This window comes from Cynocephalus volans, chromosome 10 (assembly GCF_027409185.1).
Source record: "Cynocephalus volans isolate mCynVol1 chromosome 10, mCynVol1.pri, whole genome shotgun sequence".
In the NCBI taxonomy this organism is placed as follows: Eukaryota; Metazoa; Chordata; class Mammalia; order Dermoptera; family Cynocephalidae; genus Cynocephalus; species Cynocephalus volans.
In genome coordinates this window covers 51,318,657-51,588,378 of record NC_084469.1, presented here as the reverse complement: position 1 = coordinate 51,588,378, position 269,722 = coordinate 51,318,657, and the positions used below count along the sequence as shown (strand labels likewise).

Below are 269,722 nucleotides of genomic sequence, written 5' to 3'. Positions count from 1 at the left end.
CCGGACTCCACCACTTACTAGTTAGGTGGGCCTGGGGGAATGTCGCAGTTACTCTCTGCCTCAGTTGCTTCCAGGATTCCATGAGTACTCTTGGTGTCTGGCACGGAATGAGCTCTCGGGACCGTTGGCTGCTGGGGTTGCCTCCGCCACTAGAGGGCGCGCCTGTCCCGCTCCTGGTGGCCTGCTGTGGATGCCAGAGTGACAGTGAGCCCAGGTCCTCTGTTTTGTAGCTATAGCATCTCTAGAGCCTTAGGTCTTCTTTCTAAGCTCCTGTGGGCAGCGGGACAACGATGACCATCTCCCCTTCTTCCAGAATGGACCCTCTTGGGAGAGCCCTGTGAGGTGCATGCTGCTCTTAACCCCACCTTGCAGAGGAGGAAACAGCCTCAGAGCTCTGAGGTGCAGCTGTGGTTAAGAATGGGGTTTTGGATCCCAGCTTTGCTCATCATTATTATCTCATTTCAGTTCTCCGTACCTGTTTCCCTGCCTGCCAGGAGGAGTGAACAATAATGATAGCTCATGTTTGCTGAGGGCACCAGACATCATTCTCAATGTTTCCCATGGCTTAACTGATTTATCCCTCACCTTAACCCTCTGAAGTGATGGCTGCTATTATTTCCATTTTGCAGATGAGGAAACTGAGGCCAGAATGGTTAAGTCACTTGCCCAAGGTGAGACAGTTTAGGAAGTGGCAGATTAGGGGCTTGAACCTAGGTTATCAGGCTCCAGAGCCCACACTTGACTTACGAACTTTGCTCCCCTCTAGTAATGGTACCCAAGGGGGCTTTTGGGAGGCGGTGCCACTTAGCAGGTAAAATCGATGGCAGCCAGTCTTCCTTTTTTTTTTTTTTTTTTGGTGGCTGGCCGGTATGCAGCCTTCCATTTTCGATCGTGTACCTAAGAGTAAATAGTATTTGGGCATGTACTCCCAGTGTGTGTATATTTATTTGTAAATTATGTGCAGGTACTCCTATCAGTGTGTATAAAGTAATAAAGTTTAAATTATTCCATTTTAAAATTAAAAATATGAATGGGGTTTTTATGTTTTCTGGCCTCATACTAATGATTTGTTTCACACACCTCTTGGGTGTGTGCACCTTGCTTACGAGACCACAAGTTTAAAAAAAAGGTAGGCTCTGAGGTAGGAGAGGCCTGGGTTCAAACCCCAGCCCTGCCACTTCCAGTATGAACTTGGGACTTTGATGACTCTGTGTCTCTGGGCCTCTGCTTTGCACCTGAGAAATGAGTGCAGTGAGAGCACTTATCCCACAGGTAGCTGTGAGGCATGTTAGTGGTAAAGAGGTCAGAAGTCAGGGCTGAGTTTGAATCCTGACATGGCCACCTACTTTCTTTGTGATCTTAGGCAAGTCACTGACTCTCTGAACCTATAAATTGGAGGGATTGGTAATACTGCAGAATTGTACATTCCTTGGAGGAGGAGACATCACAGACCAGCAAGAGAAGATAAATGTGAGGCTTAGATATCCATAGCCTGACTGTTTATAACCCAACCTCTGCTTTTAACCACTGAACCCACAAATGGTTCACAAAGAGACTATCGGGTCCTCAGGGAGCATTCTGGAATCGTATAGGGATGATTTGGGTTATCATGACTGGGCGGTGCTCTTGGCTCTTGGAAGGCATGGCCTAGGGGTGCAGATGTCTTATAATATGCAGAGCACCTCCACACAATAAAGCATCATCCCTTGTCTCATAGTTTTCAAATGTCCCATTGGACATTCATGAGGGAAGGGTGATATTCAAAATATTTTGCAACTGGTACAGTAATATAAATATAAGTCAATATATGCCACATTTTTAAAATATTTATTTTTAAATCCAAGCAATATACCTATATATACATACATCTTTAGATTAGTTACCAAGAACATAATTTGGAACTCACCTCATTCTCAAATTGTTGCAATAGTTTTGTTTTATTTAGAAATTATTGATGTGATTTCTTGATACAGGTGTCACTATCTATAGTAACAATAACCCTACCTTAGCTATGATTTGATACAGAGAACCACATCAGATGCTTCCAGCAACTTCCCATTAAATTAAGAATCAGTAGGTAACTTGCAGTCTCAATAGATAATTTCTCTTACTATCAACCATAGTGTGTTGAGATTTTCTCTTCATTATTCCTGAACAAACAGCAAGTACATTTAAAACTTTTCTAGCCTTCATAGTACTGTCTGATAGTTTTATACATTCAGTGTCTTTAATATTAGCTAAGTTACTATGTGACAGAAAGCCCAGAAGGCCGGTTAGCTCAGTTGGTTAGAGCATGGTGTTATAACACCAAGATCATGGGTTTGGATCCCCATACTGGCCAGCCACCCACCCCCCAAAAAAATAAATCACAACAATCAGCTTGAACCAATGAGTTTATTTTATGCATGTTACTGAATTTTATTGCTTTCTCAACTATTCTTGTACTGTTAACCAACCACAACAGAAGTATTTCAATGTTTTAATAACTAGTACATCCGTACTAGTGCAGATCACCTAAGTTTAGCCTTAGTTAGACGTGAAAACCCTGGTAACAATTATCTGAAACCAGAGTCTAACTCTCGCTTGTAAACATCAAGTCCTTTTTGTAAGGTTTTAATACCCTCAGAATTTTCCAGGAAGTGCAACTACTATGTAAAATGAGGGAAGCTTACAGCATGTTTTATTCGAAACTTGGCCAAGGATTGTACACCTTCTCAGAAAATGACATTGCACATGGCTCTGAGTAATTAGACAACAATCCCGCGTGTTTCCATCATGTTGGGAGCTGCCTGCATTACAGGTATAAACGTCTGGCTACCTCCTCGGGTTCTGGGGAAATGAACATTATAAATTACCATCCTTTTATCTCTCCTTTTTAGTAGGGCAATAAAAGGTCGTTTTAAAAATCACGTGCAAGTGGTCTATATTATCTGTGAACTTCATTTCAGGAGAGCAGAGAGACCTTTCCCAGAGCTGATATTCAAGCCAGCACATGCACTGGTTAAAACATTCAAGCCAGCACACGTGGTGGATAAGACAAAAAGAGATGTGAGGGCTGGTCCATTAGCTCAGTGGGAGTGCAGCCTTATATCACTAAGGTCATAGGTTCAGATCCCCTCACCAGCCAGCTCATTGGTAAATAGTCACTGCAATGACCTCCCCAGACTATTAGTATCCTCCTGGCTCTCCTTGGGGATGCCCTGGACCTCCCTCGGACCCAGCAGCCAAGGGTTAACACTGGGCACAGTGTGAGGGAAGGGGAGCCCAGGCTCCACATGGGCCATTGCCTCTGCCCAGCAACAAACACTCTTCATGTTGCCCCTGGGTATTAGAAAATATTTGCTAAGAAAAGTGGGTGGCACACAAAGGACTGTATACAAATACACCTTTGTGCATGCACAATAGCCCAAACCTGGAAACCACCCAATGTCCATGATCAAGTGACTGGATAAAAAAACTGTAGTACGTTTACGCAATGGAATACTACTCAGCGATATAAAAAAAAAAAAGGAATGAACTACTGATACATGCCAAAACGTGAATAAATCCCAATAGCATTATGCTAAGTAAAAGAAGCCAGATGCAAAAAGCTACATACAATACAGTTTTCAGCAATGTAAAATTCTAGAAGAGACAAAACTAATTCATAGTGACCAAAAGCAGATCAGTGGTTGCCTGGACCTGGAGGTAGAGGGAGAGGAAGAACCATGAGGAAATTTGGGGGTTCTGGGAATAACATGTGTCTGGATTGTGGAAGTGGATTATAATGGATGCAGTTTATTGTATATGTTTTTTGGGTTTCTTTTAAAGATGACCGGTAAGAGGGTCTTAACCCTTGACTTGGTGTTGTCAACACCACGCTCTCCCAAGTGAGCTAACCAGCCATCCCTATATAGGGATCAGAACCCGTGGCTTGGTGTTATCAATACCACACTCTCCCAAGTGAGCCACGGGCCAGCCCTTATTGTATGTAAATTATGACTCAATTGGGTTGGCTTCAAAAAAAGCAGGGTGGGGGAGAGTCCAACAGGCCTAGAAACACTGACCTGGGTAGGCATATTGCCACTCCCAGCCTAGAACCGAGGTCCAAGTCCACTCCAGGCCAGCCTGGTCCCTCCCTCCCTGGCCAGGCTCCTTCTAAGAAGCAAGGGGGTGGGAGGTGGGGCAATGGAGGAAGGGAGAGGGAGGTGGGAGCTGGGCCCCAGGGAGTGGCCATCCAGGTGCTTTTTCTCTTGTTCTTATGTAACCTTCACTAGCCTTTGAGTGAGGCATAACAAAGCCATTGTCACCAGTCGGTGAGGCTTGGCACTGCTTACCCAAGGTCACATAGACAACAGGTAGCTGAAACAGGACTGATCCAGCCTCTTACAGCCAGGTGACTCTACTTGGATCCTGTAAATATTTATTGAGCACCTGCTATGTGCATGTGCTAGACCCTATACTGTGCTCTGTGCATACAGCAATGAATAAGTCAGAGATGGTCCCTGTGGAGTGCGCATCCTAGTAGGGACAGGCAGTGAGCAGTAAACATAATAAATAAGTGAATTACATTGTATGTTAGGTGGTGATAATTACTATATAAAAAAAGAACAGGGTAGGGGTTGGGTGGCTGAGGGTGGAGGACAGGGAGCGGAGGTTGTAGAATTAGACAAGGTAATCAGAGAAGGCCTCCAGGAGGTGACATTTGAGCAAAGATGTGAAGGAGGTGAGGAAGAAGCCAAGTGGAGATCTGAGGGAAGAGCGTCTAGGAAGAGGAACAGCCAATACAAAGGCCCTGGGGCAGGAGTGGGCCTGGTTTGTTCAAGGAACAGCAAGGAGGCTGGTGTGGCTGTAGTGAGTGAGTGAGGGAGAGTGGGAAGAGGTGAGGTCAGCGAAGCACGGTGGGATAGCAGATCCTGCAGAGAGCTTGTGGGCCACGGTGAGCACTGTGGCTTTTTCTGAGGCAGGAGCCTGGGAGGGTTCTGAGCAGCAGAGAGACCTGAGCTGCGGTAAGGAACAGGCGCCCTCTGATGGCCTCGTGGGGAAAAGACGGCGGCAGGGTGGGAAAGTGAGTGCAATCGCTGGGTGGGAGAGGATGGCAGCTGGACCAGGGTAGTACCTACCCTGAGGGTGGTGGGAGGGGCCTGATTTGGGGTTTCATTTGAGGGCAGAGAAAATGGGGCTGCTGATAGTCTCAATGTGGGGCACGGGGGCAAAAGGAGGGTATAGCAGGGAAGGGAAATAAAGTGGCCTGTCCCTTGCACCAACCCCAGCTCCTGCACCCTTCCACAGCCCTTGGGTCCCCAACACCAGAACAGAGACGATCTCTGAGGAATCAAAAGTCCCCAAGGTGTCTGGAGGCCACAGTCTTCCCACCCTTTTGATCAAAGCCACCGTTTCCACCTTTCACCCGAGACTTGCACAGATTTTCATTCCAAGACAGTCCACTAGTTTTACTTATTTTTTATTTTTTGGCAGCTGGCCAGTACAAGTATCCGAAGTATCCGACCCTGTGACCTTGGTATTACAGGCTTCACTCCAGCCAACTGAGCTAACTGGCCAGCCTCAATGCACTGGTTTTAAAAAATATTTGAAATTATTGTTCAATGGAGTCCTTGGTCCTAGCACTGGAATATTCTAACTCCCAATTAGAGGATGTGATGAAAGACACAGGAGGGCATGGTGGCAGGAAGGAACATGGACCAGGCCTGGGTTTGCATCTCTGTTCTGCTTCAACCTTGGAAACGCTTCTTAACTTTGGAAGTTTCCCTGTCTGTAAAATGGGAACAATCATAGCGCCCACCTATATTAGTCCTTTTTGTGTTGTATAACAGAATACCTGAGAAATGACATTTATTGCTTACAGTTTCTGAGGCTGGGAAATCCAAAGTCCATTTCATGGTGGCGACAGTGACCCAGGGGTCTCACATTGCAAGATGGTGGAAGCAGACAGAACAGAGAGCGAGCGAGAAAGACTCCCTTCTTTTAAAGCCTTCAGAACCACACCCCTGACCACCATTTTTAATCCATTCACTACTGCACGCTCCTACAGTCCAATCACCTTTTTTTTTTTTTTTTTTTTTTGGTCTTTTTGTGTGTGTGTGTGACCGGTAAGGGGATCACAACCCTTGGCCTGGTTTCTCCCGCACCGCGCTCAGCCAGTGAGCGCACCGGCCATCCCTATATAGCATCCGAACCTGCGGCGGGAGCGCCGCTGCCCTCCCAAGCGCTGCACTCTCCCGAGTGCGCCACGGGGCCGGCCCCCAATCATCTCTTTAAGGCTCCACCTTTCAATTACCATAATAGGATTTTCCACCCTCTTAACAGTCACAGTGGGGACCAAGTTTCTAGTAGGTAAAACTTGGGGACACGATTCAAGCTTCAGTGAGTTTTGGGGGGACATAATTCAATCCACTTCACCACCTCACAGGGTTACTGTGATAATTCGGAGTGATCCTGTATGGGAAGCTGCTAACAGACTCAGGTATGAAGGCAGGCATTATTTTTATTTATAATTATTACAGAGGAGCAGGGTAGCATGGTGTTTAAGTGTGGGCACACTTAAGCCAAGATGGAGGAGTCTAAATCCCAGCTCTGCCACTTCCTGGCTGGGTGACTGCAGGCTCAATTTTCTGTGTCTCATTTCCTTCTCTTTAAAATGGGAATCAGTCAAGGTTCAGATCCCCACACTGTCCAGGCACCAAATAAATAAGTAAAGATAAAATAGGGATCAGAATGTGCTGCTGATAACACCAAGATCAAGGGTTCAGATCCACCTTACTAGACAGCTGCAAAAATAAATAAAATGGGGATCAAAATAATTGGAACTACCTCAGAGAGCTGTTTAGAAAAATAAACAAGTAAATGTATGTGCAAAATGCTCATAATAAGGTAATTGCTCAATAAATGTTGACTATAATTATTCAGAGCTTAGGGGGCTGGGTCTGAGGGGCTCTTTAACCTCCTGTCTACACCAAGGAGGTTGGAGATGGCTCCAGTTTTTCTACACAGCCTAAATCAGCATTTTAAGCAAATTAGTGACATATGCCTAGCAAATTTTTTAAATGGAATAGAAAAAAAACAGGTAAGGAAATTTTGGTGAAACTTGTTTCACTTACATATTTGTATGTACACATATTGTATACATAGATTGTAATGCAATATATTATGTAAGTGAGAATGTATGTATCTCTATAAACAGACATCCTTCATAATCCAAATCTAATCCGTTCCAAAAGTGTTAAGTAGCAAATTTTTGGATAAACCACTCTTTAAAGTAGGGAAAACAATGCACTCACAGCTCCATCCAAAACCCCCAACCGATTTCCTCAAGTATCATTAAAATTCTTAAACACCAATATAACAACCCAAGGACCATGGGATAATAGAAAGCATTTAAAACACCAATTACCTAATTATTTAACACTTAAACTCATTAATGGTTATGCTCCGTTTCTGTGCAATACACAATTCTGCACAGAATCAAATATGCTATGTTTGTAGACAATAAACAGTTCTGCAGAATCAGATATAAATTCTATTTTCCTTCCACCCCGCAATGGTCATGGAGTGTAACAAAACCAGAAGATGCTGAAGATACTCAAGATACCATTTATAATTGGACCCAGGTTGGTAGTGCCTCCAGGCACCTGGCAGAGGTCAATACAGGGACTACTGAAGAGGAAGAAAACATCGACAATGTCTAACATGCTTCAACAGTGCACAAGACAGGATCCCGCTAGAAGGTGAGAAGCAACAGCAGCAAAGTCCATATTCTGACTCACACAAGACTTAAAACATTATAACACCAAGGTCAAGCGTTTGGATCCCTGTACCAGCCAGTCGCCAGCAAAAAAAAAAAAAAAAAAGACTTAAAACAGTTGCCCAGGGGTTTTTTGATTCAAATAGCAAACTTTGGGTTTCAAAAGAGCAAGTCATCATTAGGACTATTTGTATGGTGACAATTCAGATATCAAAGGATACCTGCATTCCTATGTAGGTGGTTACAATGAAAAATCTTACCATGCATTGTACAAAATTTTTAACTAGAATAGGGAAAAATGCACAAATCTTAAATGTACAGGTTAATTAATTTGTATGCAAATTAATTTGTATCCAATTAATTTGCATCCAGATGTATACACCTGTGTACCCATTACCTATTTCAAGATTAACAGGATAGTTGCTTTATCATAGAAGGTTCCTTTGTGCCCTCCCAGTCAATGTGCATTCTTAGGTCACAATTCTGATTTCTCTTACCATAGGCCAGTTTAGCATGTTCTAGATCTTCATCTATGTTTATTTTTTTTTCTTGAGGGGGGGTGGTGGCTGGCCGGTACAGGGATCTGAACTGTTGTAGACCTTCATCTATACAGCTGATATACAACTATACAGTTGGTATTTTGTTTCTGGCTTCTTTATCTCAAGAAATTATCTGTGAGATTCACCCATGCTGCAGTATACTGTTTCTATTTATTGCTGAGTAGCCTTCTATCGTATAAAGGTACCAATTGATTTGTTCCCAAATTTTGGCAACAATGAATAGAGCAGCTATAAACATTTGTGTGCAGGTTTTTCTGTGAACAGCCCTTTTCATTCCTCTTGGGTAAATACCCAGGAGTGTGACTCCTAAGATGCATGCTAAGTGAATATTTTAACTTTATAAGAAACTGCCCAGTTATTTTCCAGAATGACTGGGCCATTTTGCATTCCCACAGGCAATGTATAAGAGACTAGTTGCTCCTCATCCTTAGAGCTTGGTGGTGTTTGTTTTGTTTTTAGCCATTCTAACAGGTGTACAATGGTGTCTCGTTGTGGTTTCCAGTGGCATTTCTTGATGAACAGATGTTGTTGTGGCTAGTACTTTTAGTCAAATTCTTAGAAATGCCTGATCAAATATACTTGACATTCAATTTTATGGTTTAAAAAAAATGTTCCTGGGAGTGTTTCTGTTACTGTGGAGGGAACACAGGGTCTAGGGACAGGATGGGATGTACCATAGAGAGTAGGTGGTCATAGAACACACACACACACACACACACACACACACACACAGGATGGGATGTACCATAGAGAGTAGGTGGTCATAGAACACACACACACACACACACACACACACACGATGGGATGTACCATAGAGAGTAGGTGGTCATAGAACACACACACACACACACAGCTACAGCCACCAAAATAATCAGCATCATGTCAAAATAGCCTTGCCCTAAAAGGGTGCAGAATTCCACATGGTGACCTGTGCCCTGAGACAGGGAAGGCCAGGCAGGCCCTGGTGGTGGGTGGGTGGGTGGAGGAGGTTGTGGAGCAGGAAGACATTATTTCTCCATCTTGCTGTTTCCTAGCCTTGGGTCAGGGACATGAGATGAGGACTGGGGAGATGCATTCATACACACACATACACATGAACCCCAGCGGCAAGGCCTCCCAGATCTCCTGTCCAGGAGGGGGCTGGTGCCCCTGGCTGCCCAGAGTGTGTAGGCAGTCCCCTAGAGCCTCCGTTTGTCCATTTATCCACTCCTCATGATCTCAATGTCCAATGTGCCCCGCAACAGGACAGGAAAGGTCCCTCCCAGGGTTTACATGACTGATTCCTTCTCAGAGGTGGCAGCATCCCCAGCAGGCCCCTGGTAGTGTTTGAGGAGGGGGTTCCCTTCCTCAGTAGGGGCCGGCAGTGGCAGGGGCATTTCACTCTTCACCTGGATCAACTTGGGCTCTGAGCTCGGCGACTCTGTACGATCCACATAATTTTGGAGGAGTCCGGCCCCCAAAGCGTCACCTTCCACGTTGAGGATGGTACAGCTCCGGTCCCTAAGGGAGCAGAAGTGATGGGAAAGTGAGTGGGAGGGGAGTGGAGGAAAGGGGCCAAGGCCCAACCCTTCTGTCCCTCTCCCCTGGAATCAGTGTTCCCTCATGCCACCCTCCATCATGAAACCCTGTCCTACTCCTCCCAGAACCCAAAAGCTCATCCCTCCATCCTCCCAGAATCCCAAATATCCTTCCCTCCTAGAACCTCAAAGATCTTTTCATCCTGAACCCCAGAAACCCCATACCTCCCCACACTCCCCTGGAATCCCAAAGGGTCATGTCATACCTTCTCTGCCTTAGAACCCCAAAGATATCTTCCTCCATCCTCCCTGGACCCCAAATGACATTTTTTCTAACACACAAGATCTTTTCCTTCCAGAACCTCAGAAAGTCATCCTTCCCCTCACAGAGGGCCCCAAAAGACCCATTCACCCTTCCTCTTTCCCCATGGAATACTGAAGTTCTCCCTCAGACCTTTCTCCTCCCTAGAATCTTAAGAATCTTTTTTTTCCTTCCTCTTTATACTTTTTACGTGTATGGGCTATTATTGAAATATAATTCACATACCATTAAAATTCACCCTTTAAAAGTACACAGTTCAAGGGGGGAATGGCCATGAAAATTGATTACATTGTATAATGTTAAATTTTTTTAAATGTACAGTTCAGTGGTTCTTAGTATATTCAGTGTTGTGCAACCACCACCACTGTTTAATTCCAGAATATTTTCATCACCCCAAAAAGAAACCCTTATACCCATTAAGCAGTCATCCCAATTCCTCCCTGCTTTAAGCCCGAGGCAACCACTAATCCATTTTCATCTCTGGATTTGCCTCTACTGGACATTTCATATAAAGGGGATCATATAATGTGTGACGCTTTATGACTGACTTCTTTCACTTAGCATGTTTTCAAGGGCCATCCATATTGCAGTATGAATGTACACATCAATGCTTCATTCCCTCTTACTGCTGAATAATATTCTATTGTACGGCCATTTGACGTCTTATTTATCCATTTTCAGTTGATGGGCATTTGGGTTGTTTCCATCTGTTTGCTATTGTAAATAATGCTGCTATGAACTTTCATGTACCAGTTTTTGTGTGAACCTGTTTTCAATTCTCTTGGGTACATACTTAGGAGTGGTATTGCTGAAATTTATGATAACTCATTTAACTTGAGGCCAAACTGTTTTCCAATCTTTTTACTCTTAGTAGCTTAATCATGATAGTGAACAGTTTAGGTAGTTTACTACTTACTGGGGGCTATTCTAAGGGAGCTATGTGTATTAAGTCACCTAATCCTTAAGGACAGGCTATTCCTTTCCCCATTTAAGACGCAGAAACTGAGACACAAGAAGGTTAAGTTCTTGCCCAAAGTCATAACTGCTAATGACTGGTGGAGCTGAGATTTGAACCCCAGCAGACTGGCCTAAGAGTCAGCTCTATTAACCAGTTGGGTTCACTCCCTTTCTGGGGCTCCTCTTAGAAACCCCAAAGATGTCATCCCTACTGGGAACGCTCAAGGTCCCACCCTCTTTCCTCTAGAACTCTCTCCTTCTCCTCTTCTGTCCAGAGGCGCTCGATGACTCTCTCCCTCATCTCCTTTCCTAGGATTACCCTGAGTCCCATGGAGCCCCGAACCCACACTCACACTAGCCAGTCCACAGCTAGGATTAAGGAGATATCGTTGACCGGGAGGTTGATGGCTTCGAGGATGATGGCCAGAGTGAGGACACCTCCAGCAGGTATGCCCGCTGCCCCCACGCTGGATGCTGTGGCCGTGACCCTGGGGAAGGAGAGCGGAGGTCAAGCACATTCCTCGACAGCGGGAGAAGATGGGGGTCAGGTGGGTCTGGGGCCCTAAGTACAGCCACCCACACTCACAGGATGGTGACGATCTTCACAAAGTCCAGGGGTTGCCGGTTGAGCTGTGCAATGAACACTGCGGCCACGCACTGAAAAAGGGCTGCACCGTCCATGTTGACGGTGGCGCCGATGGGCAGGATGAAGCGGCTGATGTGCTTGGACACGCCATTGTTCTCCTCCACGCACTTCATCATCAGCGGCAGCGTGGCAGAGCTGTGCGGGATGCAGAGCTAACTCACCAGGCCAGCCCAGGCTCCGCCGGCCCACAGCCCCAGCCCCGCCCACACCGCTCGCTCAGCCAAGCCCCGCCCACCTCCCCGGCCCTGCCCCCAGCCCCGCCCACCTCCCCGGCCCTGCCCCCAGCCCCACCCACACCGCGCGCTCAGCCAAGCCCCGCCCACAGCCTTCCCCAGCTCTCCTACCCTTCTTTTCCCACAGCCGATAATGTCATTAGGGATCCAGCAGAATGCTAGGATTCCAAAATGTAATCCTGGATCCCCGGAAAGTGTAGACTGCTAACCCTCAAAATAGCCACAAAATTCACACCTAAATTCTAGTCTCTGAGTGTTTGCTGACCCCGACCCCTGCCCCTTCTCCACCAATAATAGACTAGGGATGACTATTCTCTTGGGGATGCCGTGGCTGGGAGGGTCAGGTTCAGAGGGGACAAGGCCAGCAGAGATTAGAACACCCACTAGAAAAGGTAGAAGGAACTCCCAGAGGTTGGATCCTGCGTGAAGCATGAGGGTCCATCCCCCAAGGCCTGATCTTGGTGGAGAGTAGGTATTGGATTTGGACGGGGTTGGGGGGGGTAGTGTGGGAGGGCGGAAGGGAGGATGAAATCTCTAAGGCAGTGAGTGATTTCCTAATTTTTTCACAATCCAGGACCTTATGAGAAACTTATGGAAGTATGGCCCCTGTACCCAGATCCAATGTCCATGAACAAAATTTCAGTGGTCTTCAGACACCTGATGCCCACTCCATGCCCCTTAGCTTAAAAACCTTACTCTGGTCAGCAAGAAGACACACCTGGAGGAAGTCCCGAAGGCAGTGGCCAGGGGCGTCATGATGCCCCACAGGAAGCGGTAGGGGTTTTTGCGGGTGAAGAGGAAGTAGATAAGGGGCAGCACCAGGAGCCCATGGATGGCATGGCCTAGCAAGCAGCACAGTATGTATTTGCCAAGGCTCGCGAAGAGCATCCCCACATCGTCGATCTCCACAATCTTGCCAGCCACCAGGAACAAGATGCCCACAGGGGCGTACCTAATCACCAGAGAGACAGGTTGCTGCTTCTGACCATGTGCCCACAATGGCCAGGCCTTGTGCTCAGCACCCCAACCACATTTCTCAGCCTTCCCCACAGACAGAAGGAGCCTCAGCAAGGTGTGCTGAAATGTGGGCACAACTCCCAGGCCTGGCCTGGGGAAGCCTCCCCTGCAGACTCTACGCTCTTTCCCCTTGAAGATAGTGAGCCAGGAAATAAAAGAAGCCTGGGCACTTCCATCACAGTCTGAAGGAGTGTTTAAACCATATTTAAACTTTACACACGAGTGAGTGGCAATGGAAAAAAAATAAAATAAACTTTACACATGAGCGAGAAACATCCATCCTGTGTAAGTCATTGACGTTTTCTGGGTTTGTTTGTTATAGCAGTTGTTATGACTTGAACCATACACTCTCAGCATATCATGAAAAATAAAAAGCTGTGGCTCGGGTCTTAAAACTCCCAGGTATGAAGCATTTACAATGTGCTAAGCCCTTGAATATGACTGAATCTTCGCAACAACCCCACAAGTGAGCTCCTGTTATGAGTCTCTTGCAACAATCAAAATTAAATATCTAATAGGCCTATAAAACACACAATAATGCTACTGACCTCACACAAATGTTGGGAGGATAAAATGAGATGCCAGTTGAAATGAGCTGAAAGCTTTCTGTACATAATTGATCCAATAACTTCAGGTGGAATTATTATCACCCTGTTCTGCAGTGAAGATCCCAGGGTGGCGGGGCTCATGTCTCCCAGTCAGGAGGCCTCCCTAGATCACCTCCATGACTGCTTGATCGCTATGGCCAATTGTCTCCCTGCCCCTTCTCCTTAGTCACAGAAGAAAGGCACCATTTCCCAGACACACGTGCAGCTAGCTGCGGCCAGATGTCCAAGTTCTGGCCAGTGGGATGTGCCTAGAAGTTACACAAGCAAAGTGCTCCAAAAATATTCCCTACTGTGGACATGCGATAGGCCAGGCACTATTCCAAATACTTTACATGTATTAACTCATTTTACTAACACCCGTTGAGGCTGGTACTATTAACCCCATTTTCCAGGTGGGGAAACTGAGGCACAAAAGGGCTAAGTAATTTAAGGTAGGGCGTACAGTTGGGAAGTAGCAGCACTGGGATGGGAACCCAGGCTGCCCAGCTGCAGCACACTGCTCTCACCCACACCACCACCCAGCCTCTCCTTTTATTAGGCAAGGCTGTGAGCACTCAGTGGGCAATAGGCAAATAGCAGCTTTGAAGATGTCAGCTGCACTGGAAACTGGGGGGGTTGTTTAAAAAGCAGCAACCCTGGCCCCTCTCCTGATTTCTGACTTTCTAAATCTAGGGTAGGTCCAGAGAGTCAGTGTGAGACCATGTGGAGAAAGGACAGTGGGAGGGGTAAGTCAGCAGTATTGGCACATATTTTTTTCTCATCTGGAGTCATTTAACACAACTCATAATGATGATTATTATCATATTTAACATTAAGTTAATGCTCACTAGATGCCAGGCATTTAAAGCACTTTCTAACTGCTTTTCCTGTACCTCAGTCACTCAATTAATCTTCATGATAACTATGAAGTAGGCACTATTTTAGATCATCAGTTCGAAGGTGAACATTGATTACATTTAAATCTCCGAAATTGGGCTGGCCTGTTAGCTCAGTTGGTTAGAGTGCAGCCTTATAACACCAAGGTCATGCGTTTGGACTCCTAAACCAGCCAGCCGCCAAAAAAAAAGGAAAAAAAAATCTCTGAAACTAAGAGTGGCCACTGTCTGGTTGTCTTTTGTCACCTTCTAGTAAGATCAAAAAATTCCAGGGACTGGCCAGTTAGTTGGTTAGAGCCCAGTGTCACAACACCAAGATCAACGATTCGGAACCAGCCAGTCAGCAAAATAAGAAAAAAAAAAGCTGGCACTGGCCTTAGCACTCATGGAATACAGCATTATCCCTATTTTATAGATGAGGAAGCTAAGACACAGAGATGGTAAGTCACTTACCCAAAGTCACAGAGCCAGGCAATCTGGCTCCAGGGTGTGGATGGAGGGTCCCTCCACCCCACATAGACATGCCTGGCCTGCCTCTGGCCAACTCTCCCAATCCACACCCCCACATACCACATGATCCAGGAGACCAGCACCATGGTGGCATCATTGAAGGAGTTGAAGAAGCGAATGAGCAGCTCCCCCTCAGGCCCCAGCTTCCTCAGGGCCACACCAAAGACAATGGCAAACATTACCAGGCCCAGGATGTTCATGCCCTCCACCTCATGTCCTATAGGCACCTTTGGCGAGGAACAGACGGGAGTGGGAGGAGGGACACTCAGTCAACCTGCAGGCACTGAGGCCTGTCCTGGGCACCACTGGAACCCAGCAGAGACAAGACAGCTCCTCTTCCCATGGCCCACAGTCTAGGTCCAGAAGAAATAGACCTGTCACCAAAGATGACACAGAGTAGGCAGATCTAGAATGGGACAGCCTAGGGATATGTGGGAACTGAGAGGGGGAGCCAGCTTGGGGAGTGGTGGGGGAATCAGGGAGGGCTTCCTGAAGGAAGGGGTATCTGAACTGAAACCTGGAATACAGGAGGAGTGAACCAGGTAAAGAGGAGTGGTAGACAGTTCTAGAGAAAGGAAACAGAATGTGTAACAGCCTAGAACAGAGCCCAGCTTGGGCATTCAAAGAACAGAAAGAAATCCACTATGGCTACAGTAGAATGAGCTAGGCAGAGTCACAGGATGAGGCTAGGCAGAAGGACAGGGTCCAACCTCACAGGGACCACTTGCTCATGGGCAGTAGCAAGGAGCCTGGGCTTTCTCCTGCGGGCACTGGGGGATATGGCAGGGCTCTGGGCAGTGGAGAGAGAGGGTCCAATTTGTGCTTTGGAAAGACCCCTCTGGCTGCCAGGTTGAGGACAGGTGGGAGGGAGCAGGCCTGGGACGGGATGTGATGGGGTGGGGAGGGTGGAGGTGGGTGGGGATAAAGGGGGAAAAAAGAAGCCTGGACCAGAAGGAGTGGGGGCCATGGGGAGGGAAAAGAGGGGACAAAGGGAGACATAGTTACAAGGCAGAAAAGACAGAAATTGGAGAAGGGCTAGGCTACAGAGAGCTTAAATCAAATTCCACACGGAAATGTTGGAAGGGCAGACGAACGTGGGCAGGAACGAAACAAGAAAGCCACAAGAAAGGGCCAAGGAGTGGGGCTCCCCCTGCCCTTCCCTGCTCTCACCTTCACCTTGGTTCCATTGTCCCCTTTCTGTTCATAGGAGGTGGCATACTGCAGGTGGGGTTGGGAAGAGTCAGCATTAGTTGTCACCAAGGCTCCCCCACCCGATACTGGGGCTAATGATGCTCAAAGCCTGCCCTCAGCATCCCTTAAACATGACCTCATTTCATTGGCTAGCAACCCCACTGATGCAGGACTATTAATACCCCCATTTTTCAGAGGTGGAAACTGAGGCTTTGAGAGGTAAAAGCCCTTGCTTAGGGTCAAACAACTAGAATTAAAACCCACAGGAGGCTCTGAACTTGTATTCTCTTTTCTCAATGGAGAGAGGGTTTCAGAAGCCACCCAAGAACCCTCCAATATGTCCTGTAACATGTAGGCACATGCATTGTCCCAGGCACCATCCCAAGTTAGTTCCAAACTGCTCCAAATGGCTGTCTCCTTCTCTGCCCACCCCATGCCCCTTGGGACACCCTTGAGAACTCACTGAGCGGAAGGCCGCAGACACCAGGTTGGAAGGGAAGATATTTCTGTAGAGATAAACCAATGGGCGGTTATTAGATACCATAAGGGGAGCAGAGGGGGTGCCTGAGGGGCTGGGTTGGCTTCTTAGGAGGATGATGGGAAACTTCGAGACCCTGCTTGCACCCAAATTTGGCCCCCACCCATGCCTCAGCCAGGGTTCAGACAGGCAGAGTTGGACCTGGGTTTGCACACTTTTTCAGGGTGTGGGGAACCTGGGCTGGCCTTCTCTGGCCCCAGGAGGCTGGCGTTCTAGCCCCGTAGGACTGTGGGATCAGGGTTAGGAATGATGGCCTCCCAAGGCTGACCAGACCGGGGCAGGCGCCCTGGGCTTCAGCTCCACCCCATGCAGCAAACTCAATACCTGGACGTCTTGCATCAGCCACTTTTTCCTGCAGGGCTGAGAAAAAGGCAGGTCGGGGGTGGAGCCACTGGCTGATGGGAGGGCTGGCTGGTGGATCAGAGTGTGCGGGGCAGAAACTGGGTGTGTCAGGAAGAGGACAAGAGATGACTGTGTGTCATGAATATGCAACTGTGTTCACAGGGCCACTGTGACGTGACAGTGTCTGCTGTGAGATGAAAACAGCAGCTAATCCATCTACAGCACCTACTGTGTGCCAGGAACTGCAGCAAGCCTTTTACACAAATTAATTTAATCCTCACAATAGGCTGGCCAGGTAGCTCAGTTGGTTAGAGCACAGGCTTATAACACCAAGGTGGTTATAACACCAAGGTCACTGGTTTGGATTCCCATACTGGCTAGCCATAAAAACAAACAAAAATAATAATAATCCTCACAGCAGCCTGGGGATAAGCACTATTAGCCCATTGTACAGGAAAGGAAATTAAGTGCTGTGGTTTGAAATGTCCCCCCAAGCTCATGTTGGAGCTTAACTCCCATTGTAACAACATTAAGAGGGTGGGAAATCCAACTATACTATTTGAAAACAGGGCCTTTAAGAGGTGATTCGATCGGGAGGACTATGCAGTGGTGAATGGATTAATCCATTCATGGATTAATGGGTTAATGGTTTAGTGGGTTGTCAGGGAGTAGACTGGTGGCTTTATAAGGAGAGCAAGTCGGCACATAAAAACACTCTTGCCATTCTCGCCCTGTGTCACCTAGGGACTCTGAAGAATTCCTGCCAACAAGGCCCTCACCAGAAATGTACCCTTGACCTTGGACTTCCCAGCCTCCAAAACTATAAGAAATAAATCTCATTTCTTAATACCATACCCAGTTTCAGTTATTGTTATAAGTGACAGAAAAGAGACTAATACGCTGAGTGAGGTGCAAAAGAGTGAAGGAACTTACTCAGCTAGGAAGTGCTGGAGCCGGGATTTCAACCCAGGCAGCTGGTGCCATAGCCCTAACCACTGTTTCCTCTCTCTCACTAATGACGTGGGTGTACAGCTGTTGCTGCAAGTCTGCGTACAGCTTGTCAAGCGTTGGTATCCAGTTGGGGTTGCGTGTTAGTGTTCAGATGTATGGGACAGTGTTGGGGACAGCTAGGCCATGAGCTCTGGTGGAGTGAGCTTAATTATGAGTGAGCATGGTGGTGTGTGGCCACGGAGGTGTGGATGTGAGTGTGTATTGTGCTCTTGAGCATATGTTTAGGCATTGGTGTGGTCGGTGGCATCACAGAGTGGCTGTGCTAAAGGGTGTTAGCACACAGTGGGTATGTGTGTGACAGTTAGTGTAAGGCCATGCGTTTGTGTGAGATGTCACAGCTGTGGCTGAGTGTCTGTGTGCCAGTGCCCAGCTGTATGTCAATTGGTGATAAAATTGTACAGCTCTGAGATGTTACAGCATAGCTGAGTGTTTCTGTGTGCTGAATGGCTGGCCAAGCGTGAGTTACAGCTGTTCTGGCCTGTGCTCATAAACAGCCTTGGAGTGGGTGTGCCGGCGTACAGGCTGGCCTCTACCCACCCAGGTCAGGGCTGGGCAAGGACCCAGCTAATCTCCCCCAGCCAGGAGGAGACCAGGCCTACCCCAGAGTAGGACACCAAGCATACCCCAAATCTCCGATCTCAGCCTGTGCTGATGCCCCAGAGGCTGGGGAAACCCTGTTCCGTGACTCATCATATCCTCCCCCACTTCCAGGAACTCCCCAACCTGGAGACACTGAATCAGCCAGGCCCTAAAGGAAAGGTTTTGTGGACCCAACAGTCTGCCATCCTCAAAAGGGAGGAGGGCCGTTCTTGGGGAATGGGGGGGCGCCAGAGTGCAGAAGTAAAAGACTGCCCCCTTTCTGGGCAGCCTACCGGGGGGAAACCCAGACACAGAACGGGATGGCAAGGTGGGGGTGGCAGGGCTGACCTGACATGAAGGGGAAGCCGCGGGCCCCCGCTGAACTGGGTGGGGAAGGGAGGCTGAGAAAAGAACCAGGCTAGGTCCAGGTGACACATGGTGTGGGCAGCCTTGGGGCTGAGGAGAGGGCCTGGTGGTGGTTACCCAGATCTCCTCAGGTCCTCCAGGGGCTCCTCACCCTGGGGTAAAAAGCCCTCTTACCCTGGCCCCAAATCTTTATCCAGAAGCCCCATCCTGGGGCCTATGGCCACCTAAAGATTCCTCCCAAGAAGTTCCCCTCAGTATTCCCACCTCACAGGGTCCTTTTCGCCCAGGGCAGACCCTATGCCCCACAAGACCCCCAAGCACTATTCTTTCTCCTCCCTCTATAAGACCTCCCTGCCTATCGCCCTCATGTGGGGTCCTACTTATGTACCTAGACCCTCAAATTTAGAAGCACCCTCCTCCAGGAATTTGTCCTCACCCTCCCAAGAAGCCAAAGCTGCCCCCACCACACCGTCCCGTTTTCCTAAGGCGCTAGAGGACCCAAGGCCTCCCTTCCTGTCCACGTGGCCACTCCGCCATCCGTAGCACGCGGTCCCTGCTCACATGGCTAGAGCACCCCCTTCCGCACCTCCCGGGCGGTCGGGGTCTTACCTCACAAGATCCAGGAACGAATCGAGCACCTCCTTGCTCGGGGCCGCTTCGATAGCGCCCGTGGCCCCGACGGAAGAGTTGATGGCGGTGAAGGCGGCGCCGGGTTGCAGCGCCAGCGCCAAGCCCACGCCGAGCGCCGACGCGAGCAGAGTGGTGACCAAGAAAAAGAGCAGCGCCCAGGCGCCCAGGCGGCCCAGGGCGGCGGGGTCCAGGCTGGAGGCGCCACCGATCAGGCTGCACACCACGAGCGGCAAGATGATCATCCTTAGCAGGCGCAGCAGCAGCTCGCCCGGGAAGGCGAAGGCCGTCAAGCGCTCCGGGCCCAGAGCTAGGCTGCCGCCGGCCGACGCCACCCCCAGCCCCAGCGCCACGCCGGCCGCCACGGCCACCACCGTCAACAGCACCAGCAGGTTGGATCGAAGGCAGCGGCGCACCTGGTCCCAGGAACCGCAGCAGACGCCTGCTGCGGCTCCTCGGTCCTCTATAGGGACCGACACCGGGCCACTGTCCTTGGTGGGCTCGGCCGCCGCGAACTCCTTGGGATCTCCTCTAGGGGTTTCGGCCACCATGGTGGGACGCTCCGGGGTTCCTCGGTGCCTGGCAGCTGGGAGCGCTCCGGGCTCCTTCTCAGGACGCCGACGTTCTTCGGGGTTGAGAGGTGAGCAACAGCGCCCGGAGGCTGGAACCTGGGAGGGCTCCGTCGAGTTGTGAGTCCGCAGCGCCGAAGGTCCTTGGAAGCCGGAGTGTCTTAAGTTCCCCAGGCTGGGCGCTGCGGCCCCTTTGCTCTTCCTGCCCGAAAGCTAGGAGTTGGGAGCACCTGGTTTCTTGGTCCTGGGAGTTGGAAATCCAGAAGCTTCTCAGGCCGGGACGAAGGATCCTTGGCTGCGGGAGCCTGAGGGCGCACCGGTGGCGGAGGTCTACAGGAGGCTAGGTCCTGGTGGCACAGATCCGGGACGCCCGGACCCGGGAGGCGAGAGCCCGGGGTGCCTGGGTCCTGGAAACCGAGGCTAGGGCTCTCGAATCTGGGACACGGAATCGGAGCTCCGGGAGGAGCGAACCCAGACTCTTGGGTCCGGGAGGATGATCCCAGGCCCCTGGGTGCGAGGGGCGGCTGTCCGGGACGCCGGGAGGCAGCGACCGCCACCTGAGAGAGAACCTCCCGGAGCGCGCCGCGTTGCTCTGAGCGCGCTTTGCGGAAGCCGCCAAGATCAAGGACAGAGGCGCGGCTTGAGAAGGAGGGGACCGTGCCGCCCGCGCCGATTGGCTGCGGAGCCGTCGGAGCTCGGTGCGAGCGAGGGCGGGGTTGAGACCGAGAGGGGCTGGGTCTCCCACAGAAGGCCGAATAGCAACGCTCCTACCCAGGAGCGGGCCCTGAATGGGAGCGGGGCTCGGAAAGGACGGGGAGGCGTCCGGAGGGGGCGGGACGTCGGGAGAGAAATTCCTGTACCCGTTGGAGCAGTCAGGCCACAGCGGTTCCCTGGCGCGAGGGTCGCTAAAAAGTGCAAGTGATCCTCGGGTGGCTTATCTGCAAATCAACTCAGCTTGGAAATCCTCCTCAGCGCTGAGTCCTGTCTTTTGTCGCCTGTCACAATTTCAATTCCTCGACTGTAAAATGCAGAATAAAAGCTCATCCTCATACGGGCCAGCCGCCAAAAAAAATAATAAATTTAAAAATAAAAATAAAAAATAATTTTAAAAAGTTGTTTAAACTCATCCTTCATATGATTGCTGTAAGATTTAAATTAGATGGAGTTCTTTAATAATGTTTATAATTTTTAAGATAAATGTTCCTAGTACAGAGCCAACACTTTTCAATTAAATGAGCAATTATTATATTAGGATTGTAATTGACTTCACCCTAGGTACTGCCACAAGACAAAATTACAAAACTGGCCGGTTAGCTCAGTTGGTTAGAGTGTGGTGCTGATAACACCAAGGTCCAGGGTTCCATCCCTGTACCAGCCAGCTGCCAACAAAAACACAAAACATGAGGGGACAGATCCCAAGCATTCGTTCTACAAATTCCTTGAGCACTTACTAAGGGACATGCGCTGCTCAAGGTGCTGGGGATTCAGCAGTGGTAGGAAAAAAAACAGAGAAGACTATCTGCATTCTAGTAAGAGGATACAAGGAGAGAAACTTGGATTGTCAGATGAAGATAAGTGTTGGGAGAAAGCAAAGCATTGTATGAGCCCAGAGTGAAAGTGACAGGGAGGTCAGGACAGACCACTCCAAAGAGGTGACATTTGCACTGAGATCTGAATGATAAGGATGAGCCCACCGGGATACTTTGTGAAGAACTTCACAGTGAGAAGAAGCGCGGGTGCAAAGCCCCGGGGCAGCTGGAAGGGAGGCTTCCTGATCTGTTTGAAGTGTGGTCAGACATTATCTTATCTCAACTACTGCATGACACTACCTCCCTCTCCTATTTTCCTGATCTGGAAGAAGATAAGAGTAATGAGGTTTGTTGTGGCCCAAACCTACTGCCTGGGCAGGGGATTTGAACTCAAGTGTCCCTGACCCCTGTTAGCACTCTCATCCCCTGTTAGATGCCATGGCTACCTCCAAACTGAACTCCTACACAAGCAGAGACATTTCCTTCAAGGGATAGTCATTTATTCTGAGCACAGTGTTAGGCTCTATGATGGGTGGTGCTAGGGACCCAGCAGTGCAAGATAGTCCCAGCCCTGTCCTTCTGGGACTCAATGTCCAGTGGTCTTCCAGACAATGGGACAGACCCATACCCAGACAATGACAACACAGAGTGGGCAGGGCTTGGATGAGGGAGCCCAGAAGGGATGCTTGACTTTGTCGGGGTCAGAGAGGGCATCCTTGAGGAGGTGACATAGAAGTTGGGATATGAAGAAGTTGGACCAAGCCCAGGAAAAGAGTATTTCAGGCAAAAGGAAAACTACATGCGTAGCCTCTGCTGTGGATTCGATGTCCCCCCAAAACTCCCTGAAGCTTGATCCCCGTTGTAACAGTGTTAAGAGGGTGGTGAATCAGACTATGGTATTTGAAAGGTGGGCCTTTGGGAGATGATTGGATCATAAGGATTACACCATCATGAACAGGTTAATCCATTCGTGGAGAAATGGGCTAATGATTTAGTGGGTTATCATGTGTGGACTGGTGGCTTTATGAGGAGAGCAAGTGAGCACCTTAATGCACTCTTGCCCAGCCCTTGCCGTGTGATACCCTGCATTGCTACGAAACTGTAGAGAGTCCCCACCAAGAAGGCCCTCACCAGATATGCCTCCCCTGGGCCTTGGTTTTCCCGGCTTCCAAAATATAAGAAATAAATTTCATTTCTTTATAAAATATATAGTTTCAGGTATTCTGTTCTGAGCAACGAAAAAGGGACTAATACAGCCCCAAAGTTGAAAAGTCTGAACTGTTCCAAAGGACAAATTTAACCTGGTCACCCCCACCCTCTGAGTGGCCCCAGTGGCTTCTCTCGAGCTAAATCCAAACTTTGCACCCGGGCATCTGTCCATTCAGTAATTCATTCCTTCCATAATTCAACAAACCACATCCACAGAACAGAATGCTGAGGGACACCAAATAGAATAAGAGACACCCATGCGCTCACACGGACTGTCTCCATGGTTCATCCAGCCATTATTTATTGACCACTGAGAATGTGCTGGGAATGTAACGGTGAGCAAAATAGATAAAAATCTCTACTCTGCTGGTAGGAGACAGTCAATAAATAAACAAGTAAGTTGTGAGTTATCTTATGGTTTACAAAGCAATTAGTGCCCTTGGGGAAAATATACGGTATGTAGGGTATGTAGGGTAAGGGAGGAATTGAATGGAGGGAAGGTTTTAATAATAAATCAGGTGATCAAGATTTTTTTTTTTTTAGGGCCAGCCCATGGCTCACTTGGGAGAGCGTGGTGCTGACAACACCAAGTCAAGGGTTAAGATCTCCTTACTGGTCATCTTTAAAAAAAAAAAAAATTTAAATAGGGGTCCTGGTTAGCTCACTTGGTTAGAGTGTGGTGTTGGTAACACCAATGTCACGGGTTTAGATCCCTGTACCAGCCAGCTTCCTAAAAAGAATTAAAATGAAAAATTCAAGAGTACACATCAAAATGTGGACAAAAGTTATCTTTTGTTTTTTTGTTTGTTTGTTTGTTTGTTTAAAGATGACCGGTAAGGTGATCTTAACCCTTGACTTGGCGTTGTCAGCACCACGCTCTCCCAAGTGAGCTAACCGGCCATCCCTATATAGGGATCGAAAACTGTGGCCTTGGTGTTAACAGCACCACACTCTCCCAAGTGAGCCATGGGCTGGCCCCTACCAGTGTCTATTTTAAATGCATTGACTATCTGCAAGAATTTGCAGAAGCAGCAATGAGTGGTTTCAAGTAGGAAAGCTGTGGCTTTGCAGTTCGGCACCAGGAACCGTGGAATCCCTCTTTTTGGCTTTATGTCCCTATTTAGCAGCTGAATGAATAACCTCAGGCAAATCACTTAACTCTCCAGCCTCAGTTTGCTTGGCTGTGAAATGGGGATAATTTTAGATTCTGCCTTAGAGATTATGGGGGGGGTGAACTGAGTTCATGTTTGTAAAGTGCATTTTGGTTGATGCCTGTCAAACCACAGCCCCATATTTTAAACCATGATGACATTTTGCAGGTAAAGATTATATATAAAGGGGCCAGCCCATGGCTCACTCGGGAGAGTGTGGTGCTGATAACACCAAAGCCACGGGTTCGGATCCCATATAGGGATGGCCAGTTAGCTCACTGGGGTGAGCGTGGTGCTGACAAGAGCAAGTCAAGGGTTAAGATCCCCTTACCGGTCATCTTTTAAAAAAAAAAAAAAAGATTATACATAAGGCAAAAGGAAAAAAGACCTCTTCCAGTGTGTTCCTTCAGGCACAGACTCAACAGCTGGGTGCTTTCCTCCAGGAGTGTTGAGGACTCACAGACCATTGGGCAAAGGGAGGTCTGAGAGGCCCCAGAGGGGACCCAGCAGCTGGGTTTTAGGTGATGCGGCAGCAGGTGGCCAGGCTGAGGTGGGGAAACTTCTGGAAGCCCTCCTGGTAATCAGAGCCCCAGGCCAGGGAGAAGTGGCCCATGCCAGTTGGGCAACATGGACATAGGCCAGACTCAGCTTAGTTACTGCCACCCACTCCAAGGGCAGGGGTGTCAGACAAGGAGGCAAGATGAAGGAAGAGGCTCCAGGACTCAGGGGATCCTGGAATCCCAGAACGTTCAAGGACCATAGGGTGAGTCCAAGGCAAAAGTGGAAGGTTTGAGGGTTTGTTCCAGGATTGGTTGGGAGTGCCCCACCCTCTGCCTTCCTCTGGTTTGGAGAGGAAAATATGCCCAATGATCTCAGCCAGCTTTCTTCCCACTTAGCCAAACCTCCTACCCAGATCCCGATTTCATCACTGTGAAAATAGGCCTGGGGCTCCAGGAAGGGAATGAAAGAGGCCAGGAGGAGGCCCAGCTGAACAGTGGGGAATTTGGGCCTCAGAGAGCAGACAGGGCCTTCCTGGCCTAGATTTGCCACCTGGAAAATGAATGTTGTTCTGCATGGTGTCCCCCCTGAGCAGCCTGGTGCCCCCAGGAGGTACAGAGTAAACCCCAAATCTTCAGCTTTCTCCATCAGACCTGTGATCTGGAGTACCTGGAGAACACGGACTTTCTCTTTCCTCAGATTTGCATTCATGCATTCAGCAAACCTTTTCTGAGTGCCTAGTGTGTACCCAGCCCTGTGCTGGGTGGTACTGGAGACCCAGCCATGACTGAGACAGGCCTATCTCCTTCTCTCCTGGGTCATAGTCCAGTGGGGGAGACAGATCTGTCCCAGACAGTGATGACCCAGAGTAAGCAGGACTGGGATGGGGGAACCCAGAGGTGAAGTACAGCCTGAGGGGTGGGGTCAGGGAAGGCTTCCTGGAGGAGGGGGCATCTGAGCTGAATGTTGAAGAATGTCAGTGAAGGGAGGGGGAAAATATACAGACAGAAGACACAAAAAAGGTGAAGTCCTGGAGATGAGAAGGATTTGGAAAACTTGTGAAACCAAGGGTAGTTTGATTTGGTAGGAGTAGAAAATTCAAGGGGAAAACTGACAAAAAATGAGGCTTGGGTGGCAGGGAGAGGCCAGATCAGGTAGATAGAAATCAGTTAAAAGGCTGAAGTTAAGGCGGGCCCATGGCTCACTCGGGAGAGTGCGGTGCTGATAACACCAAGGCCGCGGGTTCGGATCCCATATAGGGATGGCGGGTTAGCTCACTGGCTGAGCGTGGTGCTGGCAACACCAAGCCAAGGGTTGAGATCCCCTTACCGGTCATCTTTAAAAAAAAAAAAAAAGGCTGAAGTTAAAATCATTCATTTCAGGACCAGCCCGTGGCTCACTCGGGAGAGTGTGGTGCTGATAACACCAAGCCAAGGGCTGAGATCCCCTTACCGGTCATCTTAAAAAAAAAAACAAAAAAACATTCAGTTCGCATATATTAACTTGACTGTCCACCCTGGGCCTGGCCCTGCTCTGGATCATGCTGGGTTCAAAGCAGTGGCCAAGGGAGACTCAGCTCATCACCCATGTCACTGTTTCTTAAACTTCTCAATTCTCACAGCTCCCCTAGTGTGTTAAAATGCAGATTCCTGGACTGCCAGATCTACATTTTAATGATTATCCCAGGGGACGGAGGGGAGGCTTAAAACAACACACATCTGTTCTCTTACAGTTTTGGAGATAACTCTGAAATGGTTTCACTGCGTGCAAACCAAGGTGTAAGCAAGGCTCTGCTCCGCTCCCTCCGGAGGCTCCAGCGGAGAATCCACCTTTGCCTTCTCCAGCTTTTAGGGGTCACCTGTTTTCCTTGGCTCACGGCTGCTTCTTCCATCTTCAAAACCAGTCTCCGCTTCCATTGTTCCATTGCCTCTTCCTCTTCTGTGTCAAACCTTCCTCTTCATCTCTCTTATAAAGACACTTGTGGTTAATTTAGGGCGTGCTCGCATAGTGCAGGATAATCTCTCCATCTCAAGATCCTTAGTTTAATTGCATCTGCAAAGTTGCCATGTAAAGTAACATTCACAGGTTCTCGGGAACTGTATATCGTTGGGGGCCATTACTCAGCCAACCACAGGAACCCTGGATGGATCGAGGGTGTGTAAATCTGTGGGACTGGTTGAGATCAACTAGGAAGTGAGTATAGATAGGGGAAAAAAGAAAACGATGGGGTCAATATTAAAGGTTGAGAAGACAAGAAGAAATGAGCAATGGAGACTGAGAAGGAGCAGCCAGGGAAATTGAAGGAACTGGAGGGAAGACTAGAATATTCTGGAGGCAAAATAAAGAGAGTATATTTATCAAGGAGGAGGGCAAGATCAACGGTGTCAAATACTGCTGGGAGACCAAGCACTAGGAACTGTGAGCACCCACCACTGATGTAGCCACGTGGCGGTCACTGGAGAGCTTGCCATGGGCAGTTGCTGCAGACCAGTGGTGGAGGAAGCCTGAACCAGGTGCGTTCCAGAGCGGGAGGAAAGAGGATGTTGAGCACATGTAGCACTTGTGAGGCATTTTGCTATAAGGGAAGCAGAAGAGCAAGGAAGTGGGGCTGGAATGTGGGATCGAAGGAAATTTGTTTTTATGCATACTTCGAAAAGTTCATGGATTCATATTATCTTTTAATTCTATTTTTTGGGCCAGCCCATGGCTCACTCAGGAGAGTGTGGTGCTGATAACACCAAGGCCACGGGTTCAGATCCGATATAGGGATGGCCGGTTAGCTCACTTGGGAGAGCGTGGTGCTGACAACACCAAGTCAAGGGTTAAGATCCCCTTACCAGTCATCTTTAAAAAAAAAATCCTATTTTTCTATTTTCTATTTAACTTTTAGGAATTCAACTGCATGTGCTGGGGGGGATAAAAACAGAACAAAAGAAGGAAGGGAGGAAAGAAGGAAAGGCGAGAGCAAGGAAGAGAGACTTATTTACTTAAAAGATGACCGAAAGGTTTATCTTTTTTTTTTTTTTTTTTTTTTTAAAGATGACCGGTAAGGGGATCTTAACCCTTGACTGGGTGTTGTCAGCACCACACTCAGCCAGTGAGCGAACCAGCCATCCCTATATGGGATCCGAACCCGGGGCCTTGGTGTTATCAGCACCGCACTCTCCCAAGTGAGCCACGGGCCGGCCCCGAAAGGTTTATCTTTTAAAGAAGTCCCAGAAAGGTTTATTTCTTACTCATGTTATATGTCCATCAGGGGTCAGCCCAGGGCTCTCGTAGGCTGATAGAGCAACCTCCATCTGAAACTTGTCAATGTGACGTATTTGCACACTGGTTTCTTGTTTGTTTGGCAGCTGGCCTGTTTGGGCCCACTGGTTCTTAAAGTCTTCCACCCAGAAGTAACACTTGTCTGTTATTCCATTGGCCAAAGCAAGTCACCTAGTCAAGCCTAACTTCAAAAGAAAGGGAGGTAAAATCCTAACACATTGCCAAAAGTAAAGGAGAATAGGAATGTCATGAATAGCCCTAAAGACTATCACACTTGCTGATTCTAGAATTCTGCTCCTTTGATTGGACAACAAAGCCTCTTAGCATGGTCCATCCATACATCTATATTTCCAAACCTCAGGTGTCAATCTATTAGTACGGAATGAAATAAATTAATGAATCTTAACCAAGAGGTTACATTTTTTTTTCATTTTTTACTTTATTTTTATTTTAATTTATCAGTATACAACGTAGTTGATTTTCATGTCCCTTTACCAATTCCTCCTTTTACTCTCACATTTTTAAAAATTTTAAATATCAGAGTGTGTTGTAAAATTACTGTCTCATGAAATTTTTGTTGAATTTATGTGTGTGTACGCTTGTGTGCAGACATACTGTACTGCAAATAAAATGTACATCCTATTGTATATCAGGTGTTTCAAGTTCAAGACCATTTGAAAAGCACCAGTCCACCAAGTCCTACATGGTCTGCCCCTCTGGCCTTCTCAGCCCCACCTCATCAGCTCTTTTTCTCACATACTATTCACTTGACTAGAGTCTTCAGGTAGATGCTCAGGCTGAGTCACTTGTCCCTCCAGGGTCCTCCAGGCCCCTGAACTCCCCCACCCCAGCTCTGCCCACTCTCTAGAGAGTCCTGCCCTCTCCATTGGACTGAGGGTGGGGACTGTCTCCACCTCTGCTGTATCCCTAGCATGGCCCTGCACAGGGCCTGGCACACGGTAGCAACTCCAGGAATGTGAGCTGACTCTTTCAGAAACAGGAAGGAAAGAAGGCGGAGATGGAACCCTGGGGCACATCTGAGCTGAGAGGCACTGACTTCACGAACACTGACCTGGGGAACTGGAGAATGGCCATGCCCTTCCCTTCCTACCTTCCTAATTATTTATTTAAGAGCTGGCTGGTCTGGGCTTCTCCGCTAGCCTCCCAGCTGAAGGCTGTCAGGCCCCAGTGCCTTGTGGTTCAACAGGAACTCAGGTTTCTGAGCTTTGAGGCCCAGAGCTGGGGTGTCTGGTGCTGCCTTCCCCCGTGTCCTCCCAGACTCCCAGATCCAGCCAAGGCCAGCGAGCTATTTCCCAGGGCAGCTGCCCCTGCCACGTCTCCAGGCCCAGGCGACCTGGATAGAAAGACATTTAATGCTTTCGAGGAGGCAGGATAGGATAATGGTTAGGAACATGGGTGTAGGGGCAGAGAGATGGGCCCTCCAGTCCATCTCTTTTAAAAAGAGACCGGTCATCTTTTTTTAAAAAAAAGAAAAGAAAAGAAAGAAACCACTACTTGTATATTGGGGGGGCTTTTATTACTGTGATTATTCACTTTTCCCTTTTTTTTTTTTTTAAATGACTGGTAAGGGGATCTTCACCCTTGACTTGGTGTTGTCAGCACCACGCTCACCCAGTGAGCCACGGGCCGGCCCCGGCGTTTAGTACATTCACGGTGCTGTACAACCGTCATCTCTACGTAGGTTCCAAATCATTTCTATCACCCCAAAAGGAAACTCCATACCCAGTAAGCAGTCACTCCCGATTCCCTCTCCCCAGCCCTTGCAACTGCTAACTGGCTTTCTGTCTCTATGGATTTGCCTATTCTGGACATTTCATATAGATAGAAGTTGGGAAAATGGAACAATTTGGTCAGGCTCCCCTTGCCTGGGAGCTGGTTCAGGGTGGTTCAATAACGTTGTGTGTGTGGGTGGAGTAAGTGCGCCTGCAAGGCAGCGCCACTTGGCTGGTGTTTACTGCCTTGGGTGCCGTCCCTGCATGGACATGTTTTTTTCCAGACCCGTAGCTTCCAAGGACCGTGTGGCCGGTTGCCTAGCTTATAGAACTGTGTGAAGGGGTCTGGTGACCCAGCCTGGCATGTGAAGGGTTTGTGACCCAGTCTGTGAATGGGCTTGAGGGGTCTGGGAGCTCCAGACCCAACCCTAGCTCAACCATCAGCCCAGTCGGTGCAGGATTACCAGCAGGTAAAAGAGCCTGACAACTGGCATGGTCGCCTAGCTTTACAACTGGTGTCATGAACAGGATTAAGAGCTAGACAATTGGTACTGTGAGGATTCCAGGCCTTAGCCATAGCTTAGCAGTAGCCAGACAAATTGGCAACGTCGGCAGGATTACTCCAGACAAATTGGCGTAGTTGGGCGGGATTATGCCACAATTGGCATAGTCTGCGACAGGATTCTGAGCAGGTACAGGAGCTGAAAGCCCTTGGAAGAAGGAGGAAATGTGGGTGGCTACTTGTGAATATGCTGTGCCCTATGGCCACCTTTCTGTTGACCGGGACCTGGTTGCTGCACACTGTACTGCGAGGCAGCATAGACCAGGTACTATGGCAGAAAACCCCTTGGGAGGGGGAAGAAATGTGGCTGTCTTTCAGCATGTGGTGCCGCCACTTTTCTGCTGACCAGAGCCTGGCTTTTGCTCACTCTGCTGCAAACTGATTGAGAGCTGAAGCGGAAAGCAGAGTCATTGGCAGATGATGTGCAGCTACTAGCAGATTCAAGGCAGAAAGCAGAGTTGCTGGAAGCATGGATAAATGTCCTGGAGGATGACGTGCGGCAACTGGCCACTCCTGCCCCTCACACCAGGGAAGATGACCAACCCAATGGTGAGTTGGGGGAAACCGTGCATCTCCAGGCACGACCTGTTGTGCACAAGAAATTGGGGCACGAGCAGCCTATAGGACCAGACGGACAACCAGTGGGCGATCCACAGGTGACCCAGTTCACCACCTATGTCCTGTATACCCAGGTTGAACTGGTTGACTTAGGGAGACAGTTCAGGCAAAAACATGGGAAGCTCCTGGCTGCTTGGCTGCTATGGTTATGGGACCTAGGGGTGGATGGTGTGATGTGCTCTGGTGAGGAGGTGGAGAAATTGGCCTCCATCACCATGCACCCACCCCTGAGGCAACAGCTGCAAAATAGCCACAGATATGCACCCAGAGGAGGTAATCACTCCTTGATGGACTGGGTGAATGCAGCTGCCCGAACCATGTGGGCAAATGCTGGAGAACTGCCCAAGATGGTTAGTAAATGGCAAACGTATGCTGAGCTGGTCCAAATCATTTGAGAGCTGGGGATGCAGCAGTCCATGTTTAATATGAACACTTGTGGCCCAGACGATGAGAACTTTACAGGCAGCATGAGAGACATAGTGCTGCAAAATGCCCTGTCGACGTCCTTTGGGTGACTGATGGCCATGCTGGCCCCATACATTGGTCGTCCTATACATGAGGTAATGACCCTGATAGCCAGCTTGGGTGAAGTAGAGGATAAGAGACAAGCAAAAGGGGTCCGAAAGGTGGCTAAGACCAAACTCCCAAGAAGTACTTGGGATTTTATCCCAAAGGGACCAAGCAAGACTAGCCGTAAGCAGATGTGACTTGACTTGCTTGCAGCAGGGGTTGATAAAAAGAAAATTGACCGGCAGCCAAATGCAGTTCTGTTTGCCTTGTGGCAGTAATTGCGCCCTGAACAGCGTTTCACCAAACATCCGGAAACAGGTAGCAAGGTACGCTCAGTGGATTTAAAGGATTTTTTGGTTGCTCCCGAAGAGGTGGATGAACCGTTCCATTCTGATTAGGGAGCAGGCCAAGGTACTCATCTTTTGGGGGCAGGCGAGGACCAGAGGCCTCATGTTGAATTGGCAATACATTGGTCGAGGAAAAATGTGCAGCGTGTTTTGGCATTGGTGGATACAGGTGCAGAATGTAGCCTGATAAATGGCAATCCAGATAAGTTTCCAGGGTCCACAGTTCGTATATATGGCTATGGAGAACCTTCTACTGAGGTCAAAGCTGTGTCATTGCCATTGGGCATAGGAAGATTACCTCCTCGTGTATATACTGTATATATATCTCCTGTAGCTGAATACATCTTGGGCATGAATGGACTTCATGGTTTGCACCTGCAAACAACAGTTGGAGAGTTTCAGCTGCGAATACGGACAGTAAAGCCTGTATTACGAGGGTATGCTAAACATGACCCACAGGTGTTACCCAAGCCAGGACGTGTGGTTAATGTAAAGCAGTATCACCTACCAGGAGGACATGCAGAGATAAGTGCTATTATATTGGAGTTAGAGAAAGCTGGCATTATTTGTCCAGCTCAGAGGCCATTTAATGCTCCAGTATGGCCAGTGAAAAAGCCTGATGGTACCTGGAGAATGACTGTAGATTATCAAGAACTGAACAAAGTAGTGCCTCCTTTGCATGCAGCCGTGCCTTCAGTTCATGACTTGATGGATCAGCTGACAACTCATTATGGGGACTTATCATTATGTATTGGACCTTGCAAATTCTTTTTTCTCCATTCCAATCTCAGCTGATAGCCAAGATCAGTTCACCTTCATGTGGGAAGGAAGACAGTGGACCTTTCAAGTATGGCCCCAAGGTTATCTGCATGGCCCAACCATCTGTCATAGTTTGGTGGCTGGGGACTTAGCCAAGTGGACTAGACCCAGTACGGTTACAATATTTCACTACATTGATGACATGTTACTAACCTCTGATTCTCTTGCAGATTTAACCCAGGAAGCGCCAACACTGCTAAGTCATTTGGAACAATGTGGGTGGGCCATGAACACAGCAAAAGTGCAAGGACTGGGCTGTCAGTCAAATTCCTGGGAGTGGTCGGGTCAGGTAAGACAAAGGTCATCCCAGAAGCTATTATAGATAAGATACAGGCATACCCTCGACCCACAATGGTAGCTCAGCTACAGACATATTTGGGACTTCTGGGGTATTGGAGAGCTTTTGTACCCCATATGGCCCAAATGGTATGCCCACTATATGCATTGACAAAGAAAAGAGCCCTCTGGGATTGGACTGAGGAAGTAGAACAAGCTAATCAGGCTACAAAAAGGGCAATACAGCAAGTACAAGCTTTACAAGTGGCTGATCCCACTAAGCCTTTTGAGTTAGACGTACATATAACCCAGGAGGGGTTAGGATGGGGGTTGTGGCAGAGACAAGACTGATTCTGCACACCTGTAGGATTCTGGTCTCAGCTCTGGAAGGGTGCTGAAGTGCACTAGACCCTAATAGAAAAGCAGTTAGCAGCTATGTATTCTGCCTTGATAGCCACTGAAGCTATCACAGGAACTGCCAAAGTCCTAGCAAGGATGACATACCCCATAATAGGTTGGCTGTGCACGTGGGCAACCAACCCTAAAACAGGTGTAGCTCAGACTCCCACTTTGTCTAAATGGGGAGCATATGTAGAACAAAGGAGCACTGTGTCAACGAGTCCTCTGTCCAAAGAGTTGCAAACTGTGCTAGGCCCAGTAGAGGTTGTGGAGGAAACTTTGACACAACCGTTACCCATGGAGTGTGGAGGCTACACCTTTCCATGAGGGACAGGGACCTATCACAGAGCAAGTTTGGTATACAGATGGTTCTAGCATGGGACCTTCAGCATCGTGGACACCGGTTGCTGTCCAGCCCTTTTTTTTTTTAAAGATGACTGGTAAGGAGATCTTAACCCTTGACTTGGTGTTGTCAGCACCATGCTCACCCAGTGAGCTAACCGGCCATCCCTATAGGGATCCGAACCCGTGGCCTTGGTGTTATCAGCACCACACTCTCCCAAGTGAGCCAGGGGCTGGTCCACTGTCCAGCCCTTAATAGATACCATGTGGTATGAAAATGGCACAGGGCAAAGCAGTCAATGGGCTGAATTGAGAGCAGTATGGATGGTGATAAAAAATGAGCCTGGGCCATTAACCATCTGTACTGACAGCTGGGCTGTGTACAAAGGTTTAATCCTCTGGATTTTTACTTGGAAGTATCAATGGTGGATGGTAGGCCACCGACCCCTGTGGGGACAAGACATGTGGCAAGGCTTATGGGAATTGGGACATAACAAAGAAGTAACTCTTTCCATGTCACAGGACACTTCCCCTTAGCCAGTCCAGGAAATGATGAAGCCGATGCCTTGGCTAAGGTGAGATGGCTGGAGAGAGCCCCAGCTACTGATGTAGCCCAGTGGTTACATCAACGAATGTAGCATGCTGGCAGTAAAACCATGTGGATGGCGGCTCAAAGATGGGCCTTGCCTATAAAATGGGAGGATGTAGTGAATGCCTGTCATGCTTGTCCAGTATGTGCTCAAGAGAGTCCACACCCCTGGCGGGTGCCCCATACAAATGAGCAAATAACTCGAGGAAGGGTGCCCCTGACTAGATGGCAAGTGGACTTTGTCGGACCACTGCCAAGGTCAGAGAATTTCAGATACATCTTCACTGCTGTTGATACAGCTACTGGTCTTTTGTTTGTATGGCCTTGTAAGGCCCCAGACCAAGTAAACACTGTGAAGGCGTTGAATAGCCTTAGGGCCATGTATGGCCAGCCTGTAGTCATAGACAGTGACAATGGAACCCACTTTACTGGACATGGGGTTCAGAGGTGGGCCTCCCAGTTGTCCATTCAGCAGAAGTTACGTGTGCCATATCATCCCCAGGTGGTGGGAACGACTGAACAGTACAATGGTCTTTTTAAAAAGGGACTAAGGCTATCTGCCTAACCCCCATCCCTGAAGGGGTAGGTATGGAGATTATGGCCGACAGTCAGGATTCTAAATGACAGACCCCACAAGGGCGGACCCTCTCCAGTGGAAGCTCTGTTGCATAGGGCTGCAGCACCTATATAGCTGCAAATCACTACTAAAGATAAGCTTTTGAAGCCAGGATATGGCAAGAATGGAAATATTCTCTTACGGGACCCAACCTGTTTGCAGCAGGGACTGACAGTCCAATGGGAATGGCCTTGGAGAATAAAAGCCCCCCACATATGCTGGGTAGGTTTAATAGGGCCTTGGGGAAAAGGATTAGAGGAAGGCCTGCAAGTTTCACCTTGGGTGACAAGTACCTGGCCTCCTCGAGTAAAGGTGACATGGCCTGGAACAGATGAGCACTCTATTCCAAAGGGCACATTTGTATTATCATTATGGCCAATTATGAGTTCCCCTATACTGTTACATGTAGAACCTACAGATCCAACAGTGTTAGCAGGTAAAGTATGGTATCATAAGCCAGGTAAGGTACCTACTCCTGCAACCATCCTTTCTCAGGATGGCAAACTGGCATGTATCTTATCAGAGGGGCGAGAACTTCCTCTATTGGTACCAATAACTCTTCTCTCTTTTCGCCCATAGTGTTCTGGCTGCAGGCACTGCACCAGAGTCGGTGATCAACGTGTCGGCTTGCTGAATATGCATTGAACTTCCCATCAGTATGACTGCAGGATTTGCATGGAGGATCACACCAATGGTGACTACTAACTGGACATATGCGGCTGACAGTTAAAAGGACAGAACTGCAAGCTTTATGGCATATTGAACAGACAACAGGTTATGTAAATGTAAGGGTCATTTACCCTCGCTAAGGGAACATTGATTCTGAACGCATAGATTGTACAGTGAGGGACCCTGAAGGGGTGGATTGTTGGGAAAATGGAACAATTTGGTCAGGTTCCCCTCACCTCAGAGTCGGTTCAGGGTGGTTCGGTTAACATTGTGTGGGTGGAGTGAATGCGACCGCATGGCTCTGCTTTGGCTGGTGTTTACTGCCTCAGGCGCCCAGCCTACATGGCCATGTTTTTTCCAGGCCTGCAGCTTCCAAGGACCATGTGGCCAGTTGCCTAGCTTATAGACTGCATGAAGGGGTCTGGTGACCCAGCCTGGGGTGGAGGGGTCTGGTGACCCAGCCTGGCGTGTGAAGGGTTTGTGACCCAGTCTGTCAATGGGCTTGAGGGGTCTGGGAGCTCCAGACCCAACCCTAGCTCAACCATCAGCCCAGTCGGTGCAGGATTACCGGCAGGTATAAGAGCTTGACAACTGGCAACAACTGGCATGGTCACCTAGCTTTACAACTGGTGTCACGAACAGGATTAAGAGCTAGACAATTGGCGCTATAAGCAGGACTGGAGACATTAGCCTCACAGTATCCTTTGTCTTAGCCAGACAATGGACTCATGCAATGTGTGGCCTTTTGTGTCTGGCTTCTTTGACTCAGCAATCCACTCAATATGTTGGCTTAATAATAGTAACTAGCCTTTATCAACCACTTACTGTAACCCAGGTGTTGAGCCCCTCGACAAGCCAGTGAGGTGGGTCCTATTATTAACCTCGTTTTAAGTTGAGTAAACAGAGGTATAGACAGGTGATATGATCTGCCAAAGGTCTCACAGCTGTTAAGTGATAGAGCCAGGATTTTTTCCTTTCTCCTTTTTATTTATTTATTTTTTTTAAATTATTTTTAAAGTGTCTTCAGCGTTATTATTATTTTTTTAGTGTTATAAATTATACACAGCATGAGAAAGGCAGGGTGCTAAGGTGGAAGACAACAGAACTTCATGGCGCTGCTCAAGCTCCTGAAGCTGCTTATGCCTGTAGCCAACCAGTGTGAACATTTTTCACACTGGTGAGCCAGACAATTTCCAATTTTGCTGAAGACAGTTATAATCAGGTTTTTAGACTCTTTCTTTCTTTTTTTTTTTTTTGGCAGCTGGCCAGTACAGGGATCTGAACCCTTAACCTTGGTGTTATTTTCAGCCTCTGGAAACAGAAAAAGGCCAGACTGACACAGGAGATGGACAAGTGGATTAGCCTACTGATAAGAAAATGGGAAGTAAACTCCCAGAGGGGAAAGGCATGAGCAAACAAGAGTAGGTGGGAACATGACCCATTTCAGGGGACAGACAGCAGATCATGAAGGCGGCTGTAATGTGGAATTTACAAGGGTCGTAGTGAGATCCTGTTGCAACCTCCTGGTTGCTAAGAGAAAGGGACAAAGCCTGACTATGAAGGGGGAATCAAAAGGCTTTGTCCCAGGAGCAGCAGGAACCATCAAAGGGTCTAAGCAGCAGAGTGACACAATCTAGTTTACATGGTTAAAAGAAGCCTCTGCACTCTGACACATTTGCTGGTGGGTGTGGAAATTGGTACAGCCTCCATGAAAAGCCATTAGGCAACAGGCAGTAATGTTCGAACTTCCCATGCCCTTTGACACAGCAATTCTTTCAGGGATCTATTCCACAGATCATGTACATGGGAAATTATCACAGCTCCGTTTGCATTAGCAAAAGATTGGAAACAAGCTAAGTGCACATAAGGAAGGGACCAGCAAAACACATTGCGACTCACCCAAGCAATGAAACCTTATGCAGCTTTACAAAAGAATGGACCACATCTATATATATTGTGGTAGTGTACTGATAAATATTTAACCACCAGCTCTCTGGAGAGGAAACAACTCTGATTAGTAGGGCTTGTTCATTACTATGGGGTTAATCTCCCACCATGGCTGATTTTAAATTAAAGTTTGGAAGAGATAAACAATAGCCCACGATTATGTATTATTTCCACCTTGCAGACACAATAGCTGTAAATACCCTAAGAGCACAGATAATAGTAAAATGTAGTAAAATAATTAGGAAGCAATAAATGTTGACTGTTATCTTTATTTTTAATATAATTTGTTTACCTATAAGTTTATATAATTTTTAATATCAGCTACATTTAATAACTGGCTTGCAAAATTCCTGAAGGTTTAGCAATCCGCTCTCCAGCACTGGCCACAGCACACACAGACACAGGTGGATCTTCAAGGTGAGAAAGCAAAAGCCACATTCTGCACAACAGTCTAGACGGTCCTACGCTGCTCATTCTCTGCCTCACTCACTCCTCTCCAGCCACATTTTTCTCCTTCCTGGTCCTAAAACCCTTCATACTCACTCCTACCTCAGGGCCTTTACCCCTGCTGTTCCCCCTGCTGTGCCCACCCTTACCCCAGATAACCATGTGGCTCGCTTCCTTACCTCCTTTGGGCCTTTGCTCAAACGTCATGTTTTATCAAGACCTCTGACCACCTTGTAAAAAACTGAACATGCCTCCCTGGCGCTCCAACTTCTTCTCCAGCTTTATGTTTTATCAATAACACTTATTGGAACACCTGACCTACTATGTAATGTTAAAATGTACGTGTCATTTAATTTGTTTACTGTCTATCTCCCCCACTAGAATGTCACCCCCTAGAAGGGAGGAAACAGTCTGGTTTTTTTGTTGTTTTTTGGTTCGTTTGTTTTTTGCCGTATCCCCAGTGCCCAGAACAGTGCTCGCGTATTATTAGGTGTTTGATGAACATGCACTGAATAAATGAATATGCTCTTAGGTATAAAATAAGGCGCAGAAGCATATGCATGACCTAAATGGTATTTCTCCAGCTATGCTTACATATGATAGACTATCTCCAGGAGAAAACACAAGAAACTGGGCCCTTTGCCGGTTCCACGTGCCGCCGTCTCCCTTCCATCCCTCACCCCTGCACACTCATGCTTTGGAACCTGTCTCTCCTTGGAGCCTCCCCCATGGCAGCCCAGTCCATGTGGCATTTGATCTGACCACTTCAGAGCCTTCACCCTGGGCCTGCAGCCCATCAGAAGTGGTTGGAGCTGGGCATCCTCCCCGGATGGGCCTTTGAGGATGGAATAAAAGAGGCTGGGCTCAAGTCCCAGTGCATCCCAGGAGGGGCCCAAAGGGAAAGGAAAAGGGGCAGACTTTCACTATATCCCTCCTGTGCCTGTGGAAATCCATGCCATGTGCTTTCAATTATCTATTAAACATTTTTTTCAAGTATTCTATAAAAAGTACCTGCCTGGGGCTGCCATGGGGAGCAGGGACAGAGGAGGGTGAGCCGGGATAGTGACCCAGGAGTGGGGACAGATGCGGCCTGTTCCAGAAGACCCTGCCACAGAATGTTCTGCATGAAGCCCTTAGAAGGCTCTGGGAGGCGAGGCCTGTCCCTCAAGCCTGGCCTCTCCAAGCCACCTGTGTCCTCCTCTCCCTCATCCTCACTCTTCTCCCCTTTCTCCTTTCCACTCCATCTTCCTACCTCTTCTTCCATCCTCCTCCCGCTCCTCTTGCTCTCTCCTCCTCCCCGCTCCCTCCTCCTCTTCCACCCTCCCTGTCCTTTTTCCTCCTCTTCCCCACCTCTCTTCCCCTCCCTCCTTCCAACCAGACACACCTCTTCCAGGGCCACTTGAAACATCTGCTCTCTCTCTGTTCCACACCTCTACCCATGCTGTTCCCTCTGCCTGGAGCCCCCTTCCCCCACCTCCTCACCAAACACTGGTTTCTTCTGGAGATCTTGGCTTCCTTCCTTCACATATCAAATATTTGTCAGGCATCAATTCTTTGTCAGGCCCCCTGCCAGGGATTAGGGAGCAGGGGATGAGGAGAGGCCACATCCTAGCAGGGAAGGCAAGAAATAAAGGAGTCAACAGAAACTGGAAACAAGGGGATTTTTGAAAAGAGCTCAACGCTGCAAGAACAATTGATCTGCAATCTGAAGGAGAAAGAATCCACTTGGTGAGGAACTGAGGCACAAGAAGCAGGCAGAAGGACCAGCAAGTACAATGGCCCAGAGGTGGGAATAAGCTTGAGGATCTCAGAAATCAGAAAGCAAGCCAGTGAAGCTGGATTCGAGGGAGTGAGGGGGCTTGCCATCAGCTGCAGCTGAAGAGGTCGGCCTAGACGGGTATCATAAACTCTGGGAGGGACTTTGTGTCCCCACTTCCAGGAAGCCCTCCTTGACTGAATCAAAAGGATCACCCATCCCACCCACGTTCCTTCTAGGTTGTTGCTCTCTGGGCACTGGCCTCTCTCTCCCACTGGACTGTCAGCCATGTGAAGGCAGGACAGCAGGTGCTCAGTAAATGCCCAGACCACCCTCACACTGCCAGGAAGCCCCAGGAAACCTCCCTTTCTCTGCTTCCCTGCAGCCTATCCCATTCCTGGGCCCAACTCCAGCGATTTCAGAGCTCCCCACCTGGTCACTCACACTGGCTTCAGCCCAGCCTCTTTCATCCCATCCTCAAAGGCCCATCCGGGGAGGATGCCCAGCTCCAGCTGTGTCTGATGGGCTGCAGGCCTGAGCTGAAGGCTCTGAAGTGGTCAGATCAAACGCCACGTGGACTGGGCTGCTGTGGTGGAGGCTCAGAGGAGAGGCAGGGCCCCAGACATGAGTGTGCAGGGGTGGGGAATGGAGGGGAGACTGCGGGGTGTGGAATCAGCAAAGGGGCCCACATGTTCACCCGGCACTGTAATAGCACAACTCTGATTGCTGATTCATTTTGTTGCAGGTGCTGGGCTAATTGTGTGTACGTGTGTGTGTGTGTGTGTGTGTGTGTGTGTGTGTGTGTGTGTGTGTGTGTGTGTGTCTGTCTGTCTGTCTGTGTGTGTGTGTGTGTGTGTGTGTGTGTGTGTGTGTGTGTGGCTGGCCAGTACGGGGAACCAAACCCTTGACTTTGGTTTTATAAGACTGCACTCTAATAATTTTTAAAAATAATGTAATTCATTAACTTGAATGGGTAAGATATGGTCAGGGTGCAAAATTCAGAAGACTCAAAAGGCCAGTGGTAAAAAGTAAGTATCTCTTTTTCACAATTTTGAAAGGTTGAAGAAAAGCACCTCTCACATTGGGTGGGAGCAGCCCAAATTTCTAAACAAGGTGTATCTACTGCCTACCTATTCCCTCTTCCCAGAGGCAACTTTTATTAGCAGTTTTACTTGAAATAATGGTTCAAAAAATATTTACTGATCTACTACATGCCAGGCACTGTTGTAAGAGCTGAGGATATAATGGTGAACAAAACAGGCAAAATCCTGGTGCTCGTGGAGTAATTTTCTAGTGGAAGACACCGATGATAAACAGACAAGGAGAATATGAAATGTGTCAAATGGTGCAACGTTGTGTGGAGAAAAGTCAAGTGTAGGAGAGAGATAGGAGCTGGCAAGTCAGTTATTTGTTTATTTTTCCCGTGGCTGGCTGGTACATGGATCTGAAACTTTGACCTTGATGCTACCAGTACTGTGCTCTAACCAACTGAGCTAAGCAGCCAGCCCCAAGTTCTTCTTTTTTTTTTTTTTTTTAATTTATTGAATCAAAATCGATTATACATATTTTGGGGGTTGAACATTGAGATATGTTGATTAAATCAATATTACTAGCATATATATTGTTACAAATCGTAATTATTCTTTATGCCCCTTGTCCAACCTCTCCCCTTCCCCCATTGCCTCCCCCTCCCCCCTCTAATTGCCCTAGATTTCTTCTTTCCTTCTGAAAGAGTAATGGTTACTCTGTTAACTTGTTGCCTAGATGATCTGTCCGATGCTGAGAGATGTGATCAGGTCCCCCAATATTATCATAGAGCAGATGCTTCTTCTGTCACTCTGGAATGGGTTTTGTGGAAAGAGACATCCTCTTCTTTTCTTTGCTTCTGCTGGTGACCCTTCTTGTGTGAATGCACACCAGTGGTTGGCAGACCATCTGAGGGGTGGCTGTGGCGTCTAGCCGCTTTTGCAGCAGCCATGGTTATTGTGGTGGCTGTGGTGGGCCACCCACGTGGAGGTGCTGTTTTTGGCACGTTCCTTGGCACTGGCGGTATGCCTGGTTATGGTGTGTGTTTGGTCCCCTTCTCCATGCCTCTAGTCCCTGGGCAGGCCCCAAGGCGCTGGCGCCATGTGCCTGGTTGTGGGAGAAGGGTCCAGTCCCCTTCTCCATGTCCCAGGTCCCTGGGCGGGCCCCAAGGTACTGGTGCAGTGTGCCTGGTTGTGGGAGGAGGGTCCGGTCCCCTTCTCCATGCCTCGGGTACCCAGGTGGACCCTGAGGTGCTGGCGTTTTGTGCGTAGTGTGGGAGGAGGGCCCAGTCCCCTTCTGCATGCCTCTGGGCCTGGTGGGCCCCGAGGTGCTGGCATGGTCTCCCTGGTTGTGGGAGAGAGGTCCAGTCCCCTTCTCCTTGCCTTAGGTCCCTGGGTGGGCCCTGAGGTACTGGCGTGGTGTGCCTTGTTGTGGGAGGAGGGTCTGGTTCCTGGCTCCATGCCTTGGGTCACTGGGTGGGAACCAAGGTGCTGGCTTGGTGTGCCTAGTTGTGGGAGGGTGGTCTGGTCCCCTTCTCCATGCCCCGGGACCGTGGGCAAGCCCCAAGGCACTGGCTTGGTGTACCTGGTTGTGAGAGAGAGGTCCAGTCCCCTTCTCTATGCCCTGGGTTCCCGGGTAGGCTCCAAGGTGCTGGCATGTTGTGCCTGGTTGTGGGAGGGTGGTCTGGTCCCCTTCTCCTTGCCTTGGGTCCCTGGGCAGGCCCCAAGGTGCTGGTGTGGTGGGCCTGGTTGTGGGAGGGGGGTCCAGTCCCCTTCTCCATGCTTCAGGTCCCCAGGCTGGCCCCGAGGCTCTGGTGCAGTTTCCCTGGAAATGGGAGTGGGGTCCAGTCCCCAGATCCAAGCCTCCAGTTCCCAGGCAGGCCCCAAGGTGCTGGTGGTATGCCTGGGCCGGAACTAATTTTTTGTCCTTTGCTTCTAACACGGGGGAAATTCCTGTGGGAACCATTACTTGAGCTATGTGGTTGTTTAAATTGCTACTTTGCTGCTCTTTCCCTAGGGAAGGCTTTTTGTGCAGCTCAGGGTTTAATGACTGACCTTATAGGTACTTCCGGCTCTCCAGAGACCTGGTGGATCTGTGTTCTGTAGAGTCTCTGATCTGGACCTGAGTGTTTTCATCAAACTGCACCCCATGCAATTCTGCATTCCTGACCAGTCTCCTCTCAGTGGTCCTGTGCTGATTGGGGGGCAGGTCAGCTGTCCTTGCTGTGTCCCAGTGTTCCCCTGTGGGCATGTCTCCCCCACTGCCCGTGCTCCAAACACGTCCCATGGGATGGGCCCTGCATTGGTCCCTTGCGGTGACTCACTGACCTCTGAGTGGCTCCCTTTTTTCAGTTGTTCTGGTTCCTCACTCCTGCATGGGTCCGTGGGAGCCCTATTAGTGGTCTTGCTGTCCTGGGGGCTGCCAAGGCCCTCTTCTCTCTTGCTGCCTCCAAGTAACTCCATCTGAAGGACACAGCTGCGGCTTCTGCCGGCTCCTGCTCCATGCGCTCAACAGCTCGAGCCTTAAAGTGGCTGTGGCCCAAAATGCTCAGAGCAGCTTTTTCTTTCTCTCATCATAGTTTCTCCCACCTTCAAGAACTCCATATGTCTCTCCTGCTCTTCCCCTGAGCTCCAGCGGCCCCGGCTTGGCTGATGTTACATTTTTTTTTTTTTTTTTTTTTGGTCGTTTTTTCGTGACCGGCACTCAGCCAGTGAGTGCACCGGTCAGTCCTATATAGGATCCGAACCCGCGGCGGGAGCGTCGCCGCGCTGCCAGCGCAGCACTCTACCAAGTGCGCCACGGGCTCGGCCCTGATGTTACATTTTTAAAGTTGTAAATTTGGTTGATTTGTGGGAGAGAGTGGTGCTGTGGTCTGTCTATTCTGCCATCTTGATTGCGTATCCCCAAGTTCTTTTGATAGAAAGGTCAGGGAAGATCAAACCGCAGGTTTGTGTACTGATGGGAATGATCTGGAGTCCCAGTTTCTGGAGGAGAAGCAGAAGAGAAAGAGGGGGAAATGGCTGGAATGTTGTCCTTGAGTAGGCAAGTGGAAAAGGGTCCCAGGCTCAAGGCAAGGGGAGGTCTTAAGGAAGAACGTGTTCATCGTTGGTAGAAAATGTGCATCTTCTGGGGTGAGGGAGCAGAAAAAAAAAGAAAGTGTGCACTTCTAAAGATGGCCACAGCAATCTCTTCTATCCCACATACTCTTTTTATAGTGTGAACTTGATGTTCTTCCCACCGAGTGTAGGGGTCGGGGAAGGTAATGATTTTGTTCCCTCCTTTTGAACCTGGGCAGAACTTTATGTCTGCCTTGATCACTAAAGTATGGTGGAGGTAGGTTTCCAAGGCTATATCATCAAATGCCAAGCACTTCCCACTTGCTGTCTACAGATATCTACTCTTGAAACACAGCCACCATGCTGTGAGGAAGCTCAACTAGCCCAAGCAGAGAGAAGTCCCATGAAGGTGCTCTAGTCAGCAGCTCAGCTGAGGTCCCAACCAGAAACAGTCTGCATCATCTGCCAGACTTGAGTAAAGGAAGACTCCTGCAGCTGATTCCAGCCCCCAGCCCCTGAATTACCCCCAGGCCTGAGACATCAGGGAGCAGAAACAAGCTGTCCCTGCTGTACCCTACTTGAATTCCTGACCTGCAGAATCCATGAACATATGCAAGGGTTGTTTTACACCACTAAGTTTTGGGGTTGTTACGCAGCAGCAGATAACTGAAACACCAAGAAATAGGAGGAAAGGCTGGTAGGTGGGTAGATGGGTGGTAGGAGTCTGGGGAAGTTTTCTTCCTAATTGGTTTTCTTTTCTCAGTGAAGTAGGAAGCAATGTTCCCACTGACAGTGAGCAGGAAGAGAAGAGGTATAGGAGATTGAGGAGAAAGGAGGAGTTATTAAAAACTGTAGGAAACAACCAAAGTGTCCATCGACAAATGAACAGATAAACAAAATATAGTACATCTATACAATGGAATATTATTGATCCATCAAGAGGAGCCGCCATATTTCTGTGCCATCATAACAGTGCCCATGAATGTTCTGGATGATGCTCTCAAGAGCATGAACAATCTTGAAAAGAGACAAATGCCATGTTCTCACAAGGCTGTGCTCCAAAGTCATCGTGCAGTTTCTGATTGTGACGGTGAAGCTTGGTTACGTTGGCAAATGTGACATCGTTGATTATCACAGAGCTGGGGAGACAGTTGTGAACCTCACGGGCAGGTTATACGATGTGGAGTGATCAGCTGCAGATTTGATGTGGCACTCAGAGACCTAGAGAAATGGCAAAGTAATCTGCTCCTGTGCCATGCTTTTGGTTTCATTGTTCTGACAACTGCTGCTGGCATCATGACCAAGGGGAAGCAAGACAAAAACACACAGGAGGGAAAGTCCTAGGATTGTTTTTTCAAGGAATGTAATACAGAAACACAAGGGTACTTCAGGGAAAGATTCGTATTATCTTTTCATTCTATTTTTCCTCAAGCTTTTTGAAGTACTCTCATACAAATAAACACCTAAATAGAAAGAAACGTAATGAAATTCTGATGCTATAACATAGATGAACCTTGAAAACATTACATAAGTGAAACAAGCCAGACACAAAAGGACAAATATTATATGATTCCTCTTCAATGAGGTATCTCGAATCAACAATTCATAGAGATAGAAAGTAGATAGAGAGGGCGGGCTGGTTAGCTCAGTTGGTTAGAGCGTGGTGCTGATAATACCAAGGGCCAGGGTTCAATTCTTGTACCAGCCAGCTGCCAAAAAAGGAAAAAGAGAAAGCGGACCAGAGGTTACCAGGGCCTGATAGGGAAAGCATGGGGACTTACTATTGAATGGATACAGAGTTTCTGTTTGGGATCGTGAAAAGTTCTAGAAACGGATGGCACTGATGATTGCACATTGTGAACATTTTAAAATGGTAATTTTTATGTTATGTTTTATTTTACCACAATTAAAAAAAAAAAAACGTCTAGGGATATTGGAAGAGCAGCAAACGGGCTAGATCGAATTGTCAGACAACACGAAGCATCCTCTTGAGGTTTATGGTCCCGAGTTGAAAGTGAGACCTGTCAACGAATTTGTGGATTTTTCTCCAGCTACTTAGTCAAGCAGGTGCAGCCCACAGAAGGCAGATAGTTGGGGTTTTCCCCCATGAGACCAGTGAAGTGAGAGAGGCAAGAGAGTTGAGGGTAAGTGTAAGGAAAGGATTGTAATGATCAGCCGCGGGCTCTAAGCCGGGTGGAGGCAGAGAGGTTGCAATGGGGGTGGAGACAGTGGAAAGGTGGTCGGATGAATGAATTGGCAGTCTGATGGGGCTGAAGGAGTCTTGGACTACAGAGATCGTACTGTGAGCCAGAACCAGATAGAGCGAGTGTGCGATGCTCAGCGTTGAGACTGTGGAGGGAGCGAGTGTGGTTATTGGTTATGACAAAGTCTTGGCTCTGGTCACAGGAGAGAGTGGATGACGGAGGGTGTAGGTCAAGGAAATGAGAAGCCAGCGCACTGGAAGAGTCATCTCTGTACATTTTGAATGCCCAAGAATTGAGACCACAAGGAGGGACAGTAGTTGGAAGACTGAGGGAGAGACAGCTTGGGGTCTGCTATTGATTGTAACAAGCCAGCATAGCAGGTGGTAGAATGATTTGAGAGCCTCAAAGCTGAGGGTTCAGTTCTTCTCTGCACTGCTATTTTTATCTCACACCACTCTAATTCCACTCAAAGGGCATCTGGCTGGTACAGACCTTACTATTGTGAGGATATTGTGATCTTCATCACTTTACGTCACGGGGTGGGGCCTGACATCCATCTCTGTGCAAACAGCCAGGCCCACATCCTGGAGGGAGAGGTCATCACCTGGGAGACCTTTACTGGGCTGGAATTTCCTCTCTTCCCAGCCTTACTCCTTCTAGGAAGCCTTCCAGGATTCGTCCAAATCCCTCCACTCCCTCTCAACCTGGCTCCTAAACTGGATACTGATCCTGGGGGTGGAGGAGGGAGCCATGGAGTCTGGGTGGGAGTAAGGGGTGTCTGAGAGCCCATGCCAGAAACAGGTCACCAGGAAAAATGTCCATAATATTTAGTCATTCAACAAATATTTATTAAGGGCCTACTATATGCCAGGAACTGTGCTAACACCAGGGATCTAGTGGTAAATAAAACAAAATCCCAGTCTTCTTGGAGTTTACATTCTATTAGTAGGAGGGAGAGACAGAGATAGAGAGCAGCGCTGTCCCTTGGAAATAGAATGCAAACCACATAAGCAATTTTAAACTTTCTGGTAGCCACATTCAAAAAATAAAAAGAAACTAGTGAAATTAATTTTAATAATATGTTTTATTTAATCCAACTTTGGTAGGTGGAATAATGGACCCCAAAGATGTCAATGTCCTAATTCCCAGAACCTGTGAACATGTTACCTTTCATGGCAAGAGAAACTTTGCAGATGTGGCTAAGTTAAGAAGCTTGAAATGTGATCATTTTCCTGGATCAACTATGTGGGTCCAAAGGAATCACAAGGGTCCTTAGAAAGGAAAGAGCAGATAAGAGAGTCAGAAAGAGAGTGAGAGAGGAAGAGAGAGACGTGGTGACAAAAGCAGAGGTTGCAGTGATGTAAAGGGGGCCTTGAACTCCCTTTGAGGGTGCAAATGAGGGCAGCCTCTAGAAGCTGGGAAAGGAAAGGAATGGATTCTTCCCTAGAGTCTCCAGAAAAAATGCAGCCCTGACAACATGTTGATTTTAGCCCTGTAAAACCCATTTTGGACCTCCAGAATGGTAAGACAAAAAATCTGTCTTCTATTGAGCCACTAAGTTTGTGATAATTTGTTACAGCAGCAATAAGGAACTAATACATCCATATATCCAAAATATTGCCATTTCACCATGGAATCAACATAAAAATTATTGAGATTTTTTTTCAGATTAAGTATTCAAAGTCTAATGTGTATTTTACATCTAAATTTGGATTTTCACGTTTCAAGCACTCAAGAAGCACACACGGCTGGTGGCTACCGTATTTGAAAGCACTGGTCTAGAATGTCAGATGGCAATAAATGCAGGGTAGGAGGTTAGAAAGTATTGGCAGTAGGTGAAAGGGGGAATTGTTTAGAATTTGAAATAGAGTGTTTCGAGAAGTCCTCATGAGAAGATGATATTTGAGCAGACACTTGAAGGGTGAGAAGGAGTCAGCTGAGGAAAGGGCATGCCAGGCAAAGTCCCTGAAGCAGGACTGTGCTACAAGAAGCCAATGGGTGGAGAAGAGTGAGTAATGGCAAGAGTGGCAGTAAATTAAATGGGAACGTTAGAGTGACAGATGGTGTGAGGCTTTGTAGGCCACTGCATGGACTTCAACTTTTGCTCTGAGTAAGATAGGAGCCACAGAAGGGTTTTGAGCAGAGAATAGACACGATCGACCTAAGTTTTAACAGGGATCATTGTGACTGCGGGGTAGGGGATAGACTGTTAGGGTAGAAGGGAGGAAGCAAAATCACAATCACAGGATTACTATAGTTATCGAACTCTTACCATAACTAGTGGCTGATATTTTCTGAGCGCTTACTATGTGCCAGGCACTGTACTAAATACATTTGGTGCATGGGCTCATCAAATTCCTCATATTCGTTTTGATCCCTTTGAACAGATGGACAAAACCTAGGTTCAAAGAGATAAAGTAGTTGGCCAAGTTCATTCAGCCAGCACTGGGATTTGAACCTAGGGCTTTCTAACTCCAAAGCTTTTCCAGGGTCTCCATATATGGTTGTTCAGGTTGTTCAACTCTAGAGGACACGGTTCACATGGTAGACATCATGTATTTGTTTATATTTTTTAAAAAAATCATCGCCCAGCAAATGGCAGTAAAATGTCTTATTCTAACAAAATTTTTTATATTATGGCAATTTTCTGAGAAATGGAAATAAAGTTTCTTGAAGACGGGACACCTTTTCTAATTTGCACAAATGTCCTATAAGAGCTAGTCGTGGCCCTACTCGATTACTACGAAATTCTATGTGTCACTTATCGACTGCCACCATAGTGCTGAGTAACAATTACATGTCAGTGTAATAGTTTCTTATATGAATACCTGCTTATTTTTGCTTCTGGGTCTATTAGCTCTGCCAACCTTGGATGGGCTCTCTCTTGTGTCTGGGGCCTCAGTGGGTGTCAGCTGGTCTGTCATGGCCTTGACTCTCCTCACATGTCTCTCATCCTCCTGAAGGCTAGCCTGAGCATGTTCCCATGGCTGAGGAGCAGGAGAGATCAAGAGAGATCAAGGCCCAAGCTCACTCACAATCACTTTCACTGCATCTGTTGGCCAAAGCAAATTACATGGTTAACCCAGAATCAAGGGGTAGGGAAAGAGACTCCCCCCTTGATGAAAGGAGTTGTAAAGTCACATTGCAAAAAGCACAGAAACAGGGAGGAGAACTGATAACATGTTTGCAATCGGGCTACCATAGGCTGCTTCTGACCCATCAAGGAAGATTCCAGAAAAATTAGGCCCGCTAGAAGCCCCTCACCTGATGATGAAATAAGGACCCCACCCTGGGGAGCCTACAGTCTGAGGAGGGAGGCAGATCCATTCACTCACACCCAGAGCAGCAGACTGGCTCCATGTGGGCTAAGTTTTAGGGGTCAGTGTTTCTGGAGGAAGTGAAGGAAGTGACTGGGGGCAGACCCCAATGCCCCCTCTCACTCATGCCCTACACCACACTATCTTCTCTAATTCCTCGAATCACCCAAGCTTGCTTCTGCCTCAGGGCCTTTGCATCTGCTGTTCCTTCTTCCTGGAATGCTCTTTCCCCATCCCTCCCATGGCTGCTTCCATCTCCTTCATAGGGCCTCAGTGCAGATGTCAGTTACTCAGAGAGGCCTCCCACTTTTTGCCCCTAGCACTGCTCTGTTATTTTCTGCATTTTATGCTGAAGGCTGAGTGAGGCCTCATCTCTCTTCTTGTCCAGCATTTCCGCAAGGAGAGGACTCTGCACCATGGTAGGTGCTTAATTCAGATTTGTGGAATTAATTAATTAATTAATTAATTAATGAGTAGTGCAAGTCCTGGGTTTAACTTCCACTCTGCCCTGCTTCCCTGTTTGAGTTCTGATAAGTCACATCCCCTTTCTAGACCTCCATTTCCTCAGGCGTACAATGGAGGGAGTTGGACAACAGGAGTTCTAAGTTTTTATTAGGAGTAGGGAAGGCAGGGCAGGTTGAGAGGTTAGAATTGTCCTGTTGTAAAACAAGATCTGGAGGCATGGACAAACTACCATGTTCTAGGATGAGAAGAATTCATAACAACTAAAATGTTAATTCTCTCAAAATTTAATATATAAATTAAATGCAAATATTGCGATTTTTGATGTCAAAACACCAAAGTATGGACAACTATATGATTCGATCTAATTTAAATGGAATTTCATTTTGGAATTTGACAAGATTATTGTGAAGGTCCTATGGAGTGATAGATGTCTGACAATGGTAATTATAAAAAAGATTGAGGGCTGACTGGACTTACCAGATACTAAAGCATACTATGAAGCTACAATAATCAAAACAGTAGGGTTCTAGCAAAGGAATGGACAAGATGAGGGAAGAGAATAGAGTGGCCACCTGTGGACACCAGCCATATGGAAATTTAATTATTGAGAGAGGTAGTGTTTCAATTAACTGAGAAAACAAAAGTTTATCTAACTAATGGTACTGACATAGCTGGTAAAATAAAATTGGACCTCTTTCACACACCATATTAAAAGATTGGTTCCAGAAAGATCGAAGATGTAAATATATATATATATAAAAAAAACATGGTAAACCTTACAAGAAAATACAGGCTCTAACTAACTGTCATGGGGAGCTTTCCAATTAAGATGTGGAAACCAAAAGTTAAAGGAAAAGTTAGACATATCTGGCCACATTAAAACTAAAAACATCTGTGTAGCAAAAAAACAAAAAGAAACAAACAAAATGAAACTTATAAGCAAATGACAAATGGAGAGAAAATACTTACAATGCGGATGACACATAAAGGTTTAACATATATAATGAGCTTTTACAAATCAATAAGATGAGCACCCAAATAGAAACATGATCAATGGACTTGAATAGATAATTTGCAGAGCAGTAAAATAAGCTGGCTAATACATATGTGAAAAGATACTCAGCCTCCCCAGAAATCAGGGTGAAGCATATTCAAATAATATGGAAGTATCCCTTTACTTCCACTGAGTGGCACAGGTACACAAAAGCACTCACCTACTGCTGCGTGGGATATATGGAAAACGGCCCACTCATACATCACTGAGGGCAACAAGAATTGTTGCAGCCTTTTTGAAAGGGAATCTGGCCGCATCTACTACAATTAGAAATGCATTTTACAGGGCCAACCCCATGGCTCACTCGGGAGAGTGCGGCACTGGGAGCGCAGCGCCGAGGCTACAGGTTCAGATCCTATATAGGGATGGCCGGTGCGCTCACTGGCTGAGCGCGGTGCAGACGACACCGAGCCAAGGGCTACGATCCCCTTACTGGTCACAAAAAAAAAAAAAAAAAAGAAATGCATTTTACAAAAACGAAAAAAAAAATGCACTTTACCCTTAACTGAGCAACACCTCTACTGGGAATGCAGCCCACAGAAATCAAACTTCCAGAACAAAGTAAGAGCCTATGTGCAAGGACATTCACTGCAGTACTGCAGTACTACAAGAAGCTGGGAATCGGTGATGAAAACCTATCTTTGGGTGGAATAAATCATGGTCCACCCACTTAGTCAGTTCTTAATGCAGCCATTCCAAAGAGCAGGCTAGAACCTATTCCAGTGGGCTTGGCCTGGTGGTCCTCAACCTTGGCTGCATGTTGGTAACTCCTGGGTGTGTTTAAAAATCCCTATCTTCACACCCCACACCAGCCAAATGAGAGTCCCTGGGGGTGGTGCCAGGGCATCAGTATCTTGTAAAGCTTCCCTCAAGTGATTCCAAAGTGCAGCCAGACTGGAGACCACTGACTTAGAAAGGTTTCCATGTCATAAAGCAAGAAAAGAAAGTTTCAGAGGTGTATGTACAGTGAGCCCTAAGGAAAAACAGCCCCCTATATATTGATTTATCCAGCTAGGTGCCAGGCACTTTTCTTTTTTTCATACGTTATATTCTAAGACAAAGTGTTAGTATTAATAATGCTATTTTGGCATTTTTCAAAATATGTACCAAAATAGTGGTTAGTCATCTTTGCTGGTATTGCCATTGCTGATTGTGCTCAGATGTTTGTATTTGATGATCCCTATGGGTTTTATAGTCAAAAAGGTAAGAATTCGAAACCTCAAAGACAAATACTAGTTTGCCATCCTTAAGTGTGGGTACTGTTTAAGTCCTTGACTCATATTAATTTGTTTAAACCTCCCAACACTCCTATGAAGTTGGGACTGTTATTATCACCCCCATTTGACAAATGAGAAAACTGGGGCTCTGGACTGAGGCAGCACAGCAAGTGAGTGGGGAAGCTAGATCTGAACCCAGGCCGTCTGGCTTCAGTGACCTCACTCTTGGTCACATCTCTAATAAACTCCACAAAGCAAGTTGGCGTTAGGAAGGTCACAGCATCACCTGTGGTAGTCAGCAAGTCTATAATTTCATGATTCTACTGTTCAAGGATTCAGCAACTCTAATGCTGCCTGGATAGTAAAGGATGTGTGGATAAATAATATGACATCTGGGATTTGCTTCAAAATAAATTTGGGGGTGGGTTCTGGAAGGGTACAGGGATAGCCAATGTGTTGATAACTGTCCAAGCCAGTTGATGGGGACTGGGATCCAGGATACTGTTCTCTCAACTTGTTTGTGTTCTGAAAATCTTCATGATAAAAAGTAAAGCAAAACAAAACACCCAAAAGAACAACAAATGAAATGAGGTTGCTCACTTTCAGCTCAGGCTTTTGCACTGAGACTCTCCAGCAACTACCCATAAAGGTGAGGATGGCCCTGGCTGCAGACAGACCTCTTTGATCCTGGATCTGCCATTCCTGGCTATGTGGCCCCAGCCATGTGGCTTCACCTCCCTGGGCCTCAGGTTGCTCACCTTTCCAGATAATCCTAACCTCATTTGAGAAGCTGCACATCCAGGGCTGAGTACAAGGCCTGGCCTATAGTGAGAACTCAACAAATGGTAGCTGGATGGCCTCAGCTGGGTGTCTTCACACATCTGTGCCTCAGTCTCCTCATCTGTAAAATGGAATAGTCATAGTACCTACCTTTTTAGGGATTTTGAGAGGATTCATTTGTTCATTCTTCATTTAATATTTATTAACATCTACTAATCATCAAGTACTCCTTTAGGCATGGGGTTATAGCAGTAAACAAGACAGATATCCTTGCCCTACGGAGCTGACACGCTAGCGATGAGGTTATATATAGAATTATATATATAACATGTCAGTGAAATGTGGTGATAAATGTGATCAGAAGAAATCAAGAAATAAAATAGTTTTTTTTTTTTTTTTTTTTTAAAGATGACCGGTAAGGGGATCTTAACCCTTAACTTGGTGTTGTCAACACCACGCTCAGCCAGTGAGACAACCAGCCATCCCTATATAGGATCGAAACCCATGGCCTTGGTGTTATCAGTACTGCAATCTCCCGAATGAGCCACGGGCCGGTGCTGAAATAAAATAGATTATGAGATACATGGTGATATGGTGTATAGAGAGAAGGCTAACTATTTCATATGGAGAGGTTAGGAAGACCTGACTGAGGAGGTGAGGTTTGAGCAGAGACCTGAGGGAGTGAAAAATGCAGATATCTAGGGGAAGAGTGTTCCAGGCAAAGGAAATAGCAGATATAAAGGGCGTAAGGCAGGTCTGTGTTTGACAAGATCAAGGAACAGCGAGGAAGGCGGTGTGCACAGAATAGATCGATAGGAGGAGAGGGTGGGAGATGAGGCCAGAGAGGGAACAGGAGCCTTGTGGGTCATGCTGAGGACTGTGGCTTTTATTCTGAGAGAGGCGGGAGCCACAAGAGGGATTTGAGGAAGAGAGAGACATCACCTCACTTCTGCAAAAGGATTCCGGGCTATGTGGGGGCCTTTCTGTCGGGGCCAAGAGCAGAAGCAGGAAGGAGGTGACTGCAATAGTCTAGGTAGGAGATGACAGCAGCTGGACTAGCTGTGGGGGCTGAACTTCAGATACATTTTGAAGGTCAAGACAACAGGATTTCCTGCTGGATGGGATGTGGGGTGTGAGAAGCAGAGAGGAGTCATGATAGTTTCTCTGTAGCTCAAGGACATAGGCTACTGAAATCCCTTAGCATGTAGCTGCACATAGGAAGTGCCCTACCCGTGCTGTATCAATTAAAGTAGATGTTGTCAGCCAAGTTCAGGATTGCATCACTGAGGAGGAAATGCAGGACTGACTCTGGTTAACCTGAACAAGACTCAGGCAGCTGTTGGGCATAAAGCCGACCTCAGTAGTTCTTCCACCTCACAATCTCCTTCTAGGCTGGGCCTACCTCTCCCCTCCCCAGGCCAGAAAAAAAATATTTCCTTTACTCCCCCTTGAATTCACTCTCACCTGGGTTGATGAGGCTCCCACAGCTTTCTGCCAGGCTTGTCTTCACCCAGCTTGTTGATAACGACTAACAAGCTACATCTCAGATCTTTTGTGTATGGTGTGAGTTAGAGATTCAATTTCCCATCCCATGTGCATAACATGCATCCTTTATCCACTTCTCAGGGCTTCTGAAACTGTTTTCCCCTCCTTCTTTTGCCATTTTCCTATACAGTTGTTTGTCTTTTTTTTCTTATTGATTTATAGGAGCTCTTCACATATTGTAGATATGAATCCCATCAGTTACATGTGTTGCAATTATCTTCTCACAACTTGTGGCTTGTCTTTTCGTTTTGTTTATGATGTCTTTTGATGCCTGAAGATTTTACTTTCAATGCAGTAGAACTAATCAGTCTTTTCTTTTATGGTTAGTAGTTTTTGTGTCCTAAGAAATCTATCTCTATAATACAGCCATTGAAATGGCTCTACAATAAGGAAGTTCTCTACAATACAATACAATACAATACAGCCTCTACAGTAAGGAAGTTCCTTATGTGCTTTGGAATCATCTCCAAGGTGAAGAAATCTGTGACCAGTTTGCCACCATTTGTATTAAAATGGTGTGGGGTGGGGCAATTGCATGTGTGTGTGCGTGTGTGTGTGTACGTGTGTTTTCATATTGTTTCTCTATACATAACTACATCTCTGAAAAGATAACAAGAAATTGGTTATACAAGTTGACTCCAAAGAGGGGAACTAGGTAGTTAGGGAGTAAAGATTGAGGGGCACACTTTTTTCCCCACCTATCCACTTTTGTACCTATTGAATTTTGAAACATAGGAATGTATTACCTTTCAAAAATGAACTAATTAAGATTATTTGTAACGAACCAATCCTTCTCCAACCCACAGTCATAAAGATATTATCTTACATTTTCTTCTGAACATTTTGTTTTGCACCATGAGGGCTTTAACCCCCGGGCATTACTTTTGTATATGGTATGAGGCAGAGATCCAGTCCCCCACCACGAGTGGATAACCTGCACCCTTCCCCTGGGATACAAAAGGCAGCCTCTGTCGTTTATCAAATCTCCACAGACGCACGGGTCTGTTCCTGGTCTTTCTGGGTTTTTTCCCTGTTCATCTGCTTATCTAATCTTATGCACATACCATGTTCTCTTAATTGCTAAGGCTGAATAAGGATCTTGATTTCTGGTTAGGCAATCGCTGTCATATGTCCTCAAAATTATCTTGCCTTTTCTTGGAGCTTTATTTTCTCACGAGTATTAGTTTATGATGTCTTTTAACATGACATGACCAAGTACCACAACCTGGGCAGCTTAGACAACAGAAACTTATTGTCTCACAGTTCTGGAGGCTAGCAGTCCAAAATCAAGATGTCAGCAGAGTTGGTTCCTTTTGAGGCCTGTGAGGGAGGGTCTGTTCTATGCTTCTTTCTTTGGTTGTAGATAGCCGTCTTCTCCCTATGTCTCTTTACTTCGTCTTCTTTCTGTGCATGTCTGTCTCTGTGTCCGAATTTCCCCTGCTTAAAGGACACCGGTCATACTGGATTATGGCCCAGCCTAATGACCTCATTCTTATTTGATTACTGAGAAGACCCAGTCTCCAAATAAGGTCACATTCTGAGGTACTGGGGATTAGGACTCCAGCATATCTTGATAGCAGGGAGACAATTCAACCCATAACACCGTGTAAACTTAATAATCAGATTGTTAAATTTGGAAAGATCTTTTTGGGGGGAGGAGGGGCTAGATATTGATCAGAATTGCATTAAATATGAGTTAAATCTCATGCCTCTGAAATTATCTCCTTCCTTTTCTACCTTTTGTGGCAGATCTCTCTCAAACATCTGTTCCTCATAAAGTGAATTTATCTAGAAATCTGGGTTCTCTACCATTCTAGAAATCTGGGTTCGAGTCTCATCTGCTCACTGCGTGTGCTTGGGAAAATAATCTTCCTTATCTGCAAAGAAGAGATAATACTCAAAATTGCAATGATAATGCCAGTAGCCACTTGGCATCATTACGAAGATTAAATGGGATTATGCCTTTAAAAGCCTCAGAACCTGCTGGGTCCTTAGCAGGAACTTCTCTAATACCTCAGGGGGCTGACTGTTAAGCTGAGCTGGTTAGAGCATGGTCCTGATAACAGCAAAGTCCAGGGTTCAATCCCTGTACCAGCCAGCTGCCAAAACAATTTTTAAAATTTTCAGAAACTTCCTTTTTTGGTCACTTTATCAAGTTCCTCTTTGCATACCAGTCCCTTAAACACTGGAGTCCCTTAAAAGCCCAGAACTGACTCTGGTCTGTGCTTTAGTTCACTGGCACCAGGGATTACAAATACATGGCCTGAGGACTCAATCCAATCACTGAACATGTTTTGTTTGACCTCCAGAGCATTAAGGTTTTTTTTAAAGCACATATTAAAACATGAGAAGACCTCATGTATTAGTTCATTTGTGTTGCTATAACAGAATACCTGGAACTGGGTAATTTATAAAGAACAGAGGTTTATTTGGCTTATGATTCTGGGACAGCTGCATCTGTCCGGCCTGAAGCTGCTTCTACTCATGGCGGAAAGCGAGAGGCAGCCGGCGGGTACAAACAGATCACATGGAAAGAGGAAGCAAGAGAGAGAAATGAGGTGCAGGGCTTTTAAACAACCAGCTCTTGCAGGAACTAATAGATCGAGAACTCACTCACTAATCCCCCCACCTCGGGAGAGCATTAATCCATTCATGAGGGGTATGCCCCTATGACTCAATCAGTTCCCAACACTGCCACATTCAGGATCAAATTTCCACGTGAGTTTTGGCGGGGACAACACATCCAATCTCTATCACCTCACATTAAAAAAAATTCTAGATTTCCAATGTCTCTTGAAAAATTGGAAGATCTAGGGCTGGCCAGTTAGTTCAATTGATTAGAGCTCCACCTTGTAATATTAAGGTCATAGGTTCAGATCCCCATACTGGCCAGCCACTAAAACAATAAAAAAGAAAGAAAAAAAAAAGTAAAGAAAACTGGCCATCCTTAAAGAAAAATTGGAAAATCTAGCCATACTGGGCCCACATTTCCACGTGGCAACAAGCAGATGGAGTGGAAGCTGCCTCTTTAGAAGCCACAGGTGGTCTTCACCAAGCAGGCTCCGCTGCCATCTATGGCCTCTTGGGTGCCAGCCCAAGTGGCAGTCACCCTTGTATCTCTCACCCGATGGCCCTGCTTCCCATGTCACTGACAAGATAGAAGCCATCAGAGAAATAACTACAGTAGTCCCCCATATCCGGGGGGATACCTTCTATGACCCCTAGTAGATGCCTGAAACTGTGGGTAGCTCTGAACCCTATGTATACTATGTTTTTTTTTACACATTCATACCTACGATAAAGTTTAACTTATAGATTAGGCACAGTAAGAGATTAACAACAATAACAAATAATAAAATAGAATAATTATAACAATATACTGTAATAAAAGTTATGTGAATATGGTCTCTCTCTCTCCTCTCTCAAATACTTTAATATTTGGGGACTGAAGCTGACCACAGGTAACTGCAATCACAGAAAGTGAAATCACAGAGAAGAGGTCATTCCTACACCATAAACTTGCATCACCACCCCACCCACCTTGGTGTCCACCACCCTGCCCTCCCAATTGTTCCTAGAAATGAGCCAATGCCTCTACATCTGCCTGGATGCCCCGCTTCCATCTTTCTCCTCTCTGTTTCCTGAATCTTCAGATTTATCCCTTGTCCATTGCACCATTCCCACCAGCATAAAACATGCTGTGATAATATCATCCATTTTAAGAAACACCCCGCCCATCCCACATCCCCCTCCAGCTACTGCCCTATTTCTCTTCTCTCTTTAGAGAGAAACTTTCTCCAAGGTTGTTTTTTTTTTTTTAAGATACATTTATTTAATATTATGATCAGACGTTTGCATTTAGCAATCAACAGCATGGGTGCAAAAAATAAATCTACATTAAAACCCTTTGTTGGAATGCTTTACATTTTCCACAGGACAGAAACTAAAATAACCTGTTATATAATTAGTCACAAATATGGTCCTTGAGTTTTTGCCCATATACATGAGAATTGTCTAAAACACGTCTTTGTAGCAGCTAGGCCCTGCCACCATTGTGCTTCTCTGAGTTCACAAACCTGTCGTGACCTTAGCTTCCCTGTCACTTCCCTGGCTCTCCTCTCCTGCTAATTTTTGTTTCTTGGCAGTAATCAAAATTTTCTGCCAACTTCATAGGTACTGGTGCTGCTGGAACTGTCATAGGCACCTTGGTTTTTTTGGTTTGACAAAATATCACCACAGGGGCCAGAACTCCTGCCTCCCAACTTTCCTCCTTTTAAAGGTCCACATTTGAAAATTGATTCTTGTAATTGCTGAAGTCATTGTAACTTCCACCACCACCAAAATCACTTCCATCATTTCTGTTATGGTTAATTTTATGAGTCAACTTTACTAGGGGGGCTGGCCAGTTAGCTCAGTTGGTTAGAGCGTGGTAACACCAAGATCCCCATACTGGCCAGTCATGAAAACAAACAAACAAACAAAAAACAAAACAAAATGAAAACTTGACAGTGTTACAGGGTGCCCAGATAGCTGGTAAAATTTTTCTGGGTGTTTCTGTGAAGGTGTTCCTGGACAAGATTAGCATTTGAGTCAATAGACTGAGGAAAGATCACCCTCACCAGTGTGGGTGGGCACCAACCAATCCCCTGAGGGACCCAAGAGAACAAAAAGGCAGAGGAAGGGCAAATTCCCTCCTTCAGCTGGGATGTCCACCTTCTCCTGATCTCAGATGTGAGCATTCCTGATTCTCAGGCCTTCAAGCTTGGAATGGAACTACACCACTAACTTTCCCAGGCCTCTAGCTTATAGACTGATCATGGGACTTCTCAGCCTCCTTAACTATGTGAGCCAATCTCTCATAATAAATATCTTTCTGTATATCTGTGTACATACTATAGGTTCTGTTTCTCTGGAGGACCCTTACTAATACAATTACCCAATCCATTATAGCCATCCCCACTGCCACCGTATCCACCGCCATGGCTGCCACCAAAGCCACCACAATCACTGAAGTTTCCTCCATGACCATAGCTGTCATTCACACCAAAACCACCTGCACAACCACCACCAAATTTCCCAGAACCACTCTTACCTCTTTGGCTGGATGAAGCCAGCTCTTGCTTAGACAGGGATTTCCCAACCTCACAGTCATGGCCATTTACAGGATGGTATTTCTGAACAACAGTCTTATCCACCGTCATGGACATCAAAGGTTACAAAAGCAAAGCCCCCTCTGCTTGCCACTGCTTTGGTCTACCATGAGTTTGATCACTTCAATTTTCTTGGACTGTTCAAAATAATCTCTTAGGTGTTGTTCTTCAGTGTCTTGTCTAATGCCACCAACAGAGATCTTTTTCCCCGTTAGGTGGGCCCCTGGTCTTGAAGAATCTTCTCTTGAGGCAGCCCTCTTCAGATCCACAGCACTTGCATCCACTACTGCACAGGGGCACACCTGGCAAACCCAGAGCCTCTGGGCACTGGGGCTTTGGGCCTCTCTTCCTAGGATGGCTCCTCAGGTTCTCACTGCTGGTTTCACAGCTCACCCTCCGGTGAGGGGCTTCCTTAGCTCTCCAGGTTCTTCAGGAGACTTAGATAGGATGGCAGTGCTAGCATCCAGGGGCTCATCGGGACTCATGCCCCTGTTCCTTGCCCAGGGCTCTCTGGCAGCCCCTCCTCCCCCACAGGCTTCCCTCTCACTGCTCCACCGACCCTGCTCTGAGCCCCGGGGACCCCCAACTCACCAAATGCAGTAGCTGGTTCTCAGTCCTCTTATTGGACCACTCAGAAACTCTTTTTGCCTAAGTTAAGATATAATTCACATACCATAAAATTCACCTTTGTAAAGGGCCAGCCTGTGGCTCACTTGGGCGAGTGTGGTGTTTTTCTTCTAAAAAAAAAAAAATTTTTTTTTTTTTTAAGATGACCAGTAAGGGGATCTTAACCCTTGACTTGGTGTTGTCAGCACCACGCTCTCCCAAGTGAGCCACTGGCCGGCCCTTGTGTCCAGGTTTTGTTGGTTTCTTTTTGTGTTTGCAACAGCAAGGTAAATTCCATTTATTTATTTCATAACAGCTTTGTTGAGATAGATTCACATATTATTCAATTCACTCATTTCATGTGTACAATTTGATGGTTTTTAGTATATTCACAGAGTTTTGCAACCATCGCTACAACCAATTTTAGAACATACTCAATGCCTTAAAAAGCAGCCCAGTACCCTTAGCCATCGCCTCCCTCCCATTTCCCCCAGCCTCTGGCAACCACTAATCTATGCTCTGTCTCCATGCACTTGCCTATCCTGGATATTTCATGTAAACGTATCATACAACATGTGGTCTTTTGTGACTGGCTTCTCTCACTTAGCATAATGTTTCCAAGGTTCATCTATATTATAGCATGTTTCAGAAGTTAATTCCTTTCTATGTCCGAATAATATTCTACCGTAAGGAGACAGCGTATCTTACTTGTCCATTCATCAGTTGATGGACATCTGCATTGCCTCCCCCTTTTGGCTGCTGTGAATAACGCTGCTATGAACATGCATGCGCCTGTTTTTGTGTGGACATGTTTTTATTTCTCTTGGGTCAACAAGTAGGAGTGAGATTGCTGAGTCATAAGGGAAGTGAATGTTTAACGTTGTAAGAAACTGCCAGCCTCTTTTCCAGAGCTGCTGCACCATTTTGCATTCCCACCAGCAATGCATGGGAGTTCTAGTCGCTGTACATGTTTGCTGGCAGTATTTTTAAAATTAGCCTTTCTAATAGGTTTGTAGTGATCTCGGCAGCATTAAACATGTGAATACTCTCCCCCGGAACACACTTCTTTCACTGAATACAAGGAGGCTGCACTTACCGGCTGTTCCTGCTCTGTTTTCACTTCCTGGTTTCTCCTCTTTTTCCTGACTTCTGATCGTTGAAGAGCCCGCAGCCTCAGTTTTCAGATCTCTTCTCCTCTCTCTTCCACCCCACTCTCTTGGTGATCTCAGCTGATCTCGTGGCAGTAATCTCATCAGTGTTCTGGTGACTTCCAGACGTCTATCTCCGGCCCAGACCTCTCTCCCGAGCTCCAGACCCACACAGCCGCTGGCTCTTTGGCATCTCCCCCAGAAGTCCTAAGAGCTCAAACTCGACAGATTCCTCCCTCTGGCTTCTCACTTCTGTAAAGGGAGATTCCAATCTTCAAGACTTTCAGGTTGTAAAATCGAGACTGATCTTTGACTTCTCTCCCACCCTACATCAAATTGTCAGAAAATCCTGTTGACTCTACCTTCAAAATGTGCCCTGAATCTGATCCCTTCTCTACTCCCATCACCAGCCTCCATCCTGGCCCAAGTATCACCTCCTCACTGGCCTCTGCTCCTGTCCTTGACTTTCCTTGCATCAGATTTGCCCCCAAACCTTCCCATGCCCCAAATACTGAATGACTCCACATATATGAAATGTCCAGGCAAATCCATAGGGGCAGAAAATAGATTAGTGGTTGCCTAGGGCTGGGTGAATGAGCGGTGATGGATAAAGGGTAAGGTTTCCTTTTGGGTAATGAGCATGTTCTAAAATGGATTACAACTCTGTTAATATACTAAAAACCACTGAATTGTACACCATAAATGGGTGGATTGTATGATATGTAAGTTATATCTTTTTTTTTTTTTTTTTTTAAAGATGACCGGTAAGGGGATTTTAACCCTTGTCTTGGTGTGGTCAGCACCACGCTCAGCCAGTGAGCAAACCGGCCATCCGTATATGGGATCCGAACCCGGGGCCTTGGTGTTATCAGCACCGCACTCTCCCAAGTGAGCCACGGGCCAGCACCTGTAAGTTATATCTTAATAAAGCTGTTACTACTCATCCCCAGACCCTCCAAAACAAAAAACCCTTCACAGAATAAACCCAATGTCTTCACCACAGGCCCTGTGTGATCTGCCTTCCCCCTCCCAGCCTCGACCCCACTATTTCTCTGAACACATTGCCTCCACTCTCCCTTTCCCTGACTCTGTTCCAGCCACCCTGGCCTCCTTGCATGTTCTGCCCCAGAGCCTTTGCATTTGCTGTTCCCTCTGCTTAGAATTTCTTTCCTGGTTAATCTAGCCAGAGTGGAGGTTTTGTTTGTTTGTTTGTTTGTTTGTTTGTTTTGGCAGCTGGCCAATACAAAAAATCGAGTCCTGGACCTTAGTATTATCAACACGATGCTCTAAGCGCTGAACTAACTGGCCAGCCCCCCCGAGTGAGTTTTTGATGCTAAGAAAACCAACTCTTGCTCTCTGCTTCTGCCATCTCACAATGTGATACCCTGCGTGACCACCAAAGACGACCCTCACCAGATGCATTCCCTAGATCTTGGACTTCCCAGCCTCTGAAACTAGGAAGGGGAAGGAGGCCAAGGTGGAGTAGGAGGAAGGAAGCAGATGCTACCAGGAAGAGCTGGAAAATTTCTGAAATAAAGGCAAAGATCGCTTCTTACAGAAAATATCCCCCTTTCAAGGCCTCTTCCTTCCTACCCCCCAGTAAAATCTTGTCAAAAATCCATATTTGTCATTTATCCTTTGTGTAGAATTCATATGTTGAAAAGCAATGGCTGGATCGTGGAGTGGAAATTGTATGACTGACTTCCTAGTTTTCCCAATATATTTCTCATACAGTGAAGAAGGAGAAAAAAACAGACCCAGAGTATATCTTATAAATATATTTCAATAAAGTTCAATGTTAAAACCTCTCCAAAAAAACCCCACAACTCAGGGGCCGGCCCGTGGCTCACTCGGGAGAGTGCGGTGCTGATAACACCAAGGCCACGGGTTCAGTTACTTTTAAAAAAAAAAAAAAAAAAAAAAAGAATAATGGCTTCCTAAAATGTCCATGTCCAAATTCCTGGAACCTGTGAATATATTAACTCACATGGCAAAAGGGACTTTGCAGATGTGATTATGTTGAGGATCAGATCATCCAGGTGGGATTATTCTGTAATCACAGGAGTCCTTATGAATGAAATGGGAGTAGGAGAGCCAGAGTGGGGGGGGGGAGGGGGGAGAGAGAGAGAGGGAGGGGGGAGGGAGGGGGGAGAGAGAGAGAGAGAGAGAGAGAGAGAGAGAGAGAGAGAGAGATTAGAAGATGCTATGCTGCTGCAGGGCCAGGGCTTGGATCCCTATGTCGGGATGGCCAGTTAGCTCACTTGGAAGAGAGTGGTGCTGACAACACCAGGTCAAGGGTTAAGATCCTCTTACCAGTCATCTTTTTTTTTCTTCTTTTTTCTTTTTTTTTTTTTGTCTTTTTCGTGACCGGCACTCAGCCAGTGAGTGCACCAGCCATTCCCATATAGGATCCGAACCTGCGGCGGGAGTGTCGCCGCGCTCTCAGCGCCGCACTCTCCCAAGTGTGCCACGGGCTTGGCCCCCGGTCATCTTTTTTAACAACAACAAAAAAGATGCTATGCTGCTGGCTTTGAAGATGGAGGATGGGGCTACATGCCAAGGACTGCAGGCAGCCTCCAGAAGCTCCAAAAGACAAGGAAATGGATTCTCCCCCAGATGTTCCAGACAGCTCTGCTGACACCTTGATTTTAACCCAACAAAACCCATTTTGGACTTCTCACTTCTAGAATTGTAAGATAATAAGTTTGTGTTGTTTTAGGCCACTAAGTTTGTAATTTGTTACAGCAGAAATAGAAAACTAATAAACTGTTATATATCTATAAAAATGCCTGATACAAAGGAATTCATTTCGCCAAGCCTGTTTCCCCACATGTGAAACAATGATTATGGCTTGTTTTCCACTTCTGCAGACACCTTTCCTTCTCTGACAGTGCACTGGACACAGCAGGCTCTTAATGTCTGTGGAATGAATGCGTGCTTAGTAATGTCAAGCACAGTTTTAAACTTTCTCCTAGATTAACTCATTTAATCTTCAAACACATCAGTGAGACAAAAAATATTAGCCCATTTTCCAGATGAAAAACTGAGGCAAAAGGGGATGACCTACCCAAAGATCACATAGCTGCTAAGTGGCTGACATTAATAAGAGCGGATGTGTGACCAGAGTTGTTCTCAGCTTGCCAAGGACACTAGTCATAGGTGCAGCCAGCAGCCATAACACTCTGCTGTCAACAGGCATGGAAGCACAACTCCGGAGGGCACTAGAAACACCCAGGGGTGTTTCCTATTGTCACAATGGCCAGAGGGCCACTTCTGACACTTGGTGGGAGGAAGCCAGAAGTCCAGTCATTCCAGGGACAGTCTCACAATGAAGAATTGTCCTAGCACAAATGCCAACAGTGCTGTTGCTGAGAAACACAAAACACTAAGCATAGTGCCTACACTTCCAATGACTGCCGAATCTGGTAGCTAAAAACAAGGATTCTGGAGCCGCCTGCCTGGGCTCAAAACAAGCCTGATTTAGTGGTCTCATCTGAAAAATGGGGATGATAATTGTCCTTTCTTCATAATCTTGAGAGCATTAAGTAAGGTAATACATGTCAGTCGATTAGAACAAGACCTGGGAGATACTCCGTGCTATTAAATGTTAGCTGTGAGTATTATTATTTTATTAGCAAGTGCTTGGTGTCTAGACCAGTTACCCCTTCCAGTCTTGGGGTCCCTTTGTGGACAGGAGCAGGTTTGAAGTGTGCCTGGGTCCTCCACCTTGATCAGCACAATGAGGAGTACTTGTTGACTGACCGACTGACGGACTGAGGGCAGGGCACCCTAAGTGTCTGTGGCTCCCAGAGAAGACAGGCAAGGGCTCAAAGACAGCAAGACCAGGTGGGACCACAGGTTTATTGGGGGCTCCATGCACACACACTCACAGCATCACACAACCACAGCACAGTTACTCGGAACATACAAGGTGGCCTCCACCCATAGTTGGGGCCCAGAGGCAGTGGGGTGCAGTCTTCTCCCTTGTGGCCCAGACCCAGCTGGGTCCCTTCCTCCTGGGCAGCAGAGGGAAGAGGCTGCTGGGATGGGCTGCAGGCCTGGAAAGGGGAAGCGAGCAGGCAAGTCCGGGAGGGGCTGGGGCCCGGCAGGACTCGCCTGCCTTCACTCCAGGGACTGCAGCATCAGCAGCTGTTTCAGCACCTTCGTCTGGCTCGTCTCACGGATTTCCCCAGCCAGGAACATCTCGTCCACAACTGTATAAACCTGTGTAAAGGGAGGCCAAGGAAGAGACCCTGGTGTGAAAGAAAGGCCCCCTGGCGATGCTGGTCCTGACCTTGGAAGCTAGGGGCTCTGATGCCCCAAGGGGCAGGAAACAGACCTCAGCAGAGGTACTAGGCAGCTAAAGGGCTCAGGCCAGCCTCCTTCCCCCGCCTTCAGCTCCTTCATCCTCATCTTCACCAGGAGCCTACCTTGTAGAAGTTGAACACCAGGTCCAGCTCACAGACATTATGGAAATACTCGTTTAAGACCTGGGAGAGTAAGACAGAGATGGTAAGAGGTGGGCAGGGAGAGAGGAAGACACACACGTACAGAGACAGGAATGAAGGTCATCAGAGAGAGACAGGACGGGCCGGCTGGTGGCTCAGGTGGTTAGAGCGCGGTGTCATAACACCAAGGTCCAGGGCTCAGATCCCCATACCAGCCAGCCGCCAAACAATAAACAAATAAATAAATAAGAGACAAAATGACAGAGAGAGACGAACGGGGAGGAAGGGAGCAGAGGACAGAGACAGAGAGAAATAGGAACAAAGATCATCATAAAGAGATGGCAAAAAAAGAGAAACCTAAGAAGAGGGGGAGAGAGAGATTAGAGAGAAACAAAAACAAAGATCACCAGGTAACCACAGAGAAAGATGGCAAAAAAGACAGACTGAGGCACAGGGAGAACAAGACAGATGGAGAGATGGCTGGCTGGATGGGCAGAGACAGAGATGGACACAGATGGTGGCACGATGACCGCAGTTGGCTACAGCTGCCACAGAGAGAGAGACAAAAAGGAACAGCAAGGTGGGTAGGGAAAGACGGAGTCTCACCCACCACTGGGGGCAGGGGTGAGGAGGGACTGGGGATGGTTCCTGGGATTTGATGGACAGCCACCCTAGAGCTGCTTGCCCGTGCCCCCCTCCCGCCCCCCACGCACCTCCACGAAGTTGTGGATGGCCTCCAGATAGGCCAGGTTGTTGTCGTTGACGTCCACGCAGATGCAGAAGTAGAGGCCAGCGTAGCGCCGGTAAATGATCTTAAAGTTCCGGAACTATGGGGCAGAGAGGCAGTCAGCGACAGAGCATACCCAGGACCCAACGTCTGGGCAGAGGGGGGCCAAAACATTGAGTCCCTCACTCCACCTGTACCCAGTTCTGTGCTAGGGCACAGTAGTGACTGAAGCAGGCCCTGCCCTGCCCTCTCAGGGCTCACATTCTAGTGGAGGAAGACCCATTCCCAGAGTATCATCCCAGAGTGGGTAGGACTGGGTTGATGGAGCCCAGAGGAGGTGTCTAACCCACTCTGAACCTAGGAGTCAGTGAGGACTTCCTGGTGGAGGGTGTGTCTGAACTGAGACCTAGAGGACAGGCAGGGGTGTTCCAGGCAGAGGGAAAAACATGTGCAAAAACCCAGGGCCAAGGGGGACCCTGGCATGTCCAGCAGCCTCCATCTAACCTTGCCATTCCCTTAGGGCTGGCCAGTTAGCTAAGTTGGTCAGATTGCAGTCTTGCAACACCAAGGTTGAGGGTTCAGCTCCCTGTACCAGCCAGCCACCAAAAACAAAATAAAACAAACAAAAGCCAACCTTGCCACTCCATCCTGTGACTTAATGCTATCTCTGCAGAGAGTCAAATTCCTTAGCCTGGAATTAATTTAATCATTCTACCTGTGATGGGCAGTGCCAGGGTCAGCACTGTAACTAAGACAACTCTGGGCTCTGCCCTCACTGAACTGTAATGTATATATAAATATTAGAATACAACCTATGAATAAATATGCTTGGACCAGCACACAGACTCAAATTTTATATAAAAAGATAGACAAATATAGACTTCGATAAGCAGGAGTTGCAAAGTACAGTATCTTCAGCTACAATCTGAAAAATACCAGCTCCAGGCCTCAGATGTGTGCGCGTGACACCATCTGGTGGCAACTGTGAGTGCCAACATTAGTCCTTTGATTTTTACTCATTTTTTCAGCTCTTACTATGGTTGATTTCTATGTAGATGATCCCTGACTTACTATGGTTCGACTTAACAAATTTTTGACTTTACGATGTATTTATCGGGGTATTAAACATACTTTTGACTTACAATGGGTTTATCAGAATGTAACCCCATTGCAAGCTGAAGAGCATCTGTACTCTGAGTATGGTTTTATTGTTTTGTTTTGGGGGTTTTTTTAGATGACCAGTAAGGGGATCTTAACCCTTGGCTTGGTGTTGTCAGCACCACGCTCACCCAGTGAGCTAACTGGCCATCTCTGTATGGGATCCGAACCCGTGGCCTTGGTGTTATCACCACACTCTCCTGAGTGAGCCACGGGCCGGCCCCTGAGTATGTTTTCTAATGTTATTACAGAAATGCTTATACATACTCCATATACAAATGATCTGACACTGATCAGCTCTCCCCTTTTCTGGAAATTCTGCTTTTCCTGCTCTCATCCTCCCGGCTCCCTACGACTCCTCTGGCAGCTGTTTCATCTCTGCAGCTTCCTCATCTTGTTTAAAATTTCCTGGCTTCTCAGGGATCTGCCCCAGACCCTCATCTCTTTTCCAGCTACACACTTTCAGAGAAGTCTCCTCCTGCAGGCTGGGGCAGATGCCCCCTCTGAACTCCCCCATCCACTGCCCACTGCCCACCCCTGCCCACTCCACGTTGTCACTGTCTGGGGATGGGTCTGTCTCCCCATTGGGCTGTGAGCCTGTGAGGGAAGCTGAGGCTGTCACGCTGTGTCCCCAGCACAATCCTGCACAGGTCTGCCATGGAATAGGTGCTGTGGTTGGCAGAATACTGGCCCCCAAAGAAGTCCACATCCTAATCCCTGGATGCTGTGAATATGCTACCTCACATGGCAAAAAGGGACTTTGCAGGTGTGAAGTTCAAGTTTGTGATGGAAAGAGTATCCTGGATTATTCAGGGGGGACCAATGTAATCACAGAGGTTCTTCTAAAGGAAAGAGGGAGTTGGGACAGTGTGGGTCAGATAGAGGGAAGTTGGAAGATGCTATGCTGTTGGCTTTGAAGATGAAGGAAGGCGCCATAAGCTGAGGACTGCAGATGGCCTCTAAAGCTAGAAAAAGCAAGGAAACATATTCTCCCCTAGAGCCTACGGAAGGAACACAGCCCTGCCAACCCATTTTGGACCTCAAGAACTATATAACAATTTGTGTTGTTTTAAGCCACTAAGTGTGTAGTAATTTGTGACAGCAGCCATAGGAATTAATACAGGTGCTAAGGAATGTGTATTAGCTGAATGAACAAGAGGAAGGAAGGAGGGATAGCCTGGATCTGTCGGCTGGCTACTCATCCCCTTGTTTTCCTCTCACAGGTCCCCTCCTCCAGGAAGCCGGCCCTGATCTCAGTCTCTAAAGGAGACATTATTTACTTTCGCTTCCACCTGATACTCCTGAGTTTATGGGGAGTGGGACCAACTCTCTGTTGTTCCCCACCATATCCCTTCCTCCAGGAAGCCCTCCCTAACTCCCAGGCTGCGTCAGGTGACCTCCCCGCTGCCCAACGACAAGGCTCTTCCATCCCAGCCCTGCCCACTGTGGTTAGATGGGCGTGTGTCCCTCACTGAACTGTGAGCTCCAGGAAAGAGCACAAGGCTGTCTCGGTCAGCACTGGGCTGGCCACAGAGGAGGTACACAGCAGTGTTTGGTAAATAAATGTGCCAATGAACAAATGAATGAATGAATGGGCCTGGATCCTGGAGAAACCTAAGGCCTGAGGGTCAGGCTCCCTTGTGACATTCTCATTTGACCTGCCGACCTTTCTGGCTGTCCCTCTCTATTCAGGCCTCGCTGACCACTCCCATCCCAGCACTTAGTGTTGAACCTGGCACTGCACTGGCAGTGAGACACCCCCACCTCATCAGCCCTCATTCTCTCTCCCGTCACCCCACGGGATTACTCTTGGCAAAGCCACCAGTGACCTCCGCTAGACACATTTTCCTCTTACCTGCTGGGACACCAAAATCTCTTGGTTTTCCTCTACCACCTCACCTTCCTGCCTCTAGAGACGACCCTTTTCTCTTCTTTGTTCTATCCTCAGTCCCTTATGAGTCCTTTGGCTTTGGTTCCCCTTTATGTGCAGAAACTGCCACATTTTTTTTTTTTTAAAGATGACCGGTAAGGGGATCTTAACCCTTGACTTGGTGTTGTCAGCACCACATTCTCCCAAGTGAGCCACGGGCCAGCCCCTAGAAACTTCCTCATTTTGATATCCTGCCCAGCCCTCTCCCTGAACTCTGACTCATCACTCCCTCCTGGACATCTCCACTGAGATGTGAACAGACACCTTGGACCTGACTTTCCCAACACCTCCTTCTTAATCTTCACCCTCAACCTGCTCTTCCCAAACTTTGCTCCATCACAGAAAATGACACCTCCATCTGACTGGGGACTCAAGCTGAAAATCTAGTGGTCACTCTGGCTCCTCTTTCTCTCACACTCCACGTCCAATCCTCAGCCCTTCAGTTGGCTCAACCTCCAAAATACTGCTTGCCACCCCCCTGCTTCCCTGCTGGTCCAGTCACCAGCATCTCTCACCTGGACCACTGCAGTCACGTCCTGAGTGGTCCTCCGCTTCTGCTCTAGCCACTACAGGGTATCCCTAAAGCTCTAGTCAACCCACATCCCTGCTCTGCACAAAACCCTCCCATGGTTTCCTCCACACTCAGAGAAAAAGCGAAGTCTTCCCTGAGATCCAGAAGGGCCTGCATCATCCGCCCATTATCTTTTGCCCTCATCTCCTGCCATCCTGCTCCCTGACTTCTTCCACCTTAGACACAGCTGGCTTTCTTGCTATTCCTGGAATGCCCAAAGTGTGTTTCTGCCTCAGGGCCTTTGTACTTGTCCCCTTGGCTTGGAATGTTCCTTTCTCAGACATCATCTTTCACTCCCTCGACTCCTTCAGGTCTTGGCTCAAATGTCACCTTTTCAGCCATCCCTCCTGACCAAGTATTAAAACCCGTACGCCACTCCCCAGTATTTACCCCTAGCACTGCCACCCTCTCAGTGCTGCTTATTTTTCTCCCTGGCATTTATCACCACTCGATACACTACATCTTCTACTATCTGTCTCCCACCAACCAGAACTTCAGCTCTCCAAGGGTAGGGACTTGTGTCTGTAATGTTCACTGCTGTATCCCCAGTGACTAGAACAGTGCCTGGCACACGGCTGGCGCTCTGTAAATATTTGTTGAATTCTGCAATCAGCCTGGTCTCTTGAACAGGTTGCTGTCATGGGAATAAAAACAGGAGACTAAACTTCTAGATTAAAAGAGACCAGAGACAGAGCAACCAAAAGCAATGCAAGACCCTCCACTGACTTTGAAAAAATCAGCTTTGAAGATTTGGGGAAATTTAAATATTGACTGGGTTTTAGAGTAATATCAAGGAAATATTACTAATTTTATCAGATCTGAGAAAGACATTGGGGTGATGTAGGGAAATGCCTTTCTTTTCTGAGATGCACCCTGAAATATTTAGGAATGAAATGTGATGATGCCTGTAATTTAACTTAAAATACTGCAGCAAGGAAAATTTGTTATACTGTTCTCTCTACTTTTGTGTGTTTGAACATTTCAACAGTAAGTTTTAAAAAGGCACCAGAAAAAAAATTCTTTAGCAAAAAATAAAATAAAAGAAGGTAGAGCAAAAAGGCAAAATATTAATACTGAATAAATCTGAGGAGTGGGTATAGGTACATGAATCTTCAATCTGTTTTTCCTTCTCACTGTACTAATCTGTTTGTAATTTTTCACAATGAAAAGTACCAAAAGAGGGAAGGAAGAAAGCAACCTAAAAGCACGTTGAGTGAATAATGTATGAAGGAGAGTCTAAGGGACTGTGGCAATTAGAGGTTGGGCAGGAGGCAGGGAAAAAGAGGTCACAAGGAAGCAGGGAGTTCTGGGAGGCATGGGAGGGGGTCCCGTCACCTCCACAAAGTTGGTGTGTTTGGCATCTCGGACGGTGACCACCGCGTGCACCTCCTCAATCAACTTCTGTTTCTCATCGTCATCAAACTGCATGTACCACTTGGCCAGGCGCGTCTTGCCCGCCCGATTCTGGATGAGGATGAAGCGGATCTGGAGGCAGCAGGAGGAGGAGGTGAAAGTGGCAGGGAAGGCGGGCCAGGGCTAGGCAGGCACTGCCCAACGGCCCCACCCATCCTCACAGAGGAGATAAGGCTCAGGGCCTCCCTGCTGCCAGCCTTCCAGGGGTCTCGGCTGCACCCTGGAGCCCAGCCAGGCCAGCCTGGCCAACACTTGGTCCCAAGTCCCTCCAACACCCAGGTGGAATAATTTCCCTTCCACCAAGTGGCTGACTTTGGAGTCCCCAAGTCCCAGGCTCTACCACCTCTTGTCTGCCTATCTCAGCCTCAGCTTCCTCACCAGCAAGTTCATCTTCCTCACCAGAAGAGTCATCTTACTGTGGTGTTTTGAAGGTTAAATAAGTTTATGAACGTAGTTCAGTGGCTGGCGTGTAGGAGGCACACAATAAATGTTTGAGTTTCAGACATCTTTGGTTTGAGTCCCAGTTCTGCCACTTCTTTTTTCTTTTTGCTTACTAATTTTTTTTTAAATTGAAATATAATTCACATACCATAAAATTCACCCACTTAAAATGTAGATAGTTCAATGGTTTTTAGTATATTCATTTAGTATATTACACAGTTGTATAAAAATCACCACTATCTAATTCCTGAACATTTTCATCACCCCAAAAAGAAACCCCCCAACTAGCAGTCACTCTCCATTCCCTCAGCCCCTGGCAACCACTAAACCTACTTTCTGTCTGTATGGACTTGCCTATTCCAAACATTTCATATAAATGGAATCATTCAAAATGTGGGTTTTGTGACTAGCTTCTTTCACTTAGCATGTTTTCAAGGTTCCTTCGTGTTGTGGCATGTATCAGTGCATACTTCCTTCTTTTTTTTTGGCTGCTGGCTGGTATGGGTCACTTTGTTTCTTCATATGGCTGAATAATATTCCATTGTATAGATCTACAACCTTGCTTATCCATTCATCAGTTGATGAATATTTGGGTTGTTCCCACTTTTTGGCTATTACAAATATGTTGCTATAAACAGTTGTCTACAAGTTTTTGTGTAGACGTGTGTTTTATTTCTCTTGGGCATATACTTAGGAAAATTGCTGGATCATATAGTAGTAACTCGATGTTTAACTTTCTCAGGAATTGCTGAACTATTTTCCAAAGCATCTGTCACTTCTTAAATGCTTGGTGCCTGAGTTTATTGTGAGGAGTAAAAAATCTGACGGTACTTCAAAAAGTTCATGGAAAATAGAACTGAAATATCATGACTCTTTCCAGGAACTTTCTGAAGCACTCTCATATATGAGAAGTACCCAAAACAGTGCCTGGCTCAGATTATGTGCTCTATTTTAGCTATAGTTATCATCAGTTATGGCTAGGAAATTTATTGTGATTCTGAAAAGCCAGGTCAACTGTCATAGGGCTACTGTGAAAACTGAATGAGTTATTGCCAGAAATGTTTAGCATAGTGCCTGTTACACACTGAACACTCAATGAAATGAGCTATCACTATGACTGAGAGGCTAAGAGCACAGATTCCAGGGCCAAAACAAATCCTGGCACTGCCAGTTACTGGTTGTGCGTTCATCGACAGATCACTTAACCCCTCTGGGCCTCAGTTTTCCCTTCTACATAATGGATGTAAGAGTATCTCCCTCACAGGACTTTGCACGGGTTAATAAACACAAGAGGTATAGTACAGTGACTAGAAATACTAAGTGTCATATAAGTACTAGCTCTTAGAGTTATAATTTGTCATTATTTGACTTTGAGAAAACCATGGCCCAAGCTCACCCAGCTAGGAAGCTCTGGGCCCCGTTCTGTTTCAGACAGCCATACTTACACCCATTTTATTTATTTTTTATTTTATTTTATTTTTTTCAAAAAGATGACCAGTAAGGGGATCTTAACCCTTGGCTTGGTGTTGTCAGCACCACTCAACCAGTGAGCTAGCCGGCCATCCCTATATAGGAATCTGGGGCCGGCCCGTGGCTCACTCGGGAGAGTGTGGTGCTGATAACACCAAGGCCCCGGGTTCGGATCCCATATACGGATGGCCGGTTCGCTCACTGGCTGAGCGTGGTGCTCACAACACCAAGTCAAGGGTTAAGATCCCCTTACCGGTCATCTTTAAAAAAAAAAAAAAAAAAAAAAAAAAAAAAACGGGAGAGTGTGGTGCTGATATATAGGAATCTGAACCCGTGGCCTCAGTGTTACAGCACCGCACTCTCCCGAGTGAGCCACGGGCCAATCCGTTACACCCATTTTATAGATGAGAAAACTGAGTTTCGGGGAAAGAAGTCTAACAGACAAAAAGCAGAGCTGGGAATCCAAAAGCTTTGCTCTGAACCTCTTCAGCCCAACTTGTGGGAGCCCCCACCCTTTAACAGGTGTCCACTCTCTTCCCTAAGCCTCATTCTCCACATGCTTACTTCCTCCTCCCCCAACTAACCAAGCTAGACAGGAACAGGATATTACATTCTCCTTCCAAGAACTCCTTCTGCTGAGCCAGGGAAGACCACTTCCTAGCAGGGCAGATGTACCAGGGAGGAAAGGAGGTGGGGGGAAACACAACAAGCAGCCACAGGCTGGGGTCAGAGCCAGAGATATATGGGACATATAGGAAAAAGAGCTAGAAGCGAGCCTGCGGAGTTGAGAAAAAGCTCTGCCTCTTACTCCCAAATTCCCTTATATACTTCTTGCTGTTTCTCTTCCCAATTAGATTCTCTCCATCTCAGGGAATCCACTCTGAGAATGCCCTTCCCTCCTGCATTCTCCTTCCCTGTATCCCATCACCTTCCCCTGGAGTTGTTCCCTTTTGACCTCCACATTATTAGTTTCAGTTCGTCTTGCTGGCCTCAGTGGGCCTTTTATTAGGGACAGCACTTCTCCAAATCCAAGGCATCCTCCCTTTTTCCAAAGGTCATGTGTTGCCTTAGGAGGAGACCCTCCTGTTCCTTGGAAAGACTTCTCCCCTAATCTGACACCCTCCCCCATTCATTTTCTTTCCCTACTACCTGCCCAAAGAACTCTTTCTTAGTTCTAAAACCCCAACCTGGGGGACAGGGGAAACCCCCAATCCAATGTTCAGTCATTTCTCGAATAGCCCCCTCCCCAAATCTCACACCTCGAAGCCTACTTCCTACTCCACAAGACCTCTGCTCTTGGAAAGACCCACTCAACTCCTCCCCACTCATTTCTGGTATCCCCTTCCTACCTCCAAGCCTTCTCTCCTTTTGCAGCACACTTTCTCTGACTATAAAGCCTCATTCCCTACAGCTGCCTACTTCCTGTCTCCAGTGCCCACTGTCTTCCCCTCGAGACTCTCTCTCATCAGCAGTATTCCGCCCATGCTTCAACACTCCCTTTCCGCCTTCAATGTCAGCTCCTTGCCTCTGAAGACCCATCCCATCAGGAGACCTCCTTCCCCTTCCAATATCTTCCCTTCTCCAATTCTCCCGCCACACTCCCCGACAGCCCTCCTCTTGTGACGCCCCCTCCCTACCTCCAATTCTTTCTTTCTACCCCCGCGACCGTGCCTTAACGAGTCGCCTCACCGGTTTCTAACGCCCCCAACCATCTGCAATGTCTCCGACCCTCACGGCCCTTTTCCCCTTGGCACCCCATCCCCAATGCTCCCTGGCCTCGAGACCCCCGGTGCACGCCCGCGCGCAGAATCACGGCCCTATATTCCTCCTGGCCCTTGATCGGCCCCATCCGGAGAGCCCGCGCCCGGCCCAGACCATTCGCGGCAGGGGTGGGGGGCTTGTCAGCGCCTGACTTAGCCTTGACTCTTTGCACGTGGGACCCCCTCCACCCGTCCCCTGCGTGGGCGAGCCCCCGTTACCATGGCGACCCCCGTCCAGACCCCAGCGGTCCGGTTCCCGCGGCGACTGGGCGGCTCGGGCTCTGGCTGCAGTTGGGAAACCCAGGGCTAGAACGGACTTCCGGCAGAAGAATCCGCCTGCCCTCTCGCGCGCAGCCCTCTGGGAGTTGTAGTTTCACGAATGAGTTTGTTCGTCCAGGCGGCAAGCCGAGAGGGAACGGGTCGGGCCCGCTTCCCAGTATGCTGTGCGACTGTCTTTTCCTACCAAACGAGTCAGACCGCAAATGTATGCTGGGAGTTGTGGGCGAACGTCTCTCCGGAGGACTACACTTCCCGACATGCTTGAGGCGGGCGATGCATTGTGGGGAATGTAGTTCTGGTAGCTCCCTACCCCCACCCACCTCCACCCCGAGGGAGAAGGGCATACTGGGAACAATAGTTTTAAATAAGAATCTGTGTTGGGGAGCTGGAAATGTACCTGTCTTTCCATGCTCACCCAATGCTTTGGTTAAAATAGATTGAGTGTGTGTCCCAATGGGAGACAGACAACGGTTTAAGAGCATGAATTTGGGAGTCAGAACTGTGTGCAAATCTTGCCCTTGCGTGTCTTAACTGTGTGACTTTGGGCCTAGTAAATTCACCTCTTAATCTCTTCATCTGTAAAATAGAAGGGATCAAGGGTTCACCTCAGTAGGGTTGTTTTAAAGTTTTGATAAGTAGGGCCGAGCCCGTGGCGCACTCGGTAGAGTGCTGCGCTGGGAGCGCGGCGACGCTCCCGCCGCGGGTTCGGATCCTATATAAGAATGACCAGTGCACTCACTGGCTGAGTGCCGGTCACGAAAAAACGACAAACAAAATAAAATAAAAAAATAAAAATAAAATAAAATAAAAAAAAAAATAATAAAATAAAGTTTTGATAAGTTTTCAAATTACTTAGCAGTGACATACACATAGTAAGTGCTCAACAAACATTGGTTCACATTATGAATGTTCATTGTTAACATATGTCAGGTAATAAGAGCCTTCTCACTCACTTCCTATCCAGGGGTACACTTGTCTTCTTTCATTTACTCAAATATGCCAAGTGCTTTCACATCTTAGGGCCTTTCCTGCTCACTATTCCCCAGAAGGAAGGCCTTTCCCCCATTCATTTCATGGCTGACCTCTTTTCTTCCATTAGCTTACCTTCATAGACAACCCTACGTAAAAAGGTTCCCCTTCCCCACCCTCATAATTTTCTAGGTCAGCAATTAGTGTGTGTTTTGTTTTGTTTTTTACAGACTTTATTACAATTTTAATGATTTTATTTGCTCTGTGTGTCTGTGTGTCTGTTTGTCTGTGTCTTTTGTCCAGATTTCCCACTAGTTGGTAAGATGTTGAGAGCAGGGATCCTGTTAATTGTGTCTTCATCATCTAGAACATGGTGGCACATAGTAAAGATATTACTATTGGTACTGAGAGGAGACTTGCCTTAATAGAAACAAAGCAGATTATAGAACTACGTAAATCAAAAGTGTGGTACTGGCAGAAGAGCCAAAACATAACTATTGAATATTGCAAGGATGAAAAGAGGACAGAGATCATTTCTGTCTTGTGCACTTCTCTATCACCAACAAGGTTGGGACTACACTGAGGTAAGCAATGTGCCCAGGGTGCAAAATTTTAAAAAGCTCTTACTCTTAGGTGCTAACCCAGCCTTTAAACATGCCTGAGAGTGAATGCCTCTTTAAATTTTGTAGTCTGGGCATGGCACCTCACTTGTTTCACATTAGTCCTAGCCCTGATCTCCAGTGTTTAGCTTAGAGCTTGGCACAAGTCTGGTGTTCAATAAACATTTGCTGGGCTGGCCAGTTAGCTCAGTTAGGTAGAGTGTGGTGTTATAACAGCAAGGTCAAGGGTTCTGATCCCCCTACCAGCCAGCTGCAAAAATAAATAAATAAATAAACATTTGTTAAATGAAATGAATGCACTGGCGGCAAGAAAACAGACAGTGTCTCCACTCTGACAGCATTCACTGTCTAGCAGGGAAAATGGACTTAAATGATCTTACACAAATAAATTAAAAATTACTGTAATTAGTTCTATGATTTAAAAAATGGCAGGATGGTTTGAGTGCTGTATTACTTATCTATTGCATATAACAAGTTGCCGTAAAACTTAGCAGCTTCAAACAGTAAACATTTATTATCTCACACAGTTTCTGTGGGTCAGTATTGGGAACAGCTTAGTAGGGTGGTTCTGGCTGGGATCTCTCATGGGGCTGCAGTCAAGATGTTACCCAGGGCTGAAGTCATTTGAAGGCTTGCTTGGGGTTGAAGGATCTGTGTCCCGGGTGGCTCACTCATGTGGTTGGCAGAATAATGTTGGCTGTTGGCAGGAAGTCTCAGCTCCTTACCACAGTGGACCTTTCCACAAGGACATGTGAGATTCCTCACGTGACAGCTGTTTTCCCCCAGAGTTAGAGATCCAAGAAAGGGCAAGGTGGAAGGTGCAATGTCTTTTATGATCTTGCCTCAGAAATCAGAGCCTGTCATTTCCAAAATATCGTATTGGTACACAGATCAGCCCTGTCCAATGTAGGAGGGAATGTGAATACCAGGTGAGAATCACTGGGGTCCGTCTTAGAGGGTTGCTATCATAATTGCTTATAGAAGAGGCACCTGGTCTAGTTGAAGAGTTAGGGACTGCTTCCCAGAGGGAGTGACATTTGAGCTGAGATCAGAAGGTTGAGTGGAGGGCTGGCCCATGGCTCACTGGGAGAGCATGGTGCTGACAACACGAAGTCAAGGGTTAAAAAAAAAAAAAAAAGGATGAGTGGAAATTACCTAAGCAAAGATTGGTGTGGGGAAGGGGGCATAGTGCTGGAGAAGGGGAATACACGTAAGAAGAAGATCAATCTGACTTTGTCTCTGCCTCAGGAATCTCATGGCTTGGGAGGTTTGGAGTCTGAGGTTACATGCCACAGACATAAACACAAAGGACAAGTACCAGCACTTCCACTTTAGTATGGGCCCTGGAAAAATCCTCACCTGTGTGATGTCAATTACAACATGCTTGCTATAGGGAAAAACTGGAAAGAGAACAAAATATGCATCAATTGGGGAAAAGTCAACTAGTACGTATGTAGTCACATAAGAAAATATTATCCAGTAGTTAAGGAGAATGAGAGAGACCTCTATGCATTGATAGCAATGATCTCTAAGATATGTTGTTGCAGAAACAAAGGAAGCTGCTAGTACTACCTATACATTATACCATCTGATTTTTCTTATTCTTCTCTCCAATGTTTTATTTAGAAAATTTATGTATCTACCAAAAAGTTGTAATAGTAATACAATGAACTCCAATATATTATCTACTTAGATGAACCAATTGTTGACATTTTTGCCACATTTACTATGTATGTATTTATCTGAAACATTTTTTAGTTACTTGCAGACATCATGCCACTTCATCCCAAAAGGCATCACGCCTCAACCTGTTCCTCCTGAGAAAAAGGACATTCTCCTCCATAACCACAATACAGTGATCACACTCTGTAAATGTAACCTTAATACTATGCTACTATCTAATATAAAGTCCATATTAAAATATCTGTGATCATCCCAGTAATATTCCTTGTAGTTTTTTTTTTTTTCTACTTCAGAATCCAATTCAGCATCACAGATTTTTTGTTTGTTTGTTTTGGCAGCTGGCCAGCACAGGGATCCAAACACTTGACCACAAGTTGCATTTAAATGTCATGTTCCTTTAGCCTCCTTTCGTCTGGAACAATCGCCCCCACCCCAGTTCAGTACTTCAAGACACTGGCATTTTTGAAGAGTCCACATCAGTTATTTTGCAGAATGTCTGTTAATTTGGGTTTATCTGATGTTTCCTCCTGACAGGATCCAGGTTTAACAATTTTGGTAGGAATATCACAGGAGCAATGCTGTGTCCCTCTCAGAGTAACTGATTAGGGGCATGTGATGTTGGTTTGCCTCATTCTTAGTGATGTTAAGTTTGATCACTTGGCTAAAGTAATGTCTGTGACATTTTTTCTTTTAAAAGTTATACAGTTTATATGATACCAAAAGCATAAGCAACAACAACAAAAAAATTAATTGAACTTCATCAAAATTAAAGACTTTTGACCAGCTGGTTAGGTTAGCACAGTTGGTTAGAGTACAGCCTTGTAACATTGAGGTCAAGGGTTCAGATCCCCATATTGGCCATCTGCAAAAAAAAAAAAATTAAAAACTTTTGTGCACACGGGGCCGGCCTGTGCCTCACTCGGGAGACTGTGGTGCTGATAACACCAAGGCCATGGGTTCGGATCCCATATAGGGATGGCCAGTTAGCTCACTTGGGAGAGCGTGGTGCTGACAACACCAAGTCAAGGGTTAAGATCCCCTTACCGGTCATCTTTAAAAAAAAAAAAAAAAAACAACTTTTGTGCATTAAAGGACACCATCAAGAAAGTGAAAAGACAACACACAGAATGGGAGAAATATTTGCAAAGCACATATCTGATAAGGGATTGATATCTAGAGTATATAAAGAACTTCTATAACTCAACAACAACAAAAAATCAACAAACAATCCGAAAATGGGCAAAGAATTTGAATATGATTTCTGTAAAGAAGGTATGCAAATGGCCAATATGCACATCAAAAGATAATCAGCATCACTAATCTTTAGAGAAATGCAAATCAAAACCACAGTAAGATACCACTTTATAGGAGCATGTGTATTATAAAAACAAAACAAATAAACAAAAAAAGGAAATAGCAAGTGTTGTCAAAGATGTAGAGAAATTGGAACCCTTGTACATGACTGGTGGGAATGTAATATGGTGCAGCAGCTGTGGAAAATAGTTTTGTGGTTCCTCAAACAATTAAAGATAGAATTACCATATGATCCAGCAATTTCATTTCTAAGTATATATTCAAAGGATTTGAAAACAGGGACTCAGAGAGATAACTGTACACCAGTGTTTACAGCAGCATTATTAACAATCGCCAAAACCTCAAATACCCATCAGTAGATGCATGGATAAACAAAATCTGGTATATACTCATACATACGGTGGAATATTGTTCAGCCTTAAAAAGGAATGAAGTTCTGATACATGCCACAATATGGATGAACCTTGAAAACATTATGCTGAATGAAATAAGTAAGACACACACACAAAAAAAAGGGCTGGCCCCATGGCTCACTCGGGAGACTGTGGTGCTGATAACACCAAGGCCATGGGTTCGGATCCCATATAGGGATGGCCAGTTAGCTCACTTGGGAGAGCGTGGTGCTGACAACACCAAGTCAAGGGTTAAGATCCCCTTACCGGTCATCTTTAAAAAAAAAAAAAAAGAAAAAAGAAATAAGTAAGACACAAAAAGACAAATATTGCATGATTCTACTTCTGTGAGGTACCTAGAACAGGCAATTTCACAGAGACAGAAAGTAGCAAAAATCATGTCAGAGGCTGGCGGGCAGTGAGGCAAAATGATGAGTTATTGTTTTAATAGGTTGTCTTAATCTGTTTTGAGCTGCTATAACAGAATACCTGAGACTGGGTAATTTATAAAGAACAGAACATACATCTTATATGGAGTATTTAAAAGTTTTGCAAGGGCAAAACATTCACGTATTATTGTATAATTAAAAAATTAAACATAAAATAAAAAGAAAAACTAGAAAAAATCAAAAAACAGAGAAGAATATATAAACACAACAAAAAAATGGGCAAAAGATTTGAGCATGTACTTCACAAAAATGCTATTAAAATGGTTAATATATATATAAAAGATGGTTAACCTCATTTACCATTTGGGAAAGGCAAATTAAAACTACAGTGGGATACCTCCACACAGCTATTAGGAAGGGCAAAATTAAAAGATGGACAATTCCAAGTATTTGGGGAGATGCAGAATAGGTGAAATTCTCATACATGACTGTAGAGGGTTAGAAATCTTGATTTGCATTTCATTTTTAGGATAGAATTTTTAGGTAATGCATGTATGAAGCAAAAGTCTCTGGCCATGGGGCAAAAGCCCATAGTTAGTGTGGCAAAAGCCCATTTAATCAATTCTAATTAAGTATATGTTAATTCTCATTTGATTTTTATTTATTTATTTTTTATTTTATTATTATTATTTTTAAAAGGATCCAAACCCGTGGCCTTGGTGTTATCAGCACCACACTCCCCCGGGTGAGCCACAGGCCAGCACTCTCATTTGATTTTTAGAATAGGGTTTTTAGGTAATGCATGTATGAGGCAAAAGTCTCTGGCCAGGGGGCAATAGCTCACAGCTAGCCGGGCAACAGCCCATCTAATCAACTCTAATCACTGCTTAGGTATGGGATTGTATACTTCAATGATTTTAGAGCTAACAGGTGGTTGTCATACCGATCCTGTTAAGAGATTTTAAAGAATTGCTGTAGGGAAAAATGTGAAAAAATGTTTGCTAAGGGGAAGCTGTCTGTTGGTGGAAACTTTAGAGACAATTATACTTAGATTTTATCATAAGAATGTAACTTTTGTTTAAATCATTTGAGAAGAGATTATATTTTAGATAATGATCACAGTTTGACCAACTTAGCTTTTCACAAATTGTACTTTGGAATGTCACATTGTTAATTTTAATGATGTTACTAGTTTCCATGGTTTAAGCCATACTTAGCCATAGATAACTTCTGTCACATTGTCCATGTCTTTGTGTCCTTTTTGAAATGATTGAATCAACTGATTTTTCTTGTGAAACTTCCTTGTCTTTATAATAAAAAACAGAAGCTAACTTTGAATCGGGGCTGTACCCAGTTTCTCCTTCTAACAGAGGAGATGCTGAGGTGCAGTCCCTTCGGGCTTCTCATGGCATTCATGTTGCTTTGAGTAATCCTTTTTTTGCCCCTGTCTCCTTACACAGAGAGAAGTGTAACACATGACTCATGGACTGTGAATTGATTCATACATACTCTTTGGAAAATCTCTTGGGGAAAGTGAACACCAGAACACCCTATGACCAGCATTTCATTCTTAGGTACATATTTAGCAGAAATGTGTACATATGTTGCCCAAAAGTCATGTTCTAGACTTCACAGCAGGACTACTCATAACAGCCAAAATGGAGGTGGCCAGTTAGTCCAATTGTTTGGAGCACGATGTTTTAACACCAAGGTCAAGGGTTCGGATCCCATTACTGCTGGCTACCAAAAAAAAAAAAAATGTAGTTATTAATGCTAAGTAAAAATTATTTTTTTTTAAAAATAGCCAAAATGTAGAAACTACCTAGAGGCTCACCTACAGTAGAATGGATAAATACATCGTGGTTCATCCACACAGTGGAATACTACACAATAATGAGAATGAACAATGTAAACACAGTAAATGTGGATGAATCTCACAATGTTGGTCAAAAGCTAGGCGCAAGAGTACTTACTGTATGATTCCATTTATATAAAGTACAAAAAGAGGCAAAACTAATCTACAGTCCCTAGGATATTGGTTCCCTTTGAGGGCTAGGGGCAGTGACTGGAAGGACGCACCGGGGCTTCTGAGAGATTGGGCATGCTGTTTACGTGGCTGCTGGTTACAGGGATGTGTTCTCTTTGTGAATATTCACTGAGCTGTACCCTTGTGATTTGTGCACATCTTGGTATGGATGTCATATTTCAATTCTTAAACTTTATAAAAATAGAGAGGTTGATGACGCATCCTCTCATCACATGTCCCGTGCGGAGCCAGGCTCTGGGATTACGCAGTGAATCCGAGCATCCCTGCCTCTTGATTGGCTGCCCTTCCAGCCAATGGTGGAAGAGTCCACCGCTCTCTGACATCCCCGCAGCATCCGCTGGCTGCAGCTTCCTCAGTTCGGTTTGTAGGCGGCGCTGTGGGTTCACCCACTCCTTGGTCAAGCGCAGACCTGGTCCGCACCCTCTCTCTGATTCTTTCAGACTCTCAGGAATGGAGAGAAAATATGCCCAAGGCCTCCCACTCTCTTTGCAAAGCTCTTTCGTGGATTTTTCTGCCTGTGCATCTCTCCGATGCAGGTCCAGAACCCTGCGCCGCGTTTGGTACCTACCCATCCTCTCCTGTTGGTGTGAACTCCAGCCATTTGGGACCCTTGGGCGGTGCTTGGGAAATCTTCACAGCGGCCCAAGCCGGCGGCAGTCGGGATTTCTCTCTGTTGGCTAATTGTTTTGTTTTGTTTTGTTTCTTGGCAACTGGCCGGTACTGGGATCCAAATCCTTGACCTTGGTGTTGTCAGTACTATGCTCTACCATCTGAGCTAACCGGCCAACCCCCTGTTGATTAATGGTTTACTCAGTTGTTTGTTTATTCTGGAGTGGAGGCTAGCTGAGTGTGCGGGGCTGGCTGCCCCCAAGGAAGCCTGCTTCCTGTGATTGGCTTGCTCAGCTACCGTCCGCCCTCTTGCGAACTGAAAAGAATTGCAGAGCTGAGATGCCCTTTTTGATGGTTCCGTTCATACAACAAAACACTGCCTGTTCCAACTCCTGCCTTGTGCCTGGGTCTGTGCTAGGGACATCGACGGTGACTGAGCGAACTCTGGTCCTGCCCTATAAACTTTGGTCCTGCCAAAAATACCTATCATCAAACAGGAGCGACCCAGAGTGGTCAGAGCTTGGACGCGGGACCTAAAGGAGCTGTGTGACCCAGCCTGTTCAGTCAGCGAGGGCCTCTTGGAAGAGGGGACATCTGAGCTAGCACATGAAAGAAGGGTAGAAGTTAGTGGTCAAAGATTTTGTCTTTTAGGCTACCATGCCCCCAGTGCCTACCATCCCTCGTTTAGTGTTGGATTATTCATTTATTCATTAACAATTATTTATTGTGGGCCATTTGCCAGATTGTGGAACAATCCAGATTCCCTCCTTTCAGAGTTCACACATAAAATGGTGACACTAACATAGAACTTCAAACCTGATGGGAGTGCAATGAAGTAATAGTTGTGTAGTCACCTGACATCAATTGTCTGGGTTTAAATCTCAAATCTGCTACTTACCAGCTATGTAACCTCTCTGTCATATAACCTACTCATAAGGTTGTTGTGAAGATTGAGTTAATATGTCTAAAGTTCTTTAGAATGTTGCCTGGCACAAAGTGCTCATTTTTATTAAAGAATGAGGGGTCAGACCAAATTTGGGAGACCACTTTGAGGAAGGGAATTCAAGCTGAGACTTGAAGGCAGAGTTGCCAGGCTCCAAAAGGGGGGTACCTGGGTCAAGAGTAAGCCCAGTTTTCTCTCTTCTACAGGTGTTGCCAGTTCATAAATTTCCCAAGATTGGGAGGACCTGGGACACTGCACAAGTGTTATAAAGATATTAATTTGAGGTATGGATATCGAGTATTTCTGCCCGCCGCACTACCGTTCTTTCAGGTGTTCCCTCAAGTGATCTCAAAATCACTTACAAACCAGGGTTTGCAGTGACAGCCTCCGGTGCTTTTAAAAAAGTTAAACATAGTCACTAACATCTAAAAATCAGATTTCATGCAGTAAAAGTGCTAAGTTAAAAAAGGTCAATGGAAACACTTAAAAAAAAAAAAGATGGCGGGTAAGGTGATCCTAACCCTTGACTTGGTGTTGTCAGCACCACGCTCTCCCAAGTGAGCTAACCGGCCTTCCCTATATAGGGATCAGAACCGTGGCTTTGGTGTTATCAGCACCACACTCTCGCAAGTGAGCCACGGGCCGGCCCTAATGGAAACACTTTAAATCAGAAAGGCTTTATTTAATGGGATTTTAAAAACTTGAGCCTATTTAATTTTATTTATCAACACTTATAGAGGGCTTACCATGTGCAAGGCACGATTTTCAGCGCTTTACAAATATAACTCATTTAATCTCACAAAACTCTAATGAGGGAGGCACTGTCGTTAGCACATTTTACTGATGAAGAGACTTAGGAAATAAATGCAAAATGCAAAAGGAAACAGTCTTTCTTCATGCATTCCACAAACATTGAATCGGTGCCCAGAAAGCTTATCTTCCATGAGTACTTCCGGAGGAGTCTCAGAGGAACCCTTCCTCAGCTCAGAGGAATCAAGGATTACAGCGGCGCCCTCTCCCATCACTAATATTTCTCCTCTAGGAGCCCCAAAAGACATTGATTTGCAGTCATCTACACAATATTGACTTGGAGGCCAGGGCTGCACGCAGCACTGAGCCTTCCTTCCTCTCCCGGGCATCAAGGATCACGGAGTCAAGAGCAAGTGTTATCCACGCGCGCCGTTGCCTGCGGATTATTTTCCACTGCCAAGGGAAAGAGCACGCGCTCTCCAGCTCCGCCTCTTCTTCCGGTAGGACAAATTGTGAGGCTCGGATTGGGGTGAGGCGGACCACGCCTCCTCGTGTTCCCCAATCAGCTCCATTACTGGGTGCGCTCCCTTCTTTTCAGCCCCATCCCACTGCCCCACGTTACGTCGCGCCTTCTCTCCTCCTCCGTTATCCCAGGGGCTGCGCCTCGCGCGGCCAACCCACCTCCCCTAGCCTCCTATTGGCTGACCAGGTCCCGCGCGAGCGGGATCGCGCCCTTCGCCCCGCCCCCAAAGCTGGGCCATGCCATCTCCTCCTGCTCTCTCCAAGGGCCAGCGCGAGGCTGGGTATCGGCTGCTTTTGGTGCGCGCAAGGACGCGCGCACCTTTCGCGAGCCACTCCCTCCGCTTTGCCCTGGCAGCCGCGCCGGCTGGCAGCCCCTCCCGCGCACGCGCATTTGCCCACTCCTCTCCTGCCCGTCTGCGGATTGCCTTGCGCTCCGTCTCGCGCCGCAGCCGCCGCAGTAGTGGCATTTTGTGGGGCGCACGCGCACTACATCGTCCGCACCCGTTCCCATCCCGAGGCCGCGGTGGCGGCAGCAGTGAGTCCCTGGGGCGCGCAGGCGCTCTTGCTTCTCTCCTCTGCCCCGCGCTGGTTATTTCCTTGCAGCGTGCGCTCGGGGGCCGTTATCCCCCTGCAACGGTCCCCGCGCCACGCACGCGCGGTAGGGAGGGCGCGCGCGCGGGAGCGGCGACCCCAGGAAGGAGGTGCTGCCGCCGCCGCCGCCTCCACCGCCATTGCGAGAGAGGGAGGGAGCGAGCGGGGCTGGTCCGCCCTCCCCCTAGTTCCCGCCCCTCCCCCCTTCCCCTCCCCATCGCCCGCCCCCAGGGAGAGCCGCGGCGCGGCGGGAGGAGGAGGCGGAGGAGGGAGCCCGCGAGGGAGGGTCCGCCCGGCCCCCCGCCGCCGGAGCCGCCGCCGCCGCAGCCGCCGGAGCCGCCGCTGGACGAGGATCAGGGGAACATGGCGCCGGGGCCGCTGTCGACGCTGCCAGGATCCTGGAGGCCGGGGCCGCGCTGAAGACGGCCAGCTGGTGAGTGCGCGAGCTTGCGGGCCCCGGGCGGCGAGACTGGGCGCCGCCCCGCTGCGGGGTCCAGGGGGAGGCGGGGACGGCGGGGCCCGAAGCCCGCGAACAATGGAGGAGCCGGAGGGGGAGGGGAGAGAGCGGCCCCCTAGCCCCCCGGGCCCCGCCGTCCCCGCCGCTTCGCGCTAAGGCTGGACCCGCGGGGCCCGCCTGCCCTTCGGACTTGTCCCTGCCAGTCCCAGTCCCGCTGTCCTCGCATCAGCTTTCACCCCCGACCCGTTGGGATCTTGGTCACTACCTTGCCCCCCACTCCCACTTCAGCCACCCTGCTTCCAATTTTGCGCCCCCTGCCCTTTCCCTCTTCTGCCCCTCAGTAATGAATGCTCTTCGCTCCTCCTGGACTCCGTAGTGCTCATGGGTCCCACCTCCTTCTCAGTAATTCTTCTGCACCTCTTAATTCTCTCTTTTGAGATCTGTGACCCTTCTGCCTCCCTTTTGATTTTGCTCTCGTCGTCCTTCGGATCAGCCCCCGGCCCCTTCTTTGACCTATCTTCTGGTATTCCTGTCTCAGAATCTTTTGAACCCTCAAGAGTTGTCCCTTTTAGGCCCTGCGGTTCTCCCTCCTTGGAAATCCATCCGAGACCCCAGTTCATCTACACACTACTGCCCCGAGATCTTCGTCTTGGGCACTACTGCCCAAATCCCTGCCCTCTCACAGAACCCACTGCATCCCCGGGATGCCACTCTCCTGGCTCTCTTACCCTTCCATTCCTCAGTTTAGTCCCCTGCCCCCTCTCGGACTTGGATGCATCATGCTTGCCTCCTCCCCTTTCCAGCTCTCGTTCCCGTTTGCCATTCAGATCTTTTGCAATCTTCCAGACCTTTCTGCCTCTCGTCTCTGTCCCTTGTCCGATCTCAGATCTTGTTGTGCCCCCCTAACATGCTTGCTTTCTGACTCTGCCTTCCTGAGAAGCAGCCTTCTCCTCTGACCCTGCTGGTGTCTCATTTTTGCCATTTACTTACCTGATCTCTCTCCCTAATTCAGTCTCCCCTAAGCCTTAGCTCTGCCCCAATGTTCTCTTGGAGGTTTTCTCTCCTCCCCACCTTTTTGGCACTCCTCTGAGCTGTTCCATTCATTTGCACCCTCTTTCTTTGGCTTGTCTCCCCTTCAGTTTTACTCTGTCTCCTCTTTGCTCCAAGTCCTCTCCTCCCCATTTTGACCTTCCTTAGGGTTGTTGCCCTTTACCTCACTATAGCTCTGATAACTCTCTGACCCATCACGCATACCCTTCCCATTCTGCATCTTTACAGACCTACCTCAAATCCTTTTTGCACCTGCTCTTTCTCCTCATTTGTTGTTTGCCACTCCTCTTTTCGCGTGTGTCTGTGTGTGTCCGGTATGGGGTGCCTCCTTTTTATTTAGTGTTTCCTCCCCAGCTCTGCCCTTTTTGGAGCTGTCCACTTGCCTGCATATTGTTTGAACCATTTTTGACTTTCCTATTGCTTTTTTTTTTTTTTTTTACTTTTACTTTTTAGTAGCTAGCCAGTGTAGGGATTAAACCCTGGACCTTGGTGTTATCAGCTCCAGGCTCTTACCAAGTGAGCTTAACCAGCCAGTTAACTTTCCTGTTGCTGTTCCCTGTTAATTCTGTTTTCCACCTGACATTCTCCCACCCCCCCACCATTTTGATTCAGCTCTTAACCCTCCACTCTCTCTTTGCTTGTATTTGTCCTCCCTCCATCGCCCTGCCTCTCACCTCCTTTGTGAGTTCTCTTTCCCCCAATTTTGACATTACGATGTCTTCTTAATTGTTCGTTCCTTCCTACCTTATTCCCCCTACCAGCTCCTTAGTTCTTTGATAGACTATTACTCCCTTTTGATAACCCTCTCCCAGTTCTGTTCTTCTTTGACTTGTTTCCTTACTCACCCTTTTTTTTTTCTTTCCCTTTCTCTTGTATCCTGCCAGGCTCCTTCCTTTCCCATTTAGTTCCTATCAGACCTGATTCTCCCAGCTCCCCACCCATTCCCCATTGAGTGCTTCCTTTTTTCATTCTAGTCTTTATTCTCCATTCAGAGGTGAAGGCGCTAGGTTGGGCTTTAGGTTCTCTAGGTTCTGATTGAGACTGCAGATTCTCTATCCCAGCACCCTGACCCTGAGGGTTTTATCCCCAGGGATCCTGTGAGATCTGGGTAAATAGATGGGGGTTGGTTGATTGGTTACTGCTCTCTGGAGTCTGGGAGTGTCTCCTGCATTTCTCCCACTTCTGCCAGAGCTAGTGGTGGGGGGGTAGATCTCGTTCCATTGCCCCGTTTTCTTTCCTATGCTGTATTTGCTTCTCCCTCCCCTTTAGATATATGTGGGCCTTGCAGCTTCGTGTCCTTTGGAAAAGGGAAATGCAGCTGCTCACAGGTCTTTATTCTCTTTCTCACTTTCTCTTCCTCCTTCTCTGAGCTATTGCAGAGACAGTTGTACCCTTTCCCCCCTTCCACCTCCAAACCAGTACCCCTTGGAAGAACTTAGGAGTGTGGGGTTTTTTTGTTTTGTTTTTTTCCCAGCTGACAAGTCATATTTTTGTTTTGCTTCTAGTTGGGGAAAAGCCAGTTCTCAAGTTCTCTCTGATCCCACCGGGGGTTATGGCCACACTTGGTGTTTACTGCTCTGGGCCTACAGAAGCAGCAGTCTTGTTTTCCTTAATGGCCTCTGGTTTGCAGTGTGACCTTGTGGGGGGGGTTTGGGGAAGGTGGGCTTATTTCTTTTTCACCTCTACCCCAGGAAGGCTTCAGCATCCTGGTCTTCAAAATGTGAGGGCCTGGGTTTGGAAAGCATTTTGTGTTGTTTGTTGAAAGACATAGTGGCAAGTGTCACTCAGATTTCTGCCCTCTGGTATTGCAGGCACTACTAGCCACAGGAGTAGAGTGCCTCTGGGCAAATCCATGCTGGATTCTGGTGGCTCATTGGTATACAAGGGGTATGTGGGTAGACCCTGACATTCCCCAAGCCTGATTTGGTAGTTAGAAAGGGGTGTCAGGAACTGGCTGATATAACTGGATTTTTAGTCTTCTCTGGAAAATGTTCCTTAACTACTTTTCCTTGAGCTGTTTTCTAAAATGATCTTATGGGGGTGGAGTTTAGGAAATTCATTCTGAGGTAGATGTGGTTTTTACTTTTTACAGAAAAGCCATCTAATCATTTTCCTTCCTTAATTTGGCAGAGGGGACCTTTTGTTTGTTCTAGGTTTATTTATTTTATTTCTTAAGTAAATCAAAACCCTGATTTTTTTTTTTTCTTGTGGCCTAGTGTATATTAAAGCAGCCGTCCAGCTGTGAAGGAGCATTTACTGGAAGGACTTTCTTAACTGAGCTGTGATCAAACTTTATTTCAGCACTTATTTAGAAAAAGTTCTGTGTGAACACATTTGAGATAAAAAATACTCACTGTCATCTACAGAATTGGTCCTCTGACTCATCAAATGTTAGGGCATTTATGTATGAGACAGTGAAGGGGAGTGGATAGTATATCCATATGGCTGTTTTATTTTTATTATTTTGACTTCTACTTTTTTTTTTTGGCAGCTGACCAGTATGGGGATCTGAATCCTTGACCGTGGTGTTACAACACGGTGCTCTAACCAGCTGAGCTAACAGGCCAGCCCTTCATATGGCTGTTTTAACTAGCTTTTAAGGACTTTAAAATTTAGTGTCTGGTAATTTTAATCTTTGTGTGGCCTGTTATTGACCTAAGTAATTTTGGTTCATTTCCATTGGTGAATCTTTGGCCTTGTGTATCATGATTAATTTAGTGAATTTATTTTAGAGTTGTATTCCCCATGTTGGTATATAAATAGTTGTTTTGTTTTTTCAGTCTTAATGTGGAAGTGACACCTGATTAAGAATAAAAACTGTATATGCAGTACTTTTAAAATTTGTGTTCCAGAGTTTTAATATCACTGGCAGCATAAAAAGTTTCTGCATGCCCATAGCCTAAGTTTACATGATAGGAAGAAAGGAGACAGAAGAACAGAGTTGATATTTTTTCCTAAACTGGTGACTGATGCTCCAAAGACTGTCATATTTCTCTGATGGTAGCAGAGGCTCCAACCCCAGAATTGACATTTGCTTTCATAATGGAATTGGGTACTACAGAAATGTGCGGTGGTACCCTTGGCCTTCTGGAATAGTTAACGTGCCAGTTGGGGCAGAGTGTAGAGCAGGAGATGGCAGTAGATGACTGTTTTCAACCTAGTAGCATGTCTTCAAGGGCTCTTGCCATGCCTATAAAATCTTTGTAGAAATGGCCTAATCAAAGTTCCTCTCTTCCTTTATTCTTTTTTTAACCTTTCTTTTTGGCTATATACACCACCACCCCTTTCCTAACCCCTTTTTTCTTGGCATGATGAAGGCCAAAGCATTTAGGACAATAACAAATCAGAAAATAGTCATTCTTTTTTTTTTAGAGATGACTGGTAAGGGGATCTTAACCCTTGACTTGGTGTTATCAGCACCACACTCTCCTAAGTGAGCCACGGACCGGCCCAGAAAATGGTCATTCTTAATACCATACAAATGGAAGAAGTTGTCCTTGTGCAGATCCATGGTCCTGATGGTGATGTGTGGGAGGGGTGAGGGTTGTACAGATGACCATAAACTACAGCCTCATAGATGCTTGGTCAGCCTCATAGGTGCTTGCTATGTGATGAGGAAGGAAACGCACCAGGTCAATACAGTTGGAGACTGGGAAAGTGGGAGTAGTTATTTGCCTCTATCTAATCTGGTCTGCTTTCCCATCTTTGGTCTGCTGTGGTTTCTGAGAGGTGTTCAGCCTCTTATAAGGCCTTCCTGTGATCGGCTGTGACTATCGTCATTAACATCCTGGCAGTCTAAACAGTGGTGTCTTATTTTACCCAGTGTGACATGTGATTGATCTAATCTAGTTTTAAAATTTTTTTTCACGATATATGAAATAGGTAAATTGAGATTCTTTGCTTGAAGAGGGAAGGTGAATAACAGAAATACCTCCTTTGACCCCTTGTGTTTGGTGGAACTCAGTTTGAAAATCAGTGCCTAGTATAGCCTTGTCATTTACAGATAGGGAAGTAGAAGGCTTGCTGGGGCATGGTGACAGGCTTCCTTCCATAGTAGAAGAGAACTGGCCATAAAGGCAGGAGACCTGCCTTCTGGTCTAGGCCTTGTCCCAATTAGTTGGGACTTTGGACAATTTGATTCACTCTGGACTTCACCTTCCTAGTCTGAAGTCTGGTGTGCTCTCCAGCTCTGATTGTAGATTCTCATTGTCCTGAGTCACTTACCAAGTTAGAACTGGGATTAACACTGGGCTCCCGGTGCTGCTCTTAGATCCCTCCCTTCCACTCTCCCCACCTTCCTCTTATCAAGTTCTGTAACCCAGGATCAGGGTAGGGGCTCTTTCCCTGGGGGATGGAGTAAAATGAACTGGATTACTTTTGTTGTATATTTTTTTCAAAGATAAATCCTGCCTCTTTTTTTCAGCCATTCACATGGAAATTAGTTTATAATTGCGGGAGATGGGGCTATCCAGATTATATTAGCTACATAACTAGAACTGTACACCTCTTTTAAAAATAATATGGAAATTTTCAAGCTGAGTCATTGTTGACCTAGGCTCTCAAATAGCAATGGTCTGAATAGCACTTGAATTGCTGGTATTAACAAATGCAAACAAATCACTCATGTTCATCTTTTCAAGTTTATTTCTGTTTAATTTTTGATACAGTGCTTTATCAAGTTTCATCTATGAAAAATTCTTACAAATAACTTCTGGCATCTGTCAATCTAATTTTCATTTATTTGCTTCTCTGATATTAAGAATCAACATTAAGTTGATACATCAGCAAAAACCAGGTACATTCAGCCATGAAACATCATCACAGGAAAGTAATATTTATTTTAGTTGAAAATAGCCAGACTTGCCTATGTCTTTTATCTTCCTTTATTGAAACTCATATTTTCATTTTATGAAATTTGCGGTCATCGTGACTGTTGCATTATCTGTAGGTATTTGTAACTTCTTTTGCTCTCCCAGTATCTGCATTCTTATTTGGAATATCTCCTCTTTCTGGTCACTGTAATAAATTGGTAATTGAATTTGAACAATTGAGGCAGCTTCTTATGGTGTACAGAACATTGAAGAGACTCAGGTCCTAGCGTTGGGTTTACCATTTACTAGCTGTGTGATTTTGGCCAAATCATTTTCACTTCTCTGGATACAGTTTCTTCATTTGAAAAATGGTTCTCATTCTGCCTTATTTAATTTATAGATTGATTTATACTTGATTGTCTTCTCTCTAGATAGTAAACTCCTTGAGGATGTGGACCTTTTCATATATCTTTTGTTTCCTATCACACCTAGCAAAGCACGTCATACAGCCCCCACTTCATACATGTTGATGAAACCAAAACAGGTGCCAAAGCTTTTTTTTGAGATGTGTGTACCAAGCATAAAGGGCATTCTTAGCCTTTAAACTCTTAGAGGGCATGCTCTCTTGGTCAGCATTTAATCTGCATACTTTCTGCATCGTAAGTGTCTTGACCAGGGTGACACAGTTAATAAGTGGTAGGGCAGTGTTCTGAATTCAGGTTTGTCTGATTTCTAAATTTGTGCTTATTTTATTAGGCTGCCTTGCCTCTCTGGAATATAAAAATAAACTATACTTCATTCTCTTCAGGAATTTATAGTCATTTGTAAACAGTTAACTATATAAAATAGGATAGACAAAAATATATGCTGAAAAGACTATCTGATTAATGTCTGGTTCCTTGGGAGGCAGTCCCATATTTATAGTCTTTAGTTTTTCATATTCAGAGACTGAGCACACAGTAGGTTCCATGTTACAGTATTTTGAAAAGAATCTACAGCCACAAGTATTGGCTTGTCTTTCTAGCCAACATATTGGAAAAGTTGAGTATTTTATTTTTGACCCAAATTCAGACCCAGGTATAACAGAACTATGCGTAAGTAAACTAGTCTAACAGAAAGAAGATAGAGATGTTTAGTCGTGTAATAGCTCCTTAAATCTATATATATAGTTTTGGCAAATAGAAAAGTATTTGGGTAGCTCCTAATTGAGAGATTATGTTCTGAGAAAACTCTTTAGGCAAATAGAAATGTATAGATAGAATATATATAGCTATAATTTGTCCATTTACAATTTTAAAAAATTAAAAAAGAAATATATAGATAGAAATACACTTTACCTCTGGAGTTGTTTATGTGGCATTCACTATAATACTTTGTTTAGTAACTTTTTGAATTGCAGTTTTAAAAAAATGTTTGGGTGAAGGATGTTGGCCAGTTATAGCTAATTGCCTCCTAAAGTGTAAAAAATTAAAAGAAAAAAACAAACAAACAAAAAAAACATCACACAGAGCATTGTACTTTTCTCATCTCCATTTAAAAGAAAGGTCGAAATTGTGGCTTCATCTCTTGCAGCCTGCACTACTTAGGAATAAGACAAAGGAAAATGATTACTGTTAATTGCCATGGGCAATTAAAAAGGGTTCTTTGTTCAGTAACAAATTGATTGTGTACAAATGAAAGTCAGCACTGCATTAATACAAGATTATTAGATTCTTTAAATCTGCATCTTGTGATGGCTTTCACTTCAAGGGAATTATATCACTGGGAATAGTGTACCTAAATGCTTGATAGCTAACAAGTATCAGTAGGTCTTCATTTTTCAAAAATGCCTATTAAGTTTGTAGGTGGAAGCTGGTGAGTGCTGTTTTTATGATAACTTTTTAATGGCCTGAAATCATTGTATACTTTTTTTTTTTTATATAAGATGACCAGTAAGGGGATCTTAACCCTTGACTTGGTGTTGTCAGCACCACGCTCACCCAGTGAGCAAACCGGCCATCCCTATGTAGGGATCCGAACCCGGGGCCTTGGTGTTATCAGCACCGCACTCTCTCAAGTGAGCCATGGGCCAGCCCTATTTGTATACTTTTTTAATGCTGTTGACCTATGAGAAATTTCTGCCTCTGATTGGTCAGTCAGTTGAGGAATGCAGATAAAATCTTTGATAAATGAGGAAAGAGAGAAAAAAGCTTCTGACTGCTGCAGGAGCATGTCTTAGCTGTTGGCATGTGCCCAGTATTAGTCAGTCAACAGCCACAAAGACTTAAAAATGACAGCATTAGCAAAGTAGTTGTGATTTGATGTTATGTTTGTATACAAGGAGTACATATTTTCTTGTGTACAGATCTCCTTAAGTTTTTTTTTTATTTACTTTTAATTTTTTTATTTTATTTTATTATTATTATTATTTTTTGTCTTTCTTGTGACTGGCCGCACCGCGCTCAGCCAGTGAGCGCACCGGCCATCCCTATATAGGATCCGAACCCACGGTGGGAGTGCTGCTGCGCTCCCAGCGCCACACTCTCCCGAGTGCACCACGGGGTCGGCCCTTTATTTACTTTTTTAAAAAAAGTTATAATCTACATGTAGAAAAGTACATCTTAAGTATACATGTAGAAAAGTACATCTTAAGTGTATATGTAGAAAAGTACAATCTTAAGTGTACATTTCTGAATTTTTTATATGTTGTGTAGACCCCTTTTTTTTTTTTTTTTAAGATGACCGGTAAGGGGATCTCAACCCTTGGCTTGGTGTTGTCAGCACCACGCTCAGCCAGTGAGCCAACCGGCCATCCCTATATAGGATCCGAACCCGTGGCCTTGGTGTTATCAGCACCGCACTCTCCCGAGTGAGCCACGGGCCGGCCCCTGTGTAGACCCCTTTTTCATATCATGGGGCATAATTTCCTTGTCTACGTAATTCTTCTTAATTGGAAATTGAAATCTTTGGGGCCGGCTCGTGGCTCACTTGGGAGAGTGCGGTGCTGATAACACCAAGGCCATGGGTTCGGATCTCATATAGGGATGGCCGGTTGGCTCACTGGGTGAGCGTGGTGCTGACAACACCAAGTCAAGGGTTAAGATCCCCTTACCAGTCATCTTTAAAAAAAAAAAAGAAAAGAAAAGAAATTGAGATCTTCTATATGTAAGGCACTTCAGTCATGACTTTATGTTTAATATACAAATGTGAACATGTAGGTTATTTCTAACTTTTCCAAGTCTGGTCAAGGTCACATATCTGATAAAGAATGGGATAATAGCAGTCTCATTGTGTAAGTTACCACAAGTGTGAAAGCCTTCTTTTAACCACAGATCTTTCCTATTTATGTTGTAATTCCAGATTATTCTGGTCTCTGCTGGAATTAAAAGGAGATAGTGGTCACTGCTGGTGAGAACTTGATGGGACTGGTACTCAAACTGCTGTCAGGGCCACAACTGGTGTGAACTTTCTGGAAAGCAATTTGGCATTGTTTTAAGAGACATACAATCCTTGATCTACTTATAGTAATCTGTATGGATCAAGAAATAAAGATGCAAATCAAGATTGTGTACAAAGATGTTAACTATAGTGATGTTCCCAAATTTAAAAAAAAGAAAGAAACAATCTAAATATTTTAACCTTAGGGGAATGGTTGCTTTTTGGAAAAGTATGGAGTCATTTAAAAAGTATGTTTTTGAGAATACTTGACATGGGAAAGTGAACACAAAATAAAATTGAGTATGGGAAAAAGCAGGATATAGAACTATAAACAATATGAGTCCAGTTATTTTAAAATATATATTGGAAAAACTGGAAGACATATGCTGAAATGCTTTTAGTAGTTATCTCTAGGTTGTAGGATTTGAGGTGACTAAAAATTTTTTTCTAAATCTGGATTTTTGAAAAAAATTTTTGGCAGCTAACCAGTACAGGGATCAAACCCTGAACCTTGTTGTTATCAGCACCATGCTCTAACCAATTGAGCTAACTGTCCAGCTGCCAAAAGATAAAAATAAAAAAAATTTTAGTGAGTTTTCCCAGTTTTCTACAGTGTTTTTACTGATTTTACTATTTTTGAGTCAGAAAAAAAAGGTTAAACAAGTTTGGTTTTTTGCAGTTTGCTTTTTTTTTTATTATGTTTGCTTTTTCCTTATAAACATATAAAGGGAAAATTGAGCTGAAAAGCAAGAAATTAATTAGTAATGGTAAGATCTGTTGGACTCTAGTACCTTTGAAAGTAAGGCAGTCCCCTTTTCTTAGAGGATAATCAAATAAATTAGTAAGAATATTAGCAGTTAATAACAGTAATCTGCTATTGCTTACCAGAAGACTACTGAGTGTTACCTCATATTCTCCTCTAAATAACCCTCTGAGGTAGGTGGTATTTTCATCTTCTAGTTGGGGAACTGAGGCACTGAGAGGGGACTTGCCCAAGGCCACATGCAGAACCTCTGCTGTCTGCTGCCTTCTTTCCAGAATCCTTTCACACAATGCTATCTCAGCCCAGAGATGAAGAAACTAAAGTCTTCTGCATGGCTAATAGCTAGAGCTAAACCCTTAGTTCTTTTTTCAGCAAGGTTCACCCCCACCCCCCCACCCCCAATGTGCTTGTTTTAGAAAAAAGGAACTATTGGTCAAACAGGAATGGCCATGAAGTCAGTTATGCCTACCTTTTATGGGCCAAAAAATTTTAAATAAGATTTAAATAATTCTGTTTATTGAATACTTATTTAAATATTTAAATAATTTATATAATAAAGAGCTATTAAGCAGAAGACGGAAAAAACTAGTTCTTTGCAGCTCCAGAAGCTAGAAGGGGACAAGTTTCATTTCTCCTTTTTCCTCCTCATTCAACTGATGTTTGGGTATCCACACTGGTTAGAGTAGCAGTCACACAACACATGCCTCTTCCTTCTCAGGGAATTTATATGCCACTTACAAAACAAAAGCAATTCTTCCCTTACAGCTAACACAAGGAACACCCTGTTTCTGTACCAGAAAGTAAAAATTTTAGAAGGCAAGTGGTCTGATTTTTTTCCCCCTTGATCTTATCTTAAGGAATTAAGTGTGACTAAACACTTCAACACATGAATGCATTGACTAGGAAGACAGATTTCATCTTATGAAAAATAACTTTTTGGGGGCCGGCCTACGGCTCACTCGGTAGAGTGCGGTGCTGATAACACCAAGGCCACGGGTTCGGATCCCTATATAGGGATGGCTGGTTGCTCACTGGCTGAGCATGGTGCTGACAACACCAAGTCAAGGGTTAAGATCCCCTTACCGGTCATCTTTTAAAAAAAAAAAAAGAAAGAGAAGAAAAATAACTTTTTAAGAAAGTTAGTCCAAGTTCTGTTTTACCTTGAATAAGGTATAATTTGGAGATTTTAAAGTTTACTTATTTGCTTTTATTGTTGTTACTTAACAAGACACTTGCATACACATATTTGTGTTTATTTACTGATCATTCTTTCTCTCATTAGGGACAGTACCAGAAGACCTGACATTTTAGTTGCAATGCAAGGGGACCAGGAAGAAATTGCAAATAAAGAGTTTTGGAATCTCTTCCTTTTTGTTCCTCCATTTTTTCTGTGATGTTGCGTAGAACAGGGCTTAACAGGTCAATAGGAGCACAGTATTTGTTGAATAAAGGTACAGGTTTTTGAAAAAGAAATCTGGAACAGATGAAGTGTCTGGACTCTTTTTCAGTCAGGGATTCCTCAAGTGATATAGAGGAAAGAAGCTTTTCTGCTGTTAGTTTTCATTTTGCTTCAAATGAACTTTGTGACCTCGAACAAGTCATTTATTCTTATTTTAATTTGAGTTCTCTTTTCTATAAAATGAGCTTAAATACCTACTGTGCCTGCCACAAAGTCTTTTTTTCTTTTCTTTTCTTTTTTTTTTTTTTTGCGAACTAAATGCCATGAGTTAACATGAAAAGTCTGTAAATTGGGAGGACCCTTTTAGTTTGTTGCAAGAACGAAAGAGAACAATTTGAGTAATTAAAATGTTCAGGTAAGTGAGTATGTTAGAGTACTACAAAGACAGCATGACGAAATTTTGGATCAGTAGAGCAGCTCATGCTACTGATTTGTTATCTCTTGGTCTTTGTACAACTTGTAACTTGCCTCCAGGTAGCAGTTTTAGGGTCTTATCAGTAAGTGTCACATGTCTAATGTTAACTCCAGGTCAGAGGCTAAATAGCAGTCGTTGAGGTTTCTTTGATATGCCCAGTGTTAGGACTGAGCCCTCAGTTATTCTTTCTCTGGTGACACATCGTGTGAATCTGTTTCCTTTCCCACCTCTTACCAGCTTTGCATCCTCAGACAAGGCGCTTAAACTTTTGGTGCCTCAGGCATCTCATCTATAAAAAGGGATATAGTAGAGTCTATTCATAGGGTCACTATGCACATTAAAATAATGTATTGAAGGGCCAGCCTGTGGCTCACTCAGGAGAGTGCGGTGCTGATAACACCAAGGCCACGGGTTCGGATCCCATATAGGGATGGCCGGTTTGCTCACTGGCTGAGCGTGGTGCTGACAACACCAAGTCAAGGGTTAAGATCCCCTTACCGGTCATCTTTTAAAAAAATAAATAAATAAAATAGTGTATTTAAGAAGCTTAAAATAATGCCTAGATCATGATAAATGCTCAGTAAATGTCATTATTAGTGCTATGGTACGTGGATTTGGCTTTTATATACCAGCTGAATATGGTGGTGGAGGAAAAATAGAAGTTTACCAATTTTTAGTATTGCCAAGGAGGGCATTTCAAAGGAAGAGAGTGGGCCGGCCCGTGGCTCACTCGGGAGAGTGTGGTGCTGATAACACCAAGGCCCCGGGTTCGGATCCCATATAGGGATGGCCGGTTTGCTCACTGGCTGAGCGTGGTGCTGACAACACCAAGTCAAGGGTTAAGATCCCCTTACCGGTCATCTTTAAAAAAAAATAATAATAAAATAAAATAAAAGAAAGAGAGAAATGATTCTCTGCATTAGTCTGTAAAAAATAGAGCCCAATATCAGAATAAAAGACGGAACTTCCCAAGGGAATTGGCAGCCTCATGTGGACGTATGTAGGTATGTGTTTCTACTTATTTTATATAGACTGGGGAAAACTTTGCCATGGGCCAGCACCGATACGACAGCCAGTTTCTCCATTTATTCTTTCACCTTAAATAAGCTGTTTTATTTCTCTGAGCCTTAACTTTCTCATCTGTAGAATAAGGATATTAATATCCTTATTAATACCTTACAGAGCTGTTTTGAAAAACTGAGGCAATGTATGAAAAGTGTTTGGCATACAAGGATACTTCAAAAGGTTCATGGAAAGATTTGTATTATCTTTTTCTTTTTCTTTTTTTTTTTTTTCCGGTGGCTGGCTGGTATGGGGATCTGAACCCTTGACCTTGGTGTTATAGCACTGCACTGTAACCAGCTGAGCTAATTGGCAACCCTATTTGTATTATCTTCTAATTCTGGTTTCCCATGAACTTTTTGAAGTATCATCATATCGTAAGCATTCAATTGATAAGGATTGTTGTTATTCCCAAATGCTAAGTATTTATTGGGTGTCATTAAGTGAAGTTCATTGTGCTATTTCCTACTGGGAATTCCAAGAAGTAGGATATTGTGCTTGATTGTACAAGTCTCCTACGAGGTGTCTGTCTTTTCTTACTTTCCTCTCTGCAAGCCACTGGGGTCACTAAAACAAAAAGTTAAATGTTGTACTCCCCTTCAGGTCTTCTATGTTGCCTATAAGATAAAGGCCAGACTCATTAGTGTGGCCTGTAGAATCCTTTAGTTTGGCCCATCCTGTCTTCCTGTTTTCATACTTCTCCCATTTAGATACCTGTCCTCCAGCCATAGGTGACTGCTCAGCGTTCCAAAATATCCCTTATTTTCTGCCTCTCCATTTTGATGGAGCCAGTTCCCCTCTCTAGAGTATCCTTACCAACCGTTCTCTCATTGGTGAATTTCCTACTCATCCTTCCACGTCTCCTTGTGTCCACAATTCACAGAGACCTTGTTTACTCGGATTTTCTCAGTTCTGTTCCATTAGCACCTTGCTGGGGATATGACGCATATCATTTGTTTTTGTGTAGTGATATGTTCGTATAGTTTTGCGTTAGTAGCCATGAAACACCATGCACTGTTCCCTTATCCCTGTCCCCCAGCCACCTAGTTGTCTTCAGAGACATCAGTGTTCTATCAGAGATATTTTTTCGTTCCAGAGAGATAGTTTATGTGCATGTAAACAAGTAAATATAAATATGAATGACCCCCTCCCCTTTACATGAGTAGTAGCATAACGACGGTTCTGCATCTTCCTTTTTTTGCTTAATATATTGGGAGATCAGTCCATATTAGCGTTGAGGGAGCTTCCACATTCTTTTTTACAGCCTCATGGTATTCCATTAGACAGATACAGTATAATTGATTTAGTTGATCTATTGATTTGTTTCCAGTTCCTTGCTTTTGCAATCTGTGTTATAGAGACAACTTGAATAGTATCATTTTGAACAAGTGAGATTATTCCTGTAGGAGAAATTCCTAGAAGTGGAATAGTTGTTTCCTGTTCCTTGAAGCTAGCGATTTGTTCTTTTTTGTTTTCCAAGTTGTCTAGTAAAGTGCTTCACTTGTTGTGTGCTTACCTAATGTATGAATGAAGGATAGAATAGTCTAGCTGGGGAGACGACAGATTTTTGAAAAAAAGTTGAACCTTGATATCCTAAGGGAGTGTATCAGGGGTCTACAGCTAAGTGCTAAAGCTTGCAGAAGTTGCTGGGGCTGTCCCTATATCTTTGGGCATTATGAATAATAACTCGTAGGATATGGTTGAAAGGTGTCTTAGCATGGGATAGATTGGACTTTCTAAAACCCACTTCCTAATATGGCAGTCAACACAACATCCCTCTCTTACCCTTGGGGAAATCCTTTAACTAGTGAAATTAGGTCCTCAGAGATAGCAACTAGTGCAGTAATAATAGCCAGTACTTCCTTAGTTCTTTCTATATGCTATGCACTGTTTAATGCACTTTACATGTGTTAACTCAAGGAATCCACATAACAGTCCTATGAAATAGGTGCTATCCTGTACCCATTACTTAGATGAGGAAACTGAGGCAGCACATGCGAGACGATGTAGGTGAAGGATTCAGAAAAAGGAGAATGAAAAACTCACCACTTCAGAGGCAGCCCATGGCTCACTTGGGAGAGCGTGGTGCTGACAACACCAAGTCAAGGATTAAAATCCCCTTACCCGTCATCTTTAAACTCACCCCTCTCCCACTTAGAAAATACCAAGCTGATTTTGTGTGGGTTCTGTCTTCCTCTCCCTCCTCTTCCCCCTTGTTTTATTAATTTGAGATTAATTGCCTGTGATTTCAGGTACTGACCTTGATTTTTGGGAAATGTTTCTTCTATTTGGATGGGTATAGTGTATTCTTTGGTTTGTTCCTTTGATCCCTAGTTTAGCTTACATGTTAAAGATTTCTAGAGTGATCTAGCAGTTAATTCCAGTTCTTTTTTCCCCTCCTCCTTTTTAGTGAGATCTTAACGAGGCTTTATAATATAGTTTTTTCAGTTTAGGGTATTTTCATCCTACTTTATCTTAGCAAAATACAATCAAAGCCCGTCACCCATTGATTTCTCTGATGCCTCCTTGAGTATTTTGGTTTGAGTAAGAACTCTGGAAATTTTGGTATTGCAGGATGCTGCAGTGATGTATGTTGTCATCAGTCAGCCTGCAATGTTTGCTTTAATGCCTGTTTCAACACCCCGTCTTTATTTCCAAGGTCTGAATTAGCATCGTGCTGCTTTTACATCAGCCCTATCTAGCAGAACTTTCTGTACTGTCCACTAGTAGCCACTAGCCACACGTCACTACTTAAATGTAACTAGTGGGAACTGAAAACTAAATTTTTAATTTTGATCAATTCAACTTTAAATAGCTGACGTATTAGAGAATGTAGGGCAGATCTAGACTGTGTGCTCCACAACAGAGAGATGTCTTTCTTTTTTTTTGTATCTCTCCTAACTCTAGCATAGGGCTGTGTTCCCTATGTATTTGATGAGTGTTTAATAAATAGCTTTCGATTCATGAAATACATAAGGAAAGTTAAAAGTATTCCTTAAATTCTACCTTCCAGGGATAACCATCATTAACATTTGTGTGGGTTTTTTTTGTTTGTTTTTTTGTTTTTTGTCTTTTTTGAGACCAGCCGCACCGCGCTCAGCCAGTGAGCGCACCAGCCATCCCTATATAGGATCTGAACCTGCAGCGGGAGCGCTGCTGCGCCCGAGTGCGCCACGGGGCCAGCCCAACATTTGTGGTTTTTTTTTTTTTTTTTTTTTTTTTTCCGTGACCGGAACTCAGCCAGTGAGTGCACCAGTCAGTCCTATATAGGATCCGAACCCGCGGCGGGAGCGTCGCCGTGCTCCCAGCGCAGCACTCTACCAAGTGCGCCATGGGCTCGGCCCCAACATTTGTGTTTTAATGTAGAAAGAATTGCCAGTTTGTAAAGTGATTTCTGCACAGGATTCATTCTTGATTCTAGAAATCAGACATTACTCAAGGCTGTTGTAGGTTTGGTAGTTTTAGGAGAGGGAGGCTTATAATGCAGGTCATAAATGTAACAGAAAGAAGTATGACTAATACTTGTAAAGTGCCTTTATAAAGATTGTTGCGATATAATGGAGTTCTGTCCTAATGTTTAGAGTCCTTAGTGAAAATCTAGGAAAGAGGATAAATCATCCTTTTCTCTCCTCATGAATCCCAGATGATTTTGCTAGCATGTTTTGAGGATGGGTGCATGTTCAGATGATTTTGTCTTGATTCCTTCTTGGGTGGTTGGGATATTTGGAAAGAGAGAGCTTGAAGAGGATTTACTGCTTACTGGGAAAGTAACCACCACTTACAAAAAACACCACTTACAAAACTGAATAAGTTTCTGCAGGTCTGCTTGAATTTCTTTTCTCTTCCATAGTGGAAGCAGCATCTTAGGCCAGGATCATTTTGTAAGTGGTGTATGTGTACACGTGTGCACATCTTTGTCATGTAAAGATGTCACTGATTTCTCTTATTGTTAAATTTCCTTGAATCCCTAATAATTCGCTCTACTCCAAATCCCGTGTTTTGGAAACTTCCATTCTGTACTGAGGAGTTGTATTTAACTTCTGAGAGAGCTAGTGAAGTTGGGGGATCAGGAGGTGTAGTTGGAGAATAATGATAAAACTTGTGCTCAAAAGTAAAGGAAGGAATTTTTTAAAGTCTTTGAATTAAGTGAAATGTGGGATCTGGGATTGGATCCTGGAACAGAAAAGGGAATTAATGGAAAAATTGGTGAAATTTGAAAGAAGTGTATAGTTTAATTTTTGGTACTAAAATTAATTTCTTAGTTTTGCCAAATGCACCATGGTTATGTTAATATTAGGGGAAGTTGGGTGAAGGGTATATGGAAATTCTGTAATATCTGCAGTGTTTCTGTAAATCTCAAATTATTCCAAAATAAGTTAAAATAAGAGCCATGACTACTAGCAAGACCATCCAAGGACTGTGACTTCACCAGGGGAGCATGTACATAATGAGGGCCCTCCAGAAACTGTCCACTTCTCTCCTTAAACTCAGTGCTGCAAGCCATGATCTTTGCTCCTGGGCCTTTTCATATGCCTTTCATCTGGAATATTCTGCCAACCTCCCCCCACCCCCCCCCACCCCCTGCAACCAAACTGCAAAACAAAAATAAACACAAAGGTTACCTACAGAACTAGGATTTGTTTTTGTTGTTGTTATTAGTTTTGTTTGTTTATTTTTTGGAAGCTGGCCTTATGGGGATCTGAACCCTTGACCTTATAAGGTGGTGATCTAACCAACTGAGCTTACCAGCGAGCCTATAGGTTACCTACGAACCAAAAATGTAACTTTATTAATTTTTTAATTCTTTTAGGCTCCCATAGATTTTATTTTTTTCAGGAAGCCTTCTCTGACCCACAGTCATCAGTCTCTTGTCTGAGTTTGCCTGCCGAGTTTACCCCTGTTTTACATACTACTCTGTGTTGTTGTCTCCCTCTAGCTACATCTTAAGCTCTTTTTTTTTTTTTTAATTTTATTTTGTCGATATACAATGTGGTTGATTATTGTGGCCCATTACCTAAACCTCCCTCCCTCCTACCACTCCCCACTCCCACCCAACAATGTCCTTCCTGTATGCTTGTCATATCAACTTCAAGGAATTGTAGTTGTTATGTCTTCTTTCCCCCCCCTGGTTTTTGTGTGTGTGTGTGTGTGTGTGTGTGTGTGTGTGTGTGTGTGTGTGTGTGTGAATTTATTTATTTATTTTTATCTTCCACAAATAAGTGAGAACGTGGTATTTATCTTTCTGTGCCTGACTTGTTTCACTTAATATAATTCTCTCAGGGTCCATCCATGTTGTTGCAAATGGCAGTATTTCATTCTTTTTTATAGCTGAGTAGTATTCCATTGTGTAGATTTACCACATTTTCCGTATCCACTCATCCGATGATGGACATTTGGGCTGGTTCCAACTCTTGGCTATTGTAAAGAGTGCTGCAATGAACATTGGGGAACAGGTATACCTTCAACTTGATGATTTCCATTCCTCTGGGTATATTCCCAGCAGTGGGATAGCTGGGTCACATGGTACATCTATCTGCAATTGTTTGAGGAACCTCCATACCATTTTCCATAGAGGCTACACCATTTTGCAGTCCCACCAACAATGTACGAGAGTTCCTTTTTCTCCGCAACCTCGCCAGCATTTATCGTTCAGAGTCTTTTGGATTTTAGCCATCCTAACTGGGGTAAGATGGTATCTCAGTGTAGTTTTGATTTGCATTTCCCGGATGCTGAGTGACATTGAGCATTTTTTTCATATGTCTGTTGGCCATTTGTATATCTTCCTTAGAGAAATGCTTATTTAGCTCTTTTGCCCATTTTTTAATTGGGTTGCTTGTTTTTTTCTTTTAAAGTTGTTTGAGTTCCTTGTATATTCTGGATATTGATCCTTTGTCAGATGTATATTTTGCAAATAGTTTCTCCCACTCTGTTGGTTGTCTTTTAACTCTGTTAATTGTTTCTTTTGCTGTGCAGAAGCGCTTTAGTTTGATATAATCCCATTTGTTTATTTTTCCTTTGGTTGCCCAAGCTTTTGGGGTCCTATTCATGAAGTCTGTGTCCAGTCCTATTTCCTGAAGTGTCTCTCCTATGTTTTCTTTAAGAAGTTTTATTGTTTCAGGATGTATATTTAATTCTTTAATCCATTTTGAGTTGACTTTAGTGTATGGTGAAAGGTATGGGTCTACTTTCATTCTCCTGCATATTGATATCCAGTTCTCCCAGCACCATTTGCTAAAGAGGCAGTTTCTTCCCCAGTGTATAGGCTTGGTGCCTTTGTCAAAGATCAGATGGCTGTAGGTGTGTGGGTTGATTTCTGGATTCTCTATTCTATTCCAATGATCAGTGTGTCTGTTTTTCTGCCAGTATCATGCTGTTTTGGTTATTATAGCTTTGTAGTATAGTTTAAAGTCAGGTAGTGTTATGCCTCCGCCTTTATTTTTTTTGCTCAGCATTGCTTTGGCTATGCATGGTCTTTTGTTATTCCATATAAATGTCTGGATAGTTCTTTCCATTTCTGAGGAAAATGTCATTGGAATTTTGATGGGGATTGCATTGAATTTGTATATCACTTTGGGTAGTATGGACATTTTCACTATGTTGATTCCTCCAATCCAAGAACATGGGATATCATCTTTCCATCTTCTTCTATCCTCTCTAATTTCTCTCAGGAGTGGTTTGTAGTTCTCATAGAGATTTTTCAGTTCCTTGGTTAACTCAATTCCTAAGTATTTTATTTTTTTGGTGGCTATTGTAAATGGGCAGGCTTTCTTGATTTCTCTTTCGGCATGTTCACTATTGGAGAATAGAAATGCTACTGATTTTTGTGTGTTGATTTTGTATCCTGCTACTGTGCTGAAATCATTTATCACCTCCAAGAGTTTTTTTGTAGAGGCTTTAGGCTGTTCAATATATACGATCATGTCATCTGCAAACAGGGACAGTTTGACTTCATCTTTTCCAATCTGGATGCCCTTTATTTCCTTCTCTTCTCTGATTGCTCTGGCTAGTACTTCCAACACTATGTTGAATAGGAGTGGTGAGAGTGGGCATCCTTGTCTGGTTCCTGTTCTTAAAGGAAAAGCTTTCAGCTTTTCCCCATTCAGGATGATATTGGCAGTGGGTTTATCATATATGGCTTTAATTATGTTGAGATCCATTCCGTCTATGCCTAACTTATAGAGGGTTTTGTCAGGAATGAGTGTTGAATTTTATCAAATGCTTTTTCAGCATCTATAGAGATGATCATATGGTCCTTGTGTTTGATTTTATTAATATGGTGTATCACATTTATTGATTTGCATATGTTGAACCAACCTTGCATCTCTGGGATGAATCCCACTTGATCATGGTGAGTAATTTTACGTATGTGTTGCTGTATTCTGTTTGCTAGTATTTTAGTGAGGATTTTTGCATCTATATTCATCAAGGATATTGGCCTGTAGTTTTCTTTTTTGGTTATATCTTTACCTGGTTTTGGTATCAGGATGATGTTTGCTTCATAGAATGAGTTTGGGAGATTTGCGTCCGTTTCAATCTTTTGGAGTAGTTTGTAAAGAATCGGTGTCAATTCCTCTTTGAATGTTTGGTAAAATTTTGCTGTGAATCCATCTGGTCCTGGGCTTTTCTTTGTTGGGAGCCTTCTGATAACAGCCTCAATCTCCTTTATTGTTATTGGTCTGTTCAGATTTTCTACGTCTTCATGGCTCAGTTTTGGGAGCTTGTGTGTGTCCAGAAATTTATCCATTTCCTCCAGATTTTCAAATTTGTTGGCGTATAGTTGTTTATAGTAGTCTCGAATGATTCCTTGTATTTCAGATGAATCAGTTGTAATATCACCTTTTTCATTTCTAATTTTGGTTATTTGAATCTTCTCTCTTCTTTTTTTTTTTGTTAGCCATGCTAATGGTTTGTCAGTTTTATTTATCTTTTCAAAAAACCAACTTTTTGATTCATTGATCTTTTGTATTGTTTTTTGGGTTTCAATTTCATTACGTTCTGCTCTGATCTTAATGATTTCTTTCCGTCTGCTAACTTTAGGTTTGGATTCTTCTTGTTTTTCTAGTTCTTAAAGGTGAAGTGTTAGGTTGTTCACTTGCTATCTTTCCATTCTTCTGAGGTGAGCATTTAATGTAATAAATTTCCCCCCTAGTACTGCTTTTGCAGTATCCCACAGGTTTTAGTATGTTGTATCATTATTTTCATTAGTTTCAATAAATTTTTTTATTTCCTGCTTGATTTCTTCTTGGACCCATATGTCATTAAGTGGAATGCTGTTTAATTTCCATGTGTTCGTATAGTTTCCAGAATTTCATTTGTTATTGATTTCTAATTTTAATCCATTGTGGTCTGAGAAAATACATGGGATAATTCCAATTTTTTTGAATTTGTTGAGACTTGATTTGTGACCTAATATGTGATCTATCCTGGAGAATGATCCACGTGCTGATGAGAAGAATGAATATTCTGAGGTTGTTGGATGGAATGTTCTGTAGATATCTGCCAAGTCCAATTGGTCTAGAGTATTGTTTAGATCTTGTGTTTCTCTGCTGATTCTTTGCCTAGATGATCTGTCCAATATTGACAGTGGGGTGTTCAGATCCCCTGATATTATGGTATTAGTGTCTATTTCCTTCTTTAGGTCTAATAGAGTTTGTTTTATAAATCTGGCTGCTCCAACATTGAGTGCGTACATATTTATGATTGTTATGTCTTCTTGATGGATCAGTCCTTTTATCATTACATAGTGTCCCTCATTGTCTCTTTTTATGGTTTTTAGTTTAAAGTCTATTTTGTCAGATATAAGAATCGCTACTCCAGCTCGTTTTTCTTTTCTGTTTGCATGGTAAATCTTTTTCCATCCTTTCACTCTTAGTCTATGTGAGTCTTTATGGGTGAGGTGGGTCTCTTGAAGGCAGCATGTAGTTGTGTCCTCCTTTTTAATCCAGTCAGCCAGTCTGTCTTTTGATTGGGGAATTTAAGCCTTTTACATTAAGAGTTGTTATTGAAAAGTGTTGATTTATTTCTAGCATTTTATTGATTATTGTTTGGTTGTCTTAGGTGTCTTTTGTTCCTTGCTTTCTGATTTACTGTTTGTTTTCTGTGTTTGTTGGTTCCTTGGGTTGTAGAGAGCCTTTCTGTTTGTTTGTTTTCTCTTTGTGAATGCCATTTTTATTATATTAGTTGGTTTTGAGTTTTCTTGGGCTTTTATGGCAGTGGTAGTTATTTTTCAGGAACCAAACCCAGTACTCCCTTGAGAATTTCTTTTAAGGGTGGTCGTGTGGTGGTGAACTCCCACAGTTTTTGTTTGTCTGAGAAATATACTATTTGCCCTTCATTTCAGAAGGATAGCCTTGCAGGGTAGAGTATTCTTGTCTGGCAATCTCTGTCTTTTAGTATTTTGAATATATCATCCCAACTTTTAGGGTTTGTGATGAAAAGTCTGATGTTAGTCTGATTGGGGCTCCCTTATAGGTGATTTGACGCTTCTCTCTTGCACCTTTTAAGATTCCCTCTTTGTCTTTGAGTTTTGCCAATTTGACTATAACATGTCTTGCAGAAGACCTTTTTGGGTTGAATACGTTTGGAGATCGTTGAGCTTCCTGGATCTGAAGATCTGTGATTTTTCCTATACCTGGGAAGTTTTCTGCCACTATTTTGTTGAGTATGTTTTCAATGCAATCTCCTTTTCCCTCCCCTTCTGGAATACCCATGACTCGGATATTTGAGTGCTTAAGGTTGTTTGATATCTCTCTCAGATTTTCTTCAATGCCTTTGATTCTTTTATCTTTTTTTTTTTTTTTTTTTTTTTGTCTGCTTGTGTTATTTCAAACAGCCCGTCTTCAAGTTCAGGGGTTCTCTCTTCAACTTCCGCAAGCCTGCTGGTTAAACTCTCCTTTGTGTTTCTTATTTCGCTGAATAACTTCTTTAGTTCGGCAAGTTCTGCTACATTGTTTTTGAGGACATTGATTTCCTTGTACATTTCCTCTTTCAGGTCCTGTATACTTTTCCTCGTTTCATCATGATGTCTAGCTGAGTTTTCTTGTATCTCATTCAGTTTCCTTAGAATTATCACTCGAAATTCCTTGTCAGTCATTTCAAGGGCTTCTTGTTCTATAGGATCTGGAGCTTGAGAGTTATTATCCTTTGGTGGTGTACTTTCTTGATTTTTCATATTCCTGGTATCTTTTCTTTGATGTTTATTCATTGTGGCAGGGGGTTTCACAGTCCACAGGTTTGACACTATTGACTGACTGTGATGTTGCTGTGGTTGCCAATTTGGTATGGCTACTTTAGTGACTGCTCAGTTGGTCACTAGTGCCTTGCGTGTGTGGTTGCCTCGGGTCTTGGGTCTCTCCAGGGAGCCACCTTTCTGGTCAGCTTCGACTCTGCCAGGCTGCTGGATCACGGGGTGGTACCACAGGATTTGTGGTTCTCTGCTGAGCTTCCACCTCCGGTGCTGGACTTCTCCCTGTTTCGTGTGCTCTGGCCCGGGCTGCTGGGATGTGCCGAGGCACCGCAGAGCGTGTGTTCTCTGCAGAGCTTCCCCTTCCCCTGCAGGATGTCTCCCTGCTCTGTGCGCGCTAGGCCGGGCTTGGGATGGAGCTGGGTGGCGGCGGTGAAGCCTACCTGCTGCTGGATCGCACCGCGGCGGCCCCCTCACGGGGTGTGTGGACTCTATGGAGCTTCTGTCTCCCCTGCTGGACGTCTCTGTGCTCCGTACACATTGGGCCAGGCTGCTGGATCACGCGGCAGCAGTGTGGTCCCCGTGGAGTTCCCGCCTCCTCTGCCGGACATCTCCCTGCTCCGGGCGCACTAGGCCAGGCTGGGAATGGAGCCGGGTGCCTGCGGTGAAGCCTACCTGCTGGATCATGCAGTGGCAGCCCCACAGGGTGTGTAGTTTCTGCGGAGCCTCTGCCTCCCCTGCCGGACATCTCCCCAGTCTGTGCGCACTGGGCTGGGCTGGGAATGGAGCTAGGTGGTGGCAGTGAAGCCTGTCTGCCAGATCATGCGACAGCAGCCCCGCAGTGCATGTGGTCTCTGTGGAGCTTCTGCCTACCCTGCTGGACGTCTCCCCATTCCGTATGCACTTGATGTTATGTTTTTATAGTTGAGATCAGTTGATTTGTGGGAGAGAGTGACTGTAGGGACCATCTATTCCGCCATCTTGACCGGAAGTCCAGTGTCAGATGTTGGGAAGTCCAATGTCCATCTCGTGGTGGTGACAGCGACCCAGGGGTCTCACATTGCAAGATGGTGGAAGCAGAGAGAGCAGAGAGAGCAAGAGAGACTCTCCTCTTCTTTTAAAGCCCTCAGAACCACACCCTTGACCATCATTTATAATCCATTCACTCTACATCTTAAGCTCTTTAATGGCAGGGGCTGTGCTTTTTATCATTGAATCTCCAAGCATATAACCCAGGAATCTAGGCATTGTTGATGTTCAGGAAATGCTTATTGAATGAATATCTCCCACAACAAGAGCAAGACTCTTGCTAACACCTTCTCAGGCTCCACCGGAAGTTTCCCTCATGTCCACGGTGGCTGTGATTTGCTGTATACCAGCATTATATGCCATAGATGAGAAATTCAGAGAGAGAAATTCAGCACTATAGAGATGAGAAAGCAAATTTTGTATAGGCTTATTCTTGTACTTCAAGCTCCCAAGGGTATAATTTAGGAAAATGTTTTGTTTTTATTTTTTTATTTTTTGTTTCTTTGTTTTTTGTTTTTTGGGGTTTTTTGACCAGTAAGGGGATCGCAACCCTTGGCATGGTGTGGTCTGCACCACGCTCAGCCAGTGAGCGCCCCGGCCATCCCTATATAGGATCCGAACCTGAGGCCTCAGCGCTTCCAGTGCCGCATTCTCTGAGTGAACCATGGGGCCGGCCCTTTGTTTTAAAAATCTGCTTAGTTACGTGGCATTATCTTTTCCTGTACTCTCTGAATTTATAGCTCATTTTACCATAAAAGATAGTGTGTAGGTTGTTTGAAACCTGTTCTTTAGTAAACCAGGCAACAATTACTAATTATCTAAAATGTGGAATACATTCTATGTGGAATACATATTACTGTCAGATGTGGCTCCTACTTTTGAATTTCTTACATTCTAGATGGAGAAGATAGAACATCCTCACCCCACAGTTTGTTACTGTGGCATAATAATATGAATCAGGTAGCAAGAGGAGTGGGGGCCATTGTGGTGGGTGGTGAGACACTACAGATACGAAAGCCATCGCGTCTCCCTTCAATTTCCCTTAATGTTTGTGTGACCTCAGAAAAACAAAATGGTTGGTAAATTGGGGTTGTCTCTAGTTAGACGTGGCTAGAAATGCAGATTCTGAGCAAAGGTTATGAACTTGGGAGTCTGGACCTTTAAGGGGTTGGGGCAGGGAGTGTGTGTGATGCTCTCAGAGTATGTGCTGAATTTTGGTTCTGTTTATTTTCTGTGGAGAGAGGATCTGTAGCTTTCATCAAATTCTCAAAGGAATCCCTGACCCAAAAAGGATTGGAACCACTGGTTTAGAGTAACACTGAGTCCCATGGCCTCATTTTCTCTCCCTTTTACTGTACTGTTTTAGATTAGCCACTGCGTTTTGTTTTTCCCTATTACTTATTTGGAGGAGTCTTTGGTGCAGAGAACTTTACTGTTGAACATGTAAGAGGAGAGTGTGTAAGTTCTTTTTGGAAGCTTGGTATTATGGCTCTTAAACCTTCATCTCTTCTCTTATGGTTTAGTAAAAATGTCTTTCCATTTGAAATAATGATTACTGTATTTAATACCACTGAACTGTGCACCTAAAAATGGTTAAGGTGGCAAATTTTATGTTATGTCTATTTTGCCACAATTTAAAAAATAATTTTTAAAAAAAGAAGAAAAGGGGGGAAAAAGCAACAAAAATAAATTTTTAAAGATAAAATAGAGAAAAAAAATAATGATTACTGCTTTCCTAAGTCCAAATGTTCATTCATTTGACATATATTTATATGCCGGTGTCTGTGCTGAGCAGTGGTCATATAGAGGGTTCTGGCCATTAGAGGCTTTCAGTGATATACAACATTATAAGTACTCGGAAATGGTAGCTGTAAGTCTCATGGGAACAACTATCATATTGTTTCATGGCTAAAGTCATGGAGCATGTACAGGATAGAACAGGAACACACAGGAAAGGTTATCTGTTATTTAGGCTTACTGTTTTATTGAAATTTCACTGTTGGTTTATCTCATTACCTCATTGATATGTTGCAGACATTTGCCTGCAAGGGTGGAACAGATTTGATGCTTAGGACCATTGCCAAGATGGAGAGGTACAGTTAGAAATGCTACAGTGATTGAGACCCTTGTGGTGATAAAATATATTCACATGGAATTTATTTTAAAACTTTTGACTCCATTTCCCCACTTTTCTGTGGACAAGAGTATAAAGTTCTATTTGCCCTTAGTCACTCAGCAAGTATTTATTGGACACCCAGAGGATGTATAATACTGGACTGGATCCTTGGACTAGACTGTTTACTTACTAGAAGAGCAGATGGAAATGATTGGGTAGTGGCTCTTTGGAAGCATCTTTTGATCTCTCCCAATGATCAATATGGTAATAAGGTTCCCTCTGGTAGGAGGTAGTATAGATGGGCTTTGGAAGGCAAAGTACCAGAGTTTGGGCCAGTCTGTGGCTCACTTGGGAGAGTGTGGTGCTGACAACATGAAGTAAAGGGTTAAAATCCCCTTTAAAAAAAAAAAAATTACCAGAGTTTCAAACCCAGCTCTGCCACTTTTCAGCTAGCTAGCCTTGGTCAAGTCAGTTGACACTTCTGAGCTTCAATTTCCTCACACATGAAATGAGGATATAACTGTTACCCACCCTACAGGACTTTTGCATTATATGATATACTGCATGTCAACTGCCTTGCAGAGGGCCTGCCACTTACTAGGTCCCAATAAATGGAAACTGTATTGTTACTAGTGGGTGAGGATTATAAATCTTGGAGGAATTCTCTCATTTAATTTATTCATTAAGGATAATTACTATGTCACCCAAAAGAAGGAGTATTCTACTTATGTGAATGGGGGAATTGAGTATTCCAAGTTAGAAACAGTGGCTAAGTCTTTCTCTCTTTTGGGTGGACCTTTTTTCTTACATACATTTTGCTAGGGCATTGGTTCTTAATTTGGGGTTCCTGTGTTTTTTGTGTAAGTGCATTTTTGCGGGGAGAAAGTCCAAATTTTATCAGATTGTTAAAGGGATCCTTAACTGCTAGAAGATTAAGAATCAGTTGACCTATTGGGTGGGTATGGAGCCACAGTTGGTACCCTTGATCCTGAAATTGTCCTATAGATAATTATAATAAGATATTACTGAGAGAACTTTTCCAAATTAAAAAGAACATAATGAAGATATAGAGTGAATATTCAAAAGATTTTGTTTGCTTTTTTATTTTTATTTTTATTTTTGGCAAGGAGGATGTGGGAAAAGTAGAAGGGAATGAGGTATCAGGAGGTATCAGGTATCAGAAATTGCCTAAAGAATTAAATATCAACTTCTTGCTCTCATAGTCAGTTCTTTCCATAGGTTGATTGCAAACTATCATTTAACCTCCTCTTCTGCTTGGGGCTTCCCTGCACTATACTTTCCAATCAGACTGAACTACTTGCTTTCTGCTGAACATGTGTTGAGGCTTTGTCAGCTTATGGGGTCCTTCTGCCTAGAATGTGTCTTCTCCCATCATTTTCAGGTGCAGTTCTCTCCTTCCTGGTGCTGCCTTTCTTAAGTTCTCATCGGCTTGTAAGTCCCTTAAGAGCTCTGATTCTTGTCTTCATATCCTCCACAGGCACGGTGCTTTGTATAGAATAGGCGCTAAATAAAAGGTTGTAGAACCAAAGTGAAGAGTGATGAATGTGAAGGAACGAAGTACCTGCTTAAGTGAGGAGAAGGATGTAAGTTAAAATACAAAAAATTATCAGATGCCAATGTGAATTCTGGAAGAGAGCTTGGAAAACCTTTACAGTCTCAGTGACAGCCTGGGTAGGGGGAAGAACCTGCCCTGAATTAGGAAGCAGGAGTGCGGGGCACAGGTAGCCAGCTGTATGGCCTTGGCCAAGTCATATCACTTCTGGACAGGGTTATCTACTTCAGAAAATGTTTGGTTTGAACTTTTCGAACACACAGTAGGGGTTATATCAATGAGCATCTACCACGTACCACGTACTATTCTAGGTCCTGAGAATATGATAGGGAGCAACCAAATGAGACCGTCTGCTTCTATTCTAGTGGAATGCATTGGGTGAGAAGTTAGTCCTCTGCATCCTTAAAATTCAGTGATTTTGGGGTGGGCTGATTAACTCAGTTCATTAGACCACAGACTTGTAACACACACCAGCCAACCACCAAAAACAAAAGAAAGAAAGAAAAAGTCCTGTGATTCTGTGATCTGGGATGGAGAATGGACACCAACCTGTGCTTGGAATTCTTGTGAGGACCAAAGGAGAAAGCTTTGAAGATTATAAAGTGCATTTCTCTTACTTATTATGAATACTTCTCTCCCCACTTGTTTCTGATTTAAAACTTAAACAGATTTAAAATATTTAAAATTGAATAGAAGCTTTTTGTACCAAATATTAACTAACAATCCCAGGTTTAGGTAGATCTGGGAACTCAAATCTTTCAATAGTAAGTGGATCCCTTAACTGCATTGGGATGAAGATTTGTAATACCATCTTCACCAGTGAAAAGTGTATTTGAGGAGAGTACATTTACTTATGAATATTTTGGAAGGGTTTCTACATTGGGTTTTTCCCCCTGACTTTCCAAGATTTTAGACTGACCGTCTCTGTCATTCTTAAATACAGTTCAAGTTAGTGAAGGCTGCATGTTGGGAAAAAACCAAACTTCTATACTGATTTGGAGCTTTTTTGACCATAAATTCAGGGTGCAGTTGTTCTATAAGTGGTTCCATTTTGTCCGAGTATTTTTAAGCACAACTCCCTTGCCTTTATAATTGTCCTCAGAACCCTCAAAACAGAGCAAATGATGCGATTAGGCTGTGATCAATTGCTTTGGGTTTCACGGAAAATTATTTTCCACACTACCTGGTTTTTTTTGTTTGTTTTTGTTTTCGTGGCTGACCGGTGCAGGAATCCAAACCTGTGACCTTACTCTAAGTGAACTAACCACCCAGCTCTCTACACAACTTGGAAGCTCATGGAGAAAGTCAAGCTTTCTTTAGATCTGGTGAATTTATAAAAAGTGACTTGATAAAGTGAGATTCTTACCTCGAGGTTAGAGTTTTTTGAGTGTGGAACAGTGATATGAAATTTCTAAGGTAGCCTTGATTTACAAATAAAATGTCACTTATGATTCATCAATTCAGTTTTTATTTTTTCTCCTTTGAAACTTTAATGAAATGGACTTTATTTATATTCTGTTCTGCTATTTTTTACCTTTAGTGAAAGGAAAGACATCGATCTTTTCCTGTTGTCTCCTGTGTCATGTCTTACTCTGCTGTCTTTTGAGTAACTTCCTGAAATTGAGATTATAGAGATGGTTTTTCACCTACCCATTGATTTTTACTATAGGTATTTTAATTTCTTTAAATTTGAGACTGATTTTATTCTCATAGTATTTAATTGTATTATTGTCCTTATGGGATTTATATGAACACCACTGCCTGATTGATAAGAAAGGTACTTTTCTGGAGCCTTGAAAGAGTATTTCCAGATTAGTGAAGTTACATAATTACTTTTTTTGGTGACATTTTTTTTAAGGTATACTTTCTGTTTAAGTAGAAGTGAATTATCCCAATGGGATGAGAAAAAATGAGGTTAAATTTAAGGGCAAAAACTTAAAGCATCTTACCCGTTCCACGGTTTGGGAAATGAAGAAAGATGCAAGTTAGGACTTTCTCACAATTTAATGCTCAGACAACTGAAATAATATTAATTCTTAATTGCATATTACTGAAGTTTGTTTATTTTTTAAAAAGACATTAGACAAACAGCTTTACTTGAAAAACAGGGACATCTGAGCACCCCTCCCCCCATGGTCCTGGCAGCATTGGCTTCATGCAAGACCACATGTCCTTCAGGCACTGAGCAGCCCTAGAGCAAATTACTGAAGTTTTAAAGACAAGCATTTCTTCTCACTTTGGAAATGGTCTTTGTGGAAAACGACAGAAATTCTGTTTCTTCTGTGAGGCTTGGGTGACATTGGTATTCCCATTTAGGAGACAGCATATGAATTCTACTGACCTTGGATGAATCATTTAATCTTCAGGTCCCAGTGTTCTTATCTGTGGAATGAAGAGAATACCTACCCTTCCTAGACGGATTTAAAGAAGCAGCAAGATAACAGTACTTTGAGCAACATAAGATACTTACACAAAATATTATGGGGAGTATAGTAACCTTTTGTACCCAGGAGACTGTCCCCCTCACAGTGGAGAGCTTTGCTAAAAGAGCAAGTGGATTATAGCAATAGTAGCTTCTATTTTCTCCAGAAACCTCAAGCTCTGCAGCTGTTTTTGTCCATTCTATCTTTGCAACAGTGCATTGTTGGGGTTAAGTCATGTGTGTGAGCTTCAGAGGCAGTGGAAGCCATATAAGCTGGGTGATATTGAATGAGTCACTTGACCTTTCTGAGCCTTTTTTCTCATCTGTAAAATGGGAATTATAATAGTACCTACCTTGTTGGTTTATTGTGAAGAGTTACATGTAGTCATATGCATATTATTTGGTATTGTGCCTGGCTCATAAAGGAATGTTTGCTATTATTACTTATATAAAAGAGAGATGACTAAATGGGAAAACAACTGTTGTGAGAGAGAGAGCAAGAGAGCGTGCGTGCACATGCATGTGTGTGTTTAAAGCCAGTTCTAGGGCATCTTCTGTTCATTCACTTAGCCCATTACTATGCAGTGAGACTTCACATTTTCACATTGGCATGGGACTCCTGCTCTAATTGTTCCTCTATTTCTCACAAATAAAACAAATGATAAAAGAGGGCCATAAGAAGGCCCTCACTATGTGTTAAATAACGGAAGAACCTGAAGCCCCTCATTGTAAAGTGCTGGCTTAATTATCAGAGAAAGATGTGATTCATCTGTGGTAATTGCAAGATATATTTTTGCATATCCCAGTTATTGAGAGTTGATTATCTATGAAACATTCAGTAAATTCCATTTCACCAGAACATTGCATTTTCTTTGTTTGTTCATTCTTTTTGGTGGCTGGTCAATGTGGGGATCTGAACCTGTGACCTTGGTGTTATAACACTGCACACTAACCAACTGAGGTAACCAGCCGGCCCAGAACATTACATTTTCTGAATGGAGTTTACTATACCTAATACTTGGGAAATGTTCATACTGGATTATAGGGCATGGTTTCCTATGATAAGGTTGTTAGAGGTAATAATGGACCAGCTAAAAATGTTCAAGCAAGGCATGTTGTCAAAGGAAGTATGCAGATGACAGCAGCTGATGGCTCAATTTCATCAGTCAGCCTGGAAATCAGCAACAGTCAAGCTTCTTTGTGTTCTCATTTGGGTTTACATTTTCTCTAAGGTATCCATTTTATGAAGCATTTTTTTTTGTTAATGGAAAACTGGGTTAACAGATGATGTGATGAAGGACCATAGGTATGGTTTTAGTAGTTGTTAACACCTGAAGTTATTTACGGTCTTTACTTATTTTTTGCAAACTCCAACACCTCTTATTCCTATCTTGATTTAATATAATACCTGAAAATGAATTTGAGAAAAGACTTAGAGATGTCTAAGCAATCTTGGAGCAGGTTGGAAACACACAGGCTTTCAGGAAGTGGGGGTCTTAATCTGCTCCAGATTCACTCAGTTTTTCATTCTGCTAAGAGAGGTAAACTTTTTTTGTAATGGGGTTTTCAGGCTATGTCTTTAACCAAAAAACAAAGGCCCTCAGAGAGACAGCCTTTACAGGTTCAAGGGTGGCTTTAACAAGGAAGAGGTGAAATCCCTGCCCCATGTGCCAGTTGAACTCCTTCTGCCTTCCCTTACCTAGTGGCTCCATTTCAGGACTTGAAAGAGCTTTGGAATCCTTTGCTGAGTGCTTTAAATTAGATTTGTTTTCAAGTTGCTTTTTAGAATTTGAGTGATTGTTTGCTGGGCTTTCACCCCTAATCTCTATGAATTCCAAAGCATTGTAACAGTCATCAGGCAGACACCAGCTACCTAAGAAGTACTTACTGTGTATGAGGTTCTGGGGAAACATACAAGGAAACACATAGAAATATTCTCCCAATTCTTTAGAAACTTGATTTAGCCAAAGATATATACTTATATTGACTCCTTTTTGGAAAATGTATAGTTAAATATACAGCTAAACAAGCATCTTAATTTTTAGAACTCAAAAGTTACATTGGAATATACTGAGGGAGAAATTTTCTCATGGGTTTTTTTTTTTAATTTGATAGTTTTAATTCTGTTGCTATTTTATATTTCATTTTCCGTCTTAGTTAATATTGCTGTTTTTATTTCCTCATTCACTGCTTTCGTATCAATTATTGTCTAGTCAAGAAAATAGAAACCACTCTAGATAGTTCAAACAGAAAGAGATTTTATTTTTTATTTTTTTAAAGATGACTGGTAAGGGGATCTTAACCCTTGACTTGGTGTTGTCAGCACCATGCTCACCCAATGAGCTAACCTGTTATCCCTATATGGGATACGAACCTGTGGCCTTGGTGTTATCAGCACCACACTCCCTAGTCAGCTACGGGCCGGCCCCAGAAAGGGATTTAAATGCACGGGATTTGTTACAGAGGAATCGGAAGGGCTAGAGGAGCAAAAGGGAGATGAGAGTTGTTACTCAAAGATCAGAAAGCTGCCTATGGGCTGGAACCCAGGAGCCTACACTCACACAGGTGGGCTGCTGACTGGCTGCGGTTGCTGCTGGAGCCATATTGCTGCAGTTCAGCAGGCAGTCTGCTGATGCTCTTGGAGGCTGTGGTATGGGCAGTTGCGTACGTTCCTCCACTGTCACTCATTGCTCCTGCTACTGCTGGTACTGAAAACAGACCAGAAGCAGGAAAAAAGTGGCATATCCCTCTTCCTGCCATACAATCTCTAGCCATTGATAGCCTAACTGGAAGCCAGCTTGCAAAGGAGTCTGGGAAATGTAGTTTGCAGGCTTTCAGTTCTGCTGATACAGAGGAGAGTATATGTATTAGTCTGTGTTGCTTACAATAGAATACTTGAAACTGGGTACTTTATAAAGAAATAAAATTTATTTCTTATAGTTCTGGAGGCTGAGATATCCAAAAGTCCAGGGAACACATCTAGTGAGGGCCTTCTTCAGTGCAGGGTGTTACATGGTGAGAATAGGCTGAGCAAGAGAGAGCTAAGCTTTTCATTTACTGTTCATATAAAGCCATTGTAAGCATGCCTATGACCACCCATTAAACCACTCGTGGGTTAATCCATTCACAAGGGTGCAGTCCTCATAATCTCCTCACTTTTAAAGGCCCCCACCTTTCAGTGACCATAATAGGATTCCCCACGCTCTTAACACTGTTACAGTGGAGATTAAGTTTCCAATACCTGAACTTTTGGGGGGACACATTTAAACCATAGCAGTGTAGAAGGGCAGGCGTGACCAAATGAATGCTGTAGTGCTTGGGGATGATGAGTTCGTCATAGTGGGAATGGGCAGAGAAGGCATTATTTTATATGGATAATATTCGATATGGGGAGAAGAAGCGGCATTCTAGATCAGGAGTATAGTGGGTGTGGTGGTGTGGAAGCAGGAATGCACAAGGCAAGTTCAGGGAACAGGTTAGCTGGAACGTTGAGTTCTTGTTGAAGAATGATTGGAAATAAGGTTGGAAAGGGAGGTTGGAGTCGAATTGGGGTGGGAGTGTTGTGATTAAAACTGTTTTAAGATTAACCCAGACAGAACACCATACATAATGATTTGAAATGGGACAGACCAATGAGGAAAGTCTCATGGTAGTTCAAGCTTTGAAATGAAAAGGGTAGAACTAAGACTATGGTAGTGGAGTTGGAGAGGAACAATCCATCCAAGACAAGCTTTTAACTATTAATACCTGTCAGTGGTTTGGGAGAAGTAATTGGCTTAAATAATGAGTTGTGTTTCTGTTAGTTTTTCTACATACATTGAATTTGTTGATTACTTTATGCTCTTGGGATAGTCTTTGTTCTCTACTTTTTATGCTTTTACCTCTCTCTGGGATGATACCTTGGCAAGTAAGACTCATCAGGATATCGTTAGGTTCTTTCTTGAAGTGGCATTAAATTCACTTTGATCATTTGAACCTCTGCTGTGTAACCTCTGCTGGGGCCTTGAAAACTTGAGGTAACACTTCTGTTTTTTGGGAATCGCTTTTCTCTTTTTTCTTTAGACACTAATTCCCTCATTCCATTTAGCAGGTGTTTATTGAGGCAGGTACTATGTGCAATGCTAAGGTCAAATGGGGAGCAGAATAGATAAGACATTAGGTCCCCATCTTATTGGAGTTAACAATTTAATGAAAAACAGACATTAAGACAAAAAACATTACTTAGCCTTAGGGCCTTTGCAGTTGCTGTTCTCTCTACCTGGAACGCTGTCCCCCCAGATTACTACAATATTAACTCACTTACCTCCTTCATGATTTTGCTTTTGCACCTCCTTGTCAATGAGACCTGCTCTGACCATCCTGTTTAACATTGTACATGTGAATTCTCACTTGCTGAAGCTCTTACCCTGCTTTATCTTTTCCCTATACTATTTATCTCCTAACTTACATTTGTTTTGTAATTGTCTGTTTCTGCTAGAATTTGAGCTCCATGAGGTTAGACGTCTTTGTTTCTTTTGTTCATTGCTGTATCCCCAGTGCCTAGTACAGTGCCTGGCACAATAGCAGGTGCTTGCTCAGTAATTTTTTGTTGAATGGATGAGTGAGAATAAATAAATGAGGGCATCCAGGGAACCGAAGGATGGCCACAGTGGTTAGAGACTAGTGAGAAAAGTAGAATGGTGGAGTTGAGGTCACATAGGGATTTATGGGCCATGTTAAGAATTTTGGGTTTGGGTATAAGAGCAGAGGGGAGCTCTGAGAGGCTGTAAGCAGGGGATTGACAAGATCAGATCTATTCTTCTTCTTTTTTTTTTTTTTTTTTTTTTAACCAGCATACCTATCTGTGTTAGTTTATTTATTTATTTATTTTTAAATTTTATTTTGTCGATATACATTGTCAGATCTATTCTTTAAAAAAAAACTTGCTACTCTATAGAATATGGATTGCAGAGAGCCAGAATAGACGTGGGAAGGAACACGTGAGACTGTGGGGATCCAGGCGATTTAGCTTCCCTGGCGGTGGATATGTTGTCTTTCTCAGCTGTTGCATTGAGCATTTGTTCCAAGAGTAGGGATTGATTGTTATCAGTCTTATTACAATTGCATGCACTTAGATTATCATTAGCCCCAAGAGACCTACCTGTCTCCTTGAAGAACATCACTGTCCAGTGATTCTGCTGATGGACGAGAGCCTTCAAGATAGCTTGGCTGTGAGATGCCATTTCACTAGTTTTTATCTGTGTGCTTTCCCTTCCCCCCTGCAAGATTTAATGACCTAGCTAGGGAGAGAGTCCAGGCCTCTTGGCTACTCTCCAAGTGTTCTACCACAAAATGTTAATATTACCTTTCTCAGAATTCTTCTGAATCATTTGCTGGCACTATAAGTGACTTTTTAAACTTAGATTTTTGCCATTTTTGAGACTGTTTGTAGTAGTACTTTTTGCTGGAGAAATTTGAGCTGCTTTGGTTACTTGAAAAAGTTCTTTTCACTTGCCTTTGCTTTTTAAAGTTGAATAGCCTATGCTAGGTAGGAATGTTTCTGCCTTCTGACATGTTAGTTGGCAAAGTAGTAGAAGCAGCCCTTAATAAAGGTCACTTTGGAGGAATATTAGTTGGGTACTTAGCATTCTTGGCATTCTTGTCGAATGATACAGGTTTATGGTCTTTTTATTAAGTTCTTAAAATCAAATGGTCTTTAATTAGAAGCAAGCACGTATAAAACTTTGTGACTCCAGACAACACTAGCCTTACTGTATTAGATTATAGAGTGGGATTCGTGCCTGTAGGACTACGGGTTTTGATTGGGAGAAATAGAGAAGGGGTGTGAGAAGGCTGTATTGAACACACTCTAGCCCAGTCCGTGGCATCTGCTCACTGCTTACAGCCTTGCCGGTATGGAATGTGGACACACAACTTTCAAGCTCAGTTGACTTTTGAGTGCACCTGACTTGGCTTTTAGCTGTCATGATTCAACTGGTTGAGTTAAGCTTTCTGTTAAATAGTAAGGAAAATGGAGTTGAGTAGCCTAAGTTTTTTTTAACTCATGTAATAGTGAGACTTGATAAGCTGTGAGACATATATTTCAATTTCCATTTTCAAAAAGGCCCATTATTTTAAATAAGACAGTGGAGAAATATGTAAATTCAGTGACTAAGTTATTACAAAACAACACCCCCCCCGTCTGCCTCCCAAACCACAGACACAGACACACAGACACACACACACACACACACACACACACACACACACACACACACACACACACACACAGTGAGAGAAACCCCACCTTATTCTACTGTGTATGGTTTTTCACTGGGTGGAAAGGGCTCAGGAAAGTGTGTGTCATCTCTTCATCTGCCTGTGACCCATCATGTCCTTAATGAAGAAGACTGAAGGGTTGGTATGTTTTACATGGCATTTCGGTACAAACAAGTTATATAAGTTTACATGCTCACACCTGTGCTCTCGAGGAGAGTTAATAGCAAGAAGTGTTTGTTGTGTTATGGACAGCAAAATTAAGCCCCTGACAAGCTCTCTTGCACCATGGGTTTTCTGAATAGAAAGCAGAAATAACAAATGGATTGAGGGGCATGGCAGTGGTCTAAGGAGTTGGGAAGATACATGCAGGAGTAAAGGAACTTGGTTGAGACCCTGCTCATCTCCAAATCCTCTCTTCATTCTGCAATTTGTAGTAGTCAGATTAGCCATGTTATATGTTTTCATTTAATATTTTTACATAGTAGATGCTAGTCAAAATTAGTCTGCTGGTAAGGTTTTTATAATGGTGATGCACTTTTCTATACCATTCTTTCTGGTGTGAGTTAGAAATCAGCAGTAGCTATTGGTTGTACATTGATTTTAAGACTATTCAAATGAAAGTAGCTGCTGTATGCTCCTCCCAGGGCCTGTGTGTGTAACCTTGGGAGTAGGAGGTGAGGTCACAAAGGGAAATGCTCAGTGCGTTTATGTTAGGAAGAAACAGTTCAGGCATTCCGTGAGTATGTAACTGAGAAGGGTATATGAGTGAGTATGTTTTTGATAATTTGGACCAAGAGATGCGGTGGTCTGAATAGCAGCCAAAATATATGAGGTCAAGGTGGTTTCCTCTAGAGGTAGGACAGCTGCCATAGAAGAGTAGTAGACTGGACTGTTTTTCTTCTTAAGTCTGAGGGCTGAAGCAGTGATAAGAGATGACTCATTGATCTTCCTGAAATTACAGGCCAAGCACTTTCTAAGGAATGGTGGTTGATAAGGAGGAACTAGTTACTATTCTGGTCTGTTATCTAAAGGAAAATCATGAAGCTAGCATTTTATAAAAATGCCATTTATTAAATTCCTTATATGTTCACAAGTGTTTTCTTAGTTATTTTTGGACTCCCTAACATGATATGTTACTTCTGTAGTTTGAAATTTATCTTGAAGTGTTGAGCAGGGGATGTAGTGCTATACAGAACATATAAGTAGAATCTCATAAAAGTATACATATGATTAGGAGCAGAGATAAATGGTACTGGCTGACCGACACTCCTTTTGTCTCCTTCCCAGTCATTTTGATTCTAGGATCTTGGTTAATCTTATCTCTGCCTGCCCACCTGAGGCAGGGAGTGGTGTGGAGAGACAGCACTGGGGTGGGGGTGGGAAGTGGGAGCAAGACCTCACTTAGGACACAGGTTGACAGCAGCTTCTGGGACCGCCTTCCCTTCTCCGCGTCTTTTACTCGAGCTGGCTGCCAGCCCTGCCAGCCCTACCCAACTCTGCCTGCCTTCCAGGGGCTCATTTGGAGAGACAACAGATCATGTTCATCTACAAGTCTTTTCAGTTGTTAATCTCAGAAGAATTTTAGGAATTCTTTTTTCAAATCAGCCAGTTTTCTTTAGATTTTGCTACTTATTTATCTGCCCTTTCCCCTTGGCCACCTCTTGACAGTAGGAGACACAGGGTCATCCATTTAAGTATGGGAAGGAAATTATGGCCTTGAGCACAGTCAGAAAGAATCTGGCTCCCAGGCGCTTCCTGTGAGCCACCACAAAATTACAAAGACTGGGCTCTGACAAGGCTTTTCAAAGGAGCATCTCACACCACCACTGTGTCAGCGTTTCCATTATAAGCAGTTGTTTTTCATGGTGTTTATTATGACCAGGTTTGAATTGGACTTTACACGGGAAGTGTTTACACAGTGAGGGTAAAATAGCAGTATAGAGATAGGGAGGAAGGTTGAGAATGTGCATCTTGATTTCAGAATTAACTTTTTCAGCCCAGACTTGACCATGCCACTCTTGCCGAGAAGCCCATGGTTCCTCAGAGGATGAAGTCCAGACTCTCTTTGGTGTGGCTAGGTCCTCTGCAGACTTGCCCCCAACCTCTCCTGCCATATGTGCCTGTGTTGGGTGTTCCGGTCCTCCTGGATGGTGTGGTAGAAACCTGGGGGTGGTGTCAGGAGACCTGGGGTTCTGGACTGGGCTCCAAATGAGAAGAGAAGAAAGGGTTTGGGGTTACAAGGCTCTTTTTGACTCTTGTCTCTTGGCAAAAGCTTGGGAATTAGACCACCAAATATCTGAGCATTAAGTGGTTTTTTGAACCATAAAGTTTTTTAAACTTTTTTTAGAACCCTAGACAAAAAATATTTTTACGTGGGACCCCAACATATAAAACAGATCAAATTGGAGTTTCTCTTTTGAGACTGAAAGGCCTGATATGCCACCCATTGAGCCTTCTTAGTAGCCTTGAAGAACTGCCAATTACATCCAGGGCTCCTTAGGGTGCTGCTTCTCAACATTTCTTCTCACTTACCATAGTAAGAATTAGTCACCTGTTTGACAGGACCCCAGGCAGGGGCCTATCTTGAAAGGGGGAGAGCGTATTGTAGTCATTGAAAGGATGGGCTGCAGTGTTGGGATTCCAGCTCTACTTGCTAGCTGTGTGAACTTGAGTTTCTTAATGTCTCTGAATTGTCTCTATCTATCTATCTATCTATCTATCTATCTATCTATCTATCTATCTATCTATCTATCTATTTTTATTGATTGATTGATTGATTGATTGATTGATTGATTGATTGAGTGGCTGGCCAATAAGGGGATCTGAACCCTTGATTTTAGTGTTACCAGTACCACACTCTCCTCAGTGAGCCAGCCCTGATTTGTCTGTTTTTTAAAAACTGTATAGAAAAGTGTATAAAGCATGTACACTATTATGAATACCTGTGTAACCACCTCTCAAGTCAAGAAATAGAACAGAAGCTCCACTGTGTCCTTTTTCTATCCTATCTCCTTTCTAGCTTCAAAGCAGGAACCTGAAATATGCTTTTCAAATATTGAGGTGATCAATTTTTGAATAAGTTTACTAGTATTTTTCATAATAACTTTTTGTTAATAGCGCCTATATGTAACATCTTTTCATTTGGAAAATTCAGTTTATTTTAAATATATTATTTCATATATTCATTTCCTCTAGATAAAGTTTGGGACAAACAACCTGAATTTAGCAGATTTTCAAATATGATTAATTGAGCCTAGGGCACAATTTTGTGCTGATCCCAGACCCTTTCCATGTTTTGTCTGGTAACTGTTCGTTTTTTCATCTCTGTCATACTGTTTTTAACTTCTTTTGAAATGGGCCGAGCCCGTGGCGCACTCGGTAGCGTGCTGCGCTGGCAGCGCGGCGACGCTCCCGCCGCGGGTTCGGATCCTATATAGGAATGGCCGGTGCACTCACTGGCTGAGTGCCGGTCACGAAAAAGACAAAAAAAAAAAAAAAACTTCTTTTGAAACAAGGCAAGCATGCAAGTAAATTTGGAGGCCAGAAAATGGAAAGGATGAATATGAGTTTTGATTTTGCTAGTGTGAATCTTAAATTAGTTCTTTAATCTGTAAATCCAAATTGTTCCCTACTAAAATTTGGTGGACCTAGACATTTATTTTATTTGGTCTGTTTCTTTGTGACTGTTGGTCTTGGCTTCAGAACAGGTGCATTAGATAAAATAAAAGCCAATCATTCTTTTTTAAAACGTGATGCACGTGGTGTAACTTATATTACTTAGCAATAGCCTGTTTTAGACCTGGCAATTCATAGAATAATGCTAATGAGCAGTGAGGAATAATTAGAAATAATGGGCTGAAGTCCTCATGTCATCTTAAAAAGCCATCAGGGGAATAATAAGGCTTACTGTTGGACTTGAAAATAAGCTGACCTCTTTTTCCCACTTGATAGAAAGGCCCGTTTCTTCAGCACTGTCCTCTGTTGGCAAGGTACATTTGGCTGGATGGGTGCCTCCACTCTTCTTGCATATTCAGACATATTTTTATGGAGAATGTTCTTTCAAAAAACTTTTTTTCTGAGAAGTTTTTAAAAAACTGAATAGATCATAAGTGCTCAGAAGCAACTGCTAAAATTTTATAGGTTTTATTTACCATATTCTTTTTCTTTTTTCTTTTTTAATTTACCATTTAAAAAATCAGTGTAAAATTAGTCTTAATACCAGAAATTCAAAAGTAAGACTTGGCTGTTTTTAATCTTGATTTGTTAAGAATCTCAGCTCACTGTGGTAATGACTAGATAGGTTGTGATATTCTTTATTGGAGTGCCTCCAATTTTGAATTTGCCTTGGTTTTGCATTGTAATTCAGAGGTACCTTTACCAGGGCATGGGGGAGAAAAATGAATCAAGAAGGGCAGGAGGTCACATTTGCAAAAATTTTAAGTGTAATGTCAGAGAATCTTTCATAGCTGATCTTTAAAATATTGACTTTAGGCTAGATTATTTTCAAAACAGACATCTGAGTTACCAGTTCTTGAAAATCTTTTGATCCCTTTGTGTTTTTCTCCTTGGGTTTTCCAGAGAGTGCAGTATATTGAGCTTACAAAGGGTATAGTGCTGAATGCATATGCCCAATATCCAAGAATAGTCCATCTGTTGCATGAGATTACATGTTTCAAGACCAGATGGGTAAAAACTTAATTCAGTCTTTCCAAAGATCAGGTGACCCATTTCAGAGATTTCCTGTACCCAGAACCCAAGGGATATAGTGAGATTTCGTGGCTGTGAGGAAATCCACCTTCCCATAGTAGATAGGAGTAGGTGCGTGTAGCCCATAGTTGTGGGAGCAACTACCAGTACTATTCTGGGCAGATGTCACTTGTTTTTTCTCTTCCTTTGTAAATCCATAGTTTTCTTCCCCCCCACCCCAAGTTATTATTTTATTTTGCATTTTACTGAAAGGCAGAAATATAATTGCCTTATTTAAATGGAGTTTTCTTTTATGTAAGACGATTAACTCCTTAGACTATGTTAAGCTGTTGGGTGAAGAGTTAAGGTTACCAGCAATAATATTGATGAGGTAAAGATTATTTTTTATATTAGATTCTCACAGGTAAAAATACAGTCTGTTTAGTCTGAGCCCTGACTGCTCTTCTCGTCTTCTACCTCCTGTGCATGAAAACTCTTTTCCAGTCAGCCTATCCCAAAACATGCCTAGTTCTTTCCCATTATAGTCACCATTCTTCATGCCCTTTCATGTCTTGAGAATGCCTGGACCACCCCTCAAAGCCCTGCCAGTCTATTAAGTACCAATTCAAATTTCACTTCTGCTCTTACTCCTTCTCCATCCACCCCAGATCTGAATGATCTCCTCTTCCTGTCTCTGGATCCCAGGAAATGGTCTATACCACTTACTGTCTTGTGGTTTAGTTATTTTTTTTAAGTATAAATATTGTATCTCAAGTAAATTAAAAGATGATCGTCAGCAAGGACAGTGCCCTATTCTTCTTTGTTTCATCACATTGTCCTTGCTCTGTAAGTATGTATTTGACTTGGTTGATGGACAGTTCAGTTCTCAATTCTAAAGATTAGAGTAATACGAAAGTGATTTATCTGCTGAAATATGAAGGAAGGATGGAATTTAGTTGCTTTGTAATTGGAGCCATCAAATGTGGCGACCTTTTCTCTTTTATTCAGTTCTAGAGGCTATGTTGTGCTTGTTGAGTTTGATGTGGTCATTTCATAAGACACTCCTCATGTGGTAAGGAGATGAGTAGAATAAGAGTATTGCTTCAGATTCTGACAGAAATCCAGTTCATAGAAAAAGACGATGCCCTCTGTGTCTCAGGTTCAAAAAGGTTATACAGTAATTCCTGTTTACACCTAAATGCCCTGACACATCATTTTTGCATATCACTAACTTTAAAGTTTTCTAAATTTATCTGGATTTCACAAATGAATGAATTGGATGAATAAGGACCTTGGACTCCACTTCCAACTTTTCTTCTCTAATTTATCTTTTTTCAAAAAGAAAAACAAACAAAAATCTCAATAAAATTTACTTTAACATTTATTAATATGAAAATGAGGGCCCGGCCCATGGCTCACTCAGGAGAGTGTGGTGCTGGTAACACCAAGGCCAAGGGTTAGGATCTCATATAGGGATGGCCTGTTTGCTCACTGGGAGAGCGTGGTGCTGACAACACCAAGTCAAGGGTTAAGATCCCCTTACCGGTCATCTTTTAAAAAAAAGAAAGAAAATGAAAGCATTGCATTTTCTTTCTTTTTTTTTTTTTTTTTTTTTTTTGTCTTTTTTATGACTGGCACTCAGCCAGTGAGCACACCAGCCATTCCTATATAGGATCCGAACCCGTGGCGGGAGCGCCACTGTGTTCCCAAGCGCTGCACTCTCCCGAGTGCGCCACGGGGCCGGCCTAGAAAGCATTGCATTTTCAAAAATGTTTTGTTTAAATTCATTGGTTCAATAGACCAGAGAATAGTGTTCTCTTCTTATTGGAACTTTTATATCCCATCATCCTGGTTTATCTGGAAAGTAAATTCCTCTGGAAAACTCTCCTTTAGGAATCTGTCTTAACAGGGAAAGTGCTTCCTACATAAATCCATTCCTTTTGCTCTTCCTTTTTCCTTAGTAGCTGACTCTTATCTGCTTAATGCAAACAGTTTTTTAACCAGCTGCTGACGTTAATTCCATAGCTTTGAAAACTCACTCAGAAATTTAAGGTATTGAGAAATATGAAGTATTGAGAAGGTTTTAAAAATGCTTTTTGCTTTCTGTTAGTTTCAATGTCTGTTTTGTTCCTGTCCCCTATTGAGATTAAGGAAAATTATGGTAACAAATATTTTATTTCCTTTGCTCATAGCTCCCTGTGTAATTATTTCTTTATCGTATTATTAGTTGGTGGTGTTCTGTATATGGTTGTTTGAAACTAAATGTGTTTTCAGAAGATGTTGAATATTGTTATAGATGGGGACAGTAATTTTGGTTATGGATAATGGTAGTAAATCAGTGTCTTATGGGACAATCCAAATTAGAGCCAAAAATGTTTCCTATTGCAGGAGGCAGGGGTGAGGTTGCTGGGATGGGAGGGTGATACATACACGTCCAGGCATATCCTGATAGAGCTGTTGACAGTATGAACTTTAGAAGTTATAGTAATGCTGGGATCACCATGGCATTTCTGGGTCCTATGAAATGTGTGCTATCTTGGGAATGTTAACACTTCTCACCCTGTTGTATCGTAGAGGTGTTAAAAAAGAGAACACCCTCCTTCTATCTTCCAGTTGAGGTACTCTAGTGGGGAGTTGGTTTCTTGGTTAAACAGATCACAAACAACTCTGGATGCCTGGTGATAAACTCTAAAAAAGCATGCCAATGTTTTGGGTTATTATGTTTTATTACAGCATGTATTTGTGACTGAGAACTGAAAATACTTCTGAAGTATTTTCTTCCCTGAAATAATTGAATCAAGGCATAAAACGTAAAACTTTTAGGTTCTGTGTTTTTATTTTTCTAATATAAATAACTGTAAAACTCAAAGATAAAAGGAGTTACTGTTTTAAAGGATACTTTTTCCCCTCTCTTGTAAGTCTTCGGTTTAAAAAGGACTAGGATTGGAAAATTATTAGCATGGACATTTAAGATTTTGCTGTTTGAATATCTTAGTTGCCCGCTAGGAACAATGGATCCCATCCCATTTAAACTCCAAAGACATTGTGAAGTCTTGGACATGCCCTGCCTCCTACTTTCTCTTTCTTTGTAGCCTTCAGATCATTAAATTTAGTGACTCAGCTAATTTTTTTTACCCACCTCTTAGAAAAGTTGAACGTGTTTGTGACCAAAGCACTTAAAGTTATTTCCTTTAAACCAAGTGTTTGAAATGTTTTTAGATTTATAATAGTCTTTGTTTACCGTGTAATTCAGTCCAATTGAGGAACTAGTAAAACTGCATTATCCAGACATCAAAGCTAAGAAGTGTGTACTTATACCAAGGAACTTACTAAGTTTCTAACAAGTGGAAAGTTACCAGGTGTCCAGAAATTAACCGCTTCCATGCCAGCTAATTCTCATTTTAAACTTTTTTTTGCATATTTTTAGTTGTCAGTAGCATTTCCTCGGTTTAAAATATCAATTGCTACATCCTTCAGATAACTGAAACTATCATATCATTAAAAAATTTTAACTAAACAATGATGTTGAATAACCATTTTAGTTTGTTTCAAAAGTGAGCTAGTATCTTTATTTCTTGAGGTTTAAAAGCAGACTGGTGTTTTGTTTTCCCTGAGATTTCTGTGAAGGGATAGATTATTAGACCCACTTTGCAGGGAAAATGAAGTCATAGACAATGGGTGATTTGCCAGCTGCATGCAACAGTCACTTGAAGTAGGACCAGTGTCACCAAGTTGCATTTCAAGATTGGTAGAGTGGGTGACCTTGAGACCTACCATACCCTGGGGTAAGGAACTGATAGAGCTCTGTTAGGGGAGCACCCTTGACTTCCTTAAACCTTCATATATAGTCCTATCTGAGGCTCTGTTAAACCTAAGTATATGCTCATGGCTGAAACAAAATTGTATGTGTATACTACAGAATAATGTGCAAACGCGTTTTGATTTTGTACAAATCTTTCCACTTCAGGTATTCATAGGACATGTGTAAACATGCTTTCAATATTCATAAGCATCTTATACTTTTGTTTATGTAAGCAATCACCTAGTGAAGTGGAGGATGGGAAAGGTTTGTTTTTTCTCCTCCCCATGGATGCCTGGTTTGTTCCTGCTGAAGTCTGGAACTTGGCTTCTTTAGGAGCAGGCCATTATCTGGAGGTGATTACCTACAGTCGATATTTCTCTTTTTATTTTTTTTATTTTTATTTATTTATTTATTTTTGTGACCGGTAAGGGGATCTCAACCCTTGGCTTGGTGTCGTCTGCACCGTGCTCAGCCAGTGAGTGCACCGGCCATCCCTATATAGCATCCGAACCCGCGCAGGAGCGCCACTGCGCTCCCAGCGCTGCACTCTCCCGAGTAAGCCACGGTGTCGGCCCTGATATTTCTCTTTTTAAAATGGTCAAACCATTTTTACATACCACATCTAGTCACATTTTGTTTCCAGAGAGGGGTTGGCTTTCTGGGTTATCAAAGGAAGATCTGGATGTTTGGAAAAGGTCTGTGACCTTTTGCGGTTATTATCGCAGGGAAAAGCCATGCTCTCACATTCGTTGCTCCCTTGGATCAGAATAATTTGTAGTGGTCTGACTGCTGGTGGCATTTCTTATGAGATAGGCTAACAAAATGTATTAACGTTGTGCAAATGCTAGGTTCCTACCAGACATAAATACGATTCAAAAGATAAATGCTCTGTTTATTTTAAATTCTCCTCTTTGTGATTGTCTCGGGAGACTGCTCATTTTGCTGTAGGTTCAGCAATTGCACCGTCATATTCGAGTGTATAAGTAAATGGCAGACAGTGCAATATGAACAGTAGTAGCCAGAAGACCGTTTATGTCAAGGCAGCCAAAGACTACTTATTTTACATATTTCAGCCGGAAAGTTGCTGAAGACTTTGTAATACCACATAATATTTCATTACTTCTGGTGTTAAAACTTTAGGTCCTTTCAGGTGCCACTTTTCAGCCACATTTTGTGGTTCCCCATAAACTTTGGGAAAAAATCCAAAGTCTTAAAGTGGCTTAATACAGTTCTTGCTTACTTGTTAATGCATCTAACTATCTCCCCCGCCCCTCACACTTTATTCCAGCTGGCTCCCCCAGCTAACTGCTTTTTTTGTTGGGGAAAAGACATTCTCTCTGTCTAAAATGCACTTCATACTTCACACTCACCTGAGGTGGAACTTCCTCCAGAAAAGCTTTCCTAAGTCTGAAAGGCTGGGTTTGGTTACCCTTAATGCTTTATAGTCATTCACTTATTCAATCCTTTGGTAAATCTTTTCAGGCACTGTGCCATAGGCTGAGGACACAGAAGTGAACTAGGCAGGGCTGGGCCTTATCCTTACAGAGCTTACATTTTTGTCGGGGAAACTACCTCATGTTCACACCCTTAAGTTTTTTTTTTAATTTGGAAATAATTACAAACTTATAGAAACATTTTACTTATTTATGTTCTTACTCTTTCTCAGTATGCACGTACTTTTTTTTGTGGACCAGTTACATGCACTATGGCCCCTTTCGAAAGGAAAAGCCCCAGCCTGAGCGTGAAAAGAAAACACTCCAGGAGACAGGGACTCAACCAGAGTGTGTCAGGCAGGCAGAATGAACCAGCGGCTGCCCTCCCGGGAGTGGGAGCAGCAGCAGGGGAGTCACGGAGGGCCTTTATACCAGTCAGGCTGAGAAGGCAGGCGAGGGAAGCGAGCGGGGTTTAAGCTGAGTTGGGATTTTTCTATAGGTGGAGAAATTCGCGCACACAGGAAGGGGATGTGGTGAGAAGAAGGGGGGGGGGGTTTGTGATTCTTGGAAAGCGTGCTGTTCTAGGGACCTGAGACTCTCCACAGCCATTTTGGGTGTTCCTCCCGTCCGCCCACTGCCATCTTAGACATAGGCTAAAACATAATTGCCTGACACCTTTCCCTAAAATACTTCAATGTGTATTTCTTAAAAGTGGGGATATTCCTTTACATGGTAGTTGTCAACTTCATAAATTTGATAAAATATTTTATTTTTTCTGGTTTATCATTCCTGTATTACTTTTTTTTCCCTAATTTTTTTTATTGTGTTAAGATAAACATAACATAAAATTTATCATTTTACTTTTTTTAGTTGGTGTGTGTGTCTGTGTGTGTGTGTGTGGCTGGCTGGCTAGCTGCTACTGTTTTTTTGATAGTAGCCATCCCAATGGGTGTCAGGTGGTATCTCATTGTACTTTTGATTTACGTTTCCCTATTGATTAGTGATCTTGAGCATCTTTTCATGTGCTTACTGGCCATTTGTATATCGTCTTTGGAGAAGTGTCTATTCAAGTCCTTTGCCTATTTTTGAATTGGGTTGTTTATTTTTTCATTTGGTGAGTTTTAGGAGTTCCCTGTGTATTCTGGATAATAATCCCTTATCAGATACGTGATTTGCAAATATTTTCTCCCATTTTGTGGGTTGCCTTTTTACTCTATTGGGTTTTTTGTTTTGTTTTTTTAAAGCTGCTGGTTAGTACTGAACTCTTACTCTGTTGATATTGTCTTTCGATACACAAATTTTAAAAATTTCTATGAAATCCAATTTGTCTATTTTTTGTTGTTGTTGTTACCTGTGCCTTTGGTGTCATATCCAAGAAATCATTGCAAAATTCAGTGTCATAGTTTTTGCCCTGTGTTTTCTTCTAAGAGTTTTACAGTTTTATGTCTTTGATCTGAGTTAGTTTTTGTATACGGTGTTAAGTAAGGGTCCAACTTTATTTATTTGCATGTGGATGTCCAGTCTTCCCAGCACATTTGTTGAAAAGACTATCCTTTTCCCATTGATTAGTGTCAGCACCCTTGTCAAAAATTATTTGACCATATGAAGGTTTACGGGTTTATTTCTGGGCTCTCCATTCTATACCATTGGTTTGTGTATCTGTCTTTATGCCAGTACTACACTGTTTTAATTATTGTAGCTTTGTAGTAAGTTCTGAAATTAGAAAGTGTGGGTCCTCCCTCCAGCTTTGTTCTTTTTTTTCAAGATTGTTTTGACTATTTGGGGTCCCTTCAGTTTCCACAGGAATTTTAAGATTTGTGCAAAAGGCTGTCTGGTTAGCTCAGTTGGTTAGAGCATAGCCTTATAACACCAAGGTCACAGGTTCAGATCCCTATATCGTCCAGCCACCCCAAAACAAAGAATTATACAAAAAATTTTGACAGGGCCTACATTGAATTTGTAGATCCATTTGGGTAATATTGACATCTTAACAATATTAAGTCTTCCAATCTATGAACATGGGGTGTGTTTTCATTTCTTTGTCTTCCACTTACATGAAATGTTCAGAACAGGCAAGTCCATACAGATAGGAAGTAGATTAGTGCTTGCCAGTGGCTGGAGGAATGGAGAGTGACTGCTAATTGGTGGTTTCTTTTTGGGGTGATGAAAATGGTCAGGAATTAGATAGTGGTGATTTTTACAAGCTGTGAATGTACTAAATGAATGTACTAAAAAATCATTGAACTGTCTACATTTTCAGTGAGTGAATTTTATGGTATGTGAATTATATTTCAAGTTTTTTAAAAATTAGCAAGTAAAAAGAAAAGAAGAAATAGCAGAACCCAGACCGAAGACATCTGAAATTCGTTTATTTGTCTTTACTTTCTTTCAGCAGTGTTTTGTAGTTTTCTGTTTGTTTTTTGTTTTTGGCAGCTGGCCAGTAAGTGGATCCAAATCCTTGAGCTTGGTGTTATCAATACTGTGCTCTAACTAACTGACCCAGCTGGCCAGCCTGTTTTGTAGTTTTCAATGTACAAGTCTTTCACTTCCTTGGTTAAGTTAATTCCTAAGTACTTTATTCTTTTCAATGCTACTGTAAATGGACTTGTCTTTATAATTTCCTTTTCATATTGTTCATTGTTAGTATATAGAAATGCGACTGATTTCTGTGTATTGACTGTGATAAAATGCTTCTAACTAGTATTCCATGCATAGTCTGAGGTTGCTAATTGATCTAATAATGTCCTATATTGCCTTTTTTGCACCTCTGGTACAAGATTCATTCTAGGGTCAGATCATTGTATGGTAGATATCTCTTTATCCTCCCTTAATCCGGAACATTTATGTAGCTATACTTTTCTATTATGTCATTGACATTTTTTGAAAAATACAGAACTCTCCCTCCTACTTTTTTTTTTTAAATAGAATGTTTCTCATTTTTGTTTGATGTTTCCTCATGATTATGTTCAGGTTATGTCTTCTAAGCCATAATACTGCACAGTGGTAATAGTGCATCTGAAGGCCCTCATTGGTGATGTTAATTTTGATTACCTAGTCAAAGTGTTGCCCAATTTCTCCACTGTGTAATTACCATTGGGGTATTTGTGTGTGTGTGTTTTCCCCCTCTCTCCCTTAAGTAATCAGGAGACACCAGAATTCTGTGCAGATATCTTACTCCTCATCAAAATTTCCCTCCTATATTTAGTATCAAGTCATGATTTTTGTCTGATCCAGTTGTATGGACTCAATTTCTACTTTTTGCAATAGGTTATATAATTCATTGATTATTTTGGTGCTTAAATTGTCCCAGACTTGGCCAGTGGGAGCCCCTTCAAAATGGCTCCTGTGTCATTATGAGATGCCCCATCATTTTTTTCTTGCACAAAATAGTCCTGGCTCATCTTGTACCTACCCTGCCTGAGCCCTGGAATCAGCCATTTTTCCAAGGAGCCCTCAAACTCTTGTTTTAGCACTTAGCACATTGCTTTCTTATATCTTCCTCTATTAGACTAGATTGAACCTCTCTGAGGGTACTAGATGTCAGTCTTACTTGCTCTTATATCTTCACCCAGCATAAGGCATGGCACATTAGATGTTTGCTAAATATTTGTTGAATAAAAAAACTGATTTTTGTTACAGTTCAGTGATTAAAAGTGGGTTACAAAATTATGATGCTAATGGGTTTTCTTTTTCCTCCCCCATTTAGGAAGAAATGTTGTCTATTTGGTGATGAGACGTGGTGAAAACTGACCTTATACTGGTATACAGCACTATGGGACCTGACATTTTCACTTCCTGGGCAGCCAGCCCCCACTGATAATGTTGGGAAGCCATCTGGTCTACTGCAAAACACTAATCTGATCTCGGAAGTGGCTGATTGTGGCAGGATGTGTCGACAATGATGATGGCAAGAAAGCAAGATGTCCGCATTCCCACCTACAACATCAGTGTGGTGGGATTGTCTGGGACAGAGAAGGAGAAGGGCCAGTGTGGCATTGGGAAGTCTTGTCTGTGCAACCGCTTTGTGCGCCCGAGTGCTGATGAGTTTCATTTGGACCATACCTCTGTCCTCAGCACCAGTGACTTTGGTGGGCGAGTGGTCAATAATGACCACTTTCTTTACTGGGGAGAAGTTAGCCGCTCCCTGGAGGATTGTGTGGAATGTAAGATGCACATTGTGGAGCAGACTGAATTTATCGATGATCAGACTTTTCAGCCTCATCGAAGCACGGCCCTACAGCCCTATATCAAGAGAGCTGCTGCAACCAAGCTGGCATCAGCTGAAAAACTCATGTACTTTTGCACTGACCAGCTGGGGCTGGAGCAGGACTTTGAGCAAAAACAAATGCCAGACGGAAAGCTGCTGATTGATGGTTTTCTTCTTGGTATTGATGTCAGCAGGGGCATGAATAGGAATTTTGATGACCAGCTCAAGTTTGTCTCCAATCTCTACAATCAGCTTGCAAAAACAAAAAAGCCCATAGTGGTGGTCCTGACCAAGTGTGATGAAGGTGTTGAGCGGTACATTAGAGATGCACATACTTTTGCCTTAAGCAAAAAGAACCTCCAGGTTGTGGAGACCTCAGCAAGATCCAATGTAAATGTGGACTTAGCTTTTAGCACCTTAGTGCAACTCATTGATAAAAGTCGGGGAAAGACAAAAATCATTCCTTATTTTGAGGCTCTAAAGCAGCAGAGTCAGCAGATAGCTACAGCAAAGGACAAATATGAGTGGCTGGTGAGTCGCATTGTGAAAAACCACAATGAGAATTGGCAGAGTGTCAGCCGAAAGATGCAGGCCTCTCCAGAGTACCAGGACTATATCTACCTGGAAGGGACTCAGAAAGCCAAGAAGCTATTTCTACAGCACATTCACCGCCTCAAGCACGAGCATATTGAGCGCAGGAGAAAGCTGTATCTGGCAGCCCTGCCATTAGCTTTCGAAGCTCTCATATCTAATCTAGATGAAATTGACCACCTAAGCTGCATAAAAGCCAAAAAGCTCTTAGAAACCAAGCCAGAATTCTTGAAGTGGTTTGTTGTGCTTGAAGAGACACCATGGGATGCCACCAGCCACATTGACAACATGGAAAACGAACGGATTCCCTTTGACTTAATGGACACCGTCCCTGCAGAGCAGCTGTACGAGGCCCACTTAGAGAAGCTGAGGAACGAGAGGAAAAGAGCTGAGATGAGAAGGGCATTTAAAGAAAACCTGGAGACCTCTCCTTTCATAACTCCTGGAAAGCCTTGGGAAGAAGCCCGTAGTTTTATTATGAATGAAGATTTCTACCAGTGGCTGGAAGAATCTGTATACATGGATATTTATGGCAAACACCAAAAGCAAATTATAGACAAAGCAAAAGAAGAGTTTCAGGAGTTGCTTTTGGAATATTCAGAATTGTTTTATGAGCTGGAACTGGATGCTAAGCCCAGCAAGGAGAAGATGGGTGTCATTCAGGATGTTCTGGGGGAGGAACAGCGATTTAAAGCATTACAAAAGCTCCAAGCAGAGCGTGATGCCCTTATTCTGAAGCACATTCATTTTGTGTACCACCCAACAAAGGAGACATGCCCCAGCTGCCCAGCTTGTGTGGATGCTAAGATTGAGCACTTGGTTAGTTCTCGGTTTATCCGACCGTCTGACCGGAATCAGAAAAATTCACTCTCTGACCCCAACATTGATAGAATCAACTTGGTTATCTTGGGCAAAGATGGCCTTGCCCGAGAGTTGGCCAATGAGATTCGAGCTCTTTGTACAAATGATGACAAGTATGTGATAGATGGTAAAATGTATGAGCTTTCCCTGAGGCCAATAGAAGGGAATGTCAGGCTTCCTGTGAACTCTTTCCAGACGCCAACATTTCAGCCCCATGGCTGTCTCTGCCTTTACAATTCAAAGGAATCGTTATCCTATGTAGTGGAGAGTATAGAGAAAAGTAGAGAGTCCACACTTGGCAGGCGAGAAAATCATTTAGTCCATCTCCCCCTGACATTAATTTTGGTTAACAAGAGAGGAGACACCAGTGGAGAGACCCTGCACAGCTTAATACAACAAGGTCAGCAAATTGCTAGCAAGCTTCAGTGTGTCTTTCTTGACCCTGCTTCTGCTGGCATTGGTTACGGACGTAACATTAATGAAAAGCAAATTAGTCAAGTTTTGAAGGGACTCCTGGACTCTAAGCGTAACTTAAACCTGGTCAGTTCTACTGCTAGCATTAAAGATTTGGCTGATGTTGATCTGCGAATTGTTATGTGTCTTATGTGTGGAGATCCTTTTAGTGCAGATGACATACTCTTTCCTGTCCTTCAGTCCCAAACCTGTAAGTCTTCCCATTGTGGAAGCAACAACTCTGTTTTACTTGAACTACCAATCGGACTACACAAGAAGCGCATTGAACTGTCTATTCTTTCATACCATTCCTCGTTTAGCATCAGAAAGAGCCGGTTGGTTCATGGGTACATTGTTTTTTATTCAGCAAAACGTAAGGCCTCCTTGGCTATGTTACGTGCCTTTCTTAGTGAAGTGCAGGATATTATCCCCGTTCAACTTGTAGCACTCACTGATGGCGCTATAGACGTCCTCGACAATGACTTAAGTCGGGAACAGCTAACTGAGGGGGAGGAGATTGCTCAAGATATTGATGGAAGGTTCACAAGCATCCCCTGTAGCCAACCCCAGCATAAACTTGAGATCTTTCACCCATTTTTTAAAGATGTGGTGGAGAAAAAGAACATAATCGAGGCTACTCATATGTACGATAATGCTGCCGAGGCATGTAGTACGACAGAAGAGGTGTTTAACTCCCCCCGGGCAGGATCTCCGCTCTGCAACTCAAACCTGCAGGATTCGGAAGAGGATGTTGAGCCCCCATCTTACAGCCTGTTCCGAGAAGACACATCACTGCCCTCTCTGTCCAAAGACCATTCTAAGCTCTCTATGGAACTGGAGGGAAATGATGGGTTGTCTTTCATCATGAGCAATTTTGAGAGTAAACTGAACAACAAAGTACCTCCACCAGTCAAACCAAAGCCTCCTGTCCATTTTGAGATTACAAAAGGGGATCTATCTTATTTAGATCAAGGCCATAGGGATGGACAGAGAAAGTCTGTGTCTTCTAGTCCCTGGCTGCCTCAGGATGGGTTTGATCCTTCTGACTATGCTGAACCCATGGATGCTGTGGTCAAGCCAAGGAATGAAGAAGAAAACATATACTCTGTGCCCCATGATAGCACCCAAGGGAAAATCATTACCATTCGGAATATCAACAAAGCCCAGTCCAATGGCAGTGGGAATGGATCTGACAGTGAAATGGATACCAGCTCTTTAGAGCGAGGCCGCAAAGTGTCCATTGTGAGCAAGCCAGTGCTGTACAGGACGAGATGCACCCGGCTGGGGAGATTTGCTAGTTACCGAACCAGCTTCAGCGTGGGGAGTGATGATGAGCTGGGGCCCATCAGGAAGAAAGAGGAGGATCAGGCATCCCAGGGTTATAAAGGGGACAATGCTGTCATTCCATATGAAACAGACGAAGACCCAAGGAGGAGGAATATTCTTCGCAGTCTAAGGAGGAACACTAAGGTAAGACACCAATTTGGGATAAGTCATAGGAGTGTCTTGCACAGGGTTTCAGTGAGAATTAATTCATGATGATTTTTCAAGGACAACTTATTCTGGTTAAAAAGAAAAAAATATCCTGCTGTGTGTGTGTTGCGTGGGGGTGGGGGGTGTTACTCTTTGACTTAGAATTAAAAAGTTAGTGTCTCAGGTAGCTACTTCTAGTAGCTCTCAAGTAGTTAGGATCTTGGATAGATACCTTGAGTTGTCTTTGTCTAAAACAATAATGAATTAATTACCAAAATGAGCAGATAGCGCAGACCGTAATGTCCAGACAAGTTGCGCAGCCAGTGACGCTTGCTCTTCCTTCACTTAAACACCAGAATCCAAAATTGCATACTTCAGTCCTTTACTGCTAAACATACGTTTCATCCATACATCTCTTAAGTGCTCCTTTTTCCCCTTGCTGATGTGTAAAGGTTGCTGCATTTTAGGTAAGTGAAAAATTGGGTGATTATTTGCACACACAAATCAGTGAAGGGTCTTCAAATACATAAATGAAAAATAAGAATCTTGCCACTGAGAGTTATGAACATGTTCCATATTTATAAAATTGTAGTGCCGTGCAACTTCATTATTTTATTGTTAAGTGAGTCAGTGCTGCCATCAGTTAGAGCCTCAGATTTTGTTTAGGGACCATAAGTTGGGTAGGAAGGGAAAAGGGAAAGAAAAAGTTAAACTGTATGCATTATAATAGGCTTGCTCAGATATAGAGCCGGTAGTCCCAAATGCAGCAGCAGATGAAGCCTCTTTTCTCTTGCATAGAATTGTAGTTTGCAGGGCAGAGATGGTAAGCAGTACCCTGACTTCTTGGGCTTAGGCTTTGAGATTTAAAAAAAAAAAAAACTCCCAGTTTGTTCTTTTTCTTTTTTTCTCCCATTAAGAGTAGGGGGAACTACTCTGTTTTTTTGTGGGTTTTTTTGTTTGTTGTCAGAGAAAGACATCTTGGTGAGACACAACAGAACTGTGTTATATAATAACCCTCAACCAGCATTGTGATATACTGTGTAGAATGATTTCTCTACATTGAAAATTTTTGCTCCTTTCCCTTCCATGAAACAAAGAGAACAAAGTCACTTGTGTGAAAGTATTGCAGGGACCTTTGGAAAGAAAGTTTGCCAAAAAACTTACATTATTACATGACATACCAAATCAGTTCAGGATGTCTTGAGAGCTGGCAATTCTGTTGCAAAATGTTACATAGAGGCCAGTTTGGCAGCCCTTAGTGCTCTGGGAGATGGAGGAACATGGTGCCATTGTCCTCCCAAGGAAATTGCATCCAGTTTGTGTTTTCTCATAGCATATAGAGTGCTTCTCAATCACCATGGGCCAGGAGCTTCCAGAGTTTTATCTATGCAGTGTGAGAAAGAGCAGGGCAGTATTGTTGTATATTCTGTTCCCCTCTCGCTCCCACCTGTGCTGACTATTAATAAATATCATAGGTATTCTTCTGTTTGGTTTTTCCCTCGGCTTGTTTTCCACTTGGAGTCCTTCATCTGCCTCCAGTATTTTATTCTCCAAAGGTTTGTAGTGGAGCAGACCCATCAAAAGCAGTCCTTATTTAGGAAGCCAAAAACAGTCTGACCTGCCTCCTAGTATTTCCCCAAAGCTCTCCTGTTTAATGATACTGGAATCCAAACATTTTGAATTTCTTCTCTTCCTCCTCCACTCCCAATGGAGAATATTTCCAGAAGAGCTTATCTAAATGCTGACAGTCTTCTAATTTGTGGGGATGTTTGCACACCTGGAAATTAGGAAGGTGGCATAATAGCAAACTGAATTATAACTGTTTTTCTGACTTAAACTGCATTTTCTTTTTTTTTTTTTCTTAAAGATGACCAGTAAGAGAATCTTAACCCTTGACTTGGTGTTGTCAGCACCACGCTCTCCCAAGTGAGCTAACCGGCCATCCCTATATAGGGATCCAAACCTGTGGCCTTGGTGTTATCAGCACTACACTCTTCCAAGTGAGCCACAGGCTGGCCCTGCATTTTCAATACTTATTAAAAACAATTCTTTTAAAACACATTCCCTTCGATCCCTGTATCAGCCAGCAAAAAAAAACCCAACCAAACAAAAACAAATAAACAAAAAAACACATTCCCAAACAGGCCATGAATGCATACACTATGGTGGAGGTTCAGCAGAAAACACCTGGTTATAGTGAGCCTCTGAGATAGCTGTGTTCATACTGGTAATGAGCACTTCCTCCTAACATAGGGCTTCCTTACCCTGGGTTGCTGGGTCAGTATGCAAGAAAAGCGGTTGACTTCTGGCCTGTCTTTAGTTATGTGGGTCACACCTCTACAAGTCAAATAAAAATGATACCTCTGGCTCAAGAGCAATAGTGTGCCAGAAGTCAGTTTAGACGTATCCTTTGGAAAGAGTGAATAGAAGGTAAAATTGTATTTTCCTGTCTTGGAAAATGGTGCTTAAATGAGTGTGGCTGTTTTGTCATCCTAATGCAGAGAAGAGCAAAAGCTTTTGCTGCTGGAGCAAACCTCCTATTAAAATTGCTGCTGTTAAGAATACAGACTGACACTTATTTTACTGGAAAAGCAAGATACCATCAGGGCAGAGAATGCCAATCCAGCCCCTATGTGGGGGATTTGGCCTTTGATTTTTATTGGCATGACAAAGCAATACAATATATATTTGAAGTGAGGGGGAAGCCAGGCACTCCAATTTCAGTTGGTAATGGAAAACACACTTAGTACCTCCTGCCTGCCAGACACCGTTAGGGAAATGGCACAGACCCTTCTTTCCCAGACCTTAGCACTCAGTTGAGGCAGCAAGACCTACACAGCTACTGAAAGTAGGTCGTCTGCCCAGGGAAAGCTATGTATGAGCAGACCAGAGATCTCATGTTGGGGGTGGTTAAAGTGGTGTAGGATGTAGTGATTTAGGAGCTCCAGCTTTGGGAATGAAGAAGTGTACAGTTACTTGGAGTTTGGGCACATGATTCACCTCTGTATATCCCTTCTGCAAAAGAGGGAGCACCTTCCTCACAGGGTTGTGAGTAATGAACACTGAGTATAGTGCATGTCAGATAAGTGTTAGCTATTATTATCATTTAACTAGGTCTTGAAGAATGAGGAGAATTGAAGTGTCATGAGGTATGGAAAGACTTGAAAGTGAAAATATGCATGTTGTATTCAGAGAAAGGAGAAAACTGGTCTGGTCTAGCTGAGGGCTTGAGGGACCAACATTGTGTAAGTTTTAACCCTATATGTTACTTAGATGCTTTCTCATTACTTACCCTAGCAACTGCCCTAACAAAAGAAAACTATGTTCTGGGTACCAGTGTGATGTAGAAAAAGAAGAATTGCTCAGCACCCTTGGCTAATTTGCTAGATTAGCTCTTTACTGTAAATTTGGAGTCAGAGTGAGGGAATCGCTTTCATTTCTGCTAATGAAAGTGCAGACTGTAAAGCTGACTCTCATTCTGGGTCCTTTTCCCAGCTGAACCGTTTGCAACCTACCCTCATAGTGGGAGCCTTTCTGTACTCAGCTGAATGAAATTGAAAACCTACGATTGCACTTCAGTGGGGTCTGTGAATAGATGCTTTGTCTGTAAAGAGTGGTTGTTGCACATAGTCTCTGTCTCCCAGTGCTGTGCGTTTGCAAAGATGAGATCAGGATCGGTAGGGTCTTATTTTAAAGCTAAAAAACAATCTCACAGACTGAGGAGCCTTGCTGCATAAAGTGTGCCTTTTGGGCATGCTCAAGTTGCTGAATTTGGTGTGTTTGACCACACATTTAAAGAAAAGACATTTTTGGCTGTTACTGTTCTATCTGATGTGCTCTTATTTTTGTGTAATTTAAAAAAAAAAGACAAAACAGAATGATAAAGAAAATCTTTCACTCACTATAGCTACCACATGACAAGACAGCCTATTGAAAATCTAACCAATTCAATCATGCATTGTTTGGTCTATAAGGCACCAAGTAACCAGTTTGACAGTTTGTATCCCCCCCAGTGAATTGGCTTATTTCATTGGATTCAGTGAATTAGCTGGTTGTTGTGGCTTTGTGTGGACACAGCTCTCATTTTGTGAGGCCTAAAATGGAGTTAGTTTCTAGTGTGAATTAAAAACAGCTGGGGAATTGGACTGTCTGCTCCCCTAGGAGGGCTGTTGCGTTTTGACACACAAGCTAAATGCTGTTGAAATATGAGCTCTGTACCTGCTCAGGAAAGATTCTCAGTGTGTGCTTCAGAAAAGGCCGGGCCTACTCAGTGAGCTTTAAGACCAACTAAATACCTTGGTCTTAAAAATGGGTCAGTTGCACTGACTTGCCTGGGTTTTCTGATTCCTGAAAAAAAATTATTTTTTAAATGAATCACTTTGGCTGCAGAGCACAAGCTCATTCATTCTTTTAGGAAGGAAACATTCAGTTTAACGCATGGCTGTTTTGTGTGCACTTGTTTTATGCCTGACATTGTACTCGTTGCCATAGATGTGGCAGTTACGTACATCTAGTTTACAGTCTCTGGGATGTTAGGCTTTTTTTTTTTTCTTCTTCTTTTTTTTTAAAGATGACCGATAAGGGGATCTTAACCCTTGACTTGCTGTTGTCAGCACCACGCTCTCCCAAGTGAGCTAACCGGACATCCCTATATAGGGATCCGAACCCATGGCCTTGGTGTTATCAGCACCTCACTCTCCCAAGTGAGCCACGGGCCAGACCTGGATGATAGGCTTTAAACATGGACTTGAATGCATTTTGAATATTACCAGAGGGGAGGTACAGGGTACTAAAACACAGTGCATCAAGGAGGTTTAATCTAAACAGAACATCCAGGAAAGCTCTCCAGGGAAATGATATATAAGCCTGAGATTTTTGAAGGGTAAGGCAGGCGAAGTCAGTGAAGATGGACACTTCGTGAGGAGAACTTTTCAGGAAATGGTATGGACCTTGGAGCTGAAAAAAACATGGTATGTTGAAAGAGTTAAAAGAAGCCTAGTGTGGCTGCTGTGGAGAGGTGAGGGAGAACCAGGCCAAATAATGGAGGGCTGTGGATATCACGTGAAGGATTTCGTACTTTCGTGTACTTATTGAATACCTATTATGTGCCAGGTATAGTACCAGGTTATTTTCACATCAATTTTTCATTTATTATTATTAGTCTTGATGAGGTGATTTTTTTCATCATTATTTTAGAGATGAGGTAACTGAAACTCAGAGAGATTAAACACCTTGCTCAAGTTAGTGTAGCTACTAAGTGGAAGAGCTGAGATTTTTGAACCCTGGTCTTCTGATATTCCATATGCAGTGGGTTTTTAGAGCCCAGTCTACAAGAAAGATGCTAATACTCAATAATCAGGTGCACATATTTTGATCATTCATCCAGTCCAGTTGATGTGTTCATTCAAACAAAGGACGTTGGTTATCTAAAAAGATCCATTTCCCCACACTGTCCCCTAAGAACAGCACAGTGCTGTTTGTTTCTAGCTTCAGAATGTAGTTGAGTAGAAGACAAAAAAGGCATGAAGACACTGAAATAGCAACTGAAACTTTGAGAAATTGTTCTGAACTGGTGTCACTCTATTCTCAATTTATTTTAAGCCCAAAGAACTTCTGTAGTGTTTTTGGTGACAAAAATAGACTATCTTTAACTCTCTGCCTTAGCTTACAGCACACCTGTTCTTTAAAAAAAAAAAAAATTACAATAGTCAACCCACATCTATTTTTTCAAAGAACAGAGACTTGCTCTGATGCCTCACTGAGCCATCTTCTTCTCTTCTATACCATGTGGTAATGCTGGAATGCCTTTGTAGGGACTCAGATTACTTCAGCTCTGGTCAGGAATCACAACTGCTTCCAAAGGGAAAGGCCTTGGGAATGACTTTTATCCAGCATTTGAGGAGGAGGCAGGCAGGTAAAAACTGATTCATAGTGCTGGGAAGTCCAAATTCCATGTGTATTGAATTGCAGGCAGGATGTTTGTAATGCATTTGGAACTAGTGGGCTCTCCTCTCTACTTAGCCCCCAATTGTATTGCCATGAATTCAGTTTGAGAGAACAACAGGGATTGACCCAGGTTTGCCAGACTTCATGCCTTTATAAAGCAAAAAGCTATGGTCTTGATTTATTTGAGGCCTGCAATGGGATGACATGCCTTCCTTTCTTTTCCCATCATTCAAGAGGATTAGGGATGGTAGGAAGGCCAGGACTTCGTGCTCCTTCCTGTTTATCCTTAAGTAAAGATGCTCCAAGATGGTGAGTGAGTGGGTCATAATACTAACTGGCAGCTTGAAGGAGACCAGATCTATGCATTTCTGCTTTAATAATAGACTTTGCCAGCAAGAATAAATCCACCCTCAGGTTTTCTCTTAAACTTGGGCTTGGATTTTTTCTGAGCCAGAAGCGGGAGCACCGGTTAACCAAGGATACATTTTGGGCATAAGCAAGTAACTTAATTGAAGACGTCCTTTTGAAGCTCTGTTGGAAATATGAGAGAATACTTGCCAATCAGAAAGGTGCAATGTCGAATGTAGAATGCAAGAGAATGGTTTAGGGAAAAGCTGTAGTTATGTCATTTATGGACTTTCTCAGTTTTTCCAAGATTCCTACCAGTTTCTATTAGTCCAGGGTGTGCCACCACATAACTTGACAAGCCATGCAAGCTGTGAGCAGGAGACCAGAAGTTTGGAAAGATAAGCTGTGTCCATAATTAAAAGGCGTAGACAAGTTATAGCCCTGTCAGTTCTAACTTCATGCTGTCTCTTCCATGCAGTCTTCCTTCCCTGTAACCTGCAGCCCTATGACAAGCCCTAGTTTTGTCCCTCTTCATCGTGGGTCTGGACTATAGAAATATCTACCCAACAGGTCCCTCTGCCTCCAGTGTCCACATAAGTGAAAGTCCCTGGGCCGGGAACACAAAAATACCCAAACTCTTCTGTCAAATAAAGGGACCCTGAGTTCATCTTGAATAGAGGTTGTAGAAAATTCAGGATAGCTGGGAGCAGGAGAAAGACAGTTCTGAGACACTTTGCAGGGGAGAAAACAAAATGCAGAGCTAAGCAGAAAATCCAGAGGGGCGGCAGTCCAAATTGATTTGGTAGAGAAACAGATTCCAGGTGCAATGCAGCAAGATAACACCTGGATCCCAGGCCTGGAATGGAGGTAGGAATCAGGACATAGGGGAATGTCTTGAGCTGCTCTTCACAGGGTGTCTGAGGTCTTGACGAGGGCCTGAGGTGGTGAGGAAGGGATGGAGAGTCTTATCCTGACCCAGACACTGCCAACTCACTCCCATCCCATCACTAGGATCAGCGAACTAAAACTTCCAACTGAAACACATCTCCCAAGTCTCAAACTTCAGTAGTCACCAGTTGTTTTCAGGTTGAAGGTTGAAATTCCTTAGCCAAGTAAGCAAAGCCTTCCTCAGTGGACTCTCCTCAGAGGTCCACAGACTCATGTCGCCTCATGATGCATGTTGGGGGCTGGCTGCCCGAGACTTTTTGCTGTTGTCTAGACACTTGCTCATAATTTCCAGCCTCTTGGCCTCAGTTCGTGTCATCACTCAGCTTGGAATGCTTTTTCCGGTTCATTCTCACCTGTAGAAATACTATACACCTTTAAAGAGACCCAGCTCAAATGTCACCTCAGGTTTCCTTGATCTCCTCAAGGAAAGTGATTTCTTTCATGCTGTGAGCTCACACAGCATAGTGATTGTATCTCTGATTAACATTTACTTTACTTATTTCTATATTAGAAATATACAGAGGGGCTGGCCCGTTAGCTCAGTTGGTTAGAGCGCAGTGTTATGACACCAAGTCAAGGGTTTGGATCGCCACACCAGCCAACCACCAAAAAAAATTAAAAACCTACAAAAAAGCTCCAAAATTAGAAATATATACTTAATATAAAGAACTTCATGTGGTTTTATATTTTCCTTTCTGTATATACCAATTTGAAGATCCCTAAAGGCAGAAATGATCTCTTCATTTCATCTTTGGTATCTTTCCCTCCTTATTCTTCATATGCCATTTTGAAAGTCTTTCTTGTATTGTTTGATCTGAGGATTCCCTCTTTCTTTCAGATAGTTAGTAACTTGATGGTTCCCCAGCCTGACTCGATGTCCGGCATTCTCCGCACAGTGGTGTGGGTGTTGAGTCCCCAAGTCCTCGAGCAGTCCTGCTCCTATGGCTTTCCTAGTTTGTGGCCTTGCTTTAGTTCTCCTAGGCTGGTGTTGCACACTGGTAGCTCTATAGTTCTGGGGTCTGCATGGTGGTCCTGCTCTCATAGCTTTACTAGACATGGCACTAGTGGGGTTTTCTGCTGCACCTCTGACACCACATTTGTGCTTGGCATGGCTTTAGTGAAGGGCATCTGTGATGACTCCACCCCTGTGAAAGACCTCTTCTGGGTCTCCCAGGCTTTTCCGTACATCTTTCAAAATCAGATAGAGGCTCCCAAGCATACATCCTCCAATAGGGAGGAGCTCTGGCTTTCTGTGAGCCTGCATAGTTAACACCACATGGATGCTACCAAGGCTCTCAGCTTGCATCTTCTGAAGCTACGGGTCCAGCCATACCTGGGGCCAATTTAGCCACCGGCTAGAACAGCCAAAGCATCTGGGTTGAAGTGCAGGGAGCAGTATCCCAAGGTGGCCTGGGACAACAAGCCTGTGGAGGGCACATCAGACCTGTTTCCCTAAACTTTTCTCAAGGCCTCTCCGTTCCTGCTTAAAAAAAGACAGTGAATCCAACAGCCTGGATTTTAGTTTTTACTTTCTTTATTAGAATGTTACCAAACATTTAAAAGATTGTGCTAGGTGGTATAAGTCTTGTAACCCTATTTTCTGACCCTAAAATCTGGATAAGTAATTTGACATGTATAAGGGTGTTTATGGAGACCAGAAGAGAATATTTGAAGTTGATAACTTAGGGTTATTAAATAGCTGTACCGGTTGTTCCCACAGAAGGTAGAATATTCTTTATCCAGAATGGGTGGGTGACCTCTCCATTGGAGCTGTGGAAGACTGCCCGTATGCTTATAATCCTCCTTGATGTTTTCTTTTGTTGTTCAGTTTGTACTTTAACTCGTGTGCTGTCTACATCAGCTTTGTTTATTGTGGAGATGTCTTCTTTTACCAATTAGATTGTAAGTTTATTGAGGGTGGGAGGTGACTTTGGTCCCAGTATTAGCTCTGCTGCTACTTTGCTGTGTGACCTTGCTGTTTTCTAGCCCGGCAGAAAATAGTTGTATATGTACATAAATGACTATAACCTTGTTCGGTGCCTGCAGAATGACAGAGGGAATTATGACTTCATTTGTTTTTTAAAAGGCATTTATGATACAGTACTGTCAAAGTGTGAACAAGGCCTTCTGAGCCTCACCTCGCATACTAGTGAGAGCAGAACAATGTAAGGAGAAGAAAAAAATCTCTGTGCCACAAAGACAGTTCTCATCTCAGCTAAATTTGTACAAACAGAAAGGAGCGTTGGCCTGGTGTGTTATTGGAAACTGTTTTTGTTCATCAGATTTGTTGAGTGCCTACTGCACATCAGGCTCTGGAACCCAGTCATCTTACAGGCTGATAGAAGGGGCCCTTCCCTTGGCTCTTTGTTATTCTTTGGATGGCATTCTACTCTTTTTCTTGCTCCAGTGGTCTGGGAGGGGTTGTGGAGTGGGCTTACACCCCAGTAGGGAGCAGAGGCAGATGACGATGTATCTTCCTATTCTGCCACAGTTGGGAATTTCCCTTTATGCTCTTGTTTCTAAAAAGCCAAGGGACCAGAGGCAGATTTCAGTCACCATCTCTTCCCAGTGCAACACTGGCATAAACTGTTGTTTATAAACTTTGCCACATGGTTAGTATAGAGACTAAGAATCAGGCGTGTTTTTAAGGAAACCATGAGGTATGGAGCTGTGGACTATTTTATTCATTCAAAAAACATCTACCTAAAAGGACAGGGTAAAGGCAATTCAGCCTGGCCCAGTACTTTGTATATGATAGCAGCATTTCATCATGAAGATAGCTTATGTAAAAGAGCATGGGGTTTTGGCATTTACGAATCATAAGGCTGTCATTGCTGGGTGTAAATAAATCTCTCTGAGCCTCTGTTTACTCAACTGTAAAATGAGGCTAATGACCCTTACCTTGCAGGGTGGTTGTGAGGTCTCAGATAGTTATGCAAAGTACTTACCATTGTGTCCAGCCACTCCTAAAGAATCAGTCTTAGTCCATTTTTGACCCAGTGGAACTCTAAACTTAGAGGCACAGATGTATAGATTGATCTCAGGACTTGGCTTCCTCTGGCTAGATGCTTTATTTCAGTTCAGCCTGCTAAGTGAGTTCTCCCAAAAGAAGATGGATGTTGGATGGTGTTACTTTCTCCTCTCCAAGGACCTGCTGCTGAGAGTGCTTCCAATGACTCCCTAATGAGTGACACACATCTGACTGGGGACATGGGACATCTGGCAAGCCACTCAGGAGAATGCATTTCCACCTGAAGTGTGCCCAGTAACCCTTCAGATGCCTGAAGTGTTGGTTGTTATATCAGCATTCTGGCCCAACTCTTGGCATGCACCCCAAACTCTTGGTTTCCTTCCTAGGAAGGTTTAGAATTAGTTGTGCAAGAATACCCCACCTAATTTTAACATACCCTAGAGACTCTTCAGTTATCTCAAGGAGGTATTTTGACATTCTGTAAACCACAGTTTTTGTGGTTTTTTGTTCGTTTGTTTTCATTTTTATTTTAAAAAATTGATATCATTGTGGGGGAGGGCTTATGCTGTTGGAAAAGCTTACTCCCCATTTCCAATTTGTAAATTGAAGGGTTGAATTAGATCTTAGACTCTCTGAGTTGAAAGATATAAGAGCAATTGTTTTGTTTAGCTTTCTATCTCTCATTTCTTCCCACATGACCCTTCGGAGCCTTGCAAAATAAGCCTGCTACATAGTCAATAGGTAGCCCTATAGCTATTTGAAAATAGCTCTCATAGTGCTCCATTCTTCTCTTTCTGGCTGAAGTTCGCTGGTATTTTATGTGAGTGGATCTTTATTACCTTTAGAAGTCCTCCAGGGCCGAGCTCGTGGCGCACTCGGGAGGGTGCGGTGCTGGGAGCGCGGCAACACTCCCGCCGCGGGTTCGGATCCTATATAGGAATGGCCGGTGCACTCACTGGCTGAGTACCGGTCACGAAAAAGACAAAAAAAAAAAAAAAAGAAGTCCTCCAGATAATCATCTTTTTATTCATTCTACCTATCCCAAGAACTTTCACAAGAAGGCTATAAACTAGTGGCTAAGATACTTGGGCGGGTTACTGAATTTTTCTAGCACTCACCTTCTTCATCTGTAAAATGGGGTTCTTAGCACCCACACCCACAGATTGGTTGTGAATCTGGAGTGAGATAATGCTTGTAAAGAACTTAAGCAAGGGTCTGGTACATAGAAAGTAGTCAGCTGGTAGAGACTAAATTTCCTAGCTAACGTAGACTGTTGGAACACTCCTACATCATCATCTTGTAGTATTGAGAGGGCAGAGGAACATAAGATTAAAGTTTGTTATCTGTTTACTAGAACTATGGTTAAGAAGGCTTTATGGTGATTAGGAATAGCTTCCTTGTAGCTTGCCTTTCAGTTCCATTTTATATTCCTTAACAACAATTTATTTGGAAGCCTCAGTTTTATTGAAGAACTATGCTGTTACATTAGTTTTGATAGGCAAATTCTACAGGATTGGGATTGTTAAAATTTGAATGATAGTAGATGGAAACGTCATTTACAGAGGGTTGTCTTTAAGGGAGAGCATTTCTTGATTCACTTATCTGGTTGCAACAATGTGTAACAATGGAAGTGTATCATATCATTTCACTGTCATGAGCACCTTGTGAGCAGGATGCTGTCCCTGAGATACTACGTTACTTGCCCAAAGTCACAGAATTTGTCAGAACCCAGGTCTGTCAGCTGTAAAACCTTAAGTTCTTTATGTTGTACTTTGTGTAAGTAGAGGATGCTTAGGGAGACAATCTAGATTGGTTAAATTATTTCCTGTAAAGATATATCATAAATCATTACTTTGCTTTTCCTTACTAAGAAGTAGTAAAAAGAAAAGTGGTAAAAAGTCTGAAGTCGGAGCCTGTTTGCCTCAGACAGTCTATAAGCAGAGCGGGCAGCAGCCACTCCTCACAGAGGCTGTATCACAGGTTTTACGAGGAGTGGGCATGTTGCAGTGGGCAGGGATAGGCTTTGTGGTGTGCATGGTTCTTCTCTGGGACCCCAGAATCCACGTATGTTACTGCATCCTCCATACTGAATCAGTTAGCAGGCTGCATGAAGACTGGCTTCACGTTGCGTTTGGTTTGTCATTTGAAGTAATGTCAACCAGCAGCCCAGAAATGGGCTTGCTCCTTCTTTGGTGAACATTTTATTCTCAACTGTTCTTTTTTTTGCCACTTGTTTGTACAGGAAGTCCTCAAAGAATCTCAGACTAAACAGGAAGTGATTTATTCCCATGTAAAGGGGTACTAAAAGGAATGAGGGTGGTGGGTAGGAGATGGAAAGGGCATGGTTGACCTGTGACCTGGCAGTTAGTTGTCTCCTAAAGGGGATTTTATATTTTAAAAAATCCCTAATTTCTTTAGGTTTATAGGCCGTGTACTTTTTTAAGTGAATCTACTCTTTTAAATTGGTCTTATCAACTTACAAATGAAACCAAATTGCTGGAGATATATTTGGATCTGTTTACCTTGTTCCTATTTGGTTATCCTCCTCTTTTTAGTAGATATTTTAACAATAGGACAAAATTTCAAGTGTATTTCTTTGACTTTAGGAAACTTGCAATTTGTTTAGAGCAGTTTTTTCTCCCATGTCAGCTTCAAAATAAAAGGGTTGAATAATTTTGGAGCAGAATATCTCAATATTGATAATGTTAACAAGCAGGGACTTTGGAGACAGACTTTTCTGGGTTTGAATCCAAGCTGATTATCACTTACCGGTTGTGTCATTTAGGCACATGAGACTTTTTTTCCTTAGTAAAATGGGGTGTCACGAGGTTTAAAAGAAGTGATATTTGGAACTAGCTTGGTACATAGTAATTTCTTAAGCAGCTGATGCTGCTGCGGCTACTACTACTATTTCATGAGGAAGGTGGCTTTGGGAAAAGAATAAACAAAGAATTATTTTATTCATCTTGTTTGATTAGTTGGCTCTATCCTTTTATAATATGGAAGCCATTGGGAATTAACCCCAGGCTAATGATCAGAGGGAATTCTCATTTGGGGCTATCAGCCCTAGCAAAATGCATGTTCTGTTTCTTTTCTGAAAAGAGGAAATTACTAGTTTTTCATTCCATCTCTTATCTTTTTAAGATTAGTCATCTTTAAGTATATAACATCTATTATCAGTATGGAGTGTTTGGAAAGCTTCCTGTTTACTCCAGTGCATCCCTGATAAAGGATGTAGATAGTCATCTTATTGTTATTTCATTAAATAAACATGGCCTGCTTCATATAAACATCTTTGTTCTAATAATGCAGTCTCATACTCAAGGTGTGACTGTGTGGCAACTTTCTGGCTTATGTGGTATTTGGAGACCAGAAGATATAAAATTAGTTGAGCAAGTGGGTCTCTTTATCCTGCTCAAAGCCTTTCCAGCACCTTCCATACCACTTTGAGTTTCCCTCTGGAAGCCTTACTGATGTTTAAGTTACATGTTGATACTCACTTTCCTTTGTGCTTCTTTTTCTCTTTCCTGGACAGAAACCAAAACCCAAATCCCGGCCATCCATCACAAAGGCAACCTGGGAGAGTAACTATTTTGGAGTGCCCTTAACAACTGTCGTGACTCCAGAGAAGCCAATCCCCGTTTTTATTGAAAGATGTATTGAGTACATTGAAGCCACAGGTAAGAGTGTTACCTCATAGCAGTTTATTCCTTTCATTGTCTACAGGATGCTTTCTGGAGGGCTAAGCCATCTGGAGATGCTGCAGTCAGTTATTGTTTAGTTTGAGTTGCTGTCGGAGAAGGAGCTGAGCAATCCTGACAGCTAAGAGTATGGATACTCCATTTTCATGCAGTTTTGAGCCTTTTTGCGGCATTTATTAGAACTTGATATATGCAGGGGCAGTTATGTCCTCGGGACTGCATTTGTGGCTTATTGGGTACTTTCTCTGTACTCCCTCAGTACCCTGTCATAGCATGCAGCACTCTGGTTATCAGTTGCCTGTCTGTGTCCCCTACAGATCTGTAAGCTCCTTAGGGCAGGGAAAGTCTTTTGTCATCATGTCTTCAACACCATACTGGACAATACTATATTTTGATTTCAAAAAATGATTGAGTAGTTGTGGCTGTTACAGCCCTTGGCATTGCTCAGGTGCCTGAGACTCATGTATTGATAGGATTTTTTTCTGAAGTTAAAAAAAAAAACTGAGGATGCCAGGTTATCTTCTGGTAGTGGAGCTGAATTTCAGCTCCACTGACAACTTGTTGTTGCACAGGCAGTCTGTCTTAAAATTTTTGACATTGTTCTTGAAATGACAACATTTTACTTGTATTAAACCCATGTGTTTCATTCATTTAGCACTTCCATGTGTCTCTTTGGCCTTCCAGTTTCACACCGTTGTTTCCCTCATTTTTCTCCTGGATGCTTTCAAAACTGATGATCTTTGAGGAGAAAGTGGCATAACATGCTAATGTGGATTCTTGAGCACTAATAGTTGAGTCCAAGAATATGGGTTTAAATTGATTTGAAATTAAGGCAGGGATTACAGCCTCCCTGCGTGTTCCTTCCAATTCCAGTGTTATTTATAATAATATTAAGTGTTGTGTGGTGTGATCATTTCAGTAGCATCAAATGAAGCTGAGTGACAGTGATAATATTTACTTAGGATGTTGCAAATTAGGGAAGATAGCTTTTTTTTTTTTTTTTAAAGATGACCGGTAAGGGGATCTCAACCCTTGGCTTGGTGTTGTCAGCACCACACTCAGCCAGTGAGCCAACCGGCCATCCCTATATAGGATCCGAACCCGTGGCCTTGGTGTTATCAGCACCACACTCTCCCGAGTGAGCCACGGGCCGGCCCGGAAGATAGCTTTTAAGTTGAAACCTGCCAGAGACTTTGTAGTTACTTCCAGGGTTTTCTATGTGACACCCCAGAGATTCAACTTATGATTATGATTCAACTTACTTATGATTATGATTCAACTTACTTATGATTATGCAATAAGTAATTTGCATAATCATAGCAGATCTGCAGCTTTGTTTATCCATTCTGTACCCAAAGCCTTTTCTCAGTGTCCATCTTTTTGACACTGTTTTTTGTTTTCTTTTGTTTTTGGTGGCTGGCTGGTAGAGGGAACTGAACCCTTGACCTTGGTGTTATCAGCAAACTAACTAGCTCAGCAAACTGGCCAGCCCTTGACACTGGTTTTATATGAATTCCTTCCTGGCACCGCTCTCTTGGACATGGAGAAAATCTGCAGAAAGCAAATTTGAGTGGTTGAAGCCTCTCCTTGTTGAACCAACACTTCAGAGAGTTTGTGTCATTTTCATGAGTGGAGGTGGGGAGCATTTTTTCCCTTTTTATTTTTTAATTAATTAATTGATTGATTAATTTGGCTTAAACAATGGAAACTTATTTTCTTATAGTTCTGGAAAGTAGAAGTCCAAGATCAAAGTTCTGGCCAGTTCAGTTTCTGGCAAGGGCCCTCTTCCCAGCTTGTGGATGGCTGTGTTCTCACTGTGTCCTCACATAGCCTTTCATCGATGCATACATGTGAAGAGAGAAAGGAAGGAGGAGAAAGGTTTTTCTTCTTGTAAGGACACTAATCCTTTCAGATCAGGGCCGCACACTTATGACCTCATTTAACCTTAATTACTTCCTTACTCCAAATATACCACAGTAGTAGTTAGGGCTTCAACATATGAATGGGGGGGCAGGACACAAACATTCAGTTCATAACATGTACTTTTAAAATTAAGGTGATATTCACATCATGTTTTGAAATTAAAAATTACATTGTAAGCGTTTTTATCTTAAGAACTATTATAAAACATCATTTTTTGTTGTCTGAATGGCATTACATTATATAAATGTAACACAATTTTTTAAACCAATATACTGTTATTGAACATTTAGATGGTTCTGGTAGCTGCTGGTAGAAATGGTGCTTCAGTGAATGTACTAATTTCTAAATGTTTGTTCGTATCTATCATTATTTCCTTAGAATAAGTTCCTTGAAATGGAATTGATAAAAATCCCAGATTATTTAAAATTTTAAAGCTTTTTATTTATATTACTAGATTTCCCTCTGCTACATTCCTTTCAGAAATGTATAAAAAATATCTTCCTCAGAACCTCACCAATACTATGGGTTTTTTTTGTTTGTTTGTTTGTTTTAAAGATGACCAGTAAGGGGATCTTAACCCTTGACTTGGTGTTGTCAGCACCATGCTCTCTGAAGTGAGCTAATCGGCCATCCCTATATAGGGATCCAAACCCATGGCCTTGGTGTTATCAGCACCACACTCTCCCAAGTGAGCAATGATGTTTAAAAAAAATGTATCCTATTATGTAATTTTGTGGCTTTTTAGTTTAAAAGGTTGAGAATATATTATTATGTTTATTGGCCATATTTTTTGCTCATTTTTTAATTTGATATGGTCATTTTATTGACATCTAAAATAGCTCTTAATATATTGAGAATAATAGTCCCATATCATTTGTTCCCTATTTTTCCCTTTAACTTTTAATTTTTCTTTTGGTGTTTTTTGATGTGTGTGTATTCTCAACTTTTTATTATAATTTCAGATTTACTCATATAGGGAAATTACAAAAATTGAAAGTTGTACCAAATTATAAATTACAAAAATTTCCAGGTTCCCTGAATGTTAACATTTTACGACATTTGCTTTATCATTCTTTCTCTATATGTGTGTATCTTTATCTATATGTGTGTAAATACTTGAAAGTTGCAGATATGATACACCTTTACTTATAAGTATTTCAGTATTTCCTAAAAACATTCTCATACAGAACCACCATGTATTTATCAAAATTAGGAAAATAACGTTAGATAATCTATCTATAATCTATAGACATTTTCATTTAATTAGTTGTCCTACTAATATCCTTTATAGCAACAGACAAAAATTTTTTTTGATCCAGGACCTCATCCTACACCGCATATTACATTTAGTTGTCAAATCTCTTTAGTCTCCTTTAACCTGGAACAGTTTAGTTTGTTTTATGTGACCTTGATAGTTTTAAAGAGTACAGGTCAGTTCTTGGTTTTTGTTTGTTTGTTTGATGTTTCCGCATGATTAGATTCTGGTTATCCACTTTTGGCAGGAACAGAGGGCAGTGATGCTGTGTCCTAGGTGCATCACCTTGGGAGACGTGATGTTGATATGTCCCGTCACTGGCGCTTGTCTGCCAGGCTTCTCAGCTATAGAGCTACTCACTTCCCCTTTGTAATTAAGAAGTATTTTGTAGGGAGATGTTTTGAAACTGTGTAAGTAGTAGGTTTCTGCTAATACTTTCACCCACTGATTTGGGCATTCATTAATGACTTGGCTGGGACCGTGATCACCATAGTTTTTCTACCTCCCTTATTCCTCCAGCACTTACTGGTATTCTCCAGTCAGGAAGAGCTTGCCCTTCCTAGCTGAGCACATCTGTGGGCTTGACCTCCCCTGCCTTTCTTACTTTTCTAACTCTTAAACTTTCTACTCTGCATGATTAGCTTTTTTATATCTAGTGACGAAATGATAGCTCTCCTTGCTGTTCTATTTGTAAATTCTTTCAGTTATGAAGACCTCTTCTACCCTGCCACTACCAAGCTGCTGCTTCTCTTAAAACTCATTTAGATTGCTCCACTGCCCACCTGTCCCCAAACGCTTAGAGCTTCAGGGTCATCTGTGACTCATCTGATCAAGCTCCAAGTGTGTCAGTTCTCCTTCGTCATTTCTTGGCTCTGTCTCCTCCACTTCATTTCCACTGCCCCACTGTCACCCACCTCATCAGTCCGTCTTATTTATGACAGTACTTCTGTTGAAAAACTTCTCCTTGCTTCCTCCTTGCTTACTAGAAGCAGGCCACACTCTTGACACCTCCTGTTCATTTGTAGGACTATTATGCTGGCATCTCTGCCTGCCTTCCTCCCTCTCCGTTTTCTTTCCCTCCCCCTGCTTCCCTCTTCCTTTTCTGTCTTTCCTTCCTTTCTTTGTTTTTTATACACTTCAAGCATTAATTTTTAAATCATTTTACAAGAATATAAACAATATATCAAAAGGATATGAACCAAGCAGAATTTGTTTCTCTGCCTTTTGGGTATGCCCTTCATGTGGATTGAAATGTGTCCCATGCTCCTTCTTGTGTCTGGAACTTATCCTTGTTCTTTAAGACTCCCCCACTCCCAATAGCACTTTGAATGTAACTTCCCCGGGGGTTCTTCTCCGGCAAATTTCACCTTCTTGAGAATGAGATTCTGTATTCTCGTCTCCCTAGAGCCTGGTACACCATGTTATTGATTAAATAAGAGGTTCAACCTGGAATACTTTCATTCCGTTGTTTTCTTCTCTTTCTTTCCTTCGTTCTTTTTTTTTTTTTTTTTGGCAGCCAGCCGCGCGTGTGTGTGCGTGCGTGCGTGCGTGCGTGTGTGTGTTGGGGAGGATATCTTTGTACTCCCTTATTTCCTAAAAGAACTTTTTTCTCTTTTATAAAATTAAAGCATGTTCATTGTAGAAATTAACAAAAGGCAAAAACTGTGAAAAAGAATTTAAAAATTCGTGATTCATTTCACTTAGTGAAAACCACTGTTAATGATTTGGTATATTCTTTATGGTCTTATATCTCTGCAAATACATGTTTTTATTTTTACATAATTCAGAGTATGCAGTACAATAGCTCTCATTTTTTTTATAAGCATAGCCTTCTTAGATGAGGCAAAAGAGCCTAATTTCACTAGCTCACCTACTCTTGTTTTCCAGTCGAAAAAGAATTCAGTAACCAAGAGTTGGGTTGGAGGATCATTTTTTTGAGAACCATCACTTTTTAAACAAGACATTGTTTTGTGAGCATGTTACTCTGTCATTAAATACTCTGTGAAAACATGACTTTTAAAAAAAATTTAAATTGACAAAAATTATATATATTTATCATGTACTTTTTTTTTTCTTGGCAGCTGGCTGGTATAGGGATCTTTGATCTTGGTGTTATCAGCACCAAGCTCTCCCAAATGAGCTAACCGGCCAGCCCCCATGTTGTTTTGAAGTATGGAAAACATGACTGCATTATGCATTGTTGCTTAATGTTGTGTAAGTGGCTGTATTGCAGATTGTTTAACCATTCCCTTGTTTTGTTGGACCCTTATAGCATTTTTTCCTATTATACTTAAAGAAGAATAGTTAGGACAGACCTTTTGGAGTAGTAGCAGAATCTTTGGTCTGCCATTTGCTCATCTGAAAATGAAAGTGATGACAGAACTTGCCTCGTAGAGGGGCTCTCCTGCATCACTCAGGAGACTCACACGTGAGGCGTTTAGTGTAGCTCCTGGCACGCAGGAGTGCTTAGTGAGTCCTAACCATGGCTGTTAGATTCACTAATAGTGCTTTTGGTCTTTCTTCCTATTGACAGTCAGACTTTAGAGTTAAGTGTAAATACTCATGACTGTTTATTCTTTTTCCCCCAGCTTTTCAATTCGAAGATGGAAAAACCTATTGAAAAGTTGAAAAAGTTCTTCAGTGATCACCCTGTATTCACCAGCTGTTAACATTTTGCTACCTTTTTCTTTTCTTCCCCTAATTTCTATTGTTAAACTACTTGAAAGCAAACTGCAAACGCCATGTCACTTTCATTCCTGTAAAGTCTTTAAGCTTAGGAATATATGCTGACTTTCTCCCCCAGGCTGGACAATTAGCTCATCTGGTTGGAGTGTAGCCTTCTAACACCAATGTCATGGGTTCAGATCAACATACCAGCTAGCCACCAAAAATAGATAAAAATAAATAAATAATAAAATAACGCAGCCATGGGTTGGGGCCCTGCTGCATCCAACCCCAATAAAAGTAATTCCAACCTTAAAAAAATAAAATAAAGACTTCCCCCCCCGTAACTGCAGTAACATTACTATTTAAGAATATTTGTATTAATAATAGTATTTCATATATAGTCCATGTTTAAATTTACTCAGTTAACTTAAAACTGTCTGTTATTGTTGAGTTTTTTGTTTTAGGATCCAATCAATATTCACACTGCATTTGGCTATTGCCTCTTTATCCCTTTCAGTCTAAAACTGACCTCACTGCCTTTTTTTTTTTTTTTTTTTTTATGATGACCTTTTTTGAAGAGTCTAGATAGTTATCTTGTAGAATGTCCCCTTCATGTAGTATGCTGTCTGGACTTTTTTGTCATCCCCAGTTCCCTTCCAGCACCACCTATGGTCACCTCAAAGCATAGCCCCTGGCTGAGCACCCAGGAGTGAACTGCTGCCTCCCTTTTGGACAGGGCACATCTGTGAATTGGGCTTAGGGGTCTATGTAAGATTGTGTTGAATGGTTGAATGAATTGTGAGCTAGTGTTTTCCCCAGCTCTGACTGACTTATACCAAACTTGCACTTTTCTTATGGAAAACTGCCACCTAACCTCCCATCCTATCTCATGGTAGGAGTTGCAGTGTGACTGCTCATTTTTCACAAGGTAGTCAGGCAGCTAGCTAATTGGAAGTGACATTCCCAGTGAAACTTGTTTGCCCAGGCTGGTCCAAGCAGTCCAAAGTCAGAAGTCACTGTGTCCCTGTTTTTTTGTCCATCTGATTTTCAACAGCTGCCAGGCTTCAAGGCTTGTCCTGGCAAATAAAACATTGCATTATTGGGGCTGCTTAAATAACTGGTTAGCTCAGTTATTTAAGAGTGTGATGTTGATAGTACCAAGGTCAAGGGTTTGGATCCCCATACTGGCCAGCTGCCCAAAAAGCAAAAACAAAAAACCATTGCATTATCATTTTTGAGGGCAGAAATTGGGCATTGACACTCCTACTGAGGTGATGGGAAAGAGCCTCAATGCTGCCTGCTCCCCTCTCAGCATAGTCAGCAGCACAGCAGGAGGAATGTAGAAAACAGACAGGTAAGACCAAAACCTTGTGGTGGAAAGGAGGATGGCACAACCATTTACATGCATTGGGACAACTTGAACCATCCCATCGCCTTAAAAATATTTCTCAATTACAAGAGTGTATGCTTACTCACTGTAAAACAAATTAATCTTTATAGCTATGTCTAATAGAAAGTGAAAGTCCCTTATAATCCCAAACTCCAGAAGTAATCTCCATTAATAGTTCAGTTATGCTTTCTGCTCACACTAGTTCCCCAAAATGTTTAAATGGGATCATGTCCATGATGTCCCACACCTTGTTTGTTTGTATGTTTTAACTTAACATTGTATACCTTGGGCCTCATCTTCTTAATTCCATCTCCAGGCCAACTGCATTTTAGTTTTCAGTATGAGAAGAGGGCAACAAAAGTTGGTACAAGAGAGGTGTCTCTGGGACTGTGGGAAGAGAAGCCTTGTTTGCAGAGGTGGCACATGGCAGGTTCCTGTGATATAGTTTGTGAATAAATTGCCAATTCCCTCTAAGCACGCATCACAAGAAAATGTCCAGTAGGTAGAACAGCTTTCAGATTGATCTACAGATGCTTTTAGGCCAGCCCAGGCCCAGGGACAGCCTCTGTGCTTACTGTGCTAATAGGATATTAGATTTTCACTCTCTAGGCTCCGGTTACATGGACAGGCTGGGAGAGGGCATGTCACTACCACAGCTGCTCTGGGACCTCCACTGAGAGCAGTGGGAGGGGTGTGGGAGACCTGGAAGTCAGACTGATTTTATATTTCTGGCTTAAATGCTTTTTCCTCCAGTTTTTATCTAAGGAAAATTGGTCAAGGCAATGGAGTAGTCACTGCTCCCTTCTATAACAATATGACTCCTAAGTGGCAGAGAACATTGGCCAAGGTAATCTGTGCTCTTTGATCCATGGCAGGAAGTAGGAATATTCAATTCTGTGAAGTTTATCTTGCTGGGGGGGTGGGGGGTGTTACTTTTGGTGCCTGCTCGCAGTCCTCCTGAGAATTATTTCTCAGAGGGCCAGCACGTGGCTCACTTGGGAGAGAGTGGTGCAGACAGCACCAAGGCTGTGGGTTTGGATCCCTACATAGGGATGGCTGGTTTGCTCGCTTGGGAGAGCGTGGTGCTGACAACACCAAGTCAAGGGTTAAGGTCCCCTTACCGGTCATCTTTTTAAAAAGAAAAATAAAATAAAATAAATAATTTCTCAGGATGAAGTGCACTCTTTACTGCTCATGGTGGTTACAAGACTAACGTTTTAAATCCAGGGTCTCTGGGCCAAATTTGAGTCCAGGCTTCCTACAGTTCTGGAAATATCCATGTCCTACAGCATAGGAACCCCCTGAGGGAGCTTCCACATGTCTGCTCCCCACATGCAAAGGTCTCCACATCCTGGAGCCTGAATGAGAAGTGCCCTGCTGGCCTTGGCTCTGATGCAGTGTCCCCCAGGCCCCCAGCCACTCCTCAGTCTCACTTGGTAGCCATTTAACTACAAACAGCATTCTTTAGGCATGTTGCTTTGAATAATATGTGAAACCAAACCTCCTTGCTCCATCTTTTTGTGATTTTTAACCTTTTTTTTTTTGGTCAGGCGAGGGGGCAGGGAAACAGTGATAGAAGTGGTTTCCCATGCAGCTAGTCCTTTTCTTAATGGTTTTGCTTACTGAGAGGTGACCAATCCCCAGCACCTCTAGCAAGTGCGGCAGAGGGTTGAGAAGGTGAATTGTTCCCAGAGAGAAGCAGTTTCCCTGGGGCAGAAGGAACCTGTTTTATTTATTTATTTATTTATTTATAAATGTTTTTTGTTCTGTTTTTATTGGTTATGAATATTCATGGGGTACAAAGCAGATTGTCACCACTCTGCCTAAGATGTGATGGCCAGATCCATACTGGCAGCATGTCCATTAACACAAATGGTGATTATACCCTGTGTCCCCCACCCAATTATCCCCTCGGTTATCCCCTCAATTATCCCCCAACCTCCTTCCCCATTCCCCTTTCCCAACTCCACTTTGTATCCCTAGGTATGTTCTCTCCCTCTGCAAGTCCAGTGCACCACTGTGCTTTCTTTCCTTTCTTCTTTATCTCTCAGCTCCCAGTTATGAAAAAGTACATATGGTATTTATCCCTCTGTGCATTGCTTATTTCACGCAACATAAGTTTCTCCAAGCTCATCCACGTTGTTGCAAATAGGAAGATTTCATTCTTTTTTATGGCAGAGTAGTATTCTGTGGTGTATATATACCACAGTCTCCTTATTCAATCATCCATCAATGGACATTTAGGTTGGTTCCATATCTTCCCTATTGGGAACAGAGCTGCGATGAACATGGGAGTGCAGGTATCCCTTCGACCTGATGATTTCCATTCCTTTGGGTATATATCCAGAAATGGGATTGCTGAATCATATGGAGGATCTATCTATAGTTGTTTGAGAAACCTCCATACTGTTTTCCATAGTGGTTGTACTAATTTACAGTCCCACCAACAATGTAGGAGTGTTCTCTTCTCTCCACATCCTCACCAGCATTTGTTATTCCCATTCTTTTTTTACAATAGCCAGTCTAACTGGGGTGAGATGATATCTGAATGTGGTTTTAATTTGCATTTCCCAGATGACTAGTGATGTTGAACATTTTTTTCATGTACCTATTGGCCATTTTTATGTCTTCCTTTGAAAAATGTCTATTCAGTTCCTTTGCCCATTTTTTAATTGGGTTATTTGTTTTTTAACTGTATAATTGCTTGAATTCCTTGTATATTATGGATATTAATCCCTTGTCAGATGCATAGTTAGCAAAAATTTTCTCCCACTCTGTAGTTTGTCGTTTCACTCTTGATTGTTTCCTTTGCTGTGCAGAAGCTCTTTAGTTTGATATAGTACCATTTGTTTATTTTTTCTTTTGTTGCTTGTGCTTTTGGGCTCATGTTCATAAAGTCTGCCCAGACCTAGTCCCTGAAGTGTTTCACCTATATTTTCCCTGAGTAATTTTAAAGTTTCAGGTCTTATACTTAAGTCTTTAATCCATTTTGAGTAGAAGGCCCCTGTTTTATATCTTGAATTACAATCTATTCCAACCATTCCTTATAAATAACTGGTAGGCCACGGTTTTGTTAGTGCATATTAATTTCAGTTAGTCCACATGGAATGAAAAACTCCCAGAAGTCAAAGAAGCCTGGCAGCTGTTGAAAATAATAATGCCAAAGATGGTCTGCCATCACGTTCACTCACCCCACTTTCTGTTCCTTGCACATTTATTGAGTGTTGCTGTGATCTAGGCATTGTTCTGGACACTTGGTGTACGTGATCTCATTTCAAAAGATATTGTTTGGTTGCTCTAGGAACCCAGGTGTGGTGGGAAGCTGGCCCTTGGGAGGGGGTCAAGGTACATCCCAGGTTTTTTTTGTTTTTTGTTTTGGCAACTGGCCAGTACAGGGATCGAATCTTGGACCTTGGTGTTGTCAGTACCATGCTGTAACCAACCAAGCTAACCAGCCAGCCCACATCTCAATCTTTTGTCACTGTACAGAGGACATCAGGGTCAGTAAAGTGCAGGGTTAGCCTGACTGGAGGGAAGGTGGCAGCATTTACATTCCCTTCCTCTACTCTCTTGGGAAGAATCCTGCATAAAACCTGGTGACAGAACTGGGGCTCTGCCTCTCATGGCACCTGCCTGGGCACAATATTTTAGCTGCAGTTCACATTCATTTTCAAAAGCCCTTGGCTGGAGGGCTTGGTTGAATGAGGAAATCCAGGATATGGGACCAGGTGGTTGTAGAAAGAAACTTCCTGATAACTCATAAATCTGGTAATAATTAGCTTACCATCTTTTTGTGTAGGGGTGGGTGACAGATTTCATTCATTCAACCAGTATTTATTGAATGTTCATGTAAATTAAGCACTTACTGTTTGCTAGGTACTGTGGTGAACTCAACGTGGCCCTCATGGTATCCAGGAATAGAAAAGATAGATATAATCACACAAATGTATAATTAACCAGGCAAGGAACATCATTGGATTTTAAAATCGTTAGGGAGTAAAATGACTGGCAGGACCAAGTGTTGGTGAGGATATGTAGCAATTAGAACCCTCACACACTGCTGATGGGAATGTAAAAGTGTAGAATTGCTTTGGAAAACTCTTTAGCAATTTATTAAAAAGTTAAACATACTTACCATTCCACTTTTAGGTATTTGCCTAAGAGAAATGAAAACATATGTACACAGAAAGACTTGTACTCGACTCTTTCTAGCAGCTTTGTTCATGAGAGCCCCAAACTGGAAACCACCCAAAGGTCCATCAGCAGTGAATTAAAAAAACTGTGGTACATCCATCCAGTGTAGCAGTACTCCGTGATCAAAAGGAATTAAATACTGCTACATGCAACAGCATGGTTGAATCTCACAGTCATTCTGGTGACAGCGATAGAAACCAGACAAAAAAGACTACAAATTATGATTCTGTGTCTATAAAGCTCTGGAAAATGCAAACTATAGTGACAGTAAGCAGATCAATAGTAGCTCGAAAGCTGGGGTGGCAACAAGAATTAATTGCAGAGGGGCATGAGAAAACTTTGGGGGGTGGTGAAAATATTCCATATTTTGATCGTGGTGATAATTTCACTCATGTATGCATATTTCAAAATTATCAAATTGCACACTTTAAATGGATAAAGTTTATTGTATGTAAGTTATGCCTCACTAAAGTTGATTTCATTTATTTATTTTGATGGCTGGCCAGTATGGGGATCCAAACCCTTGACCTTGGTGTTATAACACTGCACTCTAACCAACTGAGCTAACTGGCCAACCCTAAAAGTTGATTTTAAAAACTAAAAAAATAAAAAATAAAAACAGGGAATGGTTTTGAGGGAACTTGATATTTACATGATGTAGTGGATTGAATTATGTTCCCCCAAAACTCACTGGAACTTGAATTGTGTCCCCCAAGTTTTACGTATTAGAAACTTAGCCCCCACTGTGACTGTTAAAAGGGTGGGAAATCCTATTATGGTAATCTAAAGGTGGAGCCTTGAAGAGGTGATTGGATTGCAGGACCATGCAGTAGTGAATGGATTAAAAATGGTGATAAGGGGCGTGGTTCTGAGGGCTTTAAAAGAAGAAGAAAGTCTCTCTGCTCTCTCTGCTTCCACCATCTTGCAGTGTGAGGCCACTGGGTCATTGTTGCCACCACCAAGACCCTCACCAGCTATGTTCCCTGGACTTCAGACTTACCAGTCTAAAACTATAAGCAACAATTTCATTTTTCATTATAAATCACCCAGTTTCATATATTTTGTTATAAGCAACAAAAATGGACTGATACACATGATCTCAAAATATTACCCAACAGATTAATTCCTAATTACAAAGGGGGACTGTACCTTTATAATGGAGAGATCTGGAGGTTACCACCTTAACAGTTATTAGACTTAACATCTTCATTAGCAATTCAACCTAACATTATGTGCCTTCTTGCCAAATATATTTAATCTGAACCTTACCACGAGGACACAGACAAATCCAGAATGTGATACTTTTTACAAGACAACTGGACTGAACTTGACAAAAAAATCAGTATCATCAATGCTATGTATGGAAACTTGAAGAAAAAAAAAAGTTAGCGTCATAAAGAAGAAAAGAGTTTGAGAGCCTAAGGCAACTTCTCTATTTATATAACTTGAACCCCTTTGCATTCGCGTAGCCAAATGTTAAGGCCATGAGCTTTGGAGTCACACCTGGCATCTTGACTGCCATGCAGTAGTAGCTGGCCAACTATAGGCATGAAACTTAAACTGTCAAAGCGTCATTTTCCTGTTCCTTCAAATTGGGAGTAAAAACAGCTCTTTCAAAGGATGTTTTGGGGGCTGACTGGCTGCTCAGTTGGTTAGAGTGTAGCCTTATAACACCAAGTTTACAGGTTTGGATCCCTGTACCAGTCTAGTCACCAAAAGAAAAAGAAAAAAAAAAGGATGTTTCTGAGAATTAAGTAAAATCCTGTTTGTAATGTACTTAGCATGGTGCCTGACACATACTTATAGCTCAGTCAATACTAGCCATTATTTTGGTGGCTCCTATCAATGACTTGCTGTGGTGGTGGAAATCTTTAAGGATATTTGTGTAGGGGTAATGGATGTGATTGGGCAGTTTTCAAAAACTTCTCACTGAAGTATAATATATATTGAGAAAAGTGCACCCATCTTAAGTACAACTCAATGAATATCCACAACCTGAACGCACCTATGCAGCCAGTACCCAGATCAAGAAAAAAAGGCCCAGTCGGGGGGGGCGGGACACAGAAGGGCTGACCAGTGAGCTTAGTTGGTTAGAGCATGGTGCTGATAACACCAAGGTCAAGGGTTTGGATCCCCTTACTGGCCAGCCACCAAAAAAGAAAAGAAAAGAAACAGAAGATGATCTCCCTCTCAAATCCCCCTCCTCGTTTCTCCCCTCAACAAGGATAAGCAATATCCCGGCTTCGGACAGTATAGAATGGTTTTGCCTGCTTTTGTACTTTAAAAATGGAATCATACCAAATGCATATTTTTATGTCTGGCTTCTTTAACTCAACATTATGTTTCTGAGATTCATCTGAGGTAGAATACATAAATTCATCCATGGTTGTGTGTAATTGTATCCATAAATTCATCCATGGTCGTGTGTAATTGTAGATTGTTCACTCATTACTGTATATAGTCCCATCATGTGAATATTCTACAATTTATTTATTCCCTTCTATTCTTCCCGCACATTTAGGTACTTCACAGTTTGGGGCAGTTAGGAATAGTGCTGCTGTGAACATTCTTGTACGTTAATTTAGGGGCACATATATGTGCACTTTTGTTGGTATATACCTAGAAGTGAGGCAGTTTTGAATCATTCATTTTAGCATGTTGAACACGATGATTTGAAAGATGCCTTGAAGCACGTACCAGTCCCTGAAGAGAGAATAATCTGAAACTGAAAGCTGAAGCTGTAAGATCTCTGTGCTACCTTGATCTTGTAGGGGTAAGAGGGTGGTTCTGGTGAGGGTGAGTGTGGGTACGCAGAACGATCTCACACATCCTTGCAGCAGCTGGATCATTCCCATTTGCAAAGTGTGCCTAGCCGGATCCCCATTACTTTGTGGTGTAGCTCTTTTTGCTGTGACTAACTCTGTATTGCGAATTGAGACTGTGATTAGCACACATCTTGATAACCCCATGGTTTTTACTTGCTGAGCCGTCATAGGGTATTGCTCTCTGATTAAATTTTGGCCATTTGTGGCGCAGATAAGTAGGTGTTCTTATTAATACCTAGCAGTGAGACACAGGTCTTCACCAAGACTCAAAAAAAAAAGGTTCGGCCCTGCAGGCAGTTTGTGAGAAGGGGGGGGGAAGAGAGTTAGGAAGTGAGGCTCTTAACCCCAGTGTCTCTCCAGGGTCAGCACCAGCCCAGCAGCCATGGCTTGAGGGTTGTTGCTGTGAATCAGCTTGTCTGCATCATTGGCAGGTCAGAGGTGACCCTCAGCTCCTCGCTGCAAATGGAAGCCCTCTATAAAAACAGCCTTTGACAGAATACTTAGAGCTGTGACCTTCCTCCGATTAAGCTCATTTGTCTGAGCAAATGAGTAGAGTGCTTTCTGCGTGGCAGATTTAAATTTCACCTCTAATTGATGGTAGCATCTTTAGGGAAAAAAGCTTGCCATTAGATCAGACAGAGGCCTTTGGGAGACAACCTAGCAACAAACATATCCAGCGTAGATTAAGACAGGGAGTGAGGATGGGAAAGTATAGAATGCAGCTGTCACTAGTAACTGTGGAACGGGCCACAGAGAAGCCAAGTGAGGGCTTTTGCCACTTGTCCTTGGGGACTGTGTGCATGTGCAGATACATGTTATGTATATTTTGGTAGCCTTTTTTTTTTCTTGTTAGTGAGTAGTTCATACAGGATGAACCTGTAGCTAAACTGCCTGGATTCAGATCTCAGCTCTGCTGCTTATGAGCAAATGTTTAACTACTCCATGCCTTAGTTTCCTTAACTATGAAATGGGGATAATTATAGCACTTTGAGTCATTGAGATGATTTATGATAAAGACCTTATAACAGTATCTGGCAGTTTGTAAGTATTCAATTCCCTCACAATCAATTGCTGTTTTTGTTGTTATTGATATTACCTAAGATGCATCTTCCACTCTGTGCTAGCTGTAGCCCTCATTTGCCAAGGCCCCCATGCTCCTAGTTTCCAAGGTCCAGCGCAGGCTTCTCCCCAGGGGGAGTAGCCCATGTGACCCACTCGCCTTTCTGAGTTCCTAAAGGCCATAGCCGGGTGGGTCTGAGCATGGACCTTGGAATCAGTACAATTAGTTTAAAATCCCAGCTCTGCCACTTATCTTGGCTAAACTACTTCACATCTCTGAACATCTGTTCTTCCTCTGCAAAGTGCAGCTAATGATAATACCCACTTTATTAGGACTGTGGGGATTGAATGAGGTCATGCATTTAAGATGTTTGGCCTGGCCCATAGTAAACACTCAGAAAATGGGAGCCATTGTTATTTTGTGAAATTTCCAATTTTTAACTTCTTGCTTGTCCTCTGATTATTTCATGGGTTGGTTTTGAGTCTTCATCTAGATGTTCACTGCTTACAGTCAGGGATCTTTGTTTTCTGTTCTTTTAGATCTTCTGCCTGCTTACTATGCCTATGATATAGACTAGGTAATCTTTTTTCCCACAGAGCTCTCTTCACCTCTATCTTACCTTACTCTACTCCTTTGTGCATTCATTTCTCCACCTGATTACAGAGTGCCAGAGGACTGGAATGCCTCAAGCAGCAAAGACACTGCCCATTTTTTCCTCTCATTTATCAGGTATATATTGAGGACCTTATATGAGGGTAGTTCAAAAAGTTCATGGAAAGATTTGTATTATCCTTTAATTCTGTTTTTCCATTAACTTTTTGAAGTGTCCTCATACTATGTGCCATGCATTGTTCAAGATGTTGGTGACACAGTGTTGGACAAAACAGACAAAAATCCTTGCCCTCATGTAGCATACATTACAATCTTGTGGGGGAGACAGACAATAAGTAAGATATAAAGAATCTTAGTGATTAGTGCTCAGGAGGTAAAAATGAAGCAGGAAAATGGGATGTGAAATGTCTGGGGTGAGTGTCAGCATTTTAGATATGGAGGGATGAGGGAGAGTGGCTTTTGAGGAGGGTCTGAAGGAAATGAGGGAGGGAGCCATGCCATTACCTGGCGAAGAACTTTCCAGACAGAGGAGCAAAAAGCAAGTGCAAAAGTCCTGACACTGGACATTCCTCATAAAGACCTTGGCTTTTACTCTGAGTGAGGTAAGAAGCCATTAGAGGGTTTTGAATGGAGGGACAGGATTTGGCCTTTGTTTAATAAAATAACTCTGACCACTATGTGGAGAACAGTGCTGGCCCTTGTGGACTTGGGTGTTCTTGCTCTAGCTGTCTTTCTGCAAATCTTCCTCCATTCTGCTCTTCCTTTCTTTGGGTGTGTACCCAGTCCCTCATGTTGCTAGCACAGATTCACCCAGACTCTTAGTTCAGACCTGAAAGGATCTGAACTCATCTCAGTGTGAGGCTAGCCTGGGTTGGAGCCTATACTGGGAGAAGGCAAGACGGTAAACAAATGGGTCAATTCCCAGCCCTGGCTTGCCTTTCCAACCCCATCTCTCTTCACACTCTACTCCTTATAACTTTTCTTTTTTCTAGCGGCTGCCCTGTATAGGGATCCAAACTGTGACCTTGGTGTTATAGTGCTGTGCTCTAACCAACTGAACTAACTGGCCTTCCCTCCTTATCACTTTGAAACAGTGTCATGCCTCCGTGTCTTTGTTCATCCCTGTTCCTGCTGCTTAATATGTCATTTCCCCTTCCACTTCACAAATCCTTACTCTTTCTGAAGCCTTCACATTCTAGACTTGCCTTTGTTGTAGCACATTTCCCCTTTTATTAGAGTTATTTGCTTACCTCCCTGTCACCCGTTGTAAGAAGAAACACAAGCTCCCTTGCTCTTGCTCTCTTCTTTCTCCACCATGTGAGGACACAGGGAGAAAGCAGCCATCTGCAAGCCAGGTACAGAGCCCTCAGCAGAAACTCAATCAGCTGGCACCTTGATCTTGGACTTCCCAGCCTCCATAACTGTCAGAAAGTAGATGTCTGTTGTTTAAGCCTGTGGTACTTTGTTATGGCAACCCAAGCAGCTAAGACAGATGGCAAGGTGACTGATATGGGCATCAGAACACCTGAGATCCTTAAGACAGGAGCCAGTTCTTTCTTCATTCATGCGTCCTCATGAGACCTGGCTCTCCTGAGACCTGTATCCACATGACTAGAACAGAGCAATTGGGTCAGTAGGAATGGGAATTGAAGCAACAGAAAGTCAGAAGGACTGAGACAGGTGGACAAAGACGTGGACAAATACCACTTGAGAACCCTGGTCTGAAAAGATAAGCTTGCTCTCTTGTGTAGCACCGTCTCTCAGGTGGTGTACTGGTTTGAAATGTAAGATGACTTGGGTATCAGACAATTGAATCCCACTTTTTCACACAGAGATGGTGCAAGGCCTTGTGATTTCACCCCAGTTTGTGTTCTTTCATTCTTGGCTAGAATCCTTTGGCTATTTAAATTCGATGGCCTCCCAACAGTTTAAGGAAAAACAAAAACAAAAACCCACACAATTTATCTTTTCACATAAGCTGCAATTTGGTTGAAACAAGACCTTTCTAGTAGGTAGTCCAAAGCGCCTGATAACTGGAACTACAATCAGTGTTTCTGTTTTGTGATCTATTTTTTTGTGGCTCAAAAGCCACAATGGAAAACTCTTTCTTTTCTTGTGATTGTCAGGAGCCAGCAAGATTTTTTTGTAGTAGCTTAATTTGTAATGAGGTGTTTCACTTCCTGGACTGGGCTCTCCGTGGAGAGCACATATTCCTCTATAACCCATGAAGGGAATGAGGGACCCTGATAGTCTTAAGCATAGTTCTGGCAGGGTCTGACTTGGAAAAATTATGTATTTGTTGTTTTAATATCACTAAGACTAGAGGAAAAATAAGGTGAAAATACCTAGCTTGAACTGAACTAAATACAACAATTCTTGATTCTGAGCTGACACCCAGCTACTACTGGCTTGGGGGGTGGGGGTAGGAGGTGGAGGTGGAGGTGGCAGCGGGGCAGTACAGTAAGTATAGTATAATAAGTAAGGTATTAATGATAAATTAGATTGGAAAACATTAAAATGGGCAGAGATGTACTTCATCGAATGGCAAGAATGTGGTGTAGTAACTGTTTTAATGATAATAAAGATGAGAATAATTAACATTTAGGAAGCATGGTCCTAAGCTCTTTATAAGCATTATTTTATTTTATCCTCCCTGTGAAGGATAGAGCCTCAGAGAAGTCATCTCTTGCCCACACACAGCTAGCCTTTCAACAGCCTTCTTGGCAGCAATTATGTATGGCCGACAATATCCTCCTAATCTGAACACCGCTATTTCATATTTCCTATATTTTGGGTAAGGAAGCTTTATCTTCACAGTGATCGTTGAAGGGAAGGACTTCTGAGCATTTAAATAATATTACCAAGATTACAGGGGGAACCCCTTAAACCATTTAAGGAAAAAATGGTTTTCTTTTTATAAAAATGGAAAGTGCTGTATTGTTGTCATATTTTTCCTCTTGAAAGATATAAAGAAAAAAGTAAAAATGAGCCTTAATACTGCCACCCTGATACAACCATCATTTAACAGGAGAGATAATACTACAACAAAGCAGTTAAGAGCAGCCAACTGAAGTCAGTCTGTTTGGATGCCAGGCCTAGCTCTGCCACTCAGTAGCTCTGTGATCTGGGGCAATTGCCTTACACTATAAGCCTCTTTTCCTTATCTACTAAATGGGGATGACAATTAAAAAACAACAGTATTTTTTTATATATGTGTATATCCTCCTAGGTTTAACCAGCTGTTTCTAAACATTTGAAAAGCACCTGTTTATACCTCTCAGCATACTAATTACAAATGATTTTTTAGCTGTTCTAACATTGCTATTTAAATGGTACTTGTCCTTCATTTTAAAAAAAGTGTGATTTAAGATATTAAATGTGTTGCTTATATGATTTATTCATCCAAATAGGCTTTTTTAGTGATTTCAAATTTGTAAAGTTGGGCACAGTAACCATTTTGATATGGTAGCAAGGTGATTGATGCCAGTATCAGGACACACCTGACTTTCAGTTCTGGATCTGTCAGTCTGTCGTTCTCTCACTTCTGCAATGAGGATGTTAAATGAGCCTCTTCAGCAGGCCAGAGGACAATGAATAGGACATGCCTTAGGAGATAGGAAATGAGAATGGGAGAATAGTATAGAAGAAGGGAGATTCCTATGTTCTTTTTTTTTTTTTTTTTTTTTTTTAAAGATGACCGGTAAGGGGATCTTAACCCTTGACTTGGTGTGGTCAGCACCACGCTCACCCAGTGAGCGAACCGGCCATCCGTATATGGGATCCGAACCCGGGGCCTTGGTGTTATTAGCACCGCACTCTCCCGAGTGAGCCACGGGCCGGCCCCTTCCTATGTTCAAAGACTGTGAGAACCCCTAGGAGCGAGCTGGAGTCATTTCATCTCTCTTATTCTTAATTTCTTCAATGTAGAATGGAGATCCTATCCTCCTTACTTATGCTACATGATGAGTGATATTGGAGATCAAAAGAGAGATTCATGAAAATATTTGTAAATTTTAAACCTTTGCGACTATCCTTGTCTTGAGGTATGTTAGTCTTAATTTAAAAGGCAGAAGTAAGGGCTGAGCCCGTGGCGCACTCGGGAGAGTGCGGCGCTGGGAGCGCGGCGACGCTCCCGCCGCGGGTTCGGATCCTATATGGGAATGGCCGGTGCGCTCACTGGCTGAGTGCCGGTCACGAAAAAGACAAAAATAAATAAATAAATAAATAAAAGGCAGAAGTAAGATTCAGCAAGTATTTACAGAGCATCTACTCTGGACTGGGTTCTGGACTGGGGATGGGGACTTAGTGGAGGAAAACAGGCAAGGGCCCTGTTCTCATGGAGCTTACATTTGGGCGTATGCTTTTCTGGATCTTGGAGAATTTCACAGATGACCAGTAAGCAGCTTCGTTCGGTCTTCAGGATCAGTGCAGACCAGTAGCCTGCGCTGGTTCGTGGAAAGGAGAGAGTTATTGTGGCCTTCAGAACCACGTTGTGACTGCTCAGTACATTGCTAAGAATTTAGAATGAGACTTCCGGTCAAGATGGTAGAATAGACGGTCCCTAGCGTCACTCTCTCCCACCGATCAACCAATTTAAACTATAAAAACATAACATCAAGTGCATATGTAACGGGGAGACTTCCAGCGGGGTAGGCAGAAGCTCCTCGGAGACTACATGCCCTGCAGGGCCGCAGTCGCACGATCCGGCAGATAGGCTTCACCGCAGGCACCCGGCTCCAATCCAAGCCCAGCCCAGTGTGCACGGAGCAGGGAGACGTCCGGCAGGGGAGGCGGGAACTCCACGGGGACCACACTGCTGCCGTGCGATCCAGCAGCCCGGCCCAATGCGTACAGAGCACAGAGATGTCCAGGAGAGGATATAGAAGCTCGTAGAGTCCACACACCCTGGGGGGGGGGGCGCCGCTGCGCGATGCAGCAGCAGGGAGGCTTCACCACCGCCACCTGGCTCCATCCCAAGCCCGGCCTAGTGTGCAGGGAGCAGGGAGACATCCAGCAGGGGAAGGGGAAGCTCCGCAGAGACCACATGCTCTGCGGTGCCTCTGCGCATCCCAGCAGCCTGGGCCAGAGTGCACGGAACAAGGAGAAGTCCAGCACCGGAGGTGGAAGCTCAGCAGAGACCACACACCCTGGGGCACCGCCCCATGACCCAGCAGCCCAACCGAGTCCAAGCTAACAAGAGAGATGGCTCCCCAGAGAGGCCCAAGACCCGAGGCAACCACACACACAAGGCACTAATGGCCAACTGAGCAGTCACTAAGGTAGCCATACCAAATTGGCAACCACAGCAACATCTTAGTCAATAGTGTCAAACCTGTGGACTGTGAAACCCCCTGCCACAATGAATAAACATCAAAGAAAAGATACCAGAAATATGAAAAATCAAGAAAGTACACCACCAAAGGATAATAATTCTCAAGCTCTAGATCCTGTAGAACAAGAAGCCCTTGAAATGACTGACAAGAAATTTCAAGTGAATTCTAAGGAAACTGAATGAGATACAAGAAAACTCAGCTAGACAACATGATGAAACGAGGAAAAGTATACAGGACCTGAAAGAGGAAATGTACAAGGAAATCAATGTCCTGAAAAAAAATGTAGCAGAACATGACAAACTGAAGAAGTTATTCAGCGAAATAAAAAACACAAAGGAGAGTTTAACCAGCAGGCTTGCGGAAGTTGAAGAGAGAACCTCTGAACTTGAAGATGGGCTGTTTGAAATAACACAAGCAGACAAAAAAAAAAAAGAAAGGCATTGAAGAAAATCTGAGATATCAGACAACCTTAAGCGCTCAAATATACGAGACATGGGTATTCCAGAAGGGGAAGAAAAAGGAGATTGCATTGGAAACATATTCAACAAAATAGTGGCAGAAAACTTCCCAGGTATAGGAAAAATCACAGATCTTCAGATCCAGGAAGCTCAACGATCTCCAAACGTATTCAACCCAAAAAGGGGTTGAATATAACATGTCTTCTGCAAGACATGTCAAATTGGCAATACTCAAAGACAAAGAATCTTAAAAGCTGCAAGAGAGAAGTGTCAAATCAGCTATAAGGGAGCCCCAATCAGACTAACATCAGATTTTTTATCACAAACCCTAAAAGCCAGAAAGGAATGGGATGATATATTCAGAATACGAAAAGACAGAGATTGCCAGCCAAGAATACTCTACCCTGCAAAGCTATCCTTCCAAAATGAAGGTCTAATAGTATTTCTCAGACAAACAAAAACTGTGGGAGTTCACCACCACACGACCACCCTTAAAAGAAATTCTCAAGGGAGTACTGGGTTTGGTTCCTTAAAAATAACTACCACTGCCATAAAAACCCAAGAAAAACCAAAACCCACTAGTATAATAAAAATGGCATTCACAAAGAGAAAACAAACAAACAGAAAGGCTATCTACAACCCAAGGAACCAACAAACACAGAAAACAAACAGTAAATCAGAAAGCAAGGAACAAAAGACACCTAAGACAACCAAACAATAATCAATAAAATGTTAGGAATAAATCAACACCTTTCAATAACAACTCTTAATGTAAAAGGCTTAAATTCCCCAATCAAAAGACACAGACTGGCTGACTGGATTACAAAGGAGGACCCAACTATATGCTGCCTTCAAGAGACCCACCTCACCCATAAAGACTCACATAGACTAAGAGTGAAAGTATGGAAAAAGATTTACGATGCAAACAGAAAAGAAAAACGAGCTGGAGTAGCAATTCTTATATCTGACAAAATAGACTTTAAACTAAAAACCATAAAAAGAGACAATGAGGGACACTACAAGAAGACATAACAATCATAACTATGTACGCACTCAATGTTGGAGCAGCCAGATTTATAAAACAAACTCTATTAGACCTAAAGAAGGAAATAGACACTAATACCATAATATCAGGGGATCTGAACACCCCACTGTCAATATTGGACAGATCATCTAGGCAAAGAATCAGCAGAGAAACACAAGATCTAAACAATACTCTAGACCAATTGGACTTGGCAGATATCTACAGAACATTCCATCCAACAACCTCAGAATATTCATTCTTCTCATCAGCACGTGGATCATTCTCCAGGATAGATCACATATTAGGTCACAAATCAAGTCTCAACAAATTCAAAAAAATTGGAATTATCCCATGTATTTTCTCAGACCACAATGGATTAAAATTAGAAATCAATAACAAATGAAATTCTGGAAACTATACAAACACATGGAAATTAAACAGCATTCTACTTAATGACATATGGATCCAAGAAGAAATCAATCAGGAAATCAAAAAATTTATTGAAACTAATGAAAATAATGATACATCATACCAAAACCTGTGGGATACTACAAAAGCAGTACTAAGGGGGAAATTTATTGCATTGAATGCTCACTTCAGAAGAATGAAAAGATGGCAAGTGAACAACCTAACACTTCACCTTTAAGAACTAGAAAAACAAGAAGAATCCAAACCTAAAGTTAGCAGACGGAAAGAAATCATTAAGATCAGAGCAGAACGTAATGAAATTGAAACCCAAAAAACAATACAAAAGATCAATGAATCAAAAGTTGGTTTTTTGAAAAGATAAATAAAACTGACAAACCATTAGCATGGCTAACAAAAAAAAGAAGAGAGAAGATTCAAATAACCAAAATTAGAAATGAAAAAGGTGATATTACAACTGATTCATCTGAAATACAAGGAATCATTCGAGACTACTGTAAACAATTATATGCCAACAAATTTGAAAATCTGGAGGAAATGGATAAATTTCTGGACACACACAGGCTTCCAAAACTGAGCCATGAAGACGTAGAAAATCTGAACAGACCAATAACAATAAAGGAGATTGAGGCTGTTATCAGAAGGCTCCCAACAAAGAAAAGCCCAGGACCAGATGGATTCACAGCAGAATTCTACCAAACTTTCAAAGAGGAATTGACACCGATTCTTTACAAACTATTCCAAAAGATTGAAACAGACACAAATCTCCCAAACTCATTCTATGAAGCAAACATCATCCTGATACCAAAACCAGGTAAAGATATAACCAAAAAAGAAAACTACAGGCCGATATCCTTGATGAATATAGATGCAAAAATCCTCACTAAAGTACTAGCAAACAGAATACAGCAACACATACATAAAATTATTCACCACGATCAAGTGGGATTCATCCCAGGGATGCAAGGTTGGTTCAACATATGCAAATCAATAAATGTGATACACCATATTAATAAAATCAAACACAAGGACCATATGATCATCTCTATAGATGCTGAAAAAGCATTTGATAAAATTCAACACTCATTCATGACAAAGACCCTCTATAAGTTAGGCATTGACGGAAAGGATCTCAACATAATTAAAGCCATATATGATAAACCCACTGCCAATATCATCCTGAATGGGGAAAAGCTGAAAGCTTTTCCTTTAAGAACAGGAACTAGACAAGGATGCCCACTCTCACCACTCCTATTCAACATAGTGTTGGAAGTACTAGCCAGAGCAATCAGAGAAGAGAAGGAAATAAAGGGCATCCAGATTGGAAAAGATGAAGTCAAACTGTCCCTGTTTGCAGATGACATGATCATATATATTGAACAGCCTAAAGCCTCTACAAAAAAACTCTTGGAGGTGATAAATGATTTCAGCACAGTAGCAGGATACAAAATCAACACACAAAAATCAGTAGCATTTCTATTCTCCAATAGTGAACATGCTGAAAGAGAAATCAAGAAAGCCTGCCCATTTACGATAGCCCCCCCAAAAAAAATACTTAGGAATTGAGTTAACCAAGGAACTGAAAAATCTCTATAATGAGAACTACAAGCCACTCCTGAGAGAAATTAGAGAGGATAGAAGAAGATAGAAAGATGATATCCCATGCTCTTGGATTGGAAGAATCAACATAGTGAAAATGTCCATACTACCCAAAGTGATATACAAATTCAATGCAATTCCCATCAAAATTCCAATGACATTTTTCTCAGAAATGGAAAGAACTATCCTGACATTTATATGGAATAACAAAAGACCACGCATAGCCAATGCAGCACTGAGCAAAAAAAATAAAGCTGGAGGCATAACACTACCTGACTTTTAACTATACTACAAAGCTATAATAACCAAAACAGCATGGTACTGGCATAAAAACAGACACACGGATCAGTGGAATAGAATAGAGAATCCAGAAATCACCCTGTACACCTACAGCCATCTGATCTTTGACAAAGGCACCAAGTCTACACACTATGGAAGAGACTGCCTCTTCAGCAAATGGTGCTGAGAAAACTGGATATCCATATGCAAGAAAATGAAGCTAGACCCATACCTCTCACCATATATCAAAATCAACTCAAAATGGATTAAAGAATTAAGTATACACCCTGAAACAATAAAACTCCTTAAAGAAAACACAGGGGAAACACTCCGGGAAGTAGGATTGGGTACAGACTTCATGAATATGACTCCAAAAGCACAGGCAACCAAAGGAAAAATAAACAAATGTTATTATATCAAACTAAAAAGCTTCTGCACAGCAAAAGAAATAATTACAGAGTTAAAAGACAACCAACAGAGTGGGAGAAAATATTTGCAAAATATACATCTGACAAAGGATTAATATACAGAATATACAAGGAACTCAAACAACTTTATAGCAAAAAAACAAGTAACCCAATTGAAAAATGGGCAAAGGAGATGAATAGGCATTTCTCTAAGGAAGATATATGAATGGCCAAAAGACACATGAAGAAATGCTCAACATCACTCAGCATTCAGGACATGCAAATCAAAACCACACTGAGGGGCTGGGCCATGGCTCACTTGGGGGAGTGTAGTGCTAATAACACCAAGGCCAGAGGTTTGGATCCCTATATAGGGATGGCCGGTTAGCTCACTTGGGAGAGTGTGGTGCTGACAACACCACATCAAGGTTTAAGATCCCCTTACCGGTCATCTTTAAAAAAAAAAAAACACACACACTGAGCTACCATCTCACTCCAGTTAGGATGGCTAATATCCAAAAGACTGAGAGTGATAAGTGCTGACGAGTTTGCGGAGAAAAAGGAACCCTCCTACACTGTTGGTGGGACTGCAAAATGATGCAGCCTTTATGGAAAATGGTTTGGAGATTCCTCAAACAATTACAGATAGGTCTACCATATGACCCAGCTATTCCACTACTGGGAGTATACCCAGAGGAATGGAAATCATCATGTCAAAGGGATACCTATACTCCAGTGTTTATTGCAGCACTATTTACAATAGCCAAGAGTTGGAACCAGCCCAAATGTCCATCATCAGATGAGTGGATAAGGAAACTATGGTATATCTACACAATGGAATATTACTCTGCTGTAAAAAAGAATGAAATACTACCATTTGCAACAACATTGATGCACTTAGAGAAAATTATATTAAGCGAAACAGTTCAGGCACAGAAAGAGAAATACCACATGTTCTCACTTATTTGTGGGAGCTATAAATAAATAAATAAATACACAAACAAACAGGGTGGGGGGCGGGGAAGAAGACACAACAACCACAGTTCCTTGAACTTGTTAAGACAAGTGAACAGATATGATATTGATGGGTGGGAGGGGGAGGAAGGAATTGGTAAAGGGACATGAAAATCAACTACATTGTATATTGATAAAATAAAAAATAAAAACAAAGTTAACATGATCCTGGCGAGGGAGTGGCTTGAAGGTTTAGTGAGAGGGTGTGTTCCTTTGTGCTTTCCTGCCTTTTCTTTATTAGCACTGGCTATTTCTGTTTTCCTGTGATTTTAGTAGCATTTCAGCCAGATCTTTGTCCTTGGGTCCCTTTCTTCTTGTGTATACACATATGACTCTGCTGACACACTTGAGGAAGACACGCCTCCTCCTTGACCAGGCAGCATATGCTACAGGAGCCAGTGCAGACCAATGTGATCACTGTTAACAGGAAGCTATTTGTGAGCTTGTGGGTAATAGACCTCCAGATCCTGGGGCTTCCTTAGGTCATGCAGTATGGAGAATTTAATAGGTTTTCATTCTTTGTTGTACATACAGAGAAGAGAGACTTCCTTTTTAGAAAACAGATTGGAGAAAAGTAGGGCTTTTACTATTTACTCCATGTATTTCTATATTGTGTGAAAAGAAATTTAACAAAAAACATGTTTACTTTGTTAAAAAAAATTAAACTATAGAATTTTTAGAAGTAAAAAGTAAAGTTGCTTTCTCATTTCCCAGAGTTAAATGCTGTTAGGAATTTGAACTATACCGTTCCAGAGATTTCTTTTCTGTGCATGCACATACACATAGTACTCATAAATAGCGCATGCTTCTTGTTTTTATGCAAATGGAGCAGCACTGAATGTGCTGTTCTAGGACCACTTTTTTTCCTCCTAAAAATACATTGTCAACATTTTCCCATATGGGAGGTATAGATAAACTTCTTTTTTTTTTTAATTGGTTGCATATTATTTGTTTAATTTAATCAGTCTCCTGTTGAAGGACATTGTTTTTAGTCTTTTGTTGTTATAAATAATACTGCAATGGATATCTATCTGTAGGATTGTTTGCACACACATACACACGCATATTTGCATGTGCAATATATCTATAGGATAAATACCTCAGTATGGAATAGACAAATGAAAGTGTGTGCATTTTATATTTTGAAGGATATCGCCAAAATTTATACAACGTACATCAGCAATGTATAAGGGTAGTATTAAAATGGTAATATGTTAGAATTTGAAGCTTCCTTAAAAATCATCTAGTCCAACTCTTTAATATGGGTGAATCTCATGAATATGTTGAACAAAAGAAAACAAAAACAAAAGAATGTATAATTCTATTTCTATAAAGTAGAAAAACAGGAAAAACTTACCTGTGCTGTTAGAAACCAGGATAGTGGAGGGAGTAGAGACTGGCACAGGGCACAAGGGGGCTTCTGGAATGTTGGGATATTCTGTCTCTTGATCTGTGGGTACTGTTTACATGGGTGTGGTCAGCATGTGAAAATCCATCACCATACACTTCTGTAAACTTCTGAATGTGTATTATCTGTTAATAAAAGTTTTGTTTTTTTTTAAACACATTTAGTTCAACTCTTTCATTTTACAGATAAGACACCAAGAGTTGAAGGGTTTCCTCCCTCTCTTGCCATATGCAGCTAAGGTTTCCTGGGATCCTTATGCTGGAAGCCAGAACCCTAGCCTGCCTTGCCAAGATTAGACTAGTGATGCTGTTGGCAATTGGAAAGGCTGTGAATGTGTGACAGTGTCTCTCACCTTGAGGCCCTTGAAGAATAATGAAGTGTCTGAGAGTCAGCTGATGTGTCAAATGGAGTTTCTGGTTTTATAGTTTATGCTTTTGTGTTTGGGGAAGAAATCCTAGCACAAGGCCTCACCCCCAGGTGATAGACAAGCTCTGGAAGATGTACTGATGAGAAAAAGTTCAGTTTTCTGTTATTCCATCCTGCCTCTCATTCATGATTTCTTTTTCTTGATCCTTCTCACTGCATCCTAATCTCTACTGTTCTTCCTAATCATTTTCAGGCCAGACTGTTTCAGATTATTGTATCTTTTTCAGTAAAACTATTTGCTTAGAGTAAAAAGAAAACAGATTTCTATTTCATTCTTCCTGGGCCTGCTTTGGGAAGGTGGTGGAATGAATTCCAAGAATTGTTTGCATGGTCTGTGACTCTAAGATGGGAGGTTTTCAGCATCTAGGATTCCTTTACTTTTTTGTGGAGATTCTATTTGGAAACCTTCTGTGAGTCAAAGCATAGTTTGATGTTTGAGCATTTCCTGTGGTCAAAAACTGTTGCCTTTGAAGTTTACATTGTATTCTGAGCACTTGCTGGCATGCACACACTATTGACTTTGATTGTGCTGGCAGCACATCTGTGTGGGTTCCCCTATAAATGAGCACTCTCTTGGAGCTGGCCAGTTAGCTCAGTTGGTTAGAGCATGGTGCTAATAACACGAAGGTAGAGGGTTTGATCCCTGTACTGTCCAGCAGCCAAAAAATAAATAATAAATAAATGGGCACTCTCTCAATAGAAAATTCACATGTTGGACCTCACTCCAAGCCCCTAACAACCACACCAGCCCCCATCACTTCCTTCCTTTTTGTTTCCCTTCACTCTGTGCCTTCAGTCCTTCACTCTGGCCTCATCAAATCCCATCTGTTACCCAAGACCCCACTTAAAGCATGCCTTTTCACTGACTGAACATCCCAAATTGAGTTGACCTCGCCCTCCCATTTCTGGATTACTGTGCCAATTATTGTCTGTGAACTCTGTTTAGCAATCACCATGTACTTACCTTTTGACTCATCTCTTATTATCTTTATGTGTGATTTAACTTTTCACCTTTACCTTGTCTCCCTAAGTTAAATTGTTATTATTATTACTATTATTTTTCTTAAAAGACAAGTAAGGGGATCTTAACCCTTGGCTTGGTGTTGTCAGCACCACACTCAGCCAGTGAGCGAACCGGCCATCCCTATATAGGATCTGAACCCGTGGCCTTGGTTTTATCAGCACCACGCTCTCCTGAGTGAGCCACGGGCCGGCCCTCCTAAGTTTAATTATTAATTACCTCCTAAAAGGACATGACAGTGCTGGTTTTTTTTGTATCCCCCATGGATCTTAGTATAGTGTCACCCATGTAATATGCTTTCATTAATGGTTTATTGCTGTGATACTCTGTTTTCCAAATGCCACCCTATATCATACCATATAACTGGAGATGAGATTATTATGTGAAAATTTCAATTTCTAATTTATTTTGTGAACCTGAGTAGGTGGCATCATTTTTTGTCTTCCTTTACACCATAGGTCAATCCCCCACTGAAAAACTGTGACAAATAATTTTCAAGTTCCAACTGGCTTCAGCTGACCCTCTGAATTTGGGATCATATTTGCTTGATAGGGCAGTGTCAGTTCAGTAGAAGGGCTAATGTGGCTTGCTTGTTCATTTCTTGCAGAAATGAACAGTCGTGGTCTTTGGTAGCCTGTCCAAAGGCAAAGCGTGGATCTAAATTGATTTGTTTCTCCTTTATATGTTTATTCAGTTATCATAATAGTACGTTTTGATATCTTTTCCCTCTATTTTGTGACACTTTATTAAATATTAAATCCTTAAAATTGATGCTCTTCTAAGATTTTTCTTGTTTTACTGATTTTATTTTTTGGTTTTTATACCAAAATCATGTTTCTTCAATTCTTATAATGTGCTCTAATAGCTGATAAAACCTTTTTCATGCTGCCTGATTAGCTCAGTTGATTAGAGCTCAGTGTTATAACACCAAGGTCAAGGGTTCGGATCCCCATACCAGCTGACTGCAAAATATTTTTAAAAAGAAAGATTTTATTTGGAAAAAGGATTTTGTCCTTTTTCAACTGTATTACCCATTCCCCTAATTGCTCTCTTTGCCAGAATATTCTGTAGTCTCACAGTGTTTAGTTTTTACAATCCTAAAAGAGTAAATAAGGACCTGTTATATGCCACTTCTGTTAGGTGCTAGAGGTTAAAAGATGAATAGGACAGTTCATATTGCCCCAGAAGGACTCTCAGTCTAGTGAAGACTGCAGTTAAGACCAAGTCAGTAAAGGGAGTGTTGGGTGGACACCTTTCTTTCTCTCTCTCTCTCTCTTTCTTTCTTTTTTTTTTTTTTTTAAGATGACCGGTAAGGGGATCTTAACTCTTGATTTGTGTTGTCAGCACCACGCTCTCCCAAGTGAGCTAACCAGTCGTCCCAACATGGGGATCTGAACCGTGCACTTGGTGTTAATCAGCACCACACTTTCCCAAGTGAGCCACGGGCCAGCCCCCCCATGTTATATTGTCTATTTGGTCTTTAAAAGATATTTTTAGTTTTTTTTTTTCTTTTTTTGCAAAATATATATGTGAATTTTGGAATTATTTTGGTTTTTTCCCCTTCAACCTCTTTAATAATGGAATTATTTTGTTCAGTGCATTTTAACCATTCTATGGAGATTTTTATTTGGTTTATGTTTAAAATTCAGTTGAACATCTTTGTAATGTATGCTTTCGACCCGAAATCATGATATCTCTGTGCCCTTTTCACTCTTCTCTTTTTGTCATAGGTAGTCATTACAGTTTTTTGTCTTAGGGTTGCTAAGATGGGGTGAGTGTAATAAATTAGTGTGTCAGTCTAAATGTTTCTGGGCTTAACCAGTACAAGGCATTTTCAATGCTAAGATCTTGAGGATGCCTAAGACCAGGTCCCATTTGAGAGATGACCACATCAAAGAGGAAATTAATAGCTCACAGCAGTAAGTTTGCCCTGTGCCCATGAGGTTGCAGGTGCTGTAGAAACCAGGGAACGAGGAAAGTCCCTTAAGCTGGCTTGGTGCATGTCTATGGTAGAGACTTGGCCAGAAAGATAAATTGGATTCTTTAACAGAGGGGCCAGGAAGAATCTTCTAAGTGGGAAAGTCAACATAATGAGAGTCATGTGTGGAGGTGAGAAGCAATGTTGACCACATAGCTGTACAGAATCCCCCCAGCATTTGTGCACTTGGCCAGAGGTTTTCAGATTCTTTTTTTTTTTTTTTTTTTTGATCCCTAGGATTCTAAGGAAGTGCTTCTGCATGTGGAGGGGAAGGGTCAGGTCACCAGGATTCTGAGTCCTTCAGCTCTAAGGTTCAGTTTAAGATTTAATTTGGATGTCGAGGGTTTGGATCCCAGTACCAGCCAGCAGCAAAAAAAAAAAAAAAAAAGATTTTATTTGGAAAAAGAATTTTTGTTGCTCCAGAGAAAGCTTATCAACCCTCACTATCATCAGTGGGGAGATAAGTTGTGAAGGCTTTCATCTCAGAGAATTTGCTGAACTGTGTTAGCATGAAGTTCTCGGGGCAGGGAGGACCTCTCCGTTGTTACCTCTCCACACCTGTCAACCCAATTAATCAGTCCTGTTGTTACCACCTAAATGTGTCTTGAATCTGGCTTCTGCCTCTGCATTTAGTCTCTCACCCTCTCCTTAGTTTACTGTTACAGCCTCTTAGTAATTGGTCTTTCTGCTTCTGGTCTCATGTCCTTTCAGTCCCTTATCCATTCTGCTACACTTATCTTTCTAAAATAAATGGGATCACATCAGTTTTCTCCTGTTTAAAGTTCTTTAGTGGAAGGACTGGCCCGTGGCTCACTTGGGAGAGTGCGGTGCTGATAACACCAAGGCCATGGGTTCGGATCCTATAGATGGCCGGTTAGCTCACTGGCTGAGCGTGGTGCTGACCACACCAAGTCAAGGGTTAAGATCCCCGTACCAGTCATCTTTTAAAAATAAAAATAAATAAAAAATAAAGTTCTTTAGTGGCTCTCCATAACCCTGGGGTAAAGTGTAATGCTGTTGCCAGCAGTACCTGGTCCTGCCCATTGTCTAGCCTTGCCTTTTGCCATTTCCTTCATCCACTCTGAACTTCAGCCCACATAGTATAACTACACACACTTCCTTAAGCTTCCATCATATTCTCACCCACAGCAACTTTCCTACTGTTCTGTTTCAAGAGTCTTTCTCTGACCTACCCTCTGAGCCAGGGCCCTTTGCATTTCTCTGTGAACACTTAGCACACTGGACTCTCATTTTCTTCCTTCCTCAATAGATGCTAAGTTCCTTGAGGGAAGAGATCAGGTCTTCATCATTGTGTCCTCCCAACCAAGTACATAGAACTCTGGTAAATGATTATGAATAATTGAATGGTGTAATGACACTCAATAGACCTCTTCCCTCAAAAGCTTCCTTCAGCAGTGGACATGTGAAATTTTGTACATAAAAAAGGAGAAGGGAAAAGATGTATTTAATACGAAGGTCTTGAGCAGGGTTGCAACATCTGGGTGAGAACAAATGCCCTGTGTTTGTACTGTGAGGAGAAGAGGGGGTATTGCTAACAGTCAGGGCGTGTGTGTGAAACTTTTAGGTAGGACAGCTAAATATGTGGGCTTGGATGGGAGGAGCTGCGGGTCAGCAGAGCAGGAGTGAAGAAAGTGAGGGAATCAGCCTGGCAGGGCTAATGAAAATCCACCTGGGGACTGACCACGAACATTCAAATGCATCTCTTCCAGGTTTGGGGAAATGTCTGTAAATCACATTAGAATTTAGGGTTCAAAATAATATGGAGAGGGCCGACCCCGTGGCTCACTCGGGAGAGTGCGGCACTGGGAGCGCAGCGGTGCTCTCGCCTCAGGTTCTGAGCACGGTGTGGGCGACACCAAGCCAAGGGTTGTGATCCCCTTACCGGTCACAAATAAAGACCAAAAAATAATAATAATAATATGGAGACTGCATTGTTTGTAATAGCCAAAAAGTGGTGACAACCCGATTGTCCCAACTGATGAATGTCTAGCAAAATATAGTATATCCATACAGTAGAATATTATTAAGCCATAAAAAGGAATGAGGTACTGAGATATGCTACAAAGTGGATGAACCTTGAAAACATTATGCTAAGTGAAATAAAACAGTCACAACAGACCACATACTGTATGATCTCATCTATGCAAAATGCCCAGAATAGCCAAATCTATAAAGACAGAAAGTAAATTAGTGGTTGCCAGGGGCTGCAAGGAGGGAGGAATTTGGAGTAGCTGCTAATGCATACAGAGTTTCTTTTTGGATTGATGAAATGTTCTAAAATAAATTGTGGTGAGGGTTGCACAACTCTGTGAATATGCTTTAAAAAAAAAAAACATTGAATTATATGCTCAGAGTGGATGAATAGTATGATGTATGAATTATATCTTAAGCTGTCGTAAAATTATAACAATAATAATAATAATAATAATAATAATAAATGGAGGATAGATGGATAGATGTTTTACTCCAGGTTTTGTTCTTAAATTTTTTCACTGAGTCCACAGTGACCTACCTGTACAAGGGTACTTCAGAAAGTTCGTGGAAGGGCCAGCCCGTGGCTCACTTGGGAGAGTGCAGTGCTGATAACACCAAGGCTGCGGGTTCAGATCCCTATATAGGGATGTCCGGTTAGCTTACTTGGGAGAGCGTGGTGCTGACAACACCAAGTCAAGGGTTAAGATCCCCTTACCGGTCATCTTTAAAAAAGAACAAAAATAAAGTTCATGGAAAATTAGAATTAAAAGATAATGCAAATCTTACCATGAACTTTTTCCAAGACCCCTCCCTCGTATTAACTTTGAGGTGAATCCTAAGAAAAGAGACCTGCTCTGACAGATTCCTCATCATCTGGTGATTTCTCTTTTCTCTCACACACACTTAGGACTACTTGAGGTGTTGTTTAGCTTTGAGGAACCAGGGGCTGGGGGCAACAGTGTTAGTCTCAGTGACTCAGTGGACATCTGCATCCGGGCTAGTTGAGCAGCAGTAGACCATTAGAGAACACTCGCTTTCTTCAGGGGTGTAAGGACAGAGAGCTAGACTGGGGTCCTGTCCTGAATGACCACTGAGTGAATTGTCTGTTGAGTGTCATCAGCCTCAGAGAAGCAATACATTTTTCTCTCCTAGCCCTCTGAAGATCTACTCATACCACTGTTAGATGTGTCTGCTGCAAGTATTCCTGGACTGGATTCAGCTTCTGTGTTTATCTCCATCTTTGTTTTTCTATCTGTCCTCTCCATTTTCAGGAATCCTTCCCTGAATACCCATTCTCCCACCTGTCTGAGGCAAGATAAGGTGGCACCTCTGGGAGAACCAGTAGGACCCTCTGCGCACCCCTGTCATAGTGTTACCACTCTGCATTGGCTCTGCCACTTTGCTTCTCTGTTTCCCCTACTAAACTGTAGAAGCTTAGGCAAGGACTGTCTCTTCTTTTCATCGCCTGGCACAGCACCCTGACCTATAGTAGGCACTCAGGTATTTATTGAAGGAATTAGTGAATTATTCTTCCCATGTCCTAAATTAGTTAGATTAGGGTAAATTAAGGAATTAAGTCACAAGATACAAGATTAATTCTTGGGGATTGATCAATTTGAGATCCCTTATTGGCTAGAGTCTGTTGACACTTTTCCTTTTCCTTACCCAGGCTTAAGCTATTCCATGTGCAGTATATCGCATACAAGGTTTTTTTTGTTGTTTGTTTGTTTGTTTTCTTGTCTTTTTCGTGACTGGCACTCAGCCAGTGAGTGCACCGGCCATTCCTATATAGGATCCGAACCCGCGGCGGGAGCGTCGCTGCGCTCCCAGCGCCGCACTCTCCCTAGTGCGCCACGGGCTCGGCCCCGCATACAAGTTTTGATTCACCTTCGAATGCTATGGGGTGCTGCTGCCACAAAGGCCATCTTTGGAGTTTGCTTAAATATGAGTATTTGTTGTTTGAGGGACCCAGTGCAGTGTAGAGCAGGTGACTTGGGGGGAGCAGATTCTCAGACCTCTACAATCTATAACTTGAAGGGCTATGCAAGCAGGTATATTTTTTACTTACAGGTGTGTAACCTAAAGTCTATGGATGAGCTTCTGGAAGTCTTTCCTTTTTTTTTTTTTTCAAAGATGACTGGTAAGGAGGATCTTAACCCTTGACTTCGTGTTGTCAGCACCACACTCTCCCAAGTGAGCTAACCAGCCATCCCTATATAGGGATCCGAACCCGTGGCCTTGGTATTATCAGCACTGCACTCTCCCAAGTGAGCCATGGGCCAGCCCCTTGAAAGTCTTAACTCCTGAAAATCCTGCAGAGATTGTATGTATACACACACAAGTGCACTTGCACAGATGCACACAGCATATGCACACATTGTGGATGAAGCAGAATCAGGCATCTCCTCCTCCCAAGACTCTAAAGACCACTATCCACCCAGAGTGTTTGTGGAATAACCATATGATCCAGAGGAAGCAAGGATGATGACACATCCTTGTCCTCAAGGAGTTTATGATCCAACAGAGGTAAAAAGATTTAGCTCTAAACCACTTAGAGCTTACAAAAGAGAGATGAGTGAGGGCTGGGAGGTAAACTTGTTGGGACTTAAGGGATGAGGAGGATTGAAATGATTGAGCCTAGATCAAATAACTTTCTCTTCACAGCTCTCCAAGACAGGAGAACTTATAGGTTCCCAGTGATTCCATGGGCCCCAAATTGGTTATAGCTGACGTCCAGCTTTACTATGGGCCCATGCCCTGCCATTGGATCCTTTCCAAAATGAAGTCATTGATAATGTATACTCACAGGACGAAAAGCAATAATAGCAACTAACAAAACTGTTTCAGTGTGGTAACATGTTAGCCCCTGGCTTTATTTCCAGCATCTCACCTCTGTATTATAAATTGAAGATAGACAAACAGCTGGGATTGTTGGAGTGTAGTGACTCCCTCAGTTTTATCCTTCCCCACAGAGAGATGTCCTGGCACACATCTGTCTCACTTGGGTTTTCATGTGATCATGGGAAATAGACACCCAACGTTAGGGACATTTTGATGAGTGATGCAGAGTTCTTCAGAAAATATCAGCCCAGTTTTTCCTGGAACTGCCCACCCCCCCCAAAAAAAAAACCCATCAAACTAGTAAATGGAAAATGACTGCTAAGTGTTTGGTGTAATAACTAGCTGAAAGCAAACTACAGTGTTGCCCTAATAGGAGACAGCTGGACAAAAGGCCACCTATTACTTTAGCTGATTTCCTACAGCTGTTGGTGAACTCCCAGATTGCTTAATCAAATTGGCAAATGCTCTTTATTTAAACCTAGTGTGCAGTACAGAACCTTTCCTGAGAGATGCCAAAGCAAGGTCTACAGGCAGCATAACAGGTGTCGCCCTGAGCAAGTTCCTTCACTTCTCTGAGTTACATTTTCCTTGAATGTAAAGTGAAGCAAAAATAGCTTCTTTGCAGGGTAGTTGTGTATATTAAGAGATATTGTGTACCAAGTGCCAACTAGGAACTTACATCGCCAGGCCCTGTGCTAAGTGTTTCCATGAGTCTCATTTAATCCTCATAACAACCCTATGAGATAGGTGTAATTTCCAATTTTCTGATAAGGAAAATGGGATTCAAAAACATGAAGACAGGAGCTGGGATTCAAACCCAGAGCCACTGCCCTCCTGGCCACATTGCCTGCCTTTACCTGTGTAGTTTAAAGCCCGTAGAAAACAAATCAGGTAGGACCCTGGCAACTCATGGAGAAGTGAAATTAGGCCAAATCATCTTGGACTCTGCTCTCCTACATTAAAGATCTACACCAAAACCTCTCTGTCTGAGAGTTTTTTCCTCCTGACACCAAATATGTGTGTCTTTTCCAACACCACTTCTCCAGCTGTCAAACACCACCAACTGGGTGTACAACAATTCACTTCAATTCTAACACTAATTCTAAGAGTTAGCATTGGACTCCACAAGATTAAGGGCTCAGTCCCATAAGACTGCCCTCACTTCAGATGCTAATCGCAAGTATTGGGTGACTAACCAGAATTCAGGTTACCCATACTTCTGTTCAACTTGCCTACAAAGTCAGGGATTACTACAGACCCCCACCCCAGGTTTGATAATTTGCTAGAATGGCTCACAGAACTCAAGAAAACACTTTAGTTACATTTACTGGTTTATTATAGAGGACACAACTCAGGGACAGCAAATGGAAGAGATGCATAGGACAAGGGATGGGGGAGACCCAAGGAACTTCCATGCCATCTGTGGGCACGCCAGTGCCACCCTCCCAGCACCTACTTGGAAGCTCTCCAGACCTTGTCATTTAGAGTTTTTATGGACTTTCCATTATGTGGGCATAATTAATTAATCGTTGGCCATTGGTGATTGAACTCAATCTCTAGCCCCTCCCCTTTGCTCCACAGAGGTTGGGGGTGGGAACAGCAGTTCCAACCCTCTAATCAAGACTTGGTCTTTCTGGTGACCAGCCCCCGTCCTAAAGCTATCTGAGGGCCCACAAGAGTCACCTCATTATCATAAATTCAGGTTTGGTTGGAAGGGGCTTGTTATGAGTAAGAAAAGCCACTCTTATCACTCAGAAAATTCCAAGGGTTTTAGGAGCTCTGTGCCAGAACCAGTGACAAAGACGAAGTATATATTTCCTATTATATCACACTGCCCAAGCCTCTCCCCACTAGGGTTCCTAAATCTAAGACCTTGATTGGGGAGGCTCTCCACCCTTCTGAGGACACTCAGGTGAGGAGGCTGCTGATCGAAAGCTGGAAAGAGCACCAGGAGGAGCCCAGCCCTGGGCCCGGTGCTCAGGGGCCGGTTTGCCTCTCTTCAGTACAGCGAGAACCCTGTGTTTGTGTGGCGCTTTTCCTTCGCAGAGCACCTTATACAGTTTATTAGCTAATCTCCATGAGCTGCAGGGTGGTATTAATCTCAAAATAGCACTAATCCCTTTTTACAAGAGGAAACAGAAATCCTGGAGTCCTTTGGGCAGAGACTGCTCATAGCCATTGGAAGGGAAAGGGCCCATGTTCCATCCCTGTCTTCTGTGCTTTCAGCTAATGGAGCTGTGAGCTTTATAGCATCAGACTGAGCAGATACAGAATTTCACCAAGTTCCTTCCTACTTGGGAAGCAGCTACCCTACAAAAAAATGTCCCTATTTCCATCCATATTCATCCTAGCCACTTTCTAGAACTATTGTAAAGGAGAGTTGGCAGGACCAGAGCTATTAAATTCAGTCAGTTATTTCCCTGCAGTAAAGCCTAGATCTCTGTAATTCTGTCTTTCAGAGAAAGCAGCTAATTTCAGTATAGATACTCCTATCTATCACTGTAACAGTTTAATAGGTGCAGTTACAGCTTAAACACACCAGCAGGCTTTATGTGAGTAATTGCCATATTTGTACTGCTTTGAATTGATGATAAAGTGCTAAAATATGAGGTATACAGTTCATATGCTGTGATTTTATGGGGGTTCTATGTTACTTAATCTCTCCTCCCTCCCCCGCCCCATAATTTTAGGTTCATTAACGATTTGCTTTCCCACAGTCTAAAATAGGTTTAAAACAAAGCCTTCTCCACTTTTTTTTTTACTACCTCCTGTGCACCCATTCCTCACCACCCTCCCATTTTTCTGCTAGCTTGTAAGTTAAGCACAAGTCACTTGCATTCCAAAAATTCCCCATTGCCATAAAGGCAGGCAGTCAGCTCACCAGCTCTTGCCTGTTCCAGATAAGCAGAGTTCATTTAACTTGTGACTCGGCATTGCTAGCGGATTTCCTCAGGCCCCAGTGCCCTGATCGGAACGGCGTGCCCTGGCAAGCTGCCTGGAGAGCCCAATAGCCAAAGAGAAGTAGAGCTTGTTTCACAGAGTAATTCTGTCCTTCCATCCAAGACAGAAATAGTCTGGGTGGTAGCCCAAGTCCCCGAGACAGTTCTGACAGGCCTGCTCTGCCTGGCTAACCCAGCTGCACTTGCCCTCTCCACAGCAGGGAGCTCGGTGAGACAGTCTGCTCTGCCTCAGCGAGCTGGGAGGGGTGGGGACTGTGTTGGCCCCAGCAGGATAAGCAGGAGAGTTAAAAAGGGACAGCAGTCTGTCCTATAAGAGTGGCTCAGGGGAGCAGTACCCCCTCTAGATTTTGGTCCCTCCTCTGGGCCCTCGGTTGAGCTGGCCTGCCTATGCCATAGAATTATTACCTGGGGAGCTCCTTTGGCCCTTGCTCTGCGTTTCTCTTCCTTTCTCTCTCTCTCTCTCTCTCTCACTCACTCTCACACACACACACACACACACACACGCACTCACGCACTCCGCACTCGTGTTACCTTACTGATGGGGTCTCATACTCAGTAAATCCTCCCCCTGCCACTCTATAGGTATGAGAAGGTAGAAGTCCTGCAGGCCTTGATGATTATCTGAGGGCAGCAGTGGGTGGTCTGCACTGCCCTGCTGCATCACGTGTTCTAGTGCTTAGCACCACCAGCTAGGCACAGCACTGGGAGCTTTGTAGCACAGTGCTGGGGGCTTTTGGGGAAATTTGTTGAATCTCCACAGCAGCCCTGGGCCAGAGTTCTGTTATCATCCACGTTTTTCAGATGAGGACACCAAGGGGAAGTAGTTTGCCCCTAATCAGGCAGCCAGTAAGTATGGAGCTGGAATTCAACCCACCTCTGACTCGAGCCAAAGCTCCAGCAGCTGCACCATGCTGCTCCCGCTACCCCTGCCCTGGGGAGAGGGGCTCAGTTTCTCTGACCTCTGCTTTTTCCCTGTTCATTTCACCAAAGCCAGTGAACCCTATATGAAGTAGTCTCTGTTCCTCCTGTTGGACTGGCCTGTAAAAATGTCTGAGACCCACCTATGTGGGTTGTGGTAGGCTAGGAAGCTAGAAAAATTGAGCCCTAATAAAAGGGGACTGGTCAGCCCATTAACAAGAATTTGGCCAGCTTCAATGGAGGGCTGCAGCCCTCTTGGGGAATCCCAGCCACAGCTAAGCCATGGCCCTGCCCTGTAAAAGTTAACAGCCCAGGTCTGGAGACCAGACTTAGAGCAGTGTATGACTAGCTGTGGGGAAGTAATGAATTCACTAAGCCCTAGTGCAATCACTAGTGAGAAGAGGAGGCAGGAAGGCTTCTTGAGGAAAGTAGAACCTCAACACACTTATAAAGGCAAGTAGGAGCTGGATACAACTGTTTATGGTATACATCGTCTGTGTTGGCCTGGCCTGGCTTTCTGTTTCTCACAGGCACTAGGCTGGTTGAGAACAAACTCACTTTCCTCTCTTCAACCATAGAAACTGCACTTTTATTCCTCCTTCCCTCCCTTCCGTAGAAGTTACTGAATTCCTTCTCTAGGTACTAGTTACTATGTTGAGCCCAGGTACATATGAGGGTAACCAGAAAACACCACCTGTTCTCAGGGACTTTGGAACCTACTGCAGGGAGCAGCATTAAGCACATAATCACGCAACTGTATGGTGACTTTCAGATGTTGTCATATAGGAACAGTATGGGGGTAGTGTCATGTGGTGATTAAACACAGGCTCTGCAGTCCGACTGCCTGAGCTCAAATACCAGCCCTGCCATCCTTTTGCCTCATGGCTCAGTTTCTTCAGTTATAAGATGGGAAGAAGAAGAATGGTAATGCACAATGCACAGGGTTGTTGTGAGAGTTTGGTGAGATAATGTGTGTAAAATGCTTATGGCTGTGCCTGACCCGGAGTATAGGCACACTGCATAAATAAATGTAAGCAATGTTATTGTCCTAACAGGGAACTTAATTTAGATCTGGAGGTCAGGGGAGACCTCTCTGAGGGAGCAGTGTTTAGCCAGCCAAAGAATGGAGGTAAAAGTAGAAGGAACAGCCAGTAGGAAGGCCCTGACTAAGACAGGAAGGGGAGAATGCCTTGAGTCCGTGAAAGGCCATTAAGATTGGAGGGAAGAGGTGGGGGGAGGGTGGGCAGGCTTGAGCCTGGTGACAGGAGCTCCCAAGGCTGCATGTGGAGAAGTTTGTGTTTTGTTGTAGATTTTATTCTAGATTGTAGGAACTGGGCTCAGCTTTTCTGCCAGAGGCTTACAGGCTCCTATGAAAAATGTTCTTTTTTAGAGAAGAGAGGCCAGGAAAGGAAGGACACTGGGCTGTTATTGGTAATATCTTTGCTTTCTTTCATGGGTCATTGGGAATCAGGAACCTGAAGGAAGTTAACCTCTGCCCTCATTAATGCTCTGGAGGAATCTGCCTGTGACCTCAAAGGGCTTTTCCACTTGGGGGCCTGCTGTGGAAGGAAGTTGGCATTGTATGTATATAGGTGATGGTGATGGTGGTAGTGATATAGTGCACCTGTGTGCTAGTGGGATGTTTCTTTGTTGGTAGCTGTTTAGCCAGTGAGAGTCTTCACTGTGGCGGCACTAGCTCTCAGAGTGACACTGCCATCACCCCTGTGCGACTGGGCTTGCACGGGTATACTGGCGAAGTCACACTTCAGAGCCCAGAGGACATCTCACATTCTTGGCAGGAGGGGTCTCCCAGCTGCTCCTGGATTTGAACATTCATTCCTGTTTGACAGAGTGCAGTCTGCTCACCTCGATTATAGTCACACTCCTCTCCCCTCCAGAACAGGCAGAGTGCCAACTGTAGCCTGGCCTAAAGTTCACTCTGCCGATGTGGTCTCTTAAACACAGCTATTAGGATGTGTATTTTCTTGAAGGCCCTTTGTTTGGCTCAGAGCAGGAACTAGAAGCCCTATTTCACCATTAATGGTAGTAAGTACATGGGCAGCTTTATATTCAGCCAGATACTAGAGCCATATGATGCACCAGACCTGGTGTGATGTTTCCATCTCTCCCCTTCCAGATCTCGTCTCTCTTCCTTCTCAGCCCTGAGATTTCTGACATGGTTGTGTGTACATACATTGGCACTGGGAATATATAAAGCCACAGTGCCTACTTGTGGGACTAACACCCAGTCAAGGAATCATAATAGAGCGTTAGTGGCATTCTGTCATGGGCTGCAAGGTCTGGCACTGGCAGAAGCAGATCCTGATTGATGAGGGAGTTACCCGGGGAAGACAGCTAACAAAGGGGCACAGGAGGGGCCAGAGTGACCCTAGTGTTCAGTGAGAGAAGGGCCAGAAAATCATTCGAAGCACATCCAGAGCAGGAAGGCAGCAGGGAAGCCTGGTGGGCACTCTTCAGTGGTATCAATAGTGGAACTTCGTGGAAGAAATAAAGGAAGGCTACTTTCTGTATGGAGAGGAGGCAGCTGTTCTCTGACTCCACCTACTTGTCCTGCAGTTCACAGATAAGTAAGCTGAGTAGAGTGTGAATGAAGAGATGAATACATCTGACTGGTAAACACAGGAGGGATGGAAGATCCTTATAATCCATGATGAATCTGACATTTATGGGATGTAGCCTACATGTAATTTTTAAGGGAGAAGGGAGCAGGGAGCTAACAGGTAGTAGCATAACGTTTAAATGAGCCATCATCTGAGACAGAGACTTGAGTTAGCCAGTTCAAATCCTGGCTCCACCACTTACGCAGCTCTTTGGCCTTGGGCAAACAGCTTAGCCTCTCTGAGCCTCCATTTGCTGTCTGTGAAGTGGGAATAAGAATAATATTTGCCTCAAAGAATTTTTGGGAGAATTCATTGAGATATTTCTGGTGAAGAGCTCAGAACAGTGCCTGGCACATAGTAAATCCTCAGCCAAAAGTTAACTATTATTAGTACTATTTTACTACTATCATTATTTCAGTGTACCTTTCATTTGTGTACCACTTGCTTTCATTTATGTAATCTCACTTAATATTTACATCTAACAAAATCATTAATGATATTGTTACCCTGTTTTTGATGAGGATCCCAACCTCTGAGAGATGAGGTGATTTATTCTCAGTCACCCAGTTTAGCTATAAGAACCAATACAGAACCAAAATCATTTTGGTTTCAAAGCCCATGAATGTTTTTTGCAGACGGGCTTGTTTTGGATGAGCTCTCAGAATAGGCCTTGCCTACTGGCAGGCGCTGCTTTATGCTGTGGACTTGACATAAGGTTATCTCACTTATTCCATTGTTTGATCAGATGAGCAAAGGTCAGGATCAGAATTCAAATCAATGTCTCCTTAACAGCAAAACTTGGGTGCTCATCCACTTGCCAACCTGCTTTCTGCTTAGATCATTAGGATAATAGCTACTAAGTTCTGTACTAAGATCTCATTAAATACATACCACCATGGAGTGAGGTAAAAACTGTTACCTCTGGGCTGGCCCATGGCTCACTCGGGACAGTGTGGTGCTGATAACACCAAGGACACGGGTTCAGATCCCTATATAGGGATGGCCAGTTCGCTCACTTGGGAGAGCGTGGTGCTGACAACACCAAGTCAAGGGTTAAGGTCCCCTTATCGGTCATCTTTTTTAAATAAAAAAAAAGAAAGAAACTTTTATCTCTGTTGTACAGAGAGGAAAATGGAGGCACAGTTGCTTTTGATTTTTACCTAAATCCTCCTCTCCTGCCCTCCATCTTCCATTGAAATGAGGGGTGGGGAGTGCCACAGTGTGGTTCTCAAAAGGAGATACACTGTAGATATACTACTGGTATTTGACCAAAAAAAGGGGGCTTCTTACCCTTCCAGAGAGGTCAGTCCTCCTCAAGACAATTTGAATTTGATGCCTGTATTAGTCCGTTTTTGTTGCTTATAACAAAATACCTGAAACTGGGTGATTTAAAAAGAAAAACAAAATACTGCTTACAGTTTCTGAGGCTGGGAAGCCCAAAGTCCATCCAGTGGTGGCAACAGTGACACGGTGGTCTCACATTGCAAGATGGTGGAAGCAGACAGAGCAGGAGAGAGAAAGAAAGACTTTCCTCTTCTTTAAAGCCCTCAGAGCCACGCCCCTGACCACCATTTTTAATCCATTCACTACTGCACAGTCCTACAATCCAATCACCTAGCAGTCAAGATTTTCCACCCTCCTAATAGTCATGGTGGGGGCTAAGTTTCTAATACATAAAACTTGGGGGACACAATTCAAGCTTCAAGGAGTTTTGAGGAGATGGAATCCAATCCACTACAATGCCCAAGGGAGTTTCCTTCTTTCCCTGAATTTTCAGCACCCTTCCGGCAACTTAGCCTGCCTAAGACGTACCTCTTGGATGCATAAAAGAGGAGAATGGTTTATTAGATGCTTTCAGCCTCAGAAAAGTTGACAAAAATTGTTTTTATTTAAGTCCTGTTTAGTGTGGGGCGTTTCAGAGTACTAGCAGCACCAATTAAATTTTTTTAAAGGACTAAAGTACTGAGTTTTTAAATCTAAATATAGAAAGTAAAAAGTAAGCAAGTCACTGTTTGTCTTGGAGGAAGTATTGATATGTTGCTAGAAAGGAAACTTCGGAGGAACTAAGTCCTGGTGTGAATGAGCAGAGGCAAAGCCTGACATAGCCGACTGCAGGAGGACTTCTGGCCAAGAGCACTGGTGCTGAGAAGGGCTTGCTTGGGATCCAGGAATAAAAACATATTTGGATATTTCAGAAAATCAGGCCCATACCAGGAGATGATTTTCCCTTTTGGTTTCCAAGCTGCTGCGGGGCACCTGTCCATTTTCCCAATGCCTGTGTCCTGCCAAGTGCCACAGTATCTCTCAGGAGCTGGGGCAGTTAAAGGGGTAAAATATGCCAGCTCTCAGCCCATGGGGAGGGCCTCACTGGCTCACAGTGGTGGGCTATCTGTGTCACCAAAGTTTTGAGGACACCAAGCCTGAAAGCTCTGTAAAGGAACGTATCAGCCATGTGGATGGATGCTCAGTAAATATTGATTGAAAGAAAGAAAAAGGTTTCTTTGCTTTTGTGTGCTATAATTTTTTTTTTTTTTTTTTTTTTTTTTTACAAAAATCATACATGGCCATGATTAAAAGATTAAATAATGTATAACAGCTTCCTTACATATAAAAAGTAGCATCAAATGACAGTGAGCCCCCCTGAAAATAAATAAATAAATAAAAAGCAGCAATTATACTTTTTTGAAATGCTTTGTTCCTAAAGTATCTGATATCTATTTTGTCTGGCGTGTTGCCCCCCAATTTTATTGGATCACGGAATTCAGGAGCCAGAGACCTTAGAGGCCTGAGTCATCTTTTAGAGCGGTAGTTCTCAGAGTGCATTTCCCTTACCAGCTGCACCAGCATCACCTGAGAATGTATTAGAAATGCAGGACTGGGGGCTGCAACCTAAAACTCGAGGTGGGGCCCTGGGAGCTGTCCCTTAGGTAATTCTGATGCGTGCTCAATTTTGAGATTTAGTGATTTAGATCATATTAGAAATAGAGTGCAGGTGCTAGAATCAGACAGGGTTCAGATTACATCTGTGCAGCTCAAGTTCTCTAGGTGCATGTTACTTTACCTCTTAGCCTCAGCATTCCCGTCTGTAAAATGGGATTAGTAATAACCTATCTTAAGGAGTTATTTTGAAAATTAATATAGAAATGTGTGGCAAGTCTGGCTGGTTAGTTCAGTTGGTTAGAGCGTGGTATTTATAACACCAAGATCAAGGGTTTGGATCCCCATACTGGCCAGCCGCCGAAAAGAAAAAAGAAAATAAATGCATGACAAGTACTTAGTATTGTGTGTCTCATAAATAGTAAGCATACAATAAAGTGGTTTGTTATCATTATTATTGTTAGCAATCTTCCTAGACCAGATACTAAATCTTTTTAAACAGCATTCCAGTTAGATGGTTATCAGTGAGGAGGGAATTCAAAATTTCTGGCCCATTCCTATGACTGACAGCTGTAGCTATTAATAGTTATTTTATATATTAAGAGAATATTTGCCATCCTGTGATTTCCATTCTTAGTTGTAGCTCTGTTCCCTAGAGCCATTGGTATGAGACTGTTCTACATGGCAGTTGTTCAGATGTTTGAAGGTAGTGACCTTGGCCATTTTGAAGACTTTTTCTTGATCTGTTCTCAAAGATTAACTTAAACATAGAAGATATTTGAAATCAGTACGGCTTTTTTAAAAAAAGAAAGAAGGCTGATAGCCAAGAATATATTTTGGTGAAGTAAATCTTAGGGGCATCTCTGCCTATCAGGAATCTCCAGAGTTTAAGGTTGAGGCTTCTCAGAGGGACTTGGGGGCCTGGAGTAGACATGATGCATGAAGATCACTACTGGTAAGAATTCTTCTTTTTGCTGGCAGGCGTGTGAGCCAGAGTTACCCATTTGCATGTGGGTCCATGGGGACACTTGGTCTTGGCTCATGAGCAAATTGCCGGTGCTCTGTCCGGTGTCCTAGTTCACACCTGTGTTACCAGCCCTCTGTTCTCTAGCAGGCTTCATGGTGTTTGCAGTCTGCTCTCAGGTTTTAGGATTTTTTTTAATTGATGTCTAATTAGTACTTGTGATAAATTGTACTAGCCAAGCAAATGATACCTTTGTAAATTATGCCATGTTGTTGTGTACAGCAGCAGCAGAATTGCTATTTGAAAATGAGATTTCGTAAAATAAACATGTGCCCAGATTACAGGAAATGCCAAATTGATGATTAATTGATGCTCTGGAGCTGGCCTCGTGCTTTCAAATGCTTCCATTTTTGTGATAACTCATCTAGTGGAAGTTTCAGCAGGCCCACACCTCTGATAATTTCCAGATAGCTAGTTTGCAGTTTGTTTTCTGCCATCTGACGCGAGGGCAGGTGGCCATTGGGCAGTGCAGAGGTTTCCTCTGTCCACGCTGAGGGTCAGGGTTACTAGAAGATGATGAATGGCCCGAGGCTGTCAGGATCTTCTGCAGCTCAAGAGTGCATCTCCAGCCTGGGACTCAGGAACTGTGACATTACTACGTTATCAAGGACTTTTTATTAAGCTCCTGCCATTTGTACCATCATTGTCGTTGCATTAGGAAGGGCTGATATTCAGGGAAAGGGAAGAGAACTAGAAAATAGTTGTTTTTTTTTTCAAACTAGCGGGTAAAGACTTGAGCCTGCCAACACATACCCAGGGAGAGCTGCCAAGATTTGAGTGATTTCATTTGTAAGTGAATGATGTATCACCTGAGATGTGAAATAGATAGAAGTTTAGACATGTCTGAGAATAGTTTAGAAAAGTCACTGAGAAAAGAGTTCATGGTAAAATTAATAACTGGTGATGGTGAATGGGGTCTTGACAGCAGTAGGGGACATACCATATCAAAAGCTACCCAGAGGCTAGCCCATGCCTCACTTGGGAGCGTGTGGTGCTGACAACACCAAGTCAAGGGTTAAGATCCCCCTACCAATCATCTTTTTTTAAAAAAGAAAAAAACCTACTCAGGATGCTGAGGGCCAGTGGATATTTCTTCTTGGGGGAAAGACTGTGGTCTGGACCTCAGCCTGGTGGATTAATATGAAGCAGCATAAGCCTGAGCCAGGTATCTCCTGGAACAGTATAGAGTCAGAAGGGTGGCAAAGGCCCTGGACTCAAACGGACCACACTGCCTCTTAGCAGCTGTGTGGTTTGAGGCAAGATACGTCGATTTCCTGAACCTCACTTTTCTCATCTGTTTACTACCTATCCAGTAGCTCTTCCCGTAAGGTGTGGAAGCTAGCTCAGTGCACAGCATAGTGACCACTGAGGTTTGGAAAGTGTCAGAGCTTCTCTCAGAAAAGTATGGCCATGCCAGCTCCTTTGTAACTGTCAGTTGCACAGTGGGATGTCCTTGGAGCTGGCCCATTTAACCCATTTTTCTCTGGGGTGAGAGGTCTGTGTGCAGTGAACAGCTTTTAAGCAAGGGAATTGATAACTTCTGCTCCCATGTTCTTTAGAGTTCACCTGCCACCAGTCTGGGGCCCCAGAAAACAGGCAGGCTGACTGCTCTTATCTTGCAGTGATAGCTGATGTGGGATATTCAGCTCTCAGGAGCCTGACTGACTTCAGGGCCTGGTCGTCAGTCCAGTGTCCACACTGCCTCTGGTGTTCAGTGGTGGCACTTTCTCAGGGCCCCTTCAGCAAGCCAGAGTTACTCAAAACCACAGTCGTCAGAAGGGACCCAGGGTTGCTTTGGCCATGAAATTTCTTCTTGGTTTTCACAGTGACTTCACCATCCTATAGACCTGTGATCTTAGTTGGTACACAGTTGACTTTTACTTCTCTGGGAAGGGAGAATGGACTTGGAAGATAGTTCTTGGAATCTTCTCCAAGCTGAACAGTGTTCCTCTGCTGGGGGGGGGGGTCAGTCTTCCCTTCGCTACTTTATGTTCCTCTCTGTTATTTATTTAATTTTTACTACTTTTTTCCCATACCTTACACTATACCAAATAAGTTCTAAAACAATCACAGAGTTAAATGTTTAAAAACAGATGATAAAAGAACAAGAAGGGAAATATAGACTATCTGATGTACAAATAGGAAAAGCTGTTCTAAGCATAAAAACAAAGGAAGACATCGTGAAGAAAATGACTGGTCTTTAAAACTTAAAATTTTTGAATTTTGTACTTCAAAAAATTCAATAAACAAAATTAGAGGACAGATAACAAAAAAGGAAAAATGTAAATGTGTATACATAACATTAACATAGTTACTTAATATTCAAAGACCTCTTTTGAGTACAAAATGTGAAGAACCACTCCAGTAGGAAAGGTAACAACATGAACAGGAAATTCACAGAGTAAGAAATGCATATTTCCAAGAATTTGTTAAACTTACTGGTTGTCCAAAAAATATAAATGTGGCTTATTTCTAATAGTGAAAGCTTGGAAAAACCTAAATGATTAACAATAGGACTATTTTTTAAGTTATTGTGTACTAAGTGCAAACGATGGGTTAAAATATAGTATTATCTCCATTTTAAAAAATTTAAATGGGGGGCCAGCCAGTGGCTTACTTGGGAGAGCGTGGTGCAGACAACACCAAGTCAAGGGTTAAGATCCCCTTACCAGTCATCATTTAAAAAAAAAAAAAAAAAAGATTTAGGGCCGACCCCGTGGCGCACTCAGGAGAGTGCAGCGCTGGGAGCGCAGCGACGCTCCCTCCGCGGGTTCGGATCCTATATAGGAATGGCCGGTGCACTCACTGGCTGAGTGCCGGTCACGAAAAAGACAAAAAAAAAAAAAAATTTTAAATGGTGGCTTATAGTTAGCTCACTTGGTTAGAGTGTGGTGTTGGTAACACCAAGGTCAAGGGTGGTTTAGATCCCTGTACCAGCCAGCTGCCTAAAAAGAATTAAAATGAAAAATCCAAGAGTACACATCAAAATGTGGACAAAAGTTATCTTTAGCTTATTTCTTGTTTTTTTTGTCTTTTTTGTGACCTGTAAGGGGATCGCAACCCTTGGCTTAGTGTTGTCAGCACCACGCTCTTCCAGGTGAGCCACGGGCCATCCCCTGTCTTTAGCTTCTGTACTTGTATTATTTTAATTTTTACCACAAACAAGTATTTTTAAAATTTTAAGCAAAAAAGAAATTGGGAAGGGAGTGAAGCATTTAGAAAAATCAAAGAGAAACCATGCTTAGCCCTGTTCCTCTCTCATGGTGGGTACCTCATGGAATCTCCCTGGCTTTCCCTATCTTTTCTTCTTTCTCTGCTCTCTAGTTCCTACTCTTAGGACCCCCTGCTTGTTTCTCCTCAGGATTGAGCACAGAAGGCATCTACCGTGTCAGCGGGAACAAGTCGGAGATGGAGAGTCTGCAGAGACAGTTTGATCAAGGTGAGGCATAGCCTGGCCAAGCATTGTAGGCTGGAGTCAGTCAAGGCATTCACAACAGCTGACTGACAGTGGGGCCTCAGGGTGCCCCTGCCACTCACAGACTCAAAGCCAAGAGGTGCTGCCTCAGTGACTGAGAAAAAGACTGCATGTGGCCCCAGTTAGCTTTTCCTCTGTGTTCACACGGCCACAGAAGAGAGGGACCAGGACTTGTCACCAAACAGAAGTACCATCCCTGCCAAGGCTGAGTCTGCCGGGCCACTCCCCTACATTACCTTCCACAAATGCCATTCCAGGTTGTCCTGGCACGTGCCTCATTCACCACTGAAGAGCCTTGCCTCCCTTGGCCATGCAGGCTAGTCACAGGCATATAAAGCAGAATTAGGGTTGAGATGATGATCCTATTTTGCCAGGGCCAGGAGTACTCTCAATCACAACTGCTCTTCTCATGGTGTCCCTGCACAAGAGAAAGCAAAGGGACATTTTGTGATTAGCTGAGGCTTAGGATCCAGACTCCCAAAGCTGAACTCTCAAGAGTTACACTAGCTTATGGTGACTCCCTTCTCCTAAGCCAAGTCAGCTTTGAGAGGCCTAGAGTCAGGCAGCCAGACTCTTTAACTCTTGGAAATGACCACATTGAGAAGAGAAGCCATACCCACCGCAGCCAGAGCAGAAGAACCAGAACAGTAAAAGTTCTCAACTATTAGTGGCCAGGGAGGGAGGCAAGGGAAGGAGCAGAAGGACCAGATGAGCTCATGGCTGGGCCTGAGGAGGCACAGCGGGAGCAGACATCCCACCCACCCACGCATGTGACCATAGCACTTTGCAGCACCACAGTCAGGCTTAGCTAGCTGGCAGTGGACAGAAGTGACTACACAAGAGAGGGAAATAAATGCTAGTCTTGTGGGATAGGAAACGAGGTCAAAATGAGGGTAGAACCCTACATTGGGGGATGCACTTGTATACCTGCAAGAATCTGTAATAGCTTATATCTCCCAAAAATGGGAACCAGTAATGTCCATCAGTAGATGATTTCTTTGTAATCAGGAATGCAATAAAGTATGTAAAGAGAGGCCTGGCCAGTTAGCTCAGTTGGTTAGAGTGTGGTGCTGATAACACCAAGGTCCAGAGTTCAATCCCTGTACCGGCCAGCTGCCCCCCCCCCCAAAAGAAGTATGTAAAGAAAAGGAAAATAAGAGACAGATCATTGGTGCCATTGGCTGGGAGGGGCTAGAGGGAGAAAAATGAGTCTATTTGCCCTACCACCATAGGGGACAACGATGGAGGCAGCAGTCAAGCTGGTCGGTAACATTTTTGTAACCCTCCTGAAAACTAAGCCAGCCTTTTAGGAAAGCCTCCCCGTTTTTATTCTGATGGGGAGGGGAATAGGGAGGAGGTAGCAACTCATCAAAGCCAGGCAAGGGGAGGTGGATGGCATAGAAAGTGAGGGTGGGAGACATGCAACTCCCTTACCCAAAGGGCAGTGGAGGGGGGAACCCAGCAACCTCAGAGAGCAGTGGTGGGTGTCAGCCTATGTCTGTGAATCTCAGAATTTTTTTTAGCAGCACCCAGAGGTGTTATCTCCTCTCCTGTTCCTGCTGATTCTGAATCTCTGCCCAGGCTCCAGACCAGCCGTGGGCAACATCCCCTGGTGCCCAAAGTTTCTCTGGCTTCTCCCGAGACCTGGGTTTTCCTTTTGCTTCTGCCTGGCTTTGATTGGTCTGGCCTTACTCTCCAAAATTCCTTTCAGATCATAACCTGGACTTGGCAGAGAAAGACTTTACAGTGAACACTGTGGCCGGTGCCATGAAGAGCTTTTTCTCAGAACTGCCAGACCCCCTGGTTCCATACAGCATGCAGATTGATTTGGTGGAAGCGCACAGTGAGTACTGTCAGCCCAGTGTGGCTCAGGGGCCCCTGGCAGCACACCAGACTGACCCTGTATTGGGCACGTTGAGGGAGAGGGGGTGTGGTACCATAAGAACAGGTTCTGCCCTTGGAATGACACTCTGGCTCTTAGAGCTGAGGATTGAAGAACAGAAGGAAAAGGGACTAACCAGATAACACCAAAGGAACTTGCAAATCAGGCCCCTAACTTTATAGACCATAGGTGCTTATCTGAGGGTTTTACCAAGAGAGTTGCAGATTTCACCCAAAACTTTGTCCGTTAAGAGCATCATTTGGTGACAAGCTTAGTACTTGTGGCCAACTTAACCTTCTTTGCCTTTTGGTTTCCTACCGTTGTTACTATCCCTACTCCTGTTGGTGAAATGAGATGAGGAAAGGTCTGGAGGCGAGACCTGTTTAGTAATAGGTTTTACTTTCCTTTCCCCCTTTCTTACTTCTCTTCTCCCACCTCTCATATAAAGAATTTAACATATGGTCTTAGGCCATACAGCCTCTTAGGAAGCCAGCCTCTAGAGGGAAAAGGACAGTTCCAATGGCCCAGGTCAGGTGATCACTTTGCACTGTAGCAGATTAGCACCTCTGGTTTTAATGGGGACCTCTGTGTGCCATCTCGCCTGCCTTATCAGCTCTTTCTCTCCTGGCCTCCCTCTCTGGAGGTGTTTATCCATCCGTATGGGTGAACCTTCTCACTGACCAGCCTTTCCCTGGACTTTTTGTAATGCCACAGAGGGGGCCTGACCTCTCAGAGCTTCCCACATATGGAACTTAGTACCTTTTTTAGCCAGAGGCAGCCTTCCTACTTTTCACCTTTGGTGGGCCAAGACCCAGAAGCAGCCGTTGCTGTGCAGCCGCAGAGGGGATTGTCTTTGCCAGCTACCCAGAGATCACAGCCACCCAATGTTTCAGTGACCAGTGGGTGGGAAAGAGAAAAGGAGATGTGTTCCTCAGGCCATGGGGCATTAGTCTCATCTTGGCACTGCCCAACTCAAAAGAGGGAGTTTTAAACAAGCACAATTTATTCCCAAGGCTGATAGTGTGGGCAAAAATTTTAGAGAAATTACATATCAGCATGTCTCCGAGTCCTGGTAACAGACTCTTAGTGGCTTCTAAGGGAAACGGATGCAGAGGAAACCCATGCCTGAACTGTGGAGGTGCCCCTGTCAGATCCTGAATGTTGCCGGGGCTGTAGGGCCTCCAGGGTTACCTTTCCATAGTCTGCATTTCCCATGATGTTTGTTTCTGCAACCTGGGTGCCGCTTTCACCTTATTCTGTCTACAGTCTTAGCTTATTGGAATTGTTCACACCTCCTAACCTTGTCTGAGCCCACCAGGGATGGGACAGGAGTGCATAGTACTTGTGGGACTGTCATAGGGTTGCCTGGCCTTCTTTCCCATCTGACTTCTAAAGAACAGGAGTCAGCATTTCTCCAGGTTAGTTAGGGAGTGGGGACAGTTCCTGATCCTCCCATCCAAAGATATTGTCCAGCAATTCCAGGCTGGCCCACATGTTAAATGCACAGGAAATCTCTTTCTGGAGCTAGATTTCTTTCAACCTAAGCCTGTTTCTAAGAGGGATTTAGGAAGAGAGGAAGGTGTGGACTGGTACCCAGCTTGGTGGAAGCCAGGGATTCCTGTTTGCATTTGTCTTGACTTGGCGCCATCTAGAGGCGTGTAGAATCCCGGCACCTGACAGAATCCCATTGTTTCTGCGAGGACTGCTGATGTAGCACCTTTTTGTCTTTGGAGGTGGGGGACAGGAGAGGGAATCAGCTGCCCTTGCTACAGCAGCTTTCATCCGGCTTCTGATGCTGAGGAGGTGGCCTCTTGCTGCTGCTGCTGCTGCTGCTGCTGCTGCTGCTACAGCAGCAGCCTAGAGAAGGGTGGAGGTTTTCCGCTTCCTCTTCCATTGTGTGTTTCCTGTGGCCCACACTAGTCAGCTGGGGCTCCGTTGTCTTGAACCTAGTAGAAGGGGGTGGAGAAGGAATATATCTCGCTGACATGGCACCTCTCACAGCCAAAGCAGTTGAGTGAAGAGTGGGGCTGTGTGTGTTGGGGGTGGGTTTAACTGAGCCAGAAATACCAGGCAGTGCAAAAGTTAGTGTTAAGGGACATTGTGGAATGAAGATTGGCTTGCCCTGAAGTAGCTGTTCCCAGATTGCCTGGGTTTCCATAGCAACATCAACTTGACCAGCTCTTTCCACTTACTACCTAAGAGCAGTTAAAACGTCTCTGTGCGTTGAGGCCTTGGAACTGGTTTCAGATCCCATCACAACAATAAAGTCACTATCAAATTGTTTTGCTGTCTCCAGAATTTTGTAATATTGAACATTGCTGAAAATGTGCCCACAAAATAGACATTTTTTTGATTATTTACCAGTTATCTTCCTACCACGTTCAAGGTGATGTGTGGGAGATTCAGAAATGAATAGCAGCAACAACCATAGTGCACGTTGATTGTGTGCTTGCATTTGCCTGTCTTGGCTTTCTGCTTGGCGTTTGATTTACATGGTTCATCTTTATTAGTTCTCACAATAACCTTTGAGATAGATAGTGTTATATCACCATTTCATAAAGGAGAAAACTGAGTCTCTCAGAGGTGATGCAACTTGTCCAGGGTCACTCCATCAGGGAGTAGCATGCCGGGGCTTGAGTCTCTGCCCTCCCTGGGTGCGCATTGAAATTACCTGTTAACAAGATAAAGCTCTGAGCTGGAAGTGCAGAAATCACAGTGAGGAGGGAGTAAGGAAGAAGGCTTCATGGGAGAGGTGGCACCTGAACTGTGATGTCAGGAACGGCCAGGATTTCAGGAGGCAGAGAAAAAGGCTTTGTATTGCCCGTTTCATCTTATCCTCACACCCCACCCCAGCCTTCAAGAATTGTTCTTGCCCTATATCTTTTTTTCTCTTACAACACTCTCGTCCCCTAACTATCTGGAATCCCTTCAGACCAGCCAGTCCCCACAGGGCCTGTCTTAGGGCTTTTGTACTAGAAGGGGTCCTAGATCTGGCTCTGTCTCAGTCCAGAGGTTGCGGGACTACCAACCTGTGGCTCCAAGATCCTCATTGAGCCCCCATAACTGCTCATAAAATTCAGTCTTTTTAATCTAGAGAGAAGACAAGTAGTTTTCCTCAGATTGTCAAAGGGATGTATGACCCATAAAAAGTCAGGATGCCAGCTTATCTTCTTACCCTTCCCAGTCGACAGATGAGACAAGTGAGGCCACTGATACAAACAACTGACTGCCAAGGTCATCAGGCAGACAGGTCTTGAGGATCTTTGGGTTTTTGTTCACAAGCTGCCCTTGAAATTGCTGATTCTGGGATCCTACCTTCCTCTTGTCTGTCCAGATAGCTGCTTAAGGGTACAGGTGTGTTCCTCGCATCCAAGCATGGGATTTATTAATTGCACAGATATGAGTATGTGCCAAGCCGTATATGGACAGGGACAGATGACAGTGGACAGACAAGACAGTCCCTATCTCAGTCTGATGGGGCAGGATACATTGAACAGGTTATTGTAAGTTCATGCCTCCAGAAGAGGGATAGCCTGAATTTTCCATTCTGGGCCAAGCAGAGTGAGAGTTTGACCTTGGAGTTGTTTACTACGGGGGGGGGGGGGGGGGGGGGGTTGCACAATGGGTGTGCCTGCATACATTGCTGAAAGGGTGTGACTTTGAGCCAGGCTTTTTCCTTTTCTGGTGGTACAGGTGTGCAGGGTGGTCAAAAGCTATCAGGGATTTTCCTCCTGGCACTAGTTGGCAGCTGCAGATCCAAGCCCAGAGTTTTGGTTGGCAGCCTGGGTTCCAGAGATGGCAAGCAGAGTGGTACAGCCGGGACAGGAACATTGTTTGGGATCGGGGTCCCTGTCACCAATTTGTGTGACCTTGGGCCAGTATTTTTACTTTTTTGAACTCTGGTTTATCTGTGCTGTGAGAGGTGTGCTAGTCTCTAAGGTCCTCTGTGGCCTCTGGCTGTCTCCTCCTCTTTCTTGGTGTCTGAGTTCTTGGGTCTCAGTTGTTCTAAATTGCCTAGTGTGTGTCCAGACTGTGTCTTGGTTCAACTGGCCCATAAATGCCTCCCCTGAACCTTTCTTGCTGTCTCAGTTAGGGGTCAAAAGTATGGTGTCATAGCCAGTGAGGCCTGTGCCCTAGGGCCCCCAACCCCAAACCCTTTCCTTTCAAAAAGGATTACTGAAGTTGGAGAGGGCACTCTGTAGCACAAAGGAAGGCAGGGATCTACAGCACATGGGCTGAGCTAAGAGACGGCCTGGGGTTCCATCCCACCTTTCCCATCACCAGCCTCGTGGCCATGACTTGCCTCTTGGGTGGGTTTCTCAGCCAGCACATGGGGTAAAGCCCAACCGCACCTTGCACTTGTGATAAGGGCTGCATGAAGAACAACTGTGAAATTGTCCTGCCAGCATTCCAGTTGGCTCAGTTGGTTAGAGCACAGCCTTGTAACACCAAGGTCAAGGGTTCGGTTCCCCTTATCAGCCAACTGCCCCCCCCAAAAAAAAAAGAAAAAAAAAACAGATGTAAGAACTTGCTGGTGTCTTCACTGTGTGGAAAGCCTGCCAGTTGATCCTGGAGTAGGTCCCTCAGCAAGAAGGCACAGATGGGGTGTGGGGGTGAGCTTTGCTCGAGGGAGGAGGTAAATGGGGTTGAATCAAGAGGCCATCAACGAGATCCACCTTGTTTTTAGCGTAACAGCCACAGGGCCGGGCTTTAAGAGAGGAGTCCCGCTGCTCTCCTTGATGTCCTGCCTCCTTCCCAGCTCTCCAGTATTTTCTCAATACTCACGAACACCTGGACCAAGCAGTTAGTGGGGGTACAGGAGAGAAAGTGCAAGGGGATTGGCCATCTAGGTGAGTGTTGCATAGAGAAGGGGAGGCTTGCATTCTTGAGGATGGTCCACGAATTATTATCAAAGCAGGCTGGATAACTCCCACCCTTGCCCCTCCCCTGCCCCCTAAGGGAGAAAGAAAGGAAATGTCTTGCTGTTCATTGGATAGGAAGGGGAGAGGGCAACCCCACAGACAGTGGCTGAGAGGATGGGGTGAGACTCAGCTCTTATGTAAAGGTGCTGCCACTGGAGTGCCTAATTAAAACAAACACAGCTGTGTTTGTGTCATGCAGGCACCTACAGAGAGACCTGTGCACTGCTTGCATCTGGAAGGGGAGCATGGTTATTTTATTAAGTGAAACTCTGAGCCATGCACATGCTTTTCATGCTTTCTAATACAATCTCCCACTCTCCCTACAGCAGCTTACTTTTTTTGAGTAAACTTTGTATTGATATATAACAGTAAAGGGCTTTAAAACTCAAGGCCATAGATAGAGTGCCCATGAGGTTGAACCCAAATTAATCTTGGGTTCAGAGAAATGAAGCTGATCATAGCCCCAAATTATTGATTTCTATGGATTTTTAGTCATTTTCTAACAGACAAATGTTACCAAACCACTCCTTTTATCAAGTCGTATTCTCAAGTCCAACACTTGGTTCCACCCTCGTTAGCCTGCCCAGGAAATCTTGAGCTCTGTCTGCCATCTTTGCAGCCTCCCCTTCCACCGATTTCTTGCAAGTCGCACTAGCTCCCAGGTGCTTATGACCGTGAGCTCTTCATTTAATTGCCTGGTGAGGGAGGTACTGTCATCAGCCCCTTTTACAGAGAAGGAGGCTGACACTCAGGTGTCACTTGCCCAAGATCAAACAACTGGTACCCAGGACCACCTGAGTTGGGGTTTGGGCTCTGAACCACTACACAGCCTTTCTCCCTGCCCAGCCCTCTCCCCACTGACATTCTATCTGTCCTCCCAAGCCCAGCTCTCACCAGGCTCCTCATACAACTCCCCCACCTGTGACTCTGTAGGCATGTCACCTGCTACAGAGGTTCTTAACTAGGAAGCCATGGGCTTCCTAAAAAATACATGGTTTGAAGAGACCATGAACCCCAAGGAATTGTATGTAGTAATGTACATGTGTATATCTGTGGGAAGAGGGTCCAGAGCTTCTATCCATCTTAAAGGAGCCCATGCCCCCAAGCCAGTTAAGAACCATAGTAGTTTTTAACAAACTCCCTATCCATCTACCCCCACAACCACCAGTTGTGATATAACTGCCTTCATGGAACCCTCCTGTAGTTTTTCTGAGCCCTCGAGTCCTAGAGATACCTTTCAGTCCAAGAAGTAGCCATAGGGATATCTTGGCCAACTGTGACTGCAAATGGGCCCTGACTATTTTTGCCTCACCAGTCTGGGCCGCCTCTCCCAGCCACAGCAGGCCAGGCCCGCTCAGGGAGGGAGAGCCAGGACACCAGGGTGCCCAGTAGTCACTGTTTCAGCTCTACAGCCAGTTGGGCAGCGTTTGATTCCCAGCTTTGTGACCTCTCTGGGCCTCAGATTCCTCATCCTCAAAATGGGGTGATAACAGTCCCTGCCTCAAAGGGTTGTGAGGACTAACTGAACTGGGCCTGGCATGGGGTACACACTTAACTTGGGGCAGTTTGTTTTCCCCCTCCCAGGACATTAAGATTCCACAATGGGCAAAGTGTGGGTGTCAGTGGGGTGAAGGAGGTGCAGTCCTTTTGGTGAACTGCATAAGAATCCTCCCACTGTTTCCATCAGCTCCTCCAACAGGGAGATGTGTGGAGGATCCCTGTGTCTCTAGGAAAAGGACAGAGCCCTGTTCTTATGACAGACTCCTTCTCTAGATGGTCTGTTGGCGTGGGTGGGTGGCAGTGCTCGCCCGTCTGGTCAGGAAGCAAGCAAGCTTTTTGCATCAGGGTGCCTGTCTCCATGGGCAACCGGATGAGCAAAGAATGGTGTTCTTTATGGTGAAGTCTCTCTGGATTGTTCCATCTCGGGTTGTGGGGGCCAAGAAGCCCAAGCATACAGGGCTGCCCTTCAGTAGGAACCTGGGACCCAGCAATTGGCCTGGTCCCTGAGCCTATGCCCCTGCCAGGTGTGTGGCCTTGGACACAGGCATTGGGGAAAAGAATGGGCACGGCCTTGTCCAAAAGCCCTAAGGTTGCCCCTCAGGGAAGGCCCACCACAGAGCACGCCCTCAGACAGCCGCCAGCCCACCGGCTCCACCAACTGCCCAGTATCTGCTTTGAGCCACAGAACACCCACGAGCCTCAGCCATGAGAGTCTTTGATTTTCTCTCTCCTCAGAAATCAACGACCGGGAGCAGAAGTTACATGCCCTTAAGGAGGTATTAAAGAAATTTCCAAAGGAAAACCATGAAGTCTTCAAATATGTCATCTCTCACCTAAACAAGTAGGTTGCAGGGCTTTCATGTTAGTTTTTCCTCCATTGAAATATTAACAGCCAGAGTCAGTTAGCAGCATAATTAGGCTGACCAAGAGTCCACCCTCAGCCTGGCACCAGTGTCAGGCCCCAGCCTGCAGCAGGTCAGTGGTCTGCCTAGGGGGTGCTGGTTGGCTTCCTCAGTGGGGGCTGGATCACTTATGAGAAGAATCCTGGCCTCTTGGCTCATCCTCAGGTTCCGTCCTGATTCTGTCTAAGAGAAGCCCACGTGGCCCCAAGTGTGCTCAATACCAGATAGTGCACGTAGCTTTGGCTGGGCTTGCAGGACCCTGTTTTAACCCCCCAAGCTAACAGAGAGGGAAGATCCTCTGGTTGGTGCAGATGCCTTCTAAAATCTGCTCTTGAACTAAAAAAACCCAAGAGCCTCCCAAAGTTCTCTCTCCAACATTCATATTTCCCAGCTGGTGTGTGACAAGATACTGTGCCAAGGAGGTGTGCTGTGGAAAACAGCAAACCTGGATCAAGCGAGTGCAGGCCACTGCAGTCAGGAAGGCTGTTTTCCTGAGTGTTTCCAAAATTCATGCGTAGAATAGGTTTCTTGGCAAAGTAGTATTCTCTTTTTTTTTTTTTTTAAAGATGACCGATAAGGGGATCTTAACCCTTGACTTGGTGTTGTCAGCACCACACTCTCCAAAGTGAGCTAACCGGCCATTCCTATACAGGGATCCGAACCCGTGGCCTTGGTGTTATCAGCACCACACTCTCCCGAGTGAGCCATAGGCTGGCCCTGGCAAAGTGGTATTCTGTGGAGCTCTAACTTGGGACACATACACACAGACTCCCTCTCTCTCTGCATAGCCAGAGCATTGTCACCCACTTTGGTTGTTGGGCGAGTGAGTCCCTGAGGTGGTCTGTCCCACCACCGGAGATTTGCCATGTGCCAGGGCCTCCATGCAGCTCCTCAGGGACTTGCCATGTGGCACCACAGGGGCAGAGAAGAATGGGCATAGAGGGGCTCAGCGTGGACTCCCAGTCCAGTGGGGGCACAGAGAACTGTGCATGGGCCTTTTCTGCTCACAGCAGCAGCTCCAGGTTCATAGGCTGAGATGGGCAGGCAGGGAAAGCATCCTGGGTAACGATGACTGTGTGTACATGTGGGACAAGGCAGGGGCCCTGTGGAGCCCTGACCATGAGCTTGGTTTCACCTGCAGAGTCAGCCACAACAACAAGGTGAATCTCATGACCAGCGAGAACCTCTCCATCTGCTTCTGGCCCACCTTGATGAGACCCGACTTTAGCACCATGGATGCGCTCACGGCCACACGCACCTACCAGACAATCATTGAACTCTTCATCCAGCAGTGCCCCTTCTTCTTCTACAATCGTCCCATCAGTGAGCCTCCTGGCGCCGTGCCCAGCTCCCCCTCGACCGTGGCTTCCACTGTCCCCTTCCTCACCTCCACACCTGTCACAAGTCAGCCATCACCGCCCCAGTCCCCTCCACCCACCCCTCAGTCCCCAATGCAGCCACTGCTCCCCTCCCAGCTTCAAGCTGAACACACGCTGTGAGCCACCAAGGCCTGGGGCGAAAGGAGAACTGGTCGCTATTTGACTAGGTGGCATTTGGCCTTGAACAAAACCAAGTCCACTGGGGCAGAGGCAGGGGAGTGTCCCTCTCCCCTACCACCTTCTCAAGACCTCAGCAGTGGCACCAGCCAATGGTTTACCCCAGGCTTAGCTGTCAGGCCCTGAGCCCAGCACTACCGACCTGGGGCTACCTGTAGGCAGCAGCCGTGAGGCCCTGCCCTTTGACTTGGACCCCTTTAAGGACTGAACTAGTCAGGCAGCAGCCCAGTCCCCTCCACACGTTCCCTGCTCCCTGGACCACTTCCCCCTCCTGCCCGCCTGTCTACGCACACCAGCCTCAGGGCGCCTGCCCCCTGCTTGTACAGAGCCCATTATTGAGACAGTGCCCTAGCCTTTGCTAGGGGAGAAGAATGTTCTGAGATTCAGGCCTGCCCCGGGGCAGGCTGGCAACCCCTGAAGAGAACACATCCCGTCCATTTTGTCCACCTTCCATATCTGCACACACACACCTGGATTGTGGACAGGGGCACAAGGACAGCCTGGCTAGCAATCTCGGGAACACATAGGCCATGGCTCTGCCACCCCAGGGCACATCCATGCTGAGGCCATTTGCCTGGCAGATCAGAACGTCGGGAGGATAGCTTTGTGCTCAGATCAAGAGAGTGCAACTTCTCCACCCCACTCCTCCCACTTCACGGGCTGCCGGATACATTCCCTTTAAAACAAAGGAACACTGGAAGAAAAATGGAAAAATCCCTCCAATAATTAAGAGAAAAAGGAAGAAACTACAGGAAGAAAACTACAGACCTCAAGATTTCACTTTCCTCCCACCTCTGCTGGGAGACTAACAGTGGAGGTAGCTCTTGTCTTTGTAACAGCAAAACAAGGATTCCCAGGACAGTAGCCTGAGAGCCTGTTGGGGTCCCACTTAGGTCCTGTCACCAGATCCCCCTTTCCCCAAGAAGACGGTTCAAGCTCTTGGTAGGGAGAGCTGGGCAGACCAGCCTCGATCCTGGGCTGCTCCACAACACACTACATTGCTATAAAAACACTACTCTTATGTGCGTGCACGTGTATGTAGGGGTGGGAATAGCTGGAGGGTGCCAGGTGCACTTGGGGTTTGGGTTAGTGTTTGGTGTTGAAGTGGAATCATTTCATCCGAGGCTGTGGAATGCTGCCAACAGTGGTGTCTGCAGGATGTGGGCCAGATGGGGGGTACTTTGAAGGAATGACAGCCTGCTGGTGCCCTTGCAGGGTCATCCTTCATGATCCTGGGGCCAGCAGGGCCCAGAGAAGCTCAGTACACAGAGGCACCAATCCTGCCTGTTACCACCATTTGCCCTGGCCTGGCCTTTCTACTCACCCCACCTCTGCCCCCAAGCACAGCAGCCCTGCTAGGCTGCTGCAAACAGTGGCTGCCCCTACTCCCGAAGTTTTCATCCTCGTGGCTGGGCCATGGCCTCTGCAGCCAGGAAGCCTGACACTAAGGTACCCTGGGTGTCGGAGGAGTGGGGTAGAGAGGGCCCCACACCACGCAGTTCTCGGGTCTCATTGCACTTTAAGAAACTGCATCTGTGGTATGTTCCCAGGGGGCCCAACAAAATAGTAGATGCCTCCAGACAGTGTCCTGCCGCCCCCAGACTAAATGCTTCCCTTTGGCTGTTGAAGGGTGGAGTGGGCCCTGTTGCTCACTGAGTTCTTCTCGTTAAGGATAAGCTGGCTGTCTTACTGTCTCTCCTTCTTGATGGAAAAATAAGGTGCAGGGAAACACTGAATTACCCCTGCAAGTTTTACCACCTCTTAAAGAATACAAATCAAAAAACAAGCCCAAGGTACATACGTATTTATGTAAATGTTGGGTGATGGCTCTTTTTTTCCCCTTCTGCTGGATCTGTACCTGGTGCCCCAGGGTTGGCTGGAAGGTGATGTTTCGACTGAGGTTGGTAGACACTTCTCTGGCTGTTGAACTCCCCCAGCCCTGAGCCCCAGGCAGATAAGGAAATTGCTCCTTTAATTAATCCCTCTGCCTTTTTCTAGGTCATGTTCATCCAGTCCGCTCTTCAAGGAATTGGAAATAGAACAGAAACCATGGGGGTGGCCTGGGGCCATCTCATGTAAACAGAAGTAAAAAGTAGCCCATCTCCTCCCACTGCTAAGTCTTAACACAGCCCCACCTTTGTGCTCTCATCTGTGAGACTGCACAGCCATGTGCATCGTTGGTGGTTTCTCCCAGTTGGGGGTGGGGGAACAGGAAGAGGCAGTGAGGAGGAATACCTGTGCTTTGTACTCTCACCTTTGCAAAAGTACCAGAAACCAGGCTTAGTTGTGGGGGGGGGGGTACCTCCAGCCCCACAGTGCTCCCTGCCAATCAGTGTGGGCAGCAGCCAAGGCCTCTTCACACACCGTCCACCTGCCTCAGGTCCTCTGAGGGCTTTAGAGGTGGGCAGATGGAGACTGTGGTGGCTCATGCCCCAAGAGGGCCACCATTCCACAAAGCTCCAAGGGTTCCTCTTATTTCTGTTTGCTAACTCTTCAGCCTCTTATTTTCTGCTCCATTTTATTTGAGTGGGCATTGCCAGTACTGGCAGTACTGGGCCCTGAATTTCACCTTCCAGTCAAGGTAGCATTCAGACCATATGGGCACTCGGACAGGACCCACAAAGGAAAAAGCACCTGGAGGTTTGTTGGGACATACTGACCTTAAACAGAATGCTGTCTAGCCCTTGCTTTCACCCAGGGCTTTAAGCTCTGGGAAGTGCTTTCACAGATGATTCTTGCGTGAGCTGCACATAGCTCTCAGGAGTGGGTGGCAGGCATCTCCTTGTCCAAAATGGGTAAGCTGTGCACCCCTGCCCAGCAAGAGTGTAGACACTATGTTCGATAGAAATGAACAGCCCTTGATGGTAAGCTTAAGACATTCTGGTTTAGTGACATCTGATGCCTATACAGAGGGAGATGACCCAAGGTTAGGTGGCCTGGCTCATGAATTTGCATGGAATTCCTGGCTTGTGTCTCCACGTTTATCTGCATTCTGTCACGCCTCTCTTCCCATTGCTTGACACTGCAAGGAGATCAGGAGAGACTTGGTGCTTCTGCTTCCTGTGCTCTCCCCACCCAGCCCCTTGGTTTTTCTTCCTGCCTAAGGCAGGAAGCATGCTGCTGGGTGAGACTCTTCTGGTATAATGTGTTTGTCTTTGCCACAGCGGACAGAGGGTGACATCATGGGAGCAGCTCGCTGGCCAGAAGGGAATGGGGGCTCACCCTCCCTCCCCTTCCCTGTGCCTCAGCGCCTCCTGGTCTTGGGGGAGGGAGGCCTTGAGGCTAGAGTCCCCTCAGCATAGACTCCCCTAAGTCACTAGACATTTTGGCCTCACACACACCCTCAAAACTTGACAGCGGACTATCTGCAGCATCTTGTCATCAAGTCATCTTTAGCTGTGCTCCTCTCCCCTCCCCTCCAGTGAGAAGAACCGCACTGCACTGGGGCATCGGCTAGAAAAAGTACGTGCGGTGGTCTAGGAAGGCTTCTGCCACAGAGAGCTGGTTTTGTGAGTGGCTTTTTTGCAAGGGGGAAGCTGTAGGGATTTGGGTAAGTTGCCGGGGGACCAGGGTCACTAGCTCCATAATTCTCACGTACACTAGTAGGGGTGGTATCCCTAGGTCTGTGTCCAGGTCAAAAGTGGCATAGAAAAGGGCTGGGACAGGGGTGGCCTTTGACCTTGGCCTGGAGGGGGCGTACAGCTTGTGGAGCACTGCTTGGGAGCATTGCTGACTGCATGCAGTGGGCCAAGGAGCCCCCTGTGCACCTGTTGCTTGGCAGCGTTTAGGTAAGGGAGGATGAACTCGGTCACCTCCAGGACTGTGCTAACTTGGAAAAGGCCTGCCTTGGGGCCTAGGGGATGGGCTCAGGGAAGGCCTTCTCTAAGGTCCTGTGGAGTGGATTCTTCCCTTCTCCCAGAGCCATCTCAGCAACCGCCTGCCTGTGGGCTCCTTCCCAGCAGACCCCGCTGGCAGACTCAGACACAGCAGTGATGCTACACTTTCAGTGTACTGGTGACAGGGCGTAAGTTATTGTTTGCATTAAAAAGAATCATGTCCCTGTGTACATTTTAAAAAGAAATGTTTCAGAATTGTATGGGAATAAAACTTGTTTGAAAATTTGGAATAGTGCTGCTGCCAGCTTATTTTTCTGGTACTTGTATTTTCACATGTTAAATGATCTTTATATATGTTGAATTAACAAATATTTTGAGTTTCCTAAGAAAAACAAAAACATATTAATGGTATTGAAATGTGTTAGTAGTCTGGCTGTGTGCCCAAAATTCTGTTTCACAGCAAAAGTGACGAACTGTATGTAAGAAAGTATAACAGTTATTTCTTTGTATTTTAGGGGCTTTAACCAGAACATCCTCTAGTTGGTCTTAGGAATGTTTGCTTAATTTCCAGACTTCTTTTTTTAAACACATCGTGGGATTTTTGAGGCTCCAACCTGATTAGTGCATGGTCAGCCCTCAGTAAGGCTGAGGCATCTCTGATGGAGGTGTTTTTGTTTGGTTTTGTTTTTTAAAATCATGTATTTGCTACAAAGTATTGTACTTGTCTCAATGGGAATGGTGTAAAAAACTGAAAAGGCCTTATGTGACATGTATCATAGTTAATAAATCAATCTTGTAAAAAAGCAAACCTGAGAGAAATGAAAAGGGCCCCTCCTCCTGGGCTGCAGCCCCTGCCGAGCACACCCTCAGCGAGCAAGGCCCGCAGGCTCCTGCCCCTAGTTCAGCGCTACTCCAGCGTCCCCCAGGGCAACCCAAGCCAAAGATCTCTGGGTCCCATGGTGGCCCCAGGAGAAGAGGCGCTCCAGGAGAGCCTAGCTGCCGGCTGAGCTGGCACCTCCCACCTCCGTTCCACACTGCTGCGAGGAGCCCTCTGCAAGTGCAGGACCTGCTTCCCTCGCGGGTCTTTCCTCTAGCACGGTGATCTACTTCCCGAATTCTCATTATTCCTGCAGTTTCTTCCAGGTCGTTATCCAGAGCACTGTTCACAGGCCCCTATGGCCACAGGGACCCAGCTGGCCGCAGGTGTACCAGGATCGGCAGCTGCTGTTCTTCCCTCCCGCTCCCCATTGTCCTAGATGAGGCTGCACCAGTGGCGCTGTGAGTCAGATGTCAGCATTTGCTTCCTGGACAGCGGAGGAATAGGTGTGTGGACTTCTGAGAGTTCCAGGGACAGGGTAATGAGTAGGTCTCATTGCCAGGAAGCGACAGACTTAGGGCCCTTCTCTCCAAGGGAGGGGTAGGGCTGAAGTTTATAGAGAGGGAAGATCCCAAGGCCAGACATCGCCCCCATGCTGGCGCTGGCATCAGAGACCCAGGCTCCAGCAAAGGATGTCCTCATCGGAGTTAACCACTATCACCATTATCCAGAACAGTGCCTCCAGGGGTGGGGGTTGGCTACCTCCAAAGAAGCCTTACCACCAAAAATAAATCATCTCTTCCCACCCCACAAAATATCTCTGTTGAGAGCACCTCCCTCTTTCCAGTCACCCAGGCTCAAATCTGCCCTATCCCCTGCTCCCTCCTTATCCTTTATTGCTTCATATTAATTGAACAATTTCTCTCTCAGAGGTATTCAATTAAAGAATTTGTCCCTGGATATTTGTACTAAAACATACTAAAACCAAAAGTCAAAACATATTTAGTTAACAAGAAATTGTTCTGATATATGCAGTAAGTGGAATTGAAAGCACTGTTTCCAAATCAATCTCGCCACATAAATTCAGGCAATTATGAGTCCAACTTATCATGATGGACTCCTCATGATCTTGCAAATTGCTTTACATTTGCTCCAGTAGGACTCAGTGTTTGGGGTATGCATGCCAAGAGGTGACACAAAACAGCAATTGGGATCATTATGTTTAACCTGAGCATGTTGGAAAGCAAGGAGAGTGAATGTTACTATATGCAGCCCATGAATCAGAGTAAATGATAAAACCAGGCTGAACTGTGCGTTGCAAAATTGGCAGAATTGCTAGCCAGTTAGCTCAGTTGAGTAGAATGCAGCCTTGTAACACCAAGGTCACAGGTTCGGTTCCCTGTACTGGCCAGCTGCCAAAAAAGAAAACGTTTGGGCAGAAGAGTTGCCAGCAATTTCCAAATAACCAATAGCTGATCAGTAGGTAGTATCTGTGCCACCAAAAATCCATATTTCCCTCTCTGGAGCAGGGCCAAGGTGATACTTGAGTTTATGGCTAAACCCGCAGGGACAAATTGATCAATTGTACAATCAATCGAATTTGACCGGGAGGGCCAAATCGTTCAGTTGATCCATTGCTTCTAAGCTCCCTACATCACCTCTCAAATGTCACTTGTAGCCATTACCCTTCTGTTCTCTCTGCTTTCATTCTAGCACAGGCCTTAATTCAAGCTCATCTAGACTCTGATAGAAATCCCACACCTTAAATGGCCTCCCTGCAGTTGATCTTGCCCCTTTGTCTTACCTATGGCAAAAGTGGGAACTATTCAACATACAAGATATCTATTTTTCCACCTGTGCCCATAGCAGACATGACTCTTTGATCACAGCACTGCCACAGAGCTCAGGATCTACTTGCCTCTCCAGGCAGCCACTACCAACCAATAGGAGCTGGGACCATTTGCCACAAACAGCCTTCTCAGCTGGGCAGTCACTCAAACATAGGTGCCTGCTGTGCACCAGACCTTTTAACATCTATGTAGGGACCCCACACTCTGGACCCAACCTGCTTTTCTCTCCCACTGCTCTTTCCGACTTCTGACATCAGTCAGAACCAGTCTACTTCTTTGAGTGCAGTTGGTAGCTTCCTGCATCCAGATCTTTGCTTTGTGCAGTTCCCTCTGCCTGGAATTCCTTCCATCTATCCTCCCCCAAACCTCAGCTCTGTCCATCAGATCGTAGCCTGTCCAAAATCAGTCTTCCCATAGAAATTCCCTGACCCTTTTCACATATGGATTTACCCAACATCTGTTATTTACCTATTGTGGGAATTTATGTGAATACCCATGAGAGCTTCATTTCTCTTTTTTTTTCATTAAAATCTACCACTCCCAGTATACAGTTAGTACTCGACATGTGAACTGACAGAAACCTGTCTTTTTCTTTAGCTCTTTATGTTCAGGTCTGTGTCATTATACACTTGTACCTCTCAGCTGCCATCCACTGAAGCTGAGAGCTTTGGGAGGCAGGTTCTGTGGCTCCCCATGTGCCTTCCTGGGATGCCCAACAAGGTGCTGTGTGCATGGCAGGCCCTCAGTTTGTAGGACTCAGTAGTCTGAACCTTGCCCTTGGCTTGAGGCCTCATCTATAAGCCCACCTCCCCCACGTGACTCCAGCCCAGATTTCCACTCCAAGTGCCACAACTCATATCCACCTACCTGTGCAACTCCACTTGGGGACTCCAGTGTGACACACCCACAGCCAAATCCTGACCCCTCTCTAAACTTGTCCATTCGTCAGGTTCATCCACAAGCCAGAGAGAGACCTTGGAGGCCTCCTTGGGGTGTCACACTCCCTTTCCTGTCAACCAGGTACACCTCCAAATTCCATTTTACCTTCCACATAGCCCACTTCTCCGTGTTCTCTGCCACCACCCTGGTCTAATCTCACCTAGACATCTGCCCCAGCCTCCTCGGCCTCCTCCGCAGTCTCCCTGCCTCCAATCTCACCCCCTCCCTTTCATCATGTGGCAGCCAGAGGGAGCTTTTCAAAACTCAGATCTGAGGGCCGGCCCGTGGCTCACTTGGGAGAGTGTGGTGCTGACAACACCAAGTCAAGGGTTCAGACCTTACCAGTCATCTTTAAAAAAAAAAGAAAAAAAAATCTCAGATCTGGTCATGCCACTCCCTTAACACCTTCCAGGGCTCCCCAGTGCCATCAGAGGAAGCCCACTCTTCAACAGGGGCTATGAACCCCACCCCTCGCTCCTGCCATACTCCCAGGGAGCCTTATCTTGCACTCTGTTCCTGCCACCTTGACTCCCCAAGGGCCCACCCACCTTAGGCCATTTGCACATACTGTTCCCTCCTGCAATACTGTCCTCCCCTTCATTCTCCCTACTTTGCTAACTCCCTCCTTATCATTCAGATTTCAGCTTGAAAGACTCTTCTGTGGGGAAAGACCTCCCTGACCCCTTAGACCAAGATGGATTCCTTTGCTTTCAAAGAAAAAAAAAAAAAAGTCTTCATGAAAAGTACTTTCCTGGGTGTGTTACTAATTCAGATTGTATTCACCCACTTAACACATATTTCCTGAGCATATACTCTGTGCCAGACCCCAGAGACACAGCCATGAACAAAACAAAGATCCCTACCTGGAGCTGACATCCTACTGGGAGAAACACCATGTCAGGTGGGACTAAGGAGTTAAGGAGGATGTGAGTTGTCGGGAGCAGGGTAGACAGGAAGACATCTCTGAGAAGGCAACATTGGAACAGAGCAGAGGCCAGGGGAAAGTGAGTGAGACACTTGCCTCGGGTGCAAAATTTAAGGGTACACACAAAAAAACTCAGTGACTAAGATAAAAATACTTCAATGCAATGTTTTCGAAAATCAAAACTGCTCTAAAAAAATTGTCTTTAAAAAGTAAAAGTTAAAAAGTAAAAGTGCAAAAAAAATTCATTGATGAACAAAATATTAAAATTTGAAATTAAGACAAATTAGTAAGTGTGTCAAACGAGCTATATTGGAACCTGAGTCAAAAGGAGAAATCAGTAAAACAGCCTGGAATCCTGGAGCCCAGCAAGGCGGTGACTCCAATAGCCCAGGAGGGAGGTGATGGTGGCTTAGACCACATCAGGACAGTGGAATTGCAGAAAACAGGTAAGATTCCGGATATCTTGAAAGTCAAAGTGACAGAATTTGTGAAGATTGCTTGAGGCTGTGAGAGAGGTGTGGATGACTACAAGGGTACCTCAAAAAGTTCATTGAAAGATTCATATTACCTTTTGTATTAGTCTGTTTCTGTTGCTTATAACAGAATACCTGAAACTGGGTAATTTATAAAGAAGTCAAATTTATTCCTTACAGTTTTGGAGGCTGGGAAGTCCAAAGTCCAGGGAACACATCAGGTGAGGGCATTCTCGTGAGTGGTGATTCTACGGCAACGCAGGGTATATCACATGGCGGATGGCCTGAGCAAGAGAGCTCACCTCCTCATTTGCTCTCCTCTTAAAGCCATCAGAACCATGCCCATGACCAACCATTAAACCATCAATGGTTAATCCATTCCCCAGGGTACAGTCCTCACAATCTAATCACCTCTTAAAGGCCCCACCTTTCAATTACTATGATAGGATTTCCCACCCTCTCAACATAACACTGTTCTAGTTTGTTTTGTTTTGTTTCCTTCTTTTAACACTGTTAAGATGGAGATTAAGTTTCCAGCACATGGACTTTTGGGAGACATATTTGACCCATAGCACCTTTTAATTCTATTTTTCCACAAACTTTCTGAAGTACCCTCATACAATAGTGTATCTAATTATCTCCCTGTCTGCTGCACTACCTTGTGAAACCTACACGGGCAGGAGCTGTGTTCTCTAAGCTACAGCCAGCACCCAGCTCCCCAGCTCCAGGCTGAGTGCAATAAGGTAGAAAATGTGCTGTGTTACTCCCTATGGCCACTAGGGGTCAGCAGAGTGCTGCCCTGTCCATTTTTGGATGGCCTGGGAAGTGTTGGAAGCCAGGATGGTGGTTTAGAAGAAAGTAAGATTAAAAGCAGCAGGAACTGGGGAGAAAGAGGGTTCTGAGAAATGGGGTTGAATTTGGAGTGTCCTAGGAGCAGGCCCATCCATCCATCTATCCACCCATCCATTTATTCATTCAGTCCTAGGAGGTCAAGGGCCAGGCCACAAAGGGCCTCATAGGACAAGATAATAAGTTCGAAGTTGGTCCTGAGGGCACTGGGGAGCCATGGGCTTCATTTGATCAGGGGAGAGGCTGGGTCAGATTGGCAGGAACTAAGAGGAGGAGGAAGAAAATAGAAATTCTAGCAATACAGGCTCACAGGAAACCTTCACAGGTGGAATTTGAAGAGCATGCACTTAACATAAATGATAGCAATATAAACAATATTAATAAAAACTAACAATTATTGGGCCCTTACAAGTTGTCAGCCCCTTTTTTTTGTTCTTGTTTTAAGTCTTAATTTTTTTTTTTTATCATACATGTTTATGGAGTACAGTTTGTTGTTTCAATACATACATATATTATATAATGATCTAATCAGAATAATTAGCATATCTACCACCTAAACATTTATCACTTCTTTGTGGCTACAACATTCAAGATCCTCTTTTCTGTCTCTCTTAAAATATACAATACAATATTGTTAGCAATTGTCACCCTGGGGCACCAGAATTTATTCTTCCTATCTAATTGTAACTTTGTAATTTTGCACCAGTCTACCAACCTGTCCCTGGCTGCCCTCTCCACTCCTTTTCCCTGCCTCTGGTGACCACTGTTCTATTTCTCTTTATTTCTCTCTTTTTGTTTTTCTTAATTCACCCATGATAACTGTATATATTTATGGAGTACAAAATGATAATTGGGTACATTTACACTGTGTGCAGTGATCATATCGGAGTGCTCAATATTTCTATCACCTCAAACATTGGTCACTTCTTTGTGGAACATTCCACATCATCTTGACTTAGCTATTCAAAGATACACAGCACTTGGTTGTTAACTGCAGTCTCCCTATATTACTGTAGAGCCCTAGATTCCCATTCTTCCCATCTCTCTAATATTTTGTACCCATTCACCACCCTCTCTCCATCTCCACCTTCCCCTTCCCCTGGTAGTGGTTACTACTAGTCTCTAGTAACCACTATTTTATTATCTACTTCTATGGGATCAACTTTTTTGGCTCCTACATATAAGTGAGAACATGTGGTATTTCCTCTCTGTGTCTGGCTTATTTCACAACATAATTTTCTCCAAGCTCATCCATGTTGCTGCAAATGGCAAAATTTCATTCTTTTTTATGGCTGAGTCGTATCCCATTGTGTATATATACCACATTTTCTTTATCCAATCATTCATTGATGAACATTTAGATTGATTCCAACTCTTGGCTATTGTGAACAGAGCCATGATAAACATGGGAGTGCAGGTGTCCCTTCGACTTGATGATTTCCATTCCTTTAGGTATATACCCAGCAGTGGGATTGCTGGATCACATGGCAGTTCTATCTGTCGTTGTCTGAGAAATCTCTTACTGTTTTCCGTAATGGCTGTGCTAATTTACTTTCCCACCAATAATGTATAAGAGTTCTTCTTTCTCCACATCCTTGTCAGCATTCGTCATTTTCTCTTTTTAATACTAGCCAGTCTAACTGGGGTGAGATGATATCTCATTGTGGTTTTGATTTGCATTTCTCTGATGATTAGCAACACTGGGCATTTTTTCATATGCCTGTTGCAGGCCCTGTTTTTTGGTCTGGTGGGGGGAGGGGGTTGGTTGGGGTTTTTTTGTTTTTGTTTTTGTTTTGGCAGCTGGCCAGTATGGGGATCCAAACCCTTGCCCTTGGTGTCGTAGCACCCACTTTAGCCAACTGAGTTAGCTGGCCAGCCCAGGTCCTGTTTTAATCACTTTTCCTCTATCGTGTCACATAACACATAATTTTCATATGAACTTATGACAGGTTATTATCAATATCATTATCATGGGTATTGTCATGGTATAATGATCCCCATTTTCCAGATGGGGAAACTGAGACACAGGGGGGCTGAGTGATTTGTCCAAAATCACAAGCTGGTAAACAGGGCCAGAATTTTCACTCTAGCTGCCTGACTCCAAAACCGTGGCTCTTGTATTAGTTTCCCAAAAGGTCTCAGGAGAATGAGAATCAGCTCTGAGTGGTTTAGTCTGCTCTCTTGGGTATCCTCTTGGGAGTTCAGACTCAACACATCCCTTCCCCAACCCACACCTTCCTCATTTCAATCAATGGCAGCTCCATCTTCCAGGTGCTTGGACCAAAACCTGGCCAGCCCTCTCTTTCTGTCACACCCATATCCAGTCACCAGCCCATCTCATCATCTCTGCCTTTGAGATACCTACAGAATCAGACCACTTCTCCCCCCCTCTGCTGCCATCTGGTCAGGCTACCATCACCTCCTGTCTGGACTTTTCCAGTCACTTCTACAGGGCTTTTGCTCTCACCCCCCACAGTTCGTTATGTGCCCAGCAGCCAAAGTCATCTTTAGAAATGGGAATCAAATCAGGTTCCTCCCCAACTTAGTACCTCCCAGTTATGTCTTATCTTGGTCAAACCCCTCCCCAAAAGACCCTGCCCGCTGAAGCAGCATGCCCATGTCCCCCATCTCCGCTCCCCCACCCTCCTCTGTGCTCACTCCATTCCAAGCACACACGGGCTTTCTTTTTTCCAGTCCTTTATCCCACCTCAGGGCCTTTGCACTTGCCTTTGCCCCTGCCTGGAGCACTTTTCCCATAGATTCTTCTCAAACCTCAGGTTTCCCAGCAAATGTCACCCCCCCACACACCAAGAAGGCTTCCCTGATATAACTACCCACGAGCTATTCTCTGGCCTCACCATGTTTTATTTCCTTCACAGCACTCAGTATTAGCAGAAATCATCTTTTTTTGACAGCTGGCCAGTATGGGGGTCCGAACTCTTGTTCTTGTCAACACCACGCTCAAACCAACTGAGCTAACCGGCCACCCCTATTTGTTGCTTTTTTAATTTCCATTTCTCTGATTATTATTTTGTGTTAGCATCCATTGACACTTCTTTTGTGATTTGCCTTTGTGTATATTAATCATTTTCCTATTATCCGTATTGGACCACTTGTTTTTTTTTTATTGATTGATAGGTTCTTTATTTATGACGTGTATCAATCCATTGTCTCTTACATAGTTTACATGTATTTTTTCCCATCCTGGTACTAATCTCTTAACATTGTTTACAGTATCTTTGTTAGTCCAGTGTTATTTTGCCTTTTTTTTTTTCATACATGTTTGTTAAATGAATAATTACATGGTGTCTTTGGAGAAATGAGGCTGAGGAATGCCAAGATTTACAGAATTCTTTCTGCCACCTCAGGAGTGAAGGATGGACCAGCCCTACACAACGATAAATGCTAAAATGTATGACTCGCTTGCCACATGTGAGACACAGTGTTGAGCACATCACACACATGGAAACTGATCCCAGGAGGTCTGGGGTTTCTGTTTCACAGAGTTCAGCACATAGTAGATGCTCAATAAATACTTGAATTACCTCATTGAATACTGATGACAACCTTATAAGTAATGTCCTGTGGATTTTTTCCTATTATCTTTTAATGACAGATTTATTGAGATATTTCACATACATTTTATCCTTTTAAAGTGGTTTTTTAGCATATTCCATGGTTTTCAGCATATTCACAGAGTTGTGCCACCATCACCACATTTTAGAATATTGTCATCACCCAAAAAGAAACCCTGTACCAATTAGCAGTCACTCATTCTCCTGCTATTAGTTTGCTAGGTCTACCGTAACAGAGTACCACAAACTAGGTGGCTAAAAACAACAGAAATGGGTTCTCTCACAGTTCCAGAGGGTGGAAGTCCGAAATCAAGGTGTCAGCAGAATCGGTTCCTTCTGAGGGCTCAGAGGGCAAGTCTGTCCCGTGCCTGTCTCCCAGCTTCTGGTGGTTTGCTAGCCTCTCTGGCCTTCCTTGGCTTGTAGAAGCATCATCCTGACTCTGCCTGCATCTTCACATGACATTCTCCCTGTGCGTCTCCCCTATGTTCAAATTTCTCCTTAAAAGAACAACAGTCATATTGGTTTAGAGCCCACTCAAATGACCTTATTTTAATTTGGTTACATCTGTAAAGACCCTATATTCAAAGTCATATTCGGAGGTAGTGGGGGTTAGGAGCCCAACACATGTATTTTGGGGAAGAGGTGGGAATACTGCCTGGTTTAAACAATGACAAGTTAGTGGCCATCTAGATACCCACCATCTGCATTAGGGCCTTTGCTGCTTGCTGCCCCTTGCCCCCCACCCACTGCATCCCCTTCCTCTTGCCCCAGATTCAACTGCTCTCCTAAATCTCACATTAATCATTCTTTCTCTCATTACTCTTTTACCATCCGGGATCACTTCCCTAAGTCATATGCTGTTGATTGTGCCTGTGTTCAGACCTGATAAAAATGGGACCATCCTGTGGTCATTCTTCTAGTTCTTATTTCTTTCACTAATATTCTATTTTTGAGATTCATGTGGATGTGGGGAAGTTATTTATTTGGGGAGTACTGTTAGATTGTCCCCATTTTTTTTTTAAAAGATGACCGGTAAGGGGATCTTAACCCTTGACTTGGTGTTGTCAGCACCACGCTCACCCAGTGAGCTAACCGGCCATCCCTATATGGGATCCGAACCCGTGGCCTTGGCGTTATCAGCACCGCACTCTCCGAGTGAGCCACAGGCCAGCTCCAGATTGTCCCCATTTTACAGATGAGGATAGGAAGGCACAGAGTGATGATGGAAACTGCCCAAGTTCCCATGGGTGGAGCCAGAATTTGAACTTGAGCCTCCTTAAACCTGTGCTTGCCAACTGCCAATATGGAGGAACGAGAATATTTAAGTCATTGGAACCCCTCCCCCAAACACACACACCCATACACGAAAACACATGCCCCCATGCTCTCAGTGCCCACCAAAATCTTGTCCCTCTCCTTGATTTCCCCTGGTGACAGGGAGCTCATCATCTCCCAAGAGGACATGCTATCCTTCCCTATCTTTTCCACCTGGGCTGCTTTGGGAGTAGCGAGGCCTCGGTGCTTTGACTAGGGGATGTCTCCAAAGTGGAGGAAGACCAACGACAGCTGAGTGTGGCTGAGAGATTGGGAGGCCTGGCTATGGGTGAGTGGTGGATCTTCCCGAGGGCCCCTCCATCCAGGTCTGCTTCTACCTCCTCTGCTCCCAAAGTCTGATTGCTATGTCCGCATCACCCAGACTCCCTTGTCCTCCAGCAACAGGCTGAGTTCTGCCAGTAGGAGTCGGTAGAGATAGGGATTGGAGGAGAGGGGGTATTTATGCCTACAGCTCCCTTCCAGCTGGGCCTTGGGTTGACTTTGTCCCTCCATGAAGGTCTCAGCTACCAGGGTCTTTTGAGTATCCCGTAACAGCTCTCTCCCCTTCCCCTTCAGGCTCTGAGTGGAACTGCTCCTACTCTGCCTGGCCTGGCTGCTGCCCCAGTCCTCCTGGGTTTCCCCAAATCTTTGTCTAGAATCCCTCAGGAAATGCTCCTTGGTGCCCAAGCTCTCTCCTGCCGAGACCCACCCTGACTCGGAAGCTGTCCTGTTTCCTCCCGTTCTCATCAGAGCTACAGAAGGGCACAGAGAGCATGTAGGAGCCCACCCATTTCACGGATGGAAAACAGACTAATGTGGGGTGTGTGTGTGTGTGTGTGTGTGTGTGTAGTGACTGTGACTATTGTATAGGGAAGACTATTTGTGTCTGGCATATGTGCCTTTGGGTGTATATACTAATATCTAACATATTTAATATGCCAGGCTCTATTCTCAGCTTTAAATCGCTTAACTCAGAGGTTCTCAAACTTTTTCGTTTCAGAACTTTTTTACACTCTTATTGAAGACACCAAAGAGCTTTTATTTTTGTTTTATAATGTATCAAACTTTGCCATATTAGAAATTAAAGCTGAGATTTTTAAAAATTACATTCAAGGGGCCAGCCCGTGGCTCACTCAGGAGAGTGTGGTGCTGATAACACCAAGGCCACGGGTTCGGATCCCTATATAGGGATGGCCGGTTCGCTCACTGGCTGAGCGTGGTGCTGACAACACCAAGTCAAGGAGTAAGATCCCCTTACCGGTCATCTTTAAAAAAAAAAAAAAAATTACATTCACTTTAAAATAGTAATAATAAACCCATTACAGGTTAACAAAAGTACATATCTTATGAAAAATGTATTTTCCAATACAAAAATTTTAGTGAGAGCACTACCATTATTTTACGTTTTTGCAAATCTCTTTAATGTCCAATTTAATAGAAAATGGCTGGATCTACATGGCTCCTTTTACATTTGGTGTGTTGTGACATCACAACATGCAGCCTCTAGAAAATGCCACTGGACACTCTTGGGAGAATGAAGTGAAAAAGGCAGAAACCGTCTGAGTATGAAAATTTGATGTGGCAGACTCCTGAGAAGTTCTTGGGGACCAGTTCCCAGGTCACACTGAGAACCACTGGATGAACTTAATGCTCATAATGATGCTATGAGGTAGATACTAGAATTAAATTATCCTCTTTTTACAGAGGAGGAAACTAAGGTCCAGAGATGTGGAGTTACTCATCCAGAATCACACAGCAGTAAGCATGCTGTTAACCTGTAAAAGATCCATGAGTGTGTAGATGTAATCATAAATAAACTGCATAGTATGAGTGCACTTCTCAAGGCTGGCATGGCACCTGCCCACGCCACATAGCCAGGAAGTGGTGTCAGGAGCTGGGAGCCAGTGATCTGAGTCTGAATCCCTACCCTGACATCTAACAAGTATCTCTGAGGATAAACAGAGGAATATTATCAGCTGAGAGATCATCATTACAAGTCTATATAGCCTCTGTATGCCTCAGTTTCCCTAGCTGTAAAATGGGTCTAGTAGTAGAGCCTAGCTCAGAACCTTGCTAAGGAATACAGGATTAGCAGAAAATAAGTGCTCCCTACTTGTTAACTATGATGGTCATGAACAAGTTTGAGTACTCTTGTGAGCCAGTGCACGCAGGTGCTCGTGTGTGCCTGGGCTTCCCCATCTGTCCAACCAGAGGTGTGCCCGTGCTCTCTGAGGGCCCCTGCATGTCTGCCTCTCCTAACATCCCCGCCCCATTTTTATTCCCCACTTTCGGATATCCTAGGGGGCATTTAAGTGCCTGGATACCCCATGCCAGGCAGCTATCAGAACGCCTCGGGACCCTGGGGAGTCACGGGGAGGGTTTTGGGGGGTGTGGGAGAGATGTTCAGAGTGGGGAGGGCCAGGCTTAAACGCCTAGGTCCCTGTCCCCTATGCAAGGCACTACAACCCCTGAGTTCCCATTTATGATCTTAGGGGAGCTCAGATGTTGGGGTTTCCATCCCTCCAGCGGGGTATGGGGATGAGACCGCAGGATCCTGGTCTCTGGCGTTCCTTAAAGATACCTGGGTCCTGGTCTCTGAGGGAGGTCCTGTCCGGACTCCTAATCCTGGCCTTGTTAGGATGGGCTTGGGTGCGAGGTCCCAGCTTTGTCTGGGGAAGGCGTGGTGACACCTCGAAGTTCTCTCCTGGAAAGGGAGGTTCTCGAACGCCCTGGATTTTTGTCCCGGAGGGGGCACTAACGTCTGACTCTCCACTCCTATGGTGGGCTTGGGTGCAGGGTACTCATCTTGTCTGCTGGGTTCTTGTCCCGGGTTCTCTCGGAAGAGCTGGGGCACTAAATTCCTCCCGACGGGGTGTGGAGATAGGTATTCCCCTCTCGGGGTGGGGAAGCTCCGATTCTGAGGTTCTTGTTCTGACCCCCGATTTTGCCGATGGGTGAGGGGACTCGGACACCAGGGCACCCGGAGACGCCAGAACTGGGGGGCCTCAATCAGGGAAAGGTACGAGGGGCTGGCACGGAGCAGGGCCGAGGGGCAGAGGCGCGGTGGGCGGGGCTCCGGCAGACCCCGCCCCGCCTGCCGGCTCTGTCCTCGCGTCTCTAGGTCTGCGAGGCCGCGGTGTGCGCCCAGAGCCGGGAGCCACAGCCCGCGCGCCCCACCGCGCCCCGCGCGCCCCGGGGTCTATGGAGCGGCCCCTCTGCGCCGCCTGGCCGGCCCGCCCGGCCCCAAGCCGTGCCCGAAGCCTGCCCTGCAGCCAGGTAACCGCGCTGGGGTCCTGCGAGAGTCTGGCATGAGGGGAAAGGGGACTCCTGGGTCCTGGAGGAATGGGAGGTTAGAACTCCAGTGTCCTAGGGGACAGTAATCAGGACGCCTGTATCCCGAGGCTGGGGGAAGGAGTTCGGGGCCCAAACACCCACGGATGTTTGGGTCCTGAAGAAATAGGGGGCCGAGGGACCTGGACCCCAGGGTCTGGGGATCTGGACACCTGGCTGGGGAGGCTTGCGGGAGGGGGTCTCCTGAACACCTAGTCCCGGAGGAATGAAGACCTAATTGAACACGTTCCTGGTTCTCGGGGATCTGGACACCAGGACACCTGGGCGCCGAGTATCGGCTCCATCCTGGGGGCGTCCTCGAGCTGAGGCTCTGGCCGCTGCGTCGGGGGCTAGGGCTCGCACGCCGGGGTCTTCGGGGAGGAAGTTGCGGTTGCGGAGATTTGGCGGCCCTGACACTTGGCGCCACCCCGAGGGGCTTCGCGAAGGTCCCTGCCCTCTGCCGCCTACCTCCTTAGCCCAGCCAGGGAAATAGGCGCACCACAGATGCGGGGAGTCGGACGCCTGGGGTGGGCTTGGGGGTCGGATCCCTCGGGCGGAGAGCTCGGTGGGGTAGGGGGAGGGCTGGAGTGGGCGTGCCCGGCCCCGGCGAGCCGCCCGCCCCCCGCCGGTCTTGGGCATGCTTGGCACGCAGCGCGCGGGCCGGTCCGATCCGTATGCGCGCCGCGTGCGCCCATTGGTATGCGGGAACCGGCCCGGCGCGGGCGTGAGGCGGGCGCGCTGGCGGGCGGCGCGGGGGAGGCGGCGGCGGGGCACGTCCTCACCCAGAGCGCCAGCTCCAGGCCGGCCAGGGTGGAAGCTGCGGCCTCTGTACCGGGGCATCTGGGAAGGGGAAACTGAGGCCCCATCCAGCTCCAGCTCCTTCTCCTTGCCGGGACCCTGAGCCACACACGGACCTCAGTTTCCCTAGGCCTCCCGAGGGCCACCCAGGGCCACCTGGGGCACTGAATGCTGCCTCGGGTTCCTTCCCACTGCAGGAGACGCGGGTCTCAGAGTCCGCCTGAAAGAGCCCCCGCGGAGATGGCGGCCCCTTATCCCAGCAGTGGTGGCGGAGCCGAGGTCAAATGCAGGGGAGGCCTTGGCGCCCGCGTCCCGTGGGACGTTCTGCCGGGGCTCGTGGTCAAGACCCCGCCCGGACCCTGGTGAGCAAAGCCCCTTCCCTCGGTCGTGGCCCCGCCCCCAGAGGCGTCCCGGGGAGAACCTACAGCCGCTTTCCTGCGCCGCCCCTTGGGGCTAGAATTTTTCAGCCGAGTTGCTCAGCCATTGTCCTGTACGTCATGCCCCGTCCCGCGTTCTGCGCCTGGTTCCTTCCCTCCCAATCCATGCCCTGCACTCTCACCTTCTCCCTCTTCCGCCTCCCAGAATTTACACCTAAGTCCTGTCCCCACGGCCAGGCTGTAGAGTCACACTCAGGTCTGCCCCCCTCCAGAGTGTCGAATCACTCCCAAAGCCACGTCCCGTTCCCGAGGCCCCAGGAGGCCGGGTCGCTCCGGGCCCCTGACGCCTCCTCCGCGCCGTCCGCCCAGCCTGCAGGCGCAGCGCAAGGAGAAGTCCCGCAACGCGGCCCGCTCGCGGCGCGGGAAGGAGAACCTGGAGTTCTTCGAGCTGGCCAAGCTTCTCCCCCTGCCCGGCGCCATCTCCAGCCAGCTGGACAAGGCGTCCATCGTGCGCCTCAGCGTCACCTACCTCCGCCTGCGCCGTTTCGCCGCGGTGGGGGCGCCGCCCTGGGGGCTGAGGGCTGCGGGGCCGCCGGCGGGCCTCGGTGAGTGCGCATGCGCAGGGGCGAGTGTCCCGGGGCGCGTCGGTGGAGGTGGGACCTCAGGGGGCTGCCAGTCGTCGCCCAGCTCCCTGGCCAAGAGGTAGCTCGGCGTTTGGAGTCAGCCAGACATTTCGTGTCCCTATCAGGTGGTCTTTGCTCTCCAAGCCTCAGCATATTAACCTGCAAAATGGGCACAAGAGGTTGGGAAGATGTCATGAATTTTGTCCTAAGCAAGGGCCTGGCAACACCAGAGATCAGACCACCCAGTAAAAAGAAACCCCAGCTACCTGGGCGGGGCAAAGGGAACGCTCCCCGGCCTCGCACTGAACTGGGCTGAGAGGTTTCGCACCCAGGCGTGAGGGGCCTCAGAGGGGACGCGATGGCTGGAGCCTCAGTTCCCAGTTTGGAGGAGCTGGAGGGAGACAGTGTAATATAGCAGGTAAGACAGGGAGCTTCAGAAAGACTCGCCTGGGTCCCTGTCCCCGTTCTGCCACTCCCCAGCTTTGTAGCCCCGGGTAGGTCGCCATTTGGGAAACGGGAATAACGGTCAAACCCCCCGCAGAGAACTGAGGCGAGGACCAACCAGGCAGTAATTGCAAAGCCTCGGACACGCCGGGCCCGGAGAACGCAGCAACGCGTGGCGAGCATTGCTCTCAGCGGTTACCTTGCAGGGTTACGGGGGCGCTGTTCACTGGGCGTCGACTGCATGTCTGGCTGTTCTGAGCACGAACCCAGCGGGAAACAAACCAGACAAAAGTCCCTGTCCTGGAGAGGCTGACATCCTTGTGGTCAAGACAAAATAAAGAAAAAACAATATAATCTATAATATATAAAAATATAGAATATGTAAGATACAGATTTGCATAGATATCTGATTTTATTATTATTACTCAGACTGTATTATTGGACATAGAAGTATTCAGTTATTGCTGAGTTTTGGGGGGCGGCTGGCCCGTATGGAGATTCGAACCCTTGACCTTATCAGCACCAGGCTCTCCAATTGAGCTAACCGGCCAGCCCTGTTTTTATTGCTGTGACTCCTGTTTTACGTATTGCTGCCATACCGTTGTTACTAGAAGACAGTGATGATATTAGTCTGAGTTCTCAGGTGAAAGGGACAGGGCATCCCAGGCTACTGCTGCCCCCCACCCTTCAAGCAGGAATAAGGAAGGGGGTGTCCTTAGGGTGGAGTTGGAGGGGCTCCAATTCCTCTCCTGCCCCGGTCCCAGGGGAGGAGGAGGGAGAGAAAATAGCATTGATTAAACTCGCAATAAATCACCATTTAAATTTAAATAATCCAGCTTCCCAGGCGGTAATTAGGCGAATTGACTGGCGCCGAGAGAATGCGGCATTAGCGCCTCTGATTACTGTCATTACCGCGAACAACACGTGCGCCGGCGGGGGATAAACATCTTGTCTATTGTCCCAGAGCTCGAGGCGGGAAGGGTGCGGGGAGGCCCAGAGCGTCTCACTGGGGTCCAGCCCCCAGAACTCGGGTGGGCATTCCGAGGCTCCGAGGCGGCAGGGGCTTGATGGAAGTCACAACACGGAGGTGGCAGACCACGGACTCACCGACCCCCGCCTGTACGCGGAAACGAACTGGGGTGTGTCTGGGCCCAGTAATGCGTAGACTCCTCTAGTCCAAAACTGGGAAATCAGGGACTGGCGGATTAGTTCAGCTGGTTAGAGCACAGCCTTAAAACACCAAGGTCCCGGGTTCGGATCCCCTTACCGCCAACCGCCAAAAAGAAAAAAAAAAAAGGAAATCGTGGGTGGGGCATTTCCAGCCAAGCAGGGTCTCTAACAAGAGGCCAAGCATGTGCTTTCATAATTCAGATGAGGAAACTGAGGACAGCTTCTTAGCTGAAGTCAGAGGACAAAGCATTGTGCCTCCCCCTCTCTGAAGGGGACGGGGCTTCTACATCCCTCTCAATAATAATAGCAATAATGTACAATCCACGTGTCAGACACTATACTAAGCACTGTATACAAAGTAACTTGCTTCATCCTCTGAGAAATCTTAGGAGGGAGGCACTATTATGATTCCCATTTTATAGAAGTGGAAAGCCAAGGCCCAGAGACGTGGAGCTGTTTGTCCAAGGTCACACAGTCAGGAAGGGACCCCAGGATTCAAACGCAGATGGCCTGGATCCAGAGTCCACCTTCTCCACCACCATACGTGGCATGGGATAAGTCCTACCTGTAGGTCTCAAAGTCTTTGAGCTTAGTCTGCCATCTGTGAAATGAGACAACAGATGTTAAAGTCTAACCCTGGGTCTCTGAGTCTAGGGAGGAGACAGACTTGCTCTCATGTCAGCATTCCCTATTTATTCAGCAAACACCCATTGAATACCTTCCCTGTGCCAGGCACTGGTCTAGGTGCTGGCGACACAGCAGGGAACAGGACAAAGTCTCTGTCCACAAGGGTGAAACCCCAAACTCTACATCCAAGGCCCCTGCCCCGTCCCTCCCCAATCTCATCTTCTGCCCCTGTCACCTCTTCACTCCCCCTCCTAACACTGGCCTCCTTGCTGTTCTTCAGAGAAGCATGTTCCCACCTCAGGTCCTTTGCACTTGCCCTGCCCTCCGCCAGGAGCTCCCTTGCCTCAGAATGCCAGCTCTTCAGCAAGGCCTTCCCTGACCACCTTATTAAACATGGCAACACCACCCCCACCCTCCAGTACTCCCTGCCTTACTTCTTTCCATAGCACTGTTGTCACCTCTGACGCTATATATTTATGTATCTTGTTTACTGTGTGTCTCTCTTCCATAGCCCTTTGGTCACCTGGGGTACAGTCATGGCTCAGGAAATAGTTGTTGGGTGACCGTGGAACTGGGTAAGTGTAGGAGGGTGACATCTTCAACCACAGGTTAGGTATGGCCTCTCTGAGAAGTGATCATTGAGCTGAGACTCCGAGGAGGTGAGGGAGCAGGCGATGAGAAAGCTGGAAGAGAGCAGCCGAGCAGAGGGCAGGCAGGTGCAAAGGCCCTTTGGCAGGTGGGAATCCGCTTGCTGGGCACGGCCAGCCTGAGGCCCGCGGGACGGGCTGCAGAGGAGTAGGTGAGCGGGGGTTGAACACGAAGTGGTCAACGGGGGCCATGGGGTACAGGGCCTCGTGGGTAGTGGTGAGCTGGGAGACTCAGAGGTGGTGTGAGCCCAGTGGGGAGGCAAGTGCTTGATCCAGGAGGGAGGTGGGCAGCTAGACCTGCTGGGCCAGGGGCCAAGGTGCAGTCAGGTCCAGTCCTCTAGCTTGTTGAAAATCGCGTGGCAGCCAGAGATAGAAAGGGGTCAAAGCGGACTCCAGGGAACTACCTAGAATGCTAGAGGTGCCCTGAAGTAAGAATCCTGGCAGAACTCTATTTTTAGGCACCTACCGTGTGCCTGGCTTTGTGCTATGGAGGCACTCCCCATGCAGGAACACATTCCACTCCATCGCTAGACCCATTTTACAGATGAGGCTGAGGAGAGGTCAGGTGGAAGCGCCCCATGCATGGTCCAGCCCCATTGTCCACCCCCCACAGTTTTCAGGCCTACTGCAGGGAGCTAGGCTTTTGGTGGTGGGCGGCGTTTCCTCTCCCAGAACTTCCCGTGGGTGGTATGTCCCAGCCCTCTTCTCTGGTACCCTGGATCAGCAAAGCCCTTCAGGGCAGTTGAGACTGAGAGGGGAAGGGGGACCCTTAAAATGTGGAGGTGGCCTTGGCTTCTCCCCTCTGTCCCCTTTCTGCCCCTCGGTCCCCATCTCTCTATCCCTCAGTCTCCCCTCTTTCTGTCCCTGGCTCCTCCCCCTCTACTGCCAGGTCTCACCCTCTCTCTGACCCCGGGTCTCCCCCCGACTCCTGAGTCCCCCTCTCTCTACCCCAGGCCCCCCTCTCTCCCCCCGGGTCCCCCCATCCCTGCCCTGGGTTACCCCCCGCCTCTGCAGGAGATGATGACAACCGGGACAGGCTCTTAGAAAAACCTCCTCGAATATTTTTTAAATGAGTAAGTGATGTTTGGGGTTTGGCTATGAGGAAGGGGAAGACCTGGGAGTAGTGAACAGCCACCTGCTGAATTTGGGGCCAGAGGAACAGGGGCATTTGGAGGGGAGAGGAGGGAACGTAGCAGGAGGAGTCGGGGAGTTGGTGAGATTGGGGAGGTGGGTGGCGGGGGTAATAAGACACATCGTTCAGTGGTGGGAGACGGACACTGGGGGCCCCTATCACAGGGGCCAGGGCCTATGGATGGGGAACAGCAGGTCCCTGAGCCCTCCACCTAACACACACCCTCATCCCTACGTGCCCATTAATGCTGTTAATTGCAGCGGCTTGGTCTGACCCGGGCTGATCCTGTGAGAGGGAAAATGAAGGAATTAGCAAAATGACAGGGGAAAATTGCGACAATTAGCAGGCAGCATTGTTCCCGCCTGTCACCCGGCTGGTTCGAGCTGCATTTCGGGGGAGGGGTCCCCAGCACCCCCCCCTCGGTTATTGTTCCTGGAGCTCTAGTCAGGGGTGGAGGCAGGGAGGAATCACCAGGAGGATGTGGGGCTTCTCCTGGGAGAAGGAGGCTTGGCCCAGACACTAGGGGGGACTGGGGGCCACGTCCTGATGGGGAAGGGGGTGGGGTATCGCTGCCTGGTGTTTTAATGATCTGGTGATTAACAATAGTAATCACACTATTAATACTAATCCCAGCTCTGTATCTGGCAGCACCTGCTGTGTGCCAGGCCTGAGCTAAGCCCATTCTGTTAAGCTGACTGAATGCTTAACCAGCCTGGGAGGTCAGTGCTTTTAGCAAACCCACTTGACAGAGGAGCAAACTGAGGCACAGACAGGCAAAGGGAATGGTCCCGGTGCAGGCAGCCAGGGAGGAACAGTGCTGGGACTTGACATCAGACCTGGATCCTTAGATCCACAAGAAGTAGATGCTTGGTGGCCCTTTGGGTTGCTGGGTCCTTCCCCTGCCTCCCCAAAGTTCCTGGCACCTCACTGTCAGCACTGGGCCTCGATCTCCCTTGGGTCACCCAGGAGTCCTGGATGGGAACAGAGTCTAGGACCTCTGCATCTCTGCCCACCCCCAGCATGCAGTCCAGGGCCCTGGCTCCTTACAGTAGGGGAGATGGGGCAGGGGGCCTGTGTCTCTCCTTGCCTCTGTCTCATTCGCCATCTCTGTCTCTCTGTTCCTGTCTTTCTCTGTATCTGTCTCTCTCTGTGTATCTCTTTTCCCATCTCTCCATTTCTCTCTCTTTTTTTGGCAGCTAGCCTGTGTGGGGATATGAACCCTTTACCTGGTGTTATCAGCACTAAGCTCCAACCAAGTGAGCTAACTGGCCAGTCCCCTCTCCATCCATCTCTTTATATCTCTCTGTCTTTAACTCCCTCTCTATCTCTCTATCTCTGTCTCTTTCTCTGTGTCTATATATGTCTCTGTCCCTATCTCTCTTATAAAAAAATTTTTATTGAGGTGAAATTTACATAACATAAAATTATCCATTTTAAAGTGTACAATTCAGTGGCCTTTATTACAGTCACAATGTTGTGCAAACATCACCTCTATCTAGTTCCAAAATATTTCCATCACCCCAAAAAGAAACTCTGTGTACCCATTAAGCAGCCTCTCCCCATCCTCCCCTGGCAACCACTAACTTGCTTTCTGCTCCTTGGATTTGCCAATTCTGGTCATTTCTTATAAATGGAGTCACACAATATGTGGCCTTTTGGGTCTGGCTTCTTTCACTTAGCATCATGTTTTCAAGTTCCATCCATGTTGTGGCATGTGTCAGTGATTCATTCCTTTTTATGGCCCAATAATATTCCTTTGGATGAACACACAACATTTTATTGATCCATTCATTAGTTGATGTACAGTTGGGTTGTCCCCACCTTTTGGTTATTGTGAATAATGCTGCTATGAACATACGTGTGCAAGTATTTGTTACAACGCCTGTTTTCAGCGCTTTTGGTTACATATATACTGAGAGGTAGAGCTGCCGGCTCACATGGTAATTCAATGTTTACTTATTGAGGAACCACCAAACTGTTTCCATAGTCACTGCACCATTTTACAGTCCCATCAGCAATGCATGAGGGTTCCAATTTCTCCACATCCTCGCCAACACTTATTTTCTGTTTTGTTTTGTTTTTAATTCTAGCCATCCTAGTGGGTGTGAAGTGGTATTTCATTATGGTTTTGATTTGCGTTTCTCTAATGATTAATGATGTTGAGTATCTCTCTTTATTGGCAATTTGTATATCATCTTTGGAGAAAGATAAAGTCCTTTTCCCATATTTGAATAGGGTTGTCTTTTTATGGTTGAGTTGTAATGTCTCTCTTTCTCTCTGTTCCTTTATTTTTATTTATTTATTTTCTTTAAAGACCGGTAAGGGGATCTAAACCCTTGGCTTGGTGTCATCACCCCCGGGTGAGCCATGGGCCGGCCCTCTCTCTGTTCCTTTATATCCCCCTGTCTGTCTCTCTGTCTCTCTGTCAGTCTCCTATCTGCCTCCTTCCCGTCCTTCAGGCCTGAGCTCAGATGCCCCCTCCATAGCCCTTATCCTATTATTATTCATTTCATGCCGCTGTTTGGTTTGTCATAGCACTGGCCACAAATGATAATTCTATATTTGTTAGTTGTTTGTTGTTCATCTACACCTGGCCTGCGAGCCCTAAGGGCAGGCCAGTCTGTCCTGGTCTCCTCTGTGTCCCCAGCACTATCTTGTACAGGACCTGTGAACTGTAGGTATTCAGAAAGCTTTTGCTGAGTGAATGAATGAATGAATGAATGATTACCTCTATACATCCCATGGTCTATCTCTCTGTCTCTGTGTGTCTTAGTCACTATGTTTGTCTCACTGTCTGGCCCACCTCTGCCCTCCACATACCCCAGATCTCTTCCCCCACGTGGCCCACAGACCCTGGAATCGAACCTCAAGACAGCTGCAGGCCCAGGAGGGAGAGAGAGAGATTTGTAGACTGGCTCCCTGGGGGCCTGCCCAGGCCAGGGTCAGCCAGTCCAATAGGCCCTGGCTTTATCCCTCCCTCTGCCCTCAGCCCCAAGCCGCAGGGGCCCCACGGCGCTGGTCACTGAAGTCTTCGAGCAGCACCTGGGAGGACACATCTTGCAGGTGAGGCTCCTTCCCTGCCTGCTGCTCCCTGCTGCCACCTGGTGGCTTCTGCCACAGAACAACAGCCTCTTCTCCAGCGTTTATCCCATGGGGAGCACAACTGGGAATCTGGATGCTCCGCCTCCCCTCCTGCCTGCCCCTTCCAAGGGCCACAGACGCCTCCTCCCCACCAGAACAATCCATCCCAGGTGGAGAACCTCCCTTACCACTTGTCGGGTGGACAAACTGATGCCAGGCCCTCCCCTCTCCCCTCCCTGTCTCTCCCAACTCCAGTCCCTGGATGGCTTCGTGTTTGCCTTGAACCAGGAAGGAAAATTCCTGTACATCTCAGAGACAGTCTCCATTTATCTGGGTCTCTCACAGGTAAGGGGCCCCCAGTGGGCAGTCTGGACTGGCTTAGCCACCATCTTCCTTGCCTGGCCCATGCATGTCTTTCTCTCTCCTGGCCTCAACCATCCCAGCATGAAAAAAATGGACTGGATCTCTGGTTCCCAAAGTGTGTTCCTTGGAAACCCACATAGCACACAACGTGGCTCATCCGCAGGAGCAGGGGAGGATTATTAAAGTAACGAGGCAGGGGCCGAGCCCGTGGCGCACTTGGTAGAGTGCTGCGCTGGGAGCCAGCGTGGCGACCCTCCCGCCGCGGGTTCGGATCCTATATAGGACTGACCGGTGCTCTCACTGGCTGAGTGCCGGTCACGAAAAAAACGACAAAAAAAATAAATAAATAAATAAAATAATAAATAAAGTAACGAGGCAAAACAGGAAAGCAAATTAGCTGAAAAATCAGTTTGCCAATGATTGGTGGCCAGATTGGTGGCCATATTTGCCAACACTTATTTCTTCTTAACAATTTTAAAAGTTTACAGCAATTCCTACTGGAAGGGTTTGAGGTTTGCCAGCTTTGCAAGACTTCTGTGGCATTTTAGTTGACTGGTTTGCATTTTGTTCTTTGTTTCGGCTTGCTGTTTTTGCCCCAGCTCCTGCAGCTGGAGGCTAAAATATAAAGAGAGGGCAGGGAGAAGCCAGAAGCCCTCATCCTTGGAGTCCTGGCTTCTTACAGCGTCTCAGCCTTTGCCAATCCATTCAATACAAATTGCTATCAACTTTTATCGTTTTTACAAACATTTTGGCAAATGGGAAATTTGGGAAATTCAGCGCCTTGGTAGTTTATCCCTTGTGAGCAGCTCTTCAGTGAGTTGTTAGAGATTCCTAGAGGAGGAAGACCTTGAAAGGAGGGGAATTTGGACAAGAGGAAGGGAGGAAGGAAGAGTAAAGGAGAGGCTTGAAGCTGGTGTGGGGGAGGGTTCAGGGAGGGAGAGGAGCCAGAGGGATGAGGGATAGAGGGATGCATGTAACCCCAAGGTGCAGGGCAGTGGGAGCCGCGAGAGGATTCTGGGGAGAGCCATGGTCAGATCAGTGACTTGTGGAGGGGTCTCTGAGTGGGGAACTGTAGGCCAGAAGACCAGTGAGGGTGCTGGGCAGGAGCACTCCCAGTGGGGAGAAGATGGGGGACTGCACTACAGGAGACAAGGACAGAGATGTGGGTGGTAGAATTGAATGTAAAAGTGCCTAACTTTAAGGTTCTAATTCTTTAAAGAGTTTGAAAACCATTCCACTGTTTGTATTCTGAGTTCCATTCCAGCTGGGACACCCTGTGATTCATGTCAGTGCGCAGCTGTTTGCTGTAAGGAATGGGAGTGAATAAGCAAGAGTTAGGAAAATGGAGGCTCTGACACCCCCACACCCTGCCCCAACACACGAGAGAGAGAGAGAGAGAGAGAGAGAGAGAGAGAGAGAGAGAGAGAGAGAGAGAGAGAGAGAGAGAGAGGGAGAGGGAGAGGGAGAGGGAGAGAGGGAGAGGGAGAAGAGAGAGACAGAGATAGAGAAGGAAAGAGAGACAGAGAGAGAGCGAGAGGGAGAGGGAGAGAGAGAGAGAGAAGAGAGAGACAGAGATAGAGAAGGAAAGAGAGACAGAGAGAGGGAGAGGGAGAGAGAGAGAGAGAAGAGAGAGACAGAGATAGAGAAGGAAAGAGAGACAGACAGAGAGAGAGGGAGAGGGAGAGAGAGAGAGAGAAGAGAGAGACAGAGATAGAGAAGGAAAGAGAGACAGACAGAGAGAGAGGGAGAGGGAGAGAGAGAGAGAAGAGAGAGACAGAGATAGAGAAGGAAAGAGAGACAGAGAGAGGAGAGAGAGAGCGCCCCTTCTTCACGGAGTAGGCAGGGGCAGAAAAGCCTTAAATAAACATTAGGTGTGAAGCAGGAAGGCACGAGAAGAGCCTAAACTGCAACCTCCTTTTAAAAGGTAATTTTTTTCTAATTAAAACACAAGACTGACATGAAGCGCGCCTGCGTGCAGGCGAGGAAGCCAGGGTGAGCCTGGCCGGCGAGTCACTGCGCGCGCACCTCACCCGTTTCCTGTATTCCCCTCCATTGCCGGCAGGTGGAGCTGACGGGCAGCAGCGTCTTCGACTACATCCACCCCGGGGACCACCCCGAGGTGCTGGAGCAGTTGGGGCTTCGGGCCCCGACCCTGGGGCCCTCCACCCCGCCCTCCGTCTCCTCCTCTTCCTCTTCTTCCTCGCTTGTGGATACCCCTGAGATCGGTAATTATGAGGACCCCGAAAGAATGAAGCCTGAGGATAGATCAGGGACGCTCGGCACACTGTATCCAGCTGTACCTCTTTTGTACAAAAACCACTCCCGTTAGAGTTGTGCAAAGCAAGTCTTTGTAAAACTTACCAGAGTCTAAATTGAAGCGGTGAGACATGGCTCCCTAAAATAGCCTAAGCTCGCTAAGATTGCCTGGCTTCCCCAGGTTTGAGCTTTAGAAAAGACCCCTCCGCTGCTCACTGGAGGTGGGAGTGGCTTTGGTAAATAATAAGGCGGCTTATTGGGCATTAACATTGTGCTGTGCCTTTAAGTCCATTATTGCACTGGGTCCTACCCCAACTCCACAAGGCAGTAGCTATTATTATCTCCACTTTACAGAACAGAAAACTGAGGCACAGCACAGAGAGGTTAATGGCCTCAGGTCACACAACTGTAAGTGATTGAGTTGGACTCCAGCCTAGTTTTGTCCAGTGCCAGGATTTGTGCTCCTAATCCTTCTCTTCAGTAGGAATTTCCACTCTCGTGTTAGGGAGGGAGGGTGTTGGAGATTACCATGAAAGTTCCTTTTAGCTCTGAGATGTTGAGGGCCTATGAGGCAAACTATCCTATAAATAGGATTTTGCTATATAGAGGTCCCCAACTTACAGCTTTATGATAGTGCAAAAGTGATAAGCACTCAGTAGAACCTGTACTTAGGTACCCACACAACCATTCTATTTCTCACTTTCAGTACCGGAGCACAAATAAATTAATAATAAATTAGATGTGATATTCAACACTTTTTTATAAAATACTTTTTGTTAGATGATTTTGCCCAACCGTAGGCTAATGTAAGCATTCTGAGCACGTTTAAGATAGGCTAGCTAAGCTGTGATGTTCGATGGTTAGGCGTATTAAATGCATTTTTTTTTTTTTTTTCTGTCTTTTTCGTGACCGGTACTCAGCCAGGGAGTGCACCGGCCATTCCTATATAGGATCCGAACCCGCGGCGGGAGCGTCGCCGCGCTCCCAGCGCCGCACTCTCCCGAGTGCGCCACGGGCTCGGCCCATTAATGCAATTTTGACTTACGATATTTTCAGCTTACTATGGGTTTATCGGGACGTAACCGCATTGTAGGTCAAGGAGCGTTTGTATTGGGTTTACTTAACAGCAAAAACACCTGAGATGTCAGCCATGCTTGCCGGCTTGGGGAGATATCTGCAATACATGTGGGACTATTGGGGACTGTGACTGTGTTTGTACCTGAGTTTGAGGCACAGGGTCATCTGTGTGTGAGTATAGTTATAAGACTGTATAGTGGGATTTACAGAATAATCTGGATTTATTTGTGGCTGTTCCCTATTCTGTGCCAGGCCATGTGCTGGGGACATAGTAGTGACCATGACAGTCCCAGCCCCACCCTCTTGGGGCTCACAGTCCAGTGGGGGAAACTGACCTGTCCCAAGACAATGACAACCCAGACCAAGCAGGGTTGGGATGGGGGAGCTTAGAGGGGGCAGCTGACCCAGCCCAGGGGTCAGGGAGGGCTTCCTGGAGGAGAGTCTGAGCTGAGAGCTGGAAGATGTAGCTAAAGAGGCGGGCTTTCTTCTAAAGACCCTAGGGAGCTATGGCAGGTTCAGAGCAGGGGAGGGACAGGGTCAGATTTAAGCTTTAGAAAGACCTGGCTGGCTGCCGCATGGATGGGAGGTTAGTGTATGCTGTCTCAGTGAGCTTGGAGAACCATTAGGTATGTCTCTGAGTGTGTCATGACCCTGTGGGTATTCCGTGTCCATGTTGGGCTGGCTTTGCCAGGGGTGGAGGTGGCCTGTGTGTTTCTTCATCAGGACCCCATACCCTTCCACACTCTCCACCCCAGAGGCCAGCCCCACCCAGGTGCTTCCCACCTCCCGGGTCCAGGAGCGCTCCTTCTTCATCCGCATGAAATCCACCCTCACCAAGAGGGGGCTACACGTCAAGGCCTCAGGGTACAAGGTGGGTGTGGCTCATCTGGCCCTAGCCCCTGACTCCCAAGTACCCTCACCCCCGAGAGAGCGCCTGCATTCCTGCCAGCTATGTCGCAGGTCCGAGAGTGACTAAGGGAGCCAGGCTGGTGACTTCACTAGCTGCAGAGAACCAGACCTGGAAGTGGGGGCCACACACTGCCCCTGTGCCCCGGCACCTTTGGATGACAGATGGAACCTGGCCTGGGGTTCTGGTTCTGGTCCTCCTGCCCCACTGGTCCCACTTTGCCCCTCTAACCACACCCACTGCCAGCAGGTCATCCACGTGACCGGGCGACTTAGAGCCCGCGCACTGGGCCTTGTGGCCCTTGGCCACACGTTGCCCCCAGCCCCACTGGCTGAGCTGCCACTACACGGACACATGATCGTCTTCCGTCTCAGCCTGGGTCTCACCATCCTTGCTTGTGAGAGCAGGTACCCGGGTTGGTGGCTGATGTGGGGTGGGTGGGGGTGCACAGGAGACCTGGGGTATGTGGGAAGTGGGAAGGGCACTGGGGAGCCACAGAAAGCAGAAGAGTAGGGAGGAGCAGGGGTGATGGAAAGAAGGGCGTGAGGCTGGGAGGCAAGGGTGGCCACTGGGGTCTGGCCCAGGGTGGGGCCTTTAAGGATGGAGAAGAGGCTGGTGTCATGGCGTGCTTCTGCAGAGCTGTGCCCCTCCCAGAGCCCATCTCTTCCTCTGATCTCTGATCTCTCATCCATTCCTTCTCCTGCACCACGCAGTGGGGAAAAATTAAATAGTGAAATAGTTCCCATGCTCTGAGCATCTCCAGAGTGCCTGGGGCCTTGCCACATGTCAGGAGCATCATCTGCTTGAATGCTCATAGCCAACCCAGGAGGGACACTATTATTATGCCCATTTTACAGAAAGGAAAACAGAGGCAGAACTCTCCAGAGCAAGTATGTAACCCAGGGTGACTCTGGAGCCAACTCTACCTCTTTCCCCCCACCCCATGGTCTTGGACTCCTTCTCCCATCTTCTCTCTGTTGCCCACAGAGTCAGTGATCACATGGACCTGGGGCCCTCAGAGCTCGTGGGCCGCAGCTGCTACCAGTTTGTCCATGGACAGGATGCAACCAGGATCCGCCAAAGCCACCTGGACTGTGAGATATGCCTCCACTAACCACCACCCCACACCTGAGTACCCCCCACTGCCCTGTTCCCTAGAAGTCCTTCTCCAGGGCTGACCACAGGCCCTCCTGCTGTACCTTATAGCTCCAGGGGCTCAATTCATCACAGAAAGAGCAGCAAGGAGACTCTGAGCAACAGCTCAGGATGTGGGGTGGGAATAAAGGGGACTGTCTCTCTGACCCACCCTTAAAAGTCCAGGAGGCCTCGATGCTGGGTTAGCTCTCACACTCTCTGTTTCCCTTTCTGTGCTTTTGTCTTTCTCTCTTCTCCCCATTGTCTCACCCTTTCTGTCTCTCTGTCCACCCCCCTCTGCTGGTCTTCCTCTCCCTCTCTGCCTGTCCCCTCCTGTCCACCTGTCTCTCTGTCTTGCCCCCATCCCTGCCCGCATCCCTTCCGGTCTCTCCCTGCCCCTGCACTGGGCTCAGTGCTGGACAAGGGGCAGGTGATGACTGGTTACTACCGCTGGCTGCAGCGCGCTGGGGGCTTTGTGTGGCTGCAATCCGTGGCCACCGTGGCTGGGAGCGGGAAGAACCCCGGGGAGCACCACGTGCTCTGGGTCAGCCACGTGCTCAGGTGAGGGCTGTGCCCCACCCTACCCACAGAGGGCTTCCCTCCCAGAGATCCTGCCGTCTCTCCCAACTTCGGGGTGGGGGCTCTTCAGGGAGGGCTTCTAGAACAGGACAAGCCTGGAGGAGTCTAAAAACATGAAGGGGAAAGGGGGACAGTGAGAAGCCTGGAGATGGAATGGTCTTGCTTATAGGAGACAGACAGGAGTCACGGGGAAGGGAACAGTATCTGTGAGAGAGGCAGAGGCAGGTCCACAGCAATGTCAGGCCCAGGTTGAGGGTCTGGACTTGACTCTGGGGCACTGGGGAGCCATGGCAGGCTCTTACCAGGGGAGGGCCACTGAGTAGAGCAACTGATGGAAAGAAGCCAGAGGTGGGGAAGGCATTTTAAGCAGAAGGCACAGCCAAGACAAAGGCCAAGAGCAACAGCCTGACCTGTCTGAAGAACTAAAGGTAGTGTTTGGGGCTGGAGTATAAAGTCGTGAGAGACAGGCTGAGGATAATTGTAGGGCCTTTTGTCTCAGGGGCAATGGGGAGCTATAGAAGGCTTTAGAGCTAGAGAGGGTCACAGTCAAATCTGCTTTTTGTAAAAACCCCTCTGGCTGCCGTGTAGAGCGGGGGGAGGGGGGCTGAGGGACAAGACAGGTGCTGGGGGTTCAGGGAGGAGGCTGGGGCAGGTACTGGGAAATGAGGGACTCTAAGGGTGGAAAAGGGGAGGAGGCCATATTCTGCTCAGTCTCTGGCTTTGCTGGGCCTGGATTTGGGCTCCTAAGTAGAGCAGCAAATTTGGAAGGAAGATGCTGAGGTCAGGTAAGCATGAGGTGCCCAAGGGACCAAATGGTGACATCCAGGTAGCCACCATCTGTATGGGTCTGGCCTTAGAAGAGAGGGCCAAACTGGGCTTAAAACCAACCTGGAGTTTAGGGGTCTGGTGATGAGCCCTTTAAATGCCTGGGGGAGGTCCACATTCACTGGTGGGGTTGTCTACACTCATAATGGTGGAGGGGAAGTCTACACTCACTGCTGTGAGTCGGGTGGGGCTAGAGGGAGCCTTCACTCACCAGAAGCTGGACAGCCCGGGACCTCTGGCTCCCAATACCATCCATCTTGTCCCCAGCCAAGCTGAGGATGGCCAAACACCTCTGGATGCCTTCCAGCTTCCAGCCAGCATGGCCTGTGAGGACGTGTCCAGCCCAGGGCCGGAACCCACAGGTAAGCCCCACCTCCTACCTCAGTCCCTGAAAAGCTCTGAGGGACCTTTGGGACCTGCTTTCCAATCCAGAAGCCACTAGCCACATGTGGCCATTTATATTAACATTAAAAATTAAAAGTCTGTGCCCTCAGTCATACTGGCTACATTTCAAGTGCTCAGTAGCCACATGTAGCCAGTGACTGCCTTGTGGGACAGTCTATAGAATATTTTCATTACCATGGAAAGTTCTATCCTGGAAAGTTCTGCTGAATAGCACAAGCCAAGACCAGGGTTTCTCAATCCCCAGCTCTACTGACATTTTAGGGCCAGGTGATTCTTTGTTGTGGGGCTGTCCTGTGCACTGTAGGATGTTTAACAGCATCCCTGGCCTTGGCCCACTAGAGGCCAGTAGCACCCTCCTCCCAGCTGTGACAACAAGAATGCCTCCAGACATTGCAAGGTGTCTCCTGGAGAACAAAACTGTTCCCAGCTGAGAACCCCAGGTCTAGGCCACTGAGCACAATTCCATTCCACAGACAGGAAGACTGAGGGAGGGGAACTCACACACACAGCGCCCTTCTGACTCTTCCCCTTACAGAGCCGGAGCCCCCAGTGGAAGAGAAGCAGGCTGCCCCCCCGGATGAGAACGAGGCGCCCGAGACACAGGGCAAACGCATCAAACTGGAGCCCGGTCCGAGGGAAACTAAAGACTCAGAGGACAGTGGGGACGAGGAGCTGTCCAGCCACCCAGCCTCACCGCGGCCCGAGTTCACCTCTGTCATCCGGGCAGGGGCCCTGAAGAGGGCCCCGGTGCAGCCCTGGGGCCTGGTGCCTGCCGGGGACCCCGCACCGGCCCTCCTGCATGCAGGCTTCCTGCCGCCCGTCGTGCGGGGCCTGTGCGCGCCCAGCACCATCCGCTACGGCCCCACGGAGCTGGGCCTCATGTATCCACATCTGCAGAGGCTGGGCCCGGCTCCCCCACTCCCAGAGGCCTTTTACCCAACCCTGGGCCTGCCTTACCCTGGGCACACGGGCACCAGGGGACAGCGGAAGGGGGACTGAGGACTGAGAGGGCCGCCAGAGGGATGGCGCCTCGGGGGTGGCTGAGGGCTCCACGGGCTGTGAGGGCAGGTGCTCAGCCCTCCTGAGTATTAAACGCCTGCTCCCTTCCTGTGGCTTGGTCTTGGGGGCTGGGAGAGCTGTGCACTCCTCCCCCCGTGTCTGTCTCCTCGCCTTCCTCTCCCACGCCATCCACCTCCAGGCCCAGCCTTCCCCAAGTAACACGAACCACTACTCGGAGTCTGGAGCAAGGGGTCAGGTTTTAATGTCCCAGTGCTCGGGCCGTCCAGCGCCCGGCCAGTCCCCATGGCCCTGTTGCTTACTCAGGTGGCGGCCGGCCTGCTTCATCCGGGCCTTCTGCAGTGGCCGCTCCGTCATCCTCGGGCACCAGTTCCACATCCAGCTCGAGCTGGCCCATGTAGAGGCCGACGGCACACGCCCAGAGCAGGCTGGCGGCCAGCACAGCCCCCACGCCGGCCGCTGCGCCCCCCAGCGAGAGCTGCATGGGCCCCCGCAGCGCTGCCAGGCCCACAGCATACGAGGCGCCGCCCCACACCACGCACAGACCGCCCAGCAGGAAGAAGCCTGTGGAAGAAGGCGGAACCACGGTCAAGGGCGCGCAGGACCTGGGGCCCGGACTGGGACAGGGTGGGGTCAGGGGTAGTACAGGGCCAAGGTTACGGGCATGAGAAGGGATCAGAGAGGGTGTCTAGAACTTAGAGGTGGGTGTCTGGGGGTCCAGGATTGGAGGAGGGGTGGAGGCCGGTCTGGAAGCAAAGACAGTGTTGGAGGGGCAGAGGCCATGCCAGGGGCTGGCAGCATGAGCTCGGGCTAGGACCCTCATATTTCTTGAGAAGTCAGATTGGAGGAGAGGAGACTCATTGCCAGGCTCTGGGCCACCCACTTCAGGTGGGTCCAGTGCCCATGAGGAGGGGTGGGTTGGGGGAAGCTGGGAGGTTCTCCATATATTATTGGGGGGTGGGATGGAACAGGAAGGAGTCTACATTTACTAGGGATGAATGCATTCCCCAGTCTGGGGGGACTGTCCACATTTCCTGATGGGGGTGAGAGTAGGGGTCTGCACTCACCATAGGCAGCTTCCCGACCCATGTCACTCTGCATGAAGGAGATGACCCCGATGCCAGATGCCAGGAGGCCATTGCGGAACCAGGAGAGGAAGGCTGGAGAGAGCAGGAGATGGGGGCGCCGGTCAGCATCAGGCCCAACGCTACCTCCTAAACTCCCCTCAGCCCAGGCACTCAAACCGAGGGTACTGCCCTCATTCCCCCTCCATCCCATCCAGCCACAAGGCTAACCCGCCCCAAATCCTCACCTATTCCAGGAAGCCCCGCATCTAACCCCATCTCCCCAAATCCTCTCTCGCCTCCATCTTTGTGCCCCTCCCCCGCAAACTGCAACACTGAAGTTTCAAGACGGTCTCTGCAGAATCTGGACGAGGATCTAGAATCAAAATTGCAGAACCTCAATCTGTAGACAGGAAGACTACAAGGGGTCATCTTGATCAGCCCCTCCCCACATATGACTCCTCACAGCACGCTCTCTCACTTCTTTCTCAGACCTCTGGGACAAACTGTTCCCCCATCCCAGGCTTCTTTCCAGTCTCCCTTCCACTTCCTTCAAATCTCCTACTGGGTATGGCCTGTCCCGAAGCCATCCACATCTCCCCCCAGGCAACAGGCTGGTCTCATTACAGACCCTGCACCCCACCCCATCCTACATCTAGATGCCTGGTCCGCTCCAATCTGGAACCATCACTTGAGGCCCCGCCCCCTGCAGACTAGATCAACTCTCCCTCCAATCAGCAGAGAGCTCTCCTTCTGTTGGCTGTCCCCTCTTCCAATCCAGAACTTCCTCCTCTTCTGCAGGGATCCACGCTCTCGCTTTATGCAGACTGGTCGTATTTGCATCCCGAATGGACCCCTATTTGCAGGCAACTCCCTCAACTCTTAGCTCTCTCTGAAAGCCTCTCTCATCTCCTATGAGGCTGCCTCTCCTAACCAGACCCCCTCCCCCGCAGTTCCTACCACACCCCATAAACCCGAACCCAACCACCCCATCTGCAAGCCCTTCCCCTATGCGGACAGCCTGGGCTCTTGCAGCCAGAACTTCCCTGCGCTCGGACGGAAGCCCTTCTCCCTGCCGAGCCCGGGCCCTGTTTCCAGCAGAAGCCCCGCCCCCATCGCCCACTCACACGCCGACTGTTCTACTACTTGAACCCTTTCTCCTATCCGGTCAGACTCCGACCCCAGCCCCAGACCTGTCTCATGCGCTTTCCGGAGGAGCCAGGCATCCGCGCGGTCCAGCTCGGACACCGGGGGTGGCGAAGCCCCGGCGCGGGGGCCGTGGCCAGGGGCGAAGGACCCCCGGGGGCCCCCGCTCCGGGGCCGCTGAGGCTGCTGCAGCGCCCCCCGGAAGCGTAGTCGGGCTAGGCGGGCGGCCCGAGCCCACCACCAGCCGCCTCCCATGATTCGCACTAGGGCCGCCGCGCACCGCACCGCCCCACGGGCCGCCTGTAGGCCGCAGCCCGCGTCACTCAGGCTGAGCGGCCCGTCTATTGGTTCTGCGCCCGCCACTCAGGTCTGGCGCGCAATGTCCATTGGCCGGAACGGCCGTGATTCCCTCCTCTGTCATCTGTGCCGGTAGTGCCTGTCTCACCTTGCTTAATGTCGCTGGACTACGAATCCCAAAGTTCTTTGCGCCGGAGAAAGGCCAGTCTTCAGAAGCCGGAGGCGCGATGTCTGCTGGGACTTGTAGTTTAAAAAACTTTAATTCTAATAGCCAGAAAACAAAACAAAACTCAGGGTGCTTAATGCAGAACCTCTGAAAAAGCTCGGGGAACCCAGAGGAGAGTAAAACTCACCAGTGATAACACCAATGGGCTATTACTACTAATATTTTGTTGTATTCCTGTCCAGTTGTTTTTCTACGCAGATGTAAAATAAAGTGCTGTTTTGTTTTTGTTTTTGTTTTCAAAAAGATGACCGGTAAGAGAATTTTAACCCTTGACTTGGTGTTGTCAGCACCACGCTCTCCCAAGTGAGCCACGGGCCGGCCCCATGAAGTGCTGTTTGCCAAAATAATTTTTTTCGCATAACAATGTATTGTAGGGCTGGCCGGTTAGTTCAGTTGGTTAGAGCGCGGTGTTATAACATCAACGTCAAGGGTTCAGTTCCCATACCAGCTGGCCGCCAAAAACAAAAGAAGAAAAACAAAACAAAGTACTGTGAACACTGACCCACGGCACTGAATATTTTTCCAAATATCATTTGGGGCTGGCCAGTTAGCTCGCTTGGTTAGCCTTATAACACCAAGGTCACGGTTTAGGATCCCCATAGCTGCCAGCCGCCTAGGTAAGTAAATAAATAAATTTGAACATAGTACCAAATACAGGGTCTAATGAAAGGTAATTCTCACCCTGTTCCCTAGCCAGTTCCCATCCCCCGTTCCACAGCATCATGTTTAATGGTTCATTCTGTGTTATAAGGACGTACCACGAGTGATTGATCTGGACCCCTATTATCGGACAGATAAGTTGTTTCCAATTTTCTCTGCTATAGGCAATTGTAGTTTCCTTGAAGGTCTAAGCCTCTGGTCTTAGTTGGGAGGGGCAAGATCCACTGGCAAACTCCAACCGCCAGTTTCCGCTCCTGGATCCGTACATGGCTTTATATATACACTTACTACACTCTATCATGGTGATCCCTATACTTACTCGTGTCTGCCATCTGGCTCTGAGCCTCCAGTGGCCGGGGTCCTTGGCTGACGTCCCCCACTTATCCACCCAGTACAGGTGGGGGACTCAGTTAATAATAATAACAAACATTTACTGATGGCTTTCTCTGTTCCAGAAATTGTGCTAGGCACATTAGGTACATAGTGTCATGTTATCCTCCTTGTAACTTTAGGAGTTAGGGATTAGAATGTTCCCTATTTTATAGAGGAAAAAAGTGAGGCTAAGAGAAGTGAGGTAATAAAAGCTAATGTTTACTGAGCACTAATCATGTGTCAGGCACTCTTCTATGGCTTTACACAGATAATTTCACTAAATACTCAAAATAACCCTGTGTGTCCTGGTACCAGCCAATTGCCAAAAACAAACAACAACAACAAAACTAACCCTGTGTGATAGGTTCCATTATTACTTCCATTTTACAGAGGAGGCAGAAAGAGGTTAAATGACTTACCCTAAATCACACAGCTAATTAGACAGGTTCAATGCCAGAGTACAAGCTACTGTGCTATACAGCTTTTACACATTAATTTATTCAACAAATATTTACTGAGCACTTACTTTGCCCGCACTGTGCTACACATTTGGTATAAATCAGTAAACAAAACAGACAAAATTCTCCCCTTGAACTTCCTCAATCTGATAAAGGGCATCTACAAAAAATCTACAACTGGTAACATTCTTAATGGTAAAATATTGGCCCTAAGATCAGAAACAAAGCAAAGTGCTCTATCACCACTTCCAATCAACGTTGTATTGGAGGTCCTAGCTCATTGAATGAGTCAAGAAAAAGAAATAAAAGGCATAAAGATCGTAAAAAAGTAAAACTGTCTCTATTTGCATATGATGTGATTGTTTATGTAGAAAATCCCAAGGAGTTAACAAAACAGCTACTATAACTAATAGGTGAATTTAGCAAGGTTGTAGGAATCAAGATCAATATACAAAAATAAATTTTATGTCTGATAGAGTTTGTACTTCTTGTCCCCGCCAAAACTCATGTGAAAATTTGATCCCCAATGTGGCAATGATGGAAACTGATTGAGTCATGGGGGCGGATCCCTCATGAGTGGATTAATGCTCTCCATGGAGGAGGAGGGCCTGAGTGAGATTTTGCTCTATTAGTTCCTGCAAGAGCTCATTGTTTAAAAGACCCTCGCACCTCCCCTCTCTCTCTCTTGCTTCCTCTCACCATGTGATCTGCGTGTACCTGCCAGCTGCCTCTCACTTTCTGCCACGAGTAGAAGCAGCCTGAGGCCCACACCAGGTGCAGCTGTTCCAAAATCGTAAGCCAAATAAACCTCTTTTCTTTATAAATTACCCAGTCTCAGGTGTTCTGTTATAGCAATACAAAACTAATACAATGTTTATATGCTAGCAAGAAACCATTGTGAAGTGAGATTTTAGATAATTTCCTTTGCAATAGCATCGAAAACCAAAATACTTAGAAATAAATTTAGCAAAAGATGTGCAGGATTCCTATACCAGAAATAAAATACGCCTGAGACACATTAAAGAAGGTCTAAATAAATGGAGAAATATACCACATTTGTGGACTGGAAAAAACCTTGCTTGCCTTCATGGTGCTTACATTTTAGAGGGATAGGCAGAAAATAAGCAATATACATGCCAAATAAGTAAATTATAGGGAAATCCAGGGGACTGTGGGTGCTTAGAGAGGTCACCTGACCTTGCCTGGATGTGGGATCACAAGGAGGTGTCTGAGTTAAAACCTGAAGTATGAGTAGGCATGGACCAGATAAACAGTGATCAGAGCCTTGCAAAAGCTCAGGAAGGATTACAGTGAGTATAGGAGTCTGAACATAAATAACAAAATAAATTCTTTTATTTTACCAATTATTTACCATCACAAGATGGTTTCTTCACTGAATTATGGGCAGCTGTGACAATAATTTTTTTTTCTTTTTTTTAAAAGACGACCAGTAAGGGGATCTTCACCCTTGACTTGGCAGTGTCAGCACCACACTCTCCCAAGTGAGCTAACTGGCCGTCCCTATATAGGGATCCGAACCCATGGCCTTGGTGTTATCAGCACCTCACTCTCCCAAGTGAGCCACGGGCCGGCCCTGACAATAATATTTTCTGAGATGTCCTAGAGTATCTGGAGGTCTTTTGAATCTAGAAGGGCAGCTACCAATCTCTGCCAACCCTAACCCCACCCAGAGCAAGGCTTGGATGACCTTGATCCTCCAAGGTCATCCTGTTTAGTTCCTGAGTCACCTCTGAACTCCCGATCCTGTGCACTAGGGAGCCATTGAGGTTTTATGCAGGGGGCATTGTTGAAACTATGTGTTAAGAAGATTACTCTGCCTCCCTATGGAGAATGGGTTGTAGCAGGAAGAGTCGGAAACATACAAGAAGACAGGTGACCCTGTCAACTGCTATCGATTTTTCTCCATTCCTTCCCCAGGCCAAACCCTAACTATCTTTCACCTGGACAGCTGAAACCAGCCTATGCACTGGTCTCCATACTCCATAAGGTAAATTCTCCATTTTTAAATTCAGCAAATATTTATTGAGTACTATGTACCAGGTTTTCTTTGAGGCACTGGGGATGTAGCAGTGAACAAAATGGAAATTATAAATATCCCTGCTCCTATGGAGATGACACCTTTGAAAGGCATGGAGAACAAAGGAGTAAGTTATTTCAGGTAGTGTTAAATTCCATGAATAAAATAAATCAAGGTGATAAGGTAGAGAATAATAAGAGAATGGGGCAGCCAGGCACTAAGATGGTCCCAATGATCTTCACATCTCATGTAGTCTCCTTCCACATGCCATCAGGACTGGTCTGTGTAACCAATAGAACACTGTAGAAGTTGCAGTGTTATAACACCAAGGCCAAGTGTTTGGCTCCCCATACTGGCCAGCAGGCAAAAAAAAAAAAAAAAAAAAAAAGGATTTCCAAGACTTGTTCATAGAAGACATTATGACTTCTGCCTTGCTCTCTTGAATTACTTTTTGTTGTGGGAAGCCAGCTGCTGTGTTGTGAGGTCACTCAAGTTGCCTTGTGGAGAGGCCCACACGGAGAAGAACTGAGGCCCCCAGCCAAGAGTCAGCACCCACCTGCCTGCCATGTGAGTGAGCCTCCTTGGACATGGACTCTTTAGTTCTTGGCAAGTCTTTGGATGACTGCAGCCACAGCCTGATCCTCATGAGAGACTCTGAGAAAGAGCCACCCAGGGAGGTTGGGTTGTTGGGGTCTTGCTGTGAGGCACCCTCCCACAAGAAATGCACTTACACACCACTCGTGCAGAAAAGGGCAGTTTATTCACTCCAGCTGGCCAGCGTCCATCTCCCAAGGAGGAACCAAGGAAGAACAGCCTCAGGCTTTGGTCTTGTGGGGTTTTTAAAGGCAAAAACTACATCCCGTTGGCACACGGGTTTGTCCAGATGCACAAAGCAACTAGGGAGCTAGGTCCCAAAGGCCAAGAATGAGCCATCAAGCATACAAGTTTTGCTCAAGCAATCAAGCATACACGTTTTCATTGTGTATGGTTCCTGTTCCCATGTAATAATTCACTGTGTATGGCTCCTGTTTCTATGCGATTGTTTTTTGTTTCTATGAGAAGGTCAGCGGTTTCTCATGCAGAAGCGGGGGGGATAGTCTGCAGGTCAGACGGGGGCAAAATGGAGTTACTTCGGTTAAGCAAGCAATTCTACAGAAGCAGACAGCGTACGTTATGAGGGTGTAGGGAGCTCTATTTCATTTCCTACTCTTCTTTAGGAAGGAATCAAATCATTGATTCATCGGTACTTAATTTGTTGTACTTAGTGTGTAAAACAAGTAGTTTGACTGATTGTTCATTAACCAAGGTGACCAGGAAAAAGATTTTCAAACCAATTTTTATTATTACTATATGACTCTTCTCTTTCTTTCATGTATTTTTTGACTAATGCAAGGCCGTCTCTAATAAAACCTGAATGGTTGGTATAGAAACAACAGGTTTTCTTAGAGCCATATGTAATCCACCTTGTTAGTCTGATCGTGTGCATTATATATGGGTACAGCTGCTGCTGCGCATTCAGATAGGTCCAGCCTCTGTGTAGGACACAATGACCACAGCAAAGACGAAAAAATTAACTTTTTACAATTGTCAGATTGACCACTTGGTGTAAATCTTTTTATCAAAGCACTTTACATTTTTAAATTGTTATTTAATTGGAAAACCTCTCAAAAAACTAGGCATGCATAGAAAGCACTTTCTCAATCTAATGAAGTGCATCTACAAAAAGCCCACAGCTAACATCATACTTAATGATGAAAAACTGGGTGCTTTTCTCATAAACTGAGGAGTAAGGCAAGCATGCCCATTCTTGCCATTTTTATGCAGCATTGTATAGGGTCAGCACTGTATGCCAGCCAGTCTGCTCATGACAAAGAAGGGGGTCCAGACTGGAAAGGAACAAGTAAAACTGTCTTTATCCATAGATGGTATGGTCCTGTGTGTAGAAAATACTGAGGAATCCATACAAAAAGTTACTAGAACTAAACATGTTTGGCAAGTTTGAGGACCTGAGATTAAAATGAAAAAAGCAATTGTACTAAAATATACTAGCAATGAACAGTCTGAAAATGAACTTAACAATTTCATTTACAATAGCACTGAAGAGAATAAAATGTTTAGGAGCAAATTTAACAAAAGCATGCAAGACTGTTGAAAACTACAAAATACTGCTAATAGAAATTAAAGACAATCTAAATAAATGCAGAGACATTTCATGTTCATGGACTAGAAGACAATATTGTTAAGATGTCAATTCTTCCCAAATTGATCGATAGACTCAATGTAACCCCTCTCAAATTCCAGGAGGCCTTTTTGCAGAATTGACCAATTGCTTTTGTCAGTGGGTAGGCTTTTCTGACCAAGGGGTGAATCTGGTGTATTACCCTGTTGGAGGGCCCGAAGAGACTGGTTAGTGATTTCAGCAAGTTTATCATCTTTGAGGCAGGGCAACAGAGAGGGTGTAATTCCTTATATGTAGGGGGTGCATTTAGCCCTTATGAGGGCAAAGGAAAGGAGGCTGACCCAGTTCTCGCCAGTCTCTAATTTAATTTGGTAAGTGTTTCTTTTAAAGTCCGATTCAAGGCCGGCCTGTGGCTCACTCGGGAGAGTGTGGTGCTGATAACACCAAGGCCCCGGGTTCGGATCCCATATAGGGATGGCCGGTTAGCTCACTGGCTGAGCATGGTGCTGACAACACCAAGTCAAGGGTTAAGATCCCCTTACCGGTCATCTTTTTAAAAAATTTTTTAAAAAATAAAGTCCGATTCATTCATTCTACCTGTCCTGAACTTTGGGGCCTATAAATATAATGTAAATTCCAATTTTTTTTTAATGTGTTAGCTAATAATTGGGAAATTTGGGCTGTGAAAGCCAGGCCATTGTCAGACCCCAAGGTTACAGGCAGGCCGAATCTGGGGACAATTTCTTGTAACAATTTTTTAGTGTTATCTGAGTGGTTTCAGTTTTGGTAGGAAAGACTTCTACCCATCCAGAAAAAGTGTCTGCGAACACCAAAAGGTAGCAATACCCATATTGTCCAGGTTTTACCTCGGTGCAGTCGATTTCCCAGTGTTCACCAGGGTTGGTTTGTTGTGTTCTGGTTCCAATGGGCAACCTTGATTTTGGCCCTGGATTTACTTGTGAACAAATTTCATATTTGGTAACAATGTCTTTTGTTATTTTGTTAAGATCTTGGATGTAATAATATTTTTTAAAAGTTCAGTTAATTTTGTGGATCCAAAGTGTGTTCCTTGATGTATCTTTTTAATCAGCCATCTGCCTAGAGCCTGTGGCACATAGATCCTGTGGTCTGGCAGAATTTTCTAATTCATGGCATTGTTGGAGGCTTTTAAGATTTTAGCATGTTTTACTTCTTCTTTAGTATAATGGGGAGTCGGCAGCAATTGAGGTGCCAGAACGACTATTTAAGAGTCAAATGTCCCCACTGGTTTTAATGTAGCCTCTTTGGCAGTCAAATCTGTAGCAGCATTGCCTTGGGTCTCAAACAAGTTATCTTTCTGGTGTCCCGGACAATGTATGATGACCACTCTTTTTGGATACCATATAGCCTCAAGGAGAGCTAGTATTTTTGTTTTATTATTTATTTATTTACTTAGTTATTTATTTTCTTTCTTTTTTTTTTTTTTTTTTTAAGCCAGTCAAATTTAGCAGTGGGGGGTTGTATACCAACTTTAGTGACACTAATGTTAATAAGTTCTGATAACCCACTACCATCGGACCAGCCTTAGTTATTTATTTTCTGATGTTAATAGTCCTCTCTGTTTGTATAAGGCCCTGTGAACACGGGCAGTGGCAAAAGCATATCTGTTGTCAGTTTATATGTTAACAGTTCTCTCTTTTCCATGCTTTAAAGCCTGTGTTAGGGCTATGAGTTCAGCCTTTTGAGCAGATGTTCTTTGGCTTACGGCTTGAGCCCAAATGACCCAATTTAAAGTTACCATGGCTGTCCTGGCATGCCTGATTGCATTGGAGGTGAAACTGCTTCCATCAGTGAACAGCATTTCATTAGGCTCTGTCCAGGACATATTAGTCAGGTCCGGCCGGAGGCCTTGGAGAGTCTTGATTGTTTCGAGGCAGTCATGGACAGGCTCGATGGGTTGTCATCTGGGAGGAGGGTAGCCAGATTTAGAGCCGTGGTTTTTAGGGGCTGATCTAGAAGTAAAGCCTGATACTGGGTGAAGTGGGAGTTGGTGAGCCAACGTTCAGGTGCACTTTGTAAGAGAGTCTGTACAAAGTGGGGGGCCACTAAGCATATGTCTTGTTGGCCTCTTTTACCGGTAAAGCAGTTGCCGTTATGGCTCAGAGACAGGTTGGCCATCCTGTGGCTACATTGTTCAACCTCTTGGGGAGGTAGGTGATAGGCCTCTTCCATGGTCCCAGGGCCTGGGTGGGCACCCCCTTGGCAATGCCTCACATCTCGGCAACAAACAGGCTGAAGGTCTTCATCAAATAAGGTTGGGGAATTTTTAAATCCTTGCAGGAGGTGAGTTCAAGTTCATTGTCCAGAGTATCCTCCCCCAGGGTCAGTCCATTCAAAGGCAAAGAGAGGTTGGTTTACTTTGGCCAGCGGGAGGCTGAAGAAGGCATCTTTAAGAGCTAGCTTTTTGGTTTGTTTCTCTTCTGGACTATCTCTGTCATTAAAGACCCTCTGGGCAATTTCAAACAGCTCAGATAACAATATTCTTTTAAATCCTTCCTGTCTTGGGCCGGCCCATGGCTCACTCGGGAGAGTGCGGTGCTGATAACACCAAGGCCCCGGGTTCGGATCCCATATACGGATGGCCGGTTCGCTCACTGGCTGAGCGTGGTGCTGACAACACCAAGTCAAGGGTTAAGATCCCCTTACCGGTCATCTTTTAAAAAAAAAATAAAATAAATAAATAAATAAATAAATAAATAAATCCTTCCTGTCTTTGAAGCTTTCTCCTAATGTCTGGGGCTGACTGGGTAACAAAGGCAATATTTATTGCCTGCCAGTTTTCTGGGGTCTCAGGGTCCACAGGAGTGTAGGTCCTGTGAGCCTCCATAAGCCATTCCAGGAAAGCAGCGGGGGTTTCGTTTGGTCCCTGAATAGTTTCACTTACATTTGATAGGTTCGTGGGCTTCCGCTGCTGTGCGGAGTCCCCTAAGGAGAGTCTGGCGATACAGATTGAGAGCCCCCTTACCTTGGTCCATGTTTGGATCCCACCCATATCTGTTAGAGGGGAACACGCTTTTGATGTGAACGGGGTCATCAGAGAGTCAACCATCATGATCAGTAACAGTTTTCAGGGCCTCCCGCTGGATCCACTTGCGTTCTTCTGACGTGAAGCGTCCGCAGGAGCTGCTGACAGTCATTCCATGTAGGCTGGTGGGTAAAGAAAACAGTTTCCAGGAGGGAGACGAGGCCCTGAGGTTTTTCTGAGAAAGAAGGATTTTGATTTTTCCAGTTGTAGTTCCGGGAAGCAAGGGAGCCTATTGAAGCGAGAGGGAGGTTTGGAGGAACGGCAGGGAGAGGCAGTGCCACTCCAAGTAGGGAAACAGGCAAAGAAAGTCCAGAAATACACCCATAGTTCTGGTCAATTGGTTTTTAACAAAGTTGCCAGAGCAATTCTTTAGGATTTACATCTACCTAAATGTTGACTCTGACAACTGTTACACTGTGCAGTTAATAAGGCTGGAGTTAATTTTTTTTTTTTTTTTTTTTAAAGATGACCGGTAAGGGGATCTTAACCCTTGACTTGGTGTTGTCAGCACCACGCTCAGCCAGTGAGCGAACCGGCCATCCGTATATGGGATCCGAACCCGGGGCCTTGGTGTTATCAGCACCGCACTCTCCCGAGTGAGCCACGGGCCGGCCCAAGGCTGGAGTTAATAAATCAAAAATGAAGTTGACATTCTGGGACCATTCTGGGCCCGCCCTACTGGCTATATGTTTTAACATAGCCTTTCACGAAGACGCATCAGATCAAACATGAGGTGGAGGAGAAGCAACAGCCAGAAGGCTGGATAAAGTGGCCTGTGAGAGAAAGAGAGGGGAGAGGGAGAGTCCCCCTCTAGGGAAAGACTCAGACCCTGCAATTCCTGGGGTACACTACTAAGAAAGGGAGGTGCATGCAGTGAAACAGGGCTTAGTGGGAAGGGGCCTTCTCCACCTTCCTTCCTCCTGAACCAGTTGTACCAGCTCCTCTTCACTGCAGATTCTCCTCTAAATTGGGCTGTGACTCTTTTTTTTTTTTTTTTTTTTTAAAAGATGACCGGTAAGGGGATCTTAACCCTTGACTTGGTGTTGTCAGCACCACGCTCAGCCAGCGAGCGAACCGGCCATCCATATATGGGATCCGAACCCGGGGCCTTGGTGCCATCAGCACCGCACTCTCCCGAGTGAGCCATGGGCCGGCCCTGGGCTGTGACTCTTAAGGACACCATGGTGTGAGGGCCAAGTCCCCTACAAGAGTGAGTGTCCATGCAGCAGAAGGCTGCACAGAGCTCCTCAAAGAGAGGAGCTGCCTGGGACACAAAAAAGTCTGCTTTTGTTTTTTTTTTTTTTTTGGTGGTTTAACCAGGGATCTAACCTTAGACCTGTGTGTATCAGCACCATGCTCTAACCAGCTGAGCAACCAGCCAGCCCTTTTTGCAGTTTTGTTTCATTTTGTTTTGTTTTCGTGGCTGGCTGGTATGGGGATCCGAACCCTTGACCTTGGTCTGCTGTCTTTTAGATCCACATTCACTGCCCTCCTATACCTTCCTCTTGCAACTGGGGCTAGGAGCCTGCAAACCACATTTCTTGGTCTCCTTTGCCAGTTGGTTTTCTGTTTGTTTTTGGCAAGTGGCAGGCAGTAAGAAGCAAGAAGCTGGGCCAGCCCGTGGCTCACTCGGGAGAGTGCGGTGCTGATAACACCAAGGCCCCGGGTTCGGATCCCATATACGGATGGCCGGTTCGCTCACCCACGCCAAGCCAAGGGTTAAGATCCCCTTACCGGTCATCTTTAAAAAAAAAAAAAAAAAAGAAGCAAGAAGCTTTTCTCCTCTTGGCTTCTGGCGGTGCCTCAAAGGATGGCTGCCAAGTGCAAGCTCCTGCAGTCCTGCTCAGGCAGCCTGGTTCCCACTTCAACAGCACAGAAGCCTCTGGGAGACACCATCTTCCTCTCGTTCTGCTGACCCTGGAGGTTTCTAGAAGCTTCCTGTAGCTACTAATTTTTAATAACCTCTTTCACTCCTTCAAACCTTCCAAGCCTGCAGTGTCCAATTCCCTGCATTATGTTCCCTCTGGTTTAAATACCTAGAGTGGTTTCCATTTTCCTGATTTGATGCTGACTGAGTCAACAGGAGAGGGAAGGCTCCTCTCCAGGTTCCTCTGAGAACCACAAGCCCGGGAGGAAAGCATCCCTCACGTGGGTTGTTCTCTTTCCCCCCGAGTAAGATGATTCTAGAGCCAGACTGTCTGTACTTGGAGCTCTGCTTTGCCACTCAGCTATTGGCATAGAATGAGTTAGTCTCTCTGTGCCTGATTTCCTCCTCTGTAAAATGAGGAACATAATGGTCTCTACCTCATGGAGTCATGAAAATTAGGTACATGCAAAGCCCAGCACAGAGCCAGTACCATCCTACATGCTGTGTGTCAGTTTTTATTACCTTGTTTATTTATTGTTTTTGTTTTGTTTTTGCTGCCTGGCTGGTACAGGAATGTTATTACTTTAATATTTGTGGCCGGCCAGTTAACTCAAAAAAAAAAAAAAAAAAAGTGGTGTTGATAACACCAAGGTCAAGGGTTCAGATCCTCATACCGGCCAGCTGCTAAATAACAATAATCATAACAACAGCATTCATTATATAATGTGAGATCTTAGAACAGCTCTAACGTCTTGTTCCAGACCTGCCTGGGTGGCCCCAGGTGAGTTATTTCCCTGTCTGGTCTTCTTCTCTCCCCTGTTTAATGTGGATTTAGCACAGAATGACAGAACAGAATTCTAAAACAATTTTCTTTCTTTAAAAAAAAAAAATGACCGGTAAAGGGATCTTAACCCTTGACTTGGTGTTGTCAGCACCACACTCTCCCAAGTGAGCCACGGGCCAGCCCAACACGTACAATTTTCTGTTCTAAAAATCTGCTCTTCTTAGGGGTGATAATTCTTTTGACTGAAGACAACAATTCTATTTTATCTTGGATAACATGCCAGAAGCACACTTGAAATGGATTTTCACCACTGTAGCTCTAAATGAGACCCCTTGGTCCTATGTTTCCTCCCCAAGGTCAGAAGCACACAGAGAAAAAGATGCCACCATCTGATGGAAGCTCCTAGAAACTTCCAACCCCCCACACCTCCAGGGCTGGTGTTCCCGTCCACCTCCTTCTGACTTCTTCCCTTCCAGAAACCTGGTCCCAGGGGAGGTTTCCAGACTCACTCTGCAAGTGCAGGGTCTGGAATCCGAGGGTGGTGGTGAGGACGAGGTGAGCAAAGACAGCCATAAAAACCTTCATCATCTCTCTGGTTGTGGATCCCTGGGATCACAGCTCCCAGGTCCCTGTGTGCCCAGCTCTGATCCTGTCCCTATTAAAAGTAGAAGGTATGGAAGTCACAGGATGGAACAACCTAGAATGATCAGGAAAAAACCTTGGGTGTGGTCACTATTGACACGCAATTTTTACCTCCAAAAAAGGAAGTAAAGAGCACAGGCTCACTAGTACTTTTACAGTGATCACACATTGGCGTTCATTTGGGGGCCATCCCAGAAAGGGTATGAGAGTTAATCCAACTGTGAAGTTAGGGGGAACAGCACACCCACAAGTCCACCCTCACTCTGACACCATCTGTAAGTTTGGAGTCCCCAAGATCACTGTGAGGTTCAGTAATTCACTAGAAAGACTCACAGAACTCACTGAAAGCTGTTATACTCACAGTTATGGTTTATTACGTGAAAGGATACAGATAAATCAGTCAAGGGAAGAGGCCCATGGGACAGTGTCCAGGAGAGCTCCAAATGTGAAATTTCCAGCTGTCCTGTTTCCTTGGAGCTGTGGACAGTGCTAACTTCTCCCAGCAATGATGTGTGACAACACGCATGGAGTTTTGCCAACCGGGACATTCACCAGAGCCTCAGTGTCTGGAATCTTTATTGAAGCTTGGGTACATAAACCTGATTGGTGTCCACATGGCTGACCTCAGTCTCCAGCCCCTCCAGAAGTCAAGTGATATTGGGTGACCCAAAGTCCCCACTCTAGGTCATATTGTTACTATCTAGCTGGCCCAAGGCCTCTAGGTAAACAAAGATACTCTAACCAGGTGGGACATTCCAGGGCCTTAGAGGTGACCTCCTGGGAGCCAAGGGCAAAGGCCAGACCTCTTTTTGGGTAAAGTTAAATTCTTTACTACACAGAGGGTGATGGGCCCAAGAACGACTCCACCAGGGGATTTGTTACCTCTGCCCTCCATGGACATCTTTCCTCAGGAGTGAATCTGGGGCAGAGGGACTGAGGATGGTGGCCCTGACTCTGTGCTCAGCACACTTGAGCCTGGGCCCTGAGCCTTGACCAGGCAAGAATTGCCTCCAGGAGACTTCCAGAATGGGGACTCCATGAGGGCTGGGATTTCTTATTTAACTTATTAAAGAGCAGCACATAATCAGAAAAGTCCACAGATCATGGCATACAACTCAATGAGTTTTTAAAAGGTTATGCCACGTCACCAGCCCCCACATTGAGAAACAAACATGACCAGCCCCATGGGGTCCCCTCGAGCCTGCTGCTCCCAAGGGTAAGCCCCTCCTTAACTTTTAATACTACAGTTCAGTTTCATTTGTCTGTTAGTTTCCTATTGCTGCTGTAATGAATGACCACAGTGGCTAAAACAACACAAATGTATTCTCTTACACTTCTAGAGATCAGAAGTCTAAAATCCAGGTGTGAACAGGACCAGTTCCTACTGGAGGTTCCAGGTGAGAATCCATATCCTGGCCTTTTGCAGCCTCTAGAGGACACCTGCATTCTGTGGTTCATAGCCCCTTCCTGTATCACTCTAACCTCTGCTTCTGTTGCCACATCACCTACTACTCTGATCACGTGTCCCCCTCTTATCTGGACCCTTGTGATTACATTGGGCCCACCCAGATAACCCAGGATCATCTCCCCATCTCAAGATCCGTAATTAATCACATCTGCAAAGTGCCTTTGCCATTTAAGGCAGCATTCACAGGTTCTAGGAATTAGGATGTGGATACAAGTGCCCTTATAAGAGGGTATCAGAAGGATCAGAGTTAATAGCAGATGTGACAATGGAATCAAGACGTCCGAGGGACATGAGGGACCATGAGCCAAGCATTGCAAGTGGACTCCAGAAGCTGGAAAAGGCAAGAAACAAAGTCTCCCTGGAGCCCCCTAGAACACAACCCTGCTGACATCTTGGGTTTAGACTTCTGATCTTTAGAACTGGAAGAGAATAAATTTACATTGTTTGAAGCCTCTAAGTTTTTGGTAATTTATTACATTAGCAATAGGAAACAAAAACAGTTACCAAGCTTGAAATGAATACAGTTACCAGGAGGGAGGTCTAAAGAGGAAAGTGAATGGAATGACTGTTCAGATGTAATCATTTTAAGTGGGAGGTCAATAACTATATCTATGGTTTACAGCTATGCTGTCCAGTATAATAGCCACTATGCACATGTGACTATTTAAACTTAAATTCATTAAAAATAAAAATTCAATGTCTCTGTTGCACTTACCACACTTCAAGTGCTCAGTTGCCACATGTGGCTGGTGGCTACTGGATTGGACAGCGCAGACAGAACATTTGTGTCAAAGTGGAACATTCCAATAGACAGTAAGGGCTGAGAGTAAGATACAGAGGATGAGGTATCATAGTATTAAAGTTACGATAACAGTTAAAAAGCAGGGGAGAGGGGGCCGAGCTCGTGGTGCACTCGGGAGAGTGCGGCACTGGGAGCGCAGCGATGCTCCCACCGCGGGTTCGGATCCTATGTGGGAATTGCTGGTGCACTCACTAGCTGAGTGCCGGTCACGAAAAAGACAAAAAAAAAAAAAAAAAAAAAAAGCATGGGAGAGGGATGGGAAAAGGAAGTTGACAGTAAGTATCAGAAGTTGACATTTTTTCCCTGTCTTTTCTTTTTTTTTAAAGTTGACATATTTTGAGAGAAACAGAGTAACCACCAAGAGAAATAAAAAAGAATGTGTAAAAGCTTTTGCCTTTCAAATGGACGACTGGGGACACAGCTGAATGGGACTGGGTGGGTGCTATGGACTGAATTGTGTCTGCCCCCAGCACACACTCAAGTCCACATATTGAAGCCCTAATCCCTGATGTGGCCGTATGTGGAGATAGAGCCTTTAGGAGGTAAATTAAGGTTAAATGAGGTCATAAGGGTGGGGCCCTAATCCAATAGGATGTGTCTTTATCAGAAGAGATGCCAGAGAGTGCTCTCTGTCTCTCCCCTTAAGGCATGCATGTAGGAAAAGGCAGCCATCTGCAAGTGAGGAAAAGAGCCCTCACCAGGAACCCAGTCAACCGGCATCTTGATCTTGTTACTTCCAGCCTCTAGAACTATGAGAAAATAAATGTCTGTTGTTTAAGCCACCCAGTTATGGTAGCTGTAGCAGACCAATACCATAGGGAAGGGAATCTTGCTTTTCACTATAAGATTTTCTGCACAATTTGATTTGTAAAACTATGTGCAAGTTTTGTTTTGACAAAAAAATGTGAGGGTACTTCAAAAAGTTGTGGGAAAATAGAATTAAAAGACAATATGATGGGCTAGCTGGTTAGTTCACTCAGTTACAGCATGGTGCTGATGACACCAAGGTCAAGAGTTCAGATCCCCTTACCAGCCTGCAGCCAAAAAAAAGAAAAAAAAAGATAACATGAACCTTTCCAAGAACTTCTTGAAGTACCCCGGTACATTTTTTTTTTTTTTTTTTTTTTTGTCGTTTTTTTTTTTCGTGACCGGCACTCAGCCCGTGAGTGCACCGGTCATTTCTACATAGGATCCGAACCTGCGGCGGGAGCGTCGCCGCGCTCCCAGCGCAGCACTCTACTGAGTGCGCCACAGGCTCGGCCCACCCCGGTACATTTTTTAAAAAACATTGGTCTCCATGCTTGCAATCTTCTCTCCACATACCTGGGAAAGTTCTCCTTTGCCTTCAGTGTGTTTTGCTGAGGTGACAGAGAGTGCCTTGCCAGACAGTGAACTCCCACTTGACTGACATCACACTGAGTCAGTTGCTGACATCATACTATCGTTCTACTTATGGATGTTTCAAGATCAAGGCCAGGACTACGTCGGCTGAAGCAAAGCAGGTCTTCAGGTGGTAAATACAAAGAGTCACTCACTCTCAGCGTCTGCCAAGTGCAAGGACCTCACTCGAGAGTGTCACTTCCTTAAAGTTTGCTCCTTGAGTACCTCACTTGCCTCACCCTATATCCTGCCTTGACTGTAGACAACTTTAATCACTGAATGAGTAAGTGAATGAATAAAGGCTCTTCACTTCTGCTGTAGTTGTTGGGAAGATTCACTTTATGTGTCAACTTGGCTAGGCCACAGTACGCCAGATACTGGGCCAATCATTATTCCAGATGTTTCTGTGAGGGTGTTCATTAGATGAGTTTAACATTTAAATCAGTAGACTTTGTGTAAAGATTACCTTTCTTACTGTAAGTAAGCCTCATCCAATCAGTCGAAAGCCTTAATAGAAAAAGACTGATGGAATCCTGCCAGCAGACTACCTTCAGACCCAAACTGCAACTCTTTTCCTGGGTCTCCAGCCTGCCAGCCCACTCTGCCAATTT

General features: G+C 45.0%; 5 protein-coding genes across 9 annotated transcripts; 2 read left to right on the top strand and 3 right to left on the bottom strand.

Moving 5' to 3' along the window:
• Positions 1-7,094: 7,094 nt before the first annotated feature.
• SLC1A5 (solute carrier family 1 member 5) lies at positions 7,095-20,769 on the bottom strand. Of its 2 annotated transcripts, XM_063112095.1 has the most exons (8): positions 19,623-20,769; positions 16,641-16,683; positions 16,157-16,204; positions 15,047-15,213; positions 12,695-12,928; positions 11,684-11,878; positions 11,451-11,585; positions 7,095-9,801 (listed from the first exon to the last, which is right to left on the bottom strand). In XM_063112095.1, the coding sequence occupies exons 1-8, from the start codon at positions 20,189-20,191 to the stop codon at positions 9,570-9,572; spliced, it is 1,623 nt and encodes a 540-aa protein (XP_062968165.1). In that variant the 5' UTR covers positions 20,192-20,769; the 3' UTR covers positions 7,095-9,569. The 2 variants fall into 2 exon arrangements, with proteins under 2 accessions (XP_062968165.1, XP_062968167.1); XM_063112097.1 differs by lacking the exons at positions 15,047-15,213; positions 16,157-16,204; positions 16,641-16,683.
• Positions 20,770-64,903: 44,134 nt separating this feature from the next.
• AP2S1 (adaptor related protein complex 2 subunit sigma 1) lies at positions 64,904-75,294 on the bottom strand. Its single transcript, XM_063112119.1, has 5 exons — positions 75,199-75,294; positions 71,231-71,380; positions 66,223-66,336; positions 65,492-65,551; positions 64,904-65,285 (listed from the first exon to the last, which is right to left on the bottom strand). The coding sequence occupies exons 1-5, from the start codon at positions 75,199-75,201 to the stop codon at positions 65,184-65,186; spliced, it is 429 nt and encodes a 142-aa protein (XP_062968189.1). The 5' UTR covers positions 75,202-75,294; the 3' UTR covers positions 64,904-65,183.
• A 10,847-nt stretch (positions 75,295-86,141) lies between these two features.
• Positions 86,142-219,938, top strand: ARHGAP35 (Rho GTPase activating protein 35). 4 transcript variants are annotated; one of them, XM_063109410.1, is made up of 7 exons: positions 86,143-86,520; positions 136,730-140,605; positions 154,357-154,501; positions 204,419-204,496; positions 206,244-206,375; positions 213,572-213,677; positions 214,880-219,938. In XM_063109410.1, exons 2-7 carry the CDS (start codon positions 136,922-136,924, stop codon positions 215,235-215,237), a joined length of 4,503 nt encoding a protein of 1,500 aa, XP_062965480.1. In that variant the 5' UTR covers positions 86,143-86,520; positions 136,730-136,921; the 3' UTR covers positions 215,238-219,938. The 4 variants fall into 4 exon arrangements, with proteins under 4 accessions (XP_062965481.1, XP_062965482.1, XP_062965483.1 ...); XM_063109411.1 differs by lacking the exon at positions 213,572-213,677 and having other exon boundaries at positions 86,142-86,520; positions 214,880-214,996; XM_063109412.1 differs by lacking the exons at positions 213,572-213,677; positions 214,880-219,938 and adding an exon at positions 211,102-211,174 and having other exon boundaries at positions 86,142-86,520.
• A 14,302-nt stretch (positions 219,939-234,240) lies between these two features.
• Positions 234,241-250,646, top strand: NPAS1 (neuronal PAS domain protein 1). Its single transcript, XM_063112008.1, has 11 exons — positions 234,241-234,362; positions 234,747-234,982; positions 242,010-242,083; positions 242,357-242,446; positions 244,527-244,689; positions 246,553-246,668; positions 246,954-247,111; positions 247,692-247,798; positions 248,252-248,399; positions 249,510-249,604; positions 250,183-250,646. The coding sequence occupies exons 1-11, from the start codon at positions 234,241-234,243 to the stop codon at positions 250,644-250,646; spliced, it is 1,773 nt and encodes a 590-aa protein (XP_062968078.1).
• Positions 250,647-250,884: 238 nt separating this feature from the next.
• TMEM160 (transmembrane protein 160) lies at positions 250,885-253,149 on the bottom strand. Its single transcript, XM_063112977.1, has 3 exons — positions 252,922-253,149; positions 251,732-251,824; positions 250,885-251,228 (listed from the first exon to the last, which is right to left on the bottom strand). The coding sequence occupies exons 1-3, from the start codon at positions 253,127-253,129 to the stop codon at positions 250,963-250,965; spliced, it is 567 nt and encodes a 188-aa protein (XP_062969047.1). The 5' UTR covers positions 253,130-253,149; the 3' UTR covers positions 250,885-250,962.
• Between the last annotated feature and the right edge of the window lie 16,573 nt (positions 253,150-269,722).

What these genes read in the sequence shown, in the direction of transcription:
- TMEM160 (XM_063112977.1), bottom strand. Translation starts at nt 253,129, where the DNA reads ATGGGAGGCGGCTGGTGGTGGGCTCGGGCCGCCCGCCTAGCCCGACTA. An exon ending in CCGGAAAGCGCATGAGACAG is followed by an intron (nt 251,825 to 252,921) that starts GTCTGGGGCTGG and finishes TGCTCTCTCCAG; the next exon opens with CCTTCCTCTCCTGGTTCCGC. An exon ending in GGGTCGGGAAGCTGCCTATG is followed by an intron (nt 251,229 to 251,731) that starts GTGAGTGCAGAC and finishes CTTCTTCCACAG; the next exon opens with GCTTCTTCCTGCTGGGCGGT.
- NPAS1 (XM_063112008.1), top strand. Translation starts at nt 234,241, where the DNA reads ATGGCGGCCCCTTATCCCAGCAGTGGTGGCGGAGCCGAGGTCAAATGC. An exon ending in CCGCCAAAGCCACCTGGACT is followed by an intron (nt 247,799 to 248,251) that starts GTGAGATATGCC and finishes CACTGGGCTCAG; the next exon opens with TGCTGGACAAGGGGCAGGTG. An exon ending in CCCAGGGCCGGAACCCACAG is followed by an intron (nt 249,605 to 250,182) that starts GTAAGCCCCACC and finishes TTCCCCTTACAG; the next exon opens with AGCCGGAGCCCCCAGTGGAA.
- AP2S1 (XM_063112119.1), bottom strand. An exon ending in AACACACCAACTTTGTGGAG is followed by an intron (nt 66,337 to 71,230) that starts GTGACGGGACCC and finishes TCTGCCCCATAG; the next exon opens with TTCCGGAACTTTAAGATCAT. An exon ending in CCATCCACAACTTCGTGGAG is followed by an intron (nt 65,552 to 66,222) that starts GTGCGTGGGGGG and finishes TTACTCTCCCAG; the next exon opens with GTCTTAAACGAGTATTTCCA.
- ARHGAP35 (XM_063109410.1), top strand. Translation starts at nt 136,922, where the DNA reads ATGATGATGGCAAGAAAGCAAGATGTCCGCATTCCCACCTACAACATC. An exon ending in TGAGTACATTGAAGCCACAG is followed by an intron (nt 154,502 to 204,418) that starts GTAAGAGTGTTA and finishes GTTTCTCCTCAG; the next exon opens with GATTGAGCACAGAAGGCATC. An exon ending in GCAGAGACAGTTTGATCAAG is followed by an intron (nt 204,497 to 206,243) that starts GTGAGGCATAGC and finishes AATTCCTTTCAG; the next exon opens with ATCATAACCTGGACTTGGCA.
- SLC1A5 (XM_063112095.1), bottom strand. Translation starts at nt 20,191, where the DNA reads ATGGTGGCCGAAACCCCTAGAGGAGATCCCAAGGAGTTCGCGGCGGCC. An exon ending in TGTCTGCGGCCTTCCGCTCA is followed by an intron (nt 16,205 to 16,640) that starts GTGAGTTCTCAA and finishes CCCCACCTGCAG; the next exon opens with TATGCCACCTCCTATGAACA. An exon ending in CTAGCTGTGGACTGGCTAGT is followed by an intron (nt 9,802 to 11,450) that starts GTGAGTGTGGGT and finishes CTGCTCCCTTAG; the next exon opens with GGACCGGAGCTGTACCATCC.